The 288358-nt window shown below is 39.6% G+C and overlaps 2 protein-coding genes, 3 long non-coding RNA genes and 1 pseudogene across 14 annotated transcripts; 5 read left to right on the forward strand and 1 right to left on the reverse strand.

The window, feature by feature from the left end:
- The first annotated feature begins 18674 nt into the window (after positions 1-18674).
- On the forward strand, positions 18675-58258 carry LOC106991309 (uncharacterized). The gene is made up of 3 exons (XR_001434995.3): positions 18675-18725; positions 47189-47273; positions 57166-58258. It is a non-coding gene; the product is annotated as an uncharacterized LOC106991309 (long non-coding RNA).
- Positions 19448-22273, forward strand: LOC132660230 (uncharacterized). The gene is made up of 2 exons (XR_009601604.1): positions 19448-21360; positions 21986-22273. It is a non-coding gene; the product is annotated as an uncharacterized LOC132660230 (long non-coding RNA).
- Positions 58259-69490: 11232 nt separating the features above from the next.
- On the forward strand, positions 69491-214089 carry CEP85L (centrosomal protein 85 like). 3 transcript variants are annotated; one of them, XR_009601598.1, is made up of 13 exons: positions 69491-69904; positions 91166-91327; positions 128309-129096; positions 161970-162091; positions 171823-171940; positions 177647-177826; positions 181946-182098; positions 184152-184306; positions 187794-187911; positions 189084-189134; positions 197381-197485; positions 199383-200222; positions 209562-209592. XR_009601598.1 is itself a non-coding variant. In XM_015097328.3 (13 exons), exons 1-13 carry the CDS (start codon positions 69832-69834, stop codon positions 209723-209725), a joined length of 2421 nt encoding a protein of 806 aa, XP_014952814.2. In that variant the 5' UTR covers positions 69491-69831; the 3' UTR covers positions 209726-214089. The 3 variants fall into 3 exon arrangements, 2 of the variants coding, with proteins under 2 accessions (XP_014952814.2, XP_027828144.1); XM_015097328.3 differs by having other exon boundaries at positions 199383-199614; positions 209562-214089; XM_027972343.3 differs by lacking the exon at positions 199383-200222 and having other exon boundaries at positions 209562-214089.
- On the reverse strand, positions 126528-147608 carry PLN (phospholamban). Of its 7 annotated transcripts, XR_009601603.1 has the most exons (6): positions 143828-143925; positions 130545-136205; positions 129320-129562; positions 128855-129214; positions 128336-128576; positions 126528-127253 (listed from the first exon to the last, which is right to left on the reverse strand). XR_009601603.1 is itself a non-coding variant. In XM_042253278.1 (2 exons), exon 2 carries the CDS (start codon positions 136115-136117, stop codon positions 135959-135961), a length of 159 nt encoding a protein of 52 aa, XP_042109212.1. In that variant the 5' UTR covers positions 136118-136205; positions 147374-147608; the 3' UTR covers positions 133687-135958. The 7 variants fall into 7 exon arrangements, 2 of the variants coding, with proteins under 2 accessions (XP_042109212.1, XP_004011215.1); XR_009601602.1 differs by having other exon boundaries at positions 129320-136205; XR_009601601.1 differs by having other exon boundaries at positions 126528-129214.
- A 22029-nt stretch (positions 214090-236118) lies between the features above and the next one.
- LOC121820240 (peptidyl-prolyl cis-trans isomerase D-like) lies at positions 236119-237209 on the forward strand (annotated as a pseudogene).
- A 32473-nt stretch (positions 237210-269682) lies between these two features.
- On the forward strand, positions 269683-279625 carry LOC132660199 (uncharacterized). Of its 2 annotated transcripts, none has more exons than XR_009601516.1 (4): positions 269683-269783; positions 273018-273107; positions 273437-273674; positions 278119-279625. It is a non-coding gene; the product is annotated as an uncharacterized LOC132660199 (long non-coding RNA). The 2 variants fall into 2 exon arrangements; XR_009601517.1 differs by lacking the exon at positions 278119-279625 and adding an exon at positions 274002-275592.
- Positions 279626-288358: the final 8733 nt, after the last annotated feature.

Genomic DNA, 288358 nt, shown 5'->3' on the forward strand with positions numbered 1-288358 from the left:
GGTTCAACAGCTATTCATTCATTCAACAAATACTTTTTAAGTGCCTACTATGTGCCCAGTGCTGTTCTAGACACTGGAATACAGCAGTGAACAAAGAAAAATCCCTGCCCTCAGGGTATCTGGTATTTCATTCTGAGGGAAAGTGGTGGATAAACAAGTAAAACTGGAATATATTAGCTGATATTGTTTGCTGAAAAGGAATAAAAAGTTAGGGGTTAAAAAAAAAGTTAGGGTAAAGGGATATAGAGTGACTGGGTGAGGCCATTTTCAGAAGGGTTAAAAGGCGCGATTTTTCTGACCAGGATATATTGGACTGATATACTTGATATATCAAATATTTGACATATTTAATATACACCCATCATTCTGTATTCTTTTATTGCCTTTAGTCTTAGCACCTCAGAGTTTTTGCAAAGTGAATGGATGACATTTGTACTGACTACATTTCCCAGCTTTCCTTGCAGCCCTGTGTGCCATGGACTAATGGAGGAGGGCTTCCCAGGTGGCCCAATGAGTAAAGAATCTCCCTGCAATGCAAGAGAAGCAGGTACAATTCCTGAGTCAGGAAGATCCCCTGGAGAAGGAAATGGTAACCCACTCCAATATTCTTGCCTGGAGAATCCCATGGACAGAGGAGCCTGGGGTGGGCTTCAGTTTATGGGGTCGCAAAGAGTCGGACAGGACTGAAGTGACTGAGCATGCGCGTATGCATGCGCATACAGTAGGTACTTACTAAGAATGTTGGAGGAACAGCAAAGAGGTTTGTGAGGTTGTGGTGGAGTTGGAGACAAAATCAGACTTGTATCAGAGGACAGCTCATCTTATGTCTTGGAAGCCTCATTAGCGGTTGGGGTTTTATTCTTGTGAGCTGTGGACATACTGTTGGAGCCAAGGAATGACATTATGTGATTTCTGTTTTAAAAAGATCATCCTGGCTGTTGTGCTGAGAATAGAGCAGAAAGGCAAGGGTGGGAGCCCAAAGAGACTGCTGTAGAGGTTATCACAGTGATCCAGGCAAGATAGTACAGTAGCTTGGACTAGGGTGCTAGTGGTGGATGCGCTTACAGAGCATTTCTAAGTAGAGATGCTCGGTGTGCTGATGGATTGTACATGAAAGAAGTAAGGGTGATGCTCATAGAGGGAAGAGGGATTGACATGAGAATTAGAAAACCACATGAGGAGGTCTAGGGGTGGAGCAGGCAGTGGGACTTATATATTTTTTGATCAGGAGCTTCATATGACCACTTTTTTGGACAATCATAATTAATTTTATCTCAGTCTCCACCAATCGAGTGTCCCTTGTGGCTCAGCTGGTAAAGAATCTGCCTGCAATGTGGGACATCTAGGTTTGATCCCTGTGTTGGGAAGATCCCCTGGAGAAGGGAAAGGCTACCCACTCCAGTATTCTGGCCTGGAGAATTCCACGGACTGTATAGCCCAGGGGTGGCAAAGAGCAGGACACGACTGAGCGACTTTCACTTCACTTCACTTCCGCCAATCAGACATTACACAGGGAGCTCTGCGCATGCTCTCTCTCTCTCTCTCTGTCTCCTAGTTTGACCTTTACCATGCCTTCCTGTCCTTAGCCTAAGCATTGCTTAACCCATTCATCTCTCTGGGGAGATGTTCAGTGCCAGCAGAAGATAGTGATCTCTGAGTGACATAACTTAATTATCTTCTCTCTCAAAAGCACTTAGGGAAAGAGAAAATGAGAGCAGGGATATGGAACCAATGTTGAAGATACGCACTGTAATTGGAGAAACGATGGGAGGCTGAAATACCGATGAAGGTCAGGAGGGAAGAGAAATCCCAAGCCTGAGACTGTGAGAACAAGTGAGAGCTGAGCAGTGGGAGACAGAGGGCAGGCGTCAGTGGTCTCCATGACCACAAGGTGAACCAGAGGTGAGGGCGGAAGTGATGGGGATGAGCAAACGGGAGGATTGACCTCGTTTCTCCTTCATTTGTAACTGATGCAGTCTCTAGGTGCCCTGTAAATTGATGGAATTAAGTAAACATGAGGAAGAGGCCCCAAGACAATTGTCGTACATTTTAAGATTTGATTATAAATTAGATTTGAGCTCAGTTGTTCTTATAAGAAAGCAAGGCAAGAGTTACCCTAACCATCTGTCCGAAGTGTACAAATGACTTAATATGGGAAGTTCTTCTTCACTTCCAGGGGGAAATTACCCATGGCAGTGTCAAGCCATCTAGGGACACCCAAAGACAAACTCCAGGGACGGCTTTTTTTTTTTTTTTTTTTTCGTTTGCTAAGTGGATGTTTCCAGAATGAGCAGTCATTGCAACCGGAATAGGACAGCCTTGAAGCCACTTCGGAAACTGCAAAATATCCAGCAACTATACTAGGCATTATGAATCCAACATGGAGGGAAATATGTGTTAAACCAGTGAATGACAGGTTGAAAGTAAGAGGTACCTTCTCAATCTCTCACTATGGTTTATAGCTAACAGTCAAATTTAACCTGAAAAGCAACAGACTAGAATCTCAGCATTGCTTATATATGTTTCTCTTTGGCCAGGCTTTTTAAAAATTAACTAATGGCTGTGCTGGGTCTTTGTTGCTGCATGTGGACTTTCTCTAGTTGTGGAGAGCAAGGGCTGCTCTCCGCTGCGGTGCACGGGTTTCTCGTTACAGCGGCTTCTCTTCTTGCACAGCAAGGGCTCCAGGGCGCTCGAGCTTCAGTAGTCGTGGCCTGTGGGCTTGGTTGTTCCACGGCATGTGGACTCTTCCCAGACCAGGGATTGAATCTGTGTCCCCTGCATTGACAGGTGGAGTCTTGTCCACTGTGCCACCAGGCAAGTCCCTGACCAGGCTTTTTAACATGCCTTTATTCCTTGAAATATTCAGTATTGGGATAATTTGAGTAATGATTATTGTGAATAATCATGACTGCTCCCACATCTCTAAAGACTTAGTTATTCCTTAAAGACCCTCAGAAACCTTAAAACTTTTAAGTTTTTTGCATACCTACAGAATATGTCATCACCTTTGAAAGTAAATTTATTAGGTTTCTGAAAAAGGACAAAGTAAAAACAAACTTATAGCTACTTTTATGTACATAAAATCATGAAAACAAATAAAATAAAATACTCATACTGAGATCTTTAGTTCATTTTTTATTTAAGATCTGTTGATGATGAGGCCCTTGCTAAACTTTAGACTCGGGTAGATGAAAAGCATTGTTATTAAAAATGCAATTGGCTACAGATTAGTGACGGCCAAGAGGTGATGTCACTTAACTTGAACAATATTCATTTGCGGGGAGAGGCATGTAAATATTTTCAGAGGATGAAAACTTACAGGTGATTTATGAGAAAATGAAAAGATGCTACCTCAAATATTTTAGGGTGGTTACTATCATAAAAAGGAAAATACCAAGTATTGGAGAAATTGGAACTCATGCTCTGTTGGTGGTAATATAAAATGGTGCAGCCACCATGGAAAAGGTGTGACAGTTTCTCAAAAAAGATTAAAGGGCTTCCCTGGTGGCTCAGTGGTAAAGAATCCACCTGCCAGTGCAGGAGGCAAGGGTTCAATCCCTGGTCTGGGATGATCCCACATGACTTGGAAACTAAGCTTGTGCTGCGGAGCCCGGGAGCCACAGTTGCTGAGCCTGCGTGAGCCCTAGAACCCATTCTCTGCAACAAGAGAAGCCACCGCGATGACAAGCCTGCACTCCACAGCTAGCGAGTAGCCCCCACTCATCACAGCTAGAGGAGAAAGGCTGCACGGCAACAAAGACCCAGCAGAGCCACAAAATAAATAAGTTTAAAAAATAGTGTTACCACAGGATCCAGCAATTCCACTTTGGAGTATATACCCAAAATAATGGAAAATAGGGACTCAGAAACTGTGCATCCATGTTCTCAGTAGCATTATTCATAATAGCCAAGTGGTAGGTAGAAGCAAGCCAAGTGTACACTGACAGGTAAGTAGATAAATAAAATGTGAGATATACAGACAATGGGCTTAAAAAGGAAGGAAATTCTGACACACGCTAAAACATGGATGAACCTGGAGGACGTGATGCTGAGTGAAATGAGCCAATCACAGAAGGACAAACGCTGCAAGATTCCACTTATATGAGGTAACGAGTGTAGTCCAATTCACAGAGACGGAAAGCAGAGCGTGGTTGCCAGAGCCTGGAGAGGGGATGGGGAAGAAGAGTTTGTAATTTAATGCTCACAGAGTTTGCAAGATGAGAGGAGTTCTAGAGATGGATGGTTGCACACCAGTGTGACTGGGCTTGTTGCCACTGAACTATACACTTCAAAATGGTTAAGGTGGTACATTTTATGTCATGGGTATTTTACCACAATTAAAAATAATTTTTTTTAAGTTTAAAAAAAAACACTAAAAACAAGAAGAAAGTTTAAAACTGTGTTGTAAAATCAGCAATCATGTATTTTTTCTTCAGTTTGAGGCATCTCCTGTGTTTTGCTCGCAGAGTAATTCCCTGATGTGATGCTTACACATTCCCCACTGTCCAAACCTTGTTCGCCCTGCCTGCTGCTACATTCCAAGAGTTCCTGTCCTAATTAACATTTCAGTCTAATAAGATTTTCTGGCTCTTAAAGTGTGATCTATCAATTGTTGACATATCTTGGGATATGGCCAGGCATAACCCAGCTGACTACAGCTGCCCGTGGGACAGGCAGGCTGGGAAGGGCTGGGCAAACAAGCACCAGGGAACAGGTGCCAAGAAAAAAATGCAGTCGGCAGGGTAGGTAGCAGGGCAGGAATGAGTACAGGGATGGTCCATCGGCACAAGGTTGCAGTAAGTCCCAGCGGAATTCTGGCAGGTGGTGACCTTCTGGGCTATAGCAAGAACTTAGGTCGGCTGAAGATTTTGGGGGAGGTTGTCAGAAGCTCATGGTTAGGATTGTTCCAAGAAAGGAGATTGACAAAAGCATGGCAGAGCCTTGGGCCTCAAAAGACTAGAGAATACTAGCAGGTTGAAAAGACAAGATTCTCAACATTCGTATTCCTAGTTACCAGATATTGAACAGCGGATGGTTCAGGAAGGGTGACTGAGCCTAACGCCTAGAAAGTGGAGCTAAACTTTAGGTATCCCAGGCCCCTTATATGAAGTTGGGATTGGCCAGACACTAAGCAGGGCATAATTTAAGGACCTGAGCACCATGGAACAGCCAACTAGTCGACCATAACTTGTGGTTAAAATAAAGTTGAATTACCCATTCTAAAGACATGGAGCTTTGGGAGTTGTTAGCATTCTCGGCATCTTCTAACATAAGGAGACTATTGGCAAAGAATCTAGCTTTCTGAAGATCACAAAGCATGGCAGAATTTGTAAATCCAGGATGCAACGAACATTTTGAGGTAGAGGCAGTCTAAGCTTTGTGTCTTGGCTGGAAAGAAAAGTCTTGGCAAAGCATTCATTCTCTAATATTCCTCTGGTGTAACTGGTGAATGCCGTGTGCTCTTCCCTGACCTCATATAGACAAGGATCCTGAGCGGAGGGTAACTTCTGAATCTAGCAAGCAGACCCACAGCCAGGAACAATTCTGTATTTTTATATATATAATTTTATAAACACACACAGGGGATGACAGAGAATGAGATGGTTAGATGGTGTCACCGACTTGATGGACATGAGTTTGAGCAAGCTCCAGGAGTTGGCGATGGACAGGGAGGCCTGGCATGCTGCAGTCCACGGGGTCACAAAGAATTGGACTCGACTGAGTGAACTGAACTGAATTGATAAACACACACAATCCATTTCGAGTTCAGATGGGAATGTACACGAAACCTTGGGCCTCACAGTAGAGAGAAAGCTGCTATAAACCGGTGAAGAAATCCTCCTGTTGTCCTTCCAGAGCTTGAGTTAAGTACCTGCATGGACGGTGCAGTCAGAGTCGCTGAACGGGGCGGCGCTGACATTCTGTTGAGGAGGCAACTGAGTCTGGGAGCTTAACTTATTTTCTCAAGATGTCTTGTTCAGGTAACAACAGCCCTGAGGTATTGTAGAATCTAACAGTGAAGAGGGTGAAGGAGAGTTGGAAGGTGAAGGAGAGCTCCAGATGGATAGCTCGTCACTGTCATGAGAAGCCCTCCTCGTCAATGTCTGCTCTAGGAAATCTCTGGTCTGGAAATACAGTTAAGGGGTCCCCCAGCTTAATCAGTTTAGACCTTGAGGCACAGTGACTGCCTTTATTCTTTAAAAAAAAATCAGATAGGCAATTCCCTGGTGGTCCAGTGGTTAGGACTTGGCAATTTCACTGCTAAGGGCATGAGTTCAATCTCTGGTCGGGGAACTAAGATCTCACAAGCGGCACAATGTGGAAAAAAAAAAAAAACAAGCAAAATTACAGTTTGCAGAGTGACAGAGTCTTGTGATCTTTGCTGAGAAGTAGGAGGAAGAATCGACCCTCCAGGGAACCCCCTCTCTTCAGCATCACAGTTACCCACCCTATCTTCCAGCATCCTGGCCTCAGTGACTTGGCAGGGCGTCAGGCCAGACCTCACTTCATTCTTCCTTTCTCAGACTGGGGACAATGCCAAGTGCCAGGACCAACCATGGAAGAAGAAAGGGGGTATTCTTAATAAACCCTGAACTCAGAAGTGCTCCAACTCATAGTATGCTGTGATTGACCAAAAATATACTGGTATTCATTTTTTGTTGCTGCTTTAATATCACAAATTTAGTGGCTTAAAATACACACATCTATTCTCTTAGAGTTCTGGAGGTCTGAAGTGTGAAATGGATCTCACTGGGATAAAATCAAGGTGCTGGAAGGACTGTTTTCCTTTCTGGAGCATCTAGGAGAGAATCTATTTTCTTGTTCTTTCCAGCTTGTAGAGGCTGTCTGTATCCCTCGGCTTATACACCTTTCGACCTTGTAAGCCAACAGTGGCTGCGGGGGGGGAGGGGGGGGTCTTTCTTGCTAGTTGTTTACTTTATCCATTAGGGCATGTTAATCAAAGTTGTTCTAAATTTTCAGCCTGAGAATTCCAACGTCTCAGCCATGTCTGGGTCTAACGATTGCTGTCTCTTCAAATTGTATCTTTTGTCTTTCAGTACGCCTTGTCATTTTTCCTTAATAGCTGGACCTGACGTACCAGGTAAAAGGAGCTGCTGTGAACAGTATGTAGTGGTGAGGTGTTGCGAGTGGTCCCACGATTAGGTCTCAGTCTTTTAGTGAGCCTGTGACTCTGGGCTGACAACTCCTAAGTGTTTCTCAGGTTTTCACTCCTGTTTAGGTGGGACAGGATGGATAAGTGGGCTGGAGTTGTATATTTCCTTTCCGTCCGTCAGTTAGAAAATACCTAGCAGGTTAGGCTCAGTTAAAGAGTTTCTCCAGAGGGCAGGGCTTGCTGAGAAAGAATGTTCTGGCATATTTTAAAATGGTTCATTTCCCCCTCCTTTTATCATGCTGGAAGTATGAAACCAGTTTTTCCCTCCAATATTTACTGTGGGAGCCTGGTTAAGCTCCTGGAGAGAGCTTATCTCACAATATTGTGCGGACTCCCTCTGAGGGTCCCCCTGGAGTATTTAACTCAGCATTGTCTGCATTGAGCCTCCAGCAACTCATGGGCAATGGTTCATGATAACCCTGGCATTGGTTCCCGTGGTAACTTCCCCTCTTAAGTTTCTGTTAGAGGGGCAGGAACGCCATGCATTTGCCTGTCTGTCTGTCTAGTCTCGTGGGCAGTGGCTTGCCCTGGGTCTTCCTTACTGTTAGGCATCCTAGAAGAGTTGTTGATTTTTCAGTCTGTTTACCTTTTTACTTGTTGTTCAGATGGAGAGACAACCTCCAAGCTCCTTATAGCAGGACCAGAAACCAGAAACGTGGAGTCTTTCTGTTTGACATCCCACTTAGACTCCCCCACCTCCGCTTTTAAGGACCCTTGTCATTACACTGGTCTCAGCCAGACAGTCTAGCATATTCTTCCTATTACAAGATCAGCTGATTCACAATCTTATTTTCATCTGCAGTTTTTTTGAAAGTTCTTTTAATTAATTAATTTATTTTTAACTGAAGGATGATTGCTCTACAGTATTGCATTGGTTTCAACCAAGCATCAATATGAATCAGCCATAGGTTTACCCATGCTGGCTCCCACTTGAACATCCCTCACTCTTCCTCCCCATCCCACCCCTCTAGGTTGTTATCGAGCCTTGATGTGAGTTCCCTGAGTCAGAGAGCAAGTTCCCATTGGCTACCTATTTTACATATGGTAATGTATGTTTCCCTGTTACTCTCTCCACACCTCCCAACCTCTCCTTCTTCCTTCCCCAGCTGTGTCCATAAGTCTGTTCTCAATATCTGTGTCTCCACGGCTGCTCTGCAGGTAGGTTCATCAGTACCATCTTTCTAGAGTCTGTCTATATGCATTAGTATACCATCATTGTTTTTGTTTCTCTTTCTGACTAACCTCACTCTGCGTAATAGGCTCCAGGTTCACCTCCCTCATTATGGCTGACTCGAATGCACTCCTTCTTATGCTGAGTAGTATTTCATTGTATATATGTGCCACAGCTGCTTTATCCATTCATCTATCAGATGCCTAGGTTGTTTCCATGTTCTAACTATCGTACATAGAGCTGCAATGAACATTGGGTTACAAGTGTCTTTTTCAGTTTTGGTTTCCTCAGGGTATATGTCTGGAGAAGGTGATGGCACCCCACTCCAGTACTCTTGCCTGGAAAATTCCATGGACAGAGGAGCCTGGTAGGCTGCAGTCCATGGGGTTGCTAGGAGTTGGACACATCTGAGCCACTTCCCTTTCACTTTTCACTTTCATGCACTGGAGAAGGAAATGGCAACCCACTCCAGTGTTCTTGCCTGGAGAATCCCAGGGACGGGGGAGCCTGGTGGGCTGCTGTCTCTGGGTTCGCACAGAGTCGGACAAAACTGATGCGACTTAGCAGCAGCAGCAGCAGCAGCAGCAGGATATATGCCTAGTAGTGGGATTGTGGGGTCACATGGTGGTTTTATTCCTAGTATTTTAAAGAATTCTCCATAGTGGATGTATCAATTTGCGCATCTGCAATTTTAATCTCCCCTTGCCACATAATATAACATAGTCTCAAGCGCCAGGAACAGGACCAGGACATGCACATTTTTGAGGGGCCATTATTCTGATCAATGCAAGATCCTTACTCAGAACTTTTTTGGGGAGGGAGGAGGCAGAAAATACTGGGAATCATGACGAGAGGAATGAGGGTGCTTTGTCCTCAAAGCACCAGGACAGTGATCCCCATTTCCTAAACCCCAAGATGGCTCTTCCATATACCTTAGAGACCTGCTATCCTCTGTCCTTCTGTCTCTGAGTTTATTTTAGGAGAATTTTTAAAATTTCATCTGTCTGGGGAGGAATGGCTTTCTCATTCTGTACAGATACTATGTGTTTCAGAAAGGGAAGCTGAGGATCTCCTCCCCAAGGCCAGGGCTCCCAAGTCAGTCCATGAACGAGAGTAATTATAGAAATGAGTCCTGAGTATCAGTTTAAGGGGTGAGGAATAGTGTGGGGAGGGGAGAGGGAGGGAGGGAGGAAAGGGAAAATGAAGACGAAAGTTAAAAAGACTGGGATAGAAAAAGATCGGGGTGCCTCACATGTTCTAAGGATGAAAATTATTTCAGTCACGCCTAAACACAGGCCCTGGCTTGCCATGTGAGTGCATTTCACAGCGCGGCAGTCTGAGCCTAGGGTCTCCCAGGCAGCTCCAGATGTTTGCAGGGAGAGATTCCCCCAGTCCCTACTGTGAAAAGTGCAGAAGCTTCAAAAGGATATCAGGAGACCCAGGAACGAAAAGGATGGGAGTGTGGAGAAAGGAGATCAGAACAGAAGACGTAGAGATGGCAGTTCAAAGGGAAAGAGAGAAAGTTGAAATGCAATTTAGAACGTTCATCTTGTTGGATTAGGAACCAAAAGAGTAGACTCAGGTAAGAAATCAACCGGAAAGATATCCGTGGATTCAAACGCTTTCCTGGGTGAAAGGGAAAACCCCCAAACCAAAACCAAAACCCAGCCCCCACTATGCTCAGTGTCCTGTCTTCTTGCAGCTGCTAAGCCCAACCTCCAGCAGCCCTCTCTGCATGGCAGGCGCACGTGGCCGACGCTGGTACTCGCGGCTGAATGTCTGGGCTTGCTGGTGTCTCGGCGCTGTGACCTCCAGCTGTCCCTGTAGCTGGAAATCCTAGCAAGAGAAAGTGAAAATGACAGGGGACCTGGTCTGAGTGATGGGCAAGGAGGTGGAATGAAAGCGCTGCTCCAGTCAGCACGCAGCCCCCAAGGGCGTTTTCGGTTTAATGCTTGCTAAGGACCCGATGCCCTTGTCTCATCACAGACTCAGGGGAGTTGAGCACTACTGAGCCCTATTAAATGCCCTGTTAAATTTGCTTTTGTTTGTTCAGTTGCTAAATCGTGTCTGACTTTTTGTGACCCCATGAACTGCAGCATGCCTGCTTCGCGGTCCTTCACTATCTCCCGGAATTTGCTTAAACTCAGGTCCATTGAGTCAGTGACACCATCCAACCATCTCATCCTCTGTCGCCCTCTTCTCTCCTCCTCCTCTTCCTATTGAGCACTGTCCGATGTAGACCAGGTACCATGAGGACTTCCCTGATAGCTCAGCTGATAAAGAATCCACCTGCAATGCGGGAGACCCCGGTTTGATTCCTCGGTTGAGAAGATCCCCTGGAAGAGGGCATGGCAACCCATTCCAGTATTCTTGCCTGGAGAATCCCCATGGACACAGGAGCCTGGCAGGCTGCAGTCCTTGGGGTCATAAAGAGTTGGACATGGCTGAGCGACTAAGCACACACACACAGAGGTACCATGAATCCTATTACACAGAGAGGAAACTGGGTCTCAGAGAGGTTTAAGAAATCATGCAAGAGCAGTTAAGTGGGAGGGCTTGACTCCAGCCACTCTCTGACCTCTGCACAGGGCTCTTTTCAACACAAATGTCCTTCAAGGACACACCTTTGAAGGAGGCTGCCCCTGCCTATCATAGCTGGAAACCGTGTGGGCCATTGCAGCCTCAGATCTGTGTGTCCTCTGCCCCGCCAGGTCCCTACTCTGAAGTTTAGACCAGTGGATCTTTGGGGGTGGGTGGGAAGGTTACTTTTTTGGGGGAGTGGGAAGCCCTACAGCATGCCTTCTTCTCCCATCAGGGTTCTTGGGCAGGTGCGGTGGACGGACGAAGGCAGCCTTCTCTTCCCACGTTTAGAATGGAGTTTCGGGTCTCCTAAAAATCAAATGCTTAAAAAGAAAGAAAATACGCTTGTCAGTTCATTCTTACACAAACGTTTACAAACAGCTGGTTAAGGACAATATTCACATCCTTTGTATGCTCCCCTGATGTAGAGACAAAGTCGGTCTGCCGGTCGCTGTTGTCCTTCCTGGTTATCTTTTCCACTTCTTTTTCTCTTTATGTCTTCAAGCACCAAGTCCTGTCAGCAAGTTCAGGACAATCCTAACTGGGAGAGGCAGGGCACCTGACGTGAAAACTCTGGAAAAGACAGCCACTTACACGAAAGGTCTGGGGAGCTGAAATGGGGACTCTGGAGTCCCGCTCACCTACCCCTTTAGGGAAAGAATGTCTGGAGATGTGGGGGTCTGCAAAGAGGCATGCAGACCGGAGGGGTCCAGCTGACGTGAGGACTGCTGCGAACTCTCTCACCTGCCATCTTCCTCCCCGGGGCAGGCTGGCCCCTAGGCAAGAGAGGTGTCATACCCACTTGAGGAAACCTTGTTGTCAGTCCTTCAGTCACGTCCAACTCTTTGCGACCCCATGGACTGCACCACGCCCAGGCTTCCCTGTCCTTCACCATCTCCCAGAGCTTGCTCAAACTCATGTCTATTGAGTTGGTGATGCCATTCAACCATCTCATCCTCTGTCGCCCCTTTTCCTCCTGCCCTCAATTTTTCCCAGCATCAGAGTCTTTTCCAATGAGTCAGTTCTTCACATCAGGTGACCAAAGTACTGGAGCTTCAGTTTCAACATCAGTCCTTCCATTGAATATTCAGGGTTGATTTCCTTTAGGTATGACTGATTTGACCTCCTTGCTGTCCAAGGGACTCTCAAGAGTCTTATCCAGCATCACAGTTTGAAAGCATCAATTCTTCAATGCTCAGCCTTCTTTATGGTTCAACTCTCACATCTGTCTGTACATGACTACTGGAAAAATCATAGCTTTGATGAGACAGACCTTTGTTGGCAAAGTGATGTCTCTGCTTTTTAATGCACTGTCTAGGTTTGTCATAACTTTTCTTCCAAGGAGCAAGTGACTTTTAATTTCATGGCTACAGTCACCATCTGCAGTGATTTTGGAGACCAAGAAAATAAAGTCTATCACTTTAAGTAAAATTAAGCAGAAGTCTTTCCTTCAGGATTTGACGAGCTTAATAAACTAATAGTTTTTATGAGTCTTCCAAAGAGGAGTATGGTTGGAAGTCAGGAGTGGGATCCAGATTTGGTGGGGTCCTGAAGCTCTTTCTGGCAGCTGTTTTAAGGAACCACTAGATGTGGGGGAGATATCATTAATCTTGTTACACAGAAGAGGGAAGTGGATCTTGGAGCAGTCCAGGAAACTGTGGTCCACACAATACAATATCATGAATGTAAGGTAGGTGTAGCTACAGTTTTGGATGGAACCCACACAACTAAAGCTTATGCTTCCTTAGTTCACGGTCAACCCATATTTTCTGAATATTTTTTATCACCTTGAGGGGGGTGCGGGGCATACCATGTTTCATAATAACACTCTTCAGGAACTCTGAGTCTAAATGTCAAGTGTCCAGGGTCTTGGGTGGCTCGCCTATTTCTGCAAGGAAGGCACCCAGGCAGATGCTGTCGTCCAGCTTCAGAGCTCCTCGGTCGTGGTTGTTTAGCCGCTCAGTTGTGTCCACCTCTCTGCGATTCCATGGACTGTAGCCCACCAAGCTCCTCTGTCCAGGGGATTCTCCAGGCAAGAATACTCAAGTGGGTTGCCATTTCCTTCTCCAGGGGACCTTCCCGACTCAGGGATCAAACCCAGTCTCTGTGTCTCCTGCTTGGCAGGTGGATTCGTTACCACTTTGCCATCTGAGAAGCCCCTGGAGTCCCCCTTTGGCACTGATTTCCTAATCCACCAAGCAAAGCAGTGGCCCCCAGGCTGGAACTTCCCTGACACTTAAAGGTACACCCTAATGACAGCTTCAGGGGCTTGTTGTTTTTGCGGCTGTTAGATTCGTCCTGGCACAATGCAAAAGGCTGAGGCCTCTCAGAAGGTGGATGGGAAGGGGCACCTTCTAGAGAGTGAACCAACGCCCTGGGATGCCGTACACTCGGCAGACATGATTCGGAGGACAGTTCCTTTCATTTCGGGATTCCTTTAAATGCTGCTCACTCTGGTTCACATCACATGAATCTGTGTGTGATAGCTGTCGAGGAGGCACTTGGGCTGTGACTTTAAGCAAACAGCTTAAACAGCTAAGGTGTTTCTGATCACGTTCATGCAGTGCTCTTCGGCATGTTAACTCATCGTAGTCGGTAAGGCTGACCCTGAATGCTCGTGGTAGCACACATGTATATATTTCTAGCTGTCACTTGGTTCAATACCAATACGATTATCAGTAATATCTGAGTTAAATGTGAAATGATCAGACTAAAACTAGAGCACAAAGGATTTAGGTGAATTCTGAAGATTTACCAAGGGAAACAGTGGCTAAACACTGAAATAGGTTATTGAGGGAAGTTATGGAATCTGTTTCCCTGGAGATTCTTAAAACGATGTCTGTTCTATAGAAGGTTCCACAATCCTGACAGAAGGAAGAGAGCTTAGTTTACTGGCGAGGTCTTCTAACTAAAATCGTAGCTACTCTGCTCAAGGTAAATACTGAGGGGTCATATAACCTGAGACATGCCGATGACATCACCCTAATGGCAGAAAGTGAAGAGGAACTAAAGAGCCTCTTGATGAAGGTGAAAGAGGAGAGTGAAAAAGCTGGCTTAAAACTCAATATTCAAAAAATAAAGATCCAGTCCCATCCCTTCATGGCAAATAGCTGGGGAAACAATGGAAACAGTGACAGACTTTATATTTTGGGGCTCCAAAATCACTGCAGATGGTAACTGCAGCCATGAAATTAAAAGACGCTTGCTCCCTGGAAGAAAACCTATGACAAACCTAGACAGTGTATTAAAAGAAGAGACATTACTTTGCTGACAAAGGTCCGTCTAGTCAAAGCTATGGCTTTACTAGTAGTCATGTAAGGATGTGAGAGTTGGACCATAAGAAGACTGAGCATTGCAGTATTGATCTTTTTGAGCTGTGATGTTGGAGAAGACTCTTGAGTGTCCCTTGGACTGCAAGGAGATCCTGAAGGAAATCAGTCCTCAATATTCATTGGAAGGACTGATGCTGAAGCTGAAGCTCCGATACTTTGGCCACCTGATGTTAAGAGCTGAGTCATTAGGAAAAAACCCTGCTGCTGGGATAGATTGAAGGCAGGAGGAGAAGGAGGGGCGACAGAAGATGGGATGGTTGGATGGCATCACTGACTCAATAGACATGAGTTTGAGCATGCTCTGGGAGATGGTGAAGGACACGGAAGCCTGGCGTGCTGCAGTCCATGGGGTCGTAAAGAGTTGGGCATGACTGAGCAACTGAACAACATCATACCCTGGGGTGGCGTTTTGATTCCTTAACACCTTGCCTGCTGACACGACTTCTGTTAGGAGAGCTAGAAATCCTATTTCAGGTCAAACTAGCCAAAGGTGAACGTATTACCAACGGGCTGCTTTCTTAATTACTCTATAAAGTATGGTGATTATACTCTATAAAGTAAGGTAATTATTATTGTTGTCACTACTATAATAACAATTATTATTATACATTAATTATTATTATTACCTACCATTTTTGAGCACTCATCATATATTAGGTACTGTTCTAGCTGTTTATACACATTGTCTCATTTTCCTCCCGTAACATTTCAAGAAGAGTGTTATATCCATTTCATAGATATTTAAGCAGAGTCTTGAGGCTAATAAACTGTTGATGATACAGCAGGATTCAGACTCAGGTCTATCTGACCCCAAGGCCTGCACTTCTATATATCACAAGATGGGCTCCTATATCTAAAAGCACATCAGATCACATATAGTGTTCACTCATATGTAGTCCCACTGGGCAGCCATACTCTTCCCCTGGTGCTCAGCAGAGGCTAGGTTCTCTTTTGGACTTGCTTTCATCTCCATTGACACCTCAAAGGTTCATAAAGAATGACATATTTCCCATTAATTGCTGAAATATTAAATGGGATGAGAGAGACCTTCATAACAATCACCTATTTCCTACTTAGGTTCTCATTAGGATAAGTAAAGTTCTGTTGTTTAAAATGTTTGCAAATAAATTCTTTTAAAAATTCTCAAATTAAAAAAAAAAAATCCATTGAGAACTTGTCTTGGGGTGAGGGAACACCTGAAGATTATTCAAAATCAAACCTGGTGAGTTGCAAGAATAATCAATCCAGTTATAATAAAACAAGGTATGAATGATAAAATGATGATGTCAGTTTTCTTATGTAATGTTGCGACATACACTGACAGTGAACAGCTTGTATCTCCATCAGAGCCAGCTCTGGCCCCAACACTGACATTCACGTCAGAGTCCACATGGTGACTTAGAAACATCTCACCTATTTATTGACCAGTGTTCCAGAGAGGACCAAAATGATGGCTTATAGGAAATGTGTTAATCTGGCAGCTGGTGAACTTGGGAGCAAGACAGATGGTAGAGGTGATGATGTTGTGTGAATTGTTTCCCCTCTCAGTGAGATTCCCAAAAACATGTTCCTCTGCAAGTTTTTCTATGGAGGAGGGAGTGGGAGGAAAGACTCTTTTATTGGTATCTGTAACAGATATACTTTCCTTAAACAAGACATAGGTCAGTGATAGTCATGACTTTTTGTACATGTGTAATATGTGAAGAGTTGACTCACTGGTAAAGACCCTGATGCTGGGAGGGACTGGGGGCAGGAGGAGAAGGGGACGACAGAGGACGAGATGGCTGGATGGCATCACCAACTCGATGGACGTGCGTTTGAGTGAACTCTGGGAGTTGGTGACGGACAGGGAGGCCTGGCGTGCTGCGATTCATGGGGTCGCAAAGAGTCGGACACGACTGAGCGACTGAACTGAACTGAATAGGGAACAAAACATTCAGCCTCATGATGAAAAAACAGCACAATATTCTTCTGCTAAAAATTCTGAAATTTTTATAGTTAGAGTTTTGGCTTTTATTTTCTGATACAGGTCACTTGTTGGTTGAATGCCACCTACACCTAAACACAGTTAAAATCAGCTTATTTCCCTCCCTGTTCTCCTTAAAAGCCCTCATCAGATCAGAAGCTCCCCGGTATTGTCAGTGGCTCCACACTCCTGCCAACTTTCTATGTTCCTAACTTGGTCAATTTTTTTCCTTTCTATCATTTTGTCCAGGCAATCACCAGTTATAAGCATCCTTGCTCTGCAGGGCTTCACCAATTCTAAAAAATTGCTCTACAATCCTTGCTCTGCAGGGCTTCTTGAAGCCATACACTGTCTCCATTCCCATGGGGACAGGCTAGGTTGGACTGAAGCATTGCATCTAGACATGGGGAATAGTTTTTAATCTCCCACTTTTAGTTCCTTTCTTATGCACACCATCCTGTCCAGAAACAAGCATTTTCATCATTTGCCTGACCAAATTATATTACAGTTCTGCCGCGAGCGTTCTATCACCTTAGGACTCAATTTATTGTCTTATAAGGCCCTTACTGTGCTCATCAGACCCCTTACTGTCCTTCCCTTCAACCCCTTCCACCTCTGATGTACCCATAGACCATTCAGTCTGGCACTTCCCACCAACTGATGCCACTTCGTCCCTTTCAAACAGTGTTCAAGACTAGAGAATATGTGGTTTCCATGTTTTCATTCCCACAACTTTCTTCATTATCTTCTTATCCCTTAGGCACTGATACACAATACAATGAAAAGCTGAATTAAAAATTTATGTGCCATCGTGTATTTCTACCTTCTACATAAATTGTTCAAGCTTCTTGTGTATAGGGACTAGGCGTTGGGCAGTCCCTACACACAAGACAGATTCCCACTAGTCCCATCTCAGTAGAGGAACATTTTGAAAAATTCCATCCTTTCCTCACAAACTTTGAAATTAAAATGTCCTTGCATGTGCTAGGTAACCAAATTTCTTTGACTGGAGTGAATTGACCCATTGAGAAATATATCTCCTTTGTAAAGAATTTTTTCTGCAAGGAAATCTTTGAGTCTAAAGATAATTCTTTCTTTATTCCAAAACTGATTTATTTAATGTTGCGTATGGAGGAGCCTGGTAGGCTGGATTCCATGGGGTCGCTAAGAGTTGGACATGACTGAGCGGCTTCACTTTCACTTTTCACTTTCATGCACTGGAGAAGGAAATGGCAACCCACTCCAGTGTTCTTGCCTGGAGAATCCCAGGGACAGCAGAGCCTGGTGGGCTGCCGTCTATGGGGTCGCACAGAGTCGGACACGACTGAAGCGACTTAGCAGCAGCAGCAGTTCAAAACATCATTATGAATTTTGGGGACTCTGATGTCAGATTTATAGATTGTCAGGTAGAGTTGATATTTTGTATCTTCCAAACACAAAGAATAGCAGGTTCCCCATCTGTTCCAGCGTTCCTTTGTGACTCTGTTTGACTCTCTCAGCACTACTGTCTTTTGTGTTTTCCCTAGATCATAAAAGTAAACCTATTACTTTTAAAAAATATTTTCTGTCTCGGTTTATTCTGTGCTTCAGTGTTGGTTTCTTTTCCTGTTTCTTCTCTCTTTCACACAGCACACACGGACACACATGCTAACTTCTTCATCCACAGAGCCATCAATGGCATTTGAAAGACAGTGAACTAAAAGTTCCAGAATCTTCTATGACAGGTACACAGCAAGATGTTTTTTTTCCTCTAGAACATGGCAATAAACTGTCACAGCTTCATGATGGAAGAACTTTTATCTCTTGTTCATTGCAGTTTTCCACGTGCCTAGAACAGTGTTCATTTACTCTCAATTGCTATTTGTTGACTGAATGAAAAATCCAGTATATGCCTCTCCAGACTGCACTGGAACAAAGCCCTTGGTTCATATTTTCTGCCAGGTGAAGCTGACTCTTGGGTATTTTGCTGTAGAAAATCTGTTGAGAAAAGAAGCAGTGTGTAGAGGATAATTACCTTCCTGTGTATGCTCTACTGACCTATTTCTCCATTAGAGTATTAATAATAAATGCCCAAGGCTCTACTGAAAATAAATAACCTTATTCCTTTTTGCTTATTAGACAAAGCCTTGAAATTCACATTTGCACAATGAGGGCTCTAAAACGCACCCTGGCAGATGGATACTTCTTGAGCTGTCATAAGGAGATGAAGAAAATCCAGTCAAATGTGTGGGTTAAGGCGGCAATGAACACTTGTCATTCTGAACCGTGTTAGAAACCAAGGCCCTTGGTCTCTTCAGAGTTACAGCGTTTCCTGGCAGTGTGGGCTGCGAAGTGTGTGCAGGAAGCACTGTTGCGCTGTGGTTTCACACCGGAGCTCAGGTTGCCTCTCATGAATATGTATGGTGAGGCTGTCACTCGAGTGTTCTTGAGCAGAACTGAACCCCCGCACATACCCATTTCCTGCCTATCATTTGAAGAGGTTCCTTGAGGAGGTTTGAAAAAGTGAGTTGCATCTCCAATTTTGGAGCATTTTACCTTATTTCTCTTCGAGATGGCAAATTGCACCCTGATTTATTTTTACTCACTGTGAGTCATTTGCTAGTCTTATTTTATAAGTAATATTTTCTACATCTTACTCAGAGGCAGATGGGAAAGTTCAAGGAAACACCCTCTTGGAAAGAGGAAAAGTACTCTGGTCTGGGTTTGCATGTTGGTGCCTTTCCTGGAGTCCCTGATATAAGCAGAGGAAATAAACAGATGGTGAATGGGTCTAGCAGAGCCACATTTAGAGTGGGTTTTCTTTGTTTTAGAGGCTGTTATTCTGCTCTTACTGTGGACTCTGTGTACTCCTGAGAATGCAAAAAAAAAAAAAAAAAAAATTAAATAAACTGGAAGCTCTTTCCTGACATTCATAATACAGGTCAGCAGATCAAAAGGTACTTGGCCAGTTGGGAACTCTCTCATACACACACACATACACACGTGCTAAGGGTTATTTCGTATTGTCTTTGTGAGAGGAAACGGGGGAGGAGAGGGGGACTCTAGTGCCTCTGAAGCCGAGAGGCAGCGCTCCAGAAACCCACGTGGTGAACAGCATGTGCTGGGAAATGCCAGCCTGTGTCGCTCTCAACTTGGCGTATAGACTCAACTCCTGTTTGACAAAATTTATGGAGCAGACAGCGAATAGTAGGGGTGTTTTCCCTAGACAAGCAGTAATGGTGAGAGATGGGCATATGTGGGTTGCTATGCAGTTGTTTCACTGTTGATATGGGAGTCCTGCCAAGCAGGACTTGGATCCTGGAAGCGTTTGCATGATTCCATGGAGGTCCCGGCCTTCCAGCTGAACCCACGCACGTGTCTTTTCCTTTAATGACAGTCCTGAGGGAGAAAATGTACCTGCTTTCTGGATGTGTTGCTTCTATTTCGCCACAGTCTGGAGGCTCCTTCCTGAAGTCGTGACTGGCGTTATCTTGGTTGTCGTAATGAGCTTCTAATTAACTGTCTGTCTAGTTTGTTTGTTCCTCATGTTAGATGTTCTTTTCCTATGGGGGAAAAAACTGTATCTTTTAGAAATTGCTCAATGCGGTTTTGGCATTGAAGTTTCGTGATTTAAGAGCTGATGATTTTGTCTCATTGTTAAATGGTGAAATAACAGGGTCAAACTGAGGTTAACAGGATTTAGAATTTCAGTTTGGCTGGAGTCTTTCCTTCTGAAAAATGGTGAAAGAATGGAAGAATGGAAGGAAAGAGAGGAGGAAGGGAGAGAGAGAAGAAGGAAAATCTATTTAAGGAAAAGTCTGATTAATAAATAGGTGAAATCATTGACTAAATCTAAGTTTATCTGAGCTGAACATTTTTATTTTAATATAAATATAGGTCACAGTTTTAGGCCAAACTTTGATCCCTTTAACCCTCTTATGTATTTATTTTTTTTTATTTTTGGCTGTGCTGGGTCTTCGTTGCTGAGGGCTTTTCTCTAGTTGTGGTGAGCGGGGAGCTACTCTCTAGTCGGGGTGCACGGGCTTCTCATTGGAGAGGCTTCCCTTGTTCCGGAGCACGGACTGTGGGGTGCGCAGACTTCAGGAGCTGTGGCTTCCAGGCTCTAGCGCACAGGCTGAGTAGTTGCGGTGCACAGGCTTAGTTACTCTGCCACATGTGGGATCCTCCCAGATCAGGGATCAAACCTGTTGTCTCCTGCATTGGCAGCGGATACTTTACCATTGAGCCACCAAGGGAAGCCCTGAGCTAAACACTTTTATACATATTTGTTAAATTAGAGAGGGTAAAATAATTACATTTTCATTTTAAACACTTATCCTAATACTGTATTTTTTTCTTCCAGTTTTATTGAGATATAATTGACACACAGCACTGTATGAGTTTTAGGTATTCAACGTGATGATTTGACCTACATACATCATGAAATGATTATCACAAATTTAGTGAACATCAGTTATCTTATACAGATACAATAAAAGAAAAAAAACCCTTATGATGAGAACTCACGATTTGCTCTCTTCAGGACTTCTGTATATATCTTTCAGCAGTGTATTTACCATGCGGCACATTGCATCTCTAGTACTTACTTATCTTGTAGCTGGAGGTTGTACCCTTTCACCACCTTCATCCAATTTCCCATCCCCGTCCCCCTTAGCCCCCAACTCTGGTAATCACCAATCTGGGCTCTTTTTCTTTGAGTTTGTTTGTTTGGTTTTGAAGTATAACTGACTCACAACATCATCTTACTTTCTAATATACAACATAGATTCGATATTCTGTACATTCCAAAATGATCACCACTGAGCTAAACATTTTTACATTCACTTCCCATCTTTGTTGGGTCAACAAATACCTTTCAAGAGTGTACTCTGTACCAGGCATAGAACAATACAATGTTTTTGGCTACCATTTAATCATAGACTCTTGATTCTGTCACAACAAGGAAGTCCTTTTTCCACTGTGTACCTCATATTCTGTCTCCCCTGCCGTTAGAAAAATTAGATTACCTGTAACTTTTGTTTCATGTCCAATTTAGGGTTATGTTTCCCATGTCCAGTTATCTTCATCCTTTTCAGCTCTCCTGGATCATGCAACTTAATCCGAGGCCTTAGGAACATGCTCTATTTTACCAAGATACGTGAGTGCACTTTTCAGTGAAGTTTTTGCAGCCCTCCATCTCAGGCCTGAATTGCTTCCTCAGCACCTCTCTTGTGAACTCCAGTTGCTTGGATACTTAGCTGTCTTGGCTGTGACTACCTTGAGGGCAGGGCCTGTGTCTTATTCATTTCTGAAGTGATAGCAACATAGCACTTAGCAAGTATTTGTAGAAAAAAATGAATATTGCCCAAAGCATCTTTGTTTATATATTCTAACCTTTTGGTCTTTTCTTTTTATGGGTTGGATTCTAAGAATGAGTTTGTTGGTCAAACTCTATATATAATTTTAGTTTTAATAGATGTTGCTAGATTGCTTTCCAAGAAAAGCTAAGGCAATTTACTCCCATATTTTCATCAGTAATAGGTTTTATTGGTTTTTTAATGTTTGACAGTTCAATAGCTACAAAGTAATATTCCATTGTTTAATTTTTGTTTTCCTGCTAGTAAAAGTTTGAGTATCTTTATGTGTTTATTGATCATTTATTGCTGTTTTGTGAATTAACTTTTTATATACTTAGTCCATCTTGACACATAAAAGTTTATATTTATTGCAAGATATATAAAACAAAAATATAAAGCCCCTTTCCCCTGAAATTCCAATTCTAGGTCTGTATCCTTGGAAACACCTAGTGCCTGCGTGCTCAGTCACTCAGTCATATCCGACTCTTTGTGACCACATGGACCATAGCTCTCCAGGCTTTTCTGTCCATGGGATTCCCCAGGCAAGCATACTGGAGTATCCATTCCCTTCTCCAGGGGAGCTTCCTGAACCAGGAATCAAACCCGGATCTCCTGCAAGATATGTATATAAAAATATATGCACTGCATCTTATCTGAGTATTGTTTGTAGTAATTAAAAATCAAGTTTAATGAATAAAGAAGTAGTTTAATGACTTATGGTGTTTCCTTATTAAAATAAAGAGAATGAGGAATTAAAAGATATGAGGTATTACTCAACTATAAAGAAGGAATGAAATTGTGTCATTTGCAGAGACATGGAATGGACCTAGAGACTCATACAGAGCGAAGTAAGTCAGAAAGAGAAAAACAAATATTGTATATTAACACATATATATGGAATCTGGAAAACTGGCACAGATCATCTTACTTGCAAAGCAAAAATATAGACACAGGTGTAAAGAACAAACATATGGACACCAAGGGGGAAGGGAGGCTGGGTGGGATGAATTGGAAGGTTGGGATTAACATATATACACTAACCGTGTACAAAGCAGACAACTAGTGAGAACCTACTATATAGCACAGGGAACTCTACTCAATGCTCTGTGGTGCGTACATGGGAAGGAAATCCAGGAAAGAGGTGATATACGTATACACATGGCTGATTTGCTTTGCTGTACAGCAGAAACTAACTTTACAGCACTGTAAAGCGGCTATACTACAATGATATATTTTTTTAAGTGAACTCTCTCAGCATCTTTCTCCTTTCCCATTCCCTGTCCTTGTACATGAGGACAGAGCACCAGTGTTCAGTCACAGGAGATACTGTGGGACGAGAGATAACAGTGATGAAGTGGGGCAGAAGGGGATAAAGGAATTAAACACGTGGAGATGTGAAGAAGAGAAATTAATATGACCTGTGGTGTTGACTGCTACCTCAAGTTGAAGAGAGGAGGGTTAAAAGAGAGAATATTGAAGAGTAGTAAAAAATTATGTGTAATTTTCAGTTGTTTAAGCAGTATATAAATCAAAAATTCCAGGAAGTTCAAATATATGTATTTCATGAGTTGAGATTACCCTAAAATAAAAACTAAAATCATATTAAAATTTTCTGAACCTTTCAGAAGATATAGTATCCCAAAGGGGCTTCATAGAAGGAAAATCATAGTAGCTTGCCAATTCCAGTTCTGGTCAGGCATTCTTAGAATAAATATCTTGGAGTGGATTTTAGGCTCATGGGGATTCTACTTTCAGACTATCAACCAACGGGCCAAAACAAGGCTTTTGAAAATTTTCTCTACTGAAATCCTCAGTCTGCAAATCTGGATAGTGATGCAAATATAGAAGTTTCATTGCTGGTACTTTGAGTGCTGATAAATTTGGACTTTAATACAAAGAAAATGATTGCTCTTTCTCTTCTCTAGAAAATAAAACTAAGAACAACTCCCTTATCAGAATACCTGTGTTCTACGACTAATGTAAGGCAACTGATCAAGTATACATTACACACTGAGTTCATCCCTCACAGAGAGCTGAGGAGCAAGGACACACAGCGAGTGAAAGGCTGTGGCGCTTACAGACAAAGCAGCCCCAATACTCCCCAGTTAGCTCAGTGGTGACAGTGGGCAAAGGACTGAGAGCAACAACATAGGGCAGGGTTATCAGGGAAGGCTTCCCAGGCATTGCATCAATGCACAAGGAGAGAGAAGGAATTCACACCAGGGAGGGAAATTATTTATGGCATCGCAAGGGGAAAAGAGGATTTTTTTCAAGGTCCTGGTATCTCTGTTACTCTGTCCTAGTGTTTGGACATATGGAGGTACCATTGCCACTGAAGTACTGAAATGTGCCAGAAGACTTGGAATGTCTTAAGAGCACACTGTGAAGGGCTGCTGACACAATTCCAGTTATGCCTTGGTACAAATATCATGTCAGATTGATGTCTGGAAAGCAACTGAGATTTGAAAAACTGCCTAATGAGCTCTTGTGTTCTTTTTATCTTTTTTTTTTTTTTTTGTGCAAACCAGACTCAACATGCCATTGGTAACTTCCTCAGAACTCAACAAGATAAAAGTCTGTAAAAGGGACTTGCTGGCTATCTTGATCCCTAATGGAAAGTTCTTAAAACTTGGATTTGATGAGCCCAGGCCATGCCATGCAACATTTAGTTACATGTTCAGTCTAAATATTTTCTATTTTGTGTCCCTTTAGCAGACACTATATCCCTTCCTCCCATCTATAAGTTGTCTTAGCTCAAAGGGATGGTTTTTGCTGTGTTAGTGTTATCTCACAGCCTGGGGCAAATTAACAGATAAAGTGAAAGTGAAAGTCGCTCAGTCTGACTTTGTGACCCCCACAGACTATACAGTCCATGGAATTCTCCAGGCTGAGATACTGGCATGGGCAGCCTTTCCCTTCTTCAGGGGATCTTCCCAATCCAGGGATCAAACCCAGGTCTCGTGCATTGCAGGCAGATTTTTACCAGCTGAGCCACAAGGGAAGCCCAAGAATACTGGAGTGGATAACCTATCTCTCTAGCGGATCTTCCCAACCCGGGAATTGAAGGGATAACAGAAAACAAGAAGACAAAATCTAGTAAGAAGAGGCCAGTGCGGAAGGGTGTGCATGCCCTGGGTATGAAGAGAAGAACGAAGCACCTTCATGTTCTTTGAGAGCCCGTTTGACCCATGCACTCTTAAAAGCAGCAGAAGAAATGAGCTGAGAGTGGAAAAGAGTGTCGGGGGATGGAGGGGTGGGTGATGTTGTTACTTAGCAACAGGGAAGCTTCTGGCCAATGTTCTGAACTGAACAAAGGAAAGCAGCTGGGATGGCGTGGAATAAATGAATGTGGAAAAAAATGAAAGGGAGGAAAGTAGATGTGGCGGCGAGGGAGGGCTTAGCGGAGAATGAAAAATAACACAGTAAAGGAAAAGCATGAAAATGGATGTGGTAGGTACTTAAACACCAGAAGACTATGAATAAAAATCATTTTGGAATAAAGAGATCTGAAAGAAAGGCGAAAATAACCAAAAGGGTAAGGAAACATCTGCAGTGGAAGCAGCCGGCAACTGGAAGGATAAAATCCCCCAGGGCAGGGAACTCTCGGCTTAAAATCTGGCTCTTCCTTGGTGTTTCAGGTCACACCAGGATGGATTTGCTGCATGGTTCCTGGAACAGAGTTCAAACCACCTGAGCCTGATTCTATTTGAAAGATGAGCTGGGAGGTAGGGTGGCTCTAGGAATATTTTTTGTAACATTTTATAATAGGTATGAACCCTCAAGTGTTAGTTCAGATGGTAAAGAATCTGCCTGAAATGTGGGAGACCTGGGTTCAATCCCTGGGTTGGAAAGAGTCCCTGAAGATGGGAATGGCGACCCACTCCCTTGTATTCTTGTCTGGAGAATCCCATGGACACAAGAGCCTGGAGAGCTATAGTCCACTGGGTGGCAAAGAGTTGGACATGACTGAGCGACTAACAATTTCACTTTCATGAACCCTTAGAATGACCCCAAAATAACTTTTAGGTTTTTGGACCACTACATCAGGACCAACCTAAAAGGAAACTCCAGGAGAATTGGATATATACTTTAAAACAGGCTAGTAAACGAATTCTATCTTTGATTCGTCTAATGTTGCATTAGTTTCTACTGTACAGCAAAGTGAATCAGCCATTTATATACTTTTTTGGTGTTGCTCATTCGCTAAATCATCTCCAGCTCTTTGCAACCCCATGAAATGCAGCATGCTGGTCTTCCCTGTCCTTCACTATCTCCTGGAGCTTGCTCAAACTCATGTCCATTGAGTTGGTGATGCCATCCAACCATCTCATCCTCTGTCACCGCATACTTTTATCCTCTCTTTTTTAGATTCCCTTTCCATTTAGGTCACCACAGAGCACTGAGTAGAGTTCCCTGTGCTACAGATTAGGTTCTCATTATTTATCTATTTTATATACAGTATCAGTTCAGTTCAGTTTAGTTGCTCAGTTGTGTCCGACTCTTTGTGACCCCATGAACTGCAGCAGGCCAGGCCTCCCTGTCCACCACCAACTCCCATAGTTCACCCAAACTCTTGTCCATCGAGTCGGTGATGCCATCCAGCCATCTCATCCTCTGTCGTCCCCTTCTCCTCCTGCCCCCAATCCCTCCCAGCATCAGAGTCTTTTCCAATGAGTCAACTCTTCGCATGAGGTGGCCAAAGTATTGGAGTTTCAGCTTTAGCATCAGTCTTTCCAAAGAACACCCAGGGCTGATCTCCTTTGGAATGTATATATGTCAATCCCAATCTCCCAGTTCATCCCATTTCCTCCTTTCCCCTTGGTATCTATACATTTGTTCTCTATGTCTGTGTCTCTATTTCTGCTTTGTGAACAAGATTATCTATACTCATTTTTTTTTTAAGAGTCTTCATATATGTGTTAATATATGGTATTTGTTTAAATGGCATTTTCTCAGTCCCTGCACAGGGTCATCATATCCTGTTTTACAGGGCTGCATGGAGTTACTTATATTATCAACAACCATATTGGTTGATATGTTATTTCTCTTTGTCTATATATAAAATAGGATTAAGTGTTTAAGTTATTCCTCTTTAAAAACCTTTTCTTATCTATAACATATAATTGTCCTAAGTAGCATCAGTCATGTCTGACTCTTTGAGATCCCGTGTACTGTAGCCCACCAGGTTTCTCTGTACACGGGATTCTCCAGGCAAGAAAACTGGAGTGGATTGCCATGCCCTCCTCCAACAACTTATTATAAGTGATTTCTAATTAAGCATGTTGAATAATAACATGCTTTTTGGTCTACGTCTTTCCCAAATCTCACTGAAATGACAGTAAAAGGACACTACATGAAGAACTAATGAAAATTAGACAAGGTTTGGTATACCAGTTATCTGTCTCACCACCTCAAAATTTAGTGGCTTAATATAACAGTATTTATTAGTTCACAGTTCTTGAGGCAGCAGTTTGTTCAGGGTTTAGCTGCAATAACTTATCTCTGCTCCACGTGGCACTGACTTAGATTACTTGCAATTGCAGTTGGTGGACAGTTAGCTGGAGTTAATGATTGGGGTGCCTCAGATCTCCACAAGCCTCTCCAGCAGGCTGGCTCAGGCTTCTTCACATATTATTGAGGTTCCAAAGGAGGTGAGAAGAAGCTGCAAAGGCTTCTTGAGGCCTTGCTATTGGTCACAAATTCTCACTTCTGCAGCTTTCTATCGTCAAACAAGTTGCAAGGTGTTTTGGACTGAACTGCATTCCCCCCCCAAATTCATATGTTGACGCCCTAACCTCGAATGTGACTTGATGTAATTTAAAAGCAGATAGGGCCTTTAAATTACAGTTAAATGAGATCATAAGGGTGGGGCGATCATCCAATAGGGCCAGTGCTCTTATAAGAAGAGGAAAAGACTAGGGATGTGAATATACAGAGAAAAAGTGTGGCCAGAAACCAACTCTGCTAACATCTTGATCTTGGACTTCTAGCCTCCAGAACTATGAAAAATGAATTTTTTTTGCTTAAGCCACTGGTCTATGGTATTTTGTTATGGCAACCTTAAGAGACTAATACACAAGGCTGATTCAGATTTAAGGGGTGGAAAATAGACCACCTCTTGATGAAAGGAGCCATAAACAATTTTGGGTCATTTTTAATCCACCACACTTGGAAAATGTCAGCTTGCTTTAGAAAGTAGAGGTGTATCAAGAGGTATACTTAAAGTAAAGCACAAACTATTCCCACTTCCTCCACACACACTTACTTCCCTTTGTAATGGATAATGCATTAATTTTTTTTTTTAATTTAGGTAAATAACAGATAGTCGTTTAGTAGGCATATATCTAATTAGGATCTAGAAAATGATATTAAGACATAGAATTTTCATTAGAAAGGGAACCACTCATCTGTCCTCAACTTCCTCCTGCTTAGGAAAAGGAAGAAATGATTAGAAAATAAGTCCTATACCAGAGATTTGAGAACTGCATAGGTATAGAAAGCAGTTTGTTGTTCTTACTCATGTGCTGGAGTAAGGAGGAAATACATTTTGGTTGAGAGGGCTCCTGATTTCAATAGGGATGCTAAGGTAGAAGAAGGCAAATAGCAGTGATTAGCTGCTACAGCCAAGGCAGCTGTGCTGACCGTAATAACAGCCGTGGGAATGGCATGGGATTCAGAATGACACATTTCTCAAAACTCTCTGCAAGTGCTTTATGTACATTAGAGTTACAGTGGTCATAACAGATGGCAGCCAGCTAGGTTTGTAATTCATTTGTATAATGGGAAACACTCCAGTATCAGTGGTCGTGGCTCTGGTGGTGTGTCTTTGAACTCAGTAGTTCTGGTGTCAGCCTTCTGACACTTGTGTTTCCAGACTTTCCAGTGATTTTTGGAAGCACCTAATTCCCTGTCTTAAAACTCTTTCTACTTAAAGTACCTAGAGTGGTCCCGTGCCCTGAACACTACTAACATGCATCCCAGTAGGACCCTGCGTCCCTGCCATGTTTACTTCCCCAGTTTCTGGGTATATTATTAAGACAGATGACTTCAGAAAGTGGCAGAATTCCTACAACTTGACAGGTTGAGTAAAAAATTACTGTAATATTTTTTAAAGTGCATCCCTGGGGAAATCACAGAGATGAGGCCATGGTATTTCCTATCCATCTGCACTTTTGGCCAGTGCAAAAGATGGATGAGTCTTGAGAATCACAGAGGATTAGTGTAGGCTAAGTCAAGTGGGAATTCCAAATACACTGATCTTCCAAATCCAGTTGCTTTATTGCAGCAAATCGGCACCCACTGTATGACTGCAGCTTTTATCTGGATGCGCCATTCTCTCTGCTCCAGCAGAGAACACTATAAGTAGTTTGATTTCACCTCAGATGACAGAAACAGATTTTCAGCTCCAAGTTATTTTAACTCTCTATTCTCTGTGCCATGACTTAGTCTATAAGAACTAAGTTGTCTCACCATCCTCAGCCAAATTAGCAATAATATGCTGATGAGCTCGAGAGAGCAGGAAGCGGCTGGTATTTTAGACTGAAACTGCATGCCAGAAGGTAGGAAATAAACCCTGTTCAAATGCAGTGACGGCTCAGGATCTGCGCTGCGTGGCCTGTGCAAGTTTATCCTCTCTAATGTCAAGGACAATTTGTTTCCTACCTCCAGAAAAAAGTACTATGATTTCTGGTGCTCTTTGGATTTTAGAAGCAACAGACGTGGTGTTTTGTGTGCACTTCAGCTCCTTCCTGAGTGACTTGAGAGGCTGACAGCTTCAAGCAGGGTCCAGAGGAAGACTCTCCAGGTGGTCCAGGCTGTGCCTTTTCTATATGGCCTATTAGGACCCAGTGAGATCAGTGATGGTTAAAAATCACATGAAGTCTGCGGTGTGGAAACGTTACAACAGTACAAGATTCACAGTAGAAGCCTCAAGGATTTAGAACAAAGCTATGCCTTCTTCAGTGAGGTCCAGTCTTTTTTTGGAGGAAGAGAACTTGGCTGGCCACTGGGCCCTGATAGAAACCAGGTGACTATGAAATATAAGCTGCTCATCATGCACTGAGTGTTATCTGATCTACCCAGCTATAAAGTCAAGCATATCCAAGTGGAAACAGTATCTGGTGAGGTCTGAGCAGACATCTGAGCAGGTCCTGAAAGCTCCAGTTTCCTAGGCTGGTGGCTTCTTACTATGCCTACCCATGCCACATGCCCCTTCTCCACCAACCAGACTTGCAACACCAGGAACACTTCTCCAGTATCAGCTAACTGAAAAAAAAAAAAAAAAGAAAACGAAAATGGAACTTACAGATGGCTTTGCATAATAAGCTGGCATCAGCTTCAAATGGATTGCTGAGAGCCACTCAGTCCCACTTATTGGAAGGTGAAAAATTCTCACTGTAGGTAGAACTTTAAGTGGAATAACATCCTTGTTTTATCCTGGAGAGATAAGCTGATGTACAGTCACAAATACGTTGGTCAGATTGCTATAGACATGAAAAGAATAAGACAAGAGAAGGGGTGACCACGAAGCTTGGGAAGAAGCATGTGGGTGGGTCTCATAAAATGGGCCTATGTTGTGAAGACATTAAGGTTCCATAGAAATGTCCACCACATTGTTGTCAACCCGATAGCTGTCCTTTCTTGAGAACAAGACTTCAGTTTTGTACAGGTACCCATGCTCCTCCTGTGACTTTATACTTCACAGAAGACTGGTCTTCCCCAACAGGTGAATCAATTAATCGAGCCCATTATGGTTATTCTATTTTCTAGATGAGTGGTTGGCTTAAAAAGGACCATGTGACCCAATTGTAGCCAATGAGACTTTGAAGGAAGTCTGCTGTGGGGTTATTTCTGTGTAAGTTTATCTATTAAAAAGAAAAATAAGAGGTGATCTCTTCTTCCGCCTCACTTTGAATTGGGAGCTAGTCTTACAAATAAGAGAGGGGGAGCATTTCTGCTTGTGGTGGTTGTAAGAGCAACATCCGGTTTCTAAGGCCAGCTGTGTCTGTAGTAGCCTCCGACGTCAAGGGCCAACGTGTCAACTGTGAAAGCTGTGATTTCTGATACTAAGTGGCAGCAGCAGCCGTGTCCTCACAGGAATAGTTTTGTGATATGATTTTGGTCATACCCTGGACCGCATGAACTTGACTGCTCCCCTGGACAATCTCTCAACTAACCAATATCCTTTAAATAATCCCTTTTCTGCCCACACCAGGCAAAGTCCATTTCTATTGTTCGTGATGAGGCTCCCTGGCTGGTATCAGTTCAGTTCAGTTCAGTGGCTCAGGCACATCCAACTCTTTGCAACCCCGTGGACTGCAGCACACCAGGCTTCCCTGTCCATTACCAACTCTCGGAGTTTACTCAAACTCATGTCCATTGAGTCGGTGATGCCATCCAGCCATCTCATCCTCTGTCGTTCCATTCCCTTCCCACCTTCAATCTTTCCCAACATCAGGCTCTTTTCCAATGAGTCAGTCCTTCGCATCAGGTGGCCAAAGTACTGGAGTTTCAGCTTCAGCATCATTCCTTCCAAAGAAATCTCAGGGCTGATCTCCTTCAGAATGGACTGGCTGGATCTCCTTGCAGTCCAAGGGAGTCTCAAGAGTCTTCTCCAACACCACAGTTCAAAAGCATCAATTCTTCGGTGCTCAGCCTTCTTCACAGTCCAACTCTCACATCCGTACATAACCACAGGAAAAACCATAGCCTTGACGAGACGGACCTTTGTTGGCAAAGTAATGTCTTTGCTTTTCAATATGCTATCTAGGTTGGTCATAAGTTTTCTTCCAAGGAGTAATCGTCTTTTAATTTCATGGCTGCAGTCACCATCTGCAGTGATTTTGAAGCCCAAAAAATAAAGTCTGACACTGTTTCAGCCAAGCACTCCTTAAAATTATTCTGCTACATTCTATAATAAAAAGAACTCCCTACCTCCTCTCATTTCTAATGGAATCACAGTTCTGAGACCATTTTCCTCACAGAACAGCTGAAATAACCTATTAACAGTTGAAAGTATGAAGATTTGAAAATAAGCTAATGTCCATATGAACTATAATTTTTTTCATCAAACAAAAACCATAAAAAGCATTGTATGTGAGGTTACATGCTGCATATTAAGCTATATGCAGCATACGAAGTTGAAAACCCAGAATTTAATGTGAAATGTTTTGAGCCTTAAATTTGGACAATCAATTAATAATTTAAAAGAAAAAACTATGTAAGTTATAGACCTAATTTGGTTTCCACTTAAAGTAGAGGATGAGACAAAGACTTGGCTGCAGGGCATGTGTTAAGGAGGTGATTCCAGGGAATAGGAGTAAAGGAGCAAGGAGAATGGGACCAGAGGAGCGGAAAAGTCAACACAAGGGGGTGTTATCCAAATCTCTGCTGTAGGCACAGGAACTCAGTTTGGCTGGAACTTCTGCAAAGTGTGAATTTTTTCCAGAATTTTCCATCTGAGGGAAGAGAGGATGAAGCCTCGCTCCCACATTAGTTTATGGCTGATGTCTCTCTGGGCAGCACTAACAAAGCTCCCCTCAGGGTTATGTTGATATATAAGCCCAAGGTATGGGAGAGGTCCAAGGCAGAAAGCAGAATAATTCTGTACCTGCTTGAGATGGGACCTTGTCAATAGGAGTTTAACCTGAGCTCTCAGCAGATGAAACAGAGATGGACCAAAGAAATGAGAATAAGGTTCCAAGGTATTTGTTGCATAAAACAAACATATGTAAAAGCCAGTTACGGCACATTGTTTGCCAGTATTTGAACTTTGGGCCATTGGCTTAGAAATTCACAAACTGAATTCACAGAATCATCTAACGAACAGGTCATAGAGATAAAATATACAATTGTTTTAAGAAAGAGGGCTGGTTTCTGCTTTTTATTTATACATTAATTCACTTAATTTAATGAATGTTCACCACATGCTAGGTGCTGGAGATACATCAAAGAACAAGATAAACAAAGTACCTGCCTGTTGAGCTGGCATTCTGGTTGAGAGGCAGTCAACAAACAATGAGTAAGGTGATTTCAGATTTCTTAGTTACAGGGGCTTGTGGAAATGAACCAAAGCAAGCTAATAGCGAGAGAAGCATGGCTGCTATTTTAGGTAGGCACGTGGAAGGCTTCTCTACATAAATGACGTCTGAGAAAAGACCTGAATGAGAAGGAACTACCCAAATGAAAGTCAGGGAAGAACATGCTAGGCAATTGTTGAGCCACAAAGTCCTACCTGACTCTTTGAGACCTCAGGGACTGTAGCATGCCGGGCTCCTCTGTCCTTTACTATCTCCCAGGGTTTGCTTAAATTCATGTCCATTGCATTGGTGATGCTATCTAACCATCTCATCCTCTGCCAGCCTCTTCTTTGCCTTCAGTCTTTCCCAGCATCAGAGTCTTTTCCAAAGAGTCAGCTCTTTGCATCAGGTGGCCAATATATTAGAGCTTCCGCTTCAGCAGCAGTCCCTCCACTATGCTAGGCAAAGGGAATAGTTGATGTAGGAGCCCTGAGAGAGGCATAAGCGTTTGTATTTCGTGAAGTTGAGGGTGAGAGAGAAATAGCAAGTGATGAAGTGAAACAGGTCGGCTGCAGGCAGGTCAGGCAGAGTCCTGTGGATTATGGCCAGGAGGTCAGGCCTCACTCTTAATGAGATGGGAAGCCATTGCAAAATGGTAATTAGAGGAGGGATGTGATCTAATTTGGTTTTGAAAAATCCACTCTATGTGCCGCATGGAGTGTTTCCAGGCAGTTATGTTCCCTGGAACAGAACACACCCGAGAATTTGTATTTTCCATAAACAAGTTAATCTCTCAGTCACATTTGCTTTAAAACACAATAGGTGTCCACACAAAGACTTGCAGGCAAAACATTCTAAGCAGCATTATTCATAATAGCCAAAAAGTAGAAACAACTCCAATGTCCATGAGCCAGTGAGTGGAAAAACAAAATGTGCTTATACAAGGGAAAACTATTTAACATAAAAAGAGATCTTGATACACATTCCAACATGAACATCGGAATCATCATGCTAAGTGAAAGACTCCAGACCCAGAAAGCCACATATTGCCTGCTTCTACTTATATGAAATGTCCAGAAAAGGCTGATCTATATATAAACAGATTAGTCATTACCTGGGGCCGGGAGTGGAGACAGAGATTAACTGTAAAAGAGCGGAAGGGTCATATTGGAATGATGGAAATGTTCTAAAACAGTATGGCAGTCATGGTTGTGCAAAAATGATAAATTTGCTGGAAATCATTGAATTGCATCCTTGAAACAGGTGAATTTGAAGGCCTGTAAATTATACCTCAATCAAGTTGCTTCTAAAAACATGTGGATATTTCTAAATTTAGGACATAAATCTTCAGATTGTATGGACCCTTGGTCTTCACAGACCTTGGCCTGATCTGAGGTTTTCCCTGCCCACCCTTGCTCCAGGCAACACCAAGCTGGCCAGCTTTCCAGTCACCAGTGCCCTGCTTCAGAACCGGCTGAGTTAAAGCTTTTTCCTCTTTTAATTTTTTTCCCTTGCAAGAGATCATACCCCTTCCAAGCTCTATCTGTGCAGTTGGTTGATTCCCATGTAAGGAATCTCTTTATCATCTTTAGTGCCCCTACTTTTCTCTCTCACTTTCCTAGCTTTTGTCAAGTGTTTCTATTTATTTTAAACTATCCATATTTATTTGGTTGCTCCAGGTTTTAGTTGTGGCATGCAGGGCCTAGTTCCCTAAGGAGGAAAATGGGGCCGCCTACATTGGGAGCACAGAGTCTTAGCCACTGGACCACGAGGGAAGTCTCTTGTCCACTGTTTTGCCTTGTTTTTTAAATTTCCTTTACTACTACCACTTTTTCTCCTCTCTCCCTCTATTTTTTTCTTCTCCTCCCTTTTCTACTTCTATTTTCTTCACTGTCACCTCCCACTCTTTCTCTGTTTTTGTTCCACTTGGGACCCCACCAAGAGACTGTAAAGCTCGTAGCCCTTACCTGGGAGAACAGTACTGGGGACAGACACATCAGTACCAGGGAGAGGAGAGACTAAGTGGTACTTTATGGCAGCCCCCTCCAGTGTTCTTGCCTAGAGAATCCCCATAGACAGAGGAGCCTGGCTGGCTACAGCCCATGGGGTTGCACACGGCTGAGCGACCAAGCACAGCACAAGTGGTACTTTGCCCAATCAATCTCTAAACTTAAAAAGTACCCAAAATGTCTATCTCAGAAATACCTCAAAATTGCCCTCCACCTCACAGGCACAACCAAACCTGCTTCTACCTCTACTATATTCACGGGAAATAAAAAGCTATTAAATCATATTTTAATACTTTTGTTTATTTGTATATCAGTTCAGTTCAGTCGCTGAGTCATGTCCGACTCTTTGTGACCCCATGAATCGCAGCACGTCAGGCCTCCCTGTCCATCACCAACTCCCGGAGTTCACTCAAACTCATGTCCATCGAGTTGGTGATGCCATCCAGCCATCTCATCCTCTGTCGTCCCCTTCTCCTCCCGCCCCCCATCCCTCCCACCATCAGGGTCTTTTCCAATGAGTCAGTCCTTCGCATCAGGTGGCCAAAGTATTGGAGTTTCAGCTTCAGCATCATTCCTTCCAAAGAAATCCCAGGACTGATCTCCTTCAGAATGGACCAGTTGGATCTCCTTGCAGTCCAAGGGACTCTCAAGAGTCTTCTCCAACATCACAGTTCAAAAGCATCAATTCTTCGGTGCTCAGCTTTCTTTATAGTCCAACTCTCACATCCATACATGACTACTGGAAAAACCATAGCCTTGACTAGACGGACATTTGTATAACTGTATTTTTAAATTATTTTTTATTATGAACAAGCATACAACAAGCATAACAAGCATAACTGCAAAAAAAGTATTATATTGACATTGATGAAAACACTTTTGTGTGCTGATCAAGTAAAAGACACAGTACTTAACATATTTCTGTAGAAAAAAATGATCTCTGAAGTCCAAGCAAAATTTAGGTTTTATTTTTGGTTTATTAATTGGAGACCATTATTATTTAATTGGTTTTAAGTACTTTTAAGTCTTAAGTGATACTCACTCAGTCATGTGTGACTCTTTGTGACCCCATGGACTGTAGCCTGCCAGGCTTCTCTGTCTATGGAATTCTCCAGGCAAGAATACTGGAGGGGGTTGTCATTCCCTTCTGCAGGAGATCTTCCTGACTCATGGGTCAAGCCCAGGTCTCCTGCATTTCAGGCAGATTCTTTACCATGTGAGTCAGCAGGGAAGTGCTATACATAATTGTTCCATTGGCTGACTTCCTATCTTGCTTTATTGCAACTTTTCCCTGATACATTCTTAAAAGCAAAAGGTAACTAAGCAAAATTAAATTTCCCTGTTGAACAGATGACAGATTTGTTGTCATCATCCTTGGATCTTCCTTTCACATGAAATCTATTAGAATGGTGGCAATGATTAACATACTAATAGTCTAATACTAGGGGCTCCCCAGGTGGCTCGAGTGATAAAGAATTCATCTGCCTGTGTATAACGGACTTTTGGACTCAGAGGGAGAGGGAGAGGGTGGGATGATTTGGGAGAATGACATTCTAACATGTATACTATCATGTAAGAATTGAATCGCCAGTCTATGTCTGACGCAGGATGCAGCATGCTTGGGGCTGGTGCATGGGGATGACCCAGAGAGATGTTATGGGGAGGGAGGTGGGAGGGGGAAAAAAAAAAAAAAACTCATCTGCCAATGCAGGAGATATAGGAGACACCAGTTCAATCCCTGGGTTGGGAAGATTCCCTGGAGGAGGGCATGGTGACCCACTTCAGTATTCTTGCCTGGAGAATCCCATGGACTGAGGAGCCTGGTGGGCTACGTCCACAGGGTCTCAAAGCATCAGACATGACTGAAGTGATTTAGCAAGAAAACAAGTCTAATATTAGTGTCATCTGACTTCACTTATTGTTTACAAATATATTTTTAAAATGAGCTTCTAAATTCCTTTAAAATTCAGCTGTAGGGAAACAATTAGGACCGTAGCTCATAATTACTTATTATGCGAGATTATGAAATCAGAGGTTACTAGTAAGTCTTGCCTTAAGGGATGGATAAATACAGACATGCCTCGGCAAACTGCATACAAGGCTGAAAGAAACTCTTCAGTTCCACTGGGAGAAGAGTAGGAGGAAACAACGCTGACCTTTCATTTCCTGTAGGTTGCTTGTAATTTATGAGATTCTTTTTTTTAAACAGCTTCAAATATCTTTAAACCTTACATATACTAGTTAAGCCTCAGTAATGAAAGCTGAGATCATAAACATCAAAAACTCCATTTAGATGTAGGGTGGATTTTTCTAATGTAACCTAAAGGGAGAGCCTCTCAGCAGGGAGAATTTCATGTTTTGATTTTTAACTGCTAATTTAAAAATTGGCTGTCAGAGAAAAGGGTGTGAGTTTGTTTTAGTTTTGGTTTCCATTTCCTGTGTAAGTACTTTGGGATGTATGTGAAGTTGAGATACGAAACAACTGGCAAAAAACAGGTAATGAGAAAATACTATCGTGAAAAATTAAACATTAATTTTCCACATAGTTTTTAGAAAGGAAAATCAGTTTGGCAAAGTGAAAAAGGTCTTTGGCAAAATAGATGGCTTGAGACCTCTATATAGGCTCCCTAATAAAAGAGTCCAGTCGATGGAAAGATCCCCCCGAAAGACCAGCAGGCCATGATCCAACAGATGCCTCTTTACCCTACAGGCTGAAGTCTGCAAGAAACAGATGAATAAGTTTAGGGCTTTTACAGAGTTAACTAAGCTTTTCAGTCCTGCTCTTTAATTAATGATGTACTTTACAAAACCAGATAGCTATAGCAGACAGTTACACCCACGTGTTAATCACTTGTTTCAGTAAGAAAACACATTGGCGTTTATGAATGGACATTGGTCTTTCACTATATGTTGATGAGAATGTTAAGATCTTGGTCAAACCATGCTGCATATACACACCCAGAGGCAGCACTGATTTTCCAACACCACCTCTGGAGTTGGGAAGGGAGACAGAGGATTGGTTGCAGGCGACCCTGAGGGAGGTTACTCTCTGTTTCGCTTGGGCGAAATGACTCCTTGCAATGCAGTCAATAAAAGGTTAAAAAGTTAAGTTTTCATATAAAAATATTTATAGTTCATATGCTTCTACATAAACGTTTAAAGGTGGAAAAAAAAAAACAAAAACAAACCCTCCAGCTTGGCATGAAAAAGATTAAATTTTCTCCCAAATATTGGTTTGGAAATTTTCCCAAAAGAAAGCTGTCTGATCAAACTGCTGCAATCTTAAGTGGTAAAAAGAATGTACTATATTTAAATGTAGCTATCAGATTTTTCTGATCAGAGTACAAGAACCCTCAAAAATCACCGTGTCTGGAATCTTCAGAAAAATATAGAAGCTTTATGATTTAGTATGGATCGCTGTGGGAGGCCTCGGGGAATTCCACAACTTTTTTTCATTGTAACCATAGCATTCCAACTGCCTTAATCTTCACGCCTGTAAAAACAGGTACTTTTTCAAATTTGGGCAATATCTCCTATGTGGCAGTGTTCTGGGTCCTTTGTCCTCAGTGTAGTTATGACCACTCCGGAAATTCAAGAAAGACATACACTTCTAGATCCAAGCTCTAGAAACATGTCCATACTGGAGCTGAAACTCTAAAAATATTTTAGCACTAAGTCCTTGATATTCAAGAGCAAAAATATACAGCAAGCTGAAAATGTGTGTGTATGTGTGTATTTCAGGAATAGGAGAACTTTAGAACACAAAATTATGTGAAGCTTCACTCACTTAAAACACAAGGAAATGTGAATAAATGGGCAGTGAAGGGGACATGTTCCTTGTACAGTTTGGCTGCCAAATCATTTCTGTTCCCTCAATATATAGCAAAGACACCCCTCTCTCTGAAACTTCTTTATTGAATGAAACTATGGGCTCCTGGAGGTGAAGACCACATTTCACACCCAGAAAGCATGTGTTCCTGGATCCCAGTACCTAGTATAACCATGGTACATAAAGTACTAAAAATAAGATTGATGAATGAAAGGAATCAATGAACATGTATTTACATGAGTAAACATGTATTTACAAACTGCTGTGACTGTGAAATGTAAGGCTTTGCTTAATAAAATTAGCTTATGATATTTCAGTTGAATATCTTGGTTCAAACAGCTGCTTGGTTTCTGAAAGCCACCCACTTTTTATTTTTCCTTGTTTGTTTTTGTTTTCCTGAGATTAATAATTTTGAAATGAATATTAATGTCTGTGAAAGTATTATTACAGCTCTGATGATATTTAAGTGTATCACAGGTTTAATCATAGTGAAATAATAAATAGATCTGGATTTCAAAATTACCTATATTAGATTACATTTTCCTAATCCCACATCTCAGATACTTTAAAAATTCTGTCCCCTAATATAGCACTGCATTTGCAGGAAAATTTTATGGGGTTCATATATTACTAAAAGGAAAAATGCAAAAATCTTATAATTCAGTGGGAAAAAAAAAAAAAACAGAACAGCATCAGATATTTTGAAAGCTTTAAAGCTTTCCTGAAAATATTCACATTAGGTCTTTTTATTATTAATAATGGACATAACTGGATTATTTCATTCCATATCCCTGGTAACTAGTGTTTAGACTTATTCAGTTCCACTCAGTTCCTTGCTTTCCAGGGCTTCTCCTTACGATTCTAGAGTTGATCCGAAGAATACCTGAGCATAATATACTCTACGTAAAAGCACAGCACAGTTCCTTGTTATAAAAAATATGGTTCTGTTTGTCGTCATTGTTTCCTCTCATTTGGCCTGTATTATCTAATCCACATTTTAAAAATTTCAGATTGCATTCAGTGTTTTAAGGCCAAAAACTGTAGTTTTTAAAGTTCAATTACTGGTGAGTATGTTTTCTACGTTGAATTACTTGGCAACCAAGAGAAGGTTCTTTATAGACTGGACTCAAAAGCTCTTGTTTACTGTTAATCCTGAATTCGGTTCTCAAAGCAAATGTCATATACACAATAGCTCTGTTGTGGATTCAGAACCAAATTCATTTCAACAATGGTAAACTCCTCAGCCCTGTTTTACAGACATGTGGTTTCAGTCAGGCACTCCAGAGCCACCTCAGAATGTAGAATCTCTTTAATAATTTGGTTGGATTGTAAGTTCTTACAGATACCCAGTTGTTTAGAACTGAAGTATTTTCCTGTTTTCCTGCTACCTAGCTCTGAGCATGCATGTCAATTCCACAGTTCCACCTAGTATCTGATGCATAAACTAAAATGCTGGTAGATGCTGATGGTCCAGTTATGAGGAATTTTTTAAAAAATTTTTTCTATTTCCCAAATATGTTACAAAGAGCGTGTGTTAGTTTTGGAATCAATAAGAAAATAAACTCTGTTTAGAAGAAAGTAAAAGCAGTGACCTGCCTCTTGAGAAACCTATATGCAGATCAGGAAGCAACAATTAGAACTGGACATGGAACAACAGACTGGTTCCAAATAGGAAAAGGAGTACGTCAAGGCTGTATATTGTCACCCTGCTTATTTAATTTATATGCAGAGTATATCATGAGAAACACTGGGCTGGAAGAAGCACAAACTGGAATCAGGATTGCTGGGAGAAATATCAAAAACCTCAGATATGCAGATGACACCACCCTTATGGCAGAAAGTGAAGAGGAACTAAAAAGCCTCTTGATGAAAGTGAAACAGGAGAATGAAAAAGTTGGCTTAAAGCTCAACATTCAGAAAACGAAGATCATGGCATCCGGTCCCGTCACTCCATGGAAAATAGATGGGGAAACAGTGGAAACAGTGTCAGACTTTATTTTTTTTGGCTCCAAAATCACTGCAGATGGTGACTGCAGCCATGAAATTAAAAGACGCTTACTCCTCGGAAGGAAAGTTATGACCAATCTAGATAGTATATTGAAAAGCAGATACATTACTTTGCCAACAAAGTTCCGTCTAGTAAGGCTATGGTTTTTCCTGTGGTCATGTATGATGTGAGAGTTGGACTGTGAAGAAAGCTGAGCACCAAAGAATTGATGCTTTTGAACTGTGGTGTTGGAGAAGACTCTTGAGAGTCCCTTGGACAGTAAGGAGATCCAACCAGTCCATTCTAAAAGAGATTGGTCCTGGGTGCTCTTTGTAAGGAATAATGCTAAAGCTGAAACTCCAGTACTTTGGCCACCTCATGTGAAGAGCTGACTCATTGGAAAAGACTCTGATGCTGGGAGGGATTGGGGGTAGGAGGAGAGGGGGACGACAGAGGATGAGATGGCTGGATGGCATCACCGACTTGATGGATGTGAGTTTGAGTGAACTCCGGGAGTTGGTGATGGACAGGGAGGCCTGGCATGCTGCGATTCATGGGGTCACAAAGAGTCGGACACGACTGAGCGACTAAACTGAACTGAAAAGCAGTGCAAGGTTAGATACCAAGATATTCTGTATAGAAGATCCTTTTGGGGGCTGCCAGTGAAATTTCTGATCTAATATTCTGGCAGGCTATGAAAACCACTTCAGAAAGAATTTTTACTTCTTACTAGAATTATAGAAACAGCCTATTTTTCTACAAGATTGAAAAGATTACCCACGTCTCTCCCTACTCAGTTCCATTGTAGTTCACAAGATGTTTTGCTTTCAAAATGCGTGGGGAAGGTAAACCTGTGCCTTGCAGACCACATCAGACCCAAATACTGTTCTTTTTGGTGATACACGATTTAAAAATTGAAATTGATGCATGAACATCATGAACATTTAGTTCGTCACAGACCCATCACACCTTTAGGTAACCTCCCTAGCAGCTGGGGTTATCTCAAGTTGATACCTAAAGGCTAGCAGTTAGTAAAAAAATGGACTGAGATATGTGACTAAGACATGTTAGGCAAAGCAACAATTGTGCTGATAGCACCAGGCTTCTCTTCATTTTGCATATGGAAGAAACTAATTTTGGAAATAAGGAATTACAATTAATTCAGTATCCACAAACACATGCTTCTTACATAACCTTATTTAACGTTCTCCTTATCTTTCTCCCTAATTAGTTCATTCTTCAGATACTTTCTGCTAATATTCCTAGAGCCTAACTGTACTCATGTATTGGTTTTTGGCTGCACCATGCAGCAGGCGTGTAGGATCTTAGTTCCTCAATCAGGGATTGAACCCACACCCTCTGCAGTGAAAGGGCAGAGTCATAACCACCAAAGTCTTAACCACTGGATAGCCAGGGAAGTCCCTGTACTTACATAGTTATTGTTTATTCTTTCTCTCTTTTTTCTTTACTGAGTGCAAAGACCCCTTTTAGGTGCTAAGGAAACAACAGTGGATATGAAGTGTACAGTCTCATATCCCCTGAAGGGGCTCAGACATGAACATTAAAAGTAACAGGATTGTGATAGTTGGCAGGAACTGAGTGCCATGGAAACACAGGGGATGAAGGCTGTGACTGCCTGGGAAAGTGTTCCGAAGGTGACAACTTCACTGACTCTGAGAAGGAGATATTCAGCTGATGATCAAGTCAGACAGAGGTATTCCGGGTCAGAGGAGGGCAACCAAAGCCTGGCTTCAAGGGAAGGCTTGGGAGATTCAAAGAACTACAATTTGTTTGGTTTGAGTTAGTCACCAGGGTGTAAGGAATGGAGAGAAATGAAATTTGCATTATTCATTCATTTAATGATTAATTTGATAAATTGTTTAATCACTTGCTCTGTGCCAAACATTGAGGATACAATAGTGATTTATATAGTCACATCATTTGTTGCACAAATATAACAGTCTAATGAGAAATGGGGAAGTAAGGAGGCAATAAAATAGAGTAAGTGCTATGATAAATTGTCTTCACTGTCATCTTATTTTAAGAATTTGCCACAACTACCCCAAACTTCAGCAACCACCACCCTGATCAGCAGCCATCAGTACTGAGGCAAGACCCTCCACTAGAAAAATATTGCAACTCACTGAAGTCTCAGACGATGGTCATATTTTTTGAACAATAAGGTAATTTTATTTATTGATTTGTTGGCTGCACCATGTAGCATGTGGGATCTTAGTTCCCCGACCAGGGATTAAAACCCACACCCTCTGCATCAGAAGCACAGAGTTTTAACCACTGGACCATCATGGAAGTCCCAATAAAGTAAATTTGAATTAAAATCTGTACATTGCTTTTATAGCCATAGTGCTACTGTATAGACTATGGTATAGTAAAAACATAACTTAATATGCGCTGCTGCTGCTGCTGCTAAGTCACTTCAGTCGTGTCCGACTCTGCACTGGGAAACCAAAAAATTCACGTGACTCGTTTTATTGCTATATTCGCTTTATTGTCATGGCCTGAAACTGAACCCACAGTGTTTCCAAGTAAGCATATATTTGAAAATACATGCTAAGAGCTGGAGAGAGGTCAGTGCTAGACATATGGGTTTGGAGACCATATACGTGGTAATTAAAACCTAGGTGTACATGAGGGCAGGGATCTCCATGTTGCTTCCCAAAGCAATTCCTGACTTCTCCGAATGGCATTCACACACAACAATGGTAGTTCAGCACTACGGACAGTGGCAGGATCACTGGCACTTCCCTGCCCCTACTCAGCCCACCCCCAATCTTTTAGTTCTGTAAGGTCAGAATTTCATATCTTTCTCATCCTAGCTCTTTTGATTGACTTCCTACCACTGCCCTGACCCATATCTATGCTTAAGGCAATTGTGTTAAAGTCATCTTATTCCAGCTTGTGTTTTTATCAGATGACAACCTGAGGCCCAAAGAGACTAAATAGTTTGCTCAAAACCACATTCCTAGTTAGTGATATCATACAACTGTTCTGAATACATCACCGTTCAGTTCAGTTCAGCTCAGTTGCTCATGTGTCTGACTCTTTGTGACCCCATGAACCACAGCACACCAGGCCTCCCTGTCCATCACCAACTCCCGGACTTCACACAGACTCACGTCCATCGAGTCCGTGATGCTATCCAGCCATCTCATCCTCGGTCGTCCCCTTCTCCTGCTGCCCCCAATCCCTCCCAGCATCAGAGTCTTTTCCAATGAGTCAACTCTTTGCATGAGGTGGCCAAAGTACTGAAGTTTCAGCTTTAGCATCATTCCTTCCAAAGAAATCCCAGGGCTGATCTCCTTCAGAATGGACTGGCTGGATCTCCTTGCAGTCCAAGGGACTCTCAAGAGTCTTCTCCAACACCACAGTTCAAAAGCATCAATTCTTCAGGGCTCAGCCTTCTTCACAGTCCAACTCTCTTCTCCCATCTTATTTGTTTCTATCTTTTCCCTCTGAGTTCTGGAAGGTTTTTGGAGTTTGTCTTCAAATTCATTAATTTTTAGCATTTTCCTATTTGCTCTTTGCTGCTTTTGCATTCTCTTTTCTTTTAATGATCCTATTCTTATTTCTAAAGCAATCTTTCCTAATTTCAAATAGTTCCCATTTAAAAATGTAATATTTTTAAATTTTATCTCTTATTGAGATAAAATTCACACACCATACAATTCACTCTTTTAAAGTGTACAATCCTATTGGGTGTCAAGTGGTATCTCATAATGGTTTCATCTTCCTAATAACTAATATTGTTGATCATTTTTTCAGATACTTACTGGCCATTTGTCTATCTTACCTGGAGAAATGTATATTCAGATGACTTAAAAATTGTCTTTTTATTGTTGAGTTGTAAGAGTTCTAGATACAAGTTCCTTACCAGTTTTATGATTTTCAAATAATTTCTCACATTCCCTGGGCTGCCCCTCCTGGTTTCTCTTGAAGCACAAAGTTTTTAATTTTGATGAAGTCCAGTTTGTCTGTTCTTGTCTTTTTTGTTTGTGCTTTTGGCGCAAGATCTAAGAACCATTGCTTAACCAAGATCACAAATATTCCTGCCCATGTCTTAAGAGTTTTATACTTTTAGCTTTTACAGTTAGGTCTTTATTTTGTGTTAAATTTTGCATATAGTGTGTATATGATGTAATGTAGTTTTTGCATCTTGTTGATAACCCAGCATCTTTTCAGTTCCTGGCATTCAGAGTTTTCTAAAGTTCTTCTTCTTCTTTTTTTTTTTTTTGCTCTATTGGTATTAACTGTTCATGGATCAGTTCAGCTCGGTCACTCGTCACGTCCAACTTTGCGACTCCATGGACTATAGCATGCCAGTCTTCCCTGGTCATCCCCAACTCCTGGAGCTTACTCAAACTCATCTCCATTGAGCCAGCGATGCCATCCAACCATCTCATCCTCTGTCATCCCCTTCTCCTCCTGCCTTCAATCTTTCCCAGCATCAGGGTCCTTTCTACTGAGTCAGTTCTTCACATCAGGTGGCCAAAGTATTGGAGTTTCAGCTTCAGCATCAGTCCTTCCAATGAACACCCAGGACTGATCTCCTTTAGGATGGACTGGTTGGATCTCCTTACAGTCCATGGGACTCTCAAGAGTCTTCTCCAACACCACAGTTCAAAAGCATCAATTCTTTGGTGCTCAGCTTTCTTTGCAGTCCAACTCTCACATCCATACATGCTGCTCCTGCTAAGTCACTTCAGTCGTGTCTGACTCTGTGCAACCCCATAGATGGAAGCCCACCAAGCTCCCCTGTCCCTGGGATTCTCCAGGCAAGAACACTGGAGTGGGTTGTCATGGCCTTCTCCCATCCATACATGACTACAGGAAAAACCATAGCTTTGACTAAATGGACCTTTGTTGGCAAAGTACTGTCACTGCTTTTTAGTGTGCTGTCTAGGTTGGTCTTCCCTAGTGGCTCAGATGGTAAAGCGTCTGTCTACAATGCGGGAGACCTGGCTTCGATCCCTGGTCGGGAAGATTCCCTGGAGAAGAAAATGGCAACCCACTCCAGTACTCTTGCCTAGAAAATCCCATGGACAGAGGAGCCTGGTGCAGGCTCCTCTGTCCATGGGTTAGCAAAGAGTCAGACACGACTGAGTGACTTCACTTTCATTTTCACTAGGTTGGTCTTAGCTTTTCTTCCAAGAAGCAAACATCTTTTCATTTCATGGCTGCAGTCACCATCTGCAGTGATTTTGGAGCCCCCCAAAATAAAGTCTGTCATTGTTTCCAGTTTCCCCATCTATTTGCCATGAAGTGATAGGACTGGATGCCATAATCTTAGTTTTCTGAATGTTGAGTTTTAAGCCAACTGTTTCACTCTCCTCTTTCACTTTCATCAAGAGGCTCTTTAGTTCTTCTTCACTGTCTGCCGTTAAGGGTGGTGTGATCTTAATATCTGAGGTTACTGATATTCACGGATGTGATCATTGAAATTTACTCCTCTGGTTAATCTCCTTTTGTAGATTTAAACTGGTGCTTTTAATCTAGAAGATGGTTCTTCCGCTTGTTCATTTTCATGATTGTGTTCATCTCCATGGATGAAGTTCACAACTTTCAGAACTGTTTGAGGGTCCAGTTCAGTTATTAGGTGCAGACGGGGAGCACGCAAAATTAAGATTCATCACAGTTCTGCTTTAATAAGTTGGATTCCAGGTGTCTGTTGGAGTAGAGGAAGAGTTACAGCCGGAGGGGACAGGTTCAGAGACTTTACTGCCGTGTCACAGAATTCTTATTTTCTTGTGGCTCAACTCAGCATATGAAGGGTAAGCAGGATGTCCTGGGATGTTGCTCTGTGTGGACTCTAGCATTTAATGTTCTTCCTATAGATGTTGGTGTGTGCATGCTAAGTCGCTTCAGTTGTGTCCAACTCTCTGTGACCCTATGGACTGTAGCCCACCAGGCTTCTCTGTCCATGGGATTCTCCAGGCAAGATTCCTGGAGTGGGTTGCCATGCTCTTCTCAGGAGCTCTTCCCAACCCAGGGATTGAACCCGCCTGTCTTATGTCTACTGCAATGGCAGGTGGGTTCTTTACCACTAGCACCACCTGGGAAGCCATATAGATAGATAGCAGGATTGATATTTGTCCATCCCTGGTTGCCCTATATCTCATATTGGTCTCTAGTTGCAGAGCACTTTAACAGAGAGCCCCTAAAGTTTATAGCAAGTGCCAATTCATTTTTCCTCCATTTTAAAACACATAAATTTAGATCCGCATCTTGCACAGAAAATTTCTTTCAGCCTCCGATTTGACTCTGCTCATTACTGATTATTCTTGGCATCTATCTACTGACCCCAATGAGCTCAGTTTCCTATTCCCCTTATCCTGAATGATTATTTTGTGGTTTTTGCTGGTGTTTCCTATACTTGTCCTTCCCTAACCACTGGCCCCCGACTTTGGTGACTGATCTATTTTTTCGTGTTTTACAGCAATAAACTACAGTTAGAGATCAGATTGTGCTTCTGTTCAGTAGATTGATTTAAGTCATGCAGTGTCTTTAGCATGGACAATAGCCCTGCTGCCTGTCCTAATGAGAACATTTCCACGGTCAAGTTGAAATGCCTAGATGCCGCTAATACCACTCAACAGCCTTGTATAAGTTTTCAGATCAGTGGGCATATCACTGGATAAAATGACCAAAAAAAGTAAAAGAGCAAGAGGTCTATGGTATTAGTCAGATTTCTGCTGAAATAGTGCCACATAATAACCAACCACACACTTAGAGGCTTAGAACAACAGATGCTTGTTTTTCTTGTTCCAGGATCGGTCAGCTCCACATTTCTTCATTCCTGAGTCTGGCTTTACAGGAGATCCCAGAAGGAAAGAAGTGCTAAAGCCAAAGACAGGTGTGTTTAAAGCCTCTGCTTGCGTCACATCTGCTAACTTCAGTTGCCCAAAGCAAGTCACGTGGTCAAACCTAATATGAAGTCAGTGGGGAAACAAAAGCTGCCTACTCTGGTGGGAGGTACTGCAAAGCCACTTGACAAATGGTGTGTAATTCCACATCGGGGAGGGAATGAAGAATTGAATACAATCCAATCGTATGCTCAGTTGCTCAGTCTTTGCAGCTCTGGGGATTGTAGCCCACCAGTCTCCTCTGTCCATGGGATTTTCCAGGCAAGAATACTGAAGCAGGGTGCCATTTCCTACTCCAGGAGATCTTCCTGACCCAGGGATCAAACCTGCGTCTCCTGCATTGGCAGGGAGATTCTTTACCACTGCGGCACAATCCAGTTACCATAACCATAATTCTGTTTGCTATACGCCTTCCCATTTCACTTCCCATTTCACAACTTTGTATTAGTAAGGAAACTTAAAGGTTTTCTAATATGATCCTTTATTGTATATATGAGTTATCTGGGGCCCAGAGAGACTATGGGGAATTGCTTATAAGTCAGCTCAAAGCTCTGCTCCATGAGGCTAAATGCTGTACTACAGACTTTCCTCCAGATCCCAACTCTGCGTGGAATTACATGAGTTTAGTTCATGAGATAAACCCAGGATTAAGGACCTAAATGAGTCGATCTCCAGAGGTAAAAACCTAGATTGGCTACAGATTTGAAGAATTTGGGTAGTATACTGAAGAGAGACCTTATGTTCTAGATTCTGACTTTTAAAAAAAATTGTTTTTTCGTAGAGTTTTTCTAAAGAAAATATTTAGAGACTCAGAGTTGTTATTTAAAAATAGGTAATGTTTCCAGGAGGAAATGTTTAGTTTCTTTCCCAGTGGCTTTCCATTGTCTCCATGTTTTATCTGACAAAGAATCAAATGTAAGGAAGGGCCGAGGGCAGGGAGGTAGACCCAGTGGAAAATTGCCAGAGATGGAGGGAAGCTGTAAAACAGGGCCTATGCAAGCTGACTTTTGCTTTTTAAGTTTCCCTAATGTCCTCCCTAAGGTAAATCACCAGTGGCTAATGGGCTTGGCTTACTCCTCAAAAGCAGATCTGAGCTGGTAAGCTAACTGCAGTGCCCTGGAGTCGGGTTTGTTTTGAGAGAAGGGAACAGCTGTTCCTCCGGAGTCCTCAGCCTATCCATTACCTCAGTGTTCCTAGATGCTACTGCTTACAGCCCTTTCTGTCTTCTGTTTACTGCTCCAATTCTGTAGGTCAGGGTGACTACAGATTACTTTTTTTTTTTTAAGAGAGACTTAATAGTTAAGATAGTATTTGTTATTAATGTCCTGCCCAAGTTTGACAGTTTCTTTAACATTTCATGGTTATACTTCTAGTTTGTTTACTTCGTGCGAATGGACTCTGCTGGCAGGAAACTTGACCCCTGTAGATGATATTATCTTGGAGGAATGTAGGGCTAGGCTAGAGGGTAGTTTTTCTGCGAATCAGTGATCTGACCACACATAAGAAACAAAGCCAGATAAGAAGCCACCGTTCAAGATGAAAAACAGAGTAATAATTTAGCAATACAACATTAAAAAAGAAACACAGGAAAAGGTACAAAATATGTTTCAAATAATTATTTTCTACCCTATTATTATTCTGTTCCCTTTATTTTACCCTTGAACAGACGGTCCCCAAGTTTTCAAATATGATCTCATTTTTAACATGAAAAAATTTAATAGAGTCCCACATAACAGTAATTATAGTTTTAGTAGAATTTGATTGATAATACATTAGGACAAAGCACATAGTTATGAATTCACTGATGCTTTTAATTAAAATTGTGCTTTATAGAACAACATAGCATTTATAGCCATTTGAAGAATAGGTATACATATCAACACAAGCCACCTTATTCAGGGTACAGATAAGCATACTTCATGGAAGTATGCGTGTCTTCCTGTAATAATTATAAAAATCAGCAGATGTCCAGGACCCATCGTCTGGCATCTAAACCTTGTCCTCCATTTTTATGCCTGTCAGTATTGGAAGCTGTCCTATTTAATGACATCATTGGTCTCCTGTTTGCACAGGCGCTGCATATTCTTACTGGCTGGATTAATCAGGACATAACAACATGAACTGAGCCTTGTCTTTCTAAAAGATGACTGGAGTTTAGGATACTTTTTTGTTTTTTTTTTAACCTATTTGTATGTTTCCTTGAGGAAGTCAGTGTCTTTGAAACATTGATACATCGTTTACCTTTTGCAAAATTAAGGATAGGGGCTAGGAATATACTTGCTCTGCCCAACTCAACAGACACTGTGAGGTTTAAACCAGATTATATAGCACCTCATTGCACAAACAATAAATGGTAGCTGGCCAGTCAGTATCTTAGTACAATCTTCCCATCTAGAACCTAATTCTTGGCTGTTGCAGTACTAGGACTGTGTAATTCACCCAGAGTTACACTGGCCTGGGTGACTGCCATACTTCCGAGACCCACAGCGGCCTGTGGACAGGAAGTGGAAGGTCCACACAGTGAACTGCGCTGGGAGTGATGACTTAGTTTTAAGATTTACCTTGGCCATTTCAACAAATCATTTAATCTTTCTGGGCCTCAGTTCCTTGTGTGTGTGTATGCTAAGTCGTTTCAGTTGTCTCCAACTCTTCGCGACCCTATGGACTGTAGCCTGCCAGGCTCCTCTGTCCATGGGATTCTCCAGGCAAGAATACTGGAGTGGGTTGTTGCGCCCTCCCCAAGACTAGAAGAATGGACCGAAATCTCAGAGGTATTCACTTTTTACAATGGGGCTCTTCTATTTCCCTAAATGAAATCTAATTGCAAAACTCCAATGGATAAACCAGATACAAAACAACATACAATTTTCACATGCAGTTTAAAACTTCTACTGTTTGCCATTGAGGCCCTAGGAGTACACCTTGAAAACCACTGACTCAGTTCATATTTAAGATCCAGCTCTAAACAAAGGTATCCATTTTCTCATTTAAAGTGAGAGAAAATGTTCCTTTCCCCAAAATTGCTAGTGGTCATCTCCACGGGACATCTAGCTCTGATGGTCATGCCCGCTCAGGAAATCAAACCTTAGATCAGACCATTGAGCATGAAATAAAGCAAGTTCTTCTTCTTCTTCTTCTTTTTTTTTTTTTGGACTGTGCTGCGTGGCTTGTGGGATCTTAGTTTCCTGACCAGGGACTGAACCCTGGGCCCTCAACAGTGAAAGCACCACATCCTAACTGCTGGACAGCCAGGAAATTTCCCACATGCTCTCTATTCTTGAGGAATAGTTTTATCAAGCAGTGGTGACCTAGTTTAATGCCCTTCTTCATGCTAATAATTTTTTTTCTCTAAAGAATTGGGCAGGGAAATCTAGAACCTCAGCACCATTCTCCATAGGTCAGTATGGGCAGAAACACTCATTATAACCTTACCCTTTAACTTGTCTTTTTATGTCTCCGTATAGATCTCCATACTCCTGACATGACTGTCCTCCTAATATTCAGAATACGCATCTAGACTTTAGGAAGCTGTCAAACTTTTCAGTATGTTTGCACACACCTGAACCAGGTGGTCACCTAGGCGCTGCCTTGTGCATTTCCTACGTTGGAGGGTTTGCCACTGGAGATAGACTCATTTCTCTTTCCTCGAAGGAGTAGTTCTTAGACATTTTTTAATACAGATTTAATTCAGATTCGATCTGAAATACGAATCTCTGCAGATTCAAATATCATCAAATGTGTAACTCTGATGAATGGGTCATATTACAGCGTTCTCTAGACAGCAAGCTCCCGGTGAGATCCCGGACTACTGCAGGACCTGTTTTTGTTTGCTCAGCACCTAACAGGACCTGAGCTACAAAGGAAACTTGATACATCTTGAATGACTGACTAAATAAATTAAGTGAATTTGTAGCAACTCATTAAGCAAGAAAAGACTGAATGGCATTATTATTTTGAAAAGCAGCAGTTGCAAAATTTATAACTCAGTTTATCGCTGAACAAATCTAGTTTGTACCTTCAGACCCTGATAATGCCCCTGCATTGTCACAGCTTCAGAAAACATGCATTTCTAAACCACAATGATGCACCCCAGTCAGTATCTTTCCCAGTTTCCAGCCACTGAAAGATCCGCTGGGAGCTAGAGGATGAGGCCAGTCGAGCTGGCAGCTGAGGAAGGAACCACAGAAACTATGGGTTCGAAGCCTAGCCTTTGCTTGCTATGTGACTTGGGGCAAGTTCCTTACTGTCTCTATATCTATGAAATGGTTATTAGCTGATGTGAGGATTTAATGAGCTGATGACCCCAAAGCCCTTGCAATAGAGCCAGGCACGTCGTAAACATTCAGTGGGTACTTTCATGTATTCATCCTGGTTTAGTGGAAGGAGTATAAGCTTTAAGTTAGGCAAGCCAGGATTTTAATTCATACTCTGGCCCTTTTTCTTGTTTAATCATTTAATTTCACTGAACTTGTTTCATCTTGTGTAAAATGTGGATAATAACAGTGGTGGTGGGGAAATGCTATTTAAAACTGCAGCAGACAACAGCCTTCAGATTCCTAAGACTCTAAGTTTAGGAAAACACCTTGATGATCCCGCTTTGGATATGAAAGAGGAAGCCCCAGACAGAGAACTAAATCACTTTGTCTGATAAAGTAAGGCTTTTGAGCATTCCAGAGCTTGAGATGAAAACAGCAACCCCAAGAAGAACAGAAGTCCAGCAGAATAGCCCCAAATCTGGGCTCTTTGGGCAGCAAGAGTGTTGAATTGTTACTTGGCACCACAGTGAACCATCCCCTACCTTTTCACCAGAATATAAATAGATATGTGTTATATAAGTAATCATATGTGAGTGATACTAGGGAAGTGAAGAAATTAGGGTGATGTGTTTGTAGTAGAAGGAGAAGGGGGTGACAGAAGATAAGATGGTTGGACAGCATCACCGACTCAATGGACATGAATTTGAGCAAACTCTGGGAGATAGTGAAGGACAGGGAAGCTTGGCACACTGCAGTCCGTGGAGTTGCAAAAAGTTGGACATGACTTAGTGACTGAACAACAACGTTTGTAGTGCTGGATAAAGCAGTACAGTAGAAGGGAACAGAAACACAAGAGGTATATAGAGGAGAGATGAAGATATTTTGGCCCAGGTAGGAAAATAGGGTTCGAGGTAAAGAAACCCGGATAAGTGGGGAAAACCAGCAGATATCTCACCAGTGCGAGACGGCAATCAAGCACGTTTATTTTACATTGATCTTAGTCATTGTTCTTTAGTCACTAAATCATGTCCAACTCTTTTGCAACCCCATGGATTATAGCCGGCCAGGCTCTTCTGTCCATAGGATTTTTCAGGCAAAAATACTGGAGTGGGTTGCCATTTCCTTCTCCAGGGGATCTTTTCAACCCATGTATTGAACCTGTGTTTCCTGCATTCCAGACAGATTCTTTACTGCTGAGCCACCAGGGAAGCCCACACTGATTTTAAAGGATTTAAAAAATGAAAAATAAACAGAAAACCCCTAGAGTCAGTTAAAGAAGCTAAGTATCCTGGCATTTGTGCTACACACTCACTAGGATTCTCATGACAATTAGTGTTGATGGATGTAAACTCCTAGCGCAAAGTAATTATTCCATAAATAATAACTATCATCCACTTACCCTGTTAACCCATATATTATTCAGTGATTATTTATCTAACCCGAAGAAGCTGGGCAAAGAGCAGCTGGTATGTGTTGAGGGCGGTGGAGCATACAGGTTCTTTCCTCTTACCTAGCATACCTCTTCCTACTCTGCACATTTCTATCCCTGGCCTCTGTCTTTCTGCACAAAAAAAATACACTCCCTGAGGCTTCAGGAGGGTCAGGAAAACACAGGCAGGCTTGTGACACTGAAAAGATTTTTCCTACGTCATGCTCATGTAAGAGAAAGCTTATAGATGGAAAGTTTAAAAATTATTTCAGTAATCAGCTCAGTTAAGAGTGACAAGCAGGGTTCTAAAAACATGGAGCTATTTTATCTATGATCCATTTTCCAGTAAGTGACTACCAAGATAGCTGGAGCACAAGAATAGGTAATGGCTTTGTTTTCCTAAGATGTAGTCATTGCGATTATTTTTAGATGAAAGATTTGGAGTCAGAAGCACAACTCATAATTATGTTGCTATGATTCTACAACCAGTTGTTTTGTGGAATTAATTCAACCATAACAACTTTAAAAGTCACCACATTTTCCAAAAAAATGTGCAGATAAAAACGGAAAATAAAATATTCCATGACACGAAGTGCTGCCATGAGCTCACATCTTTCTGCTTTCGAAGCTTGTACGCCCTCTTCCCTAGGCCCTTTTCTAGTTCCCAGTTCTCACCCTCCTTGACCCATTATTGAAGCTCACTGACAGACACTCCTGCAGGAAGCCCTCCTGAAGACCTCAGCCTGATGAACACCCCTTCTTCTGAACTCCTGCATTGACTGTGGATGGTCTACAACTTTCCTTAGAACTCCTCATTCTCTCCCTCGAATTTTTTTTAAAGATCTTTTCGACCTGGGCCTTTTTTTTTTTTTCCTCTAAAGTCTTCCTTGAATATGTTACAATATTGCTTCCGTTTTCCATTTTTGGTTTTATGGCCATGAGGTACCTGGGATCTTAGCTCCCTGATCAGGGATCGAACCAGTGCCCCCTGCATTGGAAGGCAAAGTCTTAACCACCATCAGGAAAGTCCCTCTCCCTTGAATTTTAGTTTATTTTCAAATGTATATCACTATTTCCAAAGCTAGGTTTGTATCCTGTAACAATTTAACATTACGAAAACAATATGTCAGAGATCAATAGTATCAAAAATTAGGAAGAGAGGAAAGAAAACTGTTCATAATCTCATTATTTTAACACTAGTTCTATACTTATCATTTTATGGTGTTTTTCCTAAACTTTTTTCTATACTTACTCTTTCACTAATTTAATTCCAGTGGCAATGTAATTTCACATTTTGAATTTTTGCAACTAATGTTACATCACCACCATTTTGTTAATTGCTATAGCCTTCATAAATATTCCTTTAAAGCCTGTATAATATTGACTATTGTTAAAATTTTAGATTGTTAATTATAGTCCACTATTATACTAGGCTTCCCTGGTGGCTCAGTGGTACAGAATCTGCCTGCCAATGTAGGGGATGCAGGCTCAATCTCTGGATCAGAAAGATCCCCTGGAGGAGGAAATGGCAACCCACTCCAGTATTCTTGCCTGGGAAATCCAGTGGTCAGAGAAGCCTGGCTTGCAACCATGGGGTTGCAAAAGGGTTAGGTGCGACTTAATGACTAAACAATTATGATTCAGCAGTTGACATATTTATGTACGTAGATTTTTCAGTGTGTGCGTTTTTGTGTGTGTGTGCATGCGTAGTTTGATATTTTTTTCTTGGGATAGTATTCCAGAAGGAAGATTACTGAACCAAAGAGTATGATTATTTTTATGGTTTTAGAAACATATTGCCAAATTGGTTTCTGAAAGAGGGCCCAATTTATATCAGCAGAAGCAAATGAGAATACCGGTTTCTCCAAATTTTTATGAGAATTAGTTCTTAATTACCTAGTCTTCATATAAACAAAAAAGGATGACATTGGTTCACTGTTTTAATTATTTACTATGACTTCAAATATACAGAAAAGTTAGGAGAAAAATATTAATTCAATGAATGCCCTGGTTTAACAAATCTTAATACATTTCCATATTTTTACTAGTTCTATAAAAATATATACATAGACGAAGTCTTTGCATACCTCCTTCCCAATTCTATGCCAACGCTCTGCAGAGACAGCCAGAGTTGGATGTTTATCATCCCTTTGCATTTCCATTTCCGTATCTTTTAATTGTTAAATCTTTGATTAGTAATGAAGTTAAACTCTTTCCTATGACATAGCTAATAGGAAAGTACTCAGGTTCTAGAATCAGGTAGATCTGGCCTTAAATTCCTAGTCTGTTTCTCGCTACCCATGTGTCCTTGGACCTCTCCATGCCTTGGTTTACTGATAGAAAATGGAGATAAAATCATTCCTACAATTCTCTAGTCATTAAGTTGTGTCAGACTCTTTTCGACTCCATATACTGTGTGAAGCCCGCTAGGCTCCTCTGTCCCTGGGATTCTCCAGGCAACAATACTGGAGTCGGTTGCCATGCCCTTCTCCAGGGGATCTTCCTGACCCAGGGATCGAACACAGGTCTCCTGTATCTCCTGCATTGGCAGATGGGTTCTCTACCACTGTGTTACCTGGGAAGCTCCAATTCTCTATGTTGCTATGAAAATTAAACGCTGTGATTCAGGTAAAATTCTTGGCACAGTGCTCAGCACTAAATACTACCTTTCATTATTATTCTAGTTTCTCTTTTGGATTGCTTGCTCCTTGTCCCTCATAAAGAGATTAGCTTACCTACAACTGTGAAACACTTTATCAAACATGATCCTATTTACTCCTCATGACAGCTTTATGAGATAGTATTGCAGTGATCCCTGCTGACAAATGAGGAAACTGAGCTTGAAAGGTCCACATCCAGCAGGCAGCAGAGCTGTGTGTGTCTGAACGCGCATCTCTGGTACTAGCACCTTGCATTGTGCATTTCTAGGCTGCAGCCCCATCACTTCTGAAAGTTAACAAGCTGTTTCATGATACAATATGACTGGCCTGTGAGGTAGTTTTAGCACTGTTCTTTAACTCAATCATTATAGATAGATTCCAGTTTCTTTCCCCATTTATAAATATTTTCTTTTCCTTTAGTTTCTAAATATCCTATAGGAAATATTTCTTTTATAAAACTAGATATATTTTTAAGTGCAACAAAAATTGTTACCAGTTAGATAATATAATCATATTGTATTTACATTGTTAGAGATTTAAGATATCTATGTTTGGTATTACTTTTTTCTGATTTTTAAAATTTTATTTTAAAAATAAGACAAAGAGAAGATCTTAAGCAATTTCTGCACCCAATTTTCAGTCCATGAATGCATTAGCCCTAAGTATTCTAACTAAAGTAACCTGTAATGATCCTGAGTAAACATTCAGTTAGCTGGAGTAAGAGTAAATGAAAATTTCATGATTTATAAAAATTTAATTTAAAAAGAAAAACAATGTCTTAATAAAATGCATTTATAAACTATATCTCAGGAAACCTTGGTTTTCATTGTTTTTTTTTCAAGGCACAGGAAAAAAGTGCCATGGGTATAGATTACAGTCTACTCTGGCATGCATTAATAGGATACATTCATAAGTATCAGTTCTGTTTGTATAAATCTTAAACTATAAGAACACTTTTTACAGTGACATTCTATGGTAGTCATAGTTTTCTCAGGTCTCATATTTCACTCATTTTTTTCTTTGAACATTTTGATCTCTCACATCAAGTGACATTCTTATATTTAAGAAAACCAGAAGAGGGGTGGGCGTTAATGAGGCAGTCATAGGCAACATGACAAAGCCCCCAGGACATGGTAGACGGAGGGACCCTTATTGGCAGCTTGAGCAGCAACAAACATCTCAAGACTCAGGAATAGTGTGTTATGGACACAAGATCATACTGAACTAAATACTGAAGTATTTTTGAAACGACCAATATAGATTCCACCAACCTAAATCCAGTGTTTGTTTTGGTTTTATTCCAATATGAGAATAATCTGGTCCTTTTTTTCTCCCAGAAACCACAGGATTCAGGTAAGTGGCAGTATGGGTTACTGGGAGTCCATAAAAACCATCATTTTGTACATGACCGGCTGCCCCTCACCTGGAAATCTGCCAGTTCTCCCAGCGACTCCCCAGAGCAATACTCTGGGTCTGGCCTTCTGCCAGTTTGTGAAAAGGGATCAAGGCATGAGCTTCACTGTGGCTCTCTCTGCAGGTCTCCCTCAGCGGACCTTCTCCCGGAGCCGGCAGCCACCTCAGGAGAAAGCCGTCTGGAAACTCTCGCAAAGTTTACCTGTTTAGCTGGCGAACGCCCATACGAACCAAACATTCTAAGGAAATTCATCAGAACCCCTGGATGAAAGGGTAACAGGAAAGCGACACCGTCTGGCACCTGCTTCTGTATCAGGCAGGTACTTACAGGGTGATAACCACCTCTGCCCTCAACACACGGGGATGTACACACTCCTCTTAAGACTCATTTCCTCTAAAAAATCTTAAGCCGTCTGTCCAAAGAGATGGTATGAGGATGAAAATTCCTTAAAAAAAAAAATGATGTGGTAAAACCCAAACTCAAACTCAAACCCAGAGCAAAAGTGGTGTTGGTCTCCTATGCTTCGATCTCCTAGAAGCAGCTTCAGGCAGCAGGCTCCGCGGGCGGGTGAATTCAGGGGCCGTTTTAGGGCAAGCCGGGTGGGATTAGATGTTCCAGTGTGCACTGTGCTCCTAAGCCCGCTGTGATCTGAAACTGAGCTCTTGGGCCTGGGCCAGAACCAGACTGACGTGCCAGGGTGAGCAAAGAAGGCAGCAGCCTTCAGGCAACCGCCGTGCAGAATTCTCTGGATAATGCCTTTGGCTCTGTTCTCTCCAACACTAGTCAGATGCTCCCAGTCCATCTGCGACCTCCTTAGTGTCACTATAGGTGTGTCCTGCTGAAATTGTACATCTTTTTAAGATTCTGAAAATAAATCCTATCACTATCTTCTGGTGTCAGTTGAGAACAGTTATCTTTCAGTGGTTTTCACAGTATAAATAACTTGCCCAACTCTACTAAGGCTCTGTAACTTCATTAGGAGGTTATTCTGTAATGAAAAAAATAAGTACCTAATTATGTAAAGACATGGAATATCCCAATTAGGAAAATGCCATATAAATTTATGTATATCATATATATCTTTTATAATTTATTTTGTCATCATCCATAATATATGTATGAGGAGTGTGAATTTAATTTTGGATGCTCTGTTCATTGTTAATTCATCTCAGATTCTCTATGAGCACTTATGATAATGAATCTATTTGATGTTCGAGTGGCTCTTCTGTGCTTTCATTTGCAGTTTTGCAGTTCAGTAATTGGCAATTCAGGGTGCAGAAAACATTTTTTAAAAGGTCTCAGTAAGTGTAATAAAAGTACAAATTGGTTATTCTAGGTTTTTAAAAACTTTTATGTTTTATTGAGTTGTAACAAAAGTCTATAAGAAGTTATTCCTTCTGAATTCAGTTTTAGGGAGTATGTCAAAATAGATTCCCCCTAAATAACACTATAAAATATTATGTACGTTTAGAAATATCTTGTCTATGGTTCAAAGTAGAGTAAAAAGTAGACCAATTTAAATGAATTAATTTTAATGTATTAGTCTAGATATGTCCGAATATCAGGTGATCCCCATTTTTTTCAAGACACATTCAGAAATGTGTGCCAAGTTTGGGACAGCGTGATATGTTAAAAGAAACGATTCAATATCAACACATTATTGATTAAAAAGATATGAAAAGATTAAATATCAACACATTATTGTTGCTTAACCATAACACAAAACATGTTGCTTTTTCCACTTTTACATTCAACATATATTTATGATGACTAAAATGTAATCATTATTGTACTACATTTTATTGTTTTAAAATTATCTATTAAAAAAAATACTGGCTCCAGAGTTTATGGATTGAATTTACATCAAGCTAGATGACTTCTCCAATCAGTATGCTGTTCATCAAAATAAACTAAGAGTGATCCATAATATCAGGGACTTGTAAGGACTGGAGCACAAAGCGACTCCATCTTTTCTGAGAGATAATTTGGGCTTAAAAACCCCCAAAGAGCCCTCACCTTATAGATATCTATGTATGTCTATAAAACAGAAAATTAAAAAGCTATAAGGCATTATAGTGAAGTAAGTCAAACTTTTACACCTAGCCCTACTTTTTCCTGCTCAAGTTAGATATTCAACAAATATTAATATTTACTAAATGAGTAAGTAATGAACATTTATGTACTATCTTCTTTTGGTTTTTAATATGTATTATTTTTATAATAAAAAAAATAACTGAGAAATTAGTTCCTCCATAAATCCAGAAACTATAGCTAGACTTTTCTTTTGTTTCCTGACTATAATACTTGTTAAAATTCCATTGACATTTTAGCCAAAGTGTCCATTCTTTAAATTAACCCAGATCACTCTAGAGGTTGTTTTAGTGATATTAGCTTTATTTACAGTTCCAGAGATCCCTACATCCTCCCATTGTGTAAGAAAAATAGGAAAACTCTTCGGAATGAAAACTTACCAAAGTTAATAGAGCTATTGAATTGAATACTACCTACCACCTAGAAGTAACAAAACTACCGTGGAAACTGTCTTAATGTTTTACAATTATTTGAGTGGTGAAGTTGTAACCTAAGAACTACTCTTAATTAGTTACTTAAAGCCTGTGCACCTCAGTGAACTCAATAAGCTGCCCAAGTCTGTCGTCTGCTTCTGGGAGCACTTTGGATAGTGGTAAACTTGTTTAATTGGGATAGCCACCGCTGGGACCAGCCAAGGCAAGACTATTGAGGACTTTGTCCAGTGAGTTTCATGTGTGCCCAAGTGGCATTCTGAGTGCACTCAAACCTGCTGTTCCTCTCAATCTTGTCTTCTCTGCATGTATCTGTTATCACTGGAGTCAGTTCACATTGCTCTGTGCTGCCTTTCTGGTTATTCATTCTTGGTTGACAGCACTCAGAAATATTTTCATCAGGCTCCAAGAACCCCCATTTTACTACTTAAACAGATAATAGACGAAAACCCAACTCCATTATATCTTTATCTTCACAGGTTGTTTCAGTTGGGCTCTCTGGGAAGCAGATGCTAAAAGGGAGTTAGGAATGCAAGGCGTTTATTAGAGATAACACCTGCAAAAGATAAAATAGGCAGGAAATAGGATTGGAAAGGAAAGACTCAGACCGCAGTGTATATCTGTTGGGGTTTCAGTCAATCCGGTGGGGAGCTAGAGAACAAAGGCTGATAATTGGAAGGGTTCTGCATCGGAAACACTGGCATGCCCCAGTATCTCTGCCACGCTTCCTCACTGGCTGGGGCTCTCCAGGAAAAGAGAAGCCTCCACTCAAAAGCTGAGGCAGACTCCTCATGTGTTAACAGCTTGTGGACTGACCATCCGTGTGGATGAACATCAAGGTCTTTCTTGAAGGGAAATCAGAGGGAAGCAACTCTAGTACTGCTTCATCAGTTGAATTTCTCTATTGTCTCACCTCTGTAATCTTAAACTCTACATGCTACCTGTTCGCTGTAACACCCTGTCTTTCCACTGTTCATCCCCTTATGCCCGTTATATCTGCTCTTTGCTTTTGTGTGAAATTTTCACTCCCCTACTCCCTCCACCTTCTCTAAACATTTCACCCTCTCTTGACATCACTGCTTTCTCCAGGTAGGCTAGACCCTGCTCCTCATCACTTCATCCATTCTCCAGCCAATATCCTTAAATTCTCTGCCCCTTTTCCCTTAGTGCCCACAATGCAAAACCATGTTTATCCATCTGCCTTCTTTATTCCTATACTTAAGCTGATGGCCACAGCTAAAGAAAATCATATAATAGTATAGATTAATGTCACGTAGTTTCCAGTCTTGGCTGAACCCTAAACACTGTACAGAAATCCTATAATTAGATTCTTCCTTCTCATATGGCACCTAAAGGAAAAATCTTATAATTTTTGTTTTGCAACATGTTAACAAACATGATGGGGAAAAGTTCCTTAGGGCAGATCTGAATTCTACCTTTACTGTTTGTGTGAACTTAACTTCTCCAGGTCTTTTCCCCTCCATCTTTAAAACGGAGCTATTATTAGCTGCTGATAATACTGTTTTCAGGATTACATAAAATATTTAAACAGTTTAGTGAAAATTCTCAAATCATTGAGTACACAGACCCTAAGGTTTCCCCCCCACTAACTGACCAACTGTACTCTACTGGAAACCCCTCTTTCCACTAAGTACATCCCAATCCAATTTCATAACATTTGGACATTTTAAGTTGTTAAACCAGCCCTCTTCTCCACTGGTGTAGCTTAGGAAACTGTGTGTGCCTTTAGTGAAGGCATGATCAGCTTTCTTGAACTCCACAATTTCCTCCTTCCACTTAACATTTGGTGTCTGAAAAGGAAGACAGAGAAGAATTTGTTTCTTCATACACTGTCAAGGTTGCTATCCCGCTTTCATTGTAAATGACCTTGAATCTTTTCTATAGGCTCAGTATGACCAGGTAGTGACTGTAATAATTTCCACTGACAAAGAGACCAGTTATAAGCAGTTCAAATAAATATTGATGGTCCCTGGAAGACTAAACTTTATATTTTGGCATAATTTAATCCTTTCCAGTCTCACTTCCCACCCAAAGGACCACTCCATTATTCAAATGATCCGTATCTTACCTACTTTCTCATTAGCCATTGCAACCCAACCCTGGAGCCAAAGGTATAGGTAAGATTCATTTTCTGTTGTTCAGCTGCTCAGTCGTATCTGACTCTTTGTGACCCAGTGGACTCCAGTATGCCAGGCTTCCCTGTCCTTCATCATCTCTTGGAGCTTGCTCAAACTGGTGTCCCTTGAGATGGTGATGCCATCCAGTAATCTTGTCCTCGGTCATCCCCTTCTCCTCCTGTTTTCAATCTTTCCCAGCTTCAAGGTCTTTTCTAATGAGTCAGCTTTTCACATCAGGTGGTAAAAGCACTGGAGCTTCAGCATCAGTTCTGCCAATGAATATTCAGGATTGATTTCCTTTAGGGTTGACTCGTTTGATCTCTTTGCAGTCTGAGGGACTCTCAAGAGTCATCTCCATTTTTCTGTATCTCTAAGGAATCAAGGTCTTGAGATGAGGTGTACTCACTCTCTTGGCCTGGTTACACCACCCAGCCATCTCTCCCTAATCTTTCTTTTGCTATTTTGGTAGTATTGGGCAGAGACAGGAAACCCAGTAGCTGAGTAAACATCCACATGGGAAGTTCAGGGAATCAGAGCCTAGAATGAAGTCTTCTATGAAGTTGGACCCAAAGAATTTGGTAAATGTTTTGCAGAAGTGCATCATTTCACCATAACCTGAAATAATTAGTAACCCCAAAGGGTCAGGAAAAGCTATCAATCAGTACTTTATAGTATTCTGATATATCATTCTGGTACAAAGTATTATCTATAACTAACATCATTGTACCCATCAATGCTATTTTTTTCTTGGTGAGGTATATCAGGACTCCATTTCTAGATTGTATACCTGTGTCACTAATATACGGTTGCATACATGCATTGTTCTAAGCACACTACAAGTGTTAACTCATTCAATACGCACAAATGCCCTATTCAGTTCAGTTCAGTTCAGTTGCTCAGTTGTGTCTGACTCTGTGACCCCATGAATCGCAGCACACTAGGCCTCCCTGTCCGTCACCACCTCCCGGAGTTTACCCAAACTCATCTCCATTGAGTCGGTGATGCCATCCAGCCATCTCATCCTCTGTTGTCCCCTTCTCCTCACGCCCCCAATCCCTCCCAGCATCAGGGTCTTTTCCAATACGTCAACTCTTCGCATGAGGTGGCCAAAGTATTGGAGTTTCAGCTTCAGCATCAGTCCTTCTAAAGAACACCCAGGACTGATCTTCTTTAGGATGGACTGGTTGGATCTCCTTGCAGTCCAAGGGACTCTCAAGAGTCTTCTCCAACACCACAATTCAAAAGCATCAATTCTTCAGCGCTCAGCTTTCTTCACAGTCCAACTCTCACATCCATACATGACCACTGGAAAAACCATAGCCTTGACTAGACAGACTTTGTTGGCAAAGTAATGTATCTGCTTTTCAATATGTTATCTAGGTTGGTCATAACTTTCCTTCCAAGGAGTAAGCAGTCTTTTAATTTCATGGCTGCAGTCACCATCTGCAGTGATTTTGGAGCCCCCCAAAATAAAGTCAGCCACTGCTTCCACTGTTTCCCCATCTATTTGCCATGAAGTGATGGGACCAGATGCCATCATCTTAGTTTTCTGAATGTTGAACTTTAAGCCAACTTTTTCGCTCTCCTCTTTCACTTTCATCAAGAGGCTTTTTAGTTCCTTTTCACTTTCTGCCGTAAGGGTGGTGTCATCTGCATATCTGAGGTTATTGATATTTTCCCAGCAATCTTGATTCCAGCTTGCACTTCTCCAGCCCAGCGTTTCTCATGATGTCCTCTGCATAGAAGTTAAATAAGCAGGGTGACACTATACAGCCTTGACATACTCCTTTTCCTATTTGGAACCAGTCTGTTGTTCCATGTCCAGTTCTAACTGTTGCTTCCTGACCTGCATACAGATTTCTCAAGAGGCAGGTTAGGTGGTCTGGTATTCCCATCTCTTTCAGAATTTTCCAAAGTTTCTTGTGATCCACACAGTCAAAGGCTTTGGCATAGTCAATAAAGCAGAAATAGATGTTCTTCTGGAACTCTCTTGCTTTTTCCATGATCCAGCAGATGTTGGCAATTTGATCTCTGGTTCCTCTGCCTTTTTTAAAACCAGCTTGAGCATCTGGAAGTTCAGGATTCACATATTGCTGAAGCCTGGCTTGGAGAATTTTGAGCATTACTTTACTAGCATGTGAGATGAGTGCAATTGTGAGGTAGTTTGAGGATTCTTTGGCATTGCCTTTCTTTGGGATTGGAATGAAAACTGACCTTTTCCAGTCCTGTGGCCACTGCTGAGTTTTCCAAATTTGCTGGCATATTGAGTGCAGCACTTTTACAGCATCATCTTTCAGGATTTGAAACAGCTCAACTGGAATGCTATCACCTCCACTAGCTTTGTTTGTAGTGATGCTTTCTAAGGCCTACTTGACTTCACATTCCAGGATGTCTAGCTCTAGGTGAGTGATCACACCATCATGATTATCTGAGTCGTGAAGATCTTTTTTGTACAGTTCTTCTGTGTATTCTTGCCACCTCTTCTTAATATCTTCTGCTTCTGTTAGGTCCATACCATTTCTGTCCTTTATTGAGCCAATCTTTGCATGAAATATTTCCTTGGTATCTCTAATTTTCTTGAAGAGATCTCTAGTCTTTCCTATTCTGTTGTTTTCCTCTATTTCTTTGCATTGATTGCTGAAGAAGGCTTTCTTATCTCTCCTTGCTATTCTTTGGAACTCTGCATTCAGATGCTTATATCTTTCCTTTTCTCCTTTGCTTTTCGCTTCTCTTCTTTTCACAGCTACGTCTTATTAGGTAGTTACTATTGTCATCCACAAATTAAAGATAAGGAAACTGATCCACAGACAGGTTAATTAACCTATATCTCTTGAATTCACTTTTGTATTGTTTTTGTTGAGTCCTAAGTCATGTCTCACTTTGTGACCCCATGGACTACAGATGCCAGACTCCTCTGTTCTCCGCTATCTCCTGGAGTTTGCTCAAACTTATGTCCGTTGAGTTGGTGACGATATGTAATCATTTCATCCTCTGTCATCCCCTTCTCTTCTTGCCTTCTATCTTTCCCAGCATCAGGGTCTTTTCCAATGAGTCAGCTCTTCGCATCACGTGGCCAAAGTATTGAAGTTTCAACTTGAGCATCAGTCCTTTGTATAGTTGAATGTATCTGATAGGAATCTGATTGTAATTTTCAAACCCATCATCAAGTGAAAAAGTTTCTGAGTTTTCTTTTTTTCATTAAATTATTTTTTGAGATTACAACAACTCATAATAAATCTAGTAACTTGTCATTTTTTGTGATCTGGAAGAAGTTATATATCATAGTCCTTGTCACACCTTTGATACACCAGAGGTATCTGTTCCTTGGAATTTTTCAGACTTCATCCACAAAGTTCCTATCAAGTGGCCACTGTTCTTTAGGAACTCTTTCAATTGTTATTGGTTGGTTTAATTTTTCTACCTTTTGTTGGTTTTGATATTTTATTTTTTTTGTAAACATTACACTCTCTTGAGGTTGCCTATATTATGTACCATATGTTTTCCTAATTTTAAAATATCACATATCCATTGTTACATCACTTCTTTGTTCACTGATTGTTGTTTGCTCAATAAGATAAATTTATATAAGAAAAATACATGTAAGATAGTTTAAACTTAATGAGTTTAGAGATTCATACCTAAAGAATTTAAGATTTATGAATGCAACATGTATTTTTATTTTCAAATAATGTCTTTTTTTGCAATATTTCAAATGAGGAATTTAATACAGATCTGACAGTAAATTTTCAGTACTATTTTCCGCTTTTTAAAGTTCTCTTTCAAAACATTAAATATGGAAATTTCACTTAAGCCACTGTATATATACACATATATACAGACAAGCATATACAGTCACTATTTTCATTACTTATATTATCTCTACTAAGAAAAATTACTAAAATATTGAAGCTCAATAATAAATATCTTGGGCTTCCCAGGTGACTCAGTAGTAAAGAATCCACCTTCCAGTGCAGGAGATGCTAGAGACGTGGATTCACTCCCTGAGTCGGGAAGATCCTCTGAAGGAGGAAATGGCAACCCACTGAAGTATTCTTGCTGGGATTATCCCATGGACAGAGGAGCCTGGAGGGCTACAGTCCATTAGGTTGCAAAGAGCAGGACACGACTGAGCAAGCAAGCAAATAATGTCAGAATGTGTATTAATAGGATTCTCCTTATGGTCTTTACTTACTATCCCAATGAAACAAAAACATGCTGGTTTATAACATTGACCTTAGAAATGGTTAGGTAGTCCTCAGTCTCTCAATCTTGTGCTATGATTAATTTTAATCATTCTGAGAACCATGGATACTGGGTGTATCACAGATATGGCTGGAAATCTCAATTCAGTATATGGTTGACCCTTGAAAACCCAGGTATGAACTGTGTGGTATGGCTTATATGTAGATTTTTTTTCAATAGTAAATATTGGAGTACTACAGAATCCTTGGTTGGTTGAATACTTGGATGCCCAAACGTGGATACTGAGGAGTTGGGGATGAGGATTCAGGGCAACTGTATTTTATACTTGGAAATGCCTACTGTGCAGAGGGTAGGTGCCCTCTAACCCTTGTATTGCTTAAGGATCAACTGTATGTTCATAATGTGTATGATTTTTTAAAAATGATGGTTACAGTTTACTTCATATACATACTATTTTTAGTGTTTCAATTATTTTAATTGCATTAGCTGTCTATCCTCTCAAGTTTAATTAGTAGGAACACAAAAAATTTATCCTTGGTGGTGCCAACTGCCAAAATAGCAACATGTTTTTCTATTTTCTATTTCTATTTAGTACAGAGCATATTTTACATAGTCTCAGCTTCACACTTTATTTTAGTGTATGTAGTGGCATGCCTTTCAACTTGATAAAAACATAGAAGAATTGAGTAAATTATTTTTTAAAAACACTGCTTAGAATTGAGTGGAAGTTGGAAGAGTTTTAGAATAACAGTGAGTATGTATTAACTCACAAAGGACTGAGATATATTTGTAATAGTTCATACATGTCTTAGATCTGTATATAAAAAGTTTGGTATTTAATAAATGCTATACCTAATATGAGAACATAGTATCTATAAATCATGAAAAAAAGGAATACTTTCATATAATTCTATAGCTTCTGATAATTCATGTTAGAATTTACTTTTTTAGGTTTCTTTTTGAACCTGTACTATTCAAGTGTCATATTACATGGGTTAAGGCACATTTAAATCACAGAAAGGAAACAACTGCATTCTTTTTTTCACATTTCAATCACTTTAGCCTTAGAAACAGTTGACCCTTGATCAGTTGTTCAGGATTTGGAGAAATAAGTGGAACTCTACCTGTGGGAGACTAAATGTAAAACTGTAATCAGATAAATTACAAAACACCTAGATATAGTTTAACCTCTAAAAGTTTTAGAAAAAGCAAGAGAATTCCAGAAAAGCATCTACTTTGTTTTATTGACTATGATAAAGCCTTTGGGTGCTGCTGCTGCTAAGTCACTTCAGTCGTGTCCAACTCTGTGAGACCCCATAGACGGCAGCCCACCAGGCTCCCCCTGTCCCTGGGATTTTCCAGGCAAAAACACCGGAGTGGGTTGCCATTTCCTTCTCCAATGCATGAAAGTTAAAAGTGACAGTGAAGTCGCTCAGTCGTGTCCAACTCTTAGCGACCCTATGGACTGCAGCCTACCAGGCTCCTCCATCCATGGGATTTTCCAGGCAAGAGCACTGGAGTGGGTTGCCATTGCCTTCTCCTAAAGCCTTTGTGTAGGTCACAACAAACTGTGGAAAATTCTTAAAGAGATGGGAATACTAGATCACCTTATCTGGCTCCTGAGAAATCTGTATGCACGTCAAGAAGCAACATTTAGAGCTGGACATGGAACAACAGACTGGTTTCAAATTGGAAAAGAAGTACATCAAGGCTGTATATTGTCACCTTGCTTATTTAACTTATATGTAGAGTACATAATGTGAAATGCCAGGCTGGATGAAGCCCAAGCTGGAATCAAGAATGCAGGGATCAATAACCTCAAATATGCAGATGACACCACCCTCATGGCAGAAAGTGAAGAGGAACTAAAGAACCTCTTGGTGAAAGTGAAAGAGGAGAGTGAAAAAGTTAGATTAAAACTCAACATTCAAAAAACGAAGACTATGTCATCTGATCCCACCACTTCATAGATGGGGAAATAATGGAAACAGTGAGACTCTATTTTCTTGGGCTCCAAAATCACTGCAGATGGTGACTGCAGCCATGAAATTACAAGATGTTTGCTCCTTCGAAGACAAGCTATGACCAACCTAGATAGCATATTAAAAAGCAGAGACATTACTGACAAGGATCTGTCTAGTCAAAGCTATGGTTTTTCCAGTAGTCATGTATGGTTGTGAGAGTTGGACTATAAGAAATGTGAGCATTGAAGAACTGGTGGTTTTGAACTGTGGTGTTGGAGAAGACTCTTGAGAGTCCCTTGGACTGCAAGGAGATCAAACCAGTCAATCCTAAAGGAAATCAGTCCTGAGTATTCATTGGAAGGACTGATGCTGAAGCTGAAGCTCCAAGACTTTGGCCACCTGATGCAAAGAGCTGACTCATTAGAAAAGACCCTGATGTTGGGAAAGATTGAGGGTAGGAGAGGAAGGGGATGACAGAGGATGAGATGGTTGGATGGCATCACCGACTCGATGGACACCAGTTTGAGCAAGCTCTGGAAGATGGTGAAAGACAGGGAGGCCTGGCATGCTGCATTCCATGCAATCACAAAGAGTTGGATAGGACTGAGAGACTGAACTAACTGAACTGAATACAAACATGAGGCCTTTGTTAGCAAACATCCAAAACAGGAAAAAGCATCACTGTAGTCAAAGCTTGTTAAGGGTTAGCAACCTGCTTTCCGGTTTACTGGATTCATCAGCCAGGTCCAGTGCTCACTTCCTTCTATAGTGCTCAACCAGTATTTATTAAATGCACTATTTTAAGGGTTATAAATATTGCCAGTGAAAAGGAAGATTTAAAGAGGATGCTGCACCTTTTTGTCCTTCCTCAGGATACCTGCTCTTGCACTCTGGGTTCAGGTGAAGGGTGGAATCTGACCAGGCAGAGGAGGAACGTGAAGGTGTAGTTGCCCTCCTATTACATACTTTGGTGTCATTTTGACTCCTGATTGCTTATCTGAAACACTGAGCTACTAGATTAAAATTGACAGCCCCTCCCTGAACCCCCTGGTACTTATTTACCTCGGGTCTTTTTTCCGGCTTTTTTCTGCACTCGTCTCCGTGTTGTAGATATTTTGGTACCCTCTCTCCGCCTCGGTTGTAAATTGAGGAAAATGACCTCTTTACTATCCTCCACAATGATCAATAAACGATGCTTATAAAATGCATGATGACAACTTTAATTTCAACCCCAAATGAGACGAAGTCCCTCAACCCTCTTTTATCACAAGCAGTCTGGATGTGAAGGCAGGTCTTCCATGCCTTTTTCTGAAAGGTGCCCCGGAGGGCCTGACGGATTAACCAACGGAGCGGGGAACCTCAAGACAAATCCCTGACCCAAGTTTCGCCCTTTCCTCACCGCACTGAGCGCTGGGACGGGAAAAGAGGGATACCGCAGGTACGTCGGACTTACTATTCGCAAGCTGCGGAGCAAAGGGGCTTGATGGTACCCACCTGGAACGGCCCGCAGGCCCCGCCCCGCGCCGCGCACGCCTTCTGCAAGCGCACTAAGCCCCGCCCCCTCCAGGCCCCGCCCCTGCCCGGCTCCGGCTCCGGCTCGGGCTCCGGGAGCGGAGGGGGTGGAGAGAAGCCGCAGCTGCAACTTCGTCTGGAACCTCGCAGCCTGGGCTCGGCCGGGGACCGAGCCGCCGTCACCGCGGAGCCGCCGCTTCCCTGGCCCGGGCCTCAGCACAGCTGGGCTGACCATGGCAGCCGCCGCCGCCGCGGCGAATCCGGCCCCTGCGCCCCCTTCCCGTCGCTGAGCGGCCGTTGCTCAGCCCACCCGCTCGCCCCGCCTCGCGGGTGCCGCCGCAGCTGAGGCTCCGCACAAGTTTCCGCCGCGGAAGAAGCAGAAGGCAAAGGCAGCGGAGGACGGACGTGGGGAATCGGGCGCCCCCGGCCCACTCAGCACTCCCGCCCGCGATGTGGGGGCGCTTCCTGGCCCCTGAGGCCGGCGGCCGGGACAGCCCCGGCGAAGCCCGCAGCTTGCCCGCGGGTAAGTAACGGGACAGGCCGCCGGTCGGGGTGGGGGTCGCGGCCGACCGCGGCGCCCTGGGGACCCCGCCGCCGCCGCCGCTCCCCTCCCCTCCCTCCTCCGGCCTGGCTTCCCCCTAGCCGCGCGCCCGCCCTCCCGCCAGCCGGGTTTCCTCCCGGCTGCCGACACCCAGCCAGCCGGGCGGGCTGACATCTGGCTGCCCGCCTCCCCGGCCGGATCCGTCCTGCATCGCGGCGCGCCGGCCCGGCGCGGCTCCGTGTCCCGGCCGCTCCTTATCGGGCCTCAGCCCCGGCGCCCCAACTTACAGCTCACTTGGGCCTCCTCGGATTGGGCTTTGTTGTGCGTCCCCCTCCCTTTTTTCTCGGGTGGGGTGTGGGGACGTGGGTAACGGGGCTCCCGGAGATGCGGGCGGGAAGGTCGCTGCGACCGTGCTGCAGCGGCGGCGGCGCGGCGCGCTCCAGGGGCGCCGGGATCTGCTGCAGCCGCGCCCGCAGACCCTACTGGAGGGCGCGTTTGAGGGTGGGAGGAGGCTGCTGGAGATATCTGGACTGCTGGTGCCCGCCCAGGGGTCCATCTCCTCACTGAAACCTGGTCACCGCCCAGCAATTCTCTCTGGAGGACACGTCCAGCCAAAGCCAATCGATCTTTAAGCAAGAGGGGGTGTTAATTCGTTTGCCTGTGCCTGCTAACCCTTTTCGGGGAAAATTTGGGGTTTGCCGCGTTGGGTGTGTGAAGGGAACTGTTTTGTAATGCATAACCGTTTCATGCCTGCATCACTTGAAAGTTGTGTAGGAGCCACCAAATTAGAATAAATCGTCCCCTGATTAGGAATGTAAAAAATAAGACTTGGTTATCTGACATTGACAAGTTACATGACGTTGGCTGTTTTTTTTTTTTTTTCAGGCGCTTTAATTTAATCTTAATTGTATTTTGAACCACCCACCTCCCCTCCCTCTGCCCTAGAAGCTGCAAGTTATATGGATCATTTATCCAGAAAAAGCCGCCATATGTACGTTCACAAAAATTGTGCTGCAGCTGCAGGTGCTTCTAGGACTCCCCTGTTAGGGAGCCTTGTTACACAAAATGTTTGAGCTCTACTTGTGTAGCTGTCATTTTAGTATACACTTTCAAGGCGATTTGCAAACAAAACAAAAAAATATTTGGAAGTGGTTTTCTGTTGGTAGTATTTTCGCTGTTTAAAAAATATCAGACACAAACTCAGATTTCTATTAAAATTTCAAATAATGCAGTTCTGTGATACTTTAGAAATTAGTGACTTTTTTTTTGAAGACAGTTTTCTCAGGTTTATTTTCTCAGGGTGTAATTGACATTTAGAAATGGTAATGTACTTAATATGTGCAGTTGGTTTTGATATGAACATGTGTATATACACATTGTGAAATGATCTGCACAGCCAACTAGTTGACCTAACCATCACCTCATAGTTACAGTTTTTTGTGTGTGTCATGTGTTTGGTGAGAAAACTTTAAGATTTACCCTCTTAACACATTTCAAGCATATAATAATACACTTTTAACTGTAGTGGCATAATGTACCATTAGATCTAGACATAGATAAACTTTCAAATTCAGAGTTAGATTTGAAATTGTTCTCTTAAATTTGGTCCTGCAGTCCTTTTAGAAATAAGAGAATTTAATGTAGGCATGAGTTTAGTAAAAAAAAAAAAAAAGTAGGAAGTTATTTTCTCTATAATGTATACCATTTATCCTAAGAGGAGGAGACAGGAGTTGAGAGGTTTCTGATACTCATTGAGTATTTACAGATTCTGCAATCACAGTAACTTCAGTCAGTGAGAAGGCACTTCATTATCCCCAGAGGCTGAAAGGAGTGGTTTCAATTTATCTGTACACGTCAGAAGCCATCTGTAATGTCTTTGCAAACTAACCTCTAAAAGTTTATTTTTATTTGTTATAATAACATGTTTGAAGGCATAATATCATCCAAGCATTGTATCCGTTTATTCCATCGTTTTTTATGGAGAAGAAAATATCATAGTGCTTAGAAATTGTTAATTAACTGAAGAAAGGACTTGGAGGTTATATTGCAGCCTCTAAACCTTTGCTGTGGCAAAGAATATAGTGGAAGAAGATGCTTTATAAATACTATCCAAATTTAGTAAATTCAGACAGTATATCTTTACAACACATTTATTTTATCTAACCTTTGACAATAATAAATCTTTGTTAAGTCAGGACAGGTCTTTCCAATACAATTTTTCTTCAGCTGTATGCTAAGAATAGATTACTTTTACAGAATAGTAATGTAATTATTTGTGTTTATTCTCTTAAGTAAAGCAAACCTTTAAAATTATTTTTGTAGCTTAATTTGTACCTCATTTGTAAAACCTAAGTGTGGTTTCTTTAGCAAATGAACAGGTGGTGAAGGTCAAAATAATGACCTCTGAGTTGGTTCATGTAGGCATTTTTTTTTTCTTAGAATTTAAAGAAAATTTGTATATTTGAAACACTGCCCAATATTACCTTTTGACTGCCTTCAGTGATTTTAGAGCTCTTCTGAAAGCAGAAGGAACCAGTCTTCTGATTGAATTTATTAGCAATCATTTTGGTTTTAAGGGCCAGTGTTAGGACAGGGATACATAAATAATTCCTAGTATTTAAATGAGTTTGTCTCAATATGTGGGTTAATCCTAGATGTCCAAAAACTAGTTCGTTTATACAGTTATGATTCTAGACCAATCTGCCTGCTAGAGCAAGAGACACAGGTTCAATTCCTGGGTCCAGAAGATCCCCTGGAGAAAGAAATGGCAACCCACTCTAGTATTATTGCCTCGGAAATCCCATGGGTAGAGGAGCCTGATGGCTACAGTCCGTGGATTTGCAAAGAGCTGGACACAGCAACTAAACAACAGACAACTAGACTAAAGAGAAAACCAAAGATAATATAGAACCAGTTCTAAAAAATTGGAGGAAACTATTTTTTTAAGGTAATGGCAATTAAAACAAGTAGGAATAATTAGTGGGTATGGAAAGTACTAAACTTTGAACCTTTGCTGTAGGACTTAATTTTGCTTTGGCTTTATCCACAGTTTTTCAGCTTTACAAAGATAACTGTTACAAATAAAGATAAAATGAGTATTTTCTTACATTCCCATGCAAAGATCAAGCAAAAGTGCCCCTCCCCCTTTTTTTGATTGGCAAGTGTGGTTAGAAAGCTAATTTTATTTTATTTTCCTTTGCCTGCTTTTATTTTATTTTTTTTCAGACTTTCAACTTTTTTTTTTTTTGTATTAGGATATAGCTGATTAACAATGTTGTGATAGTTTCAGGTAAACAGCAAAGGGATTCAGCCATACATATACATGTATCCATTCTTCCCTAAACCCCCCTCCCATCCAGACTGTCACATAACACTGAGTAGAGTTCCATTAGCTATACAATAGGTCCTTTAGGGTTATCCATTTTGAATACATAGAAAACTTAATTTTAAGTAGAACATGTGTTATGTTTTTTATGATTTGGTTGAGTCTATTTGAGAATACTCCATTATTCAGAATGTATAATAGTTTCAAAGTTGGATAAAAGCTGGATGTATTTCCCTTAGGTTTTAAGCATCTAGTATGATATGGTGATATTTTGAGTACTTGCACTTAGTTATATTGAATTTGTTGCTTTTTATAAATCATACTTTCAAAATATTAATATATTTAATCCTTAAAACATTTGGAGGTAGGATATGACAGTTTTAAAGTATGCTAAAATTAAAACGTTATAGAAAATACTTACACAATAAGTGCCTCAAGCCTTAGTGCCTTACTGCCTTTCCCTAGTTGATGCCTGGCTATAAGGTATTTATTTAGTGATGTCATAATGATGGTGGTAATAACTGGTATGATTATGTCAAATACTAAGTCTTTCTGTGGTTTTGAATTAAATGAACCCAAAAGTACAATGATACCAATGAAACATAACTCTTCTGCCTAAACTCAGTTGAGCATGTTCTTTTATAATAGGCTTTCAGGGATGAGTGGTTAATCTCAGCTTTAGTAATGACTTTTGTGAAATGAACCTGATTATTACTGATAGCTTCTTGGCTTGATGAAGGTGGTAAACTAATCTGAGGCCAGGCAATAAATGGTGAGTTGACAGCCTCTGTTGTGAATGTTTCTGTATGTTGAGAACAGAAGGTATTTTACAGTCTCGAGTTTCCTGACTGGATCAGATGTGTCTGTGTGTACTCTGAGAAGATGAAATGAAGGCTCTCAGATTTTACTGCGTTTTATCTTAATTAGTTCTCTCAAATTGTGTATTAAAAGTGAATAATGCAATCATTTAGATAACTTCTAAAGCTATGCTGCTGCTAAGCTATAATGAGATGCTAATTCTTATTATTACTTTAAGGATATATATATATTTACATTGGCAAAATAATATTCTACAGAGTGGGATTTATTGTATATGGTCGTTTTAAGAATGGGAATGATCAACATAAAATAACATCAAATCGCTCTTCATACTAATATTTTACTTGCATTTTCTATTTTTCTTTAATTAAAAAAAATTCATTGTTACCTAGCATAGTGCTTGGCACATACTTAACTACTTGGTAAATGTGAGTCATTCTTTCAGTATGTATTGTGTGGTGGGCATTGTACTGGCCTCTGGGAGTACAACATTGAACAAGAAAGTTCCCGGCTCCAAGGGAACTCACACGCTAGTAGGGAGGAAACGGTTTGTAAGTAAACCAACAACACGATGATTTAGCTAATGTTAAGTACTGTGAAGAAAAGAGAGCTGAGTGAGATGATATCGGATGGGTGGATCTGGGGAGACAAGGCCTCTCTGAGGAGGTAACGTTGCTTTGAGACCCGAGTGATGAGAAGGAGCCAGGCATGAGGGCAGGAGTGTTCAGGCAGAGGGTAAACAAACAGCTCCAGGGTAGAAATGAATTTGGGGAATTTGAAGAATATCAGTGAGTCTGGAGCGCAGTGACCGGGGATATGAGGTGAGGGAGTCTTGTAAGAATGTGCGAGAATTTTAGGTTCTGTTCTGTGTGAGGGGAAGGCAGTTGTGGGTGGTCAGGGAAATGGCTGTTCGTTTTTTCACTGAGCGAGTTGAGTGCTGCTGCAGGGCAGACCTCGTGCTCGGGAGATGAAGCAGACGTTAGGTGTTGGTAGGGGGAGGAGATTGTGGTGGGGTGGGGAAAAGATCGGTAGTAGCAACTGGCCGATAGGTCATGGCAGTGATTGGGTGAAAGATGGTGGTTTGGATTAGAGTGGTAAGAGTGGACAGGAGAGAACAGAATGAGTCTGGAATATACTTGAAAAATAGAGCCAACAGGACTTACTGATGGTTATGAGGTGGCAAATGAAGAAAAGAGGAATCAAAGATGAAGTCTTAGTGATGGCTTCAGTAATTGTAATGGACGGTAGTGTCATTTCGTAAGGTGAGGAAGTAAGTGGAATTAAGAGTTCTGTTTTAGACTCCTGGATGAGTTTGAGATGTGTTTTAGAGGTTCAGGTGAGATGTTGGGCATAAAGTCTGGATCTCAGTGGGGAGCTGGGAGAGCTGGAGGTAGAGAGTTTGAACATGGTGTTTAAACACGATCACTTAGAGTATCCAGAAGACAGCAGAGGTTAACGTTTTCTAGTCGGATAGAGGAAGAAGATCCAGCCACAGAGAGACCGTGAAGGCGCAGCCACCAGTGAGGCAGGAGTAAAGCTGGGAGAGTGTGATGTTCCAGAGCAGAGGAGACTGAAGGAAGGAGTCAAGAGTCAGAAGTTAAGCTTCTGAAGAGTCAGAGTCACATGCTTCCAAGAGGCCAAGTAAGATGGGACAGAGAGAGAGAGAGATCAGTGCCACTGCCTCCTTCAGTGAGAGCTTTAAAATTTTTAGACTAGTAGGGATTAAAGATCCTCTAATCCAATCAGCCTATTTTATCGGATTTATAGGATTGGTACAGAAGTGCTTAGTAAGTGTTTGGGTGGCTTTCTTTGCCCTTACCACTTAATCAAGCTAGGGTGACCAACTGTTTGAGTTTGCCTGGGACATTCAGTTTTGAAACCAGAGGTAGTCTCCCCTGGGGCTCCTTACACTGAACAGTTGGCTGAATCTTGACTGGGTAAAGTTTTAAATTACTTTAAAGAGATTTTAAATTACTTTAAAGAGAGTAGATTTAAGATCAGGAACTTTGTTTTATGCCCTCTTTATATAGTAGATGTCTTCATTGCTTTATTGATGCTGTTTCAGTACTAAAGTTCAGAATTCTGAAGTGAACTCTAGTTTTTAACTAACCTTCTAAAAGAATGGGATGAAAAACCACCTCATAGACTACATGGACTGCATATCATGTAAAGCTTAAAGTTTTCTATGAGGTGGTTTTGTTGTCGTGTAGAGGCAGAGATTGTGTGTTTATTGATCACAGTCAATGTACATTGCTTTATCATGACATTACTGAAGCTTTTCTGAAGCTTTTTCATTAATTCTGAACATCCTATCTCATTTTAAGAATAATGTACTGAGAAGTTTGACTGGAGATGAAGTTTTTTAATTTGGGGGTGTTATTTTATACATTTTCTCAAAACTTTATTTTGGAGTGTTTTGAAACTGAAGTTCTGTTTTGGTTGTGGCTCTTAAGTATTGGAAAATTAAAGGCTGATTGAGAAATGAGCTTACTCTGCTTTCATTGGAGACCAGTGGCTACATGAATTTTCATTAGGTCTGGCAACTTTACTTTGCAGTGCTTATTTTTATTGGGACTTTTATTTCTTCCTGGGTGCTGATGATTCTGCTAAAGTTTGGACTTAATTTGCTACCATGTAGAATATTTTCTCTATTAATTGATATTATGAAACAGTTGCATTCAAAGACAGAGGTAAACCTCTCTGGAATACCACTTGTTATACTCCCTCCTGTTTATAGAGGTTTTATTAAAAAAAAAACCTCTTACTAGTTTTTAATCATACCTATTTTTCCCAGGTTATAGATAGAAACAAAAGCTTTTTAAGAGACTAAATTAGTTATGTGGCTTTCATTCCAAATAGCTCCAAAAATACCATTTTGAATACAGCATTTCATGTAACCAGAATATGAGATAGGATATCTGTGGCCTCTCCACATATGAAATCAACAAGCACATAAAATTTTTTTCATAGAAAGAGATAGTCTTACCTATATTGGTTGCTACCTTAACCCTCCTGAGTTCCTTGTCTTATATGATGAGGATATTACTGGTTTGGATTCACACTTGTTACGTGAAAGGTGAACCACTTATTTATTCATCTGATCTTGGCCTTATTGAGTTAATTTTAACCTCAGCTGGAACCAACCTAGTTTAAAGCTCTTCCTTGTTATACTCAAATTGCAAATAAGAAAATTTAGAACCACATTTGAAGAATATATAGTGTTATAACTTTGGTGGTAATGTTTTTAAAAATTAGTTTTATTAATAATTTTAATACTAATACTAATAATAGTAGTTTTAATAATAGTTAATAACTTCCAGATATCATTTTTATATTTAGAATGCAAAGAATACTAGCTGCTAATTACTTAAACTTCAATTTAATGAAATCCTTAAATGCAAGAAAGCCAATTAACTTAGATTGAGGTGGATTTTTTTCCCCCAGTTTGATTGAGATGTAATTGATATGTAACATTGTATTAATTTAAGGTATACAATATAGTGATTTGAAATATATTTTTGAAATATATATTTCAAAATTATTACTGTAATAAGCTTAGTTAACATCCATCACCATACATATTAATAGTTTTTTTCCCTTGTGATGAGAACTTTTAAGATTTACTCTCTTAGTAACTTTCAAATATACAGTATAGTATTGTTAACTATAGTTACAATGCTGTACATTATATCCCCAAACTTATTTATCTTATACCTGGAAGTTTCTGCTTTTTTACCACCTTCATCCTTTTTTCCCACCCTCCCACTCCCTGCTCCTGGAAGCCACCAGTGTGTTGCAGTGTCTATGAGTTTTGTTTTGATTCTGAGTCTAAATGAGATTATACAGCATTTGTCTCTGGGTATTTGACTTAGTGTGATGTTCTCAAGGTCCATTCACCTTGCAACAAATGGCAGGATTTTCTTCTTTTGTGGCCAAATAATATTCCATTCTGTACAAACACAGTTTCTTTAGTCATTCATCTGTTGATGGGCCCTTTAGTAGTTTCTGTGTTCTGGCTATTGTAAATAATACAGCAGTGAACACGGTGGGGGTGCGGTGCGGGATGTAGATATTAATATCTCTTTGGGACAGTGATTTTGTTTTCTTTGGATCTATACCCAGAAGTATGGGTTGCTGGATCATATGATAGTTGTATTTTTAGTTTCACTGTGGGGAGCTTCCATACTGTCCTATGGTGGCTGTACCAGTTTACATGCCCACCAATAGTGTACAAGGTTTCTCTGTTCCCTTCATTTTTGCAAACACTGGTTATTATGTTTTTGATAATAGCCATTCTAATAGGAATGAAGATCTCATAGTGGTTCTGAATTGCATTTCCCTGGTACCTAGTGATCTGAATCACCTTTTCACATAGCTGTTACCACTTGTATGTCTTCTTTAGAGAAATATTTATTTAGTTCCTTTCCCCATTTTTAATCAAATCATTATTATTATTATTTTTCCTGTTGAGTTGTGTGAGTTAGTTCTCTGTTTTGGATATTAACCCCTTATCAGATAGATGGCTTGCAAATATTTTCTCCCATTCAACAGATTGCCTTTTCATTTTGTTGATAATTTCCTTTGCTGTGCAGAAGTGTTTTAGTTTGATGTAGTATACTTCTTATTTTTGCTTTTTGTTGCCTTTGTTTTTGATGTAAAATCCAAAAAAAATCATTGCCAATTCTGATGTCAAGGAGCTCACCCCATGTGTTTTCTTCTAGGACTTTTATGGTTTCAAGTCTTACGTTTTTTAACCCAATGAGTTGATTTTTATGTGTGGTGTTAGATAAAGTCTAGTTTCATTTTGGCCAACAGCCCCTCAAATCACTTTTAATTATTAGTTAAAAAAAAATTTTTTTTTTTAGCTGCCTTGGAAAATATTTACTGATCTTTAAATAGATGCTTTAAATGCACACTGTCTCAAGGGATAGCTTAAAATTTCCTGGATTTTAAAATAGACAACCAACCCACCCCCCAACCCTGTTTTAATCCTTCTAAAAGAATATTTTTAAGATCTAATTATAAACCTTCCAAAATTTTATTTTATACTAGGAACATTTATTGGTTACCCAGTGGTTATAACACTCCATTTATTGAGACCCTGTCTTAAATGTGCAGCTCTGTTCTAGAGCCTAAAAAAAGTTGCCTTTCACTGTTCCTATTTGGTGAGGAAGAAGAAAGTCATATAAATATGAGTTAATATAGATTAGTAAATGTTGTTATGGTATTTTAAATGATACATTGGGAGAGTACAAAGTAGTAGTTATTTTAATACTCCCTGGAAGAATCAGAGAAGACATTTAGAGCAAGTTAATTCTGAATCGAGACTCTTAAAGAAGAAAGAGAGGAGAAGTAGCTTGGAGTCAGAAAGGACCTGATCTCTTTGGAGGCGGTGGTTAGGTATGTGCGGCTACAGAGTGTTGGGAGCTGGAGCCGGGGAGGTAGGAGTTGTAAAGTATTAGAAAATGAGGTTGCCAGTTGGTGAAGAACTTTGCCAAAGTTAAGGAGTTTGAGTTTTATTTAATATGTAGTAAGGAACCCACAGACCTTTGTAAGCAAAAGAATGATGTAAGTGTATTTTCTGATAGTAGGGTAGAGGCTGGCTTGGGCAGCCGCCCCAGCAGGAGGTCTGTGCAGCAGCTGAGCCACAAGCCATAATCTGTGACAGTGGGATGGAGAGGAGAGGTCTAATTCAGTGAATACGTCTAAAATGGACTGAAGAGTTTCAGAAACTGATTAGACATATGAGATAAGGAAAAGAAGGTTTTTGGTTGTGTTCCCTGGGTTTATTTCTTTTTAACTTGGTTTCTACTGATAATAGAATGGGGCAGTTGAAGGCTACTGTTCTGAACTTTGTGCAGAAGTACTTTGTACTTGTTAACATTTCAGAGATGTTATATCATGAGATTTGTTTATCTTGTGTCAAATAAGGGTAAATATGCTTTGATATTTTCCATTTTGTTCTGTTTTATTAAAAAGGGTTGGTCTCAGTGCACTGAATGGGTGATAACCTGCATTTAAGAAAAACACTGTACTTTATATTCATGATTTGTATTATATATTCAGCTTTTTATTTAAAACTATAAATCTGCTTTGTCAATTTTTTTTTTTGGCTTAGTGTTATTTTTAAAATTCAGTAAGGTTAGTTCTTCTAAATGCAGTTACAGTTATGTTAGCATATTATGGAAGACTTGATATTGTATGAATTTTTGCTTCCAATTTAAAAAAGAAGCTTCAGAAAGAATATAAAATATAATAGATAACTTATTCATTTGATGTTCATCTTCCTGTTTTTTCCAGTGTGAGAAATATTAATAGTTATTAAATAAGTTAATATTTAGTGTTCTATTTAGTATTTAAATACTGGACATTTAATATTTAATGCATTTAGTATTCTATTTAAAATAATCGAAATTGGTGTTAAAAAATGTTACATATTGTCTTCCAAAGAGAAGTCCCAGTGCATGGTGTCTTGGGAATTTTTGCTGTTCTTATAGAAATGCTCTTTTCTCCAGGGAGAGCAGATTCTACATAGTCATTCAGTTACTGTAATATGATAGGACCTAGGTAAGATTTTATTTCAGAGATCACTGAGCCTTATTTTAAGTTATTTTTAAAGTGCCCATATCTAGAAATTGAGTAGCTCCCATTTTAGTAGTGTAGTCTTGTAACAATTGGGTGAAAAAATTTTCCTCATATCACTTGGTAAGTGTATTCATGTCATGTCTAGTTCTGACTGCTTTGTGATTCTGGATTATGTTGACTAGAGATACAGCATGTCATTCTTCTCAAGTTGAATTCATTCAATCTGAATTAAAGCTTAGAATGTTATTTTAATCATGACATTTTGTTAATTATCTCCAGTGTTCTAGGCATATAAAATACCGTGTCCTTTAAAAAAAACTGTGGTTATATTTAAAGAAGAAGACAAATGTGAGTGCAGCCTGGAGGAAATCAATTTCTATAGATAATTCGGTCATTTCATGATACTTCTGCCATTTTGGGAAATCTGAATGAATCTCTTGTTCCTTTAAAAGGAAAAGTTTAGCAAAAATAAGAGCACTGTGATACTATCATAAGTAAATTAAAATGTCTTACTGGTTTAAAGGAATAAGATGCTGTTCTGAGTAGGACATGTTTTCGCACTGACTGATCAAATGATTTGTCTGATGTGATTGGACTTATGCTTTCTTTTTCTAAAGTTCTTTTCATGAGGATACCTTCCTATGAAAAGTGCACCAGTCTGTTGTCAAAATGTTTGAATTACTTTGTTTTCCTGGTAGACTCTCCTACAGCTTTAAAAAGCTTCGTGATTTGTTTCTCGTACTGGACGAAATTAATTGTGGTATTATCGATACAGACTTGTAGCTATCAACCAAAACAAAGAACCAATCTGTTCTAAATTCTTTATTTTGAATTTGAAGAATTTTTTTTCCTTTTAAATGTAGAAATTTAATTCAGTTTATGAACATTAATATGTAATTTTGACTTTTTGAAAAAAATTTTAAAAGTTATGGTACTTTGATTTACATGTTAGAATGTACCCATTTTGTTCCAAAATAGGCCATATAAGTTGGCTACCCTTTCCAGGAAAACTTATCTCCAAAGGCTTTCATTAATAGTTACTTAGCACAGGTATAGAATCGCTGATAATAACTAAATTATTTGGTTTGTTGTTGGTGGGGGTTAAGCATTAAAAAAACCCCTATTTTTCTGACTATTAAAGTAATAATACAAAGCATAAAAGTCAAATTACCAATAATCCTACAATCTAGGAAAAACTGCAAGTAGTATTTTGATGTACTTCTTTCCAGTTGCTCTGTGCATTTTTTTGTTTGTTTGGCTCTTTGCTGTATATATGCTGGCTGCAGCACTGAGTCAAGTCTGGAACACTGGTCCCTGCCCTTAGTGAATATTACTACAGTCTAGGCGGAGGACAGATACTTGCACTGCTGCTGCTGCGGCTAAGTCACTTCAGTCGTGTCCGACTCTGTGCAACCCCAGAGACGGCAGCCTACCAGGCTCCCCCATCCCTGGGATTCTCCAGGCAAGAGTGCTGGAGTGGGGTGCCATCGCCTTCTCCGGATACTTGCACAGATAACTTTAATTTGATATGGTGAATGCTAAGCTAGAAACAGGCAAAAAAATGAGTTCAGAGAATTCTTAGAAGATATGAAATCTGAGGTTATTTGTGAATTTCCCATTTATTGTATTTTCTATCTTACTTTGATAATATAAGCATTTTACACTTTTAAATCTTCATTATTTTAATGGCCTAGATTCTGTTCCTTTCTCCCTTTTGGTGTTTATTTATAATAGTTCCTTATTAGAAATAATGCTTAACGTTCTAAAGACCCATTCTCCCAAATGTTGGATTCTTTTTTTCTTTAGCTTTATTGAGATATAATTGATAAATAAAATTGTATTAAGGTGAATACCTTAATTTGGTTTGGTTTATGTGTACATTGTGAAAGGATTCTGATTAGAGTTGATTAACATATCCATCACCTCACTGTTTACTTTTTTTTCAGTTGAGAACATTATGGTTTTATTCTCTTAGCAAATTTTGCTTACACAGTGTTGTTAACTGTAGTCATTGTATTCTACATTAGATTCTAAGACTTAGTCATTTTATAACTGAAAGGTACCGTACGAGCCTCTCCTAGCTTCCCCATCTCTTGGACCCTGACAACTACCATTCAGCTCTCTTTGAGTTCAACTCTTGTTTTTCAGTTCCACATGTATTATACCGTGCACTATTTGTCTTTCTTTGTCTGGTTCGTTTCACTTAGCATAATGCCCTCCAGGTTCATCCGTGTTGTTGCATATGGCAGGATTTCCTTACATTTTATGGCTGTATAATATTCTGTTGTGTGTGTGTGTGTCTTTGGAAAAATGTTATCCAGATCATCGTTTATTTGGATGGTTTTTAGCTGTTGAGTTGTATAAGTTCTTTGTGTTTTGTGTTATTAACTTCTTATTGGGTATATGGTTTGCAGATATTTTCTCCCATTCCATAGATTGTCTTTTCTTTCTTTTTCTTTCTTCCTCTCTCTCTCTCTTTTTTAAATTTTATTTACTGTTCAAAAGCTTTTTAGTTTTTGCCATGCTGTGCTCAGTTGCTTCGGTCATGTCCAACTGTTTGCGCCCTTATGGACACAGCCTGCCAGGCTCCTCTGCCAGAATTCCTCTTGCCATGAAATTCTCCAGGCAAGAATACTGAAGTGGGTTGCCATGCCCTCCTCCAGGGGATCTTCCCTATCTAGGGATTGAACCCACATCTCTTACGTCTCCTGCGTTGGCAGAAAAATTCTTTACCACTAGCACCACCTGGAATGCCCTTAGTTTGATGTAGTTCCATTCATTTATTTTTGCTGTTAGTGTCAAAATCCAAAAACTCATTGCAAGACCAATGTTAAGGAGCATATCTGTATATTTATTCTAGGAGTCTTATGGCTTTATGTCATATTTACAAGTCTTCAATCCATTTTGAGTTCATTTTTGTATGTGGCGTAAGATGGTGGAATAGTTCATTCTTTTGCCTGTGGCTATCCAGTTTTCCTAACACCAGTTATTGAATAGACTGTCCTTTCCCCTTGTATATTCTTGGATCCCTTATAGTAAATTAATTCGCTGTGTATGCATGGGTTTATTTCTGGGCTCTCTGTTCCATTCCATTGATCTGTGAATCTTTTTAAATGACAATACTGTTTTGATTAGTATAGGTTTATAGTATAGTTTGAAATCAGGAAGTTTGATGCCTCCAGTTTTGTTCTTTTTCAGGATTGAGTGGGCTATTCAAAGTCTTCTGTGGTTTTAGGATTTTTTTTCTATTTCTGTAAAAAAATGCCTTTGAAATTTTTATAAGGATTGCATTGAATTTGGATTGCTTTGGGTAGTATGAACATTTTGGCAATATTCTCTTGATTAGTGAGCATGAAATATCTTTCCACTTACTTTTGTCTTCTTCACTTTGTTTCATCTCGGTGTATTCTAATTTTTGATGTACAGATCTTTTACCTCCTTGGTTTAATTCACTTCCAAGTGTTCTTTTTGATGCAGTTTTAGGTGGGATTGTTTCCTTAATCTCTCTTTTCAGTTGTTTGTTAGTATATAGAAACACAGCTGATTTTTGTGTATTAATTTCTGTATGCTGTAAGTTTATTGAATTTGCTGATTTGATTTTTTGGTGGTTTTCTGTATGAAGTATGTCATGTGCAAACAGAGACAGTTTTACTTCTTCCTTTCTGATCTGGATGCCCTTCATTTCTTTTTCTTCTGTATCTGCATAAATGCTCTGGCTAGAACTTCCAGTACTTTATTAAGTAAAAGTGATGAGAGTAGATATCCTTGTCTTGTCCCTGATCTTGCTCCTCAGCTGTTCACTGTTGAATGTGATGTTAACTGTGGATAGTTATGTATGGCCTTTACTGTGCTGAAGCATGTTCCTGCTATATCTAATTTGTTAAGAGTTTTATCTTGAAAGGATGTTGAATATTGTCAAATACTTTTCCTACATCTGTTGAATTTATGTAGATTTCTGTGCTTTATCTTGTTAATGTGGTATATCACTTTTATTGATTTGCACATGTTGAACCATACTTGCCTCTTTGAAATAAATCTCATTTGACCATGGTGTTTGGTCCTCTTGATGTACTGTTGAATTATGTTTGCTATTATTTTGTTGAAGATATTGTATCTATGCTATTGGGGATAATAGCCTGTGATTTTTTTGTAGTGTTCTTATCTGTCTTCAGTATAGGGTAACAATGATTTCTTAAAGAGCTTGGAATGGTTCTCTCCCTTTCCATTTTTTTGAAGAGTGTGAGAAGAATTGGTATTCATTCTTTAAATGGTAGGATTCCTCATTGAAACCATTTGGTCCTGAATATATCTTTGTTGAAAGGTTTTCGATTATTGATTTCTAGTAATCAGTCTGTTCGGATTTCTTTATCTTCATGATTTAGTCTTGGTGGATTGTATATTTCTAGGAGTTTATTCATTTTTTCTAAGTTGTCCAGTTTGTTGGCTTAGGATTGTTCATGGCAGTTTCTTATAATCCCTTGTATTTCTGTGTGAGCAGTTGTAATGTCTCCTTTTTCATTTCTGACTGTATTTGAGGCTTTTGTTTTTTCCTTAGTCGTTCAGTTGTCAGCTTATCTTTTCAAAATAACTTTTAGTTTCATTGGTCTTTTCCGTTGTTGGTTTTTTTTTTTAGTTTTTATTTCTTTTATTTCCACTCTGATTCTTATTAGTTCCTTGCTTCTTTAAAAAACAATTTTTTTTTTGGCTGCATTGCACGGCTTATGGGATCTCAATTCCTTGACCAGAGATTGAACTTGGGCCATGGCAGTGAAAGCCTAGAATCCTAAATCAGTTCCTTCCTTCTACTAACTTTGGTGTTTGTTCTTCTTCTGGCTCCTTAAGGTATAAAGTTAGATTGTTCCTTTGAGCTTTCTTAATGTTGGCATTTATCACTATAAATTTACCTCTTAGAACTGCTTTTGCATTCCATAAGCTTTGATATGTTGTGTTTCTATCATTTGTCTCAAGATATTTTTTGATTTCCATTTTGACTCATGGTAATTTAGGAGCATGTTGTTTAATCACCACATATTTGTGAGCTTTCTGTTTTCTTCTTTAAATTATTTCATACCATTATCATTGGAAAACGTGACTTGGTATGTTCTAAGTCTTCTTAAATGTAGTGAGATTTGTTTTGTGGCATAAGGCATGATCTCTCCTGGAGAGTATTTTATGTGCAATCGAGGAAAAAAAATTTATATTCTCTTTCTATCTCTATATAACTTAAGGAAGAGATTTATTGTAAGGAATTTATTCATGTGATTATGGAGGCTGGCAAGACCCAAGATCTGCAGGCTGAGTCAGCAAGGTGGAGACCCAGGGAAATCAATCGTTTAGTTCCAAATTGAATTTGAAGGCCTGAGAACCGGGAGAGCTGATGGTAGAGTTTCATTCTGAAGGCTGAAAGGCCTGAAGTCCAGGAAGAGCTGATGTTTCATTTCCAGTCCGAAAGACAGCGTAAAGCCAGTGTTCTGTTTTGAAGACCTTCAGATGGGAAGAATTCTCTCTTTATTGGGGGTGTGTCAGCCTTTTGTTCTATTCAGACCCTTAGCCGGTTTGATGGAGGCCCTTCCACATATGGAGGGCAGTTTGCTTTACTCAGTCTACAGTTTAAATGTAAGACATCCCAATATGAGGACACCTCATTGTCCGGTTATGTTGATACATACAATTAATCATCATACACATTAATATGTTGTTAGAGCGTTTTCAGCCATGCAGGGGAATTCCCTGGCGGTCCAGTGGTTAGAACTCCAGGCTTTCACTGCCGAGGGCCTGGGTTCAATCCCTGGTCAGGGAACTAAGATCTCACAAGTCAAGCAGCATGCCTCCCTGCCCCGCCCCCCAAGAAAAAATATACAAATAAACTTGTCACTGAGTCCAAGCTCCTATAACTGGCCAGTAATTAAGAGATGAGTTGTTGAGGCAAGGAGTAGTGACTTTATTTGGAAAGCCAGCAAACAGATGATGGTAAGCTCATTCCCCATAGAATCTTCTGGCCTGGCCTGAGTTAGAATTCAGGCTTCTTTTAAGGTCAGTGGAGAGGGAGTCAAGTCAGACATTTCATGGTTCTCATCAGCTTCTGGGGCTTTCCCTAGTGGCTGAGTGGTAAAAAAACCCACTCAGGAGATATGGGTTCGAACCCTGGGTTGGGAAGATCCACTGGAGAAGGAAATGGCAACCCACTCCAGTATTCTTGCCAGGAAAAATCTCATGGACACAGGAGCCTGGTGGGCTTCAGTCCATGGGGTCGCAAAGAGTCGCACGACTGAGCAACTGAACATCATCAGCCTCTGGAGGGGATGTGTTAGCCTCCCTGTAGTTGTTCACAGGTGGGCCTGGCCTGGATGTTTCCTGTGAGCTGAACAGAGGTGTGTTTTTTTTTTTTTTAACCTTAATGCTCATTATCTGGGAGGTTTCCCAGAGATGGGTCATTATAATGTGTGTATAGCTTATAGGCAACCTACCTTTAGTGATTAACTTATAATAGACGATAAAAGGTTCTTCTTTATTACAAACTGAGACTGTTTGTTCTGGAAAAAGAAATCCAAAAAGTTACTGGCATTGATAGTCCACAGAAAATTTCGATAGTGCTGCCGTGAATTGTCAGATTTAGAGCAGCAGTGCTCGCTGGTATGTGCTCTAGGATGAACTAGAATTTCTTCTGAATAAAGGAATGGATAAACGTGCTGCCTAGAGTTACTCATTTTGAATCAGCTGAATTTTAGAGAATATTTACAAATTAGAATAATTTTTTTTTTTTTTACTCTAGATCAGGAATCTGCAAACTATGACCTGTCAGTCAAATCTAGCTTGTCATCATTTTTGTAAAGTTTTATTGTAACACAGCCACACCTAGTCTGTTGTCTACTACTGCGTTTATGACAGTGGTGACAGTTTTGATAGAACTTGATCAGATGGCTTGCAAAGATGAAAATATTAATCTCTGACCTTTTACAGAACTTTTTGTTGAGCCGTTCTTCCTGGTAATAGTTAATGATTTAAGCTAGGAACGTCTTTCTAGCTTCTGATGATAATACTGTATCATTATTGGTGGGTTGTCTCTCTCTCTTTTTTTTTTAATCCCCGTTACTGGTGTGTCTGTGTGTGTACATGGGGCGGGGAAGATTATATCCTTTCTATATACAATTGGTTTCCTTGGGTCAAGATTTGTTAACAATAAATGGAGTGGAGTTGTTGTGGGATAAACATGTAACACTATTCTACATTGCTCAAAATAGTTATATTGTCTAAAAACAGGTGTATTTACTTCATTTCAGGGGTCTTAACGCAGCTTTTATAAAATTGTTGACTAGGAATCTGTTGAATTTACATATCTTGCTCTGTAACTGGTTCCTTTCAGAATCAAATGCTGATGTAATCTGCAAATGAGTAAAAGTAATCAGCATTTTCTTCTTAAGATGATCGTGTATAATCATCATCATTATCATCCCTAGTGACAGAGCAGATGTCTCTGTGTTTGTTTCTTTGGTAAAACACTGTAGTTAGGATCAACATTTAGGTGTGGAGCTCCCTGAAAGCTCCTGTTTCCTTATGTGTAAATGTACAGTCTGTTCTGCAGCCACGGAAGCACACTGTATAAGCAGCTCTATCAATGCTTTTCTCCCATGCATACTTAACGTTTTGGATATCACTACATGTTTAAAAAAATAGGTCAATAAAATTAGTTTTAGCCCTTGAATAGTGTCAACTAACTTACAGATTGTATTTTGTTGCTGCTGCTGCTGCTGCTGCTAAGTTGCTTCAGTCGTGTCCGACTCTACGCAACCCCATAGATGGCAGCCCACCAGGCTCCCCCGTCCCTGGGATTCTCCAGGCAAGAACACTGGAGTGGGTTGCCATTTCGGCATTTATTTTTTTTATTTTAAGAAGTACTGTCCTTGTGCTTATATATTTTTATACTTCTCTGTTATTTCTTTATAAAAATTCCTAGTAGGAGGTCTTATGTTGAAATTTAGGTACATGTTGAGATGGAGATGCCTGTTTTCAGATGCCCTAATTTTGAAACGCTCTATGAATTTATGTACCCATAAAAGTATGTGGACGTTTCCTGCACTTTGACATTGGTATTTCAAATATTTGCCAATGGTATTTAATGTTATAGATGATTTAAAAGTCTAAAAATAAAAGCATTGTTGTCTTTTTCATTTCATTATTAGTAAGGTTGGACATCTTTTCATATCTTTATTTGCCATTTCCATGTACTTCCAACATATTTATGCCCTTATCTGCTTGCTAAGTCACTTCAGTCGTGTCTGACTCTCTGTGACCCTAAGGACTGTAGCCCTCCAGGCTCCTCTGTCCATGGATAGAATTCTCCAGGTAAGAATACCAGAATAGGTTGCTGTGTTCTACTCCAGGGGATCTTCCCCACCCAGGGATCGAACCTGCGTCTCTTATGTTTCCTGCATTGGCAGGGTGGTTCTTTACCACTAGCGCCACCTGGGAAGCCCATGTTCTTTCTTGAGTATTCCTAAAAAAATATTTCTCCAACTAATAGGTTTGCACTTGGGAGAGAAAATAGTGGGCTATTTTTCCTTTTTGATAATGGTTTAGATAGGACTTGGAGTTTAGTTAAATGGAACATTATTAATACTTGAGGAACTGTTTAAAGGAAGGATGTTTGGTGCAGATAATAGATCACAGTAGAGTACCTTTGGTGACAGAATGCCTTCACTTGGTGCTTTAATATATGAGTGCCTAATCAGATGAATTAAGATAAACCCAGTTTTGAGATTGGTGTAGAATCTACAGTTTTCACTTGTTCTGGACCTCAAAGCTGGTGGAAGTGTTTCTTTGGCTACCATTTTTTAAATTTGAGTTAATTCAAACTTAATTTATAAATTGCATATAAATAGAAAATAAAATAATTTGATACAGTATTTTATTAAAATTAAAGCTTTTATGTTGGGGTTAATATGGTAGAAAATAGATTCAGGTCTGATTTTATTATTAATCTCTTTATATGTTTTGATAATATAGAGAATGTCTATTTTAAATGTAAAATAATGGTGATTAATTATGTGGATATGTTTGTCATTTTGTGATTCTTGTGTTTATTAAACTGCTAGAAAGTTCTCCTTGCCTGCCAATTTCAATAGCATGTAACATGATAATTCTGTAAAGGTGTCTTATTTAACATCATGATGATAAGTGCCTTGTCATTTCTCCATTACTTGGAAGCAACCGCAATTGCAAACATAAAACCCAATGGGAGCATTATAATTATGTGATAATAAGTCTGCTTTAAGGTAGCTATTCAGGTCATCTGTAATGTGCTCATTACTTTTCAAGGGTATAATTGAAATGAAGTCTCAAAATTCTTGTACAGAACTTGTTAACACCCACAAATAAGTCTACAGTCTTCAGTTTTAGAGTCACTATGTTAACCATTAATAAAGATACACGTACTGCTATAGCTTTTATATAAATTTCAAGATTTAAAATTGCTTTCAAATTACTATAAATGTTTTTCAGTGCTTATCCTTTTTTTCTGTTCCTAAATGTTAACAGGCTAGTAGTAAATAGTTCACAGATTGACCCTGGTCCATGGTATATTTTGAGACATTGTAGACAGTGAAAGAAGGAATGAACAAGAAGGTAAAGTGATAGATAAATCAGGAAGAGGCAAATGTCAGTTAAGTAAAAATGGGCAACATAAGTGAAAATGAAGTTTAAGAGAACATTGAAAAGTGATAAATTAGCTGAACAGTGAAGGTTTATTGTAACTCAAAAGGGAAAATTAAGAGCCAGGAAATGCTCTGGTGTTAAACTTTTATCAAAAGATAACTAAGGAAATAGAATCAATTAAAATAACGCAAAATAATTTTAACTTTTAAGTGGTTAGGATATAGTAGTTGAAAATAGATTGTTTTGACTTTCCAGCTTCCCTAGTAGCTCAGCTGGTAAAGAATCTGCCTGCAATGCAGGAGACCCTGGTTTGATTCTTGTGTCGGGAAGATCCTGTGGAGAAGGGATAGGCTACCCACTCCAGTATTCTTGCCTGGAGAATTCACAAAGAGTCGGATACAACTGAGTGACTTTCCACAAGTGCGTTCTACACATATTGTCATGCACTATGCTTTGATTAGATTTTTTCCTGAGTCCCAGTTCTCAGATAATGTCTGTATGTGGGATCACAGATGCCTACCTATCAAATATTACAGAGCAAGTGCTAACATTTCCAAACAGATTGATGATAGAGTTGATATTTTACATTAGACAGTAGTTCTGTGATTAAAAGTTCAGTATCTGTAAGCAGAAATCAGATATCTTCAGCCAAAGAAAGCTGCTAAGTCAGCATCGAATTTGTGTATATCTGATAAGTAAGTTTATTTGGTGACTCATAGATATTACTGATCTATTTAAGTTATTTTTGGCAGAAAATAAGCTTTTTATCTTATTTGTATTTTTTTTTACAAGACCAAAAGATGTCTTCTACCTACTCGTAGACATTATAAATTTATTAACTTTTTGCATATTTTCCTTTGTAGGCCCAGATTATTCTTCATCAGCATGGTTACCTGGTAATGAATCATTGTGGCAGGCCACAACTGTCCCATCTAACCAGCGAAATAGCCATATCAGGAGACATAGTATAGCTTCTGACAGTGGTGATACTGGCATTGGAACCTCCTGTTCTGACAGCGTGGAAGGTGAGCTAAATTCTTACTGGTTAGACATGAAGCTTTGTGGAATGGTTGTAATTGAGAAAGCAAGGGACATGTCTTATTGTTCCAAACTAAAAAATTATAAAATAATGTTTGAATATTTAGTAATATTCAGTGTTGTTGTATGTCAAATGAAACTATTCTTCTGATCAGATTAGTTTTTCCTTCCTTCATTTTTAAACTAAACTTTTTATTTTGAAATAATTGTAAATTCACACGTGATTTAAAGAAATAGTACAGAGATGCTAATGCAACCTTCATCTCATTGCTCCCCCACCCCTTGGTCTCTTGCAAAACTGCACTGCAGTATCACCACATTGATAAGGTCAAATACAGAACGTTTCTCTCACCACAGTATACCTGATTCTGTTCATACCCACTTTCCCTCCTGCCTCTTCTTACCTGTTGGAAACCACTAATCTAGTCTCCACTTCTGTAATTTTGTTTGTCATTTTAAGCATACCCTATAAATTGTGCCATATAGTATGTAACTCTGGAATTGGCTTTTTTCTGTGAAGATTCATCCTGGTTGTTGTATGCATTAATCGTCCCTTTCTTTTCATAGCAATGGTGGCATTGGAGAGACCACATTTTGCCCGACCATTAAACCACTGAAAGACATCTGGGTTGGTTACAGTTTGGGGCTTTTAGAAATAAAGCTGCTGTGAACATTCCTGCATGAGTTTTGGCGTGGACATGCGTCTTCACTTCTCTGTGGTCAGTGGCCAAGAGTGCAGTTGCTGGTCGTATGGGAGTTGCCTGTTTAGTTTTTGAAGAAACTGTCACACTCTTTTCCAGAGTGACTACTATATTTTCATCAGCAATGCAAATAGATGAGTATGAGTCATCAAGCTTTCTCTTCAGCCTTGCTAGCCCCTGGTGATTTTTATTTATTTGTTTTTTCTTTGGTTTTTAAATTTTAGGTTTTCTGATAGGAATGTAGTGATATCTCATTTTGGTTTTAATTCTCATTTAAAGGTTAATAATGTTGAACATTTTTTCACAGATGTTTATTTGCCATCTATCTGTTCTGTTTGTTGAAATGTTCTTGTCTTTTCCCTGTATTCTAGTTGGATTTTCTCTGTTTTTATTGTTGAGTTTTGAGCATTCTTTGTGTATTTCAGACACTAATCCTTTGTTGGCTATTTGATTTGTAAACATTTTCTTCCAGTCTGGTTTGTCTTTCATCCTCTAACCGTGTCTTTTGCAGAGCAACAGTTTTTAAGCTTGTAAATCCAGTGTATCCGTTTTTGCCTGTATGGACCGTGCTTTTGGAATGAAGGCTAAGAACTCTTTGTCTAGTCCTAGATCTTGAATATTTTTACTTTTTTCTCTCTGTCTCTTTTTTTTTCCCCCTAAAAATTTAGTCATTTTATATTCTGTGAGTCTGTGGTCCATTTTGAGTTAATATTTTTATAATGTGTATATGTTTGGGTATTCCTGAGACTACTCTTAGGCTCAGTTATTTGCTGGAACTCAGAAAAGATTTTGTACTAGAGGTTGTAGTTTTTTACAGCAAAGGATACTGATTTAAATTAGCAACAGAGAAGCAGAGGGCAGGGTCCAGAAAACACAAGGCCCAGTCTCCCAGTTGTCCTCTCCCAGTGGAGCTGTGTGGACAGTGATTGGTTCTCTCAGCAGTGTTGTTTGAGGGCACATCCAGCGGCAAGACCATCCAGTCCTTGGTGTTCGGGAATTTTACTGTGGGTAGGTTATATTGATATGGTTGAATGCCCGTATGCATGACCTTAGTTTCCAGCCTTTGAGAAGTCAAGCTCACCTTACATGGTTCAAGACTCCTACCATAAATCACATTATTAGCATAGACTATATGCTTGGAGTTACCCAAGGTCCCCAGGTAAACAAAGACACTCTTATTAGGCAGGATGTTTCAAGAATTTAGAGGTTACATCTTAGGAGCCAGACAAGGGCCAAACCTTTCTTGGAATGTGTGGTGTGTGGAAAACCCAGACATGCTGATCCTCAACTGCACAGTGTGAGATTTAGATTGAGGTTTCTTTTCTTTGCAATATAAATCTTGAAACCAGAATAATATCCACTTAATTTTTTTCCAAATTGTTTTAGCTGTTCTGGTTGTTTAGTTTTTCTGTGTAAGTTTTAAATAATTTTGACTATACAAAAAGTCTTGCTGGGAATTTAATAGGAATTGTGTTGTCCATTATCAGTTTGGGGAGAGTTGCCATCTTTACTCTGTTTCTGCTAATCCATTAAATTGGTATGTTTTCCCATTTATTTAGATCTTATTTCATTCACCAGTGTTGTATAGTTTTGTTACATGTCCAATACGTGTTTTGTTAGATTTATAGCTAAGTATTTCATTCTTGGGAGAGTGATTGTAAATGGCATTTTATAGTCCAAGTTTGGTACCAATATGTTAGTTGTATATTACAAGATTGCTGAACTCACTCTTTTGTTCTCAGAGGGTTTTTGGGGGGTTTGTTTCTTGGAATTTTCTCTGTAGATGGTTATGTCATCTGTGAGTAGGAGTGCTTTTCCTTTTGATATCGGGATAATACTAGCTTTCTAAAATGAATTGGGAAGTGTTTCTTTTCTTTCTATTTTCTGGAAGAGATGGTGTAGAGTGGTTTTAATTCTTTAAATGTTTAGTAGAATTGTTCAGTGACACCATCTGGGCCTAGAATTTTTTTTTTATATTAATAGCTTAAAATCATGAGTTAAGTTTCCTTAATAGCCGTCGTTCTTCACTCAGTCGTATCCAACTCTGTGACCTCGTGGACTTCAGCACACCAGGCTTCCCTGTCCTTCACTATCTCCTGGAGTTCACTCAAACTCAAGTCCATTGAGTCGGTGATGCCATCCAACCATCTCATCCTCTGTCACCCGCTTCTCCTCTTGCCCTCAGTCTTTCCCAGAATCAGGGTCTTTTCCAATGAGTCAGTTCTTTGCATCAGTTGCCCAAAGTATTGGAGTTTCAGCTTCAGCATCAGTCCTTCCAATGAATATTCAGTGTTGATTTCCTTTAGGATTGACTGGTTTGATCTCCTTGCAGTCCAAGGGACTCTTAGGAGTCTTCTCCAGCACCAATAGTGCTAATAGTCGTAGAACTACTCAAATTATCTTTCATGTTGGGTGAGTTGCAATAGTTTGTCCTTTTGAGGAAGTAGATCCTGTTGGATGATGGTGTTGATCTTTTTTTTATGTCCTTGATGATTTTCTGTTGAGTTGTTCAGTTGTTGAAAAAAGACGTATTAAACGTCTCAACTGTAATTGTGGATTTGTACGTTTAATCTTTTAGTTTTATAACCTGCAACTCTGTTGTTCTGTGCATGTGCAATTAGGATTGCTGTATGTTCTTGGTGGGTTGTCTCTTTTATTATTGTACGATGTCTTTCTCTGTCTCTGGTAATTTTTTTGTGCTGAAGTTTACTTGGGCTGCAAGGAGATCCAACCAGTCCATGCTAAAGGAGATCAGTCCTGGGTGTTCACTGGAAGGACTGATGTTGAAGCTGAAACTCCAATACTTTGGCCACCTGATGTGAAGAGCTGACTCATTGGAAAAGACCCTGATGCTGGGAAAGATTGAGGGCAGGAGGAGAAGGGGACAACAGAGGATGAGATGGTTGGATGGCATCACCGACTCAATGGACATGGGTTTGGGTGAACTCTGGGAGTTGATGATGGACAGGGAGGCCTGGCTTGCACTGAACTCAACTACTTTATCTAGTTTAATATAGCCTCTTCTACTTCCTTTTGATTAATGTTTAAATGGTATATATTTTCTATTCTTTTACTTCTAACTTGTCTAAACATTATATTCAAAGTTAAATCACTATTAACAATGTACAGTTGGGTCATGGTTTTTAATCCACTTTGCCAGTCTTTGTCTTTTAGTTGGTATATTTAGTCTGTTTACATATAATGTAATTATTGATGTATTAATACTCAGACTTTCTGTTTGTTCTCTTTGTTTTTGTTTTCACTTTCTTGGCTTTCTCTGGATTACTCGAACAATTTTAGAATTCTACCTGGATTTAACTATAGTATTTCTAAAAGGGTATCTCTTTGTATAGCTCTTCCAGCAGTTGCTCTAGGTATTATATGTTATATTATATATAATATACATAGCTTATGTATATATAGCTTACCATTTTAACATTTGGAGTATAGAAGCGTTTTCTCCCTTTTATACTTTTGTGTACCCCATTTATAATAAAATTGTTTCAGCTCTTTCCTTTACATACAATCATAACCATATCAGTGTTATAATTTTTACAACATCTATTAAACATCATCTAGGAAGCTCAGGAGGAGATAGAGAACCTGCTATATTTACCCATATTTTTGCTTCCTGTGTTCTTCCTTTGTGTTGTTCCAAGGTTCCATTTTATTGTTTACATTTGGTTTAGAGGATTTCCTTTAGTCATTTCTTTAGGATACATTTGCTGGCAACAAATTATCTTAGTTTTTCCCCAACTGAGACTGTCTGGATTTCACCTTGATTCCTGAAGGATGGTTTCAGTAGGTATACAATACTGCCTAGTTTGACAGTTCTTTTCTTTTATTACTTGAAAAATATTGTCACTTCTTTCTGACCTCCATGGTTGATTAACAGTGTTGTGATAGTTTCAGTTATGCAGCAAAGTGTTTTCAGTTCAGTCGCTCAGTCGTGTCCAACTCTTTGCGACCCCATGGACTGCAGCACACCAGGCTTCCCTGTCCATCACCAACTCCTGGAGTTCACTCAAACACGTCCATTGAATCGATGATGCCATCCAACTATCTCATCCTGCCGTCCCCTTCTCCTCCTGCCCTCAATCTTTCCCAGCATCAGGGTCTTTTCAAATAAAAGCTGTTCACATCAGGTGGCCAAAGTATTGGAGTTTCAGCTTCAACATCAATCCTGCCAATGAACACTCAGGACTGATTTCCTTTAGGATGGACTGGTTGGATCTCCTTGCAGTCCAAAGGACTCACGAGAGTCTTCTCCACACCACAGTTCAAAAGCATCAATTCTTCGGTGCTCAGCTTTCTTTATAGTCCACTTTCACATCCGTACATGACCACTGGAAAAACCATAGCCTTACACATATACGTGTTATCTATTCTTTTTCAAATTCTTTTTCCTTTTTAGGTTGTTACATAATACTGAGCAGAGTTCCCTGTGTTATGCAGTAAGCCCCTGTTGGTTATCCATTTTAAATATAGCAGTGTGTTAATATCAATCCCAAACTCCCTATTTCTTGCCCTGACCCTTCCCCCTTGGTAACCAAGTTCCTTCTCTAAGTCTGTGAATCTGTTTCTGTTTTGTGTATAAGTTCATTTGTACCATTTGTTTTTAGGTCACTGCATATCAGTGATAATCATATGATGTTAGTAAACTAGTTTTCAAAAGATGAAATGATTTATTCTCATCAATATGATGATTAAGAGCTATAGCTTTGGTTAGACCTATTATCAGTTAATTATCTGTGCAACCTTGAATAATTCCTCATTTCTCTGAGCCTGAGATTTTTCATCTTCAAATTGGAGATAATATTTTTTTAAAGTCTTACGAAAATTTAATAATATGACTTTTAAATTGCTTAGCACAGTTTCTTTGTAGTACCATCAGTACTTTAATAAAAAGTGATTGTTCTCCTTCCCTGTACTCTTAACTTTTTTTCATGTCTCTTCAAATTTTTCCTCCCTGGGGAGGTTGCCTATAACAGTGATACTTCTGTTGCTAGTCACAGCTTTGTACCTACTACCCTGCTTTACTTTGGGTTTGTTACTTGTTGTTTACTGTTTGTTATTTGGGTTTGTTATTTATTGTTTATATCATAGAATAGGGACTGGTATAGGGAGTAGTATGTACTGGCTGCTCGATTTTGTTCAATGAAACAATGCGTATATGTATATGTGTGTGTGTGTATGTATATATAGAGAGAGACTTTCAGTTACAGATTCTTGTTTTAGCCTGCTTTGCACTTGACGTTTCTGGCGTTAGTGCCTCTTTGATGTTTCCCCGGGGAGGTGGACTCCCTGTGCTCCATTCCCAAGACTTGTTTTTCAGTAGTGACCACACTTCGTTTTTTGTCTTCCGAAATTTCATTGTAATCTCTTATTGCTGACAGTCCTATATTATTCATTGCCATGAGTTTCCACTTGATTACTTTTCTGTTATTTCAGTGGGTTCTATGAGGGGGAGAATGTAACTTTGTGAACTTAGGCAATGATCTTAAACAAGAGAATTTGTCATGTAGATATAAATGAGAAAAAATAAAGAGAAAAATAATTTGAAAAAGATGGTAAAACTTTCCCTTAACATCAACTAGTATGTGTATTTTTTCTATTCCCCCACCATGATTTTAAAAAAGGTGAAAAATGCACATTTTTAAAAAGTACATTTAAAATGGAGTAACTTTATTTTATATGAACATAATTTTTAAAGCAAATTTGTATTTCAAGTATTAAATTTATGGGCTTTGAAAATTTTAAATGCATTTAGAATTAAATAGAGAAAAAGTAAAATTTCCCTTTATCTTCCGTCTTCTGATCCTTGCGTTGTTGTCAGAGGTCACAAGTGTTACTAGGGTATTGCATGTTCTTCTAGATATTTTGTCCTGTGTTTATTCACATACATACAAACTTGAGAATAAAACTGGATCATCCCAGGTATACTTTGTAATTGGCTTAAAAAAAAACCAAAAACCTCTGTATTGCAGTTCTAAAAAAAGAGTTTGTTTTCTTTTTCATTGTGATATGAGTCATATAAGCTAATGCATATTACCTGAGGCTTCTAGAATTGCTCTGTTCTCCACGGAAATCCAGCCATTGAGATAAGCTGAGGACTGGGTTAGACCCAGGAATTCAAGGGTTAGGCAGGCTTACATGGGGGCTTTCTTCGTGATGCTTTGAAAATAATACACAGAATGAATGAAAGTCCTCCTACCAGTTTACAACAGAATCAAGCAATAAATCAGAGAAGAAAACAAGTTTATAATCTCTGTTAGATATTGAGATTTCTCTAGCACATATATCAACCTAAGTACTTTTTAAAAACACACACTTATTTGGAAATTTACTACATGATATAAAAATAGCATTTCAAAGTAGTAAGGGAGGATTAAGCCTGAAAAAAGTGTTATCAGAGCCTGACCTCAAACTGTAAGACAAAATTAAATTTAAAATGGAGTTTAAATTTATATTTTTACATTAGAAATATTCTTAAACAAGCCATACAACACAGATTTTAATAGAAATTCAAACATTTTGAACACTGCTAAAAGCTACTAAATATAAGAGGAAACATACTAGGCATAAATATTTGTAATCAAATTAATAGGAAAATATATCCTTCTTATTTAATGTACCCAAATAGGTGTTTATCTATAAAATTTTAAATATTTCATAATTGAAAAACTTCATAGATAAAAGGTAGAAACACACAATTCATGTAAAAATTACAAATGGCCAATAAACATGAAAAAGATGATCTTAGTGAAGTGAAAGTCATCATAGTGAAGTGAAGACTGTACAATTAGATACCACTTTCACCAGTGAAATTGCCCCTTTTCAAAAAAAAACTAATATCCAGTGTCTGAGCAAAGTTGAGGAAAAAAACAGTAATCTAAAAAATAGTATATGTAGTCAGCCTTTATAGAGGGCAATTTGGCAATGATAACTAACAGTTGTGTGGCTGTTAACTATGTTCTAGGCACTTAGACGTGTTAACTCATTTAATCCTCACGGCAGTTCTCTGATGGGAAACCTGTAAATAATATATGTAAAGTGTATATATCCTTGATTCAGCACACACACAGGTAAATAAAGATAACATATATAAGAGTATTCACGTAACACTGTTTAGAAGAAAGTTAGAAGCAACTCCAAGTGTCTTATCAATAGGGAAGTGGTTAAATATTTCACTGTGTATTCAGTTAAAGCAATTAGGTAGCTACATATATACCAACCTAGAAAGATCTTGAAGTGAATTTGCAACTTAAGAGAATAAACTAAGCACAGTCTTCTACTTTTGTTTCTTTCTGAAAACCCACTAAAAGTCAGGAAAAAAATTAAAAATCCAAACCAACTTTTACATTCTAAAACAGCAACGTGAAATTCAGGAATAAACTGTTGATTTATACTATTAAAAATCCTTAGAAATGCTCGGGAACCAGTAGTATCAGACTTGCTATGTTTTCCCACCATATAGTAAAGGTTTGTCTCCTTTCTATATTCTGTTCTTTGGATTCAAGTGAGAGGGGAAGGATTAAACTCCACCTCCTAGAAGAGGAAGTTTCTGAGTTTAGTATTTGAAATTGTTCTTTAAGATATGTTTGTCCTTTCTTATCTATTCAGTAATTTGTAAATATCAACATGAGCACTTTGTTAAAGTGGTGCACTCATTATGCCAGCAAATTTGGAAAACTCAGCAGTGGCCACAGGACTGGAAAAGATCAGTTTTCATTCCAATCCCAAAGAAAGGCAATGCCAAAGAATGTTCAAATTACCATACAACTGCACTCACTTTACGTGCTAGCAAGAGGGTCAAAATCCATCAAGCTAGGCTTCAGCAGTACCTGAACCAAGAACTTCCAGATGTACAGCTGGATTTAGAAATGGCAGAGGAACCAGCGAAAAATTTGCCAACATACACTGGATCATAGAAAAAGCAAGGGAATTCCAAAAAAATCTATTTTTGCTTCATTGACTATGCTTAAGCCTTTGACTGTGTGGATCACAACAAAGTGAGGAATATTCCTATATAGAGAAAGCATGGGAGTTTCAGAAAAACATCTCCCTCTGTTTCATCAGCTACACTAAAGCTTTTGACTATTTGGATGATGACAAGGAAAGCTCTTAGAGAGATGAGAATACCAGATCGTCTTACTTATCTCCTGAGAAACCTGTATTCAGGTCAAGAAGCAACGGTTAGAACCCTGTATGGAACATCTGATTGGTTCAAGATTGAGAAAGAAGTACAACAGAGCTGTCTGCTGTCACCCCTTTTGTTTAAATGGCAACCCACTCCAGTACTCTTGCCTGGAAAATCCCATAGACGGAGGAGCCTGGTAGGCTACAGTCCATGGGGTCCGAAAGAGTCGGACACGACTGAGTGACTTCACTTTCACTTTCATATGCTGAGCACATCATGAAAAATGCCAGGCTGGGTGAGTTACAAGCTGGAATCAAGACAGGCAGGAGAAACATCATCAACCTCAGATATGTGGATGATAACACTCTAATGGCAGAAAGCGAAGAGGAACTAAAGAACCTCTTGATGCGGGTTAAGGGGAGAGTGGGAGAGCCAACTTAAGACTAAATATTAAAAAAACTAAGATCATGGCATTAGCCCCATTACATGGCAAATAGAAGGGGAAAAGGTGGAAGTAGTGACAGATTTCCTCTTCTTGGGCTCTAAAATCACTGTGGACAGTGACTGCAGCCATGAAATCAGAAGGTTTCATGGTAGGAAGGCTTCTAGGTAGGAAAGAGATGACAAACCTAGACAGTGTGTTGAAAAGAAGAGACATTACTCTGCTGACAAAGGTCCTTATATCAAGGCAGTGGTCTTCCCAGTGGTCAGGTACGGTTGTGAGAGCTGGACTGTAAAGAACACCAAAGAATTGATGTCTTCAAACAGTGATGCTGGACAGCAGGGAGATCAAACCAGTCCATCTTAAGGGAGATCAGCCCTGAATACTCACTGGAAAGACTGATACTGAAGCTGAAACTCCAGTATTCTGGTCATCTGATGTGAACAGATGACTCAGCTGCCCTAGAAAAGATTGAGGGCAGAAGGAGAAGAGCATCAGAGGATGAGATGGCTGGACAGCATCACCGATGCAATGAACATGAACTTGGGCAAACTCTGGGAGATGGTGAGGGACAGGGAGGCCTGGCGTGCTGCAGGCCATGGGGTTGCAAAGAGTTGGACATGACTGGGCGACTGAACAACAACTTTCTTAAAGAGATGGGAACCACACCACATTACCTGCCTCCTGATAAACCTGTATGCAAATCAAGAAGCAACAGTTAGAACTGGACATGGAACAATGGATTGGTTCAAAATTGGAAAAGGAGTATGTCAAGGTTGTGTATGCTCACCCTGCATATTTAACTTACATGCAGAGTACATCATGCAAAATGCCAGGGTGGATGAAGCACAGGCTGGAGTCAAGATTGCCCGGAGAAATATCAATAACCTTAGATATGCAGATGATACAACTTAAATGGCAGAAAGTGAAGAGGAACTAAAGAGCCTCTTGATGAAGGTGAAAGAGGAGAGTTGAAAAAGCTGGCTTAAAACTCAACATTCGAAAAACAAAGATCATGGGATTTGGTCTCATTACTTGGTCCCATGGCAAATAGATGGGGAAAAAGTGGAAGCAGTGTCAGATTTCATTTTCCTGGACTCCAGAATCAATGAATATGGTGACTGCAGCCACAAAATTAAAAGACACTTGCTCCTTGGAAAAAAAGCTATGACAAACCTAGACAGCATATTAAAAAACAGAGACATCACTTTGCCAACAAAGGTTCCTCTAGTCAAAACTATGGTTTTTCCAGTAGTCATGTATGGATGTGATAATTGGACCATAAAGAAGGCTGAGCACTGAATAACTAATGCTTTTGAACTGTGGTCCTGGAGAAGACTCTTAGGAGTCCCTTAGACTGCAGGAAGATCAAACCAGTCAATCCTGAAGGAAATCAACCCTGAATATTCATTGAAGGACTGGTGCTGAAGCTGAAGTTCCAATACTTTGGCCACCTGATGCGAAGAACTGACTCATTAGAACAGACCCTGATGCTGGGAAAGATTAAGGACATGAGGAGAAGGGGTTAACAGAGGATGAGATAGTTGGATGGCATCACTGACTCAACGGACATGAGTTTCAGCAGAGATAGTGAAGAACAGGGAAAACTGGTGTGTGGCAGTCCATGGGGTCACAAAGAGTCGGCCATGACTTAGCTACTGAACCAAAACAACAGCAGCAATCGTTTATTTTAGTATGGATTGGGTTATTATCCAGGTGTGTGCGTTGGTCGCTCAGTCATGTCCGACTCATTGCGATCCCGTGGACTGCAGCCCGCCAGGCTACTCTGTCTGTGGAATTCTCCAGGCAAGAATACTGGAGTGGATTGCCATTTCCTTCTCCAGGGGATCTTCCTGACCCTGGGATCAAACACAGGACTCTTGAATTGTGGGCAGATTCTTCATCATCTGAGCCACTAGGAAAGCCCAAGCCACCAAAACCAAAAAATATAGATGACCATACAGCATCCTATAGTACCTATAGTAATTTGTTGCTCAAATTATTCCAGCTTTTGCCATTGGGAGCTCTTTCAGGTTGACTCCTGTGATACTTTGTGTTCTGCCCCCATCCTTTCGTTCTTGAGCACTTCCTTTTGAATACTATAGGGTGTTGTATGGTCATCTTATGTTTTCCCTACCATAGACCTAGAATCAGCCATTGCTCCAAAGAGCCCTAGTTTTTTTGTTTTTGTTTTTGTTGGAGTATTTAGAAACCAAGATTTGTGTGCTGGGAGTGCGTGTTAGTGCTGGGATGTCATTGCTTCTATGCCATCATGAAGGACAGAAGTAGCTTCTCTAGGGTATATGTACTCACCTGCACATATGTACATATCTAAAATTATGTGTGTCTATTCATAAGTATCTGTATTAAGCTGAGTTAGTTCATACTGACGTCTCTCACTCTAGTCCAGACAGCAGAGCTCATTTTAGCTTTTTCCCCTCCTTGTCTATAATTTCCCTCTCCAGTAGTGAGACACCTCCTACCATCCACCATCCATTTACATATTTGTTTATCTCCCAGTGTACAAGTAAAGCACGTTTGAAACTATTAACCCATATTTCCCTGTATTCGTTTCCCAGGGCTACCATAACAAATTACTATAAACTGGGGGCTGCTTACAACAGCAGAAATATATTTTCTCAGTTCTGGAGACGATAGATTAAAATCAAGGTATCAGCTGGGCTCTGTTTTTTCGAAGGCTCTAGAGACAAGTCTTCCTTAACTGCCTCTCTAGATTCTGCTGCTCACTGGGAATCTTTGGCCTTCTTTGGTTTGTGGCACCATAGCTTTCTTTTCTGCTTCTCTAGGTCCCCTCTGTGTCTTCACATCTCTCTCTTTCCCTTTGTAAGGACACTGGTTGTTGGATTTAGGGCTCACCCACGTACAGTTATGACCTCATCTTAACTTACTACATCTGTAAAGACCTGATTTCAAAATAAGATAACATTCACAGGTACTGGGGGGTTAAGATTTCAGTGTGTCTGTGTGGAGCACACAGTTCATTCCACGGCACTATTACATGTATTAATATCTGGTTAAATAGAAAGGCATAAACTTTTTGGAGAGTAATTTGAACTAAGTGGAGTTGAAAATAAAACAGGAAACTACTATGAAGTTTTAAAGAATGTATTATTTGTTATTTGGTCTCATCAATAAACTTTAAGAATTAACGTTTTTGAGGAGAGAATTGTGTGGAAAGGATAAAGATCTGGAGATTTAAAAGGTTGTAGAATGGATGTTCTGGGGTGTGTTGGGTTGTTTTGTTTTTTAGTGCTATTGCAAAGCTGTTTAAGCAAATCAGTCTGTTAACTCTGTTCCCGTGCTGTGACTTCTGAAAAGTTTACTTGGATTCAGAGATAAATTTAGCTTTTTTAAGATTTGGCTTAGACATTAAAGATTAATGCTCTTTTTTCTAGTCAGTTACTTCCCAGGTAGTGCAGTGGTAAAGAATATACCTGCCAATGCAGGAGCTGCAAGAGACGCAGGTTCGATCCCTGGGTCGGGAAGATCCTGTGGCGTAGGAAATGGGAACCACTTTAGTATTCTTGCCTGGGAAATTCCATGGACAGAGGAGCCTGGTGGGCTGCAGTCCATGGGGTCGCAAAGAGTGGGATGCGACTGAACATGGATGCATGCACTTTAATCTCCATCGAATATTATGGTATTAATCTGGGTCCAGCTGGGAAATTTTCTTCCTGAGTTCTTCCAGGGAAAGCATTAAAAAAAAAAAAAAATCCCTTCTTTTGCACGTATTAGGCCACACAGTGTCAGGGCTGGGATGCTATATTTTCATCATGAGTGGCTGAAAAACTGAAAATACCTCATTGAGAATATGATAGTACTTTTTAAATAATTTCCAGAAACTCTTTGATTCTGCTATGTATTATTATATATAATTACTCATCTTTTCTATTTCTGTTTAGAAAAATGCCTTTTCTCTTTATTCTTTGAATTAATTTAAAACTAATTTATTTGTGTCAACAGCAAATATCACTGCTTTTCTCACTGAATAGTTCATCAGGTATTAAATACAAATCCCCATAATGTTTTAGGGATAAAGAACATGATTTTCACTTTCTTCTTGAATTGGGCTGATGTGTGAAGATGTTGTTTTCTTTCGGCCTTCCATTATTTCTTGCCATTACCTCCAAGTTGAACTCCAACTCCTTTTCCTGCTGGTTATTTAAATTAATACATAGAATAATGAGTGATTTTACTGGTATGTTACAGAGCACTGTACAAGATATTCGAATGGACAAAGAATCCGTTGAGTTTAAGGCATTATCATAGTAGGTAGTGTGATTTAGAACCTAATATATATGGATGAAGCAATGTCAAAGTTTGAAGACAGAGGGCAAATAGGGCAAGAGTTCTAGGAAAGGATAGTAAGTATAAGGGTGGTGCATGAAAATAAGATGGAGTTATAGGATTCTGGGAAATTGGCAATAACAGACTTGGTGCTTCTGTGGAAAATGAATCAGAATTATGGTTTGAGTGATAATACTGATAACACATGACTTTGATTGCAATTGTTTGACTGTCAGGAGAGGTGTAGGGTACTCCCGTTAAAAAAATCAATTGTTTAAAAATTTTATCTAAAAATAAGGAATAGTTTTAGCAGGCTTATTAAAGATTACTTATTTAGAATGAAATCTTGGTCTATTTGCTGATGTAACACTTGATTCCAGTTAGTGTAGTTTTCTTGCCTGAATTTATGTCTTTCTGAATTTCTCATGATTTCTGCTTTGTGAGAGCTATTCATTGGTTTTTTACCATCTCCGTTCTTTGGAAAGTTTCCTGAGTCTTCTAATTTGTGATCTTTGTTTTTCCTTGTCGGATTTGCTTCATGTCATATCTGTTTAGTGTAAAGGGCCCAGGGAGAAAAAGATTGTGGAGGATTATTGAGTGTTGAAAATAGCCTTGCATTAGAATGTAGCTAATAGGTTGATATTTCTAACATAATGTCAGCTTTAAAACATGCTGTGGATTAGATTATTCCATATCAGTGTCATGTGGATACTTTATATATGCTTTGCATATTAATACTTTGGTCTTTAATTATATCGATCTTTTTGTCATTCACTAACCGTAGGTTTACAAAGTGTTTTTTCTGATTTATAAAATTATCTATCCTTATTAAATTCCAAACCTCATCAAATAACCTAAAAAGTGTTTATCTCCTTTGTACTAAACCGTCCAACTGAGAATTGTGGTAGTGTACAATTATATTAATTTAAATAATACACATGAAATTTGGACCTGTTACCAAACACAATTGGAGTCTATTTTAGAGTGTATCTGCAGAATATTTTAGTGAAGTTTTACTATTAACATTTGTCTTAGAAGAGGGTACATATTCTTTCTGGATTTCTGAGGCTTTGGCATGAAGCGCTGCATTTGGTTTGCTGTGACAATTTCTCGGTGAAATGTGTAAATGCATTTGAAATCTTAAAAGCAATTATTTGCTGAGTAATAGTCCACTATATATATACGTACCACATCTTCTTTGTCCTTTCATCAGTTGATGGACATCTAGGTTGCTTCCCTGTCCTGGCTATTGTAAACAGTGCTTCTGTGAACATTGGGATGTATGTGTCTTTTTTGATTATGAGTTTCTCAGAGTATATGCACAGTAGTGGAGTTGCTGGGTCATATGTTAGATTTATTCCTAGTTTTTTAAGGAATCTCCATATTGTAGTCCCTAATAGCTGTATCAGTTTATGTTCCCACCCACAAAGGGTTCCTTTAGCTCTAGCGAGATGAACGAACCTAGAGCCTGTTGTACATAGTGAAGTAAGTCAGAAAGGGAAAAACAAATATAGCATATTAATGCGTATATATGGAATCTAGAAAAATGATATTGATGAACCTGTTTGCAGGGAAGAAAGTGAGACGCAGAGGTGCAGAATGGACTTGTGGGCAGTGGGGGAGGGAGGGAGGGGACGAATGGAGAGCAGCGTCAACAGACATACACTATCCGGGCAAGATGGACAGCTGGTGAGAAGCTGCTGTGTGGCACCGGGAGCCCAGTCTAGCTCTCGGTCATAACCTGGAGGGATGGGAGAGGAAGGGGAGGAAGGCTGCGGAGGGAGGGGATGTATGTATAATTATGCTGATTTACGTCGTCCTATGGTAAAACCCAACACAATGTTGTAAAAATTTCTTAAAAATAAAAAAAAGATTATTGTTAAAACCTCAATATACCTAGCAAATAACTGCATGATTTGTATACTACATGGGACTGACTAGTAACAAAAACTCCCAATTTAATTCTTACCACAATTTACATACTATGCTTGATACAGTATGTGTACTTATAACCGTTGCGAATGATTGTCATTTCCTTTCTGAAGATACCTAAGGTAGTTTATGGAAACCAGTAGTAAAGCACTGTGTGAACCAGTGTGGTAGCCACTAGCAAGTGCTTGAACTGTTTACCCAAATTGAGATGTAAGATTCACACTGGATTTGAATAAAGAAGAGACTGTAAAATATCTTATTAATACTTTTTAATATTGATTGCATAATGATATAATATTTTAGATGTAGTGGATTAAATAAAAGTTATTAAAGTTAGTTTTACCTTTTCATTTTTATTTTTTGGTGTGATTGCTATAAAGCTTAAAATTATAAATGTAGCTTGTATTATATTTTTACTGGACACTTGGTAGCGACAGTGTAATTTGTAAAGGGTTTACTTTCAGATTTCATGAGCATGTATGTATGTTTACACATTTCCCAGTAGAAAGGGCATTGGCTTCTCAAAATAACTCTTGTCACTCCACTTAATACTCAATGTAATAGAAATTTATGTCAACTGGCATTATTTCTGTGATAAACTGTATTCTGCTGTCTGTCTGGGAGTCCTAAGAGCACACTCCCGCTGTCATTTTGACAGTGCTGAAGGCCTCCCTGCAGTGGAATCGCCCTGGTTCTTTTGGCAAACAGAAAGTTGATGTGGCTATGGTGAGATATAAATGTCTGGGTTAGGGGAAATTTTAGATAGGAGAATCCCTGAAATTCTAAAGAGTTCTCTTGCCCACTTAGAGGATAGAGTAGAGGAATAATGTCAGTAATTGTTGCTAGAATTCTCCAGTCGGGTGTGAAGTGCAGGCCCTCCGGCTTCATTAGGAGGAGGAGGGAAGCTTACCCTGCGGTCTCAGAGCATACTTGGCTGCTAGACTAGTGGACGCCCACGTGGAGCTGAGACAGTGAAGAGTGTGACTGCACCAGTTTCCATATGTAAAGTTTGGTTGGAAGTTGAGTGTTTAGGAGGGAAAAACCTATCTTGCTACAAGCTTCTAAAGTATGTTCTTTGCAAATAACATTATGCTTGTGTTAGATGATTCAAATATGTAACCTGTAATAGTCAATTTTGAGTTCTTGTTTATCTTAGCAATTGTTTATTTTTAAAAGATGGATCATGGTTAAGTGGTATACCTCTGTATACTAAATGTAAATTTAATTTTTGAGGTAGACATGAAAGAACATGATTAAGTTTTACTTCAATTCCATGACATATTAAGCAAGCAGTACAGCTGTGAAGTAAGTCATCAGGCTTTAAACAAACTGAAAGGTACTGTCTAGTCAGATCTTTAGTGGTGTTTGCTTGTAACTGATGTTCCAAGTGATGCTCTTTGGTCGTTGCTGAATCCTCAAAGTATTCTATGAGTCATCTGAAAAAGTAACATACTCTTTTTTACTGTTCCTCTTTATTTTAATGTTGTAGTTTTTGATTATTTAAACACTTAAAGTTCATACATGAATGTAGAATATATATTTATCATACAGACTCTAAATGCTCTAGGAATTAGAAATATCCAATTTTATAAGTGACCTTATATGAAAAAGGTACCTTTCTGTGCTCTCTTCTGTGCAGCTTTTGGAAGTCTGTTCATTTATTCACTTCATAAACATTTTTTGAATACTTACTCTGTTTCAAGAACTACAGAGATCAACATGGAGAGGATTACATCAGAACTCAGGAGGGAAGGGACTCTCGTACAGAAAAATACTCTAAAATTACCACTGAGTGGTTTACTTTTAGCATGGTATTTTGACATTTTAAATAATGCTAAATAAGAGTGTGGCATTTTTGTATTTAACAAGTTGGAACACTAATTTAACATTAGCGGCGCCACTTTTTAGCTGTGGTAATTTGTTCATGGGGTGTCAGATTCCGGGGTGGGAGGAAATAGATCTGTGACGTGAGGAGATGAGCCTGCAGGACTACCAAACCGTAACATAAGCCACACCGCAGATCACCTGTTTGCTCTGTGATTTTCTTTGCCGAGACCTGGAGGCCATGTAAATAGCTGCTGTTGGCTCAGAGAGGAGAGTTGTCTTTGAAGTATACAGCACTTGTTGTGTAGGGCATAACCTAGATGTGGTTCCAGACTTGAGTGATTACGGGAGAAGCAAGGGGAGGAGAGGACCCTGAGTCTAAAAAAGAACTTATGTTTTGCTTAGACTTGGCTCTATAAGCTTCCACAGAAGCCTGCCTCTCGTGAATCACAAGGTGCTTGAGAGGCAGGCTCACATGCAGTTCTTTTATCTTTTAAAACTTAAGTTCGGAAATGTAGCTTTAAATAGTCTATTTGGGGCTAATTTTCAAGCATATTTATATATTTTACTAATGAAAAGGTACAGGTAGAATTAAATATTTTTTCTTTGGTAATTCCCAACTGCTATATGTATTAGAGATAAATTTCTTATCTAATTAACCTCATTTATTTCAAATAGGAGGGACTGACAAAAGTGGGCTTTAGTTTAATCATATCTTCATTCGTTAGTTGTTTTTACTAAGAAATAACAGGACTGTCGAGTAGTATAAATTTTGAGGTCGTCTTGAGAACATATGTCAAAAAGGAAGCGGAATAAGAAAGGCTAACATTTGCTGCCTTGTGGTTATTTTAGGAAGAAGCTAAGGCCTTGTAAGGCAAGGACTTGTTCAGTCATTTATTTGTCCATGTAACCAATATTTATTGAGTGTCTATTATGTGTCAGGTATTATGGTAAAGGTTAGAATTAAATAGACATTTTCTCTGTTCATTGTATACATAAAGTCTAGTGGAGAAGACAAGACAGGAAATAATTATAAAAGATGAGATGGTTGGATGGCATCATTGACTTAATGGACATGAGTTTGAGCCAGCTCTGGGAGATAGTGGAGGACAGGGGAGCCTGGCGTGCTACAGTCCCTGGAGTCTCAAAGAGTCAGACATGACTCAGTGACTGAACAATTGAAATGTAACTTACATACCATAAAATTTACCCATTTAAACTGTACAGCTTTGTGGCTTTTAGTATATACACAGAGTTGTATAAACATGATTGTATGAATTTTAGGACATTTTTACCACCCTAAAGAGAAGCCCGATTCCCCTTACCCACCACCCTCAATACCCCTATGCTCCTAACACTAGACAAGCACTAATTTTGGAAGACATCATAAAAATTTTCCAGGGCTCTGCTTTCTTTGCTTGTGTATTTTATTACAGTGAGTAAGTTTCATTACCTTGCTTTGCTAAATGATTTCTTTTTTTAAAATATAACTTTATTTATTTTAACTGAAGGCTAATTACAATATTGTTTTGGTTTTGCCATACATCAGTATGAATCCTCCATGGGTGTACATGTGTTCCCCATCCTGAACCCCCCTCCCACCTCCCTCCCCATACTATCCCTCTGGGTCATCCCAGTGCACCAGCCCCAAGCATCCTGTATCATACATTGAACCTGGATCATGCATTGAACCTGGCGATTCGTTTCACATATGATAGTATACGTTTCACTGCCATTCTCCCAAATCATCCCCCCCTCGCCCTCTCGCACAGAGTCCAAAAACTGTTCTATACATCTGTGTCTCTTTTGCTGTCTTGCATACCTGGTTATCGTTACCATCTTTCTAAACTCCATATGTATGCGTTAGTATACTGTATTGGTGTTTTTCTTTCTGGCTTACTTCACTCTGTATAATCGGCTCCAGTTTCATCCACCTCATTAGAACTGATTCAAATGTATTCTTCTTAATGGCTGCATAATACTCCATTGTGTATATGTACCACAGCTTTCTTATCCATTCATCTGCTGATGGACATCTGGGTTGCTTCCATGTCCTGGCTATTATAAACAGTGCTGCAATGAACATTGGGGTACACGTGTCTCTTTCAATTCTGGTTTCCTTGCTGTGTATGCCCAGCAGTGGGATTGCTGGGTCGTATGGCAGTTCTATTTCCAGTTTTTTAAGGAATCTCCACACTGTGACAATCCCATGGATGGAGGAGCTTGGTGGGCTACAGTCCATGGGGCTGCAAAGAGTCGGACACGACTGAGCAACTTCACTTCACTCCACACTGTTCTCCATAGTGGCTGTACTAGTTTGCATTCCCACCAGTAGTGTAAGAAGATTGCCTTTTCTCCACACCCTCTCCAGCATTTATTGCTTGTAGACTTTTGGATTGCAGCCATTCTGACTGGTGTGAAATGGTACCTCATTGTGGCTTTGATTTGCATTTCTCTGATAATGAGTGATGCTGAGCATCTTTTCATGGGTTTGTTAGCCATCTGTATGTTTTCTTTGGAGAAATGTCTGTTTAGTTCTTTGGCCCATTTTTTGATTGGGTCATTTATTTTTCTGGAATTGATCTGCAGGAGTTGCTTGTATATTTTTGAGATTAATTCTTTGTCAATTGCTTCATTTGCTATTATTTTCTCCCATTCTGAAGGCTGTCTTTTCCTTTGTTGTGCAAAAACTTTTACTTTTAATTAGGTCCCATTTGTTCATTTTTGCTTTTATTTCCAATATTCTGGGAGGTGGGTCATAGAGGATCCAGTATTCTGGGAGGTGGGTCATAGAGGATCCTCCTGTGATTTATGTCGGAGAGTGTTTTGCCTATGTTCTCCTCTAGGAGTTTTATAGTTTCTGGTCTTACATTTAGATCTTGAATCCATTTTGAGTTTATTTTTGTGTATGGTGTTAGAAAGTGTTCTAGTTTCATTCTTTTACAAGTGGTTGACCAGTTTTCCCAGCACCACTTGTTAAAGAGATTGTCTTTTCTCCATTGTAAATTTTTGCCTCCTTTGTCAAAGATAAGGTGTCTGTAGGTGCGTGGATTTATCTCTGGGCTTTCTATTTGGTTCCATTGATCTATATTTCTGTCTTTGTGCCAGTACCATACTGTCTTGATGACTGTGGCTTTGTAGTAGAGCCTGAAGTCAGGCAGGTTGATTCCTCCAGTTCCATTCTTCTTTCTCAAGATTGTTTTGGCTATTCGAGGTTTTTTGTATTCCCATACAAATTGTGAAATTATTCTAGCTCTGTGAAAAATACCGTTTGTAGCTTGATAGAGATTGCATTGAATCTATAGATTGCTTTGGGTAGTATACTCATTTTCATTATATTGATTCTTCCAATCCATGAACATGGTATATTTCTCCATCTGTTAGTGTCCTCTTTGATTTCTTTCACCAGTGTTTTGTGGTTTTCTATATATAGGTCTTTTGTTTCTTTAGGTAGATACATTCCTAAGTATTTTATTCTTTTGGTTGCAATGGTGAATGGAATTGTTTCCTTAATTTCTCTTTCTATTTTCTCATTAGGGTATAGGAATTCAAGGGATTTCTGTGTGTTGATTTTATATCCTGCAACTTTACTATATTCATTGATTAGCTCTAGTAATTTTCTGGTGGAGTCTTTAGGGTTTTCTATGTAGAGGATCATGTCATCTGCAAACAGAGTTCGTTCTTCTTTTCCAATTTGGATTCCTTTTATTTCTTTTTCTGCTCTGATTGCTGTGGCCAAAACTTCCAAAACTATGTTGAATAGTAGTGGTGAGAGTGGGCACCCTTGTCTTGTTCCTGACTTTAGGGGAAATGCTTTCAATTTTTCACCATTGAGGATAATGTTTACTGTGGGTTTGTCATGTATAGCTTTTATTATGTTGAGGTATGTTCCTTCTATTCCTGCTTTCTGGAGAGTTTTTATCATGAATGGGTATTGAATTTTGTCAAAGGCTTTCTCTGCATCTATTGAGATAATCATATGGCTTTTATTTTTCAGTTTGTTAATGTGGTGTATTACATTGATTGATTTGCGGATATTGAAGAATCCTTGCATCCCTGGGATAAAGCCCACTTGGTCATGATGTATGATCTTTTTAATGTGTTGTTGGATTTTGATTGCTAGAATTTTGTTAAGGATTTTTGCATCTATGTTCATAGTGATATTGGCCTGTGGTTTTCTTTTTTTGTAACATCTTTGTCAGGTTTTGGTATTAGGGTGATGGTGGCCTCATAGAATGAGTTTGGAAGTTTACCTTCCTCTACAATTTTCTGGAACAGTTTGAGTAGGATAGGTGTTAGCTCTTCTCTAAATTTTTGGTAGAATTCAGCTGTGAAGCCGTCTGGACCCAGGCTTTTGTTTGCTGGAAGATTTCTGATTACAGTTTCAATTTCCGTGCTTGTGATGGGTCTGTTAAGGTTTTCTATTTCTTCCTGGTTCAGTTTTGGAAAATTGTACTTTTCTAAGAATTTGTCCATTTCTTCCACGTTGTCCATTTTATTGGCATACAACTGCTGATAGTAGTCTCTTATGATCCTTTGTATTTCTGTGTTGTCTGTTGTGATCTCTCCATTTTCATTTCTAATTTTATTGATTTGATTTTTCTCTCTTTGCTTCTTGAGGAGTCTGGCTAATGGTTTGTCAATTTTATTTATCCTCTCAGAGAACCAGCTTTTAGCTTTGTTGATTTTTGCTATGGTCTCTTTTGTTTCTTTTGCATTTATTTCTGCCCTAATTTTTAAGATTTCTTTCCTTCTACTAACCCTGGGGTTCTTCATTTCTTCCTTTTCTCATTGTTTTAGGTGTAGAGTTAGGTTATATATTTGAGATTTTTCTTGTTTCTTGAGGTATGCCTCTGTTGCTATGAACTTTCCTCTTAGCACTGCTTTTACAGTGTCCCACAGGTTTTGGGTTGTTGTATTTTCATTTTCATTTGTTTCTATGCATATTTTGATTTCTTTTTTGATTTCCTCTGTGATTTGTTGGTTATTCAGCAGCGTGTTGTTCAGCCTCCATATGTTGGAATTTTTAATAGTTTTTCTCCTGTAATTGAGATCTAATCTTACTGCATTGTGGTCAGAAAAGATGCTTGGAATGATTTAAATTTTTTTGAATTTACCAAGGCTAGATTTATGGCCCATGATGTGATCTATCCTGGAGAAGGTTCCGTGTGCCCTTGAGAAAAAAGGTGAAATTCATTGTTTTGGGGTGTCTGTTGTTTTGGCTATCTATTGTCCTATAGATATCAGTTAGGTCTAACTGGTCTATTGTATCATTTAAAGTTTTTGTTTCCTTGTTAATTTTCTGTATAGTTGATCTATCCATAGGTGTGAGTGGGGTATTAAAGTCCCCCACTATTACTGTGTTATTGTTAATTTCCCCTTTCATACTTGTTAGCATTTGTCTTACATATTGTGGTGCTCCTATGTTGGGTGCATATATATTTATGATTGTTATATCGTCTTATTGGATTGATCCTTTGATCATTATGTAGTGGCCTTCTTTGTCTCTTTTCACAGCCTTTGTTTTAAAGTCTATTTTATCTGATATGAGTATTGCTACTCCTGCTTTCTTTTGGTCTCCATTTGCATGAAATATCTTTTTCCAGCCCTTCACTTTCAGTCTGTATGTGTCCCTTGTTTTGAGGTGGGTCTCTTGTAGGCAGCATATATAGGGATCTTGTTTTTATATCCATTCAGCCAGTCTTTGTCTTTTGGTTGGGGCATTCAACCCATTTACGTTTAAGGTAATTATTGAAAAGTATGATCCCATTGCCATTTATTTTATTGTTTTGGGTTCGAGTTTATACACCCGTTTTGTGTTTCCTGTCTAGAGAAGATCCTTTAGCATTTGTTGGAGAGCTGGTTTGGTGGTGCGGAATTCTCTCAGCTTTTGCTTGTCTGTAAAGCTTTTGATTTCTCCTTCATATTTGAATGAGATCCTTGCTGGGTACAGTATCTGGGCTGTAGGTTATTTTCTTTCATCACTTTAAGTATGTCCTGCCATCCCCTCCTGGCCTGAAGAGTTTCTATTGAAAGATCAGCTGTAATCCTTATGGGAATCCCCTTGTGTGTAATTTGTTGTTTTTCCCTTGCTGCTTTTAATATTTGTTCTTTGTGTTTGATCTTTGTTAATTTGATTAATATGTGTCTTGGGGTGTTTCGCCTTGGGTTTATCCTATTTGGAACTCTCTGTGTTTCTTGGACTTGGGTGATTATTTCCTTCCCCATTTTAGGGAAGTTTTCAACTATTATCTCCTCAAGTATTTTCTCATGGTCTTTCTTTTTGTCTCCTTCTTCTGGGACTCCTATGATTCAAATGTTGGGGTGTTTAACATTCCCCAGAGGTCTCTGAGATTATCCTTATTTCTTTTAATTCGTTTTTCTTTTTTCCTCTCTGATTCATGTATTTCTACCATTCTATCTTCTATTTCACTAATCCTATCTTCTGCCTCCTTATTCTACTGTTGGTTCCCTCCAGAGTGTTTTTGATCTCATTTATTGCATTATTCATTATATATTGACTCTCCTTTATTTCTTCTAGGTCCTTGTTAAACCTTTCTTGCATCTTCTCAATCCTTGTCTCCAGGCTATTTATCTGTGATTCCATTTTGATTTCAAAATGGATTTTTGGATCATTTTCGCTATCATTATTTGGAATTCTTTATCAGGTAGATTCCCTATCTCTTCCTCTTTTGTTTGGTTTGGTGGGCATTTCTCCTGTTCCTTTACCTGCTGGGTATTCCTCTGTCTCTTCATCTTGGTTATATTGCTGAATTTGGATTGGCCTTTCTGTATTCTGGCAGTTTGTGGAGTTCTCTTTATTGTGGAGTTTCCTCACTGTGGGTGGGGTTGTATCAGTGGCTTGTCAAGGTTTCTTGGTTAGGGAAGCTTGTGTCGGTGTTCTGGTGGGTGGAGCTGGATTTCTTCTCTCTGGAGTACAATGAAGTGTCCAGTAATGAGTTACGAGATGTCAGTGACTTTGGAGTGACTTTGGGCAGGCTGTATATTGAAGCTCAGGACTGTCCCTGTGTTGCTGGAGAATGTGCATGGTATGTCTTGCTCTGGAACTTGTTGGCCCTTGGGTGGTGCTTGGTTTCAGTGTAGGTATGGAGGCGTTTGATGAGCTCCTGTCGATTAATGTTCCCTGAAGTCAGGAGTTCTCTGGTGTTCTCAGGATTTGGACTTAAGCCTCCTGCTTCTGGATTTCAGTCTTATTTTTACAGTAGCCTCAAGACTTCTCCATCTATACAGCACCACTGATAAAACATCTAGGTTAAAAATGAAAAGTTTCTCCACAGTGAGGGACACCCAGAGAGATTCACAGAGTTACATGGAGAAGAGAAGAGGGAGGAGGGAGATAGAGGTGACCAGGATGAGATGAGGTGGTATCAAGAGAGGAGAGAGCAAGCTAGCCAGTAATCACTTCCTTATGTGCACTCCACAGTCTGGACCACTCAGAGATGTTCACAGAGTTATACAGAGAAGAGAAGAGGGAGGAAGGAGACAGAGGTGGCCAGGAGGATAAAGAGGGGAATCAAAACAAGTGAGACAGATCCAGCCAGTAATCAGTTCCCTAAGTGTTCTCCACTGTCTGGAACACACAAAGAGATTCACAGAGTTGGGTAGAGAAGAGAAGTGAGAGAGAGCAGTCAAGTCATTAATCTCACTCCCAAGTAAAAATGGGTACTGAAGATTGGGTTCTTAGAGGTACAAAATTGATAATAAATACCAAAAAGCAAAGATTAAAAATCTAGAGTAGAGGTTGGATTTTCAAAAATACAATATTAAAGAAAGGGGAAAAAAAAACCTAAGTCACAAAAATTATAAAATATATATATATGAAGTTTGCTTTAAAAAATTGGGTCTCTTGTTTTTTTGCAAAGTAATGGTCATAAAAATGAAAATTAAAGGCATAGTAGAGGACTTAAAAATAAAAAAGAAATTTAAATTAAAGAATGATAGTAAAAATACTAAAAATATATCCGGGACTTTCTCTGGTGGTGTTGTGGGCAGTGTGGGGTCAGTTCATTTTCGGATAGTTCCTTGATATGGCTTATGTTTTTCAAGATCTATAGGCCCCTTCCTGTGTAGTCGGTACTAAGTACAGGGTGTTAATCTGTTGCACCTGTCACTTCCAAGGAGGTTCCCTCTGTTTTAGCTTCTTCTGTTTGCTGGTCTCTTCGGTGTCTAATTTCTGCCCTGGCACAAGAGGGCGGTGGTGGACACTTTTTAGGCTCACTTGTTCAGTCGTGCTGTGGGGAGGGAGGGATGCTGCAAACAAATAACACTGGCGTGTGCTTGCAGTGTCTCAGCCACACTGGGTTTGCCCCTGCTCACAGGCGTGTGTACTTTTCCTCTAGGTTGCTCTGCCGGGAACTGTCTGAGGCCGGCCCTGGGTTGTATGCACTTCCGAGGTCTAAGCCGCTCAGGTTCAGGTACTCAGGTAGTCCTCAGAGGTGCAGACTCGGTTGGACCTGCATTTTGTGCCCTTCCCAGGTCTGAGCAGCTCAGGTGAGGAGGTGTTTGGCAAGCACAGTCCCTGCGGCTTATCGCCACCTCCCCCATCCCTGCTGCTTGGTTTTCTGGGTGTACAGCCAGCGCACCTTCTCAGGCGGATTTTGATGTCCAGAATCCCAGGAAGTCTTAGCAATGAAGCCTGCTTGCAGTTTGGTGGATGATGCCTCTTTGGGGCCGTGACTGCCCCCTTCCGGCTCTGGCTGCCCTCGCCTGCCTGTTTCCGGAGGTCCTTAACTCTAAGCAATACAGCCGGTGCCTCCCTGCCCAGCCCCTGCTTGCTAGCGGCAGGTGCAGGCGTCTGCGCTGCTGGGGGAGTTACCATTGGGCTCATAATCTGTGGGTTTTAATTATTTATTTATTTTTCCTCCCAGTTATGTTGCCCTCTGTGGTTCCAAGGCTTGCCAGACTCGGCAGTGAGAGTGTTTCCTGGTGTTTGGAAACTTCTCTCTTTTTTAATACGCCCTTCCCAGGAAGGAGCTCCGTCCCTACCTCTTTTCTCTCTCTTTTTATCTTTTATTTTTTTTCTTACCTCCTTTCGAAGACAGTGGGCTACTTTTCTGGGTGCCTGATGTCTTCTGGTGGCATTCAGAAGTTGTTTTGGGAATTTTCTCAGCGTTCAAATGTTCTTTTGATGAATTTGTAGGGGAGAAAGTGGTCTGTCCGTCCTATTCCTCTGCCATCTTAGGACCGCCTCTCCTAAATGGTTTCTTTAAAACACCTCATCTTAATGTAAAATATCCTCTCGTTCTTACCCTTTTTTCTTTTTTACAGAATATTTTAAGTGTTACTAAGGTAAAAAGAAGGTGAAATGGTAAACCTACAGGTACACAACGCCAAACTTATACAGGTATAAATTATAACACATGGTAGTATTATTTCAGATATTCTGTGCTCATCCCCATACCTTAGGTAATATTTTAAGCAAATCGAGAGTTCTTTCTTAAACTTTAATTAAGATAGTAGTAATATTTATTTTGCATTTACTATGTGTAAGGCATTATAAGAGGTTTACGTGATTGTTTCAGTTAATAAAAAAATTACGTGTGGTACAACTCAATGTCCATTCTATAGGTGACATAAAGGATATTTAGACTGTTCTCTAACCTGTTTCCCTATTTTATTAAGGTTCATTTCATTGGTGAACAGCCTTATGTCACTGTAACTTCATAGCTTTGGCACTTCCAGGGCTCTTGATGATGGATACGCCCACAACAGGATCTCCAGAAACTGCAGTGAATTAGACAGTCAGTTGACCTTAACATTAATGAGAATATGTGCTGTATATTTTTGCAATGTGAGGTTTTATAGTTCTGATGTGGTGGTGGTTCAATCACTAAGTCATGTCTGACTCTTTGTGATGCCATGGATTGTAGCATGCCAGGCTCCTCTGTCCTGCACTATCCCCCAGAGTTTGCTCAAATTCATGTCCATTGAGTCAGTGATGCCATCCAACCATCTCATTCTCTGTTGTCCCCTTCTCCTTTTGCCTTCACTCTTTCCCAGCCTCAGGATCTTTTCCAGTGCGTTTGCTCTTTGCATCAGGTGACCAAAGTATTGGAGCTTCAGCTTGAGCATCAGTCCTTCCAATGAATTGTCAGGGTTGATTTCCTATAAGATTGGGTGGTATAATCTCCTTGCAATCCAGGGGATTCTGGAGTCTTCTCCAGCACCACAGTTCAAAAGCAACAATTCTTTGGTGCTCAGTCTTCTTTATGGTCCAACTCTCACATCTGTACATGACTGCTGGAAAAACCATAGATTTTACTGTATGGACCTTTGTCGGCAAAGTAATGTCTCTGCTTTTTAATATTCTGTCTAGGTTTGTCATAGCTTCTGTACATGATTAAAAATTTTTTCACTATAGAATCCTTCTAAGGTAAAGTATCTTGGACATGGAACAACAGACTGACTCCAAATTGGGAAAGGAATACGTCAAGGCTGTGTATTGTCACCCTGCTTATTTAACTTATATGCAGAGTACATGATGAGAAACGCTGGGCTGGATGAAGTATAGGCTGGAATCAAGATTGCCAGGAGAAATATCAATAACCTCAGATATGCAGATGACACCACTCTTATGGCAGAAAGTGAAGAAGAACTAAAGAGCCTCTTGATGAAAGTAAAGGAGGAGAGTGAAAAAGTTGGCTTAAAACTCAGCATTCAGAAAACAAAATCATGGCATCTGGTCCCATCACTTCATGGCAAATAGAAGGGGTAACAGTGGAAACAGTGTCAGACTTTATTTTTTGGGGCTCCAAAATCACTTTAGATGGTGACTGCAGCCATGAAATTAAAAGACGCTTGCTCCTTGGAAGAAAAGTTATGACCAACCTAGATAGCATATTCAAAAGCAGAGACATTACTTTGCCAACAAAGGTCCATCTAGTCAAAGCTTTGGTTTTTCCAGTAGTCATGTATGGATGTGAGAGTTGGACTATAAATAAAGCTGAGCGCCAAAGAATTGATGCTTTTGAATTGTGGTGTTGGAGAAGACTCTTGAGAAGTCCCTTGAACAGCAAAGAGATCCACCCAGTCCATCCTAAAGGAGATAAGTCGTGAATATTCATTGGAAGGACTGATGTTGAAGCTGAAACTCCAATGCTTTGGCCACCTGATGCGAAGAACTGACTCATTGGAAAAGACCCCGATGCTGGGAATGATTGAAGGCTGGAGGAGAAGGGGGCGACAGAGAATGAGATGGTTGGGTAGCATCATTGACTCAATGGACGTGAGTTTGAGTAAGCTCTGGGAGTTGGTGATGGACAGGGAAGCTGGCGTGCTGCAGTCTGTGGGGTTGCAAAGAGTCGGACATGACTGAGTGACTGAACTGAACTGAAGGTAAAATACAATTACCTTCTCTTCACTGAGAGAAGGTAAAAAATAAAACTTAGAAGATGTTAGTAACATATCTGTGGTTGCACAGCTGTTCAGGTGATGGAGGTGAGGTTCTTCAAATCTAACTCTAAAGGTATGCCCTTACCCACAGCATTAGATATCTGTTCTTGAAGTGAGAGACTAGAGGAGGAAAGCAGAGAGGTATAGTGTAGTGTGTGGGACAGGATAGGTAACACTAGACTGAGAAACAGGAGACTGGGATTCTATTTTGAGATCTGTACTTGCTCAAGTAATCTAACCTTTATGGGTTTAGTTCTTCGTTTACATATGGAATTAGGTCAGAAGTTATACACAGAATACTTTTTTGCTTGTGAAATCAAATAATTTCAAGGCAGTATTCAAAACAATTATGATTTATGTTCATTTACAAACCAGATGACTGTTTTCCTTTGCCCTGCATCTCTACTTAATTTTCCTGTTACTCTACATTATTGCTGAAACTAAAATTTTTGAATTTAAAGCTTTAAATGTGACATATAAGAGCATTACAGCTGTAGTAAATTTGCAGAAATTAAAATTGTTTGTTGGAGGTATATTTTGTATCTTTTTGGACCTCATTTTTACTTTCATAGTTATCCATCCATCCATCCATTCATACACTCAGGTTTTTCTATCATTTTGCATCTTGGCCCAGTAGAATATGATTTCCTGAACCTGACCAAGCTGACTGACCTGCATGTAGTCCACTTTTGAGACCTGTGTTGAACCCAGGTATTTCTGACCTGGAAAGACTCTCAGTCAGCCATGGGTTTAGACTGGAGGTTAATGACTTCACATTTCCCCAGGCATGTAGGTGGTTAGAGGACCAGATGATCATTTTTTTGTCATTTCTATCATAAAGTAACAGTTTTTTTTCCTGATAAAATTTGAATTTTCAAAAATCACTCCTCATAATTTGAGATCATTACAATTTGATTTATAAACATTTTTAGAGAGAAAGAACTCTTGCAGCTCTTTGCAAGTAAACTGCTAATGAGACCATCTAAATTGAAACTCATAAGAGATACCTAGAAAATGGTACAGTTGAAAGAAATTCTAAAAGCCTTTCAAGAAAACAAAAATACTACAGTTTTGGTGTAAATACAAAAAGGAGCCTTTTTTTTTTTAAACTGACCACCTTTTAAAATGAGTTTTACGTTGAATTGTTGACCTCTTTAAACAGTAGCTAGATTGTACTTTAGTTAAGTTGCCAGTAGTCTGACTGCAGATCAGAAATGCTCCCCCCACTTTAAAAACCAGCTTTTCATCTTATTTTACATAAACTTACAAAATGAAGTTTCTTAGTTTGTTGTGAATGATTGCTAAGAGTGTACAAAAAGGGCTTGAGAACTAACTTGTGAACAGTATAAACTTCTGTAATTATTTTAAACAAGTAATTTTAGAACTTTTCACTCAATTTCTGCCTCAGTAGGATTTGAAGTGACTTCACAAAATACAATTGAGAAGTATAGTTAAGAAAAAAGGGTGATTGGTGATAATGATTAGACAATAACCAAATGAGAACCAATATTTGCACATAATTGTGTATTATTACTGTCAAGTACTGTTGCTGAAAGAATAGGTCATATGTTTAGCAGTAGGGAAATAGAAGCTTCTCATTATAACAAGTAGAAGCAAGCAGTTCAGGAGAGTATGCTTTTCATGATCTTGATACCTGATATACAGTTCTCCTAATGTTCTTGATGGTTATTTCTGATGATTCTTTAATCATTCTCAGTTTTTATACCATAGTGCCAAAATAGGACTTAATATTTTAGGTATATCTTTTGTAAACATTTAGCTGGATTTAAAAATTATGCAGACAGTTCTTTGGATTTTTACTTACTATGATTGTTAAATTTTGATGCATTTTTAATCATATTGTATACTTTCTGTTCTGCTTTTCTCAAGCTTTTTCTTTCTTACCTTCTTTTGATTTACTTTTTCTATCATGACATTTTCCTTCCAGTGTATCACAAGTTATACACACATATCTTTTAAAAAAATCTTTACTGAGCTATAACTCATATACTGTATAATTCACCCATTTAAAGTCTACAGTTTGCTTCTTAATATAGTCTCAGAATTGTTCAACTGTTATACAATCAAATTTTAGAACATTTTTAAGCTCCCCCTCCCCTAAGAAAGCTGTAATCTCTCTCTCTCCATCTTTCCTCCCATCCCCTTAAGCAGTCACTTGCCTGTATAAAGTTCTTTGTTCTGAACATTTCAGATAGAGTCATCTAATGTGTTGCCTTCTGTTCCTGATTTTCACTTAGTGTAATGTTTTCTAGACTCATTCATGTTGTAGCACGTATCAATACTTCTTTTCTTTTCATTACTATATAATATTGTACCACTTTTTATTTATCCGATTATCAATTGATGGATGTTGAGTTATTTTGGCTTTTTGACTACTGCTAATACCTCTGTGGATATGTTTTCATTTCTCTTTGGTGTATACCTAGGAGTGGAATTGTTGGATCATATGGTAACTCTTATTTTTGATTTTTTGAGGAACTGCCAAACTGTTTCTTAAACAGCAGTACTATTTTACACTCCCATCAGCTTTGTATGAGAGTTCTAATTTCTCCACATCCTTGCTGACACTTACTATCTGTCATTTGGATGATAGCCATCCTAATGGGTGTGAAATGGTGTCTCATTGTGGTTTTGAATTGCATTTCCCTAAAAATGTTGAGCATCTTTTTGTGTGCTTTAATAAGACCATCTGTTTATCTTTGGAGAAACGACTTTTCAAATTTCACATCCATTTTTACATTGGGTTATTTGTATATTTATTATATAATCTAATTGTGTTTCTTATATAATCTGAAGTCCCTATCAGATATATAATTGCAAAGATTTTCTCCCATTTTATGGGCTGTCTTTAAAACTTTCCTGATGGTATCATTTGTAACAAAATTTTTTAAAATTTTATTCAGGTCCAGTTTATCTTTATTTTCTTTTGTTGCTTGGGCTTTTGGTATTGTATCTGACAGATTACTGCCTGACTTAAAGGTCATGAAGATTTACACCTATGGTTTCTGCTAAGGGCTATATAGTTTTAGCTGTTACATTTAGGCCTGCGGTTCATTTTGAGCGAATACTTGTTGAAAGTATAAGAGAGGAATCCAGCCTTATATTTTTTTGCTTGTGGCTGTACAGTTTTGAGCTCTCCCTATTCTTTTAGTTGTTTAGAAATTATAATATGCATCTCTAACTTGACTATAATGTTAGAATGCTGTTCCATCCTTGTTTTATTCATCATAGTTGTTATTTTGGTTTTCTTTGCCCTCTTTTTGTTAACCCACAAGTTAGATATTGTTATGTAACCATTGTTGTTCTTAGGTTTAATCACATTTTTTTTAAAAAAATCTTATTTGTTTTTACAACTCAGGACTCATTTTTCTTTTTTAGTGAAAGAACCTTAAGGAATGTTAGTATAATTTTAGTGAGTCTGTTGGTGATAAGTTCTGTTTTTGTTTAGCAGGATTATATATTTGCCTTCATTCTTGAAAGATAGCTTAGTGCTCCAAGCAATTCTTGGGTGCCAATTATTTACTCTTAACTTTCTGGAGATATTTCACTGTGCTCTGGATTCCATTATTGCTATAGAGAAGTTGGCTATCATTCTGAGACTTGTTGTATGAATAATCTGCCTTTTCTCTCCAGCACATTTCATACTGTCTCGTGTTCTGTAGTTTCCTTATGATAAGCTTTAGTTCTGTCCTGCAGCTGTGTATGTGTAATGGTGAAATTGTAAACCCTGAGGAGGGCTATTTTCATATTTTATTGTGAATAATATATTTGCATAGTCTTTTCTGCCTAGCACAGTGCCTTGTACATTATACATTGCTAGAAGATTGTTTGGTTGAATATTATTGAGTTTCCTTATATAGCTCTTTTCCTACCAGAGCATAGTTAAGAATATTTTTAAAATATTTACCTAAAAATATAAGGAATGCTTAGAAATGTTCATTTGTTTAAAAAATGGGGAGAGTTAAATGTGGATTAAATTTTTTTTTCCCCTCATGATACATTATCACGGCATTAGCAGGGACAGGAAAAAGTCATGGTGGTCTGTAAAACTTAATTATTGTCTTTGGGTTAGGCTTAATATTTTTATTCTAAATGTAAAATACTGTATTTTATATTGAATGAAAATATAAGCTATTATTTATATTTTGATATGTTTATACGGTTTCCTGATTATTTTTTAATTGTAAACATTTATGATTTCTTATTATACTGTAGATCTGGAAGGTGTGGTTTTTTTAAAAATCTAATTCCTTTTTACTATAAGAAAGAACAGAGAGACTGTCGCTACATGTAAGAAGATAGAATCATTCTGGCGTGAATTGGCAGATAAGAATGACATGACCGTGATTTGGTTCAGAATTCAGAACCTTTGTTGTCTTGGATGTAATTCACTTGCATTATTAGGTTACAGCAGTGTCCTCTTCTGTTTTTCCCCTATAAGCTGAAAGCTGCCTGCAGTCATTAGCTTTTCTGTGTTCTCTGTGACTCCTATAAACCCTGTCCTCTGGCTTTTAAAAGAACTACCTTCTGCTGGTTTCAGATTTCACTGTTCCAACTTAGATACTGCTGGATGCCATCATAATAACTTGCCTTTGAGATTTGTGGCTACACTTAGGTAGTATAATAAAGCACATTAGGAAATGCATTGCATCTGCCTCTAATTGATTCATTAGGCAAAATAAATTAATTTTCGATTCATCTCTAAGAATGGTCGTTTTCTTTTCAGGTATCTGTCCTGTCAGATGTTTAATTCTTTGTTCATTAATTTATGTTGTGTGTGTGCAAGTGTGTGTATGTGAATATGTGTGTGGATAGCTGCTGTTTCTGCTGCTGCTGCTAAGTCGCTTTAGTCGTGTCCGACTCTGTGCGACCCCATAGACGGCAGCCCACCAGGCTCCCCCGTTCCTGGGATTCTCCAGGCAAGAACACTGGAGTGGGTTGCCATTTCCTTCTCCAGTGCATGAAAGGAAAAGTGAAAGTGAAGTCGCTCAGTCATGTCTGACTCTTAGCGACCCCATGGACTGCAGCCCACCAGGCTCCTCCGTCCGTGGGATTTTCCAGGCGAGAGTACTGGAGTGGGTTGCCGTTGCCTTCTCCAGTGTGTGGATAGAGTAAACTCTAATTCTGAGTTTTCACAGAACAAATTCTGAATGTCACAGTAAATCAGTTTTTACAGTGAACCTCAGATACTGTTGATAGTTGGGCTTGAGATATTTAATCTTGAAATGGAAGGTTTCAGAACTGAAATCATTCACAAGTGTCCTGAATAGAACATTGTACTGAATAGAACAGCAGAATCACTTATTAAAAAGTGATGTTTCCTGGACCTTCTCTACGCTTTAACTGAATGAGAATCTCTTGGAGTAGCACTCTAGATACCAGGTAACTGTGTTTTGTGCTGAAATTTGAGAACTTTATATGTAAGTGAGTTTTGGAGTAAATTCCATTCTTAATGTAATGTTCTATGAACAGGATATATTTACAGTAGCTTTTAGATTTGTAGGAGTAAATACTAGTGTGATGTAGAATTGGTTTTTATCACCAATTGTTGATTTTCTATGCAGTTTGAAAATATTGAGCTGGCAATGGTAGACAGGAAGTTAGCACGTTTTCAGATAGAAGTAGCATCCAGGACTGGTGAAGTTTCAGCTAGTCTCAGAAGTTTCTGCTGTGGCATGGAATGTGAGACGGTCACTTCATATATAATTCATACTTTAGAAGCAGCGTTCTTTGATATTTCAGACTCTTTGAGGTGACACAATAAAACATCTTCGCAGAAGTTTGGCCAAATGGTAAATTTATGCTCTTTGGAAAGAGATTAAAATAAGACATTGTGTAAAGTAGAATGTGAAAGCATCCTTTCCTTTTCTCCTCTTTCTACCTGTGTTTATTAAGTTTTGAGTATATTCCTCCAGATGATTTATGTGCCCATGAATATGTGTGTACTTATATACACAGCTTCCCTCATAGCTCAGTCATTAAAGAATCTGCCTGCAGTGCAGAAGACCTGGCTTTGATTTCTGGGTCATGAAGATCCCTTGGAGAAGAAAATGGTAACCCACTCCAGTATTCTTGCCTGGGAAATGCCATGGACGGAGGAGCCTGGTGGGCTACAGTCCATGGGGTTGCAAGAGTCGGACACAACTGAGCGACTAAACCACCACCGCATATTCCTCCAGATCATTTATCTGCCCGTGGATACGTGTGTATTTATATATTCACCTGTATGTTTGCAGATTTTAAATATTGATGTGTACATATTACCCCTCTTCTTCCAAAAGCTATAGCAGTTTTATGTTCTATCATCATAGGATATTAGCAGTCATGAATAGTTTTATGTGTATAATAGGGAATGCACTTTCACTGTTTAGTGAGTTTAGCATCTTTTTCAAAAAAAATAAGTATTCTTTTTAAAAACATTTATTTTATTGAAATATTTTCCTGGCTCCATACTTGGATCAGTTAGTGTTCTTAATCAGCAGAAGAAACTGACTGGATGATTGAGAACAGGAGGAATTTATTTAAGGATGTTTCGTTAACTCAACATTTCTGAGGAGTGTTGGAGAACCAGGCTTAGGGTCAAGCTTCCAGGTAGTACGCCTCAGGCGCCTCTGGGAACAGGCATTCTCCTGCCCCACTGGAGGAACCAACCGATGCCGCCCGGCTGCTGCCCCGTCTCTGCCGGCCCTTGGTTTGGCCGCCTCTCCTGTTGCCGCTGGGAGGCTGATGTGTCTGCTGTTGCCAGAAATGGCAGCTCCACAGAGAGCCCGTTTTCTCGCGTGACTCGCTTCCAAACCGAAATCTCTGCAGGTGCTTCTGCGTGTCTATCGTAGTTGCAGGGTATGTTGGGAATTTAAGGTCTAAAATTTATTTTGGAAGGTTGGCTTTATAATATGGGAATTTTCTTGAGTATGAAAGGGTATTGTAGAAGCTGGTGGGAACCTGTAATATGGTAAGTTACAGTGAAATTTTGTGATACTTTTTATTGTAGTCTTTCATCTGTAATATTTTCCTCCTTCCATCTCCAGGTGAATAAATTCTGTGCAGAAACTTCTTGGAATTATGTTTTTTAAATAGTTTGCTTGGCTCTTTCTCATCTGCATCTTCTTATGATTTCCTCAGCATTTCTTTTCCTGTTTATTTATTTAAAACAATATCAAAACTCGCAAGTTTTATTTAAATATATACTGAGTCAAACATAATGGAAAGACAGAGAACAAACTGTAAAAGTTACATTTCACCACCCACCCCCACACTTCAAATTGCTATCACCTTTCTGTATATCATGTGATAAAATGATAATCTTTGATTTTAGTTAGGCGTATTTGATGGTGGTTTGGCATTTGATAGTAAGTCCATTGAGTGTAGAGGCCCTTATTTATCCTTTGGGCTTCCATATTGCCTACTATAGCTGTTCCTATGTTTGGGATAGTATTATGTGAAGGTCTGATTTTCGGCAATAGCTATGCAGTCATTTTGGAAGTAAAAATGTACAACCTGGGAATTTAGTGAATGTTCAGAGAAAGATAGGAATCAAAGTAGACTTCAGGTGTTCTAGCTTGGGAAAATAGACCATTGAGGACGCCATTAAAGGAGACTGAGAATATAGAAACTACTCTCCATTTGCAAATATATTGCTAGACCCCTCCCTGATTATTGTCCATTACTGGAGGAGCGCCTTTACCCATATTTCTGATTTGATTTCGAGTGTGGAGAGGTACCACAGTGTTCAGGTTGGGCCTGGATTTCCACAGTTGAGGAAAGACACTAAGAGATACCATTTTTAAAGTAAAGTTAGAAGTTGTGTCTGAGGCTTCAGTGATTTATCATGAATAAAACCTTTCAATGGGGAGATGGATTTTTCTTTTAAGGCATAGTACTTGGGTTAAATAGCATGAATATATACCTGTTTTCTAGTCATTTTCATCTGTAAGTAGATTGCAAATGAACATATATTTTGTTATATATCCATTTTTAGAAAATGTATGAAAGGTGTGATTTGTTTCAGATGACTAATATTAATAGTAACGGTAATAAGTAGTAAGTCTCTCCTATTGATGAAGTGCTTTTGAAAAACTTGTGCTGGGAAACCATGTTCAGATTTTTGATTTTGGCATTTTACATTTTGCCTCTTTTTTGTTTTTTGTCTGTTAATCACAACTAATTTGGCATTCTTTTTTCTTTCCAGATCATTCAGCTTCAAGTGGCACGTTACCTTTTAAGCCTAGTCGGCCACTGGTCACTCTTCCTACTGCTCATGTCATGCCGTCTAACTCCAGTGCTTCAGCTTCCAAACATAGGGAGTCACTGACATCAGGTGGCTCAAAATGGAGTATGAGCCTCATGCAAGCATTGGGAAATCATAGTAGGGGGGAGCAGGACTCTTCACTGGACATGAAGGACTTCCGGCCCCTCCGGAAATGGTCATCTTTATCCAAACTCACCGTCCCAGAGAACTGTAGCCAGGGTGGCATGGTGCACACAGAAGAATCAAGGAGAGGTTTGGAAAAGACAGGGAGAGACAAGGCATTAACAGCACAATTAAGGACCATTGGACCTAGCTGTTTACATGACAGTATGGAGATGCTTAAGCTAGAGGATAAGGAAATAAATAAAAAACGACCATCAACTCTGGACAGCAGATACAAATATGAGAGCTGTAGCAAAGAGGACTTTAGAGCTTCTTCCTCCACTCTCAGGAGACAGGCCTTAGACATGACATACAGTGCCTTACCTGAAAGCAAGCCTATTATGACAAGCTCAGAGGCTTTTGAATCTCCGAAATATTTAATGCTTGGTCAGCAGGCAGTAGGTGGAGTTCCCATTCAGCCTTCTGTGAGGACGCAGATGTGGCTCACTGAGCAGTTGCGGACAAACCCCTTGGAAGGTAGAACTACAGAGGACTCTTACAGTTTAGCTCCTTGGCAGCAGCAGCAAATTGAAGAGTTTCAGCAAGAAAGGGAAACACCAATGCAGGTAAGGCTCAGAACCTAGTGTTTGCCTCCCTCCAGTGGATGCTCTGAGTACTAGCACGCTTGAAGTCAGCATTCGACAGTGTGTCCGTAAGCACAGAGTGCTTTACTTTCCCTTTCCCCTGCACAGTAATAAGCATAAATGTTACAAAACTCCAGAATATTGTGTTGATAAAACTTTAAAAATATTTGAGACTTATTAACATGGAAAACTTGAAACTTTGTACCTGACTTGTTCTTCTTCTTCTCATTTGTTTTGCTTTTGTTCAGTCGTGTCCGACTCTTTGCGACTACGGACTGTAGCATGCCAGGCTCCCTATTCTTCACTATCTCCCAGAGTTTGCTCAGATTCATGTCCATTGAGTCAGTGATGCTATCTAACCATCTCATTCTCTGCCACCCGCTGCTTCTTTTGCCTTCAGTCTTCCCCAGCATCAGGATATTTATAAACACAGCAAAAAATATTCAATCTAAAGAAAATTGAAACAGAAACAAAGGAGCTGGCATGATATAATAGAAAGAACAGTAACTTGAATGAAGACTTGGATTTTGTTTCTGTTTTTATCAGATTCAGAATCTGGATGATTCTCTGTCACTTAATACTTAATATCTCTGGGCCTGAGTTTTTCTTTCTTTCCTTTTTTTCCCCCCTAAATTGAGATATCGTTGACATATAACATATTAGTTTCAGCTATGTAACATAATGATTCGATATATGTGTATGTTATAAAACGATGACCACAATAAATCCAGTTAACATCCATCACCATACTTAGCTACAGAGTTTTTTCCCTTGTAATAAGATCTACTCTTAGTAACTTTCAAATATGCAATACAGTATTATTAGCTGTAGTCACTATGCCGTACGCTATATCCCTGTGATCTATTTATAACTGAGGGTTTGTACCTTTTGAGCGCCTTCATCCGTTTTACTCACCCTCCAGCCTGTGCACTGGCAACCATCAGTCTGCTCTCTTTATATGAGTGTAATTTTTTTGTTTGCTTTTTTAAAAAGCATAATTTGTCTTTCTCTGTGTGACTAGTTTCACTTGGCATAATGCTGTCAGGATCCATGCATGTTGCCGCAAATGGCAAGATTTCCTTCATTTTATGCGAATATTCGTGTGTGTGTGTGTGTGTGAACATAAGGTTGCATATACATCTTTTTAAGTTTGTATTTTCTTTTTCTTCAGATAAATACCCAGGAGTGGAGTTAGTAGATCATAGGGTAGCTCTCTTTCTAATTTTTTCGAGGAACCTCCGTACTCTTTTCCATAGTGGGTGTGCCAGTTTACTTCCCCACCAGCATGTATGAGGTTTCTTTTTTCTCCGCATTCTTACCAGCACTTGTCGTTTCCTGTCTTTCTGATAATAGCCATTCTAATAAGTATGAGGTGATAGCTCACTGTGATTTTGATTTGACTTTGCCTGATGATTAGTGGTGTTGAGTACCTTCTCAGTTGTTTGCCGTATATATGTTTCTTCACGGCTTCTGCCACCTGTAAAATGCGGAGGTGGAAATAAAGTCATTGATAAAGCTTTGGCAGTGGTTGGTATGTATTCAGGTTTATAAAACAGATGCACTTTAAAAAAAATAGGGTTTCAAGATTTATTAATCATTTTTGGAGAAGGAAATGGCAACCCACTCGAGAACTCTTGCCTGGAAAATTCCATGGACGGAGGAGCCTGGGAGGCTGCAGTCCATGGGGTCGCAAAGAGTCGGACATGACTGAGCAACTTCACTTCACTTCACTTAAGGAAACTACTGTATGATAATATTGCATAAAAAGAAAAGTGTGTACTTCCTAATGTCATGTGTAAATGTGTAAATTTCTTGATCTGAAAATGTCTTCTGTTCCAAGGTAATTGTCTGCAGCTCATTTTAACTGGGAAACCAATTGTCTATAGAATTTTTCATAAATTATGTCATCCATTTTTTTATTACCAGAGTTTTCTGAAACAAAGTGATTTCATCGAAAATTGCAAAATTTCCCTGGGGTAAAAACTTAAAATTACTAATAAAAAATAATGAAGATTAAAGGAATATATTCTATGAAAGAATAAGGAAATCACTTATCTAGTAATGTCACGAATCTGAGCGCAGCCCCAAAACATACACATAACCTAACGTGCTCCATTCACAGGAGAGCCCTTAACACCTCCTCTGTGCTTTCTTTACTCTTATTTTGAACATAGTTCTTATCATCTTGATTATATATATTTAGACTGCATAACCAAACAGATGTATCATGATGTGTGAATAACAAATCATAACAGAGCGGTTTAACCAGATTTATTGTGATTTATCTATTCAAGCAGTTGAAAGATAGGAAACCTAATTTATCAAATACTGTCATATTTTAGTTCTCAAGTGCTTGTGGTTACAGGGAAACAGGGACTGGGTAGTTGTTTCTCCAGCTGGTGTCTTTACACAGAACTGGAATAACCTAAGATGGTTGGGGGAAGGGACTGAATGTTTTGCGCCAACTTGAAGTAGGTGCCATAGAGAGAGAACTGAGAAGATTGAGTGAATTTCAGACAATAAGTACTGATTTCACTCCTTCCATTCTGTTGGGAGGATCCTCTTCGGTAATCAAAGTTTTCCTCAGCCTTGAAGCAGTGCAGAGAAAGGGTAGGGAGCTTGGAGGTGCTTTGTGGAGCAAACTTATTTTTAAATATTCTTGGCCCATGGTAGATGAAGAAAGTGAAAAGGCACAAAATTTGCATGTGCTTGGAGAGTCCTACTTTTTGATTAACCTTCTTTGGGATGGTCTGTTTATAGTGCTTTTAAATTTCATAGTAGAAAGGTGAAACCAGGTAAAGAAAACCTAGATACTTTAATTGAAATGTTTGACGATTTCTCTTCTAATTCTCCTGGTCTACTATAGAAAAAAATTCTTAAATACCTTCTCCTTGGAGCTTCCAAACATCTTTCTTTTAAAGTTCTCATCTTTCTTGTTTCTTAGGTCTCTTTAAAACATTGACTTCTTTTTAGTCTAATTTTTGTATAAAGGGAAGAGCCTTAATAATAATTATCCCATTGATAAATTGTGAGAATGTGATTTTCAATGACAACTGTTTGTCACTGTGAAGAAAAAACAAAATATTTTGCAGCTAAGAAAAAGAATTTGGCTGAGAGTCACAATCTAACATCACCATAAATTTATCTAGAACTTTTGTAGCTGTCAGAATGATTTATCTCATTTGATGCTCAGAGCCTCCTTCCTCCTTTTACTCCCTCAAAAGATCAGTATTTCAGCATGGAAGTGTTTCTCTCCTTAGATTAGAACTCAGTCCTGAACATTTACTGAGCCAGCCTCACAGTGTTATTTGCGTGGTGGTCCTTGTTTCTCATAGTTCCTTACTAAATTAGCTAGAATACAGGTGGTGTAGAACTCTGAAGCATTTCCCCTTGTGAATGAAGAGAAGCATCGGTGTCCGTAGTTTATAGGTCTCCATGTACAGTGTCCACCGCAGTCTTCGGTTCTTTCCTCTGCTCTACATTAGCGGCTCTCTTCCCGCCTTTGCCTAAAGCTGTTTAACCCCACAAAAACTGTGACATAAGAGGAAAACAAACAGCTGACTCTTGTCTTCTCTGGAAAGACTGTCCCTTTCTAAGCCCCTTTTGCATTTCTTTTTGGGGGATGGGGGGGGGGAAGGAAATGGAGGATGCATATTTCTACACAAAACACGATCCATTGACTCATAAGCTCATAGTGGATCTTCCAGACAGAAGTGAAGGAGTGGTCTCTTTACTGGCAAAGTAGCTCTTCTCTTTTCTTATATTCTATAGGATGTTTCTGAGTTCTGGGTTGTAGTCATTAAAAAGAAGATAAAATTTTGTGCTTATTTTAAACAAGGAGGGGCTTAATCATCCAGGATATTGACACCTAATGATTTCAACGTATTTACTGGAAGATTTCTCCTGTGTAAATGAAAAAATATAAATATTTAGTAGAATGACTTAAATGACTTGGTTTTTGTCTTAACATGACATAAGAATGGTTTATTTTTAATCTGAGAGCATTTTGTGTATTCTGTTACATTCTCGGAAAAGAAAGTTTTCTTGTTTTTATTTTTTTTTTTGCACCGTTTTTTCTTTCTTTTTTTTTTTTTTTTTTACTGTTTAAGATAATTTTACATAGCTGTATTGAAAGATGTGAAAACTGCGACACTCTGAACAAATAGGCTATGAGATTATGACATTCACTAGGTAACTAAAATGCATAATTGATTTTTGTTATACATGTTTTAATGAATAAAATTATTAATGTGTTTGACTTTTTCCAAGCCGTCATCTTTTCTATATAGTATTGGCATATGATCTTTAGACATTTTAAAGTGTGCTATTACTTAGAGCAAATTGTTTCGAAATTTTACTGTTTTCTCAATATCCCAGAGGACTCAAAAATAATCAAAGGATAAATAATTTCTAGCTAGTAGGAAATTCATAGTTTTATGTATGTCTGCCCTCTTGTGTCACTACTAGGAAATCTTGATCTTATTTGGGGAAAGTTACTGACAACAGCTTACAAAATCAAAACTCCTTATAGATAGATTGTTTTATGGTTATATCAATCATGAGCAATTTCACTGAGTTCAAGAAGGTTCATTTTAATGTAGGTGATTTGAATTAAATAAACATTTTGAACCAAATAATATAAAAGGCAACATTAAACATTTAAAAAATAGTTCCATTTTGGTTCCCTGTAAAGTAAGGTTAGAATTTGAGCATTTGGTATATACATTTTTAAAATACATAATTCATTGTATCTTACTCTTTACAGATTATGATAAACAGAATAAATAAGTTCCATTTTAAGAATGAGTATTTATTTTACAATATAATTTGAGTTACAGTATTCTGTAATCCTTAAGTATAAGATTTTAATTTCTATTAAAGACAGAATGAACAACAAAACAATTCTTATTTCTGTTTGACTTTGGAAAAGCTCCATAACCTCTCAGTTTATGATTTAAAGTTGATGTTTGTAATGAACAACATAATGAAAAGGCTAGAACCTATTATTTCAAAATTTCCACTTGTTTTTAGGATCATTGCAGCTAATTACTTATAGAACTTGGTAACTTTTTGCTTGGGTAATTATTGACACCAGTGAAGTGAATGCATTAATTACTTCTTGTTTATAAGCTCTTCTGGTTGATATTAGGGATATCCAATCCATAGATGAGACTTCGCTTAAGCAATCCCTCTCAGTATGAAACCTCTGTTCTCAGGTATCAGTGAAGCAACATTATCCCCCTTTCTATCTCCAGTACCTCTCAGGGATTTTAAAAAAGCAGTAATATTTCTTTCACTATTTTGTTAGTAGCATTTGTGTTACGAGCCATAGTCAAGATTGACTTTTCCAATTTTTTTTTTAACCATATTTTGGCAAATTTTATAGTAAATTACATATTCCTTATCTACTCCTTTAATAATTACTATGTTGGTAGTATGTCTTTAACTGTAGTAAAAACTGTTGAATTATGTAATATAGGTGTAAACTGTTTTAGACTTAATTTTAAACTAAGTCAATGTACCACATTTTGGTGAATATATTTTCCAAACCAGTTTTTGCTTCTGTTTTATGAGTTGTTTGAAGATATTTTTAAATGACCAATTTTTACTTCTATTGTTCTATCAGTAGTTGGAAGATATTTTTAAATGAAGAGAAACTTGAAATGTATTCAGCAAGAAAATCATTGTAGATTAGTATTGCTGGTTAGTGTAGTAGAGTGGCCTACCACTTAGGTGTTTACCACCTGGTTGATAGATTAAGGAAAATAGCTATACCCTATCATGAACAGTAGTGGGATAAAAATTTTACTGTAAAATTTAAGAATTTGTTGATTTTGGAGAAAGAGTTAAATTTTTTTTTTCTAATGCTTGAAGTAATATTTTTTTCTTATTTTGCTTGCCTACAATGAGTGTGAGATTAAAATAGAAGACAACCTGTAAAATCATTCTAATCTTAAAATTTTATGATTCCAGTGGCAAGTTATGTGCTCTGACTCAGGTAATTAGCTATAGTGCTTTAAATGAAGATTAGGTTCTATTCTGTTAGTGTGTTAGTAATTATGGCTAATCATACTGTCAGATGTTAAATTAACCAACAGTTCTTGTCTATTGATCATAAAGTCCTGGTGAGAACAGATTTATGGTTTACCTGCACATATTAAAATTCTGTAATTCTTTGAGAAAATTAGTTGTTTTATCTGTCTAAGGGTATGGTCTTGCTTGATTTTACTCAATTCTTATAAACTTAAAATGTTAGGGTATTATAGAAAAAGTATAATTTCTGTTTTAGAGTGTAGGGTCTGATAGAGTTACTATGGAGACTTCTGTATGATGATAAACAAGGGCTATTTCAAATGATATTTCATTTGAATGATTATTTTGGTATACTTGGTGAGGACCTGAAAAATACTCAATAAATCATCCAAGAGGCTTTTACAGTACAATATAAATTATATTTATCCCAAAGAGTGAAGCTGATGCTTTATATATGAAGTGAGCTTATTAGCAGTGCAGTTTCAAAACTAAACTCCTAGTTCATCCTTAGGAAAGATTTGGGATAGAAGCTTAAGGTCTGTTTAGAAAATTAACAGTTACATTATGCACACTTACATTATAGTCACTTTAAAGTTAATTTTTGAAAATAAAGCCCTTCTTATGTTTACAACATCCAGCAGATGAATACGTTTGCTAACAATTTGCTCTGTTCCAAATCTCGACCTTTTCACAAAGAAATTCTTCTATTTAGGAAGTGGTCTCTTATATAGTATTGTTTCCCCTTCTTCATGGGATGACAGATTTTAAGCTGATGGCGGTAAGTGGCAGCGCTGGAGGTTGCAGCAGAACTTCAGAGAAGCATCACTATGATGCAGATCAGCAGGAGACATATTAAGATGAGACAGAAATTGATAAATAGGTTCTGGAGGTTTTGACGTGCTTGTTGAGGCATTTCAATGGTGGAAGCTCTTCTTATAGCAGAGCGAGTGAGGTACTGGACTTTATCCATGGTACCAGGAAGGCAGGGAGCCTGGAGTTTCAAACGCTCAAGAGAAAGGTAAAAAGCTGCCAGCCAAGTGCGTCTTCTTTTAGGTAGCCTGGAATGTAAAAGTAGTAAATGGTTTAGGATCGTAGGTGTAACCTATCCCCTGAACAGGTAAAACACTGTTTTGTGTTCATCCCTCTTCCTCAACCTAATTTGTATTTACGACATCAAATACCTCTAGTCTGTATTGCTCAGGCTCTGTCTTTTTTGGTGATGGTACCATGATATCTTATATTTGGGGTATAGTAACTTCAGTCTTGTCCTCTTTCTCTCAAAATGACTGGAAGTATAATTTGGTTAGGATGCAGCTTGTCTTGGGCTATTCCCTTGGGCCAAAGTTCTTACGTGTTATTTCATTAAGACTGTTTTCTCTGTGAGCACAGTTGTTCTGAGCATCAGTGTATAAATAGCTCCAGAGCAAACTTTATAAAAAGAAGATGCATCAATAAGTTATTCTACAGATGTTGACTTCACTCCAAAATAAAATAGTTCAATGAGAAGTGTTTTACCAGAACTGTAGATTGAAATGTTTCTCATTTGTTTTGATGATTTTATAGCTTTGTAAAATATACTACTTCAAGTAGCATTTTAACAGGATGATATTAAGTACTAAAGATTGCCAGACTCAAATGGCATAGTAATAAAATCATCATTGTCTCACTGTCTACCACACATAGTTGCCATTTGCAAAGGGCCTATACTTAAGAACAGTGTTTGCATTTGCTTTCTTTCAGAGCTCCCACAGGCTGTTCTGCCTAATTAATTAATTATTTGCTGCCTGATCAATTACCTGTGCTGATTAATAAAACAAAACTTAAAACAGTACATCATTGTAGAAAATTAGGTATATTCAGTAGATTAAAAATTAGTTGTAAGTTAAGTGCCCAGAGGTAATAGTTTGGCAATATTTGTTGTCAATCAGGATACTTCTATGTAAATTTTGAAATAAGAAAAATTAGAAATGAAAATTTAAAAATAGTCATAATTAACTGCCAGAGATAATAACTGTTAACATATCTTGACATCTCTGCCGATCAAGATATTACTGCCTTAGCCCAGCTGCCTGGTTTCATTTTCTCCCTAGTGGCTGTACATCTCATGAAGACCCATCTCAGTCTTTAGCTGTATTTTGCAAGAGAGACTGGTAAAGACAGCAGATCTTTAGGCCTGATCTTGAGATTAGGTTAGAACTCATTTACTATTGCAAAGACACCACATGATATACAGTGTTTGGTTGGATTCTGTATAGTTTCAGCACTTCAGCTTGGCTCTATTGGCTGAAGACCCTGCGGTTTTCATAGTACTAGCCTGTAGTGAGGAGATCCAAATAAAGAAATAAAGGCTTTTTCTTTTTTCTTTAAGAAAAAAGTTCTTTAAATTGTTTCAGCTTATATTTGCTTATTATAGATGTAGTGGGTTTCTACTGGTGGGTAATTGTGGAGAAGATTATTACTTTTTTATGTAAACTTGACTAGTCTCTTTACATAACAGAGTATAACCTAGAAGACTGTAAAGAATCAGCATTGGTAGTTCCTGTCTGAACTTAATTTTTATGAAGTTTTAGGACTTAAATGGCGCACAAGCCCTGAATTTTAAAGTTATTGTGAGATATAACATGGAAAAGGAAGAGCAAGCCAGTTCATCATGAAGTCACTCCCCTCCCCCAACACTGGGGAGCGGTACTTTAGTCACATGAAACGTGTCACCTTTCCATAAATACTTCATTCCCTTTTATGATTGTCTTTTGCACATGTTTTTCTGGCCCTGCCTGGAATGTCTCCCCTCCCCCTGCCTCTACCTTTGATTCTTTGCCAGGCAAACTTCAGTTAATCCTTAAGGTCCAGTTTAAATATCACTTCCTAATGAAACCTTCCATTACTCATTAAGGCAGAATTGGTTATCACCTCCGTTGGGTTTTAGTAGGGCTCTAGTGCTGCCTGTATCAAGATGTGGCTAGCAGGCTGTGCTATAATGTTGATTTGCGTGCCTGTTCCCCCTGCTAGACTTCCTGTTCACGAGTATAAAAATTCCCGGGCTTACTTTGTATTCTAGTGCTTAAGTGCAAAATGAGTACCATTTGAATAAATCAGTGAAGCTAAACAGTGAATTATTTATTATGATTTACTTTAATGTTTTTAGAAAATTATTAATGATCAAAGATAGTGCTTTGATTAGCAGGTGAACCATTTAGGTCATAGAATTTGATAAACCTAATCTCCAGTATTCTTCTCAAGTCTCTTTACAGATGAGGAAAGTGAGGCTTAGAATATTTACTTTAGAAATTAAAACTTAAACTATTGTTAGTGACTAACAGAATTAACCTGAACTGAGCTTTGTACAAGTGGGTATTTGGTGTTTGTGAAATACAAAGAGGTTTCTCCTAAAGAGATGAGCTATCCAATGATGATGAATAATGGATAGACTTAAAAGATGATCTCATAATACTTCAGCCAACTATTGTCAGAAAAGTTCCTGGAGACAAATTGAGTATAAAGGAGACAACCAAAAATATTGTCTTGTTTCTTGTCAAACTCAGAAATATGTTATAATTCTAAATAGTCACTTTACCTTGTGCTAAAACCAAAACAAATCCTGTTTACGTGCTGAAATGTTAAGCTTTGTGCGTGCAGTATTTTGGGCCCAGTCTATTTGACAGTGGTACGGTCTGAAATGTGTTGAGTCCTAATTCTGCTGAACTTCCAAAATCTATATGATAGTAATTAAGCCAGAGTTTGTCCCTACCAGATGGGGCTTCCGGTTGTAAGTTGAGAATTGAAAAGCTGTGTGTGGGAACAGCACAGTCCTATTTTTAAAGTTGTCTGTGACCTTCTCTCCATCATAATTTATGGCGTGGTTGTCAGGTGTGTTATTCTCTTTCCTCCTCTGTGCACACAGTCATCCTGAGAGTTTAGAACTCCTGCAGTCTTTTTTTTTTCCTTCCTTTTCTTAGAGCCAAGCTGTGAATGCAGCAGTATTTGGTGGAGGAAAGAGAGAACAAACTACAACTCTCATCCTTCAGCAGATACCATGTGTCATGTTAGGCAACATTTTGGGTGAAAGATACTTGGTCAGCTTCTGCAGCAGTTCCCGCTTTGTAGTGAGTTCTATTTCTTAAGGTAACATCAGATGCATTCTTGTGCAAAAGGAGCCTTAATAGACCTTTGAAAACTTTTTGGTGTCTGCATTAGGTTTTGCTTATAATTGATACTTTGATGTTGTAAATGCTGAACAGTAATTCCTGTAATTTAAGCACTTCAGTGCTTTGCAGAATTTACTGAACTTCAGTTTTTTTCAGTATTCCCTCTGATGAAACCATGAATTCTTTATAGATTCTTTGTGGTATTCAGAATTTTGCTTCCCTTTAATTTTTGTCTGCTTGTTTATGCGTTTAGTGAAATAAACATGGGGATATTTTGTGAGTAACTTCAAGTAATACACATCTAAGACTATAGTCTGATAGATAATTTTTTGAAAAAATTTTCCCATTAAATTGATTCAGAAGATTAGAATTCTCTATAGGTTTGAGTTACAGGATTTGTCTGTATTAGGATTATTGGAGGGTTTTATTTTTCCCCTACTCTGCAGTCATTTTTGCACATAATCCAGAAGCAATTGTGTATGTATCTTTGTTGTTTAGAATTAAATCAGACCAGGTCATCTTTAGATTTGTCATCAATCTGTTGGCATCCACAAGTTCACTTTGGTTGGATCTCTTTTCTTTTGAGATTGCCTAGTGCTAAAATAGCAGCCCGCTCCAGTGCTCTTGCCTGGCGAGTCCCAGGGATGGGGGAGCCTGGTGGGCCACAGTCCATGAGGTCGCTAAGAGTCGGACACGACTGAGCAACTTCCCTTTCACTTTTCACTTTCATGCATTGGAGAAGGAAATGGCACCCCACTCTAGTGCTCTTGCCTGGAGAATCCCGGGGATGGGGGAGCCTGGTGGGCTGCCGTCTCTGGGGTCGCACAGAGTCGGACACAACTGAAGCGACTTAGCAGCAGCAGCAGCAGCAGCAGTGCTAATAAACTTGGAAGTTGTATTAGAAATTATTTTGTAACAGCAACTTTCCAGAGCGTTTTGTTGGTCCACACTGGCTATTTGAAAGAAGCTTCAAACTGCTTCTGCATGGTTTTGAAAAGAATTGTGTAAACATAAAAATCAACATATCCTCAACCCCTTAATTGATCTCATAATGAAATGTTTCCCTTGTTCAAAGCCCTGCCTTTAGGGAACTTCATAAAACAGCAGCGTAGAGATTTTTCTCTTTGAAATTAGCAGATTGCTGTTGCCAATCTGTAGGCTTGTCTTTAGTATCTGTTTGTTATATTAAAATTAATTTATTTGCAATTAAAATACTCTTTAACCTTCAGATTCTTCTTTGGGGGGAAAAGCATGTGGGGAAGAAGTTTTAAGGAAAATGAATGCCAGTTAAATGTACCCCTCTCTCCACCCTTTTTTGGAAAAACCTGTAGGTGAAATGCATTATACAAAGCACTAGAGGTCCTCAGTTGACCACAGGTATACTGGGATGGAGCTGTACACCCAGGCCTCATTTTGTTGTGTTTATTTGGTGCTGCATGCTTCAGAATTATGTAGGGTAAGAACACTGATGGACTATTTCTGAAAATGTTCAAAAAGATACATACTATCTCATTTAGGTCACTGTAATTTAGAAGCATCGCTTGCTTGATTTCTAACCTTTAGATTTTCTTCTTTGCTGGTATGATCAGTACTATGTTAATTCACACTTTTAGATGAAAGTGATTTTTCATGGCATAAATAAAGCAAGATTCCTCTGTTCAAGCACTGCAGAACAAATAGGCTTGAATATTTTAAATGGTATGACGTGAGGAGGTCAGAAATGAAACTGAGGAAAGCTAAGAATTTAGTCTGGAACTGGGATAAAATATGCAAGTGTGGTTTCTGTTTATGCAAATATTCTCCTATCTCTAATTAATTATTGAGATTAAGAAACAATATCAATATGTAACCAAACACAATTTGGGGGAAAGTTTTGAGGAGAAATTAACCTGCATTTTCGATGTCAAAGCTAAATAGATTAAAGACATGAGTATTTTAGCAATGAAACAAAAAGAAACTTTGATTGATTATGCATGTTGCTGTTCTTTAAGGTTTGTGCAGTTATTTTGAATTTTGTCTTCCAAGATGTTTCGCTTAATAATTGAGGACATCTATAAGTATTATATCCCTGGCTTTTAAAAAGATCAGGAGAGTATTGTAAAGGTGATAAAGGACATCATGCCTCGGGCATAAATTTAACTTTGAATGAAATGGAGTGGTTCTAAATTAAAATAGAAGTTGTACCCCCTAACTTTGCCATTTGGAGTGCCATATAGTATTTGAGGACTTTCAGTTCATTTTGTTTTGCCAATGTCGTGATTTATTTTTAAGCCGTTGATCAGTGGATGAGATGTGTGCGTGGTGTAGAGTCTTAAAATCTTGGCTCTTGCCAAGGTGCCACCATTTCCTAGCTCTCTGACCTTGGGCAATTCACCTTTTTGCATCTGTTTCCTAAACTGTAAAATAGAGATGGAGTGTCAAACATTTGGGAATTAAGAGGATCAAATGAAATATTTGTGGATGGTACATTTATAAAATTGTTAAAGAAGAAGGAAGTTTTAATTAACTGTTTCTAGGATTGTTAAGAAATATACAGTCTAACTTAGATACTCTAATTTTTACTTAAAACTTTAATACATTACATAATATTTTACCTAGTATATTAAAATTCTTTGGGGGAACTATTTTGTTCATTCAAATATTCTTCTATCTGCAATTAATTAGTGAGATTAAGAAATAATATGTAACCAAATGCAATTTTTCTGGAACATTATTTTCCTTTATGTCCACTGGAATACTGTGAAAATAATTTTGATGTTTGAAGGTGACACGACTGCTTAGTTAAGCAAAGCACTCTAGCTCTTACATGTGTTTTTAAAACTCACTCAGTTTTTCACAATTTAAACGTATCTCACATTTCTTCTACTTTATTTCATCAGACTCTTTTTTTAGCACTTAGTTTTAAACTGCATGAAACAAAGACAGTATTTAAATTTCACCGTATGAAAGAGATGAACTAGTTAGGACATAATGTTTGACACCATGTTTGCAATTTGCGTAACAGTCACTATGTAATTTCTGTTAATCTGGACACATGAAGGATAACTTTAATAGAATTTCTGCTCTTTCTAGACATTATCAACTTTGTGGAGCAATTATGTAATGTGAAATTTTGGTACTATAAAAGAACTCATGAACTTCTCATTTGAAGTGTGAGAATGTAATTTGATGGATATTTGAGTAAAAATGTACAAATCTGCTCAAGTAAAACACCTGCACTGAGTGGCTCTTGTGTAATATCAAAGGAAAAATGTTTTATGAATACAAGGATACTTAGAGGCACTTGACAGAAATGAGAAAGGCATGCTTTTAGATGCCTTAAGGAAAGCTGCTTATGGAATTATACCGAGTTCTTATCTCTTGAAAGCAGTAGAGTTAACATTTGTCTTAAGAACTTAGAATTCTAGAATTAAATTTTATTTTGACATATATAAAAATAAAACTAATGAAATAAAATCAATGTAGTACCCTTTATGCCCTGACTAGAAGTTAAGAATGAAAACACATTTTGTATATTAAATTAGGGATCTAGAGTGGAAAAGAATATAAGCAGAAGTTATAAAATTTATGATGGCATCTGCACTCCTGTGCATTTTTTTCATACTCCTCCCCACCTTCTAAATGCCAGATAGGAAACACTGGAGGACAGTAACTTAATAAAAATATAGTCATTAATAGGCAGAATAAACATTCATTTCAAATTCACTCAAATGAGATTCTTAGGAATATTGGTACTATCAAAATAACAAGCATATGGCAATTATTTTTAAAATAAATTAACGTTCTTTAACTTTAGAATTTTACATATTTTTGACGAGTGTTTTGAAATGTCCAAAGTCTTAGTTTATGATTTAATATTAAGTGTAATATAAATAAATCTATTTATTGAAAGCTTTTTTTAAAAATAAAAGTAGACGACTTTGTAAATGTAGTTTGTGGTATATTTCTTAAACTGTACTTTGTTAATATTTACTATAAAGAATCAGAATAATATTGGAGTAGTCATGCCAGTAATGTGCCTCTTGTACAGTCACACGACTGTTCATAGTATTCTGGATGTAAGTAGACAGTCCAGGCCCACCCTGCTTCTCAGCAGAGTAACACATAGCAAAATGAAACCATTATTTTTGCATAGAGAAATCAAATGACCATTAGCACCAAACATGGTAACATAATTGAAAGATTTTAATTGGCAGAAATTTAACAGCAAAGCTTCATACTGAAGCTTCATAATGTTAGCTTGTAACAAGATAATAATTAATTTTTGAACAGCAAAATAAAAGTGAAAGTTAAATCAAAATGACAAACCAATAAGCAAGATCAAAGATGAATGCTACCTTTATGATTTCTAAGTTGTCTTATTCTTACTATCACTGATTAGATAAACATTTATTTAGAAATTAAGCTTTATGTCAGTCAGACATTTTATTATTTAAATTTGAACTGAAATTTATAAAATATGATTAACTCTTTTTTAAAAGTTCAGTAAGTTTGAGTTATAGAAAGTGCCATAATTGGTTTAATCTGTTTCTTACCTTGGCTGTTGTGAAGATCACAATATAGAATGCTGTGAGTTACATGAAGTGTTATCCGACGTTTAGCTGGAAAGTTTTCTGACTGTTACCAGAGTTATGGGAACAATTGAAGTAGGTGGAGGAGAAAAAGTGTTCTAGGGAGGTCTTATGATGTCATACAGGCATTCTGAAGTTATGATTGGTTAACCATAGTCTTATCACAGCCAAACATTTTAGAATGTCATTTATTTTAACCTTAGGTATGGAAAGGTCATTAACACTTTGTGCCTCATTTTTTGTTTTTAACTTTAAAAAGCATGTGGGAGATAAGTGAAAAAGTTTGGAGTGGTAGAAAGCTCTTTTCATGCATCTTCAGGCTCAGAAGTAATTGTAATCTGAGGGTGATAATGTTAAAGAACTAAAATTGTTAAAGTAATAGGAATTTTAATAGAGTGAGAATAATAATACTGATTTAAGCCAAACAGCTTTCACTGAGTTGTTGTTGCTATACTGAAGCTTCATAATGTTAGCTTGTAACAAGATAATAATTAAATTGCCACAGAATCAAATTTCATATTTTTTCCCGACTTATTCTTTTCTCATACCTATTTGTATATGGGGGAGAGAGTACGTGTAAGAAAGCCAGAATGAGAAATCTGATTTTGGTTTTAAAAAATTAGCTTTATCTTATAGTTAAAGTAATAGCTAAGAAATGTTTTTAGTTCACTTTTGTTTTCTCAATTAGTGCTCTAAAAATAGCAGTGTATTTACGAACATTAATTCTCATTATTTAAACTGATAGATATCACCCCAAGGAAAGTTGTTGTTTTCAAATTTAAGTATTTAGGTTTTTTAACCAGCTGCAGTAAACTGCCATAAAATCTTACTAAAATTCCAGTAAGCTGACAGTATCAGGAGTAACTTTCTAGCCAAAAAGATGTAATCCCACATAACTGATCAGTGGCGTACTAGTTAATGCTACTTTATTGACGGTAGATGGGCATGTGTCTGGAAATTTAAGTAGTATTTCTAAAATGGTGTGCCTCAGTTAATGCAGTAGTTGTTTTCCTGAAATTTACTATGTAAATGAAATTTTAGTAAATGATCTTTCGAACTTCTGAGAACTGAAAAGAATTCCTTTGACAAACCAGGCTCGTTTTCCTATTTGTTTGGTTTTTTTTCCCCCCCAATATTTTTTGTTTATATATTAGATTAACTTAAAATCACCACTCCTCCAAGTTCTGATTCTTAAATCTCGACTGTAATTCTGGAGAAGCTACTTGTTATTTTTAATTTCTAAAATGCTTACAGCAAAGTGAACTCAGCCTGCTTCACTTTCTTATGGGTAACTAAAATCTTTTGCAGCAGCTGCTTATGTGTCCTTAAATGGAGATGATTTTGGCTTCTTCCAAAGAAAGATAAATCCTTTGCTAAAACAAATCTCTTGTTATTTAAAGAATCAGCTAAAACTATCAGAGAAATAATGTTCAGCAAAGGCCCTCTGTGAACATTGCTAAGGGAAAATTTTACAGCTTAAAAGGAAAAGCCAAAATTAAGTAAATTGCATGGACGTTTGACATTTTGCTCAGTATACTATTCAAGCATTTTTTCTTTCAATCTTTACATAATAAGGATGTCTGATTATTATCAATTGCTAGTGATTACCAACATTCAAAACCTAGGGACTTGAAATACAACCCTGATGTGATTTATAGTAATTTGTCAAATATGACATAGCTGCTAAGTGACAGACTGACGGTTCAGATTTGGACCTCTTAGTTGTAATTCTCTGGCAGGTTGGCATGTTAGAGGGGGAAGCTATAGTGTAACATGGATATGCATTTCAGAGAGTAGGGTTCATCAACTAAGAAATTATAAGATGGAAACAGATGAATTATTAAAAACAAACTATTTTTAGCAAGTCTGCTTTAAGTTTGCCTACACATTCATTTGAAAATGAACCTTAGAGGATGGATCATTGCAGTATGAGCACCTCTAGTTCTAAGAAAATAGTATTAGTAATACTTGTATAAAGTAAGAAGCTAGCACAGACTGAATAAAATATGGCCTAGATATTTCACATGTTGGCAGATTTGCTCAAAAAGCCTATGTAGGTTGAAACACGTGCGCGCGCACACACACACACACACACACACACACAAAACACATATGTATACCCAGAAGGATATTAACAAAGTGTATGTGTTTAGAGTTGGAAAGAGGAGATAAAAGTCTACTTTTTAGATTTGTGCAAGAGTGGGGAGCTTTTGTGTCTGCCGTTTTCCTTTGGTTTAGCTGCTGTTGCTGATCATCATTGTTAGTCTAAACGGAGCTCTAGGAAGTGTTACATCTTCCTTTTAGGCTAATTGCCTAAACAGAAAGTTGTATACTAGGAGCTTTGGTGAACTACAGAATAATCAGTAGCTATTTCCTCAGAAATTCCACCATGAAGGTCTAGAAAGTGTTTTTAGAGGTGCTTTGTCAGAATCTTCATTTGGAGTCAGACTATAGTCTGAATCCATTTTTGGTATATATGACCTTATTCAGGCTTCTTTAAGCTGCCTTATCTGTGGGATGGGTTTGTTGCGAGGATTTTCCTAAGATGAAATATGTATATAATGACTTAGAGATCTTGCAGCACAGTGTCCATTTAGTGTTAGTACTTATTTTCCTTTTGAAGATGATTCTTACAGCCCAGGGGTAGAGTCCAGTGCCCTTTGAACTTGGATAGGAAAAATGTTAAAGATCTTTATTTTTACTGAACTCTAAATGAGAGTCAGCCTTTCCTCAGTTGTATGTTTACTGTCACTATAGCCGTCTTAGATAATTTCATATAGAACAGTTGCAGCATATAGCTTGAAATACTGTTCATATTCATATCACTTGAAATTATGCAGTTAAGCTGCCTGTAAATATTATTATTTAATGCATTAATAAAGAAGGACAGAAAAGAAAAAAGGAAATAAAGCAGAAATATTACAACATAAATTTGTTTTTTTTTAAATATGTATTTTGGTGTAATTTCTTTTCTAATGTATGTTTCTCATTTTTTCAACTTTTATTTTAAAACAGTTCTAAATTTACAGAATTAGTACAAATAAACGGACAGAGGAGCCTGGTGGGCTTGCAGTCCATGGGGTTGCAAAGAGTCGGGCACGACTGAGCAACTAACACTTACTTACTTACTTACTATAGTATAGAGGGCTCTTGTATGCCCAACACTTGGTTTCCTCTGTTGTTGACATATCCTACACAAGTATGGTACATTTATCACAACAGTTGTACCAATGATGATACTTTATTTTAAGCAAAACCCGTTTTTTCAGTTTTCCCTGGTGTTCCTTTCCTTTTCTAGGATTTTGTCCAGGACACCAGATTACGTTTAGTAGTCTCGTGTCCTTTGGTCCCCTTGGCTGTGAGAGTTTCTTACAGGACGTCCACAGTTGGGACTTGTCTGCTGTCTTTCTCATGGTGAGGCCGGTTGATGTGTTTTTGAGAGGAAGATCAGAGAGGTAGAGTACCGTTTTCACCACATACCAAGTGTACATACCTATCAGCATGACTTACCAGTGTTGTTAACCTGGACCACCTGGCTGGAGTGAAGCATTCGTCAAGTTTCTCCATGGTAAAGTTACTCTTTTCCCTCTCCTTCCTTCTTTTACTTTCCAGAAGAAAGTTACTGTACACAGCCCACAGTTATGCTTCCCTACCTTAGGAGTGGAGTGTCTATAAAAATTACTTGATATCCTGTGTATTTTAAGATATAAAAACATAAAAACAGATCAGCCAGCTTCAGCCATCTGCCAGAAAAAGTCCATGGCACAGAAAATTAAGAAGTCCTGTGTTGGAGGCGGTTTCTGTCTTTGTATGGGGCAGCCCTTTTTGGAAAGAACACTGACAGGCTAAAACCCAGATCTCCTAGTTTGCTTTTTTAGGTCCTGCTTTTCCAGCTCGTCTCTTATCACATTCCTTTGTATCCTGTGCCCTGGCCCTGTACAGCTGCCTGCAGCTATTTGAACAAGCTATTGTTCTATTTTAAGCCTCCTCACTTCTTGTAGGAATGCCCTCCTTACTAACCTGTGTCCCCGTTAAAGTGCTGTTTCAATTTACATTTTCTGTGCAGCCCTCTCTTTCTTATGAAACACTTCTGCATGTACCCCTATTATTACCTATCTCATTTTATTGTGTTTAGAAATGTATCTGCCCAAGTAAATTGCAAGCTCCGCTGATCCAATAACTCATGTTTATATCCTCTTTATTCCTTATAGTATTATTACCTAGTATAGCACCTTGCTCATAGCAGTTCTTAGATACTGATTGAATGGATGATTGGATGAGTGAATTAATAACGGAGGAACCAGGAAAGATTGCTTGGTGGTACTGAATGATTCTGCAGAAATCTTATAGGCAGTTTAAAAAAAAAGCAACATAACTTTTAAAGCTCATTGTGGGGGAAGAAAATAATTGGGAGAGATGGGGGATAAGAGTACAGCATTGAGAAAATAACTTTCGTGTCATTTAAAAATGGTGTAAATATATTTGTAGAGTAAGAGTGAGGGAATGTTGAAGTATAAGCCTATCCTTCCTAAATTGAATGTCTGTATAAATTTTTTTTAAATTTTATTTACAGTGCTCATTTGATTCATAATAATTCATGGTGTTTTATATACTCTTAACATTGCAAAGCCTGCTTGTATTTATGTAATTACTAGTTTCATTAGTTTTAATTATATTTTAATAGTTAAAAAAATAAGTACCTCTAAATTTATGACCTAAAGAAAAGCCACATCTTTAAAAACATGATTTTAATGTGGACCATTTAGAAAATCTTTATTGACTTTGTTACAGTATTGCTTCTGTTTTATGTTTTGGTGTTTTGGCCACAAGGCATGTGGGATCTTAGTTTCCCCAACCAGGGATCAAACCCACACCCCTTGATTTGAAAGGCGAAGTCTTAACCACTGTACCACCAAGAGAGTCCCCTCAAATTGGGCTACTAACGTATACCTAAATAGTTACATGATCTTGCCCGTATTCCCCCTGTTTTTTTCTCCTCCCAGGTAAATGATTGGTCTGATTCCTAGGTTAATTTCTTTACATTTGTTTTTATAGTTTTGTGGCATTTTTAATTTGGTATTCTTTACAAGTTGTTTGTTTGTTTGTTTGTTTGTTTTTTGAGATTTTACTTTGTTTAAAGGAAATTACGATGTATGAGGTGAGTCCCAGGTGGCTTAGTGGTAAAGAATCTGCCTGCAACGCAGGAGCCATAGGAGACGTGGGTTCGATGCCTGGGTTGGGAAGATCCCCTGGAGTAGGAAATGGTACCCCACTCCAGTACTGTTGCCTGGAAAATTCCATGGATGGAGGAGCGTGGCAGGCTACAGTCCATGGGGTCTCAAAGAGTCAGTCTCAGGACACACACACACGTGATGCATAAAGTCTTTCACACTGAGTGTTTAAACTCCAAGTTGCAGTGGTGTGTGGAAGCAAAAGACCTTTTGAGGTAGACTGTTTTGTTTTTGGTTTTTTTTTTTTCTTCCAGAAACTTTTTTGACAAGAAAATTTAAGTTGTGACAGAATTAAAGCATTTTAATACTTAAATATGTGATACAGTAAAATGCAAGTTGTGAATAAATTTCTGTGATACTTGAAAGAAAAGGAGCTTTTCTGGGTTAGACCCCCAGGATTTTACTTAAGTCTTAAGGATTTTGTTCTGTTGAAAGTTTGAGAAATTACTGCATTAAATTTTAAAGCTACCTAAAGAAGAATTAGTTGAAAAAACATCTAAGAGCAAAAATGGTAAGAATAGTAGTCTATGACTTAGGGGATGGGAAAGTGCCTAAAGTCATCGAGAAGAGAGAATAGGAGTTATTCATCAAGTTGGGGGTAAAAAAATACCAATACTAAAGTAACGTATGGAACTTAGGAACGTAGATTTTAACTTATAAAACTTAAGGGAAGGTAGATTTTGCTTTAGAAATTGATGTGTCAGATGCTTGAAGGCTGAACCATTTTTTTTTTTTTAATAAATGCTGAACTCTGGACAGACTCTTGCCTTATTAAATATTAATAGCCCAGTTAGCAATGGGGAAGAGTTTGACATCAAGAGAAGCCAGTTAGTTTAAAGGAAGTGCTTGTCGAGTAGGTTTGCACAATTTGGGAGAAATTTATGAAGCACACTCTAAGTGATGGAAAGAAATGCTGTAGCATGCTCTGTGGCTTTTTAAGGAATTTGTCTATCAGTAAACAAGTAATGTACAGATAAACATTTAACATTTGGAAGTTAACCACTAGGGCAAGATAACACTAGGAGGACAAGAAAATTCAGGATTGAGAGTCAGATTAACACCAATATGATTTCTAAGAGAGCTACATATTTTATACAAAAGAAGTCGACAGAACTGAAGCCAAAACAAGAAATGGAAAATCTCATTCACACACATACACATAACAGCCAATTTAACAACAGAAGGTGACCCTCAAGTCTCCAGATACTTGCTTCAGAACTCTGTAGACCATGAGGTTATTCCTTTGTTAGGAAGACTCCAATCCAGTTCAAAGATTTGTAGATCTTGGGGTACCCCACCCCCACTACATTCATTATCTTTTGTTCTACACCCCAGTGCTTCAGCTCCTTGCATTCCCAGTCTCTTTGTTGGGATCATTATTTATCATCCAAAATGGAAATTTGGGACTGATCCTTGTTTCTTTTCTGTCTTCTCACAGACTCTGGTCCACTAGGAAATCAAATGCACGTTGCCGATTCGAAATCTCTGTTCCCATGGCCTCATCAGCTCTCCTCTGAGCTTTTATATAACCTACTGTCTTGACCCTCTCCTGTTCTTTACTCTGATATCCAAGTTGCCTTCTCACGGGTAAATTTGGTTCTCACATGCTGAGAACTTTTCTTTATTATCACCATGTCCCTCAAAATTAAAAACCCAAATTTTACAGCCGTTGCCTACAGAGGTTTTTCCTAATTTGGTGTTGTCATCTACTCCTAACTGTATTTGACAACTCTGCCATTTGTGTTTTATTTCTTCTGTCTGGAATCTGTTCCTTTCTTTCTTGACTTTATTATTCAAAAATGTGTAGGGAGAAGCCTGTTTGTTCTTAATTTTTAATTGCATAAGTATTAAGTATGTCTTACAATTCAGAAAATTCATATAAATCAGAAGTTGGAGGGGTACTTTATATGTTTTTTAGGTATTTATTTTTTCTTTGCATGCATTTCATGAATGGGGGCTGATTTATTTTTCTTTACTCCTCATTCTATTTATCCCATAGAAGTTAAGGTTAATGGATATTTTAAATATTTTTTGCCATTACAAATGAGCTTGTAAAGGGCTAATTCAAAGGAAGTTATGGAGTACAAATGCAAGTGACCCTTGAGTTTTAGCATAGATGCATTCTTGAAAAGGTTGTGTAAAATGGATTTTGGTATGTAGAATTCATGTTTATCTTATAAAGCAAGAGATGTCCCAGCAGAAAAGATTAATAAGCCCAGCTTTCTAATGTCCAGATGTTAAGTTTTTATCAGCACTTTAATCACTGGGAATTGTACATGTTGTACACTGTTTTGATATATTGCAGTAAATCTGTACTTCCTCCTTAACCCATCTCCAGACTAAAAGCTTATATAGCACAGCGAAAGGATGTGAACATGTCATCATCTTCTGTTTTCATTTGCCCTTGAGTTGGTCAGAGGAAGTGAGTAGGTTCCAGGACCAGCCGTTAGCATTAAGATCAAGAGCATACTTTTGGCAAACTTGGTTGTTCAGGCTTCCCTGTTAAAGTATTCATTTTTATAGGTTTATTGCTTAGTTGGGGCCATAGACATCTGAAGAGTTGATTGTTGACTCCAGCATTACTATGTCCGTTTTTAAAATCTAACTTGAAAACATAAAATATCTAAAAATTCAGTGCTTGGATTCTTATGAACCTGTGTGCTGAATGTTTGACAGTCAAAAAGTGCTCTTGAGACTTTACATGTACAGAATAGAAGTACAACATAGTCACTGAAGACTTTTTTTTCCAAGTGTATGTCTAAAATGCAAACAAAGATTTCCTGGGTCTAAGAGAAATGAGGCTGAGCCTCAAGGTTTGGAAAGCATCATTTTTATTCAAGTGTAAGTTTGTTGATTAATCTTTGAACTATGACCTTTAGAGTGTATACATATCTTTTTATTATATATATCATTGCTATAAAAATGTTAATAGAGATTTTAAGTAATGATAATTTCAGGGGTGGTAACCTTTTGAAGTTTGTAAATTTTTAGAGTGCTTAATATTTAGCAAATATTACCAGATTCTGTGTTGTGTACTGAGAGTTTTAAAAGAATAAGGCCAGGCCTGTCATGACACAGACTAAACCTGGGATAGGAACCACTGTCGTAAGTGCTGTCGTAATACTCTAATTGCAGTGCCCGTCTGCGCTGTTCAAAATAATTTTGGATTTTTTTGAAAACTGAGAAACATACTTGAGGGATCATCGTTAGTCATTCTCTTTTTGTTGATTGTGTGCTATGGTCTAGGGAATGAACAAGACTCTGAGCATTACCACAGAAATTTTAAAAAATCTCTAACATTGCTGGTGCTGATACTTTTTAGAAAAATCCATGAAGGTATGTTTAAATTGAGCAGCAGTCAACTTGCCTCTTTAAACTCTCAACAGTTTCTCTGAGATTACCCATTGTTGACTCTTGAAATATATATTTTTAAAAAACCCAGTATTTTAACATATGAAAGAAGAAAGTGCTTAATGGCCCTTAACTGCACTGTCAGAAAAGAAAATGTAGTATATGTATGCCAAGCAAAGTCAGTTAATCCCAGTTGATATAAAGTAGAAGCCGACTCCCTGTCTCCTCCCAAGATAACCATCATTCATAATTCCTTTTGTATCCGTCTAGAAAAATCCTACATAACATTTTAAAATAATGCAGGCAGTACTTTGGTCCCAAAACACATTTATTATTTTATACTTTTCTTCTACCTCTCAGTGGTACAATATGATTTAAAAAATTGATAAGACATATTTTGGTAATCTGCTTTTAAAAATAAGTGGAATATGTTGGTGTTCATACTACCGCTCTGTTTGAGTAGACTCTGGTTCGGTAATCCGGTAAATTTGTTATCCTTAAGTAATGATGCAAAAGGTTTGGAAAATACTACATTCTCTTTTTTTATAGGTGAAATCCATTATTAAATTTGAATACTTAAACACTTCCACTCTGAATCTTCTGATTGATTTGCGTAGGGAAAATGATTTGCTCCTCAATCTTGGATATATCATTTACCCCCTTCACTTTTGTGTTACAGTTGTAATGAGATCATGTTGCATGCGTAGATCATCCCTTTGTTGGCATTTTTAAAAAACATGCTGATGCTAACAAAGATCATACATCAACCAGATTGATTTTTCAGAGGAAAAATGTCTTTTCCTCCAAAAGAAGAGTTAAATTAATAGTAACTTGGCTGTGTAGCATGGTGGAAATCAGTAATGCTTTTACAGTTCTATTTTCATGTAGGTGTACTTGAAAGATATAAAATGTAGCTATGTATTCCTCTCATCAGTTTCTTTTTTATCATTTTTTAGAGTCTTTTACCCTTGACGTAACTTGATATATTTGTATTGTTATTTCAGTAAAGCATATCAGGATGGCAAAAATAGCATTATAGAATTAATTAATAATATAGACAAAGAAATGGTGAGATCATTAAAAACTCAGTTCCTTCTGTAATTTAAACTTCAAGAGTCATGATGCAGACTTTTGTTTATAATTAGTCACTCTGATAAAAAAGTTTATGGATAGAATTTTTTATATGATTTGTTTTTATTTTTTTAGAGAAATATGTAGTAATACATTCTATAAATAATTCCATGGGCTTAAAGATGGAATTTTTTTATTTTATGCACATTCTTTTAGTAATAATACAATATGTAAGATACAGATTTTGTTTTATGACAGTTCTGTAATCCATGTTTTTCCTTCTCTTTGAATAAAAACTCTAAATTCTACATAATTTGTAATTTATTTTCATCTACATTGTTGAGCTTTGTGAATTTACCTCTGGGTGAGGTATCCTGATACTTTTACCAAAAAGCACTCATAGAGTATCTCTTCAGATAGATTATTCCAGGAAAGAGAGGAAGATTTGCTGTGTTATTTGACATGTTGTGAGTGATGAATGAGCTGAGTAACAAAGGCAAATGAAAGGGAGATAACAAACTTGAAGAATTGCAGAGGTTGTAGTCCAGTTAAGTGTGGCAGCACTAGATTATCTAAGTTTAACAGTATTTGTCCAGGCTGAGGCCAAAGAATTTGGAGCTATTTTCAGATGCAAATAGTCCGCTTATTTTAGAAGCATGTTTGACCATTACGTGACATATTTTGGCAACTTTCCATAGCATCTGGGTCTCATCTAAATAGATATATTTGGGATTGTTGCAGATCCATGTTTTCCCTATTCAATTATTAGACTGAAATTTGCTGTTTACAATGAGGTGGCCGTACATATGTTAGAATTCTGGGTGGTTGGGGTCGAGATGCAGAAGAGTCATGCTAGTATACTGGCTAGCCTGGGTTTCCCAGGTGGCACAGTGGTAAGGACTCTGCCTGCCAGTGCAGGGGATATCAGAGACACAGGTTCAGTCCCTGGGTTGGGAAGATCCCCTGGAGTAGGAAATGGCAACCCACTTCAGTATGCTTGCTTGGAAAATTCCATTGGCAGAGCCGCCGGGTGGGCCCCAGCTGGCGGGGTTACAAAGAGTCGGACATGACTGAGCAAGAACACTGGCTAGACTACTGTTTTCTTTTCTCAACCACCACTGCAACAGTGTATCCTATGCATTTTTAGGGAAAACGTCTCAATGAGGAGTTCCCCTCCCTCTCGAGTTTGGTAACTACCAATTATGTATTAAAAATGTTTACTTAATAAAAGGTATCCTTGTTTTGCTGAACAGATTTTGAAAAGTTCCTGACTTTGATGACTTCCTTTCTGTTCCATACTTGGAGATCGCTCACAACTACCTGCCTTTATAATTATCTTCTAGATTTCATGTTCATGTCTAGTTAAAGTTTTATTATTATTCACAAGCCATAAATTATATATTCATATGCTTCAATTACTCTCTCTTTGATTACTTACATTAGTTATGGGCAAGTAGAAACATGACTGATGACTTGAAATTCTGCCACAAAATGGTATTCCTCTCCTGACCAGTTACAACTTTATTGAATGGAAATTCTTAATTGTTTTCTAAATACTTAGGATAAAAATGTGTTACTACTGGTTATAGGGAAGGCATTATTTGAATATAAAATACTTTCTTCTTTTTCATATTTGGGAGCAGAATTGCCCCCTGTCCTATTGGACAGCTTCTTTGTTGTTCTTAAGTATCGACAGCTCTTAAGAACCAGCTTGTAGGTTGTTGTACGGGAGGACAAATGATTATCTCTCTACCATTCTTAGTCCTTAGCTGAGACCTTTGTAATAAAAGATGGATTACAAGAGAAACAAATAGAAGATTATTAACGTGTGTACCTCGTGTACCCATGGAAGATACTCAGGGGAAAATGAGGAACTCAGAGTGGTAGCTTTAGAATTCAGGATTAGATACTGCTCAATTCAAGAAAAGCAGAGGAAGGATACAGGCCTCTCAAGGGAGATAGAGGATTTTTAAGAGAGATGAATAGGCCTTAGAAGAATAGATAGGAGAGATGATAACCTGCGAGGAGCTTTGTCTGGGTACACTGTCTGCTTCTAGTCTTTTTTTTTTTTTCCGTGATGAGAGCCAATCCTCTCTGATGAAACTCCCAGGGAGGAGATTTATGACAGTTGAGTTCCTTTGGGAGGATCTGTCCTTAGGCAGAGAGTGGAGTTCAGAGAAAGCCTCTCCCTGCATTGGCTGGATTTCAACTGCCTACCACTCAAAATAATTAACATGTCATTAATTATGGTGGCATGAGCTCCTCCAGTTGTGTTTTGGAGGGGCATATTCTGCTGCCCTTCATTACCAACTCTGTTTTTGCATCCTTGGTGTACAGTATTTACTTCACTGGAACTTTTCCCTCTCAATTATTTGTCAGTGTAAAATAGTACCGTAGTGATGAATGGGTAGGAAATTATAGCTGCGGTAGTGCATTGTATCATCCGCAGTGCATCTTTGAGTACTTACACATTTTCCCCAGGCAGGCGAGACCTTGATTTCACCGCAGTCTTACTTTGTGAGGTAGAGAGAAAAAGAAACTTTAGGCCCATGGCGTTTAGGTAGACATTTTGTTTTTCTTAAGCTAGTATTGCATTTCGTGGATGTGGCGCAGTTTATCCATTTATCAGTTAATGGTTTGTTTCCAGTTTGGAGTGATGAAGTGTTTGCCTGTAGGTCTTTGTAGACATACATTTTTCACTCCTTTTGATTAGATACCAAATTCAATTCCCCATTTAATCAGCTTTGTACCCCTGTGAAAGTTAGTTGACCAAATGAAATAAGTCAGAGGAACACAAATACCGTATGATGTCACTTACATGTAGAATCTAAAAATGCCAAACTTACAGAAATAAAAACTAGAGTAGTGGTTACCAGAGGTTAGGGCAGTGGGGAGATGGGAAGATGTAGGTCAAAGGATACAAACTTCCAATTTGCTATAGATTATATTAAAATAAAATTTAATCAGTTGTTTCTTTTCTGTATATCTTAAGTAATGTAGTTGTTTATATAGTGTGCAAAATCATAAAGGTACAGTAGCTGCCATGCTATGATTTTAATAACTCTTACTAGGTGTTTCAAATTGTGTTCTATAACTTCGTTTAGAATAGCATACACTAAGGCCTCATTATAAAAGCCTTAAAAGGTAACATGTTTCCATAATTGTCATTTTCAGTGTAGGGCAGATATAAACAGATTTTTAAAATTGCATGTAACTCTACCTGCAGCGTTTGGTTGTTAGGATTCATTCTCATTTTTAAACTGTTTTAATGAATCAGGATTAAGGCTTCCCTGGTGGCTTAGATGGTAAAGAATCTGCCTGCAATGGGAGACCTGGGTTTGATCCCTGGGTTGGGAAGATCCCCTGGTGGAGGGCATGGCAACCCACTCCAGTATTCTTGTCTGGAGAATTCCCACGGACAGAGGAGCCTGGCGGGCTATAGTCCATGGGGTGGCAGAGTCCGACACAACTGAGCGACTAATTACGCACCGCCTGCAGCATTTGGTTCTCATTTTTAGACTATTTTATGAACCAGGATTGAAGTTTAGCAAGAAGACTACCATGCAACTGGTTTGGTAATTGTTTAATTGTCTTAATTACAGAGAAAGGTTTCCTTTCCTTTCTTCCTATTTGCTCAGTTTTTTTTTGTTTTCTAAAGGGTTTAGATCAAGGAATGTACAAAGTGGAAGAATAAAGTCCCATATTTTGTTTTATATATATTCATAAATGTGTCTGGCAAGTATTGGATTGACCAAAAGTTCATTCAGGTTTTTCCATACACCGTTACAGAAAAACCTGAACGAAATTTTTGGCCAGCTCAGTACTTCAGCAGTCCATCTTGTCAATGGATGAAGTGCTGTAAACCAAGTATATTGTTGATTGCTTTTCTACGGCAGACCTACTTTTTTCTTTTCTTTACTTCTTTCTTGATGCCAAGAAGTTTTATAAAATAAGAAGAGACTTCCTTAGGATGTTGTCAACCATGGGAAAAATTTTTAGCAGCTAACTTGTGGAAGAATAGAATAATTCATGTCATCTTGTAAAGATCATCATCTATTGTCTAGGCACTTGTCTTACTGAAATAAGTAAAAGATGTGTAAAGTAAAGCATAGTTAAAAATATCATGGTATAGGTCTTTCCTGACTTGTAATTCTCAATGGAGGAAACTTTTATAGATCCTTGGAAGAGGATACTGTAGATCCTCAAGCTGTCTTAGAAGTTTTCTATTAGGCATGAAAATGGTATACAAAAACCAGTATTTAAAATATCTGTAACGTGTTACCACGGAGAAGGCAATGGCACCCCACTCCAGTACTCTTGCCTGGAAAATACCATGGACGGAGGAGTCTGGTAGGCTGCAGTCCATGGGGTTGCTGAGAGTTAGACATGACTCAGTGACTTCACTTTCACTTCTCACTTTCATGCATTGGAGAAGAAAATTGCAACCCACTCCAGTGTTCTTGCCTGGAGAATCCCAGGGACGTCGGAGCCTGGTCGGCTGCCGTCTGTGGGGTCGCACAGAGTCAGACATGACTGAAGCGACTTAGCAGCAGCAGCAGCAACGTGTTACCAGGAGATTAATATTTAATTCAAGATATAAATTAAATATATATTCACTTTTATTCTACAAATGTAATAATTATAGCACAAACAATTTACCATATCATTCTGATAATTTCCACAACTTACGTTGAGTTTTAAAATTATTAATATGTCTTAGTTGTTACCACTTTTAATGAATTCCTGTTTGAACTACAGTTTGACTAAATTGCATGAAATGACTATCCATTAAATTGATAGTCACTGGAAAAGGTCAGTTTTCATTCCAGTCCCAAAGAAAGGCAATGCCAAAGAATGCTCAAGCTACCGCATAATTGCACTTATCTCACATGCTAGTAACCTGGTGGCTCAGAGGTTAAAGTGCCTGGAATATGGGAAACCCGGGTTCGATCCCTGGGTCGGGAAGATCCCCTGGAGAAGGAAAATGGCAACCCACTCCAGTACTTTTGCCTGGAGAATCCCGTGGAGGGAGGAGCCTGGTAGGCTACAGTCCATGGGATCACAAAGAGTCGGACATGACTGAGCAACTTCACTTTCACACGCTAGTAAAGTAATGCTCAAAATTCTCCAAGCCAGGCTTCAGCAATATGTGAACTGTGAACTTCCAGATGTTCAAGCTGGTTTTAGAAAAGGCAGAGGAATGAGAGATCAAATTGCCAACATCCGCTGGATCATGGAAAAAGCAAGAGAGTTCCAGAAAAACATCTATTTCTGCTTTATTGACTATGCCAAAGCCTTTGACTGTGTGGATCACAAGAAACTGTGGAAAATTCCGAGAGGGATGGGAATACCAGACCACCTGACCTGCCTCTTGAGAAACCTGTATGCAGGTCGGGAAGCAACAGTTAGAACTGGACATGGAACAACAGACTGGTTCCAAATAGGAAAAGGAGTACATCAAGGCTGTATATTGTCACTCTGCTTATTTAACTTATATGCAGAGTACATCGTGAGAAATGCTGGGCTGGAAGAAGCACAAGCTGGAATCAAGATACCTGGGAGAAATATCAATAACCTCAGATATGCAGATGACACCACCCTTTTGGCAAGAAAGTGAAGAGGAACTAAAAAGCCTCTTGATGAAAGTGAAAGAGGAGAGCGAAAAAGTTGGCTTAAAGCTCAGCATTCAGAAAACGAAGATCATGGCATCTGGTTCCATCACTTCATTAGAAATAGATGGGGAAACAATGGAAATAGTGTCAGACTTTATTTTTGGGGGTTCCAAAATCACTGCAGATGGTGACTGCAACCATGAAATGAAAAGATGCTCACTCCTTGGAAGAAAAGTTATGACCAACCTAGATAGCATATTCCAAAGCAGAGACATTACTTTGCCAACAAAGGTCCTTCTAGTCAAGGCTGTGGTTTTTCCAGTGGTCATGTATGGATGTGAGAGTTGGACCGTGAAGAAAGCTGAGTGCCAAAGAACTGATGCTTTTGAACTGTGGTGTTGGAGAAGACTCTTGAGAGTCCCTTGGACTGCAAGGAGATCCAACCAGTCCATTCTGAAGGAGATCAGCCCTGGGTGTTCATTGGAAGGACTGATGCTAAAGCTGAAATGGCAGTACTTTGGCCACCTCGTGCGAAGAGTTGACTCATTAGAAAAGACTCTGATGCTGGGAGGGATTGGGGGCAGGAGGAGAAGGGGACGACAGAGGATGAGATGGCTGGATGGCATCACCAACTCGATGGATGTGAGTTTGAGTGAACTCCGGGAGTTGTTGATGGACAGGGAGGCCTGGTGTGCTGCAATTCATGGGGTCGCAAAGAGTCGGACACGACTAAGCGACTGAACTGAACTGAAGTAACATGGAGTTGTGATAAGCAGACTTTCTCTTAACATCAGCAGTATTGTTTATAGTGCTTAATTCTCTCTTAAGTTTTTAAGAGCAGTTACTGTCAAACATTTTTTAGCTCCTATGACATGAAATTTGAAATACCTTTTTGGTCAGCTGGGCCGTAATAGAAAGAGTGAGACAGTGTGGTACTGTTTTGTTGGACTCCCTGTATTTGAATCCTGGCTCTGGTGGCTACATATAAGCTGGTAGACAGTGTTGAAATGGGAGAATTTTGAGAGACTGATTAGCAGAAACCAGCCAGTCAGGAAGGATGCCATGAGTGGTGTCCTGAAGGCCCCCGTTTATGCCAGGAAGTGACTCTCTTGGGTGATGGAAAGCTCTGAGGAGTGGCCTAGGTAGTGGATAGGACATTCAGGGGGTTTGAAAGTGTTAATGGCTCAATTATGTCTGACTCTTTGCGACCCCATGGACTGTGGCTTCAGGCAAGAATACTGGAGTGGGTTTCCATCTTTTTCTCCAGGGGCTCTTCCTGACCCAGGGTTTGAACCTGGGTCTCCTGCATTGCAGGGAGATTCTTTACCATTTAGCCACTAGGGAAGGCCTTTCAAGGTGTTTGGGCAGCATCTATTTTCAACCACAGTGAAAATGCTTTGGGACTGCAACAACTGATATATCCGTACTGGCGCATGTTGGCCCCATATCAACCTGAGTTGTATATTAGGCAGAAGAAAGAATAAAATTCAAAAGCTAAATCTCTGACTAACCTGTCTCTATAACCCTGTGTGTCACCCTGACTCCAAATATCTGCCCATTTGACAAAGTGAAGTACCCTGTTATCACCTGGTTTCTAGCATTCTTAGTCTGGTCATCTGCTGCTGCCTGAAACATCCTGTCCTAGTATTACTTGACAGGCATTTTAAAGGTTTAATCTAGGACTAGTTGATGTCACCCAGTTACTGGTTTATTCAGAAGCAAGTCTTGTCAGTAGATCTTTGGAAAGCAAAGGATAAAGATATTACTGCAAGTTTGAATTCCTTGAAAGTTGCTTTTTGGTGTTCGTGTAGCATCTCTTAAGTTTGCCAAGGAATTTGTGTTCCTGTTTGATTTACCAATTGTGTTAGTTTCTTAGAGCTGCCATAACAGACAAACAAGGTAGCTTACACAACAGAAATTTATGTCTCACAGTTCTGGAGCTTAAAAGTTCAGAATCAAGGTGTCAGCAGAATGAATTCCTCCTGCGGGCTGTGAATAAAAGTCTGTTTCAGGCTGGTTTCTAGTGGCTTTCTGGCAATCGTGTTATGTTCATCTCTTTACACAGTCTTCCCTCTGTGCATGTCTGTGTTCACATTTCCCCTTTTGTGTTAGTCTAGTGACTTCATCCTGACTTTATCTGCAGAGTCTATATTTCTAAACGAGGCTGCATTCTGAGGTATTAGGGGTTAGAACTTCAGCATCATTTTGAGGAGTCAGTTCAGCCAGTACCACCAGTATTAAAATTTTAATTTTGTTTCAGTGATAGGAGTTTGAAGATAGGTTACATTGGTTTTGTTGTTGTTTGTGTTGTTGAAATACCTTAAATATTTTTAAAAGTCTAAACAGATTTTTTTTTTTTCTAAATGATACACTAGAGACCGGCAGTCATCTAGATTATCTGATTAATAGTCATCTTCTATGGCTATATTTACTACTTTGGGAAGATATGTTAGCTTTTGAAGTTTTAATGTAATTAAAGGATGATGTGGTGAATGGCAATTTCAAGTGTGGAAGCCCTTCTGGTGATACATACAGTCTAGTCTAGCCTTTCCGCACTCCTTCCTTAGGCAGTGATTAACTTCTCATTTCCAGAAAGCTTCCACAAGATAATGAGGCCAACATCTTACATTAGTACTATAATGTGCTCTGCCGTCTACCGATTCTTGGTTAGATTTGTACATTTACTTTAGAACTTCCTTGAAATTCTTCATGTTATGTTGTGTTCACAGGTGTAGTTTAAATTTTTTTTTTTATGAAAATCACTGGGAAAATACTAGATGACATATAAATATTCCCTTTAGCCACTTTTAGTATACTAACAGTGTACACATGTTTGTGCAGGTTTTGTCTGGATCATCTCGTCAAAGTTATTCGCCTCCCGGCTATCAAGATTTCAGTAAGTGGGAATCAATGCTGAAAATAAAAGAAGGGCTGCTAAGGCAGAAAGAGATTGTAATTGATCGGTGAGTCATTTTTTTTTTTTAATTACTGAGTATTTCAGGCATGCAGAAGTGTAGATTAATAAAGTATCTTTGTACCTGCCACTTAGAGTTTAAGAAATAGAACCTTAGAAGGACACTGAAGTCTCATTCTGTCTATTCCCAGTCCCAGACATTTCCAAAATTTTGCCTGTTTGAGTACCAAAGCTCTGAAAAAAAAATTATTTTAAACTGAATAGACTCCTGATTATTCTAAGCAATAAATCTTAATATTACTTAATTGTTTATGATCTATATTGGTTCTACGTCATTTATGTATACTTTGGGGATAATTAAACCTGTTGCCTATCATGGTAATTGGAAGATAGCTTGAGAAGGCATTTTTTCTCAATCAGTGCTAGTTACTACTTATTTTCATGTGCTTTTATGAGATAAAGTACTAGCTATTTTAATCTTCAAATTAAATCCTTATTCAAACCTTTAAATAATTTAATAGTTGAAATTTCAAAAGATTTTGCTTAGAAACTTAATGTTAAGCACGATCTGCTGGAATATAAACTAGCGCAGAGACCTTCTGACTTCCTTATTCTCCGCTGTGTTCTCAACATCTTGAACAGAGCCTGGCATGTAGTATATATGCTTAGTGCTTGATAACGTCCATGCCTGGTAAGTGAATGAAGACTGCAAGAGATCGTTACAATTGATTCTATGAAAAACTACCTTAAAATATCAGATGTTTCTGGTATAAGTGAATTTTATGTATCAGTATAGACACAGTTGGATATATATTTTTAATACTTAATTTATTGTATATACTCGAAATTGATGCTGTTTTTAAACGGACCAAAATTCAGACCTTCATTAATATGAATTGGTTTGTCCTCAATGAGAATCACTCAGCTTTTATTATTTTTTAGACACCGTTATACCATTCTGTTGAGTATAAGTTCATTGATGTTTTAGTTCATGTGGGCTGCTGTAACAAAATACCGTAGACTGGGTAGCTTATTATTGTTCAGTTACTCAGTCGTGTTGGACTCTTTGTGATCCCATAGACTGTAGCACGCCAGTCTTTCCCGTCCTTCACCATCTCTGAGAGTTTGCTCAAACTCATGTCCTTTGAGTTGGTGATGCCATCCAACCACCTCGTCCTCTGTCATCCCCTTCTCCTCCTGCCTTCAGTCTTTCCCAGCATCATTGTACAGGAGGCGCTGATGAAAACCGTCCCCAAGAAAAAGAAACGCAAGGAGGCAAAATGGTAGTCTAAGGAGGCCTTACAAATAGCTGAGAAAAGAAGAGACGTGAAAGGCAAAGGAGAAAAGGAAAGATACACCCATCTGAATGCAGAGTTCCAGAGAATAGCAAGGAGAGATCAGAATGCCTTTTTAAATGAACAATGCAAAGAAACAGGAAAATAATAGAATGCTTATAAACAATAAATATTTATTTCTCCCACTTTTAGAGGCTGGGAAGTCCAAGGCACTGACCAGTTCAGTGAGAATCTGGTGAGAGCCAACGTCCTGGTTCATAGATGGCCATCTTCTTGCTGTAGCCTCATGTGGTGAAAGGGGCAAGGGAGCTCTCCAGAGCTGCTTTTGTAGTGATCCTAATTGCATTTGTTTAAACTCTGTCTTCGTGACCTTATCACTTCCCAAAGACCCTCCACCTTCTATACCACATGTTGGGCGTTAGGATTTAATGTATGAATCTCGGGGAAGGCTCCCAACATTCAGTCTGTGGAAGTAAGAAATACAGGTTATTATTAATATAGTCTATTAAACATATTTATATTTATCAATTTTATATATATAGAAGGATACTAAGGAAATAATCCAAAATCATTCAGAGTTGCTCAGTTGGCCAATTCTTGTTTTAATTAAAAAAATTTTTTTATTGAAGTATAGTTGATTACAACGTATAGGTATACAGCTAAATGATTCATATATATCTGTATGTGTATATATATTCATATATATTTACATATAAATAACCTTTTCAGATCCTTTTATTATGTAGGTTTATTACAAAATATTGAGTATAGTTCTTTCTGCTATACTGTAGGCCCTTACATGTATATATGGTGGCTCGGATGGTAAAGAATCTGCCTGCAGTGCAGGAGACCTGGGTTCGATCCCTGGATTGGGAAGATCCCCTGGAGAAGGAAATGGCAACCCACTCCAGTATACTTGCCTGGAGAATTCCATGGACAGAGAAACCTGGTAGGCTACAGTCCATGGGATCACAAAGAATCGTACATGACTCAGTGACTAACACTATACACTGTGTTACTTTCGTTTTTAATTTATCCATCCCTGCCATCTTTCCCCTTTGGTAGCCATAAGTTTGTTTTCTGTGTCTGTGAGTTTCTGTTTTGTAAATAAGTTCATTTGTATCATATTTTAGATTCCACATATGAACGATACCATATTTTTTTCCTGTAAAATATTTATCTTGGACTTAGTATGATAATCTCTAGATCCATTCATGTTGCTGCAGATACTGCATTCTTTTTTATGGCTGCATAATATTCTGTTGTTTATGGGTACCACATCTTTATCCATTCATCTGTTGGTGGACATTTAGGTTGTTCCCATGTCTTGGCCGTTGTAAACAGTGTTGCAGTGAACATTGGGGTGCATATCTTCTCAAGTTATAGTTTTCTCCAGATATTTGGCCAGGAATGAGATGGCAGGATCATATGGTAGCTCCACTCTGAGTTTTTTAAGGAACCTCCATACTGTTCTCCATAGTAGCTATACCAGTTTTCATTCCCACCAACAGTATAGGAAGGTTCCCTTTTCTCCACACCCACTCCAGCCCTTATTATTTGTAGACTTTTTGTTGATGGCCATTCTCACTGGTGTGAGGTCATACCTAATTGTAGTTTTGATCTGCATTTCTCTAGTAATTAGCAGTGTTGAGCATCTTTTCATGTATCTTTTGGCCATCTGTGTGTCTTCTTTGGAGAATTGCCTACATTTTCTGCATTGTCATGAGTAGGAGTTGGCTGGCCTAGGCTAGCCGCACCTGGATGGCCTGTAGCTCCCATACAAGCATCTGCAGGGGTCTGCTATCCTGCAGTATTCTAGCCAGGGTTTGTTCGTAGGGTGGCTGGGTGAAGTTCAAAGAGGAAATGAAGCATACACGTTCTCTTGGAGGTTAGGCTCGGAAGTGGCACAGAATCACCTCCTCTGTGTTCTGATTGGTCACAAGTCCAGGAGACTTCACCTGTGGACAGAAGGAACAAAAGGAGTGTAAGTAATACAGGGAAGGGAATAATTATGGGTGTTTTGTGAATAGTATACTGCACCCAGTGTCTTAAATAATCTTCGATATTTTACAAGTCTGTTATAAAATTTGTGATGATTAATGCATTTGATATTGTATAAGAGGAAGAAAAAGTAGCTCCTCTTTCTGTAGCAATAGAATCAGAATTTAAAAGCAAAAAATGTTCATGTATAAAAATCTTTATATAACACATATAGTATTAAAATTGAGAACAAAATAATAGGATATCTTTCTTCTAGGAACCAGATTAGACTAATGGCCTTTAAAATTGTGATAACACATACAGAGGGTATTTCAGAGACAGAGATGACAGGATTTAGTTTCTTCCTGGATGAAGCTGAGAGTGAAGATGCTAAACTTTTCTCTTTTAGAATATGGTGTGGTTGATGATACCTTGAAAGTCACTTAACTAAAAATTGTACACTGTATATTATTCCTGAAAATATCAAGTTCATGATTGCATGAGGAAAAAAAAAATTTTTTTTTACCATGCCTATAGCTTTTATAGATTTTGGTTAATTAGATCAAAGAAGATCAAATGTTAAGGAAAATTAGCTGCTATAGAAACTGTTCTTATGGCTACCAGTGGGAAATGATCAGAGCGATAGATTGAAAGTTTGGAATTGACATGGATGTATTTTTAAAATAGATAACCAACAAGGACCTACTGTATATATGGCACAGGGAAATCTGTTCAATATTCTGTAATAACCTAAGTGGGAAAAGAATTTGGAAAAGAATATACATTTATATATGTAAGTAGATCACTTTGCTGTACACCTGAAACTAATAGAGCATTGTTAATCAACTATACTGCAATATAAAATAAATTTTTTTTAAAAAATTAAGAAAAAGAAACTGTTCTTAAATGTCCCCTATCTTATGAGAAAAAGCACACAGTTTAATTGCAAAAGCAACTCAAAGGAGGAAACCTGGTTTCCTAATTCTTTATACTTGATACTAACCATTTAGGTAATTCAGAATAAGATACTTGACCTTTTGCAAATTGATTGTCTCGTCTGCCTGGGTACAAGGAGTTTCACTACTTAAGCAAAAAGTGAGATTTTGGAAGATCACTGTTTTAGGCAGCTCCCCTCTCCCGCCTAGCTGAACAGCATGAGGGTTAGAAGAATGAGTGTGTAAAAAGTCATAATCCTGTCTGATGCATAGTGGCCAGTAACAAAGAGTAGCCTCATTATATGTGTTTTATGTATATAATAGTTATATTTATGTGATTGTCTTTCCTCAGTAGATTCTGAGCTCCTTCACAGAAGAGAGTTTCAAGTATATTTTATTACTCATAATAGAAACTCACTAAATATTTGTTCAGAGGAAATAGCCTCATTTTAATGAAAAAGAAGCTAAGGTTTTTGGTTAATCTATGCTGTTACTGATACTCATGGTTCTTACAATGGTTTACACTTAGAAGTTGCTTGGCTCCTGCTGCTGAATTGAACAGATAAAATAGAAGGATAAGTCAGTGTACTGGAGCCTAATTCAGAGAGGAAACCCGCTACACTCAGTGGAGACAGCTGAAGTAATGCTATTAGTAAATGATGCTGTCGGCACAGAGGAGAATCTCATTCTGTCATTACTTGCAATTTCCAGTATAGTACCTACAAATCTTCTTAAAATTTTGTCCAATACTAAGAAATCTGACTAGCCACTGTTTCGGGGTTCTTGGGAAGGAGGCTAAATATTTCAGTTCAGTTGTTCAGTCATGTCCAGCTCTTCGCAAACCCCACGGACCACAGCACACCAGAGCTCCCTGTCCATCACCAACTCCGGAAGTCTACTCAAACTCATCTCCATTGAGTTGGTGATGCCATCCATCCACTTCATTCTCTGTTGTCCCCTTCTCCTCCCGCCTTTAATCTTTCCCAGCATCAGAGTCTTTTCAAACGAGTCAGCTCTTCACATCAGGTGGCCAAAGTATTGGAGTTTCAGCTTCAACATCAGTCTGTCCAGTGAACACTCAGGACTGATCTCCTCTAGAATGGACTGGTTGGATCTCCTTGCAGTCCAAGGAACTCTCAAGAGTCTTCTCCAACACCACAGTTCAAAAGCATCAATTCTTCAGTGCTCAGCTTCCTTTATAGTCCAACTCTCACATCCATACATAACTCCTGGAAAAACCGTAGCTTTAATGAGATGGACCTTCGTTGGCAAAGTAATGTCTCTGGTTTTGGATATGCTATCTAGGTTGGTCATAACTTTTCTTCCAAGGAGTAAGCGTCTTTTAATTTCATGGCTGCAGTCACCATCTGCAGTGATTTTGGAGCCCAAAAATATAAAGTCTGACACTGTTTCCCTATCTATTTGCCATGAAGTGATGGGACTAGATGCCATGATCTTTGTTTTCTGAATGTTGAGCTTTAAGCCAACTTTTTCACTCTCCTCTTTCACTTTCATCAAGAGGCTCTTTAGTTCCTCTTCACTTTCTGCCATAAGGGTGGTGTCATCTGCATATCTGAGGTGATTGATATTTCTCCTGGCAATCTTGATTCCAGCATGTGCTGCATCCAGCCCAGCGTTTCTCATGATGTAGTTTGCATATAAGTTAAATAAACAGGGTGAATATATACAAGTCTTTTTTATTCATGAGCCCTAGAACACACCTGCATTTATGCTAATGAGATGATTCTTAAGCCCTGGATATCTGCTTCAGGACCTGGGCTGTTCACCAGAGAGACCAACCCTGTGGTCAGAGGGTTGGGTCTTGGAGCTAGTTCAACCTCCAGGGAGAGGAGGGGACTGGAAATTGAATTCAGTCACACAGCTGGTGATTTAATCAGTCATGCCCATGCAGAGAAATTCTATAATAAAAATTTTGGGAACTCACCAGATTTGTACCCAGTTGGTTTTGTCTGGCATCTGAAGTGAGGCTTTCTTGCTGGGGACTCTGCCCTAAGAGTTGTGAAGTCCAGTGCTAAGGTACAGTGTTTGGTGTCTGAATAGAATTTCACACAGTATAGCAGTTGGCCTTGAAACAAAATAGATTTAGAAATTGATTTTACGATGCTATATATCTACATTCTTTTAAAGTGCCAGTGAATCTGTTCTGGTTCAGGAGCACTGGTTTGGGACCCTGTGATGAGACCTAAAAGGCGTGAGAGGAGGTGCTGTCCACGTGCCAAAGAGGTGGCTCTGAGGTTCCACAAGGCCGCCCCAGGTGCCCTGCGCCAGGCCTGGAGCGGAACCTGCGTGTCCCATCCCCCGGCCACTCGCGGCCCACTCTGGCCAGAGTCTGATGACAGTGGCAGCACTAAGGGACCCACCTCAGGAACAGTATAAGCTTTGAAGACGTTGCTGTGTACTTCTCCTGGGAGGAATGGAGGCTCCTTGATGAGGCTCAGAGATGCCTGTACCTCAGTGTGATGCTGCAGAACTTTGCATTCGTATCTTCACTAGCTAGGGCTTCAGGGACAGTGCTGAAAAGCAGTGGGTAGCAGGACATCCTTGGCCTTCTTCCTGAGCTTAATGACCCAGATAACCATGATGGTGTGATCACTCACCTAGAACGAGACACCTTGGAGTGCAAAGTCAAGTGGGCCTTAGGAAGCATCACTGTGAACAAAGCTAATGGAGGTGATGGAATTCCAGCTCAGCTATTTCAAATCCTAAAAGATGATGCTGGTAAAGGGCTGAACTCAATATGCCAGCAAGTTTGGAAAAGTCAGCAGTGGCCACAGGCTGGAAAAGGTCAGTTTTCATTCCAATCTCAAAGAAAGACAGTGCCAAAGAATGTTCAGACTACCTCACAATTGTACTCCTTGCACACGCTAGCAAAGTAAGGCTCAAAATTCTGCAAGCTAGACTTCAACAGTACATAAAGTGAGAAATTCCAGATGTTCAAGCTGGATTTAGAAAAGGCAGAGGAACCAGATATCAAATTGACAACATCCACTGACTCATAGAAAAAACAAGAGAATTCCAGAAAGGCATCTATTTCTGGTTCATTGACTACACTAACATCTTTGTGTGGATCACAACAAACTGTGGAAAATTCTTAACAAGGTCGGAATACCAGACCACCTGACCTGCCTCCTGAGAAACCTGTATGCAGGTCAAAAAGCTACAGTTAGAACTGAACATGGGACAACAGACTTGTTACAGATCGGGAAAGGAGTATGTCAGGCTGTATATTGTCCCCCTGCTTATTTAACTTATATGCAGAGAACATCATACGAAATGCTGGGCTGGATGAAGCACAGGCTGGAATCAAGATTGCCGGGAGAAATACCAAAATAACCTCAGATATGCAGATGACACCACCCTTATGGAAAAAAGTGAAGAGGAACTAAAGAGCCTCTTGATGAAGGTGAAAGAGGAGAGTGAAAAAGCTGGCTTAAATCTCAACATTCAAAAAACCAAGATCATGGCATCCAGTCCTATCACTTCATGGCAAATAGATGAGGAAATAATGGAAACAGAGACTTTATTTTTTGGGCTCCAAAATCACTGTAGATGCTGACTGCAGCCATGATATTAAAAGACAGTTGCTCCATGGAAGAAAAGCTATGACCTAGACAGCATATTAAAAAGCAGAGACATTACTTTGCCGACAAAGGTCTGTCTCGTCAAAGCTATGGTTTTTCCAGTAGTCATGTATGGGTGTGAGGGTTGGAACATAAAGAAGGTTGAGCACTGAAGAACTGACACTTTTGAACTGTGATGTAGGAGAAGACTCTTGAGAGTCCCTTGGACTGCAAGGAGATCCAACCAGTCCATCCTAAAGGAGATCAGTCGTGAATATTCATTGGAAGGAATGATGCTGAAGCTGAAGCTCCCATACTTTAGCCACCTGATTCAAAGAGCCTACTCTTTAAAAGACCCGGATGGAGAAGAGTGAAGGCCGGACAAGGGGACGACAGAGGATGAGGTGGTTGGATTGCATCACCGACTCAACAAACATGAGTTTGAGCAGGCTCCGGGAGATGATGAAGGACAGGGAGGCCTGGCGTGCTGCAGTCTGTGGGGTCACAAAGAGTTGGACATGGCTGAGCAACTGAGCAATAAATGTATCTAGGTATAAACAGGCAAAATAGTAGTAGAAACACACTACGAAAACTGTATTAAATACTCAAGTAAACTGATAAAAATAATGAAGTCTTAATTCAACACTTGTGATGGAGAATAAATATGATATAATAAATAAATACCCCGTCTTGCATTACGAGATCTATCTCAAAATGAAAGCTGTACTGTAAATTGCTGTGAGCAAAATCTCATCTGTTAATTGATCATATATGTGAAATTAGAGTTTTAATAACTCTTAATAACCTGATATGTACACATATGCCTCGCTTTGGGAATCTGATCATAAATCCCAGGTTATAAAGCAGGTGAGTTAGGAGGACACCTAATATGAATTCTTGTTTTTTTTTTAAATCCACACTATACCAGAGAATTCACCACTGATTTTAAAAGTTTACCTAGCAAAATTATAATGTGATTTTACTTCCACATGTAATTAAGTGTGGAACATACACAATGCTGAGGGCTCAAATGCTGCGTTTTTTAGTAATAAAATATTTTTAAGTTATTACATTTTTTTATTACATGTTATCACATACTTTATAGTATAATATAAACAAATTAGTAAAATTTTACTGGTCTTCCTCTTTCCACCCTATACCTTTGGTCACCTCTTCTTTTATTTCAATCTGTCTTCCCTCTCTATCTCTTATAACTTCATTATGAGTCTTATTATTAAATTTTTGGTGATTAATGATAATACATATAAAACTCTTAGCATGTTGCCTGACACATTAACAGTTTTCAAATGTTTTAGGAAAAATTCACAAAAGTTATACCATTTGATTAGAGTAAGTTATGATCCACTGAGGAAATATATGAACTTCAGTGTGTCCGGGTCCAGCATGAGGCTACATTAAAATGAAATTTCAGCGCTATCAAGAGATGTAAATCTGCTGCCATGTGAGTTCTGCATCCTTGGTGATGTTTCTGCGTAGATCATGCAACCTGGATGTTGTAGATAAGGTGCAGGCAGAGTGCAGCAATTGAATTACATGATATTTATAAAAATGCCTGTCACCCCTTACAATGAATTTTTTCAGATGTTTCAGTTGGTATTGCATGTTGAAAAGAATTTGGGTGAATGGAAATAATGATAATAAGATAAAGGCATTCCTGACTGAGAATGAAACAGTTTGTATATTAGGCAGCAAGAAGAAAGAAAGCAAAGCATGACTTTGTCAGAACCTAGAAAGAGTATTCTACAAAAGATTATGTTCTTTTAAGTAACCAGAAGTACTCAGTATGAACTTTTTTCTATATTTAACATATCTCATGGTACTGTGATTTAAAAAGATTTCTTATTATGAATTTTAAGATCGTACTTCTGACTCTGAATGCCAAATTAGAATACTGAAAATTCTGCTTTTAATTAGATCAACTTATAAAAGTATGTTTTGTGTAATGTGACCCCAACTTATGTTTTGCAGGCAGAAGCAACAAATTACCCACCTGCATGAAAGAATAAGGGATAATGAATTACGAGCCCAACATGCCATGTTAGGACATTATGTAAATTGTGAGGATTCTTATGGGGTTGGTTTGCAGGTAAGATTACAAAGGGTTTTGTGGTTGTTTTACTAGTATTGTCAGACATATACTTAAACTGTATGATTAGGACATTTTGGGGATTAGCCATCTGTTCCTGTGGTTCATATTTATATGTGTAGTAAAAGCTGTTCCAGTGCTGTTTTCCATCTGCCCAGTTCACATGCTTTTCCCGCACTAACAGGAACTACTATTATCAGTTTCTAGTGTAGCCTTCCAGAGTTGATATTTGTTACAACTCACAGATAAATTTATTTTTTCCTACGCAAAAGATATCAAACCATATAAAATATTCAACATACTACTTTTTTCTTCATATTATATGAAATTACATAAAATACAATGACTATTTCCATGTAATTACCTAGGCAGCATCCCTTTCCTTTGCTTTTACAGCTGCTTGATTTCCCATTTTATGGAAACAGCATAATTTGTCCATCCTATCTCTGCTTGTCAAAATCTGGGTGGTTTTCTAGTTTGGGACTACTATGCATAGTCTTATGAAAGTGAAACTATGCTCATTAAACAGTAGCTCCCCATCTCACTCCCTGACCCGTGGCAGCTACCATTCTACTTTCTGTCTCTGTGACTTTTAGTTACTCCAGATAGCTCATGCTAAATGGAATTATGTAGCATTTGCCTTTTTGTGGCTGGCACATTTCACTTAGCGTAATATCCTCAAGGTTCATCCATATTGTAGACGTGCCAGAATTTCCTTCCTTGTTAAGGCCGAGTAGCATCCCATTGGATGTACACCACGTTTCGCTTTTCTGCTCATCTTTCAGTGGACACTTGGCTGGATTCCATATTTTATCTGTAGCGAATAATACCACTGTGAACATTTTTGCATCATTTAGTTGAACATGAATACTCTTGGCAAAATACTTTATGGTAGTATGTACTTCTATTTGGTCATTTCCGTTTATATCTTTATTCTCAGAATTAAATCAATTTAAGTGTAATTTTTTCCTCCAGTATATTTTCAAACTTGCAGTTTTATTAAAGGCATTGTTATATTAAAATCAGGACATGATAAATAAAGACCAAATAACAGACTTATTTGAGGCAGAGGCACTTAACATAGAGATTCCGGCTTGTTTGTCATACTTCAGTTACTGATATATCAAATACCTTGTTGTTATGTGATGTCATCTAAAAGTTCCACCACATGACAGCAAGTGTCTATCATACTGAGATTAGTAGTGTTCAGTTATTTGAAAGTGGTATTTCTGTGCTGCTTAAGTAGTATAATTTGCTTTGATAAGAGTATTTTAATAGAACCATGCAGTTTCCCCTTATAACTTCATTATTCTGAATAAAGGTTTTACTTGAATTATACAATTATTATTATATTACCAAAAAACATAAAACTTAATGTCTGTCTGCAAGCTTAAAGAAAATGTCTTTTGACACATAGCATCACACCAGTAGAGGGCTCTCTTAAGTCAGTCTGCAAGGACAGATAGAAATATAAGGAAAATGGGGTTGCTAAAAATAATATAAGAATTTTAAATTATGTGGGGGAGTTAAAATACTGTTGAGAAATTCATTTTAAAGGATAAGTGTGAGACTCCCCAGTGGTTAAGACTTTGCTTCCAATGCAGGTTCAATTCCTGGTCAGAGATCCCAGACGACTCATGGCCAGAAAAACCCCCCAAAAAACATAGAACAGAAGCAATGTTGTAACACATTCAGTAAACATTTTAACAGTGGTGTACATTAAAAAAAGCTTTTTTAAAAAAGGTAAGTGCAATTAATAAAAAAGAAAGCAAGGAACCACCTCCAGTACTAAATGGATACAATAAATATGTAAATTTTTTTTAGTAGATTGATAGAGAGTGAATAAAATGGCAAAAGTTTAGAAGTAACAAGTAATATGATAATAAAATCTCCTTAGTGAAGGAAGTTTTATTTTTCTTTATATTTTATTGAACAAATTTAACATGTAATATGGAATGAGTTTGGGCTTCCCTTGTGGCTCAGAGGGTGAAAAATTCACCTGCAGCGCAGATCTAGGTTTCACGCCTGGGTCTGGAACATCCCTTGAAGAAGGGACTGGGTACCCACTCCAGTATTCTTGCCTGGAGAATTCCCATGGATAGAGGAGCCTGGCAGGCTACGATCCATGGGGTCACAGAAGAGTCAGACACGACTGAGTTACTAAGCACACACACACAGTGTGTGTTTAAGGTGTATGGCATGTTGCTTTGACACATTTGTATGTAATATGATTGCTATTTTAGTGGTATTCATCACATTACATAATTATAGTACAGTATTGTTGTCTGTATTCATTACACTGTCATTAACTACTTGTGGCATATTTACTGCTTGTTGAAATTTTACCCTTAAGCACCACACTCTTATCCTCAGTGGGTGCCCCACCCTTTCCCATGATCCCTGGTAAGAAGGTCCTCTCTGTTTATTATAGGTTTAATTTATTTAGATTCCATGTATAAGTGGTTTCATACAGTACTTGCTTTTCTTTATCTGATTTATCTCATTTAGCATAAGGTGCTCAAGATCTATGTATGTGCGAAGATATCCTCCTTTCTCATGGCTGAGTAAAGTCCATTGTGTATTACAGCTTTTATCCATTCATACGTTGATGGACACTGGGATTGTTGCCTTATCTTGGCTGTTGTAAATAATGCTGCGATAACTATGGGAGTGCATGTATCTTGTAGAAATCATGTTTTCTTCTGGGTATGTATCCAGAGATGAAATTGCTGGATCCTATGGTAGATTTGTTTTTTTATATTTTTGAGGAACCATCATATTGTTTTTTGTAATGGCCACGCTAATTTATACTCCTACCAACCATGTTTAAGAGGTCCCCTTTCCAGCACATCCTTTCCAGCACCCCTTATGCCTTGTCTTCTTTATGATAATCATTCTAACATGTGGGAGGTAAGATGTTATTTTGATTTTGATTTGAATTTCTCTGATGATTAGCATTCCCTGATGTGATGTTGAGCATTTTTCCATATGTCTGTTGGCCATTTTTATTTTCTCATTGAAAATATGTCTGTTTAGTTCTTCTGCCTATTTTTAAACCAGGTTGTCTTTTGTTAAGCTGAATGAGTCTTTTATATATTTTGGATTTTAACCCCTTATCTGATATGGGGTTTGTAAAATGTTCTCCCATTCAGTAGGTTGTCTTTTCATTTTGTTAATTGTTTCTTTTACTGTACTTCTTTTTTAGTTTGATTAGTCTCATTTGTTGATGAGACTTTTGTTGTTTGTCCTTTTGGCATTACGTAAGAAAAAAGTCATTGCCAAGACAAATATCGATGACTTCTAGGAGTTTTATGGTATCAGGTCTTAACGTTAATTTTTGTGAGTCATGTGATGTAGGGGCCTGCTTTCATTGTTCTGCATGTGTTTCTACAGTTTTCCCATCACCATACCCACTCTTGGCTCCTTGCTGAATACGAGTTGACATTATATTTTAGAGTTTAATTCTGGGCTCTCCATTCAGTTTCAGTGGTCAGTGTGTCAATGCCAGTACCAGTTTCATTACTGTGATTTGTAGGGTAATTTGGAATCTAGAAGTGTGATGCTTCTGGTTTTGTTCTTTTTCTCAGTATTGCTTTGGCTGTCCAGGGTCTTTTCTGGGTCCATACAAACTTTAGGATTGTTTATTCTATTTCTGTGAAGAGTAGCAAAGGAATTTTTCCCTTGGATTTATAAACATTACTTTTTTTTTTTTTTAATTTTAAAATCTTTAATTCTTACATGCGTTCCCAAACATGACCCCCCCTCCCACCTCCCTCCCCACAACATCTCTCTGGGTCATCCCCATGCACCAGCCCCAAGCATGCTGCACCCTAAGTCAGACGTGGACTGGCGATTCAATTCTTACATGATAGTATACATGTTAGAATTCCCATTCTCCCAAATAATCCCACCCTCTCCCTCTCCCTCTGAGTCCAAAAGTCCATTATACACATCTGTGTCTTTTTTCCTGTCTTGCATACAGGGTCGTCATTGCCATCTTCCTAAATTCCATATATATGTGTTAGTATACTGTATTGGTGTTTTTCTTTCTGGCTTACTTCACTCTGTATAATCGGCTCCAGTTTCATCCATCTCATCAGAACTGATTCAAATGAATTCTTTTTAACGGCTGAGTAATAATCCATTGTGTATATGCACCACAGCTTTCTTATCCATTCATCTGCTGATGGACATCTAGGTTGTTTCCATGTCCTGGCTATTATAAACAGTGCTGCGATGAACATTGGGGTACATGTGTCTCTTTCAATTCTGGTTTCCTCGGTGTGTATGCTCAGCAGTGGGATTGCTGGGTCATAAGGTAGTTCTGTTTGCAATTTTTATGCACAGCGTTTTGTATTTGCACATTTTTGGGGTCCATAATTTGTTCATCCTAACTCCTTAGTATATTTAAAAAAGGAAATTATGCTTTTAATATTCTGTATATTCTAGGTTTAAAAAGTATGTTTTTGAAATAAAATACCTTTTAAATTAATTTATCTATGAAAATATAACTCTTGAGAAGTAAATTCTGTTTGCCTATTAAAAACTTTGAATAACCTTAAAATCAAAATGACCTGAGAACTAGACATTGCTAAGTCTCATAGGTGGAAAATGAGAACCAGGTCTTAATCCTAAAATTAAAACTTCCTCAGTTGTTTCAGTAGTAGAATTACTAGAACCAAAGAGTGGTTTGTACTTACTATATCTTATACCAAAATTTCAACCTGTAGTTAACAGGCTTGCATGGAAAAAACTCAAATGCGAAAGACCCGTCTTCATTTTGCTAAAAATTGAAGAAAGGCCAGCACTTGTTATTTGTTGTCTTTCTGATGATAGCCATTCTGCTAGGTATGAGGTCATATCTCACTGTGGCTTTGATTTGCATTTCCCCAACAATTAGTGATGTCGAACATCTTTTCATGCGCCTGTTGGCCATCTGTATGTCTTCTTTGAAAAAAATTTTTTCAGGTCCTCTGTCCATTTTTTAATTGTGTTTTTTCTTTTTTTTTTCCCCACTTGATGTTGAGTTGTACGAGTTCTTTGTGTATTTTGGATATTAACCTGTTATCAGATATATCATTTGCCTTTATCTTCTCTCATTCAGATCTTGTCTGACTCTCCTTCAAAGCCTTGCTCATGAAGGGAATAATACATTTGTTCATTTACCAATTATTTTTGAACTCATCTTGTGCCCAGCCACTGCCCTATGAAATAAGGATAAAAGAACAATTAAGATGGACAGAAATTCCTGATTTCATGACCCTTACTTTCTGGTTAGGGGAAACACTCCGTTAATACTTTCTGATATGTATTTATTGGTATGTATTAACTTTATTAGGGATCTCATTTACCTGTTAGCTAAAAATGATCACCTGTGAGAAAAGACTTCTTTAGTCTTTATTTCCCCAGAACTTTTACTTCTTTATAATGTACTTTTTACACTCTAATGGCTTTTAACCAAATAATAGCTGCTTTTTATTTAGCTTCTGCCTTGTGCTAGGAACTTCATGTAACTTGGCCATGGTAGGTAATTTGCATTGATCACGGCACATAACTGAGAAGCAGGAGAGCTGGGGTTAATGCCGAGGTCTGTCATTAAAGGCCTGTGTGTGCTCTTTGTACTGTCCCTCATTTCCAGTTTCTTTCCATTGGTTCAGGACAAGTAAACTTTTAAAGCCTTGCCTGTGTGTTTCTCTTTCTGAATAGCCACAATATGAGAACACCTCCCTCCAGATTCCATTTTCAGACCAGTCAGCATCCCATTCCCAGCACGAGGAACTTGAGCAAAAGCTTGCATCTACTGAGAAAGAAGTTTTACAGCTCAATCAGTTTCTCAAACAAAGAATAAGCCAATTTAGTGAAGAGAAGAAGAAACTGGAGGAAAAGGTAGGTATTTTTAATAAAGTTGAATAAGGCCAAGGGCATTCCTTCAGTGTACGATTTTTTTGTGTTATCTACTGTATGTCAGGTATCTTACCAAGTTTATTATCCTAAAGTGAATAGTTTTACAGTAACTTTTGAGAAACCCTGTGCAAAATCTACAAAAATCCAGGCATTTTTTTTGAGAAACAAAAATACCATTGTATATTATATTATGTCTTTCTAAATAATAGTAAAGCTCTTTTTAGTTGTCTATGCTGAGATATGACACCGATAACTTTTCTCCTTTTCCTTTTTGGGTCCTGTATCTTTGTCATGTATGGTATGAAGGATTGCTAAATGAAATAAAAGTGGTCTTTCTTTCAGAAGCACATGACTTCAAGTTATTTAAGGTGAAGCCCTTGAATAGAATAAGTAGCTGAAAGCCAGATGCCTGTATATACACAATACATCTGTACATTTATTTGACCTTTCTGCCTTTATTAAAGAATTTTCACATACTTCATCTCATTCCATTATAGTATCGTTTAAAAATCATCTTAAGCAGCTACTTAGTTGTAGAACTGGCTTTAGATTTCTCTTGTTACACTTAACTTACTATTCTATAAACTAACCTCCCATTCAGGTGATCTTGAGGCAGTCACTATGGTTTTCTGTAGACAAGATTGACACTATTGATAAGAAACTCATTGATATTTTTGAGTCAGTATAGATATATGTGTGTGTATGCACACACACACGAGCTAAAATTTTTTATCTGCCAAAAATAATTTGACATTTTACATGGCAGATAGAAGTTGTTGAAAAGCTAGACTTAAAATTCAAGACAATTTAACTCTTTGTTTGCTGCCTTGGTTCTAATAATAATTTATAAAAAAAAATTAGAGGAAAATACTTTCTCCCTAATCTGTTTTGTTCTAATAATTGTATTTAAAGAAAAATAAATCTGTTTGTAAATTTCTTCTAAAATGGAACTCTCCTATTGCCTTCTAGGAATGATCTCAGTATTGTGTAATACTTGAAAGAAAAATCTTATCTTTTTATAGCTAAAATAAGAAAGATTTATTAGCATTGTCTCATTTGATGGCTTCCCTGGTAGCTCAGACAGTGAAGAATCTGCCTGCAATGCAGAAGACCCAGGTTCAGTCCCTGGGATGGGAAGATCCTCTGGAGAAGAGAATGGTTACACACTCTAGTATTCTTGCCTGGAAAATTCCATGGACAAAGGAGCCTGGTGGGCTGCAGTCCATAGACTTACGAAGAGTCAGACATGACTCAGTGACTAACACTTTCCATTTTCTTTTCTTTTCATTGTGTGTTGCTGTTGTTCAGTCACTAAGTTATGTCCTCCTCTTTGTAACTGCATGGACTACAGCTTGCCAGACTTCCCTGTCCTTCACCATCTCCTGGAGTTGGCTTAAACTCATGTCCACTGAGTTAGTGATGCCATCCAACCCTCTCATCTGTTGTCCCCCTCTCCCCCTGCCTTCAATCTGTCCCAGCATCAGGGTCTTTTCCAGTGAGTTGGCTCTTGGCCTCAGGTGGCCAAAATATTGGAGCTTCGGCATATTCAGGGTTGGTTTCCTTTAGGATTGACTAGTTTGATCTCCTTGCAGTCCAAGGGACTCTTGAGAGTCTTCTTCACCCCAACAGTTTGAAAGCATCAATTCATTTACCCATAGGTAATTACTGGAGTTCAAAATTCAGTGACCTCTATTAATCTGAAACACAAAACTTGGAAGTTAAATAAACAAAAACCAGAAAATAGAGAACTTCTCATCAGTTAGCAGAGTAAAGAAAAACAAGAAAACTAGATCCAATAATTATGTGTGATCAGCTGCTTGTGGTCACAGATAACAGAGATGATGTCTGATCAAGTGTTGGCCAAGATCTGTGATCCAGAGCAGCAAGCTTGACATGATAGCAAAGAAGAGAGTTGACCAACCAGAGAAAAAGAAGATACCTTTTGAACTGTGGTGTTGGAGAAGACTCTTGAGAGTCCCTTGGACTGCAAGGAGATCCAGCCAGTCCATTCTGAAGGAAATCAACCCTGGGATTTCTTTGGAAGGAATGATGCTAAAGCTGAAGCTCCAGTACTTTGGCCACCCATGCGAAGAGTTGACTCATTGGAAAAGACTCTGATGCTGGGAGGGAGTGGGGGCAGGAAGAGAAGGGGACGACCGAGGATGAGATAGCTGGATGGCATCACGGACTCGATGGACATGAGTCTGAGTGAACTCCGGGAGTTGGTGATGGACAGGGAGATGGTGATGGACAGGGAGGCCCGGCGTGCTGCGATTCATGGGGTCACAAAGAGTTGGACATGACTGAGCGACTGAACTGAACTGAAATGAGGATGCCTTTGCATGGTAGAAGTCAACCTGTCTAAATTATTCTAGTGGCTCCTTTCTGAGGTCACAATTATGTCACATTTAAGACAGTTAAACAGTTAAGTGTAAATTAGGGAGCGTGCAGTAAAAGTAGACTAGTTAGTTATGTAACTTACAGGGTCATTTGCTAAGGCAAAAACAGGATGGTGTGGTCTTTGCAGGTCACAACCAGTGCCAACATACGTAAGTTCTGGTAGAGAACAAGTTAAATTGCACACCAGCACCTTGATTTTAGTCCTGAGAAAGCCCCAGCACATAGTAGGATTTGTCTGTTTTACCAGTGTTGCTCGTGACCCAAGCAACTAAGTGGCTCCTAATTTTATTAATGGAATAAATAGATGAAATAAGATGTGATGTGGTTTTCTAATTGAAATTGTTTTAATAAAAGTTGTTATACAGTGGACTTGAAAGAAATTAGATAAAGCACAAAAGAAACTAGATTGTGGCCAAGCATTAGCTTTTATAAAATTTGGAAGAGTAATCCATTATACTACTGATTACTACTTATTTCCATGGTGAATATGAGAAAAGGCTATAAGGTTATTTTAGAACCCTATAAGCTTGTGAAATAATATTAAATGTCTGAAAGACAGGCAATTTAAAGTAAACATAGTCTAGAGTTTGCTTTTTAGGCAACTGTTTGTACATGCTTTGTTTTTAATTGATCTTGAGTATGAAAGAGCTGTAGCAGTAGTATCTCTACAGAATCTAAAGATTTGTATATTCCAGATGGAAAGGCAAAAACAAATAGCACATAAAAGTCTGAGGTTCAACCTGTACAAATTGGGATTTACTAGTATTATGAATTGTATATGTTCTCTAGTAGGTGTTCAGGTAACGTATTTCATCAGTCCTAGGGTGGCATTAATGATAAGGTACGTTTTTATTTTATATAATTTTTGGAAGGAAAATATGCTGCAAGTTCAGTTTGACACAATGCTTTAGCAACAGTCTTGCTTGAGCTATGGATTACTCTCATTAGTCCCATTATTTGTTAAGTATTTGATCATTTTGGTAAGTGTCCTGGCTTTGATTGCATTACTTTATTTAGTACACGATAAGCAATTCCTTTGTCTGTAAGTAATAAAACAGCTTTAATTACTTATAGATATCTTCTTTTCTTAATTCACATAAAACAGTGCACATAACTTTGCAAGAAATAAATTAAAGTCATCATTCCAGAGATGAATACTTGCTTCACTGATTTCAGAATTATACCCTGAAACTGTTCCTGTTTTTCTGGGTACCAAGACAGAAACAATGCCAAAATAAGTTGATTTTTCAATGCCAAACTTTATAAAATTAGTTTTTCAATGCCAAACTATAATGTAACATTTCAAAAGTATTTTAAATGTCATTTATACTTAGCACTATTTCAACTCATACATAATACTGTTGAGATGACATATGAATAGTCTTGACTAAATTTGCACATATGCAGACAATAAAAACTATATCATTCCTGCAGCCTGGCTAACTGCAGTTTATAGGACATCATCAGTTGTAAAGCAAATAAAAATTCCCAAACTCTTAATTTCAGTGATATGAGAATTTGCAAAAATGTGAATTTTAGAATTTATGAAATAAGGTAACTCATACGTAAGTTGGAAGTGATGTTAGCTATATCTGAAACTGTTGGCGAATTCAGTGATGCCTAAGATTAGGATGTTTATATAATAATAATATTGTTATTTTTTGACGCGAAACCCCTAAAGATTCTTAATCTTTTTTTTAGCTTAAAACCAGAGATAGATACATTAGTAGCTTGAAAAAGAAATGCCAGAAGGAGTCTGAACAGAACAAAGAAAAGCAGAGAAGAATTGAGACCTTGGAAAAGTATCTGGCTGATCTTCCAACTCTTGATGATGTGCAGAGTCAGAGTCTACAGGTAACATGAAATAAAACGCTCATCTTTAAATGGCTGGAAACATATTCTTTTTTTGAATTGACTCTTTTGACATATGAAATTTATAGTGTTTCATTCATTTTGTAAATTTTTATAATTAAAAATTTTGGTTGTATATTTGGCTAATTGTAAGTTAAATCTGTATGCTTAATTGCCGTTTTTAGGATTAACTTTAATTAGAAACTTTGTTCATTTAAGCATGAGTAGGTCTTTCTTGTTCTTAATTAACACGTGGTTTCCTGCGCGATGAACCTGTATCTTAACCCTGACTGTTCTACTCTACAGTTTCTAAACCACTGACACCCCACTCCACGCACGCACCACGTGCGCCTCAGTTCTGACCTTTCCCAGTGTCCTCTGGGAGCCACCGAGGCTTAACAAGACCTTTTTGGACTATCTTTCTAGATACTTGTCTTGTTTTCATCATTCTTCTTAATCTTTCCATAAATTCTTTCTTATACTTTAATCTATCACCTCCATTCACTCCTCTGACTGCTGACTGTTTTCCTTTCTTAGCAATATCTCATGCAAAGTCCTTTCACCAACCCTGGTGAGGCCTTTCCTCTTGAGGCCTTATTTGTAAATGCTACAAATTTGGAATAGTCCATTAAACCTACTTTTTCGTCTTTTCTCAAAGTCTTTCTGATCATGGGATTTTCAATCTCCATACTATTGATATTTGAGAGCAAGTAATATTTTGTTGTTTGACCCTATCCTGGGCGTTAAAGGTTGCTTAACAACATTTCTGGCCTCTATCTACTGGATGCCGATAGCACTCCTCCTTTTCTTCCCCCTAAACCAAAAATGTCTACAGACTTTCCTAAAGGTCTCCTGCAGGGAGTGGAGGGATGGGAATCATTGATCTAATCCATGGTGTATCATTATTCTGAAGGCTTTAGACCTACAGCACATTCTCTGTTTACGGTAATTTATAAGTTGTAAAACTAAGAGATGGTGATATCATGAAGGAATTAAAGAAGGACCCACAAGGGTTGAGCAGGAACAGAGAGGACTGCAGGTTTTAAAATGTGTGTTCATACCATATTATTCCCATTAGGATGGCTAATATCTAAAAAACGGAAAGTAACAAGCGTTGGTGGTGATGTGGAGAAATTCTAATTCCTCGTGCACTGCTGGTGGGAATGTAGTATGGTGCAGCCACTATTGTAAACCATATGACAGTCCTCAAAAATATTAAAAACAATTACTGTATGCTCCATTAATTCTGCTTCTGGGTATATACTAAAAATAATGGCAAGCAGAGTCTCAAACAGGCGTTCATTCACAGTTTGTGTCCATAGCAGCGTTATTTCCAATAGCCGGAATGTAGAGGCAGCTCAGTGTCCGTCAGTGGACGAATGGATGATCAAACTGTGATGCATACATACATTATAGCCTTAAAAAGGAACGGCTTTCTCACACATACTGCAGCATGGGTGAGCCTATGGACATTTGCTAAGTGAAATAAGCCAGTCACACAGATAAACAGATTAAAGATAAATGAACCAGAGAAAAATAGGTATGAGGTACCTAAAGTAATCAAATTCGTAGAGACAGAGAGACAGAAAGTCAAAGGGTGATTGCCAGGGGTTGAGGGGAGATGTAGATGGAGAGTTGTTAGTGGATAGAAAGTTTGTTTTGCAAGATGAAAAGAGTTCTGGTGATTAGTTTACGACAATGTGAATGTACTGAACTCTACTGAATTGTACATTTAAAAATGGTTATTAAGATGGTAGATTTTATGTTACGTGTATTTTGCCACAAATAAAAATAGAACCATATCCCCAAACTGAGATTATTCACCTTTCTGCCTATGGCTTCCAGAAATTTCTGGCTGTATTCTGCTCTTCTCCATAATCCCACTCTCTAGGCTCTCTTTATGCAAAGGAAGAGATAGTGTTAAGTGCTATACATGAGATGAAGATAGCATGGTTTTAACAGTCAGTCTACGAATTCTTGAGAGCCTGGTATCGATTACTAGTAGGAACACATTTAATATTCTTTGTGTTATGAACTTTAACAAATTTCTCTTTAGCTTCAAGTTCTAGAAGAAAAAAACAAGAATTTGCAAGAGACTTTGATAGATGTGGAAAAAAAGCTTGAAGAGTTCAAAAAACAGTATCAAGAAAAAGAGGCACAGCTAATATGCCAGAAAAAGAAAGAAAAGGAGTTGGTAACTACAGTTCAGAGGTAAGAAACCCTCAGTAATCCTTTTATGTTATTTTTAGTTTATTCTTTATTTTTCAAGGAGCATTTTCACTTAAAATGCGTTAATTTATAATTGGTGCTCTATTATTTTTCTTAAAGATGTACTGTTGATAACCAAAAGTATTATGTCATCGAAATAGATTGTCTCAGTTGCAGTTTATTTGATCCAATGTACTGACATCTTGGTTTTAGACGATTTTAGATGAAAATAGTTTTTTAAAAAGACACCAGTTGAAAACAGGAAGTATTAACACAAACCCTTTATCTAATGGCTTTGTCAATAAGTAAAAATTCTAAATAACAAAAAGCAGGGCAGCCGGACTGCACCCCTTAATGGGACCTGTCCGAGTAATTGGTCCCATTTCACCTGACCGCAGAGTAACAGATGTGGCTCTTTGCCAGGCACCTTCCAAGTTTTCTCACATTCCCTTGCCTCACAAGACTCTTCTAATTTAATAAAGTTAGGACTGCAGGGCATATTATTTGCTCGTACATTTTGTTAATATAAATGAAAATTGATATTAGATTCCTGAAAAACCTAGAAAATGAGGCAGTATATTCATCTACATATGCTCTGTTTTTTAGAAAACCTTAACAGATGATTAACTGTTAGCAGTAAAACTCTCCTAAGAGGAAAACAACAAAGCAACAAAAAACTGAATTTGAGAAAGACACTCTGAATGCTTGTGTCAATTATGTATAACTCAACAAAACTTTTTTAGTCAAAATCCTTCAGATAATTCTATGTTAATATTGCTTTACTACTATTTTCTAAGTCTTAAATATGTCTCGTCTACATTTTTCCCTTGGATTTCAGTGCAGAAAACCTCTGATTTCTAGTCCTCAGTGTCTCTAATCTCAGCTTCAAAAAATCCATACACCTTTGCCTCTACCTTTATTTTTCGCCTGTTTTCTGCCTTCTTGATATTAAATTTCTTTTTTATCACTCCACGTCTTATATCCTATTCTCTAGTCTCAAAACAGCTTTCTGACCTCTGTTAATTCAACCATGTATCTTTCTTTAATCTTAAGACAAAAGGCCAAGGGATAATGCATTTGTTCTGTTTTATAGAGTGTTACAGTCATAAATGCAAGCTGTGTTTTTATGAGTAGAGCTAGGAACACCTGAAAATAATTAGAATGTTTGTTTTGTTCCATTGTGTGCTTTTACATATTTAATATGATTTTATATCTTCTCTTTTATTTTTATTTTCTCTTTTATTATGCTTTTGGAGAACATTGAGCTTGGTATTCTTGATTTGGAAAGATTTAGTTTAGTGCATTTCAGAATTCATTTTCCATATTTTCAGTATCTTGATCCTGAGATGACATCATCCCAGGAAATGTCTCTTGATTTCTAATAAGCATAAAGGACTGCAGAAGGTGTTCTAAAATTGTTCAGTACTTGTATGCCTATAGTGTCACCTGACTTCGGGGGTAGGAATGTTATTTCCGTTTTCCTCAACTATATGATGTAGTTAGTATTCCTTAAGTTTCAGAAGAATTTAAGATGTATTATGTGACTATAAATTATATCATTACATTGATCTGTTTTTATATACTATTCCCAAGTTTCCTGCTTTGTGAATATGTAAGAGCTTTTGCGATTTAAAATGAGGCAAAACTTTTTCACTTAGAAATGAAAATCCTAAGTAAAATATGTGGAAGGGATTCACAATAATGCAGTAGTTGGTACCTTTGCTGTTCAAGAGATTTATTACTTTTCTAAATGAGCATGCTTCATAACATAAACAAAATGAGAATGTATATGTGAAGGAATACTTTTCTGATATTTTTACATGACAGAGTACATTTTTCCTTCCACATCACTAACTCTTTTGTTTTCTTCTTAATGAGAAGCCTTAACAGTTTTGATGTAATTTATTTTTCTTGAAATGTTTGTAATAAATACATAGAAATAGTATCTTAGCACTGAATTGGGACAAAAACATTCTGAGATAGAAATAACATATTTTTCACTCTTAGCCTGAAAAAGCAGATACTTTTATGACAAGTAATAGTATATTACAAAGCCGTACACTATATTTATAATAGGTAAAAGTTTCTCTGGTGCCATTATTTATGAACACATCTGAATACCTCATTGTACTATTTTGGACTGTCAACTCTTTGTCCACAGGCTAGATGTGGCATTTCCTCTTTATGAGGGATATGGAAGGGGAGGTAAAACATGACAGCCACAATAGTTGAAAGAGGAAAACAGTGAAAACATAAAAGTCCACCTGAAAGGAACTCTGTTTCTTTTAGTAGGCTGCAGCTCTTGAGTATGACTGCGTGCTAAAGCAAAACTATTTCTAGGTGTCTTGCTGTTTTGTTTTGGTTTGGGTCATTGTTGTTATGGCATAGTTTCTTTTAACCTAAATACTAATCTTCCTTTCTCAAACCTAACACCTACCGCCCTGCCCTTATCTTTTTTTCTTAATATACCAGAGGGGCTTCCTTTTTATTGTTTCCTCATAAATGCAACTCTGTGCCAAGCATAGCATGAGGAACTGTTATGTCACATAATAAATGTATAAGATTATTGCTTTTCAAAGAGGAGGCCCCACTCAACATCCAGTACAGATTCTGGTCACCACAACACCAATAATACCTGTTGGGCCAACACACAGTGAGGAAAGACATAGCAGGAATCCATACTAAAAGCAGCCCTTGCATCAAAAAAACTATATTCAGACAGACTACACAGAGATACCCCCACAAAACAGCCCTTCAAGACCTTTAGGTAACTGTTTCTCCTAAACTCATACAGTTAGAGAAATGTAAGTAAAATGCAGAACCTAAGGAACCGCTCCCAATTAAAAGATCAAGAGAATTCCCTAAAGGAATAAACAATGAAACTGACCTTTCCAGTCTACTACGTCCCAGGTTCAGAATGAAGTTAATAAGAATGCTGAAGGAAATTTTAAAAAGCTGTTGATAGAAATGCAGATTATTGTAAAAAGAAACTGGATTGTTGCTTTCATTCATGAAGGAGAAATGTAATTCTGCTGATTTAGGTAACAGATATCTGTACGAACAAACTGCTGCTGAACTCAGAATGAAGGGCAAAAGACATATATCCATGTTCTTAGGCTCCCTACCACAGTCATCTTAATTAAGGAACTCGCCTTTTGAGAAGGAGGGACAGAACAGAATTTAGATTGCAGAGTCCAGATTAGGGTCATGAGGGACTTCGCTAGGGCCTAAGGATTTCACATGCTAAGCAAATCTGGTCTTGAATCTGGTCTCACATTTGCTGCTTCTGAAAAGATGATCAACCTCCAGTATATTTTTTACTTATAAGAAATATAAGTACTCAAACTTATTCATCTACTCTCTGTAGGTTTTTATTATTGCTTGCTTAAAATATAGACCCTAAGAAGAGACTTCATTTATGTTGAAGTCATCTACCAAAATCAGCACATAGAGCTTATTTTCTTCATATAATTATGTCTCTCTAAAACAGTTTGCAGCAAAAAGTAGAAAGATGCCTTGAAGATGGAATTCGCCTTCCTATGTTAGATGCAAAACAGCTTCAGAATGAAAATGATAACCTGAGACAACAAAATGAGAATGCCAATAAGGTCAGTACATATCTTTAATAGTGAACTTTGATAGTGAAATCTGTAGATATGTGTGTATGTATATAACTTATTTACTTTATTTGATTTGTATTTTTACTAATATTTAGCAGCTTTTACGGAGAAGGCAATGGCACCCCACTCCAGTGCTCTTGCCTGGAAAATCCCATAGACGGAGGAGCCTGGTGGGGCTACACAGTCCATGGGGTCGCTAGGAGTCAGACACAACTAAGCAACTAAACTTTCACTTTTCACTTTCATGCATTGGAGAAGGAAATGGCAATCCACTCCAGTTGTTCTTACATGGAGAATCCCAGGGCCGGGGAAGCCTGGTAGGCTGCCATCTATGGGGTCGCACAGAGTGGGATATGACTGAAGCGACTTAGCAGCAGCAGCAGCTTTTATAGAATTTTTAGTTTGAATGTCTTTATTAGGAAAAAAAATAGCAATTTAAGTAACTGTAAATTAAATCCAAACTAAAGCAAAAACAAAAGGATATCTTTTTCTTTCCTAAATTATTCAAAATCTGTTACAAACCTGCTAATTTTTTTAAATATTTATTTGTTTGGTTGTGCCAGGTCTTATTTGTGGCTCACAGGATCCTTAGGTGTGGCATCCAACTCTTGGTTGGGGTGGTATCTAGTTCCCTGACCGAGGATCAGAACTGGCTTCCCTGCATCGGGAGCACAGAGTTTTAGCCACTGAACCATCAGGGAAGTTCCCCAAATTTGTTTTTTACAAAGTAAAGATTAAAGGTGTATCAAGAACTAGAGTAAGACATTTGCAGTTTTATATATGTGTGATCCAAATCATATGGCTATTTAAAGGATGCTTTGTGTAAATACTTCTGTTTAAAAAATCACATTTTGATTTTTTTTATATATATATAACTGAATCACTTTGCTGTAATATGAAACTAACACAGCATTGTAAATCAACTATACTTCTATTAAAACACTGTTTTAAAGTCTACCTCATACAAAAAGGAATTAGCCAATTGTGTAGCATATATAAAGTATGCAATAAACAGGAATTATTATTTAAAAAAAAAAATAAAAATAAAAATAAAAATAAAAAATTCATGATTCTGTGCGTTTGTTTTCTTGTGATTTAGTAGTTCTAAAAAAGCAATGAAAAAAATTTTGATTCAGACTGATATATTTCCTGTATTCTAGATAATAGATAGCCAACAAGATGAGATCGACAGAATGATTTTGGAAATTCAGGTAAGGAATATTTTGTACATTTTTAATCAAGCTGTATGCTCAATTACATATCTAAAAATATTAAAGCATATATGTTTTGTATAAAAATATTAATAACACTGGAGATTACATTATAAATTCTTTAATGTTAATCTTTCAGTTTTTTAGAAAAAAAATGATTCTTGGTAAATCATTTCTTCAAAAAATTGTTCTCTGTTCCTTACCTTGCGTCTTTTCAACTGGGTGTATGTAGTCTGTCTCTACTACTGAGAACACATTTGGGTAAGACCATCAGTGATAGGCTATTTAAAGACAACAGACTGTTTTTAGTTCATTGTGACTGGGCAAGAACCCACCCCCTCCTACTAATTCTATATGTTATTTTTCTGTATTATCAAAGTATAACACTATGCATATTTGTGTCTGTTCCTCCTACTTATTTTCTTCATAGTGTGGAGACTTCTGTGGATCACCTACTATCTAGAGCTTAGGGTTGTCTGACCCATAATACAAACCAAAATTTGTAGATTAAGTGGATTTTCATTCCTTTATTGATTTGCCAGATATTTACTGAGCCCCTGCATATATGCCAGGTGCTGTTCTTAGCACTGTCGGTTCGTCAGTGAACAAAGCAAGTCCCTGGCCATTTTAGTGGGGCGAGTTGGAGAAATGGAAGTATAATGCCAAGCAGAGAAGTGAAGTGAAAGTCTCTCAGTCGTGTCCGACTCTTTGTGACCCCATGGACTATGCAGTCCATGGAATTCTCCACGCCAGAATACTGGAGTGGGTAGCTGTTCCCATCTCCAGAGGATCTTCCCAACCCAGGGTTCGAACCCACGTCTCCTGCGTTGCAGGCAGATTCTTTACCAACTGAGCCACCAGGGAGGCCCCAAGAAGAAATATGTGCTGTTATTAAAAATAAAGAACGGATGGGGGCAATGACAGATCGTGTTGCGTTAGGTACAGCGGCCATGAAGTTTTCCCCGAGTAAGTCACACTTGGATATAGATTTGCATGGAGTTAACCAGGGGAAGAACATTCCAGGCAGAGAGAGCAGCCAGGGCCCTGAGTGTGGCTGTGCCCTGGGTGTGCTCCCTGATGAGCAGGAAGGCGGCTGGTGTGGAGAGCCCTGCTTGTGAGACCCAGCGAGAGCTGACGGGTGGGAGAAGGTAGCCCGAGGCCAGATCACACAAGGGGATGTTATGTCTTCATGTTTTATTCTTCAGGTGATAGGAAACCACTGGACAAGTTATGCTGAAGACATTTTTATTTTTGTATCTCCTGATTGGAGTATTCTCAAAGCTAGAAATAAAAAAGAATCACATAAGTGGTTTGAGCGTCAGAATTTATGGACAGTCTGCTCTGTCTTCTGACCATGTTAAGTGATCTATCAGTGTGATCGAATACTAGTCCATTTCGGCATGCCTGTGGGCTTACTGGATTGACCTGCAGAGGTTTCTCTTTTTAATGTGTGTTCCTTCAGTTGTTCTATAAGCCATTCAAGTCGAGAGATGGTTGGTTTCCTCAGCCATTATCTAACTTCTTATCACGGACCACAGTGAAAGGAATTTTTATTTTATTTGGTAACATTTTCCAAGAAGTAAATCTAATAAAAACTATCTCAATGCAAATGAAGGACAGTCAGCCTTGTCCTTAGCCATTGGAAACCTTCTATAGCCATTGAAGAATGTTTCTGCTTGGTTGCTCTGGATCTTTGCTGCTGTGTGCAGGAGTTCTCTAGTTGCAGCAAGCAGGCCTGCTCTTGGTTGCGGTGCTGGGCTTCTCATGCAGCAGCTTCTTTTATTGCAATGTGGGCTCTGAGTTCACGGGCTTCAGTGGTTGTGGCTCGAGGACTAGAGGGAGGGCTCAGCAGTGGTGGCACGTGGGGTTAGTTGCTCCGCAGCATGTGGGACCTTCCCTGACCAGGGATTGCATCTGGGTTCCCTGCATTGGCAGGCAGATTCTTACCCACTGTACCACCAGGGAAGTCCTTGTAATTTTTTTATAATGGGAAGTTTGTCTCTTTTGCCACATTTATTTACATCGATATGGATTCATGGCTATGTTTTATGCCTTGGGTTATAATTTAATACTATTGTACTTTGTTGCTCAAATTGTTCCAGTTTGGGGCATTGGCAGCTCTTTCATCTGACTCCTGTGTCCTTTTGGATTACTTCCTCTCCCTACCATTTCTGTGTGTATGTGTGTGTTAGCACAATAAGTCTTTCTATCTAGGAAAAAAAAAATTTTTTTTAATAGATGTTAAGTTTTAAACGCAGGTAATCTATTTTTACTCTCTTGCTAACCCTAAAACTCCATAATAACTAGCAAAAATTCCACTATTATGATTATGCCCTATTCTCGGCTTTCTTTATTCTGGTACTTTCACAGGCATTGGTGAATATTATCTTGGAAGTAAATATTGTCAAGATAGAAAATCCTAGAAGATTTTGAAGTTCTTGAAGCAGTGAAAAATGCCTATGCTTGCTACAGGAAAATTTAGCAGAAAAAGGAGTTCTTAGGCCCATGGATATATTTTTTAAGAATACTGCAGAAAAATTCCTTCAAAGGAATATTTAAACATCTAAAAAACATCTTTGAAACATACATTTATTTTACTTTTGATCAACTTTAATAGTTTTTGGTGATATAAAATTCATTTCCAGGGATTGGGCCCTAATATATAATCTGTTTTGAGTTTGATTTATTAGGAGCCAGTGAAGTCATTGTTTGGAGTGAGGTTACTCACTGATGGTAATTATTCATAGAAATGTAATAGTCATTAGCATCCTCTGAAAGTCAATTCTAACATGGTTATCTATGTAGTTGAAGCCTTCTTTAAGTCAGATAAGATGCTTCTGTGTTACTAGTTTTTCTTAGCTTTCCAGTACATAATATTAATAGTTTCTTTCCATTTTTTAACTATTCCCTTTAAGTTAAAAATGACATTCTTGTTATTTAAAAATCCAAGCAATATAAAAGTGTCATCCTCCCTATCCTGTTCTACTCTTCGCTCCAGAGATAACTAGTTAACCGAATTGTATCTTTGTAGACATTTTCCTATGCATTCACTTAAATGTAATTCTTTATATGTTTGTATTTAAATAGTGAGATAATATAATAAATATTGTTTGTGCTGTACATTTTTTTATCTAATAACATATACTGATCATTTCATGTCAGTAAATTAAAAACTACTTTGTTCTTTTTAAATAAACATTTTATAATGAGCACATACCATAATTTAGGGCTTCCCTGGTGATTCTGGCAGCTAAGCATCTGGCTGCAACGTGGGAAGGTCTGGGCTTGATCCCTGGGTCGGGAAGATCCCCTGGAGAAGGAAACGGCAACCGACTCCAGTGTTCTTGCCTGGAGAATCCCATGGACGGAGGAGCCTGGTGGGCTGCAGTCCGTGGGGTCACAAAGAGTCGGACATGACTGAGTGACTTTACTATACTATAAGATGTGTTCAGTTCAGTTCAGTCCCTCAGTCATGTCTGACTCTTTGTGACCCCATGGACTGCAGCATGCCAGGCCTTCCTGTCCATCCCCAACTCCTGGAGCTTGCTCAAACTCCGAGTTTTTCCATCAAGTCGGTGATGCCATCCAACCATCTCTTCCTCTGTTGTCCCCTTCTCCTCCTGCCTTCAGTCTTTGCCAGCATCAGGGTCTTTTCCAGTGAGTCAGTTCTTCACATCAGGTGGCTAAGGTACTGGAGTTTCAGCTTCAGCATCAGTCCTTCCAACGAATATTCAGGACAGATTTCCTTTACGATTGACTTGTTGTTGGATCCCCTTGCAGTCCAAGGGACTCTCAAGAGTCTTCTTCAACACCACAGTTCAAAAGCATCAATTCTTCGGTGCTGTGTATCAGAAGTCAAATAAATACTGATTTAGGTCAGTGACAAGTTTATTGATTCACAACTTTGAAGTTTGGGGAGAACTCAGTCTTCTACCAATTATAATGTATTTGTTGTTGAATATAGAAAAGGTTTTACTTCATGTAAAAGGGTACAATAATTTTGAAATTGAATTCAGTGCTATAAAAACGCAGATGTTTTGTTCAGCTGTCAAGGTAATACTGTTAACTGGCGTGAATACCTTGATTACTAGTTGATCCTTTAGAAATACTGCTTTCCTTTTATCCATGAAACCAGTGTAGCTAAACAGGCTTCTCCTCTTAAAAGGTTCTTCTTCTGTCAGTGTACAATAGAAAAGACATTTTGCAGTAGAATGTTTCCCGTCATTTCCGTAAGCCTGACTACAGTCTGAGTGTGAATGAGTTCTTCTTTGGGCATTACTACCTTCCTTCCTATTTATTTCTCAGAAGTACATTTCACCCATGTAAATTTGATTCCAGTGAAATCTTACCATTTTATGTTACCATTATAATCTTTTGGCAGAGGACATACAAAGTAAAAAGATTTACTTGTTTACTTGTTTTTTCTAACACATTAAAAAGTGTTCTCATGGAAAGGATTTATGCACTTAAATGATTTTTCACCAGTTCCCTTGGGGACTAGTTCTGAGCAGCTCTCCCTGTCATCATTGTAAAAGCAGAACTCTCAGGCAGATGGTTTGTAATGTTATATCAGGTAGCAAGATGACAGTTAAGAAAGGAATTTGAGCTGGACACTGTCTTTAATTATTATTAAATAGAAACCTTAAGAAATGTGATTTTTATGGGGCTTGCATATTCATCATTTATTGCTTAGTTTTAAAATACTTTGAAAATTCTCTTTTATCATTTTGGAAGAATGAGGGAAAGTGATTTAATATTTGTCTAGAGTTAGGGCAAAGTGAGAAATGGAACCTCTGTTGCCAAATGAAGAGATGTCAGTGATGGTTCTGAGTGATGATATTATATGTTATAGGAACGGTTCTTTCTGGTTTATGTTTACTATCCCTAGACCTCAACAGTAATCATACAAAGTAAGAAAGAGCATATTTTTATACATGAATTTGCTGAGATTTTGACAGGTGTGCCCAAAGTCTCAGATGACATTCTACGTCATGTCTGTCTGACCTCAGAGTTTGTGCCTTGGGCATTAATCCTGGCTACCTCAAAGTGAAAAAAAAATGTTAGTCTGATTTGTTCCTTGTATTAAGATAAGCCTTAGGGGAGAGAATTGTTTTAAGGGGTTTTCCTGGAATGAAAAATAGTTAAGCTGGAGCACATTGGGAAACTAATCTCCTGTGGAAAGCACCTTATACTCAGTTACCTCGAAGTGCAGTTTGGCAATTTTGTCCCTAAAGTGAAATTTTTTAGTACATTACACTCTACAATATGGTGGCATTATTAGCTCCTTGAGAGGAATAAAATGCCTTTTTGTTTCCCCTGATAAATTTATTTCGAAGGCTTTATGACTTTATCTCTTACTATTTTCTGTCATCCTAGCTCTCTTTGCTATTTCTCACACAGAAGAGATACCCATCTGCCTCAGAACCTTTGCACTGACAGAACCATGCTCTCTAGTTACCTGTGGGACAGTCTCTCACCTCCTTCAGGACTTTGCTCAGATGCCATCCTTTCCATGGGCCCTTATTCTTTCGCATTTGGCATTCCACTCCCCACCCGCCCCCCCATCACCACATGCAGTTCTCCAAAGCACTGGGCAAATTCTAACATGTGATACTACATAACTTACATATTTATTATGTTTATATTCTTTGGCCTTTTTCCTCCTAGTACAAGTTCCAGAAACACCAAGTGTTTTTGACTGTTTTGTTCACTGATGTGGATATATTTTTGCTAAATGAATGATTATATGAAGAAATGTATTTGTGAAGCTCTTTTGTGTGTGGGATGGGGTGAGGTGAGGTTGGTTACTTCTGTGTGTTTGTATAGCAAAACTGCTAATCTAAGATTCTTTCAAACTATTCTGTCCTAAATTAGGTTTGTGAAGTATGTAGAATACGTTGAGTAAGGCACATTTGGTTTTTCTTCATTTGGGCTATCTGTATTTAGGGGGAGAAAAATGGTTAGCATTTCTGGATATTTAAATCAAAATATTAATAACAAATGAATTTAAAACCACATTCAACTCCAAGAATGATTGTGATACAGACCTGTTTAGGTTAGTAACTAGACTTAAATCATTATTAAACAAGAAATTTAAAGAGAAATTGTAGACATTTAAAAATTAATTTATTTTTAACTTCAGTAATTCTAAGCTTAGCTGAAATTCCCCTGCCCTTGCTTTTTTCTTAGACATGTGCTTTTTCATATAGTTTGGAATAGAGAAGTAATCTTTTAGCTGAAATGTTAACTGTTAGGCAGCTATAGCGTTCACACCTAATATTATCCTATAAGTAGTACAGCATTTGGTCTTATTAGAATAAGTGTATCTGTGAACTCTTTCCTCTGTTAAAGGACCACTTGGCTAGTGCCTTTGAACACAACCAACACAACATGTTAAGCTTGATATTAATATTGTTCCCAAATTCAATTTTCCTTCTGGTGCCAAACAGCACTAGAGCCAAACATTTCTGATTCATTCTGGTGAAGAAGATTGCCTTTCCTTTCACTGATTTAAATTTAGGTTTATGTGGTAATACATTAATCAGATTTATTAGCTAGTCAGTCACATTCAACATGATAAAAATAAAAAACTGTAGTCTTTTAAAGAATTGTTTTACACCATATGAAAATACCTCTTTTGGGTTCAGTTTTCATTGTTAAAATAAGATTTAGAGTAGTTTATTTGTGGTGCCTTTCTTTACAATATTAATAAAATAAAGTCATAAATCTTTAAGAAAATTTTGGATAAATTCTGGATTCCAGCCAAATAATCTTGTCATGCCAGTAAGTATCAGTGTTTGGCTAGGTAAATAAATCCAAACATGTCATTCAATCAAATGGATTTTGATTCAGTCAAATGCAGTTACAAAGGAATTTCAGTACACAAAAATATATGCTCTCAAATAGCCCATGTGACTTTGTGCTGTGGAACTCATTTTTGTAGAATATGAAACAAGTTTTTCCTTGAAATAAAATGTACTTGTTATAGAGCTTGATTCATTTGTATCCAACTTTTGAGTTATTGAATGTAATATTTTTACAGAGCTTAGCAGACAAATGAAATTAAAAACCAAAAAGGTTAGATACTGTTACTAAGAAAACTGTTTTATATTTAGAGTCTCATCTCACCACTGGTGACTACCATCCTCTCTTATTCCACCCAGAGATAATGTGAGGGGGGAAAAGTAGGTTGTATGCTAATTAGGTGGTCAACATTCTGAAGTATTTTCAGTGTTGAGACTAAATACAGACCTAAAGAGAAAAAAAAAAGAAATCTCTAGTCATATTCATTGATTTTGTGGTTTAAAAGGAGAAAAGTTGATAGAAAAAAGTCACTGATAAGTACAAGGTTTTCAACAAGTTCTTCTGTGATATGTTGCTGAAAATCAGATTTATAAGCTGAAATAACCCAAGAGCTCTTAAAATATCCTATATTCTGCTTGGATATACTCAAGATTTTCTCACAATAGTGTCATATCTGGTTAATTTATAATTTTGTAATGGAATTAAGAGAGAGATTAGTTTATCTAAGCCCTATAATAGACCTTTGGCTTGAATTCAACATTATATTCACTGCTTGGAATACTATACACCAAGAGGGGTGTTTACCTGTGTATCAAATAATGGAAAACAGGGATAGTCTTATGATCTTATCATCTTGTAGCTTGTTAATCATAAGAAAAAGGGTTTGTTTTGTTTTTTAAGTATGCTGTGCCATGCATGGTCACCTCCCTCATTTCTGACTCGCTGACACCCCAGGGACTGTAGCCTGCCAAGCTCCTCAGTGCTTGGGATTTTTTAGGAAAGAATACTGGAGTGGGTTGTCATTTCCTCCTCCAGCGGATCTTCCCAACCCAGGGATCAAACCCACGTCTCCTGCATTGCAGGCGGATTTTTTCCTGCTCAGTTGTTTAAGTATAGATTTGCTAATACACTCCCAGTATATAAATGAGAATCAGTAAAATGAAAACTGTTTGTAATATAGCGTCAGACTGCACCTTTAGATTTAACATGTTTTACCAAGAATTAAAACTTACTTGGTAAAGATGATACTTTTCCTTCCTCCCCACTCCCGCACTCTTTAGAACTATCTACTCTAGAAGTTGAGAAGTGGAGGCCTCATTTTCCAAGGGATTGGGGAAGTCAGGACATCTAAAGTGTTCAGAGCCAGTATTCCTGGTTGCCTACCTAATTGCATTATGCTTTAAGTATTAACATGCTTTGCTTTCAAATTCTCTTTACTGTAGTCTATGCAAGGGAAACTTTCCAAAGAAAAATTGACTACTCAAAAGATGATGGAAGAGCTGGAGAAGAAAGAAAGAAACCTTCAGAGATTAAGAACATTGCTTGATGTGAGTAGAAGAAATTCAGATTACTTTCAAGGATGATTCAGTACCTATTGAAGTTACAGGAAATGCCTGTTTTATACATAGTTGTAAATCATTTTTAATTGAAGACTTGATTTTGTTGTGCCAGTTAATTCATTGGGTTTCTTAATAAGATTATAATAAAAAGACAAACTTTTAGTTTTGTATTGTCTTAGAAACAATTTCATACACTTAACTACAGCCAAGTCAGCTGTTACAGAGAGATTGGATCCCAAGTCATGAAATGATGCATAAATTGAATATAAACAAAGTTACCCTTGACAATCCTTAAGGAAAGTAAAATGTAGACATGTCATCTATGGAACAGATCACTTTTCTTCATTTAATTATGAGATGAGATATTAATATTTGGCTTGTGTTTAACGACATGTTACGTAAAAAGTCCTTATTTTAGTTTTTGAGTTGTCATCGTGACATTTTCCTCTAAATACTTAGAAATACATCTCCAAAAATTAGGGACAGTGCCATTTCAGCACTGTCCCACCATATAAGAATACTTTTCCTTGATGTTTGGTAATCCCTGTCTTACAAAAATTCCCACCTTTCTTCCCCAAATGTTAAAACCAGTATCAATCAAGACCATGCGTTGTGTTTCATTTTGCTTTTTAAACCTAAAGTTCTTTTCTTCTCCTTAACAAAATCAGGCCTTTTGTCTTACAGACTCAGATTTGTTGTACCTGGATTTGTCTGATTGCTTCCTCATGGTGTCATTTGTCTTGTTCTCTACCCCTGTATTTCTTGTAAGCTGGAAGTTAAAGCTAAGGATGTTAGACTCATTGCAAACATTTTTTGGCATGAATACTTTGTAGGTATTTTTCACATCATCAAATTATATGTGTTTGCTTATCCCACTAAGTGTCACAAATACCGGTCTCACTGGATTAAGGTGGTGACAGACTGATTCTTTCCACTGTAACACTAGCCTCTGCAATCAGCAGATCTGTGGGGTTGGTATGTAGGCAAGTATGTGAATATCCAGTGTGCCAGCACCCTTTCCCTTGATGGTTTTAACATCCATCAATGATCATCTGACTCATTAGACAATTAAAAGAGTAATTTTTATATCATTCCTTTTATAATTATTAGCTGGCATTCTTCTATAAAAAACTGTATTTTCCTCATTAACCCAAGCTGTTTGGCTTTTCTGAAATTTCCAGTACCACCTGGAAAGTTAGTCAAACTTACCTTTAATTAGTAATTTTCAGGATGAGGAATAAATGGTGGTAATTTGGGAGATAAGTGAGTGTAGCTTTTTCTGAGCATAATAAATCATGAGTTCATACTGATACTTCTAATTCAGATTTAACAATTGAGAGTTGCTTGGGCTTTTTTCTTCATCTTTGATTTTATACTTTTCTTTTCCTCTTACACTGAAAAATTTGGTTCCTATCAACACCGTAACATATATACTTTTCTCTCAGTGTACAAAAAAATAGTTTCAGATTAGGTAAATCACTGTTGCTGCTAACAATAAAAGTACAGGATGAGGTTTCAATTTTCTTTGCAGTTCTTTCTATTCTGGGGATAAATCTCATAGCAAATTACATAACAACCAAGGTACTTTCAATATGAGACGTTGGGAGACTCCCTAGAAACTGAGTCTGTTGGAATTTATGTTTCGTCTCTCACATTTACCCTCGGACATTAGATGGCACAGAGAAACACTTTCCAGTATTTTAATTCTTCTCTCCCTTTTTATTTTTCTTACTGCATGTATGCAGTTAAATTTGGTTACTGTACATGTAATATGACTTCACTGTTTTGTTTATAGACTTGGGTGGGAGAATGTCAACCTTCATGGCTTTTGAGTACCTTTCCTCTGTTCTGACAGCCTGATTTTTGTTTTCTTTATCCAATGCAGAACCAAAGACAAACAGAAGAGACCTGCTCTTTGTTGGATCAGGGCCAGGAAGCAGAACAGTCCAGGCAGCAGACCGTTCTTTCCAAAAGGCCACTCTTTGATTTGAGTGTGATTGATCAGCTGTTCAAGGAAATGTCCTATTGTTTGCTTGACTTGAAGGCATTGTGTAGTATTCTTAATCAGCGTGCTCAGGGCAAGGAGCCTAATCTTTCTTTATTACTGGGAATCAGATGTAAGTGGCTAATGACTTGTCCTAACTATATTGCCTAACAGTTAGAAACATATCTTCTTGAATTAGAAACGTCTGTCTTTTCCCTATTTATTTTTATCTCCCTTCCTACTTAGATTTATAAATTTCTGAATCAGTCTGTGGCTCTGAACACCTGTCACTGCTTAATAGCTAGAACTTGCCTCATTGTATTTATAAAAATGAGGAGGGTCATAGTTGATATGGACTGCCCCTTGGAAGAATGCCTATAAATATGGATGAGTTAGGAGATGTTGCCTGTGCAGAATTCAATATGTGACCAGAATAGTAGTTAAGTGTGATTTTCTGATTACTTTTCTAAAAGTGATGATTCTCTTTGCTTTCATGTGGCGATTGTATTAAATTAATGACCCATCCATCAGTCTGCTGGTAAAATATCCGAGAGAAAAGACTTAGAAGCTTTCCCACGTATGTTCTGCGGCAGCTGTTTAATGCAGGTGCCGAGGCTGCCACGTGAGCCAGTTTTCGTGCCTGGAGCTCTGCTGTCCTTGTGATGCGCACCTGCTGGCTTTGTCCCTTTCCATGTGACACCCACCCACTCTGCCTCAGTTCTTCCCTCCTGCACTCTGATGGTGAGAGCTGCCTCAGTACTGTCCCAGGGTCTGGTCCCTTCTCTGCTACTTCTGCTGAAACACTCAACTTACATAAGGCCCCAAATCATTATAATATTGATATGTTGGTCTCTTTAATATAGAGGAAATGGACTTCAGTAAGGAGAAATGAGTGGAATAAGACCATAATGTTTCTATACCAACATGCGGTATTGAGTAATTGCTTAATAATATGATTACTGTGTGACTGAGTGGAGACTAGTTTTATTTCCAGTTTCATCAAAGAGATTCTACAGTCTTGTATCATAATAGTTATTTTGGCAAACCGAGTAATACCCCTGATCATGTAACTGTAACTCCTGATCATGTAAATGTCAGCAGAAGTTTCTTTTCCATGAATGTAAGAACACATATCTGAGTGTGAGTATATAGAAAGCGCTTTGAAAGAAATTTGAAGTATAGTTGATTTACAGGGTTGTGTGTTAGTTTCTGGTATACAACAAAGAGATTTAGTTATGCATATGAAATATATATTTCATTCTAGGTTATCATAAGATATCAAATGTAGTTCCTGTGTTGTGCAGTAGGACCTTGTTGTATTCTACATATAGTAGTTTGTTAATCCCGTGAAAGTGTTAGTCGCTCAGTCGTGTCTGACTCTTCGCCATCCCACTGACTGTAGCCTGCCAGGCTCCTCTGTCTGTGGAATTCTCCAGGCAAGAACACTGGAGTGGGTAGCCATTCCCTTCTCCAGGGGATCTTCCCAACCCGGGGATCAAACCTGAGTCTCCCGCATGGCAGGCAGATCTTTGCCGTCTGAGCTACAGGGAAGCCCACATTCCTTCTTTATCCCTCTCCCCTTTTCCTCTCTGGTGATGATGTTTGTCTCCTGTGTCTGTGAGTCTGTTTCTGTTTTTTAGATAAATTCATTTGTGTTGTGTTTTAGATTCCACTTATAAATGATACCATACGGTGTTTGTCTTAATCATTCTTGCTTCGTATAGTATGATAATTTCTAGGTCCATCCATGTTGCTACAAGTGATATTATTTTATTCTTTTCATGGCAGTTCTGTATTGAGTTTTTTGAGGACCCTCCATAAGGTTTTACATTGTGGTTGTGCAATTTATATTCCCACCAGCAATGTAGGAGGGTTCCCCTTCCTCCACCCCCATTTATTGTTGGTGGGCTTTTTAGTGATGACTATTCTGACTGGTGTGGGATAGTACCTCACTATAGTTTTGATTTGCATTTCTCTGATAATTAGCAACATTAAGCATATTTTCATGTGCCTATCGGCCATCTGTATGTCTTCTTTGGAGAATTATTTGTTTAGGTCTTCTGCCCATTTTTTAATCCAGTTAGTTGTTTTTTAAAACACTTCAATGTTTAAGTATATTCAGTCACTCAGTAAACATTAATCAGATGCCTTCTATAGTCCCAGCACGGAAGTGCTGATAATGCACATGAATTGAACACAGTTCCTGCTCACACATCAGCCACAATATTGGAGCATTGAGATAAGTACTGTAATTGAAATGTGATGAGAGGGCAGTGGGAGCACAGGGGGGAAAAACCAGTCAAATCTACCTGGGAGAGGCTGTGAAGCCTCCATGGGGGTATTTGGCTTGAATCTCAAAAAGAGAAGTTTGATGGGTGATCATGGGGTATTGGAAGTTGGCAGTCATCTCTTGGAGCAAGAAATAAAAGCTTACACACAAAAGACTCATTTTGTCCACATTTTAGGGCTGGCCATCCTTTGGGTTATTTTGTAACCTCCTACCTTTGCACTGCTTATCTCGCATCTATTACCTTTTTCAGTGTTAGGATAAGAGAGCAATCCTAACATGAGTGAAAGGGAGATTCAGCAACCTTGCCACCATGTATACTCCCTCCAGTCTGTTAGGGTTTAACCCCAGAATCCTTACCCTATAGTCTGGCCTTGTGAAAAATTGACCAACCAGCTAATTTCTCAAAAACAGCGGAGGTTTTTTTGATCCTTAGCTCATCACCCCAGCACCTGTCTGCTGACACTGTTCACCTCGCCCTTGTTAAAGCACTGCCTCCATGGTTTCCGTGACATCCTTCTCTGGGTTCTGCTTCTACTTTTATGACTGCTCAGCCTCAGTCTGAAATTCTCTACCATGTAAACACTGGCAGTCCTCCTGGAAACTTTTGTTGTTGGTCTTTTGTTTTTGTTTACTTTTTCCAAGTAATCTTGTACATACCCACTTGTTTTCTGTTTTCCCTGTACCTTTGACCCCTAAAGATATTTCTCTCTCACCCTGCCTAGACATTCATCCCCTTTGGGCTCCTGACTTTACTCACCTGTACGTTAGAACCAGCAGTTTCATAGGTATCTCAGACTCAATATGTCTGAAACAGAACCTACTTTTCTTCCCTCCCTAAACCTGTTCCTCCTCTCAATGAGTAGAACCACTATACAACTATCAACCCAACCCAGATTTTATCCTCCACCCTCTCGTTTGCCCATCTGTGTCCTATGCCTAATCCCTGGGCCCCTTTCCAAGCTGCCTGGGAATCAAACTTCATCATGTCTGTGAGCCCCTTCCTACCTGTAACATTTATTCCTGCTGCCACATCTCCACTGTACTCTTGCCTTAATTGAAGCTTTAGTAGTCTTTCATCTGGACTGGTTTCTCTGGCAACCATTGTGCCCCACCCCCCATCCCTAATCCATCTTTTTTTTTTTTTAATTTTCTTTTTTAATTTATCTTTTTATTGAATGATAATTGCTTTGCCGAATTTTATTGTTTTCTGTCAAACCTCAACATGAATCAACCATAGGTACACATTATCTCCTCCCTTTTGAACCTCCCTATCATCTCCTGCCCCATCCCACCCCTCTACATTGATACAGAGCCTCTGTTTGAGTTTCCTGAGTTATACAGCAAATTCCCATTGGCTATCTATTTTACATATGGTAATGTAAGTTTCCATGTTACTCTTTCCATACATCTCACTCTCTCCTCCCCTCTTCCCATGTCCATAAGTCTGTTTTCTATGTCTGTTTCTCCATTGCTGCCCTGTAAATTATTCAGTACCATTTTTCTAGATTTTGTATATATGCATTAGAATATGATGTTTATCTTTCTCTTTTTGACTCACTTCACTCTGTATAATAGGTTCTAGGTTCATCCACCTCATCAGAACTGACTCGAATGCGTTCCTTTTGGTGGCTGAGTAATATTCTATTGTGTATATGCACCACAACTTCATTATCCATTCATCTGTCAGTGGGCTTCTAGGTTGCTTCCATGTTCTAGTGTTGTAAATAGTGCTGCAATGAACAATGGGATACATGTGTCCTTTTCAACCCTGACTTCCTCAGGGTATATACCTAGCAGTGGGATTGCTGGGTCATATGGTGGTTTTATTCCTAGTTTTTTAAGGAATCTCCATACCATCTTCCATAGTGGCTGTATCAGTTTACATTCCCACCAACAGTGCAAGAGCATTCCCTTTTCTCCACACCTTCTCCAGCATTTATTGTATGTAGACTTTTTGATGATGGCCATTCTGACCAGTGTGAGGTTATATCTCATTGTGGTTTTGATTTGCATTTCTCTAATAATGAGCAGTGTTGAGCATCTTTTCACGTGTGTGTTAGCCATCTGTGTGTCTTCTTTGGAGAAATGTCTGTTTAGGTCTTTTTCCCGCTTTTTGATTGGGTTGTTTGTTTTTCTGGCATTGAGGTGTATGTGCTACTTGTGTATTTTGGAAATTAACCCTTTGTCAGTTGTTTCATTTGCTATTATTGTCTCCCATTCTGAGGGCTGTCTTTTCATCTGGCTTATAGTTTCCTCTGCTGTGCAAAAGCTTTTAAGTTTAATCGGGTCCCACTTGTTTACTGTTGTTTTTATTTCCATTACTTTAGGAGGTTGGTCATAGAGGATCTTGCTTGATTTATGTCATTGAGTGTTCTGCCTATGTTTTCCTCTAAGAGTTTTTTAGTTTCTGGTTTTACGTTTATGTCTTGAATCCATTTTGAGTTTATCTTTGTGTATGGTGTTAGGAAGTGTTCTAATTTCATTCTTTGACGTGTAGGTGTCCAGTTTTCCCAGCACCACTTATTGAAGAGGCTGTCTTTGCTCCATTGTATATTCTTGTCTCCTTTGTCAAAAATAAGGTACCCATAGGTGCATGGGTTTATTTCTGGGCTTTCTTTTTCCATTGGTCTACATTTCTGTTTTTGTGCCAGTGCCATACTGTCTTGATGACTGTAGCTTTGTAGTATAATCTGAAGTCAGGAAGCTTGCTTCCTCCAGTTCCATTCTTGAGACAGCTTTGACTATTTGGGTCTTTTGTGTTTCTATATGAATTGTGAAATTTTTTGTTCTAGTTCTGTGAAAAATGCCATTGATGGGATCGCATTCAATCTGTAGATTGTATTTGGTAGTATAATCATTTTTATAATATTGATTCTTCCTACCCAGGAACATGGAATATCTCTCTATCTGTTTATGTCATCTTTGATTTCTTTCATTAGTGTCTTATAATTTTCTGTGTACAGTTCTTTTGTCCCCTTAGGTAAGTTTATTCCTAAATATTTAATTCTCTTTCTTGCAATGGTGAATGGGATTGATTCCTTAATTTCTCTTTCTCATTTTTCATTGTTAGTATATAGAAATATAAGCAATTTCTGTGTATTGATTTTGTATTCTGCAACTTTGCTAAATTACTGATTAGCTCGAGTAAATTTCTGATACTACCTTTAGGGTTTACTATGTACAGTATCATGTCATCTGCAAACAGTGAGAGCTTTACTTCTTCTTTTCTGATCTGGATTCCTTGTATTTCTTTTTCTTCTCTGATTGCTCTAGCTAGGACTTTCAGAACTATGTTAAACAACAGTGGAGAAAGTGGGCACCCTTGTCTTGTTCCTGATCTTAGGGGGAATGCTTTCAGTCTTTCACCATTGAGATCAATGTTTGCTGTAGGCTTATCATACATGGCTTTACTGTGTTGAGGTAGTTTCCTTCTATGCCCGTTTTTTGAAGAGTTTTACTCATAATGGGTGCTGAGCTTTGTCAAAGGCTTTTTCTGTATCTGTTGAGATGACCGTATGGTTTTTATCTTTCGTACTGATTTCACATTGTGTATCACATTGATTGATTTGTTTATATTGAAGAATCCTTGCATTCCTGGAGTAAACCCAACTTGATCATGATGTATGAGCTTTTTGATGTGTTGCTGAATTCTGTTTGCTAAAATTTTGTTGAGGATTTTTACATCTATGTTCATCAGTGATATTGGCCTGTAGTTTTCTTTTTTGTGTTGTCTTTGTCTGGTTTTGGTATCAGGGTGATGGTGGCCTCGTAGAAAGAGTTTGGAAGTGTTCCTTCATCTGCAATTTTATGAAAGTTTTAGAAGGATAGTCATTACCTCTTCTCTAAATGTTTGATAGAATTCTCCTGTGAAGCTGTCTGACCCTGGGCTTTTGTTTTTTGGGAGATTTTCGTTCACAGCTTCAATTTCAGTGGTTGTAATTGGGTTGTTCATAATTTCTATTTCTTCCTAGTTCAGTCTTCTCTTTTTTTCTTGATGAGTCTGGCTAAAGGCTTATCAATTTTGTTTATCTTCTTGAAGAACCAGCTTTTAGTTTTATTAATCTTTACTATTGTTTCTTTCATTTCTTTTTCATTTATTTCTGCTTGGATCTTTATGACTTAATTTTGGGGTTTTTTGGGTTTTTTTTCCCAGTTGTTTTAGGTACAAAGTTAGGTTGTCTATTTGTGTTCCTTGCTTCTTGGGTTAGGATTGTATTGCTATAAACGTCCCTCTTAGGACTGCTTTTGCTGCATCCCATAGGTTTTGAGTTGTCGTGTTTTCATTGTCATTTGTTTCTAGAAATTTTTTGATTTCCCTTCTGAGTTCTTCAGTAACCTGTTGGTTTAGAAACACATTGTTTAATCTCCATGTGTTTGTGTTTCTTACAGTGTTTTTTTCTTGTAATTGATATCTAGTCTCGTAGCATTGTGGTCAGAGAAGATGCTTGATACAATTTCAGTTTTCTTTAATTTACTAAGGTTTGATTTGTGACCCAAGATGTGGTCTATCCTGGTGAATGTTTCATGTGCACTTGAGAAGAAGGTGTATTCTTCTGCATTTGGATGGAATGTCCTGAAGATGTCAGTGAGATCCATCTCATCTAATGTATCATTTTAGACTTGGCCTTCCTTATTAATTTTCTGTTTTGATGATCTGTCCATTGGTGTGAGTGGGATGTTAAAGTCTCCTACTATTACTGTGTTACTGTCAGTTTCTCCTTTTATGTCTGTTAGTGTTTGTCTTATGTATTAAGGTGCTTCTATGTTGGGTGCACAGATATTTATAATTGTTATGTCTTCCTCTTGGATTGGTCCCTTGATCACTATGTAGTGTCCTTCCTTATCTCTTGTAATATTCTTTATTTTAAGGTCTGTTTTGTCTGATATGAGGATTGCTACTCCAGCTTTCTCTTGCTTCCCATTTGCATGGAATATATTTTTCCATCCTCTCACTTTCAGTCTATATGTCTTTGGGTCTGAAGTAGGTTTGTTGTAGACAGCATATATATGGGTCTTGTTTTTGTATCTATTCAACCAGTCTGTGTCTTTTGGTTGGAGCATTTAATCCATTTACATTTAAAGTAATTATTGATATATATGTTCCTGTTGCCATTTTTCTTGTTTGGGGTTGATTTTATAGATCTTTTTTCTTCTCTTGTATTTCTTGACTATATAAGTCCTTTTAACATTTGTTGTATAGCTGGTTTGATGGTACTGAATTCTCTTAACTTTTGCTTGCCTGAAAAGCTTTCTATTTGTCCATCAATTTTGAATGAGATCCTTGCTGGGTACTGTAATCTTGGCTGTAAATCTTTCCCTTTTAGTACTTTAAATATGTCCTGCCATTCCCTTCTGGCTGCAGAGTTTCTGCTGAAAGATTAGCTGTTAAGTATATGGGGTTTCCCTTGTATTTTACTTGTTGCTTCTCCCTTGCTGCCTTTAATATTCTTTCTTTGTTTTTAGTCTTTGTTAGTTTGATTAGTATGTGTCTTGGCGTGTTTCTCCTTGGGTTTATCCTGTGTGGGACTCTTTGTGCCTCTTGAACTTGATTGACTATTTCCTTTTCCATGTTGGGGAAATTTTCAAGTATAATCTCTTCAAAAATTTTCTCATACCCTTTCTTATTCTCTTCTTCTTCTCGATCCCTATAATTTGAATGTTGGTGCTTTCGATATTGTCCCAGAAGTCTCTGAGACTGTCCTCAGTTCTTTTCATTCTTTTTATTTTATTCTGCTCTTTAGACGTTATTTCCACCATTTTATCTTCCAGCTCACTGATTTCGTTCTTCTGCTTCAGATATTCTGCTATTGATTCCTTCTAGAGAATTTTTAATTTCAGTAATTGTGTTGTTTGTCTCTGCATGTTTAATGTTTAATTCTTCTAGGTCTTTGTTGATTGATTCTTGTTACATTTTCTCCATTTTGTTTTCACGGTTTTTGATAATCTCTACTATCACTCTGAGTTCTTTTTCAGGTAGTTTGCCCATCTCCTCTTCATTTCTTCAGACTTCTGAGTTTCTAGTTTGTTTCTTCATTTGTGTAGTATTTCTCTGCCTTTTCACTTTTTTTTTTTAACTTACTGTGTCTGAGGTCTCCTTTTTCCAGGCTTCAAGGTTGAATTCTTTCTTTCTTTGGTTTCTGCCCTCCTGAGGTTGGTCCGGTGGTTAGTGTAAGCTTCATATAGGGTGAGATTAGTGTGCGTTTTTGTTTATTTGTTTTTCCTCTGATGGGTAAGGCTGACTGAGGTGGTGATCCTGTCTGCTGATGATTGGGTTTGTAGTTTTGTTTGCTGTTTAGATGAGGTGTCCTGCACAGGATGCTACTGGTGGTTGGGTGATGCCGGGTCTTGTATTCAAGTGGTTTCCTTCATGTGAGTTCTCACTATTTGATACTCCCAGGGTTAGTCCTCTGGCAGTCTAGGGTCTTGGAGTCAGTGCTCCCATTCCAAAGGCTCAGGGCCTAATCTCCTTAGAAGCGTCTTTCTCCTCTTTGGGCTTGGTCACCTTTCCACTCGTAGATCCCAGCTTGCCTGACAAGGTTGGGCCAGGAGACAGAAGTCCTCACCAAGTGGGCCAGACTTGAGAGAGTGCTTAGGACGGCAGGTTGCCACTGTGAGCTCCCTTGCTGTGGCTCCGGCCAGAATCCGCTGTTCCCCAGCGTTGTCACCGCTGCCTTCCCTCTCTCCCTGCACCCACACCTCCTAGGAGCTCGCCCGCTCCCTTGCTCACACTCTCCTTCCAAAGAACCCTCAGGTCCTGGAGAGCCCCCGATCCATCTTTTACGTTGCTGCCAGAGCCATCGTTTAACCCGTAGTTCGGATTTCCTCAGACGCCCCTTCAAGCAGACACCAACGTGGCTCCCACCCACCTCTCTAGTCTCGCTTCTTGACACTCCTCTGTCTCATAGCTTAGGCTCACCCGTTTTAGAGCTGGTGACTGGTTTTCTTGATGTTTCTCAGTTTATATCAGACTGTTCTGCTTTCTGTTTCTGTATACCTGTGTTCATTCTGCTTCCTCGGCCTCTTCAGAGAGCCTGGCCCCTCTCCAGTTAGGCCATCTTGTTCTCTTCCTGATGTTACTGTAGCCTTTGTGTCGTGGGAGGTTACCTAGGACACCTGACTGAGTTTGCTTGTTTATGAAAAGTATGTAAATCATTAAGAATAAGCCACCAGGTGCATTACTTTGCTGACCTCAGCACTCAGTACAGTGTCTAGATCATGGATCATGAAAAATAAAACAGTTAAATTAGCATTTGTTAAAATAATATGTTATCTGATTCTGAACTCAGCCATTACCCTCAGTGATTTAGCCATTGGGCAGGTGGCTCTCAGCCTGATTCAATCGTTTGGAATTCAGATGTTTGGAATCCCAGCATACACACACACACACACACACACACACACACACACTCACACACACACACTCAATTCTTAATACTTTGCAGTCTGTAAAAATATAAGATAGTGCCCCTTACCATCCAAAAGATTTTCAGATTTTTGTCTCTAGTTGGGTTTGAAGAGAGCTATTAGCATGTTCCTTTTTACTCTGGGAATATTGTCATCCATTAAATCTATTGAATTTGTGTGTATCACTGTGAATTTATGCATTTTCACTAGCAAAATTTTAAAAGGACCAAATAGATAAGATCCGTTTACTGTAATGCAAAATTTAAACCTGAGCTTGACCTGTATTGAGTGTATAGCATTATATTTCCAATGATAATTAGGTAAAAATCCTAAAATGCCTTTGTTACCAAAAAATGTGAAATTTTCTCCATGTTCTATATCCACAGCAATGAACTGTTCAGCTGAAGAAACTGAGAATGACCACAGCCCAGAAGCACTCACTAAAAAACTGTCAGACGTATGCCAGTTACGGAGGGACATAGATGAATTACGGACCACAATATCAGACCGCTACGCTCAGGACATGGGAGACAACTGTGTCACCCAGTGACCAGTGTTGGGCCCACAGCAGTCCCGGCCCACTGCGGAGTGCTGCTGTGCTACGCTCTTCATGTTTCTCTTCAGGAGCCATGATAGAAAGTTGCAAGTGACGTGTGTCTTGCTGCGTAGGTTTTTTTCTGTGGATTTGTTCTGTTGCAGAAGAATTGGGATGTGAGAAAGTTTCTAAGGGGCTTATCTAATCAGGCAAAAAAAATTAAATTGCCATTTGAAAAATATGATAAAATGTACAAGAAAAAAAAAAACACCTGTATTCTCAAACTACTGATTGTAGGACCAAGCTGTGAAGAGTGCCCTTCAGATAAAGGGATAGAATTTCTTTTAATCACATAATTGTGTGTGTGTGTGTGCACGTGTACTTATTTACAAAATTATAAGGATTTCTAAGATCAAAGCAAAGCTTCTGAGAAGGGCACACACTATATTTTTGTGCTTCTTTTTTTTTCTTTATGGAGAACCTTGTGTTGTACTTGGGGTTTTCAAGCGTTGGCTCAGCAAGAGTTCCCACGCCAGGCAAGTGTTGTAACAGTTGTACAGCAGCAAAACCTTTTGTGTTTTGAACAGTCGCTGTGCTGAGACGGTGAGGTTGTGGGGTTGGGTTGATTTTCGTACTGTAGATAGGTCAGCGATTTTTCCAGAGTGATTGTGAATCATCTAAGAGGTGTGGAATACCGATGTGATGGTTAATCCCATTAGCATTATAATTTATGTATTACAAGGCGATTTAACATAATCTGAACTAATTTTAACATGTCCCTAATTATTTACAATTTTTATTTATAGATTTTATATATATATATATATCAGTGTAAACAAAGCCATATACAATTAATGCAAACCTAAGGCCTCAGATCATTATTGTAAAATGAACAAAATGACTCTGGAACAATAACTTATTTATCCAAATCTCAAATGTTTACATTTTTAACAGTTTTGTATCTGTTTTGAAGTTGAAACCACTTTAAGAAAAAATCAACCTGTATTCTTTATATCTGAATTATCACTAGCATAAAACAAAGTCTAAACCTAAGTGATACTGAAATTCCTTTTATTAGGTAAAGTACATTAAAAACAGGGTTCTTCATAGAATATAAACTTGCCCAGGTTAGTTGTTGTTCTGGGGTTTAGGATATCACTATGAAATAACACTGATTTTTTTTTTAATAGACATGCAATCATTTAAACTTCCAAATGAGTATTTCCCTATTTTAGTTGTATCTTGGAAAGAGTATATATTTGATTACCTTCAGAGCATTTAGTACATTCTGTTGAACGTACTTAGTTGTGGCAATCATTGTCCTTCACACATTGGTTTTGATTTATCTCTTGATACAGCCCCAGGTCTCAGTTAGGTCAAGACAAATAATAGGTAGAAGGAACCAGGGATGAAAATCAAGCTGGAGAATATTGTTTGGGGCAAGAGCAGATCACATGTCTGTTTTCTTGCCAGACTTATATTAATGGTATAAAGGCTGCTCCTAGAAAAATATGCTCCTGAATAATTTCAGCAGTGAAAACATATTTGGGATAGACCTTCAAAGAAACTACCCAGGAAGACATTCAGCTCAGAATCTGACTTATAGACAGCTCTCGACAGTTACTCAATAGTCACATTCCAGCAATCAGTTACAATACATCGTAAGGACATCCGCCTTCCCTTCTGTTCAGTGCCTGGGTCCTCCCTGCCATTCAGTGTCTTAGGATCTGGACACTAAGAAATCAGTGCATTGTAGGGATTCTGCTTCCCATGGTCCTTAAGCTAAAAAGGAGGGACTTGGTCACTAGCAAAAATTTGGCTTTCTAAGATGTTCATCTGTTTTTGAGTGTTGGTGGTTTGAAGACAATCAAGGAGTAGTAAATTTATACCAAAAATCTGATACAAAGAATTCTGCCTTGTAAAAATTAATATCTATAAAAATGGCCATTTACAGTAAAGTAGATAATTAGCATCTAAATAGATAATCCATAGGTGTGGCACACAGTTTTACATTCTCTTTGAATAGAATCCCCTCCCCCCACCCTCAACCTCCACAATTTTGAAAATAAAGGTACCCTAAAATGATAGTGATAATGGGCAAATACATAATCACTGATTTGGATCACTAGGTCCTTACTAAAATGTATATGTTTGGGAGTTTTATGGTTATTAGTGTTGTTTAAACAAACTTTTGGTCATTTGTTTTGACCACTGTAGATACTTTGTTTCCCACCTTTGTTGTGATAAAATAATTTATATTTTTAAAAAGTAAGTTTTCTAAAACTCAAAAAATTTGACTTAATTCACATATCTTGGGGTAAAAAATTTTAACCTAACAGAAAATTAACTAACTACTGCTGATATATTTCAGTTTCGAAAATGTATCCCCTCCATGAAAAGGAGAATTAAGATGAAATAGTTTAAGTATAACCTTGAATTACAGACAGTTAATCTCTTTGAGTCTGGGTTTTGTAAAGGGTCCTAGATAATAAGCAGACAGCCTTGGAGGGAATTTGGGGGGAAATAAAGCTATTAGTAGTCTAATTTGTCAGTATTTAATTTTGATTTTTCAGAAAATTCCCTTCTCCAAGACAACCTTTTATGTTAGAATAGTAAGAATAATGATATCTCTTTAAAAACAAAGATTTTACTGTTAGACTAGGTAAGGTGGACAAGTAGAAACTCTATAGTGTCGTGTCCTAGTTTGACGTAGGATATTCTTAGAAGTTATTACAGTGATTATCTATCTGAGGTGAAAATTAATCTAAGTTTTAAAGTAAATCTATTTGAAATTTGCTTAAGTATTGACTTAGGTAAGCCTTGCCTGAGTTTGTTTCTTTTTTTTTTCCCCAATAAGTGTGGCCCCTTTTTGTGTTTGAAATAGGAATCAGTATTCAGTGTTAACCATATTTTATATTAGTGACATTTGTTTTGGTCATGACAATTTATTAAGCTGAATTAGACTTCTTTCAATAGCTTGTTTGAGACAATCTCAAGGGGTGAAAAGTGTTGGTAAAATGGATATTGTACATTTCCACAATAATGTACAATAATGAATGACTAATGAGATTAGAAATTTTGTCATAGTTCAAGACTTATTAATAGGGTTATCTTAGATGGCATTTTTAAAGGAACTACTTTATTAGGAGAATGTTCTTTCAATGTCAGTAATAGTTCATTGAACAATATAGTAGCTGAGAACTTGGACTATATTTTTACATCATGTAGTTCAGCTCAGGCACATCTTTGGATTTTGGCATTCTCTTATGCAGCTTTGTATCATTGTAGATACGTAATTACAGAAATAAGCAATTCTCATAACCATGCTTACTCAGACAATGTCATTTGAAACTGCCAGTAGCTAAAGGTCTCAGAGCCAAAGTTAATTCATTTTGTTTCCATTTTTGACAGTTTTTTTTCCAGTGTTCACAAAACATAAAATTTCTAGCTTCACCCCAAAATGTCATGCTGGAAATTGCTCTATAATAATAACCTGCATTTAATCATGAAGAGGGAAAGGTTTTGGATATTTGGATTTTTATCTTATTTAAAAGAAGCATTGAGTATATTAAGAATGTAGTTTCAAATCAATGTCATTAACAACACTGTTGCAACTGCATACATGAAGAACCTTTTGTGCCTTTTTGCCTGCAGTAAGCATTCATTTCTATTTACATGAGCTGTAAGAATGTTGGTGATTATTGCACCTTGTTTTTCTGTAGATAGACTTGATTAAGGATTTTTGTTTAAAGCAAGGAGCAGTTTTCGTTGCTAGGTAGATACCTTAATAAACATAAAGGGAGTTATCAAATAACATGTCTTTGGAGTCCAACCTTTTCTCTGTTTAGTGAGCAGGAAACTCCTTTGGAATGTAGTCATTTGTGTGTATGTGTGTGTATATATATATATTGTATAAATAGTTATTTAAGTACATAAACATAAAATTCAGCATCACATTGGTGTGATGACAAGAAGTAGTAAGGTGCTAGGTGGTTACATTAAAAGCACAGCAGAGTATACCATCAGTCACTATGACTGGTGGTTTTTATAAACTAGGTTCAGTTTTTGAACCACTCAGAATACCTCATGTGTAAATACGATAGTCATGACTTAATTGAAATACAGTTATTGTAAAAAGAATGTGAAGCCACTGGTTGGCTTATGCCTTCTGATTATTATCCTTGCCTCTTTTTTTGTAAAGGGGTTGTTTTTGGTTTTTGTTTTTTAATAGGGTTTACAGCTAGAATTTTGAATGCCAAAGTTCTATTTATTAAATTTTAAAAAGTTTTCAATGTTAATGGCTAAGTATTTTTCCACTGGACTATTGTTTGTTGATGTTGGAATTTGTATTAACAGAGAAATAAATTTTTTATAAAAGATTTATGTCTACCAAGTGCCTAATGTTGATATAAAATGTATTTGAAATTTCACACTCTGAATTCTCAATGACAATAATATGCTGGCTTGACTCTTTCAAAGTTTTCTTTATGCAAGAAAAAAATCTTACTAGAACAGGGCTACTTCTGCCTCCTATGTCTGTCTGAGGGTTTCTTTTCAGTCATTGCAAAGTGTTTTGTCAGGTCTTTTCCTTAAAGGGCACTGAGATTTTTCTGATGGCATAAATACAAGGCATGGCTATGCATTTCAGCTCATAGAACTGTATCTCTACTTTGAATTTCTAAAATTCTTATTTCAATCAAGAGTCTTCTCTACTTTTCCAACAGACAAAATCAGATTTCAGTTTTTTATATTGCTGAAAGATTGGCAAGGTAAATCTTTTTTATTTCCTCCCTTCTAATCAGAGATTAAAACCTTTCTGAAACATATACAAATAAGACCTTGTTAAAAGATTGCTCTGCAGAGGCTCTCAGATTGATGGCGCCCTGCGTCCTTGTTCTAAATCATATGTGCCTTAATGTTGCCTTCTGGTTAACATTTGGACTGGCAGCGTCGGTTTCTAGTCCAGTTAACTTGGCATTGCTGTCAAGAGTTTTTAATGAGGCATCTAATTCAGTTAACAGGAAAAAGAAGCATGCATTACAGACCCCATAGGTTGTAGCAAATGACTTGGAAATAAAAACAGAATAGATAAAGTCCTTGAGTATTTCCAAGGTTATTAGTGAAGAGTCTTCTGCTTTATAAGAAAACGTGATTATTTTGATCTGCTTTTAAAAATAAAGTTTCAATGGAGTCAGCAAAGGCTTTTGATGGGGTTAATCCCAATGATTTTGCCAGTACTTTGAGCTTCCTTTTTAGGCCAGTTTCCCAACCAACCAGTCTTTCTGTGTAGAAATACAGAGGACTCAGTTTAAAAGAGGAGTAAATATGGTCTTAGTGTTGGTGCAAAATGATGGCATGTGGATCCAGTAGAGCAAATCGTTTACAAATAAATAGCACTCTAACATCATGTCAGTTAAGATGGTCTCCTTGATTTAGGGAGATTCCCATTTGAGGACTGAAATTGTGACAAAGATTTCTTTAATGTTCAAATAAAACTGCTCTCCCTGATAATTTCAGTGTGATCACAAAAAGAAAAAACAGCTTCCCATTTCAGCCACCTGTTTTTACTTAAACATAGTCTCACTTCACAATCTCCATAGATTCCTTTATAATAGAAGTTTTAATGAAACATACACCTATCCTACTCTGTGACCTGGAAATTCCAGTCTAGATGTTTACTTGAGATAAATACAAACATTCATCTAAAAAGAGACTTGTAAATGAATGTTCACAGTGGTTTTATCCATAATAATCAAAAGCTGGGTGTAGCCCAGGATGTGTCAGTAAGAGTTCTCTACCTGGAGTTGAAAAACAGCATTCTTTCTTAACCTCAGGTTTTAATTGATTATCTAATATATGTTAATACTTTGGGGAAGATAGAGTAACATTTCATAGACAACAGTGTGATGGTGTATCAGACTTCCTTTGTATACCAGAGGTACTTTTGTTTCTCTCCCCTCTGGGGTGAGCATTGTCCTTTGTCGTGCTCCCATCTGTGTTCCATGAGTATCCACACTTGATGTGAAGCTCTTGGTTTCATCCTTCTTGACACTAATCTTTTATGCCATTGTTTCTGAACAGCATAACGAGCTCATCATACTTTGAACTCTTTGAGAGCAGGCATGTTGTCTTATTAGACTTTGTGTTTAATAAGCCTGTAGGACATACTAATCTCCAGAGACGTGCAAATACCTGTTGTTAGCCCCAGGAAGGAAGAATGATTTCAAAGGGGAAAGAAGTGGTTTTTATAGCATAGGTCATCCTTGGAAGCTGTGGGGCTTTTAATGGGACATGTAAAGTGATAATAAACCCTACTTACATTTTCCTCTGTCCCTTGGGCCTGTTGCTAATCTCTCCTGTGTCTGTCCTCTCTCTGCCCTTCTGTGGGTTCAGGCCACAGGATTGGACATAGTTGTTTCCTAGCCCCAGTGTTCCTGGAGGATAACAATCTCATTGGGCATTAAGCCAGCTGTGGAGGTTTTGTAAGGACAAATTCAAGGTCTTAAAAGAGGAGCAAAATGTCAACTTAAATAGTGAATGCAATTCCATCTATGTATATATGCACAAGTCTGGAGAATAGTCATTGAAGCGTATAGTAACAGCTGGCATCCCTTCTCAGCAAAGTAGTTTAAGTCTGTGACTTGGTACCTTTCATGACTTTAAAAATTTCTCAGGCGTATTCCTCTGCATACTGGTTTTGGTCCGGCTTCCTCTTTTCCCTGTCACCGTGCCTCCAGTTACGTGCATCTTCTCTTTTACCCACTGTGTGTCTTATGATCTTTACTACTCTTCTGTTCTCTTCAGTCTTAATGTTCTCTTGTGATAGACCTTCTAACTGACCATTTCTCCTTTGGGCTGTATTTAATTATCTGTGAAATCCAACCGTAGAGTTGCCAATATCAGGTTTTGTATTTTCCAGTGCTAAAACTTCCATTTGGTTCTTCCTTAGAATTTTTAGTTTTCTTTCAACATTAGCAATTTTTTCACTGATTTCTTCAGCAAATTAAGCATAAATATTTTAAAGCCCCTTATCTGTGTCCTCAGTCAGTTCGTTTCTACTATCTGTTGTTTCTCTTCATTTTTAAAATAAACTCTTTTGTTCTCATATAGCTGGGTTTTTTTTTTTTTTCAGAGCTGAATATTTTATATGAAAATATTTAAGGCTCTAGATAATGTGATCTTACTCCAGACAGGATTTAAATTTGCTTCTGGTAGGACTAGGGGCACTAATCAGCCTAATCAACTCAGGGCTTCAGTTGATTTAGAGCAAGGGTTTTGAGCCCTTGGGAGACTCCGCCCTGTATCTGGCTCACCTAGCAAAACCCCAACTCAAAGTAAAGGGCACTTAACAGTGCTTCCCTTCCTAAAACAGCTGTGGAGTCCAATTTTCACTTTCGAGTCCAATGATAAGGTGAGCAATAACCAACAGGCCAAATCTAGCCTACCACTTGGTATTTGGAAATAAAGTTTCATTGGAACACAGTCATGTCCATTTGTTTACCTATTGCCTAAGCTACTTCTAAGCTAAACTTGCAGAATTGAATAGTTGTAGGAGACTATGACTCTCAAAGCCAAATTTATTTATTATTTGTAGAATTTTGCTGACCCATATCCTGGATCCCTAAATATAAGGAAAGCTCTGTCCAGTTTCTCTTTGAGTTACTTCTTCCAGAAATGGCAAATATTCCTAAAGGAAAAATAGCCCCAAACCCCAGGGTAAACTTTTTTGTTTCTTCCTTGTACTGGATCTTAAACCTGTAATATTTTTTTAACTGCACCATTACCTCTCTGATGCCTTCAACTAGAATTTTCCCCAGCATTCTCTAATTGTTATTTGTAGGGAGGGTTGATCTGAATTTTAGTTTGCGTTTATTGGAAGCAGAAATCTTTATAAGACAGTTTAACCACCAGTGTTTAAAAAAAAAAATTATTTGGCTACACCAGTCTTAGTTGCAGTACATAGGAGCTTCAGTCTTTTTAGTTGCAGCATGTGGGGTCTAGTTCCCTGACCAGGGATCAAACCCAGGCCCCCTACATGGAGGGTACAGAGTCTCAGCCTCAGGTTTTAGACAAATCCAGCCTGATAGCGGGTGCTCCACCATCCCTTCTTGGTTAAAATGTTGTTTGCAGGGGTGTTGTCCTTTGTTACTTTTGATCTGCCCTAGTTGTTTGCTCTAGTGACGTAGGGTGCAGTTATTCTAGACTTGGGTCTTACACTAATAAGAAGTGCTATCACTACACAAAAGTTCCTTCCTTCCTAAACTATTTCAGTAGCATATTTACTTCACTAAGTTCCTGCCCCTTAAAATATATCCTGCATATCTGCTTCTGAATCGTCAAAATGGCAGTCTTAATCAGGCTCTCAAAAACCTTCAGTGATTCTCATTGTCTAAGGAAATCCTTGACATTTAAGCTTTTTTTTGTTTTTTCTTCATCCCATTTTTTAAGTTTTTCTATTTCCCTAATCTGGTCAAAATATATTGGTCACATACATTGATCAATGTGGACATTCAGCTCTGCTAAAAAAAAAAAAAAAAAAAAACCAGTCAATGCTTCTTTCTCATATAAAATGAATTTCCTCCCATTTATACTCTTCAAAGTTCATTTCAGATGGCATTTTGTCTAACCATATTTTCCTTATCCTTCTATGCCTCATAGTGGTTTAATACCTGGTACACATTCAATAAACATGGTTTTCACTGGAAATAAGAGTTGTGTTCTAAGATATTTGCTTTGAGTATTTCTTCAATAACAGATAACCATTCTTCATTGGAGTACTGTCAGTCTTTTATTATTCTTCCATAAGTGTTTGAATATTAATAAAGTAAATGAACTTCCTAAATTAATGAAGTTATTCCTTTAGCATTGGAGTGACTAAACAGTAATAGATAATCAGTTCAGATCAGTCCCTCAGTCGTGTCCGACTCTTTGTGACTCAGCACGCCAGGCCTCCCTGTCCATCACCAACTCCTGGAGTTCACTCAGACTCACGTCCATCGAGTCAGTGATGCCATCCAGCCATCTCATCCTCTGTCGTCCCCTTCTCCTGCCCCTAATCCCTCCCAGCATCAGAGTCTTTTCCAATGAGTCAGCTGTTCACATGAGGTGGCCAAAGTGCTGGAGTTTCAGCTTCAGCATCATTCCTTCCAAAGAAATCCCAGGGCTGGTCTCCTTCAGAATGGACTGGTTGGATCTCTTTGCAGTCCAAGGGACTCTCAAGAGTCTTCTCCAACACCACAGTTCAAAAGCATCAATTCTTCGGCACTCAGCCTTCTTCACAGTCCAACTTTCACATCCATACATGATCACTGGAAAAACCATAGCCTTGACTAGACAGACCTTTGTTGGCAAGTAATGTCTCTGCTTTTCAATATGCTATTTAGGTTGATCATAACTTTCTTTCAAGGAGTAAGCATCTTTTAATTTCATGGCTGCAATCACCATCTGCAGTGATCTATTTCCATGAAGTGATGGGACCAGATGCCATGATCTTCGTTTTCTGAATGTTGAGCTTTAAGCCACCTTTTTCACTCTCCACTTTCACTTTCATCAAGAGGCTTTTTAGTTCCTCTTCACTTTCTGCCATAAGGGTGGTGTCATCTGCATATCTGAGGTTATTGATATTTCTCCAGGCAATCTTGATTCCAGCTTGTGTTTCTTCCAGTTCAGCATTTCTCATGATGTACTCTGCATAGAAGTTAAATAAGCAGGGTGACAATATACAACCCTGACATACTCCTTTTCCTATTTGGAACCAATCTGTTGTTACATGTCCACTTCTAACTGTTGCTTCCTGACCTGCATATAGGTTTCTCAAGAGGCAGGCCAGGTGGTCTGGTATTCCCATCTCTTTCAGAATTTTCCACAGTTTCTTGTGATCCACACAGTCAAAGGCTTTGGCATAAGTCAATAAAGCAGAAATGTTTTTCTGGAACGCTCTTGCTTTTTCCATGATCCAGCAGATGTTGGCAATTTGATCTCTGTTTCCTCTGCCTTTTCTAAAACCAGCTTGAATATCAGGAAGTTCACGGTTCACGTATTGCTGAAGCCTGGCTTGGAGAATGTTGAGCATTACTTTACTAGCATGTGAGATGAGTGCAATTGTGCAGTAGTTTGAGCATTCTTTGGCATTGCCTTTCTTTGAAACTGGAATGAAAACTGACCTTTTCCAGTCCTGTGGCCACTGCTGAGTTTTCCAAATTTGCTGGCATATTGAGTGCTGCACTTTCCCAGCATCATCTTTCAGGATTTGAAATAGGTCCACTGGAATTCCATCACCTCCACTAGCTTTGTTCATAGTGATGCTTTCTAAGGCCCACTTGACTTCACATTCCAGGATGTCTGGCTCTAGGTGAGTGATCACACCATCATGATTATCCGGGTCATGAAGATCTTTTTTGTACAGTTCTGTGTATTCTTCCCACTTCTTAATAGCTTCTGCTTCTGTTAGGTCCATACCACTTGTCCTTTATTGAGCCCATCTTTGCATGAAATGTTCCCTTGGTATCTCTAATTTTCTTGAAGAGATCTCTAGTCTTTCCCATTCTGTTGTTTTCCTCTATATAAAGGTTATTATCAGATAGAGTATTGACAGATTTCTTATAACAAACTATTGATAGCAGTTGAATAATTTTAATTCACAGATATCCTATTTTTATTCGAGTAGCAAGGTAAATGAAAGAGGAGAGTGAAAAAGTTGGCTTAAAGCTCAACATTCAGAAAACAAAGATCATGGCAGCTGGTCCCATCACTTCATGGGAAATAGTGGAAACAGTGGGGAATAGATGGGGAAACAGTGGAAACAGTGTCAGACTTTATTTTGGGGGGCTCCAAAGTCACTGCATATGGTGATTGCAGCCATGAAATTAAAAGACACTTACTCCTTGGAAGGAAAGTTATGACCAACCTAGATAGCATATTCAGAAGCATAGATATTACTTTGCCAACTAAGGTCCGTCTAGTCAAGGCTATGGTGTTTCCAGTGGTCATGTATGGATGTGAGAGTTGGACTGTGAAGAAGGCTGAGCACCAAAGAATTGATGCGTTTGAACTGTGGTGTTGGAAAAGACTCTTGAGAGTCCCTTGGACTGCAAGGAGATCCAACCAGTCCATTCTGAAGGAGACCAGCCCTGGGATTTCTTTGGAAGGAATGATGCTAAAGCTGAAACTCCAGTACTTTGGCCACCTCATGCGAAGAGTTGACTCATTGGAAAAGACTCTAGTGCTGGGAGGGATTGGGGGCAGGAGGAGAAGGGGACGACAGAGGATGAGATGGCTGGATGGCATCACTGACTGATGGACGTGAGTCTGAGTGAACTCCGGGAGTTGGTGATGGACATGGAGGCCTGGCATGCTGGGATTCATGGGGTCGCAAAGAGTTGGACACGGCTGAGCGACTGAAGTGAACTGAACTGAGCAAGGTAAACCATGTGACTAGTATCTAAGAATTCTAATATGTTAAACACTTAGAGCCCTTATTAATTCTACTAATCTCAAATCTCTGGATAGTTTTATGTGAGTATTTTTAAGAGTAGAGTCAGATTAGTTACTTTAAGAATCCAGTGGAAGATGTATGAAAAGTGTGCTTGAAAAGATATGTGTTTTAAAACTTTTTTACATGGATTAGAATCTCTAATTTCTTAATGTATATAAAGTGGGGTAAGCATCTTGTTCATAACCTTTGTGTAGTATTTAAATCTATGATGAAAAACAAATTCTATTTGTGTCTTTGAACAACTTGACTTCAATAGTTCTAAGCCTTGTTGGCAAGTGGCAAGTAGTATTCAGAGCAATAACCAAAAAGATATATACAAAATATATACAAAAGTAAGAACCACTCTAATGGTAGAAAGTGAAGAGGAACTAAAGAGCCTATTGATGAGGGTGAAAGAGAAGAGTGAAAAACCTGGCTTAACATTCAACATTCAAAAAACGAAGATCATGGCATCCAGTCCCATCACTTCACGGGAAACAGAAGGGGAAACAGTGGAAGCAGTGACAGATTTTATTTTCTTAGTCTTCAAAATCAATGAATATGGTGTTTATAGTCACAAAATTAAAAGATGCTTGCTCCTTGGAAGAAAAACTATGATAAACCTATACAGCATATTAGAAAACAGAGACATCACTTTGCCAACAATGGTCCATATAGTCAAAGCTATGGTTTTTCCAGTAGTCATGTATGGATATGAGAGTTGGACCATAAAGAAGTCTAAGCACCAAGAAACTGATGCTTTCAAATTGCAATACTTGAGAAGACTCTTGAGAGTTTCTTGGGCTGCAAGAGATCAAACCAGTCAATCCTAAAGGAAATCAGTCCTGAATATTCACTGAAAGGACTGATGTTGAAGCTGAAGCTCTAATACTTTGGCCACCTGATGCAAAGAGCCAAGCTATTGGAAAAAGGCCCTGATGCTTGGAAAGATTGAAGGCAAAAGGAGAGGGGAACAGCAAAGGATGGGATGGTTAGATAGAATCACTGACTCAGTGGATACGTATATGAGCAAAGTCTGGGAGGTAGTGGAGGACAGAGGAGTCTGGTGTGCTGCAGTCCATGGGGTTGCAAAGAGTCAGACATGACTTAGCAACTGAACAGCAACAGCCAAAAGGTCAGAGCTAGGAAATGTTCCTAGAATACATATTATAGTGGAGAGTGAAGAGTGGTGGAATCGAATGCCGACTGTGTTGAGGACCCACAGGATTGGTGAGCTTGGAGGAATGGGAAGAGTTTTTAATCTGGGTTTTGAGTTCAGAATGCAAGTGATAGTAACTTTTATTTGCAAAAAGTGTGGCAAATGTATAAGGATTTATGAATCAATGCTAATATTTGCCCATCAATGAATCTGGGGCAGAAGCAGGAAAAAATGAATCTGGAGAAGAAAGAAGGGAATAGCATCACTCTATGGTACTCAGGAAGGTCCCATTACTGATAGGAGGAATGCTTGCTTCTATTTCATGTGAATGAGGCAATGTATGGGGGATTGCTTATTCCAAAACATCTGTCAGTATTTCACAACTAGTGATTCACACTTTTGAACAGCTAGTATAATTCACATTTTACTCAGCTTGAATTTCTCTTTTAATAGATTTTGTTTTTAGAGAAACTTTCGGTTTACAGAAAAGCTGCACAGAAAATATACCCATTCTCATTCCAGCTCTGCACACAATTTTTCCTACTATTAACATCTTGCATTAGTGTGATACATTCTTTGTAAGTGATGAGCCAATACTGATCTATTACTTTTACTAAAGTCTGTAGTTTATAATGGGGCTTCTCTGCTGGCTCAGTAGTAAAGAATGAGCCTGCAATATGGGAGACTTGGGTTCGGTCCTTGAGTCAGGAAGATCCCCTGGAGCAGGAAATGACAATCTACTCCAGTATTCTCGCTTAGGAAATTCCATGGGGGAATTTTAGAGGGGCCTGGTGGGCTACAGTCCATGGGGTCAAAAGAGAGTTGGGCACAACTTGGCGACAACATAGTTTATAATAGGGTTTGCATCTCTGAACAGTTCTCTGGGTTTTGGCAAATACATAGTGTCAGCAATCCACCACTGCAGTATTAAACAGTCTGACCACCCTAAAAATCTTCTGTGCTCCATTTATTTATTCCTCCCTGTTGCTGAACTCTTCTCAACCACTGTTCTTTTCACTGTCTCCACAGTATTGCCTTTTCCAAAATGTCATATAGTTGTGATTATATTGTATATAACCTTTTCTGATAACAGTGCGCATGTAAGATTTATCCATATGCCTTGATAGCTTATTTCTATGGCTTAAAAGCTTATTTCTTCTTATCACTGATTATTCCATTGTATGGATATACCACGGTTTATCCATTCACTCATTCAAGGATACGTGATTGTTTCCAGGTTTTTGGCAATTATGAATATAAAGATTCTATAAGCTTTTGTGTGCAGGTTTTCATGTGGACATATTTTCAACTTTTGTTGAATAAATATCTAGAAGTACAATTGCCAGGTTACATGGTATATTTAGCCTATAAAACACTGCCAAACTGTCTTCCAAAATGACTTGTCGTTTTGCTTTCTCATCAGCAATGATTGAGACTTCCAACTGCATTTAGTGTTATCACTGTTTAGGACTTTAAATTCTAATGAGTGGCATCTCATTATTATTTTAATTTGCATTTCCCTGGTACTATACAATGTTGAGCATATTTTCATACTCTTATTTACCATTTCTGTCTTCTTTGGTGAAATGTCTGTTTGAATCTGTTGCCCATTTAAAAAATTGAGTTGTTTGGTTTCTCACTGTTGAATTTTAAGAGTTCTCTGTACATTTTGGACAGAAGTCCTTTATCAAATGTGTATGGGCTATGGTTTATATTTCCAGTCTATGGCTTATATTTGATTCTCTGAAAGTGTCTTTCTTAAGACGGAACTTTTAATTTTTAACAAAGTTCAACTTTTAAATTTTTTCTCTGATGAAATATGTTTTTGATGGGGTACCTAAAAAGTCATCACCCAACCGCAAGGTCACATAGATTTTTCCCCGATGTTATCTTCTAGGAGTTTTTTACTTTTCATGTTACACTTAGATCTTGACCCATTTTACGTTAATTTTTGTGAGAGCTCTAAGGTCTGTATCTAGATTCACATTTTGCATGTGCATATTCTTTTGTTTCGGAGAAGGTGATGGCACCCCACTCCAGTACTCTTGCCTGGAAAATGCCATGGACGGAGGAGCCTGGTAGGCTGCAGTCCGTGGGGTCGCTAAGAGTTGGACACATCTGAGCGACTTCCCTTTCACTTTTCACTTTCATGCATTGGAGAAGGAAATGGCAATCCACTCCGGTGTTCTTGCCTGGAGAATCCCAGGGACGGGGGAGCCTGGTGGGCAGCTGTCTATGGGGTCGCACAGAGTCGGACACGACTGAAGCGACTTAGCAGCAGTAGCAGCATCCTGTTGTTCAGCACCATTTTCTGAAAAAGACTATCCTTTCTCCATTTATTGCCTTTGCTCTTTGTCAAAGATCAGTTCAGTTCAGTTCAGTTGCTCAGTCGTGTCCAACTCTTTGCGACCCCATGAATCTCAGCACACCGGGCCTCCCTGTCCATCACCAACTCCCAGAGTTCACTCAGACTCACGTCCATCGAGTCCGTGATGCCATCCAGCCATCTCATCCTCTGTCGTCCCCTTCTCCTCCTGCCCCTAATCCCTCCCAGCATCAGAGTCTTTTCCAATGAGTCAACTCTTCGCATGAGGTGGCCAAAGTACTGGAGCTTCAGCCTTAACATCATTCCCTCCAAAGAACACCCAAGGATGATCTCCTTTAGAATGGACTGGTTGGATCTCCTTGCAGTCCAAGGGACTCTCAAGAGTCTTCTCCAACACCACAGTTCAAACGCATCAATTCTTTGGCTCTCAGCCTTCTTCACAGTCCAACTCTCACATCCATACATGACCACTGGAAAAACCATAGCCTTGACTAGATGGACCTTTGTTGGCAAAGTAATGTCTCTGCTTTTCAATATGCTATCTAGGTTGGTCATAACTTTCCTTCCAAGGAGTAAGTGTCTTTTAATTTCAGGGCTGCAGTCACCATCTGCAGTGATTTTGGAGCCCAAAAATATAAAGTCTGCCACTGTTTCCACTGGTTCCCCATCTGTTTGCCATGAAGTGATGTCAAAGATCAGTTGACTGTAAACTCAGGGGTTGCAATTCACTTTTAAAATAAAGCTCCAAAAAAATAAATAAAATAAAATAAAGCTCCTCTTGGGAAAGGTAAGATTATTAATATTTTAATGTGAAAGAGTTATTCAAAATCTTCTCCTGACAGTAGGTTATTAAATGCACTGTTTTTCCACAGTTTCCTCACTTTTTATGACTTCTGCCTGGAAAGTTTTCTAGACCATCTCTGCTCCAGAACTAAGGAAAAACTGGGATATAGCCATAGCAAATATGAATTCATTTGGCTTGCTTGACCAGGTTAGAGAGTACTGACTGTTGAGGTAGTCAAAATGAGTTAGCAGAAATTTACAACTAAAATATAGCAAAGACATACTCTAATTTCTTCTCAACTTTGTCCAGGGCCTGAGTATGTGGGGATGAGGAAAGTGAAAATGTTAGTTGTTCAGTCATGTCTGACTCTTTCTGGCCTCCATGGACTATAGCCTGCCAGGCTCCTCTAGTCCATGGAATTCTCCAGGCAAGAATACTGGAGTGGGTTGCCATTCCCTTTTCCAGGGGATCTTTGGGACCCAGGGATCAAACCCAGATCTACGGCATTGCAGGTAGGTCTCCTGCATTACCGTCCGAGTCACCAGGGAAGCCTCCAGGGATGAGGGGTTACCTGAAATTAGAACTTTAGTCTTGCAGAACTTTAGTCCTCATCCTCTGGGTAAAGAACTGGGCAGCTCACATCCCTGTCCAGTGATTTACTTACAATGTAAATTGTCAGATTGTTTGAATATAGTAGCCATTGCATTGTCATTAAGCTGTTAGTTATTTTTAGAATAATGTTGCTGTCAATCTTAGCTTTGATGTATGTGATAATTCACAAAGCAAACCAAATGACTTCACATTTCCTATGGCTATATCCATGTTTTTCCTTAGGTCAGGAGAAGAGCTGTTCTAGAAAGCTTTCCAGACAGAAGTCCTAAAAAATGAGGATTACTGTGGAAAAACAGTGCATTTAATAACCTTGAACTATCAGTCCATATATGTAGTGATTAATACTTTCATATGAGAGCCCTATTCCAGGAGTATGTAACAGGAATATATAATTCACTTAAATTTAACCTAATAAAGCAGATACATTACTTTGCCAACAAAGGTCCATCTAGTCAAGGCTATGGTTTTTCCAGTAGTCATGTATGGATGTGAGAGTTGGACTGTGAAGAAAGCTGAGCGCCAAAGAATTGATGCTTTTGAACTGTGGTGTTGGAGAAGACTCTTGAGAGTCCCTTGGACTGCAAGGAGATCCAACCAGTCCATTCTGAAGGAGATCAGCCCTGGGATTTCTTTGGAAGGAATGATGCTGAAGCTGAAACTCCAGTAATTTGACCACCTCATGCCAAGAGTTGACTCATTGGAAAAGACTCTGATGCTGGGAGGGATTAGGGGCAGGAGGAGAAGGGGATGACAGAGGATGAGATGGCTGGATGGCATCACCGACTCCATGGACATGAGTTTGAGTGAAGTCTGGGAGTTGGTGATGGACAGGGAGGCCTGGCGTGCTGCAATTCATGGGGTTTCAAAGAGTTGGACACAACTGAGCAACTGAACTGAACTGAACTGAACTGAATGGCTAGATTTAATTTTCAGTAAAAATTGAAGACTTCAGTCTGAAAGTGGTGGCATGTTTTGTTCCATAAATCTATAAAGGGTAATTTTTTTAAAGTAATATGACTCATGAATATGAAGTGAATATGTGTCAAAGATTTTATTTAACTCATTAATTAAATGCGGGAACTGGAAAAGCTGTTATAGCTAATTCAAAAGATAATCCAAAGAACAAACACATTTATAAATCAGGAATACTGAAATGAATTTCCAAGTGGTTTCAAAATGCCTTTCCTTCATGGGGAAAGGAAGTCAACTAAACCTCCACTAGTGAGAATTTATTTCGTATGGATAAATAAGAATTGTCAGTTAGCGATTATTCTACCTCATTATCAGTTTTCTACAACTTATAAGAGTTGTAAAATAGCTTCAAGGCAATGATAGGCTTAAATCAGATAACCTAGAAGACTGTGCTCTGAACAATGCATAATTTTGTATTGAAGACATTCAGTAACCAATTTTGCCTACTGGAAATTTCCTCACAAATTTTTTTGTGCTTCTGTTCTTTAGATCGTAGGGCATTTGTATGACTTCAAAGATTGTTGAGGCTTGTGGGTATAGATGGTGTTTATAAACTCTTCTTGAATCCAATCCAGACGTGTGATGTTTCTCACCAGGCTACCCTAGGCAAAGCAACAAAGCACTGAAACAAACAAGGACAGATCTATGAAACACAGCCACAAGTCTATTCTGTTTAAATATGCTTATTTATTATAAATAAATCATTACTTCACTTGGCTTTCACTCTCTATTTTTTGGAAGCACACCTTTATTTTTCTCTCATTACTGAATAGATAGTTTTGTAGCTTATGACCCATGTGTTTCAGCTTATTTATCTGTTGCTGCTGCTAAGTTGCTTCAGTCATGTCCGACTCTGTGTGACCCCAGAGATGGCAGCCCATCAGGCTCCACCGTCCCTGGGATTCTCAAGGCAAGAGCCCTGGATTGGGTTGCCATTTCCTTCTCCAATGCATAAAAGTGAAAGTGAAGTCACTCAGTCATGTCTGACTCTTTGCGACCCCATGGACTGCAACCTACAAGGCTCCTCCGTCCAAGGGATTTGCCAGGCAAGAGTACTGGTTATATATCTGATACATAGGCAATAGTTGTATGCGGATTGCCTTATCTCTACACTTTGAGGAGACAATACTTTCTACCATTAATGTATTAACTAGTTGTTATTTCCTCTGGATTCAGTCTTTATACAGATTTAGATGTTTAGGAAGGCTCTTTCTAAAGAATGCCACAGAAAGAGGTCAGCAATAATTTTGTGTGAATTTTCCCCTTTCAGTTTCCCAGAGTCCCAGAGACCATGGTCAACAAGAAGGAGATTGAGGTTGGGGATGGGAGATGGATGTAAATCATGATACTCTAGAGGGAACTTGCTGAAAGGAACATGTAAAGACAGATTTGAAGAAGAGCTGTTTGTAATTATATTCCTTCATATATTAAGAATGTTGTCAACAGCTGGTTTGGAAATCATGCAAGATATATTAGTGGATTTCAACCTCATGAGGGGTAATCTTTATCCCTGAATGACCTCACCTAGTGAAAAAGTTTATTTTTAAAATAAATTTAAAAATCTCCTGTCAGCTGTGTGCTAATCCAAATCATAAGAAATCTTCTTTTATATTTAGAGGGCAGAGTAAAAAAGTTGTTTCTTATATAATATTCATATCTTTCCAGGTCTAATAGACATGGAAATGTCTACTTTTGAGGCTGGAAACTGAAATATAATTTGTTATGAATTCTAAATTTAAATCATATATTTGTAGGAATAGATTATTAAATATTGTTTTCTTTCAATTAAAAAAGAGAAATCCTCTTTTTACCTTGATACTTCTTCATATTAAGAACATTAGGAGAAGCAAATAGAGTGAAAGGAGGTAAAGCTTCTATACTAGGTTGACTAGTGTTAGTCACTCAGTTGTGTCTGACTCTTTGTGACCCTGGGGACTATAACCCATAAGGCTCCTCTGTCCATGGAATTCTCCAAGCAAGAACACTGGAGTGTGTAGCCATTCCCTTCTCCACAGGATCTTCCCAACCCAGGGATGGAACCTGGGTCTCCTGCATTGCAGGCAGATTCTTTTACCGTCTGAGCCACCAGGGAAGCCCCACTAGGTTGACTAGTTGACTAGGTTGACTAGTTGACTAGGTTGACTAGTGTTCCCTCAAATTGATGTCCACCTGGAATTTCAGATCTTGTTTCAGAAGTCCACCCTCCAGAAGTATGGTCTTGCAGATGTAATTAGTTAAAATTAGATCATATTAGATTAGGAAGGGCCCTACTCCAGTGATTAGTGTCCCTATAAGGAGAAAGATCTGAAATGCCGAGAGGGAAGAATACTGTGTAAAAGAGGAATAGAGATTGGAGTGGGGCATCTCCAGGCCAAGGAGGACCACGGGCTGCTGATGACCACCAGAGGCAAGGAAGAGGCAAGGAAGGATTCTTCCCTAAAATTTTGAGATCACAGTCCTGTTCACACCTTGGCTTTGAACTTCTAGCCTCCAGTGTTACCAAACCAGTTTCCTTGGCCCAACAGGTAGCAAGCCAAACACCAAGATGTCAATGTTTGCAGCAGAGAGTTTATTCATGAGGCAGCCAACTGAGGAGATAGGAGAGCAATCTCAGACCCACCTCCTGGAAGATGGGGGACTTGGGACATTGATGGGCGAAGAGTATAGGATGGTTAGAGGTGGAGAGGAAAGTGACTGTAGGGGGGAAAAGGTGACATAACCATCTTCCTGCACAGGCACAACTGAACTACATGCTTCCTCGTGGTACACGTGCAAATCTGGGGGAAGTTAGCGTAAAATGTGGGGGAATTTGGGGCTTTGACATCAAAAGGTCACCTATTGGCAAGCAAGTCTATACTGTGCAGACACAGGTCAGCCCTGTTTGTTCTATCTAATTTCAACCAGGTTTGTTGTGTTACAGGCAGACAGGTTTTAAAAAATAAACTGTTCCCTTATCTGCTGTTCTGTAGAGACAAACCATATGGGCCTTGTTTCTGTAGTGTAGTGGTTATCACGTTCGCCTCACATGCCAGAGGTCCCTGGTTCAAAACTGGGTGGAAACAGATTTTCAGAAGCCTCAGGGTCTCTGTTAGTCACTAATTTCTATTAACACTATGGGGCATGGTTTCAGGTGTTTGTTTGTTTGTGTGTTTTAACTCTATGGAGCACTGTTTCATAAGAATTGTAAGCGAACACATTCTGCTGTTTTCAGCTACCCATGGTAGCCTCGGAAACTAATCCAGCCCCCTTAAGCAAACTGGAGGTGAGGAATGACTTGCCTTCTTTGTCCCCAGCAAACCTCCTTCTCACTCTTGCTTATGTATTTGTTGATGGGCTTTTCATTCCAGTGCTCTAAATGGCACCTGGGAAAGCATGTTTCAGAGGATGAAAGACTCTGAGGTCCTATCAGACGCTGCAGCACCTAGTCTGGGAAGGCTTTTGGGGCAAGTGGAAACTTCCAAATAGCTTTGAAAGAACTAAGGCCACTTCTCTCCAGAGTAAAGGCTTTCAAACAAACAAGAACTGCAGCTCCTCTCCTACCTCCAAACAAGTCCCTCAGCTCAGAGTGTCCCTGACACTGGGACACATCTGGATGTTTGCTCATTTGTCACGTTCCTTTGTCATCACTTCCTGCGCCACCCATGGGTCTCCTGAGTACTTCTCCCAGGAAGCAGGTCCTTGAGACTTGCAGCTGTGATGCACAGAGCAGAGGGCACACAGCTAAAACTTGCCGCTAGAACTTTATTCAGAATCTTCTCAACAAACATCCAGGCTCCTAATCTTTCTGTAGAACTTGGCTGAGGCGATATTGCCTCCTCATCTTGCCTGGTAAAAATAAGAACAAATAAATTCATTTCACCAGCATAGGGTACAAATATGGCTATGTTTTCCCTATTAATGGTTAAATTTTAGCAGAGTGTAGCTCATACGCCTTCTGAGGAGTATTTAGCTGTACTTCCTTTTGAGTTCTCCTCTCCCTGTGGATTGGTCTAGAAATGTGGGGGTAATCCAATTCACAGCCAGTGAGTTCTGCCTTTGTAACAAGGAGACACTGGCAGTGTGGCCAGTGGGGGCTTGCTGCCACTGCTCTCGCGTGCGCGCCCACCAGTGGCTGTCGTCTTGTACTGCAGGTGAAGCCCCCTTGGGGTCTGTGCTGTCCTTTCCTACCAGCCAACTTTGGTCTAAGACACTCTGGTCCACTCTATGAACTAGAAAATACCTGAGAATTTTAAGAAAGGGGTTTGTAGTTGGGCTTTCCCTTCCAGAAGTATAAAAATTAAAATGACACTTCTCAGAACTCTGAGAAGAGAGGAAACCTTTTCTAAGTCACATAAAGTAAAAAACCAGGTCCAGTTATACATGTGTCCTAGGGTAATGGGCACTTAATCAATTTTCTGTAACAAAAAAGATAATTTAGTTTCTCCTCTTTTAGCCAAAAGGAAGCAAACAGTTTTTAAAAATTTCACCTCACTTCTTTTCCTAACACAGTGACCATACTAAGTCAAACATCCTCAACAAATCATTGATTTTATTTAAAAATACTTTAAAATGATAAAAATGGTATGTACTTATTGCAGAATATTTGAAAAAGAGCAGGTATTTCAAAGTGAAAAAAGCCGAGTGACACTTGTCAGTCTGACATCCTAACTACTACCAGGACAGCATCTCTCACTTTTCTGTTTGAACTAAGCCCAAGTAGGGTAAGCATCCAACATCTTACAATGTCCAGACTTGGAAAGAAACCCTGCTCTTGTCTGAGAGAAGGAAATCAAGCTGCCTGTGTCTGTGAGTGCTGCCCTGATGGCAAGAGAGCAAACAGAGAAGCAGAGACTAAGGAAGCACATGGCTAATGAACTCATCAGCCTAACAGAAAACGCATGACTCTTGTATATAGTAATAATTGTTAAACTCCAGGCGGTAGAAATCTTTGATTACAGCAGGCATGCTCATGAATTTCACCCTCCACGTGATTCTCCCTGATAAGGATTCAGTGAACTTGCAGAATTATGGTCCCCTTACCCTATCCATTTCTTCTGAGGGAAAAGGACTTGGTGATAAGAGATTAGGTAAATCTGCTTTAGGATTGTTGCTGATGATGCTCATGGAAACGTGTGATTTGCTCCAAGTTTTTGATTTTTCTTTAATGCAATTGAGGGACAGGTCTGTCATCTGTGACTTTTCATCACACTGCTGCTGGTCACCAGTTAATCTGTTCTAATTACACTAAGCTGATAGCTCGAATGTGGACGATTCATAATTGAGTCTCAAATGCCTACATGTGTGAGAGTCCAGCGAATGGAAATGTATAGGCCTCAGATACCACTGGTGCAAACGTGTGCAAACTACCTCCCTTGGATTCACACAACAGGCCACAATTAAATTGATAATTAATCTAAGCTAATATCAATTTACAATAAAAAGACAAGAATAGCGTTGCAAACAGCAAGCAGATGAAGAAAAATTGATATATGATTAAAAAAGTGTGTTTAAGTGTAGAAATTCCAACTGTGTGTGTATCTTGATCTATTTACAGCATTTTGCTTATTAAATATGAGTTTCAGGAAAGCAGGGAGTTTCCAGTTGTTTGTTTTGTTCAGATGTACTCCCAGTGTCTAGACCAATGCCTGGCAACAGTAGATACTGAGTGAATGAACACACTTCACATAATTACAGTAACAATGCATGACAACCAAATCTCCCAGTAGGAACCTCCACCAACAAACAGCACTTGTTAGAATATAAAAATTCAAGTCTATGGGATTATACTTTATTTGCCCCATAGAGTTATTCCTCAGCCCACTATGGCCCTCCCTTCTCATGTCTGTCTGTGAGCCCTACTTTGAAAATAACAAATCAAGACTCTCTAAGCCTTGCTACAGTTGTTCCCCAGTGTCCATAGGATTGATTCCAAGACCTCTGCAGATACCAAAATCCCTGGATGCTCAAGTCCCTTATATAAAAGTGTGCTGTGTACAGCTGGCCTCTGATGAGTGGGTTCTTCATCCTCACAGTTGGTTGAATCCGAAGATGCTGAACCCAGCGATATGAAGGACAAACTGTCCTCCCCAGGTGATGCATATGTGTCTTTAGTTTGAGAAGCACTAAGGACTGCAGTACAGGGTGGTGACTCTAGTCAACAACATCATGTTGTGTCCTTGAAAGTGGCTAAGAGAGTAGATCTTGAGTGTTTTTACTACACACACACACACACACGCATGCACCCATATGTATACAATCCATGTGACATGAAGGATGTGGAAGATAACTTTATTGGGGTAATCATTTTGCAAGTTATACGCACATTAACTTGTCACATACATCTTCAGCTGAATTTAGTCGCTCAGTCATGTCTGACTGTTTGCAACCCCATGGACTGCAGCACACCAGGTCTCCCTGTCCTTCACCATCTCCCAGAGCTTGCTCAAACTTAGGTCCATCGAGTCAGTGATGCCATCCAACCCTCTCATCTTCTGTCATCCCCTTCTCCTCCTGCCTGCAATCTTTCTCAGCATCAACATCTTTTCCAGTGAGACAGTTCTTCGCATCAAGTGGCCAAAGTATTGGAGCTTCAGCTTCAGCATCAGTCCTTCCAATGATTATTCTGGACTAATTTCCTTTGGGATTGACTGGTTGGATCTCCTTGAAGTCCAGGGGACTCTCAAGAGTCTTCTCCAACACCTCAGTTCAAAAGCATCAATACATCTTGAACCTAAAGGACTTCCCTGTAGCTGAAACGGTCAAGAATCTGCCTGAGATGCAGGAGACCAGTGTTTGATCCCTGGGTTGGGAAGTCCCTCTGGAGAAGAGAATGGCAATCCACTCCAGTATTCTTGCCTGGAGAATTCCATGGACCAAAGAGCCTGGTGGGCTACAGCTCATGGGGCCACAAAGAGTCAGATACTACTGAAAGACTAAAACACACAATTGTCTGTCAATAATATCTCAGTATAACCGAGGGGAAGCTACTGCAGTCACTCTCTGATCCCTTGGCCCTGCACCAGCCGACTCCAAACAGAGGCAATAGAGACACCTGAGTGATTGCAGTGGGTCTTGAGTTAGTTCATCAATCAACAAATGCTAATTACGCTAGGCGCCATGCCTTTAGTTCCCTGTGTGTCTCCCCTGACTACTACACAAAAGTCTCACTGTTAGTCACATGGAGTGTCAAATCATGAGTCACCTCAGTAAAGACATCATTCAACCCCTTTATTTTGCCTGTGAGGAAACTAAAATTGTGAATGGCCTCGGGTCTGTAGAACAGACTAAAATCCAGGTTTTTGTTTATATCACGTTTTATCCTTCTTCTGTGTAAAACTCAAGAGAGATATGGTTAGATTTGACCCCTACCCATAGGACCAGACACCTGAAGTAGGGAGAGCTTGTCTGCAGAAGGCTTGAGGAAAGGAAAGTGATACTTGGGAATGACCTCCTTACATTCACCTCCTATCATGGATGAGAGAGCATTTAAAGAGAGGGTTGAGAATGGATACATGTATATGTATGGCTGAGTCCCTTTGCTGTCCACCTGAAACTCTCACAACATTGTTAATCAGCTATACTCCAATAGGAACTAAAAAGTTTTAAAAATAAAAAGAAAGGGTTAAAGTGCAGGTCAGATTTTGACAGGAAGAACTGGGTAGAAGGGAGAGTAGTTCAGGCCTCAAGGTCTCGCCAGAGATGAGGCTGCAGAGGTTGTGTGTGGAGACAGTGAACGGGCCACTCAGCGGGATTTGAGGAGACTAGACTGTGGAGTTCGGGTCATGTCGTGGAGAATGTCAACCCTAAGCTTGGAACAGGAAAGCACTGAGTTTGGAAATAATCTTTAAAGCCCTCCCAGATTGTTTTTCCCAGCACCAAACTCTGTCTCTTATCTTTGGCTCAGAGCTTGTCAAGGAAAGTCACTTTTTGCTTCTTAAGTGTTGTTGGTTTCCTCCTTCCAATTGCTCTTCCTCACGTCTACGAGCTGTTTTTAAACTCCGCTTGGCTGTGTTGCCTACTGCTCAAAATATTTTGAGAACTTAAAATAGAGGACTAAAGGTAAGGCTGCTAAGCCTGCCATTTGGTGCCCCCTGCAACCTGACCCCCACTTTCCTCTCTGATTTTATTCCCCATGACTTGCTGTAGAGCTCCCTGCCCTCATCAAGCTGAAGAATCCACTGCTTTACAGTAAATTAAACATGTTTCCACCTACGGTCACAGCCTCCGCTGAAACAGCATGTCTAAGTCCATGAGTCTCATCTTCCTTTTGCATCTAGCTCCTCCAAGATTCCCCTGATTCACCCCACTATAACCTTCAGCTACCATCTCTTCTTAAAAACCTTTGCACTTTTCCCTATTATTCAAATGGCAACTGATTTATTTTCTCATTGAGCTGAAATTTGTGGATGCCTGCTGAGCGTCAGGTCCTAAAACATGAGTGTCAGAATTCCAGCCCTGGAAGAGCTGATGATCTAGTGGGGGAGAGAGTCAGTCTCACAAGCGTATGAGAGATGTAGTGATGGTGGTAAAGTTCAGTAATGTGAGAGCAACCAAGACAAAGTAATGAGAGGGATGAAAAACAAAAGGGAGGGAGACAGGGAGAAGGAAGGGAAAGCGAAGGGGAGGGGGGCGGAATGCGAAGGCTTTTTGGTAACAGTGATTTCCCAGTTTAGCTTTGAAGAATGGGTCATAGTCAGAAAGGGTTGATGGGATGGGAAAGGATGAGTCCATGTGGAGTCTTGCAGCTGACAGTGGCAAATTTGAAGAATCGCTGAAGTTAACTTAGCAGGTAATTGCTGATGATGCTCGTGGAAATGTGTGATTTGCTCCATGCTTTTAGGAACGATTTTTCTTTAACCCAGTTGAGGGGCAGGTGCATCATCTGTGAGTTTTTTGTCACATTGCTGCAGATCCCCAGTTAATCAGCTCTATAGTTGGAAAACTGCTTCAAAAATAAACCAATATTAAAATTCTTCCATGAAACAAGTTCTTTTAAAACAGAACTTGTGGGTGGACCTTGCGACTTTAGGGTTCGAGCTGTCCAGTGATCACGTGGTGTTACGAGGTGGTCATACACGCGTCTTAAGGCCGCAATGTTGCCTCCATGCCCCAGGCTAAGCTCTCCAACCCCGGTAACCCCTGAGTCTTCTTCAATGTGGACATCGGAGGGGAGCAAGTTGGTTGAATTGTCTTATAATTGTTTGCAGATATTATACCCAAAACTGCAGAATTTTTGTGCATTGTATACAGGAGCAAAAATCACTGGACCCACCACTGGAAAACCTCCCTGTTTCAAAGGATGTCCTTTGCGTCGAATTATTAAGAACTTGATGACTCAGGGTGGAGACGTCTCAAATCAGAATGGGACAGGTGGAGAAAGCATTTGTGGTGAAAAACTTGAAGGTGAAAATTTCCGTTAAAAGCATAACGAGGAGGGATTGCTGAGCATGGCCAAAGCGGGCAGCAACACCAACAACTTACAGTTCATCACCACGGTTCTGACTCCACACTTGGATGGGAAGCACATAGTATTTGGCCAAGGGATTAAAGAATGGGTGTGGCAAAGATTCTGGAAAATGTGGAGGTGAAAGGTGAAAAACCTGCCCAATTGTGTGTTATTGCAGAATGCGGAGAGATGAAAGAAGGTTATGATCGGGAAATATTCCCAAGGGATGAATCTGGTGACAGTCACCCAGATTTCCCCAAGGATGCGGACGTGGATTTAAAAGAGATAGATAAAATTGTATTAATATCAGACTTAAAACATTAGAAATACATTTTTCAAATCCCAGAACTGGCAGATGGCTATTAAAAAATACACAAAAGTTTTAAGGTATGTGGAAGGCTCTAGGGCTGCTGCTGAGGACGCAGATGGAGCAAAGCTGCAGCCTGTCACTTTGAGCTGCGTGCTGAATATCAGCACTTCCAAACGGAAGATGTCCGATCAGCAGGGTGCAGTCGATAGCTGTTTGGAGGCCCTTGAAATAGACCCATCAAATACTAAAGCACTGTACTGTAGAGCCCAAGGATGGCAAGGATTAAAAAGAATATGTTCAAGCATTGGCTGGTTTTAAGAAAGCTCAGGAGATAGCACCAGAAGATAAAGCTATCCAGGCAGAATTGCTGCAAGTCAAGCAAAAGATAAAGGCACAGAAAGAAAAAGAGAAGGCAGCTCATGCAAAAATGTTTGCTTAACGAGGAATTCAGTTTTGCTTAAGTGTGCGTTGATTGCATAAGCGAGGAAGACAGAACAAATGGTTTGTCTCATTCTGTTTGATACCTCCGGTGCTACCTCTGATACTCTGGTTCCCCACGTTTACAGTCCAGGAATATGGATAGGGACTTACTCTTAATACACTAGTGTTACAACCTACAGTGCCGTCGACTCCCTTTTCAGTGGCTTTCTGAGTTATTCAAAGGATAGTGGTGTCTCCAGCCTGTTTTTAAGCTCCTAAAGACACATCGTGTTTGAATAAACAGACAAAATCTTGGAAAAAAAACAAACAAGCGGAAAGCGTGTCTTTTCTTCGTTAAACTATAGATAATTGTGATATTGAATTACTAAGGACTTTTTACTCCTCTTCAATCTATGACTCTCTTACTATTGTAATAAAATTCTATCCTTTTGGCAAGCATTTATTGAGTATGGTGTTAGACTCCTCTTATGTATCCCTTCCCACCCTCTCCTCTGCGTGAGCTCTTTCTAACTTCCTCCGGGCACCACTTCCCCACAGCTTTTCTGTTGACCACGAGGTGGGGACTTCGGGAGGTCTCATATATGCACAACTCAGAAACAGAGGGAGACCAGTGGGAGATGGGATCCAGAGATGAAGTCTTCTTTCTTCCTCTCTCAGAAGATTACTTTGAGATACAGTTTCTACACTTAGCAAAGGATGGTCTTCAACAATCAGGCCAACATTTGCCCTCTGAATCCTTTTCCCTCACTTTTGCTCTTCTGGGATTTCTTTCACCAGTAAAGTAGTTACATTTAAAGTCTTTGTCTCCAGAATTCTCTGGCAGTCCAATGAAAGTGGACTCTGCACTTTCATTGCTGAGGGCAGAGGTTTGATTCCTAGTCAGGGAACTAAGATTCCCACAAGCCACTATAGTATAGTAGTTACTAAAAACAAACAAACGAAAAGCTCTTTATCTCAGTCTCTGCCTTCTTGGGACTCCAGGTTCAGTTCAGTTCAGTCGCTCAGTCGAGTCCGACTCTTTGCGACCCCATGAATCGGAGCACGCCAGGCCTCCCTGTCCATCACCATCTCCTGGAGTTCACTCAGACTCACCTCCATCGAGTCAGTGATGCCATCCAGCCATCTCATCCTCTGTCGTCCCCTTCTCCTCCTGGCCCCAATCCCTCCCAGCATCAGAGTCTTTTCCAATGAGTCAACTCTTTGCATGAGGTGGCCAAAGTACTGGAGTTTCAGCTTTAGCATCAGTCCTTCCAAAGAAATCCCAGGGCTGATCTCCTTCAGAATGGACTGGTTGGATCCCTTTGCAGTCCAAGGGACTCTCAAGAGTCTTCTCCAACACCACAGTTCAAAAGCATCAATTCTTCGGCACTCAGCCTTCTTCACAGTCCAACTCTCACATCCATACGTGACTACTGGAAAAACCATAGCCTTGACTAGACGGACCTTAGTCAGCAAAGTAATGTCTCTGCTTTTGGATATGCTATCTAGGTTGGTCATAACTTTTCTTCCAAAGAGTGTCTTTTAATTTCATGGCTGCAGTCACCATCTGCAGTGATTTTGGAACCCCCAAAAATAAAGTCTGACACTGTTTCCACTGTTGCCCCATCTATTTGCCATAAAGTGATACGACCAGATGCCATGATCTTCGTTTTCTGAATGTTGAGCTTTAAGCCACCTTTTTCACTCTCCACTTTCACTTTCATCAAGAGGCTTTTTAGTTCCTCTTCACTTTCTGCCATAAGGGTGGTGTCATCTGCATATCTGAGGTTACTGATATTTCTCCCGGCAATCTTGATTCCAGCTTGTGTTTCTTCCAGCCCAGCGTTTCTCAAGATGTACTCTGCATATAAGTTAAATAAGCAGGGTGACAATATACAGTCTTGACGTACTCCTTTTCCTATTTGGGACCAGTCTGTTGTTCCATGTCCAGTTCTAACTGTTCCTTCCTGACCTGCATACAGATTTCTCAAGAGGCAGGTCAGGTGGTCTGGTATTTCCGTCTCTCTCAGAATTTTCCACAATTTCTTGTGATCCACACAGTCAAAGGCTTTGACATAGTCCATAAAGCAGAAATAGATGTTTTTCTGGAACTCTCTTACTTTTTCCATGATCCAGCAGATGTTGGCAATTTGATCTCTGCTTCCTCTGCCTTTTCTAAAACCAGCTTGAACATCTGGAAGTTCACAGTTCACATATTGCTGAAGCCTGGCTTGGAGAATGTTGAGCATTACTTTACTAGCATGTGAGATGAGTGCGATTGTGCGGTAGTTTGAGCATTCTTTGGCATTGCCTTTCTTTGGGATTGGGATGAAAACTGACCTTTTCCAGTCCTGTGGCCACTGCTGAGTTTTCCAAATTTGCTGGCATATTGAGTGCAGCACTTTCCCAGCATCATCTTTCAGGATTTGAAACAGCTCCACTGGAATTCCATCACCTCCACTAGCTTTGTTCATAGTGATGCTTTCTAAGGCCCACTTGTCTTCACATTCCAGGATGTCTGGCTCTAGATGAGTGATCACAGCATCGTGATTATCCAGGTCATGAAGATCTTTTTTTGTACAGTTCTTCTGTGTATTCTTGCCACCTCTTCTTAATATCTTCTGCTTCTGTTAGGTCCATACCATTTCTGTCCTTTATCGAGCCCATCTTTGCATGAAATATTCCTTTGGTATCTCTAATTTTCTTGAAGAGATCTCTAGTCTTTCCCATTCTGTTGTTTTCCTCTATTTCTTTGCATTGATCGCTGAAGAAGGCTTTCTTATCTCTTCTTGCTATTCTTTGGAACTCTGCATTCAGATGCTTATATCTTTCCTTTTCTCCTTTGCTTTTCGCTTCTCTTCTTTTCACAGCTATTTGTAAGGCCTCTCCAGACAGCCATTTTGCTTTTTTGCATTTCTTTTCCATGGAGATGATCTTGATCCCTGTGTCCTGTAGAATGTCACGAACCTCATTCCATAGTTCATCAGGCACTCTATCTATCAGATCTAGGCCCTTAAATCTATTTCTCACTTCCACTGTATAATCATAAGGGATTTGATTTAGGTCATACCTGAATGGTCTAGCAGTTTTCCCTACTTTCTTCAATTTAAGTCTGAATTTGGTAATAAGGAGTTCATGAGCTGAGCCACAGTCAGCTCCTGGTCTTGTTTTTGTTGACTGTATAGAGCTTCTCCATCTTTGGCTGCAAAGAATATAATCAATCTGATTTCGGTGTTGACCATCTGGTGATGTCCATGTGTAGAGTCTTCCCTTGTGTGGTTGGAAGAGGGTGTTTACTATGACCAGTGCATTTTCTTGGCAAAACTCTATTAGTCTTTGCCCTGCTTCATTCTGCATTCCAAGGCCAAATTTGCCTGTTACTCCAGGTGTTTCTTGACTTCCTACTTTTGCATTCCAGTCCCCTATAATGAAAAGGACATATTTTTTAGGTGTTAGTTCTAAAAGGTCTTGTAGGTCTTCATAGATCCATTCAACTTCAGCTTCTTCAGCGTTACTGGTTGGGGCATAGACTTGGATTACTGTGATATTGAATGGTTTGCCTTGGAAACGAATAGAGATCATTCTGTCGTTTTTGAGATTGCATCCAAGTACTGCATTTCGGACTCTTTTGTTGACCATGATGGCTACTCCATTTCTTCTGAGGGATTCCTGCCTGCAGTAGTAGATATAATGGTCATCTGAGTTAAATTCACCCGTTCCAGTCCATTTTAGTTTGCTGATTCCTAGAATGTTGACGTTCACTCTTGCCATCTCTTGTTTGACCACTTCCAATTTGCCTTGATTCATGGACCTGACATTCCAGGTTCCTATGCAATATTGCTCTTTACAGCATCGGACCTTGCTTCTATCACCAGTCACATCCACAGCTGGGTATTGTTTTTGCTTTGGCTCCATCCCTTCATTCTTTCTGGAGTTGTTTCTCCACTGATCTCCAGTAGCATATTGGGCACCTAATGACCTGGGGAGTTCCTCTTTCAGTGTCCTATCATTCTGCCTTTTCATACTATTCATGGGGTTCTCAAGGCAAGAATACTGAAGTGGCTTGCCATTCCCTTCTCCAGTGGACCACATTCTGTCAGACTTCTCCACCATGACCTGACCATCTTGGGTTGCCCAGCAGGCATGGCTTAGTTTCATTGAGTTAGACAAGGCTGTGGCCCTAGTGTGATTAGATTGACTAGTTTTCTGTGAGTATGGTTTCAGTGTGTCTGCCCTCTGATGCCCTTTTGCAACACCTACCATCTTACTTGGGTTTCTCTTACCTTGGGCATGGGGTATCTCTTCACGGCTGCTCCAGCAAAGTGCAGCTGCTGCTCCTTACCTTGGACGAAGGGTATCTCCTCACCGCCGCCCTTCCTGACCTTCAATGTGGGATGGCTCCTCTAGGCCCTCCTGTGCCCTTTTACTCCAGGTTAGAGAAGCATTTATTTACTATGTGCCAGGAACTATTCTAGACTCTTGGGCTGTAAGGAAGAGAGACTGAAGTTTAATCAGCCAAAAACTGTGTTTGTGATCTTCATGAGGGAATATGAAACACAAATTGTATCATTTGTGTATATGCAGATATTTTATTTTTAAGAATTTTTTCCCCAGTGGCCTCTGCTAAGGGAAGAATTGAAAGAAAGGGGATTACTAGAATATAAAATTTAAAAAGCTGTATGATGTATGATTAGAGAGTATGGACCTGTGTAACTATGAAAGTGAATGTTGCTCAGTCGTGTCCAACTCTTTGCAACCCCATGGACTATACAGTCCATGGAATTCTCCAGGCCAGAATACTGGAGTGTGTAGCATTTCCCTTCTCCAGGGAATCTTCCCAACCCAGGGATCAAACCCACATCTCCTGAATTACAGGTAGACTCTTTACCAGCTGAGCCACAAAGGAAAAAAAGGGAAGTCGCTCAGTCATGTCCCACTCTTTGCGACCTCATGGACTATAGCCTGTCAGGCTCCTCCATCCATGGGATTTTCCAGACAAGAATACTGGAGTGGGTTGCCATTTCATTCTCCAGGGGATCTTCCTGACCCAGGGATCAAACCCATGTCTCCAGCACTGCAGGCAGACTCTTTACCATCTGAGCCACCAGAGAAGCCCAATGTAACTAGGTAACTATGGAGAAACAGAAAACAAAAAGCACAGTGGCCTCATAGAATAATCCTAGGTCCTGGGACCATAAGCTTTTCCCAAATGTGTGTTATTTCTCATCTTTTATTTCAGTTGTAGATATTTCTTTTCTGCATTCCCACCCCCAAACTCAACTCCTTTCCCCTTAATAATCAATTTTTTTTTTCCTTAGAATGCTTCAGTTTAAACAGATGGTATGTATTTCCATGAGGCTATAACTTTCTTCACAGAGGAACGATCAGCATGTCTAATCATTAGGTTATATTTTAGGAAGACTGAGCGCCCATTCAAAGTTAAGCTTCAAAACTGAATGTCATTCTCACCTATTTTTAATGCTGGTTGGCTTAGATCACACAATTCCCGTAGTAATGACATTTTACATTTTCTTTCAAACACAGTTGAAATTGACCATTAATGAAGAAACTGTTTTCATTTCTGAAGGCTTTGAAAATATGTCAAAGGGAAGATAGTTAACGTTCATTTTATTAGTCATTTAAAAGTATCCCACAATGAAGAGTATGTGCCATTATTTCTGCTATTCCTGAAGGATCTTCCGAGCTTGCATACCTATTTTGATCTCCTGAATGTTTTAAAACGCAACACTCCAGCTCCCCTGCCCCTACCATCTCCACCTTGAAATTTCTCTCCTTGAACAGGAACATTTTCTACATCCTCCTGGTGAATCTCTGCTTGAACACAGCTGGTCATGTGGGGCTCCATGTAATTTCATCCACCTTGGGTCCATTTGTCACTATGAAAAAGAACACCATAGAAATGCCACTTAACTATGCTGTTCTTAAGGGAAGCATCCCCTGGTGACTATTCCAGATCATTGCCAATACCATCCAATCATGCAGAGAAGTTACAAGTAGGAGATATGCGTGCAGCCAGCTTCCTAAATTTGTTCTCAGGCAAACGTGGCATTGATGTACCAAAAATGTGACTGGCTCATCTTTGGATAAAATAACCAGTGTTACTCTCTTCTCCCTAGCCTTAAGTTGGCTGAGTTTTGATGCCAGTCTTAAATCCTGGCTTTTGAAACAAAAAAAATCAATCATGCAAACAGAAGTGCTTCCATTTCTCAGGAAGTAGCAGGAAGCCCAGCTTATACAGGGAAGGATTAAAAAACTAAATTGTGGTTGCCACCTTAAAGTAGGGGTTAGCATTTAATGCAATAATTTTTGGCAAGAGTTTGACTGGTTTCTTTCCTGCCCAGAGCTGTTATTTGCTGTGCCTGCTTTTTTCTTAGCCTCTTTTTCAAAGCAGCGCCCCTGCTGCTTTTTGTGTCCCTTGGAAGGCAGGGATCCTATTCTTTCAGCTTCTTGAACTGAATTGAAATTTATGGTTTGGTACCAGGAAATGTATTTCCTGCCTTTTTTTTTTTTCTCATTCTGGGATGTATAAAAATGAAAGTTGAAGTCTTAGTGAATATTTAATAGTGAACATTTCCTACAGAAGGACTAATGTCACAGGTGGTGGTGGCTTAGTTGCTAGGTCGTGTCTCACACTTGTGACCGCATGGACTGTAGCCCATCTGGCTCCTCTGTCCATGGGACTCTCCAGGCAAGAATATTGGAGTTGGTTGCCATTTTCTTCCCCAGGAGATTTTCCCAATTGCAGGCAGTCTCCTGCATTGCAGGCAGATTCTTTACCAACTGAGCCACCTGGAAAGTAGAGAATTATCTAAAACTCATTGTTACATAAATGGTTTATTTTTGCATAACTGCAACTTCAGGGTAAACTTGCCCGAAGGGCCACATTTCTAGGGATTGGGGTGATTAGGGAATAGCTGTCTAATTTTCGGCTAACAACATTTGGAGACACTTGAGGAAATTTCTGCTTACCGACTGGAAATTGCTTTGAAATTACTTCTTTTGTCCTAAATACTGTTAAGTTCTGACCCCATGTACGCTTTGTATCACAAGCCAGGCTTTGGGTCCTTATTGTCACCTGGCTCCCTCTTGGGACAGGAGCTTAAGTGGGGTGCAGGTCATTTGTTAGAACCAGAGAACCCCTTGCCACCCTTTCCTGCCTTTGTGCTCCTGAATCCTCTTTCCCCCTACGTCAGGCATATGAAGCCTGTCGTTTCAGCTGATCCAAACCCTATGCTTTCATTCGGACTCATATTAGCAGTCTTGTTTCCATGTAGGAAGGGGTCTGTACCCTTTTCTCACCTGGGTGAATGCTAGGATTAGAAATGTTGCCTCTCTCCATCTTCTTATCCTGCCCTACAGAAGTAGGGGCAATTTGGCTCAGACTTACATCTACGGAGTTTGAGCCAAGTCACATGGTGGGATAGTAACTGGCCCCCAAAGCCAGGTACAGGCTCCATCCATTCATCTTTTTTCACTCCTCTGTTCAGATGCAGGGTATTTTCTCCTCTCTCCTTCTGGATCCAGGCAGAGGGCATGCTCCTCTGCTTTCTGTCCTCAAGCAGTAATCACTCCTGCATGGGGCCAAGGTTCATAGCAGATGGTCCTTCTCTTTACACTGGTTGAGAAGACAGCATTCAAAATCTTCCCTTCCAATGTACTTGATTGCCGGAGAGAGCATAGCCATGGTTTCAATGGGGAACAGCTGAGCTGAAGTCATCATAGGAACAGCCTGACCTACAGAAATCTTTGGCACTGGTGATTGACTGTGGTGTCCTTAGAATGGAAGTAGATGGACATTCCACTAAAGTCTTACTCCATTCTGTATAAGTAGAAAAGCCTGAGATCTGATAAATGGAGGCCTTACTTGAATCACCTTAATGGAATCACATTCTTTCAACCAGCCTTGATCCTTCTGACAAATACAGAGCCTCTTGGATGAAGGATCCCTTAAAAGAGGGATCCTTAAATGTGAAGTTACCTAAGGGGAAAACCCTGTTATACAGGCAAAGTTTCTGCAACAACACTCCTCCCAGCCTTCCCATTAGGAACCTGTGGCTATTTATTTCCCAGGATAACTGTGCACCAGAGCAAGGAGATGGATCAGGTGTTGTGATTCTGACTCCGAGCTGACACTGTTTCCTAGAGATACAAAAAGCTATTGTGGTCTACCAGTCAGAATGTCAAGGTCCACCCTTGACATGACATCAAGGGATCAAAGAACTTTTGACTCATGTTAATCTGTGTGTCTGGTGAGTTCCTGAACCCACCTTCCGACTAATTCTCCAACTCTAGATTTGCTTTGCTATTCAGCAACTGGAAGAAGCCCCAAGTTGGTTCTGTGACCTGTGAAATGAGAACTGTTAATGGTAGGAGAGAGCAAATGGATGCCATGAAAACTTCCCCAATTAGTAAACCAACAGTAATACTGCAGTCTTACAGGTACTGGGGAGATTAGTGCCACCATCAAAGGCTGGGGAGGTTTGGGTGGTGATTTCCACCAAATCTGTACTTGCTATTTGGCTGATAATGGATCACAGAGAATGATGGTTGATTATTGTAAACTTAAGCAGATGGTGACTCAAATCGTAGTAGCTGTTCTTGATATGGCGTCACTGCTAGAGCAAACCAACGTATCCCTTGCTAGCTTGGCAAGCCCCTGATAAACAAGTGTTAGAGGTTGAGGTTTAAGGATTTAGAATATTACATAAGCTTAGTTGCTAAAACAATGACAGGGTTTGAGAGGATTGACTCCAATTGTGAAAGTTCTACTGCGGGTAAAGTGATATCAAACATCGCATGGTACAGGGAAGTCATCTGTGAAAGGAAGTGTAGATCAGTACGGCACACTTTACTGTCTTATGTTAAGAAATTGCCACGGCCACCTCACACTTCAGCAACTGCCTCCCTGGTCAGTCAGCAGCCATCAACATCAAGGCCAAAATCTTTTACCAGCAAAAATATTATGACTTGCTGAAGGCTCCAATGGTGGTTAGCTTTTTTTGCTTTGTTTTGTTTTAAACTTATTTTTTGAATTGAAGGATGATTGCTCTACAGAATTTTGTGGTTTTCTATCATACATCAACAAGAATCAGCCACAGGTCCACCCATGGCCCCTCCCTCCCAAACCTCCCTTCTTTCTCCCTCCCCAGATGGTTAGCTTTTGTAGCAATAAACAAACCATTTTAAAGGGCCTCCCTGGTGGCTCAGCAATAAAGAATCTGCCTGCCGATGCAAGAGATGCAGGAGACACAGGGTTTGATCCCTGGGTTGGGAAGATCCCCTGGAGTAAGAAATGGCAACCCACTTCAACACTGTTGCCTGGAAAATTCCATGGACAGGGGAGCCTGGTGGGCTACAGTCCATGGGGTTGCAAAGACTCAGACATGACGGAGCATACAACACATACCCAGAGGGTTGAAGTTAGGCTTAGTGGAGGTCAGAATTTCCTCCTTTTCTCCCAGTTTGGGCCTTGTTCCTTACCTATAGGGACAGCTGTTTTCTGTAGAGCTCACATTTCTCCCAGCCAACCCCACAATGAATTGTGGCTGTTTAATAACTGACTTTTGGAAGAACAGAGGGCCAGCTGAAGGAACGACTGATATGCTTCTGGCCTTTCAACACTGTGCCTCACCCCACCCCGGTGAGTTTGGTAAATATATGCCTGATTATTCTCTGTCTCTCCAGACAGATCTGTTTTTATTCTCATGAGCAAGAATGAGTAAAGGGACAGAGGGAAGATCCAGAAATGTTCATTCCAACCCTCCATCCCTGCTCCTTCATCTCTATGGAAATGCCAAAGGGGTGGTGGGTGTTTCCCTAAAAGAGTCCAACTGGGATAGGACACTGCTCTTGTTTTGATAGGGCTTCACGGTGGCTCAGATGGTAAAGATCTGCCTGCAATGTGGGAGACCTGAGTTTGATCCCTGGAGTTGGGAAGATCCCCTGGAGGAGGGCACGGCAGCCCACTCCAGTATTCTTCACTAGAGAATCCCTATGGACAGTGGAACCTGGCTGGCTACAGTCCATGGGATTGCAAAGAGTCAGACATCACTGAGCAACTAACATTTTCACTTGTTTTGACAAGAGTATTCTTTTTTCATGTGTTAATTTATTTAAATTTTACTGAAGTGTAGTTAATTTACAATGTCATGTTAATTTCTTCTATACAGCAAAGTGACTTAGTTATATTTATTAATATATGCTTACATATTCTTTTTCATATTCTTTATCTATATGTATATATATACACATTCTTTTTCATATTCATTTCCATTATGATTTGTCACAGGAGAGTGAATATAATTCTCTGTGTTTTACCGTAGGGCCTTGACGTTTATCCATCCTATATATAATAGTTTGCCTCTGCTAATCCCATACTTCCAATCCTCTCATCCCCCTTAACAACCACCAGTCTGGCCTGACAAGAGCATTCTTGTTTGATGTTGCTGTGGGTGGGTATGAGATATACTGGAAACGAATTTGTGAACTTTGAAAGCTGAATTATAGCTTTAAATTACTTTACAAATAGCCAACGGATTAACCCTTTTTTTGCTTGTTATAAAACAGGGTAAGATATTTTTCTTCCTTGGGTCCCTTGAGCACAGAGACTGAGAAACGGGAAATTCGGCTTATACAGAAACAACTTCAGCTCTCAAGGTCAAACCGCATACTGACGAGCTAGAATGTCTTTACTTATTGAATCTGCTTATGCTGCCTCACATCAAACAGCGTCGTCCATATGCCTTTCCACAAAGAAAGCTGTGGGGTATTGCATAAAACCGCTGAATCATCATCACGGTACAGCCGGATGCAGTGTCTTTAGGAGACAGCCTTTCTCTCAACCAGTATTTCCTGAGTGATCTCTTCTTCGGTTCTACATGATGCGGGCATAAGTCCTGGGGATGTGCTGGTAGACTTTGCATTGTCCTTATCTTTCAGGAACTTCAAGGTATCAAGCAAATTTACACAAATTCTGGTTGATCCGAAAAATTGCAGTAGGACTGTGTTTGAAGACTATTTTGTGGTCTACAAATCTGGTCACAGTATAGGTCAAATTGCAACCCCCCTCTATGCGTCTCTGTCCCTGTAGCCTGAGAAGAAACTTCTCAGTGTGATTTATTTTAATATTTATTTATTTCATTTGGCTGTGCCAGGTCTTAGCTGCAGCACACTGGAACTTTGATCTTTGTTGGGGCATGCTGGATTTTTTTTTTTTTTTCAGTTTTGGCATGCAGAATCTAGTTGTGGCACATGAACTCTTAGCTGCGGTATGTGGGATCTAGTTCGCTGACCAAGGATGGAACCTAGGTCCCCTGCATTGGGAGCATGGAGTCTTAGCCACTGGACCACCACATATGATATTATATGGCATTTTAGCAGAGTTACTCAAGATTTTAAAAATGTCTATTTGTCATGCAAAAAAGGGACTATATTGGCTTAGGTAACTAGGAAGTCCAAAGGGCATCTGGCTTCAAACAAATTTCAAATAATGCCCTCAGGGTCCTGTTTCCCTCTGCCTATATATGCTGCTCTTAATCCTAGCCAGCTTCCATCCATTACATTTTAAGGAGGATTCTGTTCCAGCTTGGCTCATATGCTCATACCTGAACCAATCACTGTGGCTGGTGACTTGCAGTACCATGATTGGTCAGACTCAAGCCACCACTGAGACTAGAGAGAGTTGGGGATTTGCAATTTCACCCTTTAGTGCAACTACATGGAATAAAAAGGAGTTAATTCACAGAGAAAGGAATGACGCTGAGGGATGAAGAGGTTAAAAACAAAAACAAAAGCAAAGACCCATCTAGAGCCATCAGTTCTCCAGAACAGGCCCTTTAGCTCTCTTCAGCAAGGTCACTATGCTGTTCAGTCGCAGAGAGCTCATAAACACTTGAAACAACTGGAGGTCTGGTGAAAAGCCCTGCTTTGTTCTGTTTGTCTCGATTTTGTGGTGTATTTACTCCAGCAAAGCCAATGTCAAGCTACTAACCTCACATCCCGGGTGCATGGAGTTGGAGGGATATGCGGTAAGGCTCAACCATGTGGCGTTTCAACCACACAGATACAATCTATGTTAATTATCTCCAGTCCACAGATAAGAACAAACGTAAGTAGGAAGTGTAGTAATGTAAGTAGGAAGTGATGGAGTTTGAGTACTTATTACATTTGGTTTTGACATAATGAATTTAATTGCAAGTTTATATCATGGATTTAAAATTGTTTTGAAGTATAGTTGATTTATACTATTTCATTAGTTTCCGGTATACAGTAAATGACTCAGTAATACATACCTGTACATACATATATAGTATTGTGCTCAGACTCAGTCATTAGGTGTTCTTGGGTTTCCCTTGTGGCTCAGCTGGTAAAGAATCTGCCTCCAGTGAGGGAGACCTGGATTCAGTCCATGCGTTGGGAAGATCCCCTGGAGAAGGGAGTGGCTACCCACTCCAGTATTCTGGCCTGGAGAATTCCATGCACTGTACAGTCCATGGGGTCACGAAGAGTCAGACTCAACTGAGTGACTTTTGCTTCGCTTCACTTCAGTACATACACATATAGTATTGCGCTCATGCCCAGCTGTTAACTCATCTCTGACTCTGTGACCCTTTGGACTGTAGCCCTTCCAGCTCCGGGATTTTTGGTCCAGGGATTTTCTTCAGGCAAGAGTACTGGAGTGGGTTGCCATTTCCCCCTTCAGGGGATCTTCCCAACTCAGGGATCGAACTTGTGTCTCGATAGCAGGTGGACTCTTAACCCCTGAGCCATCGGGGAGGCCGTATAGTTGATAGTGATCATGGTTTTAATAACTTTGCTCATTTTGCCTCACCCTTCTGATTTCAAATCTATTCTCACCAGCACACCCTACCTTGAAAATTTTACATATTTACTTGTCTGGATTCAAAAGACCTCTGTTAAGAACTTGCTTCTCCAAGTTCTGTTCTTTGATAAAGCGCTTTCCCCTTCTTTTCTATTTAAAAATACAAAGTAAAAAGCTGTGTATTGAGCTCATAGCAACTCATTTTATTTGATTACTGGTAAGCTTAGTTACACTGAAGTGGAAGAGAAATTTGTTCGTCATTTAGTTATTTTAGATAAACCTTTAAAACTCCACACAAAACCTATTCCCACTGAGAGCAGATCAACCACAAACTACATCACATTAAATGAATAAAATACAGTCTCAGAGGAACAAAATCAGTTAAAACCAAGAACTCAATATATGTCAATTAAAAAAAAAAATCAAAGCAGCTTGTTGCAGAACTCCTCTTGGAAATTCAAGGAAAGATCACACAAAAGTTCAAAGACTTGCTAACAGGCAACTCCTATTCTTTTTCCAAGGAGGAGGCCAGAAAGAGGTCAGGAAGATTTCATTTCTTGTTTTGAAACATCTCTGAGATAACTTACCCTGCTCGTTGCTGTGGCCCAAATGGACAGGCTGGAAGCACTGGGAGAACCACTGACAGAACTCAGAGAAGAGCCTGTATTGCCAAGAGAGTTGTTTATGACTAACATGTGTTGGGATGAAGGGTGGGCAGGGAAGCTGATGCCAGGTGAAAAAGAACTCCGTCCTAGAAGAGAATTCTCACCTCCAATGTTCCAGTTGCAGCAACACGAATTGCAAGTTATGCCAAATCAGTTTCCCAGAAAGTGGGGGGGGGGGCTTCTGCCTGTCCATAACCGGTAATTTCTTCAAGGAGAAAATGTGCAAATCACCCTTTCACTTTGGGAGTCAATGCTATTATCTGAAACCTTTATTCTCCAAGCAGCACAATAATGCCAAAGGCAACAGAAATATTTCTCTTTAGTTGATTTTTACCAGGCTCACTTTTGATCATGATGGTGTGTGTGTGTGTATGTGCTCAGTCATATCTGGCTCTTTGTGACCCCATGGACTGTAGCCCGCCAGGCTCCTCTGTCCATGGGATTTTTCAGACAAGAAAGCTGGAGTGGGTTGCCATGCCCTCCTCCAAGGGATCTTCCTGACCCAGAGGTTGAACCCGCACCTCTTGCACTGGCAGGCAGGTTCTTCACCACGGCAGACCGATGTTTAATCCAGGTTTCCTACCACTTGCACGGGTTTGAATTTCCCTAATGTTCTGTTTATAGCTGCTCAGTGTGTTCTTGGAAAATAATGTTGAAATTATAAAGATAGCTTAGTGACTTCATCCAAGGCAGGAGGGAAGGAATAGATGGCTTATGAGTTACAAAGCCTTTTTTAAATGCAGACACCTTTTTAGAAATGGGTAACAATGGCAACACCGTGAAACCAGCTGCCTCCTTATCACAAGAGAACAATTACCTTGTTCAAATGAATTTGTTTCAAGAGGATATGTTATAAATACTCCTCATCTCTGTAAACTCCCTCAATACATATATATTTTAAAAATCCCCCTGGTTCATTAGGTCTTTATACTGGGCTGTAAAAAGTTAAAATTCTGTGAAAAGGGAAAAAATAACTGATTCTGAGGCCAAAAATGCAGCTTTGTAAATCCCAGTGCGTTCTTATTCAGAGGAGTGTGTTCTGGATAGGGTTTACTTTTTATTTGTCGGCTCTGGGTGAGGTATTGTTGAATAAAATTGCACTGAGGTCTGTGAGATGACAATTCTAGAAAGACTGTGTAGATGTCTCTTGCCAACTTTAGGTAGGGGCTTTACTTTCTGATGAGCTCAGAACTGGCCTTCATGGTCTCTGGGCATCAAGAGTACAACCTGGACAAAGCAAAGCAAGTGGGGCCATAAGAGGAAAGCGGCAGGGTTGTTGTCTCATAGAGGAGCTTCCTAACTGTGAATTCAAGAGCTGCTGCTGCTGCTGCTGCTAAGTCGCCTCAGTCGTGTCCGACTCTGTGCGACCCCATAGACGGCAGCCCACCAGGCTCCTCCATCCCTGGGATTCTCCAGGCAAGAACACTGGAGTGGGCTGCCATTTCCTTCTCCAATGCATGAAAGTGAAAAGTGAAAGTGAAGTCGCTCAGTCGTGTCCGACCCCTAGTGACCCCATGGACTGCAGCCTACCAGGCTCTTCCATCCTTGGGATTTTCCAGGCAAGAGTACTGGAGTAGGGTGCCATCACCTTCTCCAGAATTCAAGAGCAAGAAAGAAGATCTAAGCCAAATGGGGAAAGTAGGGAGATGTCAAGCTAGGGAAGGGGCACTGGTGCTGGGAGGTGACCCAAGATGGATACTTAAATTCAACTCTGCAATCATATTTTCTGTTCTCACAGGTCAGAGAGACCAAAGGTAGTCAAGTAGATGGGTTTCCTTCTTTCTTCTCCTTAGCCTTCCTAAGTCTCAATATCCTCAGCTGTCAAATGTGCCGTCAACTGATGAATGGATAAATGCAAGGTGGTACATCCATATAATGGAACATTATTCAGCCATAGAAATGAATGAAGTGCTGACACATGCTAAAACATGGATGAACCTTGAAAACAGGATGCAAAAAAGGGAGAGGCCAGACCCACAAGGCCACATAATGTTTGATTCTGTTTGTAGGCAAATCTATGATTCTGTTTGTAGTGACAGAAAGTAAATCTGTGGTTACCAAGGACTGGGCAGGGAGGGATGTGGAATGATTGCTGATGGGTGTAGAGTCTCTTCTTGTGGTGATAAAATCCTGAAATTAAATAGTGGTGATGGTTCTGTAACCTCGTGGATATATGAAAAACAACCAAATTGTACAATTTAAAATGGTGCATTAAAAAAAGAAAACTGTGTTATTGTGAGCATTGGATGGGCTAACTTATAGAAATGAAAAAAAGGTAGGTAGTTTTCAAAAATATTGTTTTTTGGTTTTGCTTTTCTCCTAGCTGTAAATATCCCTCTCCAGAATGTATGTCTTTTGACTCAGGTTTCACATAGCATTGCCCTTGAAATGACCTTCAAACCAGGAACAAAAGTATTATGATGACTGATGATGAAAATAATAGCTATCACTTGACGGCTTAGTAGGCAACAACCCCAATATTGGGTATTTTCTAAAAAATTTTCTGATAAATGAGCAGAACAATCCTACTAGCTATCCTGACATTACATTTGAGAAAACAGAGGCTCTTTTGCCCAAGATCAAACAACCAGTTGATCTGAGAATAAAACAAAGAGCTTTAAAACTCCAAAATCCACTTCTGTCTGCCATACTACATTAGACAAAGGTATAAATTACTGTAGAGAAATATTGAAGAATATCAAAGAACGTTATGAAGTAGTTTAATCCAATAGCATGTTCATATCATTTGAAAATAAAGCTGTCTATATAGCAACAGAATTTTCTTCATTGAACAGGAAACATTTTATTTTACAAATAGACTGCTGTGGATGTGATGGCTTTGCTCTTAAAATTCTCTAAATTTCCTTCCATATACAACACAAAAATGTGGACAAACTTATAGAAGAAAAACCAAACTAGTCATTTACATGTCAGTGCTGTGAATGTCATTTGAATCAAAGCATTTGAAATCCCCTTATCATGATTCTTCACAGCATCTTTCACAATCAGAAAGAGCTTTGAGCCAATACTATGGTGCTAGAAAAATTTGCCATTGACAGCATATAACTGAAATATCATCAATAAAGATACCAGACTGTGAAATCATTGAGAAATGCTGCCCTCCAGCAAGTTGGCGTCTGTGAACAAATCTCTACAGAGATTTTATTTTTACTCCAGGCTTTATTTGATCTACTGGCAACCGCAGGACTCTGAGCTAGGGCTGAAGGCATTATTATAAGAATAGTTTCTTTCATTGAAAGATTCTTCTCATCATTGCACCAAATTCTCACAGGCAGTTCATCAGAAGCATGGTACTAGAGGTCACTAAGCTTTCAGAGGAGGCCCCAAACTGAAGCAAAGGTGTTTGAATGGAAAGCAAAGTTTTCTGTTTCCACTTGAACAAACTGGGCTTCATATATGACCCAGTGTTCCAAGGAGAACTTTTTTCTTTTTCTTTTTTCAAGTCTGGCATAAAGCAAACATTCCACATTGCCACTGAGTCTCCTGCTTTAAGGAGAAGCTCACATTTGTTGGTACAGTCTGTAGTCTGCAGGGCTTCCCAGGTGGAACTAGTGGTAAAGAACCCACCTGCCAATGCAGGAGAGGTTCAGTATCTGGGTTGGGAAGATTCCCGTGGAGGAGGGCACAGCAACCTACCCCAGTACTCTTACCTGAAGATTCCCACAGACAGAGGAGCCTGACAGCTTACAGTCCATAGGGTCACGCAGAGTCAGATACCACTGAAGCGCCTCAGCACACAAGCAGGATGGACACTATGCTGTTTATCTTCCATACACTCTCTCATTCATCCAATAGCACTGTGCCTTTCCTACAGACAGGAAATTGAAGCCTAAGGCTTGTAACATACACAGCTAGTAGGTGGAGGGGTCAAGACTAAGACTAGAACTTATTTCAGTCTGTCCCTCAAATCTAGTTTGCTTTTATAATGTTATGGTGCCTCTCAGAGAAATGCATTGGGTAAGCAAGGAACAATATTATGAGTATAAGGATGACCTAGTTCCTGTTATAGAATGCACTCTGAAATGGGATTTTAAAGATAAGTGCTGAATAATTATTCCATTTTAAATTAAAGATACCCCTATTTGTACAGTTTAATAATCTTGATTCTTATGGGGGGGAAAAAAACCCCCTTGTCATTCTTTATGTTTCCAGGGAAAAACTGCTAGTTCCTTTTCCCATCTTGTTATCATTCTTCCCCAAGGGAGGAAGGTGACCACTGGGAGGCTACCCAGAGCATCACATCCAAGAGCCTGCTGGGTGAGACACAGACCCTTCCTCATCTCAGATCCTTGCCTGCTGATCCCTCTGCCTAGAACATGCTTTGTCCAGATGTTCTAAATCCAACTCTCCACCCATCACTCAGGTCTTTGCTCATATCTTACTTTCTCAGTGAGGTCCTCCTGGACCACCCTATTCAAAATTGCAAACTGCTCATACCTCCTGCCCCCCACCCCCATCATCCGATCTTCCACTGTTTTGTTTTCATAGCACTTACTACTTTCTAACATAAATAATTGTTACATTTATTGCTTATTATGTTTCTCACCAGCTAGAATATAAGCTGTTTGTGTGTTTCGTTCAGGAACGTATTCAAGTGCCCGGGACATCTTTGTTTAAGGACTCAACAAGGGAATGCATGTGAAACCACGCATTTCTGTACTTCTATTTCCTTCTATTTCTACGTGCAAGCCAATCAGTACTGCACAATCTACTTGCGTTCTGATTTTTTTTTTTTTTGGAAAGCCATGCTAAAAATAGCAAGGAGCAGGTGGCACACACCAACCTTCAGCTTTGTTCAAGCACTTTTCCTGTACTACTGACTCAGTAGGTCAGTTATTGCAGATGAATGTGCTGCATGGTCCACAAATGCCTCCAGCTTTCCAGCTTATATCTATACCCACTCCAGTATTCTGGCCTGGAGAATTCCATGGACTACAGTCCATGGGGTCTCGAAGAGCCAGACACGACTGAGCGACTTTCACTTCACTTCACTCCATCTGTCATTTGTTCCCAGACACAGAGTACACTGTGGGTCTTACCACTGTGTACACCTACACTGAAGATTCCGATGAAAACAAGAGTTGGCCTAATAACTCTGTGCTCTTGGATATCTCGGTTACTTTTCCTTTTATTTGCACATGAATGAGATCAACATTGCCAAAGTTCCTCTTTCCCATTTGCCAGATGAGGAAATACCACTTGAGAGAGGTCAAATGATTCACCTAAGGGTACCAGAGCTGTTGGTGCACATATTTCAGATTTTGTTGGCCTGACTCCAAGTACAATGCATCCATTCATACCACAGAGATTTCCCAGTGCTCACCTCAAATCCACTCCTCCTGTTATCCACATACTGTATTTGAAATGCCTAGCCAGCCTGTAACTAGCTGGGGGGAACACACTTCTCAGCCCTGCCTTGTAGTTGCTTATGGCCAACGCAGTGGTGGGGGGTGTCACTTCCCTGGGTGGTTTTTCGTGCTCTTTGCCCTTTCCAGGATACTGGATGGTGACATTCAAGACAAGTCATCCACTTGGGTCCCTGAATATGTGCTTGGTCCCTGAATACGTTCCCTGAATATGAGAGAAGAAAGAACACACTAAAAAACCTTGGTTTTTTTTTTTTCTTCTTCTCCTTTTTTTTTGGCCATGCTGCATGGCTTACAGATCTTAGTTCCCCAACCAGGGATCCAAACTTGAGCTCCCTATAGTGGAAACGCAGAGTCCTAATCATTAGACTATCAGGGAAGTCCCAAAACCTTGTTCTTTGAGTCACTGAATGTTTTGGGTGTATTTGTTGTTTCAGCCTAAGTTTCTCTAATTTGCACCATCTGGATCACCATTTTGCTTGAAGATTGTATTGAAGATGACTGAAGATTGCATTTACCACTTTTCAAGGCAATAAAGGTTAACTTCTTTTTTTATGAGTCAAAATATCTTTTTCTTATTTCTTCTGATTTTTCCCTTTGGAGTAAGCAGAATTTCAGTAGATTTCCTCAGAACAAGGCTGCTAAAATTTGATCACAGCTTAAGGGCAACCAAGTGGTCTTTTCTTCAGAGCTTGCGTGTAAGTGTTTGTGTGTTGTAAACACAAAAGAATCACTAAACCTAAAAGCTACCTCTCTCCCCAAATGTGCTATGTTGGATGGCAATTAGGATCACTTTTTTATTCTGCTGCTTCTTTAAGGCCAGGAAGATCAAAACCAGGGAAGAAACTCTCAGAGAATTTTGGTTCAGTCCTCTCCCTGACTTGATCTCGCTATCCAAAGGGCTCAGAGAAATCCGATGAAACGGAGGTACTCGGCTGTCACAAGATGTAAGCTGACTTTATATTACCGGTGCTCTCTTGAAGCGAGAGAGAACGAGAGTAAGGAAGCCTGAGCCCGTGGCCCTGGGGGCCCGTGTACAGGAGGGAAGCTTCGTGTCGATCTGTGAGGACAGAAGGCGGTGTGTGACTGAAAAGGCAGCAAACAGCTGCAAAGCGTAGAGAGGCACACCTTCCAAGAAGCCAGTCGACACCTTCCCCTGCTCTGTGTCTCCCTAACGCCTCCGGGGAGCCCAGCCCTGTCAGCTGGACCCCCTCTACCAGCCAGGCAACCTTTCTCCTACTTGCAACCACAACTCTTCACCAGAGTGTCCCCAAGCGCCCACAGCTTGGGGCCATACCCACCAAGACACGGCAGCCCAGTATTCGGCCAACAGTTCATTCTCTCTCCATTTCAAACCCTCCAGTCAGGCGCCTTTGGTGTGGTCCGATACAAACGTGTCCCCCGACTGGCCCAGTCAGCTCAGAGCTGTGCTCGCCTGCTTGGCTCTTACCCTGAAGGGATTACTAAGTACAACGAGGAGTTGAGATGCTTAAACACAAGTTATTAAAGCAGAGAGTAGTCAACGTGGAACACCTCTGCGATTCCTCACGGATGAAGATGGCAGGAGGGCAGGAAAGACAGTGAAAAGAGTGAGCTGGACTCACCCGTCTGCCAGCCTCACCCCAGACCGCCAGTCTGATGCCTTAAGCTGAAACTGCTGGACAAGGCTTATGACCCTATTGGCTGAGCACAACGACTGTACTCTTGCTTAATTTCATCCATCTTCCAGCCCCATACACTCTCCCTGTTCATCCTGCTGTGGCTTCTCTCCTTTTGACTGACATGGTACTTCCTTGTCCGGAAGCACCCAAGGACACAGAAACAGCTGTGAGAGTGGCTCAGGCTTCTGAGCTACTGTCCGGCACGAAATGAGAACGCAGTTTCCTGGGCACAGTGCTGTCCAGGCCCTGTAATGGTCTCTCCTGCTTTCATTAGTGACCACCAAAGGGCCCTTTGTGACGGGAAAGTACATGGGGTGCACACACACACACACACACAAATGTGAAAGAACATGTTTCCCAACAAAAACATGGGGCTGATACAACCAGTCCTTTTGTTCAAAAGGTCAGTAATTGAAAGCAAAAGGCCTCTTCAGTGTCTGAAGTCATCCTCAAAGATGGTATCGACGTCCTTCTGTGAGCAGACATGCCCCCCTCCTTCCACCTGCCTTGCCTCAGCAGCAGCAGCAGCATCAGGGTCCTGGCAGGAGGTCAGAAGCAGTGAAAAAAGGATGCAGAATTTGTTTGAGCCCCTTTCAGGAAATCACAATTCGTCCTCAAGTGTATCGTCCCTTTCCATGCAAATTTCAGCTACAAACGCCTCCCCAGAAGTGGGAAATTAACCTCCCGGAGGCTGCTGGTCACTTTCCCTGGCAGCACGTAGCTCCTTTTAGCTATTCAGGTACCAGGCTGAACTAACATCTGCCTCCTCCTTCATACTCTTTTCAACAACCAGCCCTTTCCCGCTCTAACTTAATTTCTATTTTCAGGCCTAGGTAGAAAATCTCCTTTAACTCATATTAAAACCTCTTCCTGCTGTCGATGATGTCCCTCAGTAGTCGTAATATATGCCTCCAGTAAATACTTGGAAAACTTCCTACTGACTTCTTCCATTTGCCTTTCAGTGTCGAATTTTCCCTTTCCTGAAAAAGTAAAAATAAAAAAGGAAGGCATGCTGCTATGATGAAATGGAGTGAATGCCTCAGACACTTTGGAGTTCAAGCTAGAAGTGGTGATGGTGAGAATTTTACCATTGGAAGTGGTACATAATGGTTATTTATATCCTATATATATTTTTTCTCTCCCCATTTCTCTAGAGACATCTATAAAGACTCTTGCTTTGATCCGAAAAACAGTGGGCATGAGAATACAGAGGAGAAAGAAAAGAATTAAGATAGCTTAGCAAGAAAAAAAAAAGAGGCCAAGGGATTTCTAAGGAGAGAGATGAAGACTATTTAGCTTTGAGTTTGTATGGGTGGCTGTGATACAAACTTCCCATCATTTTCCCTAAACCTTTAGCAAAGTTACTTCACACCCAAAGACTCGAGGTGAGTAGTCTGTGTGGCGGCTCTGTGTGAACGCAGCAGGCATCCATGGCTTCACTTGGTGTGGCCTAGGTTCCTCACATGCAGGGCGCTAACTCCTTTAACCAAGCAATCTAGCCAAAACAGGACACCAGATAAAGAAGTAACCTAATAGCTTCCGAAATTCACATCACTCTTGACAAGGGCATTTGACTCTCCATCAACTGTGGAGTCAGGGTATTTGATTCTGTAGATCAAACACAAGGAGAGTTTAGTATCAGGTAGAATATCTTAGAAAAATACATGCCCATTCCCAGAGTGTGTGTGTATGTGTATGTAATGTAGAATGTTTACCCTAATATAGAGTTTTTACACGTAGACTAGTTTCTTTATATCCTACCCCCAAGAAAATGAAACAACTAAGTGGAAATTTCAGCTGGTTATTTCTGGAAACATCGGACCAGAGGAATAGAAACTGTTTAGCTGCTCTTGAGATTATCCTTTTTTATAAGCCTAGGTGTTTCCTTTTCCTCCTCAGTTTTAATAAATATACACATACACACATCACAACAAACATACTTTTAATAGACGATCCTTTTTACAGTTTGTTTAAATCTTAACACTTTGTCAAGATTTGATACACATCTGCACATGCTCTGAAATATCCCAAGTAAAAGCATTTCTTTTGTGACTCTCAGAGGGTAAGACTGGACAGAAATCTCACATTTTCGGGCTGGTTCTTCAGTGAAAAAGGAGCATTTGGCCTTTCATGTGGCCTGATCTGGGGGAGCTCAGAGGACCAGTGTCCACCACACAAGCTTGTGAGCCACTGAAGCATTTCTAGCAAACGAGATGAATTTCCCTGAGTCGAGGCATCATTCCTCATCAAAGTCTCCTGGGAGGAGAGGAACCCCATAGGAAGGGGCCACTGGGCCCCTCTCCAATGGAAGGCTTGCTCATGGCTCTCCATCCTCTCAGACGGAGGCCAAGTCCTTTCCCGGGTGTGCCTGGTCTTTCTCTGCCCGGCCCCCGCAGCAGCTGGTCCAGTTCTCAGGAGCTGGAGACAGCCATCTGAAGGGCACCCTTTCAAGCCCTTGTCAACTCCTGGCACCTGTCCCTCCCTCCCTGCCAGCAGGGCCACTTCCTCTGCCACCAGGAGATTAACTGCAGCTCAGCAGAGCCCAGCGGCACGGACGTGTGCGTCTTTACTCACCCTGCCTGTGTTTGTTCCCTCTTCTTTTACGAGGTAGCTTAGCAACCCAGCAAATCATACCTTCCACACACCCCGCCCACGGTCTTCTCTTCCTCCCACAGTTCGCAGTCACCTTTCCCTACATGGCCTGGACCCCGTGGGTCCCAGGATGAGCCCTGCTCCCCCTGTCCCTGTGCGTGCAAGCATGTTTTCTTTGCCTAAAATTCCCTTGTCTGTCTGTAGAACTCAAACTCAACCCGAAAGACTCTGCTCAGACATTATCTCTGGCCTTCCTGGGTGTAGTTGGTTATGTCTGCTTCTGTGTGTTCATTAGCCCTGTGAGCAAACTCCCACAGCATTTATAGTATCAAAGGGTTTTTTTGTTTTTTGTTTTTGGTATTTTTTGTCTCCTTCTCTAGATGTAGGCACCTAGAACAAGGGTCATAAGGATTTTTATGCCCCAGAACCTATAATAGTACAAAGTGAAAGCCGCTCAGTTGTGTCCGACTCTTTGTGACCCCATGAACTGTTGCCCTCCAGGCTCCTCTGTCCCTGGGATTCTCCAGGCAAGAATACTGGAGTGGGTTTCCATTCTCTTCTCCAGAGGATCTTCCCGAGCCGGGGATTGAACCTGGGTCTCCTGCATTGCAGGCAGATTCTTTACTATCTGAGCCATCAGAGAAAGTGCCTGGTGCTTTATAAGTAGGTACTGGCTGAATCTGTAACATACAAGAGTCACTAACACTCTAGTGAAAAATTCTATTACAGCCTTTATGGGAGACAACCCAGCTATAATGAAGCTCTTTACTTCAACATTAAAGTTAGAAAATACCCAAACCAGGTGCTTCCTAGAGGAAGCATGAAAGTTTAGAAACTGCACGTTCGTAGGTCCAGTCTTGCTTACTCATATTGCTCTTGAATGTCTTTCAGGGTATTCAAACAATTTGCACCAGACTTAACAAATTTTATCCCTCAGTCACATCTTCTGGTTTCCCCCATTTTAGTTAGTGGCAACCGCACTGTTTCACTGGCTAAAGGCAAATATTCTGGGGTTGTCCCTGACTTACTCCTTGCTTCTACATTCGCATCAGCGCATTAGCTGGTCCTGATCCGCTCTTCCTTCAAAACATCATTCATTTCACTCCTGCCTTGGTAGAAGCCGCAATACTTGCTCACCTTCATTGCAACAGCCTCCTAACTGGTTTTCCTTGCCCACATCCCATCCCTGAGACATGGTCTATTTTCAACAGGGCGACTAGAGTGGTCCTTTAAAATTTTATCATGTTCCTTCTCTGCTCAAAACTCTCCAATGACCCTCTTGTTCCCTGCATTCCCTCCTAGTACCTGAACAGGTAGGTGATAAACATTTGCCAGCTGAATAAATTAATATTCAAGCCTTAGTATAAAAACAGATATCAAGACACTGTGGTGTATTGTTGTTTAATCACCCACTAAGGTATACACTATGCGTTACTACATTTTGGGTATAATCATGTTTTCAATACCACCAAAATGTTCCAGAAATATCTGGGTACCAAACATAATCTCTTTCTGTCTAGCCATAAACTGACCACAAAGTATCCATTTGGTCCTGGTCAGTCACATTGCTCTCAGGGGGTTGGTTTCTTCAGCTTTTAAAGGAGGAAATTGAATTCAAAGGTTTTTATAATCTGTTGCAATTTGAAATGTCTGTGATTTTTTGTGTGAGTTTTGGCTCTCCCTTCCTCAAAACAAGGACGGACTTGCCCTTTCTGAATAACCCTTTATTTGATCTTTTAGATCAGGAGTTTGCCATTGACATGTACATGCTGCTATATAGAAAACAGATAACCAAAAAGGACCTGCTGCATAGCACAGGGAACTATACTCAAAATCCTGAAATAACCTAAATTCTGGAAAAGGATAGACACATGTGTACGTGTACCTGAATCACTTTATGGCACACCTGAAACTAACCGAACATTGTTAACCATCTATACTCCAACATAAAAGTGCAGCACCGTATGACACGCCTTATACGTGGAGTCTAAAAAGACATGAGACAAGTGAACTTATTTACAAAACAGAAACAGACTCGGGGAGACTTAGAGGACGAACTTATGGTTGCCAAGGAGAAGAATAGGGGAAGTGGATCGTTAGGGAGTTTGGGATGGACATGCGCACACTGCTATATTTAAAAGGGATAACAAACAAGCACCTACTGTCTAGCACAGGACACTGCTCAGGTGGCAGCCTGTACGGGAGAGGGGTTTAGGGGAGATGGGGTACATGTATATGTGCAGCTGATTCCCTTTGCTGTCCACCAGAAAATACCACAATATGGTTAATCGGCTACACTCCAATTCAAAATAAAAAGCTTGATAAAAAATGTTGTCTTCAAAAGTGTTCTAGTTAATGCCGCAGAAGAAATCTTCAGAGATGCTGTGGAAAGAATTTGGGACTGGTGGGTGAGGCAGGAGAGTGGACCCAACCAAGATGGAACCAACACCATGGGCCAAATGGGGCAGCAGAGAGACTGTGAGAGACGGGCTCTGAGGACAGAGCTCGTCCCCTGCCAGTCTGTACCCTTTCCCTCTCTTGAGATCTGGGACAGAGGCTTAGTGAAGTGTCCCTGACTTTGAAAAGTAATGACAAGGAATGAATTTTCAAGTGCAGCTCATCAACACTTGCTTGAGAGACTGTGTTTGTGTGGAAAGCTGTTTTAACACCGAAGTTGTCTGCAGTAATTTGCTCAGTGGTATATTTAGACAGGAAGCTAATATAAGATGAAATCATTACTGTCAACTCTAACAGGTTTTTAAGTGATCGGGTGGAAAGGGGGCTCACCTAGCCTTTGGGTAGAAAATTCTGAAAACAAATCAAATGGGAAATTTCTTTAAAAACTTCACCTTTCCACATTTTCAAGTGAAATTGAATTCACTTTTCAAAATATTTATTGTGTGGGTTTCAGATGCCACTCCTTAAAACCTGCAATTACTTGTGTGTGACTCTTAAATTGATCATTTGAGAATGGGAAAAATTGCTGGCTTGTGTCATTTTAAACTTTAATAATTTCAGCTCTCCCTTGTAATCAGAAGATAGAAAATGGCATGCAAAAGCAAGGCAGTTCAAGTTTCCCAGCTTCAGTTTGGCCACGAACCCTCATCATGAATTGTTCAGGACAATTTTCCAACTCATTGACAGCATTCTCCAGTTTCTGTTGAGTGATTTTGCAAATTGCTTCCATCATCCTTTGCTCCAAGCCCTTCCAAGCAATATGCCTTCGATGAGTAAATATTCACTGCTTTTTTCTATCATGCCTAAACTCCAAGTTAATAAGACTTGAGTGTGCACTGGAGCTTGTAAAGACCAGATCTAGAAAGAATGGCTTATAGACTTGTTTATGTCTTTAATTACTAATGTAATACATAATAATAACTGCAAAAAATTCTAGAAAATTGCAGAAATGTGTAGTATAAGTAAAAATTGTTCTGCTATAAAAAGTCTTCCCCTTCTTCTTCCCACTAACCCAAGGCTCATGTCTGGAGTAACTGCAGTTATCAGTCTAGGATCTTTGTGTCCAGGATTTTTCTCTATTTACAAACACCCAAAAACACATACTCATACACAGTAAACACAAAAATTAATTCTCTTCCTCCCTTCCTTCCTTCTTACCTTCCTTCTCCTTCCTCCTCTCCCCTCTTCCCTCTTTCACTTTTTCCCCCAAATATGTATTTAATCTAATACTAATTATTATCCTGCCAATTCCTTTTTCTTTTTCACCCAACAATCATCTTAGACATCCTTCCACAATAGCATATACAAGCTTGTCCCATTTCTTTAATAGACTTTCAGTATTCCCAGGGGATGCTAGTGGTAAAGAATCTGCCTGCCAAAACAGGAGATGCAAGAGACGTGGGTTCAATCTCTGGGTCATGAAGATCCCCTCGAGGAGAAAATGGCAACCCACTGTAGTGTTCTTGCCTGGAGAATCCCATTGACAGAGGAACCTGGCAGGCTACTGTCCATGGAGTCATAGAATTGGACCCAACTGAAGCGACTGAGCATGCACGCACTCATTCCAAAGCACGAATATACTATAATTTATGCAGCCATTCTCTTGTTGTTGGGCATTTAGGTTGTCACCAGTTTTCAAGGTCACCAACAATGTTGCAAAAGTGGGAAGAAGGGAGGAAGAAAGCACGGGTAAAGAGCAAGAAGAGAATCAACCCACCTCACTGTATCATCTAAGACCCAAGGGCAAAACACACCGTCGTGTTCGGACCTTTGCTAACTGAGAGCTGACCTCAGGCTGCTGCACTTCAGATGCCATGCTGGCAGGACCACTAGATGCTTCAGGCCACTGCCCCGTGGGCCTGCAGAGCTATGTCCTGCTCAAGCAGGCAAGCGAACCCTGGCAGTGCAAACTCATTGTCCCCTGAATGAGCCGAGACCCTCGTTCTCGGCTTACCTGTGGGATAGTTCCTTGGCCAGCACACCTTTCAATGTTCTGTTAAAGTTCTATTGCCAAACAGACTCACAGATAGAGACAACAAGCCAGTGATTACCCTTTGGGAGAGGGAGGGGGCGGGGCAAGAAGGCTTAGGGGCTTAAGAGATGCAAGCTACTATGTATAAAATAAATAAGCCACAAGGATATATTGTACAATGTGGGGAATGCAGTCAATATCTTATAATAACTATGTATAATATAAACTTTAAAAATTGTGAATCACTGCGTTGTACACCCGAAACTCAATGTATGTCAACGATATGTCAGTAATAATAATCCGACTCTTGCTGCCATTGGGTTTCTGAGAAGACCTGAGGTTTCAGCCTGCCTTGAGTCCACTCACAGCTTAGGGGTCAGTTCATTCCACCCAGGGAGAAGGCAATGACACCCCACGCCAGTACTCTTGCCTGGAAAATCCCATGGATGGAGGAGCCTGGTGGGCTGCAGTCCATGGGGTCACTAAGAGTCAGATGTGACTGAGCAACTTCACTTTCACTTTTCACTTTCATGCATTGGAGAAGGACATGGCAACCCACTCCAGTATTCTTGCCTGGAGAATCCCAGGGATGGGGGAGCCTGGTGGGCTGCCACCTATGGGGTCACACAGAGTTGGACATGACTGAAGTGACTTAGCAGCAGCAGCAGCATTCCACCCAGCCATCTCATTCTAATGACTCAGATGCAGCCCCCGCTGCAAGCCTTCTGTTCACCCAGCCTCATGCTCTGCCTCTCATCTTCTCCTTCCATAGGTGTCCCATCCCCAGCTCTTTCCACAGCTCCTCTTGCACCGCATGAATAAGCATCTACACCTTCCATCTCCTCACAGACCAATTCCTTATTCTTCTTTCTAACTGACGCCTGTGAAAGCGTCGTGAATCTGTAATCTTTTCAAGAGTTATGTGGCAGCTGCTCATCTTTCTTCATCTTCCCTATTTCTGGATTTGGGCCTGAAAAATGGAATGAGGAAGAAGAGATCAGAAGAGAGAGGAGAGTTGGCATTCCAAATACTATTCATATTCTCCACTGTGTGGGCTCCTGTCAGGGGGCTAAACCATTCCCTTCCGTTCTCGTTACCCTCAACTTCCAAACCTTGGTTAGTGCTCCAGGTTCATGGGAAGACTTGGCTCCTGTGCACATCATATCCTAAAGTCTGGGGGCTCCATTCACAATGCGGGGACTCAGGGAAGTGGGCCTTCTAGGCCTTGACCTCCCCTACTTAGGGTGCTGTCACCCCTCCCCCCATTTCCATCGTGCCCGCCCACGCGCACACTCTCATCACTCCGAACCCCCCTGCTCTAAGATCAGCTCCCGCCTCTCACTGCCTCATTCCTACCGCACCTGCTCTGCAACCTCATCGTGATCCTCACACGACGTCCCAAGACCAGAGCCTCTGCCTTACCGCCACTGTATCTCTCAGTCTAATGAGTCTTTGCTCAGATTTATTCTTTACTTTTCTATCTTCCCTCAAGCAGCGCTCAAACCCTTGTCCAAAAGACAGCCGCCTTACACCTGGAGTGTGTCAGTGTCTTTGGAAGGGCCTCCGCACTTCTAAGACTTCTCAGCTGGCTTAGTGGTACAGTATCCACTCGTGAGTGCAGGAGTCACAAGAGAGATGGGTTCAGTCCCTGGGCCAGGAAGATCTCGTGGAGTGGGAAATGGCACCCCACCCCAGTATTCTTGCCTGGAAAATCCCAAGGACAGAGGAGCCTGGAAGGCTACAGTCCATGGGGCCACAGAGAGCCAGACATGACTGAGTGACTAAGAACTCACGCACTCCCCCCCACCTTCTACTTTTTTCTTTGCACATGCACTTTAACCTAATTCCCTGGGATGCCTTGAACACTCTGTCCCACTGCAGCGAAACCTGGACTTCTCTTCCCCAGAAGGGGGCACTCTATTGTACTGACATCTCCTGTCCAGTCTCACTGTACTTGTCCTCTGTTTTTTATCTGTCTGCCCTTCGACCTTCTCCTCACTCTAGTGGAGACCTCAGGCTGCCTGTTGTCTCTGGAACAGCTTCATTTCCTAGGTCCAGGGTTACTTTAGAAGATAGTTCCAAGTTCACTTATAATGTTTTACATCTTGAAATCTGAAATTAAAATGGGACAAATATTGACTTTGGCAATTAAAGCTTCCAAACAAAGCCACAAACTAGAAAACCTAGGAACGTGAATAATAATTATCTTAATAACATCTCATAGTTATATACTACCTTTATTATTCACAAAGAGATCTCTATTATCCTAGGTGATCCTTATACTAGTTCAGGAAGTATCGATCTTTCCTTTTTATAGATGTGAATCTGAAGCACAGTGATGTAAAGAGACTTTGTTTATATATCTGGTTTAGGAGCAGGAGCTTGGCATTCCAAATGCGAAAATTCTTAAATCTACATACATGGCCTGTTGGGCTTAAAAATACATCTACGTTTACTCCATAGGGGGGAAAAAAGGCCAGCAAGGCTTGAATGAGTTAAAGTCTAAGGCTTTGTGACCCAGAAAACCCCCTGCCTTGGAGGTCACAGTCCAGGGACACCGTGATTTTTTTCCCCCTATCCTTGAAGCATCCTAAAGTTCAAGCAAGGGCGCAGTTATCAAAATGCCAGCTCTAATTTTAGTTGGGGCAAGAGCAAGAACAGACAGAGATGTGACGTTTAATCAAAAGTGCTATCATTCAGGGACGTTAGTAAGTCAGTTATCGGGCTCCCAGTGGGGCTGGCACGTCTGACCTCACTATCTGGGGAGCACATGTTGCTGGACCCCAGCTTGTGGTCACCGGGTGATGACTCAGAGCCCGGCTGCTGAAAGCCTGTGGGAAACAGAATTCCAGGACTCAGTCAGAGCCAAGAAATCCTTCCACACGCTCTCTAAATAGCATGTGATAACCACTTCTATCAAACCAGAACAGCACCTGGGCTTTTTTTTTTCCTGACCTATGAAGTGTGGGTGCTCAGAGGATGCAATAAATGCCTTATCAAGAAAACCTAACATTTATCCTGTTTTCAGAGTCTTCGTAAACGTGCCTTTGGAAAGCAAGTTCACCTGCTTTTGTCTGTTCGGTTTTTAAAACTTTTATTTCATATTCAATTATGGTTGATTTACAATGCTGTGTTAATTTCAGGTGTACAGCAGAATGGTTTGATTATACATATGCCTATGCTTTTTCTGATTCTTTCCCAATATAGTTTATTACAGAAAGTTGGGTCGAGTTCCCTGTGCTATATAGTAGGTCCTTTTTGATTATCTATTTTGTATACTGTGGTGCAAGTTAATCCGTTTTTAAGGTGAAATTTGTTACAAAAAGTCCCCAGTGCTATATACCGCCATGTGTAAAATAGCTAGTGGGAAGCTGCTATATAGCAGAGAGAGCCTCAGCTCAGTTCTCTGTGATAACCTCTGGGGTGTGCTGGGGGTGGGGTGGGAACAGAAATCTGCCCAACAGTGTAAAGCAATTATATTCCAATTAGAAAGTAAAAAATTAAATAAAATCTCCAGTGGAAACAAAAAAAGTTGCATGGCAGTAAAAACAGTTTAACGACCTGATTGCTTGGGCCTAGGTCTGAACAGCGGTATATGCAACCATCCCCTAACGTCTACCTCAGAGACCAAGGTGACGCCTGAACAGAGCTGTGGGAATTGATACTTCAGGCATCCGAGGCCAGAGACCTAGTCAGTCAGAAGAGTGCAGGTGGCTTCAACCTCAGTTTCGTCGCTGACAGGAAATTTCACCACAGCCGTGCCAGAAGGTCTCATTCTCAGCAAGCACGATCCCGATCTGGGGGTGTCCTGAACATACACTAGCCCTGGAAATGTGGACCCAGACTTGGAAAGTCTTGGGGTGCTCTCCAGCTCTGAGAAGGCTGGGAAGCCCGGGTCCAAGATGGAGACTGTGGTGGGAAACGGGTTCGCCCTTTGGTCACCTCCATGGCTTGTTTGGGCCTCGGGAAGGTTCCAGATGGTCACTGCTTTTCCAGAAGGTCAGTTCCAGGAACCGGTCCAGTCCGGTTCCTGAGGACTCCCCTGGCTCTTGGGAAACTCAGCGTCTTTTCCAGAATGCCTTCGGGTGGGGGGCGGGGAGGTGTTGCCGGAGGCCCGAAAGACCAGAATGGATTGGCCTCCCCGGGTCTGGGGGTTGGGAGGCTGGCACTCCCTCCCTGGCTGTTCCTCTGGGAGGCATGTGCCTTAGTCGTGAAGGCACTTGGCCCCCTCCCAACACTCAGCAAGAAGGGGAAAACTCCCAAGACTGCTCGAAGCCATCCGATAGGCTGCCTGGGTAGATTCCAGAAGATGTTGAGAGTGTTCCCTGACTGAACACAGGTGACCTGAGAAATCTGTGAGCATCGTGCTTCCTTCCTCTTAGACCTTGTCCTGGTGAAATTATTCACTCTTGATGGGAAGTGAGTTCCTAAATAGCTACCCCTCCCCTATGACCAAATGACACTGCCTTTGGCTATCTGTCTAAAAACAGGGTTATTAATGAGGAGGAAAGCCATCCTCGGATTTTTAAAACTTTTCTGACTGCACTGGGTCTTAGCTCTGGCATGCAGGAACTTCAATCTTCACTGCAGCTTGCAGGATCTTAGTTTTGGGATGCAAACTCTTTAGTTTCAGTGTGTGGGATCTAGTTCCATAACCAGGGATCTAACCCAGGCCCTCTGCATTGGGAGCAGGAGCATGGAGTCTTAACACCATGGGAAGTCCCCATTCTCTGAGTAAACCTTCCTCCTGGAAACTCAAATATCTGCATGATACTGAGTTGCCCCATTTTCTCTGAGGGACAGCCGCTTGCATCTCTGAGAGCCTGAAATAGCCCCAGACATGTGCCAGTCTTTATCTGCTCTTAAGCCTGGGCCAGGAAACTCAACACAAAACAGAATGTTGGCGTCTAGCTTTCTACCCATTAAGGAAACACACGGTGGAAAAGACTGAGTTGACCCAAGGGCGCAGTGGCTGCCTCTCCCCTGGCAGTGTGGACCATCTAGCCGTCTTGCTCCAGGTACCACGGGACAGTGGGGAAGGGCTTTTCTGGGGCCCCGGGATTGGAGCCTCCCTCGGAGCTCTCTGGCTTATTATACTTTATACTACATTTACTCATATATATACTTATGGATGATCTCCAGATATTTGGCTGCCTGATACTTTCACAGTGCATTCTCGGGGAATTAAAAGTGGATTTTAAAGAGCATAATCACTTTAAAAACTATTTTACAGTTTCTTAAAAATTTAAATACACACCTATCCTATGACCCAACAATTCCACACCTAGGTATTTGTCCAAGAAAAAGGAATACTTATATCCACTAAAACTTTATTTATAATAGACAAAACTGGAAATACCTCAGGTGTCCTTCAAGAGGAGAATGGATGAGCACACAGTGGTGCGTTCGTGCCATGGAATACTACTCAGCAATAAAAAGAGATGTGTAGGCAAAGACATAGAAAACTTCCCCAATACCATGCTGAATAAAAGAGGAAATGCTGGGTTGTGTTGGGCATGCTGCACACAAGAAAGAACGCGTGCAGTGTGAGTCCCTGTAAACGAAATTCTAGCAAAATGAACTCATGATGATAAGAATCAGATCAGTAGGTATTTGCGGTGGAGGTGAGAGGTGACCGGAAAGGGCACACAGAGGAACTCTCTGTGGTGCTGGAAAAGTTCTGCGTCTCCATATGGATTAGTCAAAACTGTTTCAATGGTACACCTCAGATCTGAGCATTTCAGATCTTATGTTATCCCATTTCAGTGCTAAAATAAATAAAAATAAAATGTTAAAGATTGGAGGGAGACTGCTCCCGGGCACTGCTCAAAATCGGCTGCTGGAAGAGTCAATGTTTCTTTGAGAACATCAGGAATCATGCTTTAGGTCCTGCGAGGACAACCTTATGATTCCAGGACTCATTCTCCCCTTCATGCCACAGACACATCTCTTAGCTCCTGTCCTGTGCCAGGTACCACTGCCAGTGGAACAAAAGAGGCATGCTCTTATGGGGCTTACACTCTACTAGGAGGAGACAGGGAAGAAACAAGTAAATGTAAAGGAGCAAAGCGTGGTGAGGAATCTGTCTGTGATGAGGTGATACTCTAAGTGATCAGGAGCCAGTCATGCAAAAATAAGGAGCAGAACATCCAAGACAGGGAGACTAGCAGAGCTTCTCCAAATGTCTCATGCTTGATTGGACCAATTGGTTCCAATCTCTCTAAATCTTCACTGACACTTACCTTTAAAAAAAATAATAGCAGCCAGCTTAACAGGTATAAGGTGAATTCATGTAAAGTCAGGCAAGGTGAATACATACTAGAGGTCCGCTGTCAGTGCAGTGCTATAGTTACAATACTGAAAAATTTACAGTTTGTCTCAAGTTAAGTGTTCTTACCATGCACACATACACACAAGAAATAAAAATCTTATATCAAAATGGCAAAGCAAAATTTGTAACTGATGCTTGGAGAAGTTCTTGTTTGAATGGTAAACTTTCCTAGGGTGAGATATCCCTCAGTGTTCTGAAAAAATCATTTTTCGGCACATCTGATCCGAGGAAGAACCTTAGGTCTGCAACAATGTTACAAATAAGATCATTGACAATCATTCTCTTGATTGGGCTGACTCTTGAGAGTCCTTTGGACAGCCAATCAGTCAACCAATCAACCCTAAAGAAAATCAACCTTGAATATTTATTGAAAGGACTGATGCTGAAGCTCTGATACTTTGGCTGCCAGATGCAAAGAGCTCAATCATTGGAAAAGACTCTGATGCTGGAAAGATTGAGAGTAGGAGGAGGAAGGTGTGACAGAGGATGAGATGGTTACATAGCATCGCCGACTCAATGGTCATGAATTTGAGCAAACTCAGGGAGACAGTGAAGGACAGGGAAGCCTCATGTACTGCAGTCCGTGGTTTGAGAAGAGCTGGACACGACTTAGCTACTGAACAACAACAACAAATCATTCTCTCTGGTCACTGATTATTTACACCATAATAAATGACCAGATTGGTTTTGGCTTCTCTAGGGAAACCTCTTAAAAATATTGTCAACTAGATCTCACATCTTCAGGTTTCCTTGGAAGCATCAGCTGCCTTCAGGTCCTCCTGATAGCCCTGTTTGGGCGTTCAAAGTCTGAGCCAAAATCTCCATGGTCTTCCCAGAGAGCACTTTTTCTGATTTTTCTTTTTTTGGTTGAATGTGTTCCAGTTCATGAAAAGAAAACTCACAGTTGTAACCTTGAGCAGGAAGGTTGAGTTTTCATCCATGATTTTTAAAAGATTCTAGAGGATAAAACAGGGAAATTTGAAACTATTGATAGGATAGTTTCTAGGTCAATGGGTGCAGCATCTGTAGTACTGTCTTGGTAAGGGAGTTGCCCATATCCTGAGAAATACTCAGCTCATCTCACAGAAAACCTGCCAGAAGTTTTACTAGACACTGTTGCCTTACGCTCACAAACCGACTGTCTCAACAGTCTTCCTACAGAAATCACTTGACCTTTCCTTCCAAATTCTCTTGCAAATCACATCATCTGAGCCTCCTGTGCTAAAAAAGCCAGTGTCCAACCAAATGTTTTCTTCTTTTTGTTTAACTAATATTTATTGTTCTAAGTGAAGCTGCTCAGTCATGTCCGACTCTTTGCGACCACATGGACTGTAGCCTACCAAGCTCCTCCATCCATGGGATTTTCCAGGCAAGAGTACTGGAGTGGGTTGCCATTTCCTTCTCCAAGGGATCTTCCCGACCCAGGGATCGAACCCTGGTCTCCTGCACTGCAGGGAGACACTTTACCATCTGAGCCACCAGGGAGGTCCACATATCCATGAGTAGACTTTCTTTCACTTTACTGGTGGCTCAGATGGTAAAGAATCTTTCTGCAATGTGGGAGACCTGGGTTCGATCCCTGGGTTGGGAAGATCCCCTGGAGGAGGGCTTGGTAACCCACTCTAGTATTCTTGCCTGGAGAATCTCCATGGATACAGGAGTCTGGTCGGCTACAGTCCGTGGGGGTTTGCAAAGAGTTGGACATGACTGAGCGACTAAGCACAGCACACAAAAGTCATATTCCTCTTCCTGTGTGCAATGATTGGAATAAGGAAGAAAAACAGGCACAGCTTCATCACAACTGGTGATGTGATCCTTATGGATTAATGATGTGGTAGAATTTAACTTGTAAATCAAACTGTCACTCATTTGTGTGCCCAGTCATCCGCAAATGTTCTGATGACTAAGTTTTCTTTTCCAGCAACTTACAGGTTCGATGAATGCTAAAGAGGCTTATCAGCTGCTGAATGTGGGCATGCATGAGGCTGCAGAGTTCCAGGCTAGTGCAAGAGTGAGTGACTTTATCATACTCCTTGTCTAGGCAGAGCAAGACTTCTGAGACCAGTCTCCTCTGTCCGATATTTCTTTAACCTATTGAAAGGTGGGTGTTCAGGATGCAACTACATATGACAGGGCTGAGGTCATCATGTCCTGGGAAAAACAAATGGAAAGAATATTTGCCCCTGAAAGCCTAAAACATTGCCTCCGTTCCCCCTCCTTACATCCCTCTCTCTCTCCCTTTCTTTCCTTCTTTCCTTCCTTGCTTCCTCCCTCCCTCTTTCTTTTCTTCCTTCCTTCCTCCCACCTCTCTGTTATTGACTCTCTCTCTCTGTGTCCTAGTTCCTAGTCAAAATAACCTTGGAAAAAGTGCCCAACGAATAGGAGCTCAGCGACTGGCTTGCTGCCACCATGGAATGAAAGTGTACTGGGGCAAATGGAGATCTGGTCAGGAGGACACGTTGGTTTCAGCTTCGGTGCTGCCTCCTTGAGGCTGATGCAATTGTGTGTTTAAGGGTTCAACGTTGCGTCCAGATGCAGCAAGAAAGAGGGCCATAACCCATCACTGTTTTCTGAGAAGGTGAGACAGCAGCAGTGCTCTGGGGGCGGGGAGCCACGGTGGAATTGCGGTCCAGTGGTTACTGCTGTGGATGCTGCCGCCAGGCTGCCTGGACTCACATCCCGAACTGATACTTCCTTGCATCGCTTGGAGCAAGTCACTTGTTTTTCTGTACCTCAAGTGGTTTGCCTGCCTAGAGCTTTATCAGTTTTATTGAGCTTTTAAACAACTTTAGGTTTCATTGATTTTCTCTATGTTTTTCTCTTTGTAATTTTGTTGATTTTGCCTCTGATTTTTATTATTCCTCTTCTCTGTTCACCTTAGGCTTTTTTTGCTTTTCTTCTCTAGTTTTCCTAGATGGCTCAGTGGTAGTCTCTGCCTACCAATGCAGGAGGTGCAGGATACTTCGGTTTGATCTCTGGGTCAGGAAGATCCCCTGGAGGTGGAAATGGCAACCCACTACAGTATTCTCACCAGGATAATCTCATGGACTGTAGCCGATGGGGTGGCAGAGTCAGACACGACTGAGCACTCAAACTAAGTTCTAGTTTCCTAGGGTGGAAGCTTGGATGATTGATTTTAGGTCTTTCTTTATTGTAAAATACGCATCCAACACTATACATATTCTTTCAAGCACTGTTTTCATAGCATCTGCTATCTGATAAGTTGTATTTTCATTGAGTTCAAAACATTTTTTTAAATTCTCTTGAAACTTATTGAGATATACTGTGTAATCTCTAATTGAGGATTTTCTTGATATTTTTCTGCTATTGATTTCTTTCATTGTGATTAATTTCATTGTGATCTGAAGGCAGCTTTGTATGATTTCTACGTTTTTAAATTTGATAAAGTGAGTTTTATGGTCCACAGAGTGGTCTATCTTGATGAATGTTCCATGGGAGCTTGAGAAGACTGTGTAATTTGCTGTTATATGAAATAAGCATTAACGTCTTTTAGATCAGTTAGTTGATGGTGCTGTTCAATTCAACCACATGTTTACTGATTTTCTGTCTGTTGAGTCCCTCAACTATTGATAGAGGGTTTTTGAAGTCTTCCACTATAATAGTGGGTTCTTTTATTTATTTATTTTTGTAGGTCTAACAACTTTTAAAGTCTCTCTAAACAGCAGAGACATTACTTTGCCTACAATGGTCCATCTAGTCAAAGCCATGGTTTTTCCAGTATTCATGTATGGATGTGAGAGTTGGACTATAAAGAAAGCTGAGCTCTGAAGCATTGATGCTTTTGAACTGTGGTTTTGGAGAAGACTCTTGAGAGTCCCTTGGACAGCAAGGAGATCCAACCGGTCCATCCTAAAGGAGATCAGTCTTGAATATTCATTGGAAGGACTGATGTTGAAGCTGAAGTTACAATGCTTTGGCCACCTGATGTGAAAAAACTGACTCATTTGAAAAGACCCTGATGCTGGGAAAGATTGAAGGTGGGAGGAGAAGGAGATGACAGAGGATGAGATGGTTGGATGGCATCACTGACTCAATGGACATCAGTTTGAGTAAGCTCTGGGAGTTGGTGATGGACAGGGAAGCCTGGCGTGCTGCAGTCCATGGGGTCACAAAGAGTCAGACACGACTGAATGACTGAACTGAACTGAATAACTTTTGTCAAGATGTTCAAAATACAAGATGTATTTTGATACTCTGTTATTAGATACACACATGTTAAGGATTGCTACGCTTTCTTATTGTCATATAATGTGTCTCTTTATCCTTATTTTTCTTGTTCTGAAATCTGCTATGTTCAAAGTTAATATAGTTACTTTTTCTGATTAGTGCTCTCATGGTATATCTCTTTCTGTCCCTTTAATTTCAATCTATTTGTCTTTATATTTAAAGCGGACTTCTTTTAAACAACATATAGTTGTCTTATTTTTTCTTTTTTGTTTCTGTTTTTATCCACTCTAATAACTTTTACATTTTAGTTGATGTTTTATACATTCATGTTTAAGTAATTATTGATTAATTCCACCATATTTTCATTCGCTTTCTATTTTCTGCCTCGTTTTGTTTCTTTTTTTTTTCCTTTGTTTTGTCTTCCATGCTTTTTCTGACTTCTCTGGTTTTAAATGCATATATATTACTTTCTCTCTTTAGTTAGTATATAAATTATGTTGTTGTTCAGCCACTAAGTCATGTCTGACTCTTTGCAACCTCATGGACTGCAGCACACAGGCTTCCTTGTCTTTCACTATCTCCCAGAGTTTGCTCAGACTCATGTCCATTGAGTCAGTGATGCCATCCAAACATCTTGTCCTCTGTTGTCCCCTTCCCCTCCTGCCTTCCATCTTTCCCAGCATCAGGGTCTTTTCTAATGAGTCATCTCTTCTCATCAGGTGGCCAAAGTATTAGAGCTTCAGCTTCAGCATCAGTCCTGCCAATGAGTATTCAGGACTGATTTCCTTTAGGATTGACTGGTTTGATCTCCTTGCTGTACAAAAGACTCTCAAAAGTCTTCTTTAGCACCACAGTTTGAAGACATCAATTATTTTGTGCTCAGCCTTCTTTATGGTCCAGCTCTCACATTCATATATTACTACTGGAAAAACCATAGCTTTGACAATATGAACCTTTGCCATCATAAGTGATGTCTCTGCTTTTTAATATGCTGTCTAGGTTTGTCATAGCTTTCTTTCCAAGGAGCAAGATTATTTTAATTTCATGGATGCAGTCACAGTTCGAAGTGATTTTAGAGCCCAAGAAAATAAAATATAAATTATACTTCATTAAAAAAAATCTTTTTTGTATGCCCTAGAGTTTGCAATATACATTCACAACTAATCCAAGTCCACTTTTAAAAACCACGATACAGTTTCACAGGTAGTGCAGGTACTTATAACTGAGTATTCTAAATTCCTCCCTCCCATACACTACTATATTGCTATCGTTCATTTTACATCTCCATTAGCTATCAGTTCAGTTCAGTAGCTCAGTCCTGTCCAACTCTTTGCGATCCCATCGACTGCAGCACGCCAGGCTTCCCTGTCCATCACCAACTCCCAGAGCTTACTCAAACTCATGTCCATCGAGTCGGTGATGCCATCCAACCATCTCATCCTCTGTCGTCCCCTTCTCCTCCTGCCTTCAGTCTTTCCCAGCATCAGGGTCTTTCCCATAGTTGCCAATTATTTTGAACAAAATATTTTTGGTTAGATCAATTAAGCATAAAAATAATAAAATATTTTATTGTATCTTTACTTATTCATTTATAATGGTTTTCATTTCTTTATGTAGATCTGAGTTTCTGTATAATTTTTTTCTTTCTGAATAACTTAAAAAATAACACTTTGTATAAGACAGGTTCATTGGCAACAAGTTCCCTCAATTTTTGTTTGTCTGAAGGAATCTTTATTTCTTCACTTGAGGGACAATTTCACTAGGTACAGAATTCTAGGCTGGCATTTTTTCCTCCTTTAAACATTTAAAATATTTCAGTCTATACTCTTCTTGCTTGCATGGTTTCCAAATATAAGTATGATATACGTATTTTTGTTCCTCTGTAAGTAAGGTGTTATTAGTCTCTGAATTTTTTCAAAATTTTCTCCTTGAGTTTGACTTTCTGCAGTCGTAATATAATATTCCTAGGTGTACATTTTTCATGTTTCTCCTGAGTGGCGTTCCCTGAGCTACCTGGAGCCAGGCTTTGTTGCCTGTCATTAGTTCTGTAAAATTCTTAGCCATTATTACTTCAAACATTTCTTCTGTTATTTTCTCTCTTCTCTTTCTGGTATCCCTATTACATGTATGTTGCTGCTGCTACTGCTAAGTCGCTTCAGTCGTGTCCGACTCTGTGCAACCCCACAGACAGCAGCCCACCAGGCTCCCCCGTCCCTGGGATTCTCCAGGCAAGAACACTGGAGTGGGTTGCGATTTCCTTCTCCAATGCATGAAAGTGAAAAGTGAAAGTGAAGTCGCTCAGTCATGTCCGACTCTTAGCGACCCCATGGACTGCAGCCTACCAGGCTCCTCCATCCATGGGATTTTCCAGGCAAGAGTACTGGAGTGGGGTGCCATCGCCTTCTCCCGTTACATGCTTATAATTTTCCCACAGTTCTCTCTCTTTTTTAAATTCTTTTTTTCGCTTTGTTCTTCAACTTTCTATGATGTATATTCAAGGTCACTGAATCTTTGCTCGGTTATTTTCACTCTATTGATGAGTTCACAGAAGGTATTTTTGTTTTTTGCTACATCAGGCTTATTCTGTTTTTTCTTTCCTCATGGCAAAATATACATAACATAAAATTTGCTGTTTTAACCATTTTTCAGTGTTATTGCAGTGGCATAAGCATATTCACAATACTGTGCAACCACCACTACTCTAAATTTCCAGTATTTTTCGTTTTTGCAATGGAAACTTTGTAACCATTAAATAATAATTCTTCATACCCCCTCCTCCCCAGCCCCTTGCAATCACTAATCAATTTTCTGTCTCATGAATTTGCCTATTCTAGGTACCTCACATAAATAGAGGACTTCCCTGGTGACTTAGTGGTTAACAAGTCTGCCTGCCAATACAGAAAACTTGGCTTTGATCCCTGGGTCGTGAAGATCCCCTGGAGAAGGAAATGGCAGCCGACTCCAGTATTCTTGCCTGGAAAATCTCATGGACGGAGGAACCTGGTGGTCTACAGTCTATGGAGTCGAAAAAGAGTCGGACACAAATTAGTGACTAAGCAACGGCAACAACAACATATAAATAGAAGCATACAATTTTTGTCTTTTTGTGTCTGAGTAACTTTGGCTTCTGTCCCGGATATTGTGAATGTTATGTTACGCAGACTCTGGAGTCTATCATAGTCTTCTAAAGAATGTTAACAATTTTGTTTTAGCTGCTAATTAAGTTTATTGGACTTAAACTTCAAACTCTGCCTCTTGTCAGCCACTCCAATCTCCATTCAGTCCTTTGATCTTCAACTAGTTTGCTCGTAGCCTGACCTACTCATGCATCATGGTTCAGGGCTCAGCCCGAGATTTGGACAAAAGTTTTTACACAGAATTTGCGGCTTTTTCCCTCTGGGCCTTCACTTTCTATCATCATCTCTCTTCACGTTTTAGTGGCAGTGATTGCCCTGAACTCTGTCCTCTGAGACTTTAGGTATTTTGTGTTTGAAGTTTCAGTTGCTCTGAATAGGGCAGACTTCAACATGACTGATATGAGGCTAACTGCTATAAAAATGGGAAGTAACCCTTTACCAGTCCCTTCTATTTAGTATCAACTCCTTTCCAAACTCTACTTGCTTTCATTAGTTCAGGTAGTTATTTATCCAGGGTTTCAGTTATCCATAGGGACGGTCAGACTGACAGGAGCATACACAGAGATTCTCTCATTATATGTGAACACAGATACAGTGAGTAACTCCTTGGTTTACTCTAAATCTCTTTGAAGATAATAATCAACTGGGACGCTTACTCTACATGCAGATTTCCATCCTCTTCCTGTGAAATTTTGATTCAGTAGGTCTGAATTGGGAATCAGTAATCCATTCTTAGTTCACTGGAGGCTCCAAGTGATTCTTATTTTCAGAGAAGTTCAGGTGAACACTATATTAGGCTCTTGCTACTCAAAGTATAGGAGCTTATTAGAGGTATATAATCTTAGTCTCTTAATAACTTAGAGGACATTATAGATTCCTAATGAGTTTTTGAACCAGGGCCAGAATGAATCTTATAAATGCAGATAAACAAAATTCACATCCTTGTAACTAACTAAGTAAATATGCCTATCTGCCAGTTCTTGAAGTTTAGTGTCTGGGATGTGCCTTTTATGTTTCTTTATCATGGTTAGTGGCTAGAGAGAAACATGTGACCATGTTTCTGATACAGCATACAGTTTCTGAAATGTAACCCTTTCAGCATCTGCCTGTGGTTAGAATTCATCCTTTACCTCCTTACCTTAAACATGATACACTGGTGGCTTTTCCAATTTATTCAGTGACATTTTGATATGAGAGCAGAGAATAGAGCAACTAGGATTAGAATTCCCAAATGCCTCCTACCTGTTAGAAAAGAAAAATCTTCTCTTCAGTAGAATTTGTTACATAAAATGTTGTCTGTAAAATGGGAGATATGTCTAACCAAATTGCCTCTAATGCAGTTGGGGTGGGCCTGCAGCAGAAAGGAATCAGATCTTTCCCCAGTAAGGAAGTGCTGACTCCATTTGGACCAGATCAAGAGTAGTTCCATTGAAACTGAGGAAGATTGAGGAATGTGGTCAGGTTGACAGTTTAGCAGGTGGCAGAGTTAGTGTTAGTCACTCAGTCATGTCTGACTCTTGGTGATCCCATTGACTGTAGCCCACCAGGCTCCTCTGTCCATGGGATTCTTCAGGCAAGAAAACTGGAGTGGGTTGCCATTCCCTTCTCCAGGGGATCTTCCTGACCCAGGGATCAAAATGGGGTTTCCTGCATTGCAGGCAGATTCTTTACCATCTGAGCCACCAGGGAAGTTTCTAGCAGGTGGGAGAAGCAGGTCTCAAACCTAAATCTGGCTGACTGCAGAGCTTGTGCTCTTCAGCACTGCCCTCCCCACCTCCACCCCTCCCCCAAACCTCCACCCTAGGTTTCTGCCTCCTGCTGGCATTGATGTTGCTCTGACCTTGTGAAGCCATTGGCTATTCATTCGACCTGTGCCATGCTGGCTGGGAGCAGATAGAGCTCTCTCTGTCCGCTGAGTAGGAACTTGACACTTAGCATCTAAAGGCTTTCTCTGAATTTCCAGGTAACACATTTCTGTAGGATGGAGTCATCCCCAAGACAGGTTTCTTAGAGAAACACATCTGGGTTTTGAATAACCACAAATGACAAATTAAATTCTCTAACTCTTTTTCAAATTTCTACTGAAGGCCACTCCCTTGTAATTTTCTGAATATAATCAAATGAAAAGGTGACAGTTTAAGCATCTGGGAAGGCAAACTCTAAAGACACAACAAACCTCTTTTTTTCTTTTTTAGTTAAATGAACTCTTTCCCCTTCTTTCCAGTTTTTTTTTTTAAAATCTCCAATTACAAACAGACAGATGCTGTAAAATTTTGATGAGAAACAGCACTGTTTCAAAAGCATTGGCCTCAGAAGGGGAAAGGACTCCAAATTAAATACACTATCTTTGAAATTACTTAATTATATCACAGCTTAACAAGAATGTGGCTATTATCTAGAACGGGGTCTGTGTATCTGGGTGGATGAGAGCCATTTCGTCTTTTTTTTTTGCCAGAAGCTAAATGTCACCAAGCTTCTGAGTTAGTAGTCTGAGCTGCACAATCTTTCCTTCCACGAGGATTTTCAACCCTGCGCCCCACCCCCGGCAGATTTCTGGGTAGGCCACAGCCTGCTCTGAGGTCACTCAGGGCCTCTCCGTAGTCCTGACGGCAAGATCTCTCTCCATCTTTCTCTCCGTCTTCACAGCTGTACACAGAGGCCGTTTCCAGTCTCGATTCAGTCTATCTCTGCCCTTTGATGTCTGCGCTTCGCTATTTACCTTCAGCCTTCCTGGAGAACCTGCGCCTCTGGTCCCGCAGGTTCCAGTTGGCGCGCCCCCTGGAGGCAATCGGGCCCAGCTCCTGGTTCCTGTCCCTTCTGCCTCCCACCTCTCACCTCCTAGGTTCCTCTCTCACCGCCTTGGTTCAGGCCTTTGTCATTTCCCCCCGGGATGATCTCAGAGGCTCCAAATGGTCCTCCTCCTCCCTCTCTCACCCCTGCTCCTCACCGCTGCCAGGACGTTCCTTCAGGCTATTCCTCTGCTGACAGGCCTTTCATGGATTTTTATAACTTTCAGGATAAGGAGCCAACTCCTGAACATGCCCAGAAAATAAAACGTAAAAGATCTTTTCTTGCTCTGGCTCCTGTATTCCTAGGGGGCACCATCCCTTGCACCTTCTTTCCTCAGTCGCCCCCTGCAGCCCCCTCATCAAATTCCCTCCCGTTTTCAGCCCCTCCTCCCTCCCTACACCGGCCAACAAACATTTCACTTAGGCTTTAGCATCAGCGCCGTGGGAAGCCTGCCCCAAGTGTCACCGCTTTGTACACGGGTCCCTCCCCCGTGCCCTGCTCCAACACAACACGTCACTGGGTTTTGTGTTGCTCGTGTATCTGCTACTCTGCTGGACTAAGAACTAGGGGGGAGTGTCTTCCTCACCCTTGGATCCCAGAGGACGCACAAGGCCTGGCACAGAGCAGGGATGGAATATACGTTTGGACGCTTGCTGACCCGGGATCTCTCCTGTCCTGCTCCTCAGTCGACTCCTTGATCTTGGACTCTGCTCCCCTGATCTTTAGTCCACGCACTTGGTGCTTCACTCCAGAGCTCTCACTTCCAAATAGAAAGAGAAGACCTAAAACTCCTCCTCACGTCACTTTCCTTTCCCCTCGCTTCAGTCCCAGGCAACACTCTACTTTTCAGACATTTCTCGCCTGTTGTCTGTTTAGGAGACTTTGCCAATATCTTACCTTTGTATCTCTAGGGCTGCCTCATAGAAGATGTTTGATCAGAAGGTAAAACAGGGACTTCCCTGGTGGTCCAGTGGTTAAGACTCTGTGCTTGGAAGGCAGCGGGCACAGGTTTGGTCCCTGGTTGGGGATCTAAGATCCCACATGCTGCACATCCAAAAAATAAAAATTAAAAGAAAGAAGACAAAACACATCTTCACACCCAGATGAAGTGTCTGAAGCCAGGGAGGTTAGTGACTCACCATCACACAACTGCTATTTGATGCAACTGGTATGAATCCATATTCTCTGACTTCCATCCCCTGCTCTGTCCCCTGGAGGACCTGTGATGTCAACATATGTGATACATTTCATTATATTCGTATTAACCTCTCAGAGAAGATGTGAAAATTTTTATGGTGAACATGAGCTGGATTTATATGAGCATCAGCCTCTTCCCCCTTTCTTTCTTCTCGTTGGTCTGAAATTCCATCTTCCTTTTCAATTTGATGTTGTTCAGTCACTAAGTTGTGTCTGACTCTTTGCAACACCACGGACTGTAGCACACCAGGCTTCCCTGTTCTTCACTATCTCCCGGAGTTTGCTCAAATTCATGTTCACTGTGTCAGTGATGCCATCCAACCAGCTCATCCTCTGTCATCCCCTTCTCCCCCTGCCTTCAATCTTTCCCAGCATCAGAGTCTTTTCAAATGAGTAAGCTCTTCCCATCAGACAACCAAAGTATTGGAGCTTCAGCTTCAGGATCACTCTTTTCAATGAATATTCAGGCCTGATTTCTTTTAGGATGGACTGGTTGGATCTCCTTGCAGTCCAACAGACTCTCAAGAGTCTTCTCCAACACTGCAGTTCAAAGGTATCAATTCTTTGGCATTCAGCCTTCTTTATGGTCCAACTCTCACATCTATACATGACTATTGGAAAAACTGTAGCTTTGACTATACAGACCTTTGTTGTCAAAATGTCTCCGCTTTTTAATGTGCTATGTAGGTTTGTCATACCTTTACTTTGAAGGAACAAGCTTCTTTTAATTTCATGGCTGCAGTCACCATCTGCAATGATTTTGGAGCCCCCCAAAATAAAATATGTCACTGATTGCACCTTTTGCCCTTCTATTTGCCATGAAGTGATGGGACCAGATGCTATGATCTTAGTTTTTTGAATGTTAAGTTTTAAGTGATGTTTTTCACTCTCCTCTTTCAATACTTTCCCAGAAAATTAGCATATATATTCAAATGTGTTTGCTTTAGTGCTACAGTTCAGTTCAGGTCAGTCACTCAGTCGTGTCCAACTCTTTGCGACCCCATGAATCCCAGCACGTCAGGCCTCCCTGTCCATCACCAACTCCCAGAGTTCACTCAAACTCACGTCCATCAAGTCGGTGATGCCATCCAGCCATCTCATCCTCTGTCGTCCCCTTCTCCTCCTGCCCCCAATCCCTCCCAGCATCAGAGTCTTTCCCAATGAGTCAACTCTTCACATGAGCCATTTAGTGCTACACTAGTTGGTAAAGTCTCTATTTGAATTCAGTTTGTAGAATGCTTCTGTATTAGTCAGGATAGGCTGAAGTGCTACAAAAACACACGCAACAGGTAACAAATCAAACACAATCAAAGTGCATTTTTCATTCATTTAAAGTCCATGGTAGATGCTCCAGAGCAATCAGTGACAGTCAGGTTGCTTCCTCTCCTGGTGATTATTCTCGAGGACATTTGGCTCTGACATCTTCAAATTATTGCTTCCAAGCTTGCTGTGTTTATGATACCCTTCATTTAAGAAACTAGAAGGAATAAAAAACATGAGATGTGCAAGAGGTTTTATGGTCTAGGTCAAGACATAAGGTGATGAATTTGACCTGACTTTCCCTGAGCTATTATTAGTTTTAAAGCAGAAAGTTCCATATCTAGGGAAACTCCTCAGTTCTGGGACAATCAGGATAGCTGGTCACCCTCCATGGAAGTGGCACACTAACCTCTATTTCAGTTTCATTGGTTAGAGCTCATCCAATGATCAACCACCAGGCTGTGGGGGATTCTAGAAATGTCATCCTCCCAGGCCCCCAGGAAGCAGTCTCACAAATATTTCTGCATAGATGGTTTGTGAGTGTTCCTTATAATTATAAACACTGAAACAAGGAGCCTAAAAACTAGCTTGTAAGAAGAGATAGACACAGAGGGGTGGGAAAAGGACCTAAAATCTAGACCTGGAGGGATTGGGTGAATAAAGCTTTTGTTGGTGATTACTCAACACATGGGGACCAGTCCCTGCACGTCCTACCTTGCCCTTAGTCAGGGTTTAGCGTGCGGGTTTAAGTGTACAGATTAAGATGAAATACAAACTTGTTTCAAAGTCTTGCCTCTTTTCACCCACTTGCAGGCTGTCAAGCACTCATCTGTGGTAGCAAAACTGGACTTTGTTTACATGCAGCTTTCTGAAATATGTTTACTATTTCTGTTCTTGGAGAGCCTTGCTTGACCACTGTTTCCTAGCAGACACGATTGGGCCCATTGGTATTTAAATCCATCCTCTCTTAATCATAGCATCCTTTATTGTAAGCTTTCTAGTGCCAGCAATCTTGCTAAATGTTTTACTTACATTATTTCATTTTGTCCTCACAACAACACTAAAGGTACTTTAATGTTTCCTCTATTACAGATTAAAAAAACAGTGAAGCTGATAAACATTAAGTGACCGAAGAATCACTACACAGATCTATGCTGCCCAATTAGAACCTAATGGCAGTTCTGCCTCACTCCAAGGCCTGTTTGCATATACTGTATTAGAGAGATTCCTAAGAGAGAATTACATTATTAATTTGGGGATAAGCTAAAATCTGCCCCTAGGATATTGTATTTCTCTAGGATGGGATGCAAGAATAGATAAGAAATGCAGATAAGTTCTGTTACAATATATTGTCTTATTTCTAGAAAAACACTCACTCATATTGTGAAAATGTGTGTGTGTGTGTGTATGGTCAAGGCCAGAATCAATTTGCAAATATTTATCATAAATATTATTTATGCATTCAGGCATATATATATATATATATATATATATATATATGCTTCCCAGATGGCGCTAGTGGTAAAGAACCTGCCCACCCATGAAAGAGCTGTAAGAGATGTGGGTTCAGTCCCACATCTGAACCTCTGAACCTCTTCCAGGGGGTCAGGAAGAGGGCATGGCAACCCACTTCATATTCTTGCCTGGAGAATCCCATGGATATCCATAGGGTTTGCAAAAAGTCAGATACGACTGAAGTGACTTAGCATGCATGCACGAATATATACATATATGACACTGAGGTGTGATATCCCGATCCCTCCACCCCTTTCCAGAACCCAGATAGTAGGACCCCAGCTTCTAGAAATGTTGGCAGCTGACAGTCCTTCACCCAGCTCCTCTTTGGGACTTTCCTCAACTAGACAGAGACGCTTGCCCAGGTCTTGCCACCTTCCTGAGGGTAGCCCACACCCAATATGACTGGTTGATTTAGTCATATCGTACAAATGCCCTGTCTCCTTCCCTCAATTTAGGACAATTCTGAAGGCCATCTGTGATGGCTAATTTTGAGTTAACTTGACGGGCCAAACGATGCCCAGAGACCTGGTTAAACATTATTTTTGGGTCTGCCCGTGGGTGTTTCCGGAAAAGATTAGCATTTGAATTGTTGGACTGAATAAAACAGATGGCCCACCCCAATGTGGGTGGGCATCATTCAATCTGTTGAAGATCTGAATAGAACAAAAAGGCAGAGTAAGGGAGAATTTGCAATACATATATATGTGTGTAATTGGTTCTTTCTCTCTGGAGATTTTATATATATATAATATATATATATATATATTAATATGTTTTTCCTCTCTGGAGAACCCTGACTTACACATCACCCAGGCTCCAGATCTCCATGTAGGATGGGCTGAGGCCTTTGTTTCTATTGCATTGAAGACCAGTTTCTGCCTCTGACCAACTGTACTGCCTCCATGCCTCGTCAGGTAATGACTCCTGGAGCAATCCTTCCCAAAGAAACTTTCCTATGTGCCAATCTCTATATTAGAGTTGGCATCTTGGGAAATCTCATCTGCATTTTATGCCGTGTGCAGTCTCCATAGTCTGTGTATCTTTGATAAAGACCTAGAACACAGATCCCTTCACACACCCCCACACACAAAAGTGTTCCTTGAATAAGCATAGATTATTCACAAATAAATTATTTGCTGCTCACCACTCCCTCTCCATGGGACTGTGCAGAGAGGGGTGATTCTGGGTCTGGAGTGTGTCTCTGCGAGAGTGTGCAGATCTGCATAGAAGTGTTTATTTTGAATTTTCTTTTTTTTTTTTTTGTATTAACTCTATCTCTTCCCTCCTTCTTCCCCCTCTAACATTTATTATTAGGCTGTGAATTTACAACCAGGAGTACAGTCAGGGACAAGATCAAAAAAGGCCAGCAAACCCATGGCTAGGTAAGAATATGGAGGTAGCTTTAGCGGAGAGAGAGCATAGTAGATTTCACCTTCTGAATAGTTCCTGATTTCCTCTACGTCCCGCCTTCCTCCTCATTTTCTCCTGCTTGCTTTATTCCCCCAGTCTCACCTAGATCCCTATAACACATCCCTGGCTTCTTTCCTGTCTGCCGTCTTTCCTCTTCCTTCAAATCTGCTGTTTCGGTCTAACCTGCTGTCCCTCTTGTTTCAGTCTCTGAGTGACTCTGGCGCAGAGCGATGGCTGTGCTCCGGGTTTTATGCTCTTTTCAGTAGGGTGAGGTTCGGATTAGGTTGCCTCTGACAGGCTCCTTTGTTCCCTGGTGTGACCATGGGGTTAGTTCTTGCCAATGGAATGCTGGTAAACATGGTGCCAGTCACCGCTGGGCCATGGATTAAAAAAAATTTATCTGTATTACCATGAATAATAAGCTCTCTGTAAAATTCAAACCTTTCCTTTTACATTTATTTATTTTTGGCCTGCCCCCATAGCATATTGGAGAAGGCAATGGCACCCCACTCCAGTACTCTTGCCTGGGAAATCCCGTGGATGGAGGAGCCTGGTGGGCTGCAGTCCATGAGGTCGCTAAGAGTCGGACACGACTGAGCGACTTCAATTTTACTTTTCACTTTCACTTTCATGCATTGGAGAAGGAAATGGCAAGCCACTCCAATGTTCTTGCCTGGAGAATCCCAGGGACGTTGGAGCCTGGTGGGCTGCCGTCTGTGACTTAGCAGCAGCAGCAGCGTAGCATATAGGATTAGTTCTCCAACCAGGAATTGAACCCAGGCCCCCTGCACTGGAAACACGGATTCTTAACCACTGGACCTCCAGGGAAGTCCCTGGGCCATGGATTTTAAGAAATAAATGTGGTTTACCATCCTCTCTTCTCATCTCTTCTGGCTGGAAACAGACAAGACCCTAGGGAGCCACCAGATGGAAGGAATTGAGTTCCTGAAATACCACGTGGAACACAGCTGCCCACTGACCAGATTCTTCTGCTTCAAACTATCACATCGGCAAGAAATCATTTTCTGTTGAGTTTGAGCCAAAATGCATATTGACATCTGCCTGGTACAGTAGCAAGCCCACCCAAACTAATAGACTGCTGCTTGCTCTTGTGATGTATTTAACCTCTAGTATGGCTGACAAACTCCCGTGGATGTAGCTCTTTCAGTCTCGTCACTGTAGGTAAAGCCTCAGGCTCTGGAGCTGGTCTACGTTATTCATGTTTTAGCTTGCAAACCAGCTTTGTGACTTTGTGTCTGTATCTCCTCCAGAAGAAGAAGAAAATTTTGTTAAGAAGTCCGAAAAGTCTGGGAGTTTACCCTACTTACCAGCCAGCTTGTCTCTTTTCCAAGGATGCTGGCAGAAACACAAGACACTCAGGTCAGAGGAAGAGGGCTCTATCATTCCCAGCACAGCAGGTGACATGAACTTCATGTTTGAATTGGTTCCCCTTATCCTCCAAGATCCCCAGGGTGAGGCGATGATTCAAAGCCAGGTAGATGCTGCACATGCGGTGCACTGGCATCACAGCTGGGAACCCTGAGCTGAAGAATCCGAACTCTTGAAATGGCTGTGAGCAAACCCACCAAAAATTTGGTCTGGCAGGGGACATTATCCTTTATGATAATAGAAAAATATAATAAACAAACCTGCCTCCGCTCTGGAGGAAAAATGATCTCTATCTTCCCAGGGAGCCATGTCTCCCAACAATATCACCTCCTCTTTGGATTGTTACAAGGACCAAATCAGTTAGCACCTAGAA

This window comes from Ovis aries, chromosome 8 (assembly GCF_016772045.2).
Source record: "Ovis aries strain OAR_USU_Benz2616 breed Rambouillet chromosome 8, ARS-UI_Ramb_v3.0, whole genome shotgun sequence".
In the NCBI taxonomy this organism is placed as follows: Eukaryota; Metazoa; Chordata; class Mammalia; order Artiodactyla; family Bovidae; genus Ovis; species Ovis aries.

Bases quoted from the DNA above. Each gene is read 5' to 3' on its own strand.
- CEP85L (XM_015097328.3), top strand. From the start codon at position 69,832: ATGTGGGGGCGCTTCCTGGCCCCTGAGGCCGGCGGCCGGGACAGCCCC. The intron at 171,941-177,646 runs GTAAGATTACAA...CTTTCTGAATAG, and splicing joins CTTATGGGGTTGGTTTGCAG to CCACAATATGAGAACACCTC. The intron at 177,827-181,945 runs GTAGGTATTTTT...TCTTTTTTTTAG, and splicing joins AGAAGAAACTGGAGGAAAAG to CTTAAAACCAGAGATAGATA.
- PLN (XM_042253278.1), bottom strand. From the start codon at position 136,117: ATGGATAAAGTCCAGTACCTCACTCGCTCTGCTATAAGAAGAGCTTCC.